This window comes from Phalacrocorax aristotelis, chromosome 15, assembly GCF_949628215.1.
Source record: "Phalacrocorax aristotelis chromosome 15, bGulAri2.1, whole genome shotgun sequence".
Classification (NCBI taxonomy): Eukaryota; Metazoa; Chordata; class Aves; order Suliformes; family Phalacrocoracidae; genus Phalacrocorax; species Phalacrocorax aristotelis.
In genome coordinates this window covers 7281442-7525234 of record NC_134290.1, presented here as the reverse complement: position 1 = coordinate 7525234, position 243793 = coordinate 7281442, and the positions used below count along the sequence as shown (strand labels likewise).

The 243793-nt window shown below is 54.5% G+C and overlaps 8 protein-coding genes and 2 long non-coding RNA genes across 23 annotated transcripts; 6 read left to right on the top strand and 4 right to left on the bottom strand.

Moving 5' to 3' along the window:
• The first annotated feature begins 4055 nt into the window (after positions 1–4055).
• SEZ6L (seizure related 6 homolog like) lies at positions 4056–56683 on the top strand. 2 transcript variants are annotated; one of them, XM_075110327.1, is made up of 17 exons: positions 4056–4151; positions 33780–34481; positions 34742–34875; positions 44001–44193; positions 44767–44952; positions 45400–45565; positions 46461–46627; positions 47698–47892; positions 47984–48122; positions 50768–50964; positions 52198–52392; positions 52511–52702; positions 52928–53122; positions 53871–53903; positions 54057–54168; positions 54429–54531; positions 54863–56683. In XM_075110327.1, exons 1-17 carry the CDS (start codon positions 4085–4087, stop codon positions 54890–54892), a joined length of 3006 nt encoding a protein of 1001 aa, XP_074966428.1. In that variant the 5' UTR covers positions 4056–4084; the 3' UTR covers positions 54893–56683. The 2 variants fall into 2 exon arrangements, with proteins under 2 accessions (XP_074966428.1, XP_074966427.1); XM_075110326.1 differs by having other exon boundaries at positions 54054–54168.
• A 5819-nt stretch (positions 56684–62502) lies between these two features.
• On the top strand, positions 62503–72733 carry ASPHD2 (aspartate beta-hydroxylase domain containing 2). Of its 4 annotated transcripts, none has more exons than XR_012663237.1 (5): positions 62510–62598; positions 65901–67018; positions 69656–69769; positions 70970–71359; positions 72592–72733. XR_012663237.1 is itself a non-coding variant. In XM_075110480.1 (4 exons), exons 2-4 carry the CDS (start codon positions 66133–66135, stop codon positions 71077–71079), a joined length of 1110 nt encoding a protein of 369 aa, XP_074966581.1. In that variant the 5' UTR covers positions 62503–62598; positions 65901–66132; the 3' UTR covers positions 71080–72733. The 4 variants fall into 4 exon arrangements, 2 of the variants coding, with proteins under 2 accessions (XP_074966581.1, XP_074966583.1); XR_012663238.1 differs by lacking the exon at positions 62510–62598 and adding an exon at positions 63177–63548; XM_075110480.1 differs by having other exon boundaries at positions 62503–62598; positions 70970–72733.
• Positions 72734–74961: 2228 nt separating this feature from the next.
• Positions 74962–90514, bottom strand: HPS4 (HPS4 biogenesis of lysosomal organelles complex 3 subunit 2). Its single transcript, XM_075110469.1, has 13 exons — positions 90336–90514; positions 89235–89325; positions 88560–88703; positions 87434–87541; positions 86937–87053; positions 86714–86808; positions 84998–85070; positions 84232–84265; positions 83499–83595; positions 82096–83020; positions 78810–78942; positions 77788–77896; positions 74962–76253 (listed from the first exon to the last, which is right to left on the bottom strand). The coding sequence occupies exons 1-13, from the start codon at positions 90374–90376 to the stop codon at positions 76082–76084; spliced, it is 2139 nt and encodes a 712-aa protein (XP_074966570.1). The 5' UTR covers positions 90377–90514; the 3' UTR covers positions 74962–76081.
• Positions 90515–90518: 4 nt separating this feature from the next.
• SRRD (SRR1 domain containing) lies at positions 90519–92982 on the top strand. 2 transcript variants are annotated; one of them, XM_075110483.1, is made up of 7 exons: positions 90521–90658; positions 90749–90789; positions 90877–91013; positions 91096–91194; positions 91843–91997; positions 92243–92288; positions 92573–92982. In XM_075110483.1, exons 1-7 carry the CDS (start codon positions 90555–90557, stop codon positions 92792–92794), a joined length of 804 nt encoding a protein of 267 aa, XP_074966584.1. In that variant the 5' UTR covers positions 90521–90554; the 3' UTR covers positions 92795–92982. The 2 variants fall into 2 exon arrangements, with proteins under 2 accessions (XP_074966585.1, XP_074966584.1); XM_075110484.1 differs by lacking the exon at positions 91096–91194 and having other exon boundaries at positions 90519–90658.
• On the bottom strand, positions 92928–102683 carry TFIP11 (tuftelin interacting protein 11). The gene is made up of 12 exons (XM_075110470.1): positions 102362–102683; positions 101795–101948; positions 100853–101009; positions 100195–100322; positions 99570–99722; positions 98289–98798; positions 97499–97605; positions 97095–97263; positions 96647–96890; positions 95883–96025; positions 95441–95606; positions 92928–94289 (listed from the first exon to the last, which is right to left on the bottom strand). The coding sequence occupies exons 1-12, from the start codon at positions 102556–102558 to the stop codon at positions 93934–93936; spliced, it is 2484 nt and encodes an 827-aa protein (XP_074966571.1). The 5' UTR covers positions 102559–102683; the 3' UTR covers positions 92928–93933.
• A 169-nt stretch (positions 102684–102852) lies between these two features.
• Positions 102853–121739, bottom strand: TPST2 (tyrosylprotein sulfotransferase 2). 9 transcript variants are annotated; one of them, XM_075110473.1, is made up of 8 exons: positions 121642–121739; positions 112312–112380; positions 109461–109538; positions 108333–109237; positions 106515–106713; positions 105189–105239; positions 104120–104168; positions 102853–103361 (listed from the first exon to the last, which is right to left on the bottom strand). In XM_075110473.1, the coding sequence occupies exons 4-7, from the start codon at positions 109166–109168 to the stop codon at positions 104139–104141; spliced, it is 1116 nt and encodes a 371-aa protein (XP_074966574.1). In that variant the 5' UTR covers positions 109169–109237; positions 109461–109538; positions 112312–112380; positions 121642–121739; the 3' UTR covers positions 102853–103361; positions 104120–104138. The 9 variants fall into 9 exon arrangements, with proteins under 9 accessions (XP_074966574.1, XP_074966576.1, XP_074966578.1 ...); XM_075110475.1 differs by having other exon boundaries at positions 121535–121650; XM_075110477.1 differs by lacking the exon at positions 121642–121739 and adding an exon at positions 115040–115109.
• Positions 121740–122618: 879 nt separating this feature from the next.
• Positions 122619–126538, bottom strand: CRYBB1 (crystallin beta B1). The gene is made up of 5 exons (XM_075110046.1): positions 126398–126538; positions 125376–125494; positions 123464–123596; positions 123189–123331; positions 122619–122915 (listed from the first exon to the last, which is right to left on the bottom strand). Exons 1-5 carry the CDS (start codon positions 126536–126538, stop codon positions 122735–122737), a joined length of 717 nt encoding a protein of 238 aa, XP_074966147.1. The 3' UTR covers positions 122619–122734.
• Positions 126539–131657: 5119 nt separating this feature from the next.
• CRYBA4 (crystallin beta A4) lies at positions 131658–132908 on the top strand. The gene is made up of 5 exons (XM_075110187.1): positions 131658–131700; positions 131826–131944; positions 132166–132307; positions 132420–132562; positions 132687–132908. The coding sequence occupies exons 1-5, from the start codon at positions 131662–131664 to the stop codon at positions 132832–132834; spliced, it is 591 nt and encodes a 196-aa protein (XP_074966288.1). The 5' UTR covers positions 131658–131661; the 3' UTR covers positions 132835–132908.
• Positions 132909–134447: 1539 nt separating this feature from the next.
• On the top strand, positions 134448–137831 carry LOC142064703 (uncharacterized). Its single transcript, XR_012663186.1, has 3 exons — positions 134448–134670; positions 134996–135094; positions 135659–137831. It is a non-coding gene; the product is annotated as an uncharacterized LOC142064703 (long non-coding RNA).
• A 97615-nt stretch (positions 137832–235446) lies between these two features.
• LOC142064841 (uncharacterized) lies at positions 235447–243134 on the top strand. Its single transcript, XR_012663218.1, has 3 exons — positions 235447–235658; positions 235749–236151; positions 242061–243134. It is a non-coding gene; the product is annotated as an uncharacterized LOC142064841 (long non-coding RNA).
• The last annotated feature ends 659 nt before the right edge of the window (positions 243135–243793 follow it).

Sequence of the window (243793 nt, the reverse complement as noted above, 5' to 3'; positions counted from 1 at the left end):
GGATTTGGCACTGTCCATAAAATCACATGGGGTTTCCAGCCTCTCAGCTGGGTTAGAGAGCTTCAAACCCAGGGAGTCAGTGTGTTAGTGTTTCTGGAGGCTGGGCACTCGGCGAAGTTCATACTATGGTTGGGGAAGAGTAAAACCTGCAAGGATGCTGGCTCCCTTGCTGGCAGCGCAGCAAACAAGCAAACACCATGGGCGAAACACCTGTATCCCCCCTGCCCCGACAGGGACAGCCAGCCCCAGGATGTGCAGACACACAGACCACGTCTCTGCGTCGTCCCTGCTCCTGTGCTTGCAGGTTTCAGCACAGCAAACAACCCCACAAGGCAGATGTGTCCAAGGGCTCCTTAGGCAACGCGCAGGCTTGACGGAGCCCCTGGCTAAGCGCTGCTCCTGCCCCACGAGGTGCAGGGATCTGAGAGCGGCTGGTGATTGATAGGTGCAACTGCAGAGCAAATGCAGCAGCACTGGGCTGCTGCATCACCATCATGAAAATAAATGAGAGATTGATTTTCTGGGCGGTTTGGAACTCATGGATCTCACCAGCTGTGACAAGCGGAGTGCAGGCATGGCCAGCATAGTGGGGCTGACACCTCCCTGTGCTCCCACGCACCAAGGAGAGGGAGGCAGCTGTGAGGCGGCCGGCGGCTCAGGGGGGCAAAGCAGGTCTGAGGGGCTTCAGGCTCTCGCTGGCATTGCAGGGGACAGACCCCAGGCAGGGAGCCAGGCGAGGCTGGGGACAACGTGGGTGGATGGGGAAGAGCAGTGTCCTGTGCTCCCCCACGGGAGCCCCGGCTTGCCGTCATAAGCCACATCCCAAACTGTGGTGAGCAAGTGTCTGCTCACCAGAAAGGCACCGTCTTTCTTGTAATGCCTTATCTTCAAGCTTCCCTTGCTAAGTCACATCTGACTTAATTATGGTAATTAAGATTGACATTAATACAAGATTAAAATGTGAAATTAAAATTAGCTGTGAAACTTATCTGAATTTTTAGTGTTCTTATTGATTTTCTTCACTGTTAATCAAAGGTCTGAGTTAACTGCCGATGAACATGGTGCTAATTAGAGCAATGCCCACTAAAGTGGCCTCAGGAGACACTTCTCTTTATTGCCTTTTGAATACCCCAGCTTTCTGACCACGCAAACATCCCCAGCCCTGAGCACTGCTGAAGGAGCAATAACAATTTCTTCCTTTCTTACGTGCACCCCTGTGGCTGCCTGCCCTGCCTCCTCCCCGAGCCACCGTCTCGCCCGCTCCTGTCGGCAGTGCTCTCTGTATGCAGCCAGGCTGCGCACACGGTGATGCACGGTGATGCGTGGTGATGCGCTGTGGTGTGCGGTGATGCACATGAGGGAGCGTGCGGCTGCAGGGGGCTTGGGGCAGCAGGTCCCAGCCACAAGTGGGAGGGCCCTGATGTTTTGGTGGGGGCAGTGGGAGCTCCATGACCTGGGGAGTGCCAAGGCCGCCGGCTCCCCTGCTGCACGTCGCTGTTGTTTCTCAGATTGAAATTTCACAGGCCATTAGGCCTCAGCACTGGCTGCGCGGGGAGGCTGCGGGAGGAAAATTATTCAAATCACTTTGTTACACACCAGCTATGGGGAGCACATCCCGCAGTGCATCCCACCCCATCCCCCCACACATGCTCCCTCCTCCCCGCTGGCTCCCAGCTCGCCTGAATCCCCAGCAAAGCTGCCGGAGAGGCGAGAGGACCCCAGCACGGCTGCGAGACCCTTGGGCTTGCAGAGCAGCACCGTCCCCAGCAGCCACTGATGCCCCCCAGGCACAGGCGATGTGGGGAGTTTGGAAACGCACCCCAAGAGCCCCACTGGCTCTTGGCAAACCAACGACAAACCCCGGCTGGTGCCAGGCGTGGCATCCCAGGCTCGTGGGATGCTGCACTGGTGGGGAGCTGGGCCTGGCTGCGCTCCCTAATCCTGGTTGATGAACTGAGGCTTGAGCTCAACTGTTCCCTCTCCATCACTAACAACTTTTGCCACTTAGTGGGCATTTCTGCATTACAAATACAGCATTTGTTCTTTTTTCCTGCCTGTTACCATGGCGCTGGTGTTATTATCTGGCGATCTTAGGAGTTTACTACAATGCAGATGAATACAATAAAAATCACTCAAGGAAAACTGCTAAATGAGAGACAACTTTTATCTTTAATAACGGCAGGTCAGGAGGGAAGCCGGGGATGGAGCAGAGGGGGTACCAGAGCAGGCTGCACTCGCTCTGCCGCCGATAGCTTTGTTAGACCAAATTAAACCTCTGAGCAAGCAAATCCCACTTTGTATATGAAAATGACAGTGTTAAATAATATACTGCACCTCTCGGTGATTTCTCTCCCTTTCTTATTTTGTCCTTCTCTCGCCTGCTGCCCAACTGCTCCCAGCTGGCAGCAGCTAGGAGTGACACAGAGAATGCAAATGACCCCACTGCCTGCACAGCCTGCTTCACGCTCCTCAGAATCCCCAGGCTGCTGTTTCTCCTCCTTGCACCAGCATCGAGTGGAGGAACTCTGCAGAGCCCGGCAGGGAAAGAGGCAGCAGGATCAGTCCTTGTGTTTGGACAGTTTCTTGACTTGATGTGTTCTGCGTGGTGGCATTTGTAGTGATACCAGTATGTGATTATTGTTGCTGAGGTAACCGAATCAGTGTAATTGCTGTCTCAAAGGTAGCAGGGACTTCTCAGATGGCAGCATCAACAAACTGGCTATTTGGGGGAAAGGCTGGCCTCAGTCTTGTGGTGTTTGACACTCATATTGTGCTTCATGACATTGTTCTGGCTATTTGACTTGACAGGCAGAGTGGCCGGGAGGACCAGGCAGCTCTCACCAGGAGGTGATTTACAGTAAACATTTCAGGGTAGTTCTTGGGATTTCAAGGGGACAAAGCCTCCGTTCCTGTTCTTATCAAAGTCAGTGTAATTACACCATGTGCTCTGACGGGCTTGGGAGAGGCCTGCTGGAAGCTCTCGGCTTGCTGCAGCTGCTGGTGGCCCAGGCAGGGAGTCGGGCAGGGCCAGGCAGGGAGTTCCTGGGAGCCATCAGGCCCACAGTCCTACCTATAGCCAAGAAGGTTGTGGAGTGCCAGGGCTGAGGCTGGGGGGATGAGCAGGGACTGTCTGTGCATTGCTGCTTCTGCTGCAGGGCCGACGAGACCCCAGTGCTTCACCCACGGCCACGGTGCCAGCCCTGCATTATAGGGGTCCTGCACAGCTTCCACAAATCATGAACTTTCACTTCCCCCACTGTGGCTGGTCGGGTCACAGTGTGCATCTCCCTCCCAGCCTGGCTTTACTGGCTCCAGCAGCAGGACCAGACCCTGGTTCATCCGTGATCCCAAGAGGGGCATGGGGTCCCCCCATAGCACCACTGACCTATTCACAACCTGCGTGTGGGGAGTCTGAGAGGAGGCAAGGGGGGGGTAATGCTGAGCTTGAGCAGGAAGGTGCAAGGGGCTTGGGATGCTGAGAGGGGCTTGGGGTGCTGAGGGGATTTGGGGTGCTGAGGGGATTTGGAGTGCTGGGGGGTTTGGGGTGCTGAGAGGGGCTTGGGCTGCTATGGGAGGCTTGGAGGCAAGGGGCAGTGAGATGATACAAGAGACCAGACCGGGTGCAGGCTGAGTGGGGCCCTGCAGCGGGGAGCGCTGCCCGGGCTGGGGGCCACCGGGGCTCCTGGAGCCGGGGGGAGCCGGGGGACTGGGGAGGCTGAGGGGCGTGGTGGCGGGCTGCGGGGAGCCGGGGAAGCCCCTGGCCGGGGAAGAGCAGCGAGTCGGTGGGGCCGGGGCGGGCCGGGGGGGCCGGGGGAGCCGCGGGCGGGGCCGGAGCGCACGGCGCTGCGCGGGGGCCGGGGCGGCCGCCGGAGCCCTCCCCCGCCGCTCGCTCCGTTCCGCTCCGCTCCGCGCCGCGCCGCGCCGCTCCTCTCCGCCCTCCGCCGCTCCCCCGCGCCGGCTCCGGCTCCGCCGGCAGCCCCAGCCCCAGCCCCCGCCCCCGGCCCGGCCCCGCTCAGCTCAGCTCGGCTCGGCTCGGCTCGCAGCAGCGCGGAGGCTCCGCCGCGCCCGCCGCCGCCGCCGCACCATGCCGGGGCCCCGCGGGCTCTGCCTGCTCGCCCTGCTGCTGGGCAGCCCCGCGGCCCCGCGGCCAGGTAAGCGGGGCGGAGCGGCGCGGAGCGGGCCGGGGATGCGGCGCGGAGCGGAGCGGGTCTCCTTGGGCACGGCCGCCGGGGCCCTGCGCCTCCCGGCCGGGGGGATCCAAGCGCTGCCGGGGGGCGGGGGGGAGCACTGGCAGGGACGGGGGGCGAGAGGGAATGCAGCCGGGACCGGGGAGGGGGGAGTCGGACCGGGGAGGGGGAAGCCGGCCCGGGAGGGGCTGCTGGAACCGGCCGTGCCACCCCCGACCGGGGACCCCCCGTTTTTACTCCTCCCGGGGCCGGGCTGAAACTTCTGGCATTGCTGGGAGAGCGCAGCGCCGGCACCGGCAGCGGCACCGGCAGCGGCACCGGCAGCGGCAGCGGCAGCGGCAGCGGGGCCCGGCGGGACGGCGGCGGCTCAGCACCGCGGGGCGGACAGCTCCCGCCGCCGGGGCCGGGTCCCGCCGCGGGCGCCCCGGGGGGCCGCGTCCTAACGGGGAACCGAGCCCTAACGGGGGCCGTGTCCCCTCGGGGAGCCGCGCCGGACCCTCCGCCTCCCTCCCGCAGGGAGAGCAGCCCGGTGTCCCCAGCCCCCGGTGCTCCCAGCCCCCGGTGCTCCCAGCCCCTGCTGCCAGGTCCCCACCGGTGTTCCCGTCTCACCAGCTTGGGGACGGCCGTGGGGCGGTGAGTGTTTACTCAAGGGCTGCATGTTCATTCCACATGTTTCACGTATCCACGCAAATTCGCTCCCTCTCCCTTTCCCACTGCCGTGATGACAGATCTAAGAATAGGCTTCGGGACCCGTTTGCGGGTGACTTGACAAAGTCATTGCAAACTAGCGTGGTGCTAAAAGACCGCTGCACCGGCGCTGCTCCTGGTCTCTCGTAACTGGGAGGCTGCGGGGGCAAGGCAGCCGGGTTTTGGTGTGCTGCTGGCTCTCGTTACCAATGCGGATTGGTCAGAGGGAGAATGGGAGAGGCCAGTGTCTGCCTGTGCTGCAGTGTTTGTGCAGGGCCTGGGAGGCTGACCTCCAGGGCCGATGGTGTGTTTTTAGCAAAGATTAACAGCTCGCCGTGTCAGGAGTGCTGTGCAATGCTGCCTTGCCTGGCTTCGGCTTCTGTTCTCATGTTTAGATTGGATTAAAAGACTTTGAGTTTTTTGTCTGAAACTCTGCTGTCCATACAGGGATTGTATTACAGAATCTATCCTTCCTTCTGGGTAACAAAACAGAAATGGGTATAGATTACAACGTTTTCTCTCTCACCTGCATGGGTTTGTGTTCTGTATATGGACATGCACGTACGTATGAAGGCATTGGATCTCAGGTGTCTATCCCCAATTGCTGGCATCCTGTTTCAGCATCAGAACAAACAGGAAGACCCTTTTCTCCATTATATTGCACAAATGCTCTTGTCCAGGCCACTGCTGAGCTGCTGTGGAGACGTGTGTACAGCAATAGTCCCTGTGCCACCATGGAGGGGTCTGGGGGCCCTGGGCTTGCAGCTCCACTGCTGCCTCATGCCCTGGAGGGGCACCCATTGGGAGCACCAGCAGGGAGCCCAGCTCCTCAGGAACAGGATTTGGCCCTTATGGCAAGAGCAATCTGTCATAAGTCTCAGGGTATGAGAACATAGCGTACTGAACTCCTCTTTCCTTGCCAGAGAGGGAGCTGATAAATAGTTGACCCTTTACAAGGTTCGGTGAATTATTGCTGTAAAACCCCAAACTCCTGCACACGCAGCCCTGGAGCCAGCGGCGATGTGGCAGCTGTCCTGGTGCCGGGTGGGGGGCTTGTTCATCTGTTTGCAGGAGGTCACAGCCAGGGCCCAGCTTCACAAGTCCTGCTGTTCTCAAACTGTGAGGGGGAGCAGGATCAGACCCTGCAGAGAGATCGTTTGTTGTGCTCCATCTGCCTGCTCTTTCAGTTTGTTCTTTCATGAAACAACTAATTTCACATGACTTGTACTGATCGTTTGCTCGGCTGGTGGCTTTTTGGTGCTTTGCACTTGTGGAGCCATTTAGATCAACAGAGAGGAGGTGTGAAAGCCTCTCCTCTCAGCATCCGCTTGCACCCACCCACCAGCACGGAGCACAGCAGCGGAACAGGCAGCAGAGGCACGTCCCTTCGCAAGGACTTGTGCCAGGAGGCTCCGGGCAGGAGTGTGCAAGGAGTGTGGTTATCTGCGTAGATAATTATTTAGCATCGTGTGAATAGAGTGTGCAAGCACGGGGCGTGTGGGCTGGCTGCGTCCAGTCTGTCAGCCCTGCCTGTGCTGCCCGGGTGGGCTTAGGCTGGGACCGGCACTGGGCAGAGCTGGGGACGGCGGGGGCACGGCTGGACCACCGGGAGATCCAGGGTTTCTAAATATATCCATTTGGTGTGGTGGTGATGCGGACCGGTGTCCACTAGAGGTTGTGATGAGACCAGCAAATCCTTCCTGAGGCTGCGGTGCTGGGAGCAGAAATGCAACCCGGGGGGTGCTGAGCACCCATCTCCCCTGTAGCCCTGTCATCTGTGCTCCCCCTTCTTTTCTTCAAGGTGCTTGGGCTCCTCTGAGCGAGCTGTCACAGTGGAATAGCACGCCACAGAGATTCACCTGGCTTTGTGGTGAGCACAGCACCATAGGAGAATTCTTCCAGAAAATCAGGTGTGTCCAGCAGGAAGGAAAACTCAGCGAGGGCTGCAACAAGTGAGCAGTGCACTCTCACTGTGATCGGCAGCACCCCGAGTGGTGTCATCTCAAGCAATGAGATAATACCACACAGTCAGGCCACCAGCAGACTGTGCAGCCAGAGATAACAAGGATTCAAATTTGTCTGATGGGAAGGTATCAGAGGCCATAATAAATGTCTCCTCTTCCTTCTCTCCTCCTTGGCAGAAAGAATGAGAAGAGTCTGGATCAGTAGCAAATGAAATTAATATCTCTTAGCCCTCTACTTCCCCCATATTTTTTTGCCATTATGAATATATAAAGATGCTATTTAAAGTGTACGTTTTGTGGATGTTACAGTGTCACAAATGTTTCCTTCTATACACTATTAACTTCCCTTTCAGTGAGGAATTTGATACAGGTATTTGGGGCTGAAGAGGCAGACTGTAGACCAATTAAGCTAAATGTGCTCGCTTGGCATACAGAATGCCACACAGAGATCTTACAAAACCAAACCATGTAAAAAGGGAAGCACGGAACATATCAGTGTATGATCCATCCCTTGTAGCTCTGCGTTAGCTTCTGCTGGGTTCAGAAATTAATAGGTAATAAGTCACAGATGAGGCAGTATGCACAGAGGTGTGGCAGGGCACCACTGAATGTGTAATGCAGGCATTAGAAATGGCTGGTGTGAGAATGGCAAGTCCTGCCAGAGGGCAGGGTTGTTCCTGCGGGTATTCAGGGTCAGAGCTGAGTGCTGTGGCGCTTCGTACACGTTTTGTACAAACACATATTTTTTTAAATGAAATGGGCTTTCTGTGATTAAATAACACGCAGCTTTTGATCTAGACTACAAGCAGCCTCAGAAATCAGTGTGTTTTACATCCTCCGTCATTGCAATGAGTACAGCCAGTTCCAGTGGGCTTTGGAAAAAAAAAAAAGACTAACCTTCTGTGAGCAGTCCAAAAGTTATTTACTTGATGCGATTTTATTTTTCAAATATTTGAAAGTGGTTACTGAACAGTAAAATAGGCTCCAAGGAAATCCTGTTACAAAACACAGGCTATATTTTAATTAGCATAACGTGCAGTTACATGGCTGGAACTGGAGCCTGACAATAAATGTATCTTTCGGGAGTTCAGATAGATGTCTATAGAAAATACAGCATGAGCCTGGCTTTCCAATTTTCCAGTCCATCAGGATGGATTTACACTCTTGTCAGGGGTATGAAATTGCTGAATTCAGTGCTGAGATAGCTCTGTGTCTTTAACCACTTGACTTGCCAGACTCAGGGTGCTCAGTAAGCCACGGATAACATCCTCGCTTCAGTTCGAGGGATGCAGCAGGTCTGCGGGGGAATATCCCTGCCTGTCTGGGCACCCCGATGAACGCCTGGCCCCCTGCCCCCCTTCAGGGCTTCAGCAGGGTGAGTGCTGGGATGAACCCCGCTGGCATCGAACCTGGCGCATGGGGCAAGCCTGGGGGCCTGGGTGCTGCCTGGCCCTCCCCCTTTGTTAGCAGAGTGGCGTAGGGGGCCAAAGCCGATGTTTCCAGCAGACTGCGGCTCAGGAGCGGAAACCCCAGGGTGCAGCCAGTGCCAGCACCCACGGCAGTGGGGATGGGGACCTGCCATCCCCCCAGCCATGGCCTCGGGGCAGTGGCGGGGAGAAGTGTGTGTCCCAGGGGGGTTTAAGTCTGCAGGGCATGGCAGAGCAGGCAGGGCTGCAAAGAAAAATGCTTCAAAGTCCTTGTGTTGGCTGCGCTGGGCCAGGATCGACGTCCCTCGGGGAGGGCACAGGCGGAACACAGTGAAGCTGCTTTTCCACTGCTGCTTTCAGAGGGAGATCACACACAGACAGCCAAACCAGCCACTAGAAAATGCCATCAGACCACTGCCAAAGAGGTGCAGAAGGGTAGGGAGCCCCACTGCCCACGCCAGCAGCACCCACCGTGCAGGGGGCTCATTGTTCCCCCTGCCGACTTGAAGAGAAGAAGTCTCTGACAAATTATGTGATTCAAAGAGAGACAGAATGATCTTTAACATGTCCTAAGGTAAAAACACTGGGTCCCACAGAGCTGGAGCTCTGTGATCCCAGCTGAAGCCTGGGACATCTCCAGCCGGGCCGTGCAGCAGCACTGCAAGGCCCTGGGCACAAGGCTGTGCTGCACACCACTGCCCCGCCGAGATGGAGAGCAAAGCACGGCGTCAGGAAGGCTCTGGGGAGGCATCAGCGGGGCAAGGGAGGATTTAGCATCACTCTGACTCAGGTTCCTGCAGTTCAGCTGCTGCTTGTAACCATCTTCCATGGCTTTCCAGAGCCCTTCCCAAAAGGACCTGCTTCACAAGATTATTTTTCATGCTGGTGTGCATGTGAGCAATGCCTGGGTTGGATACATGGAGGAGACCCATGTGATACAGGAGCCTCCCCTGCTCTCGCTGCAGCCCTGAGTCGAACTTGGTGTCCGGATACCTCAGCTTGCATGAGCCAGGATGAAGTGAAGGAGAAATGCTTTGCAGAAAGCAGCTGTTTTCCACTGAGGTACTAAGGGAAAGTGTCCTTCATTTCAGAGGACGGGCCACCAGCTGTCTGTCTGTCAGTCTCATTTCACAGCTTGTTAACAGACAAGTTGTTAGGATGTTCTTGCATAGCCCCATGGGGCTGGTCCGCTCTGATCTTCATCCTGTTCCACTGAAGATCTGCCTGCTGCAGTCTTGCCCTGGCAGGACTGGAGAGCCCAGGACAGACAGACGCTCGCACAGGGAGCTTCTGCACCCCAGCCCTGAGCCTGTGCCTTTCAGCAGCTCTCCTGAAGAAAGCAGAGCTGCTCAGGCATGACAGGCTGCTCGCTGGCTGCCATCCCCCAGAGCAATCGCTACAGCAGCTACACCACTGGGAAGATGAAGAAGAGGAATAAATGAACTTCTGATATTTGCAGAGACCCCCTTGTCACTCAGCTCTGTTATCTCTCAGACTTCATCCATAGGGATTTCAGAAATCAGAGGAGATCCGTGGAGCTGAGCAGCTGGAGTTGCTGACCAGAGCCTGGGGTGGAAGAGGCAGAGCTGGGAAAAAGCTGGAGGAAGGCAGACTCATTTTTCAAAATGGAGAGCAAAGCACCGTGGATTTCTAGCAAAGCCTATAGCATCGGCTTGATAAGCAAGTGCTAGCATTGCTTATCTTCGACTTGAATCTATAGCTGTGGTCCTTATGGCTGGGGGGACACTTGAGCAGTCACAGCTGGTGCCTGTGTCCTAACACAGCTCGGTGTGGCCTGGCAGCCCTGGGACCCCCAAAAAATGGGGGTGAGGGTGATCAGCAAGGAACTGCCATAACCTTAAAAGTAGGGGGCTGCAGCTGGCACAGACAAGCAGCACTTCCCCAGCGCTTTTGAAAAGACACTATTTCTTTCTTAGATGACATGGATGTGGAATAACAAACCCTTTGAAGCGTGTTGCTGTGAGTTAGCATCATGCCGTTAAAGCTGCTGGAGTTGCACTGAGTTGTAAAAGCAGGGATTCAGCTGAGTGGCCCAAGCCTTGTCTGCAGCCAGAGCCAGCGGGGTAGCGAGCAGGGGGAGCCTGAATTCGGCCCTGCGGTCCCCCTGTGTGGGCCACCATCCCAGGCTGGACAGGGGCAAAGCAGAGAGCGGGGTGACAGCCCTGTGGCATGGAGACCCTCCGCTGCACCGCTCTGTCCCTGCAGCGGCTGGGGGGCTCAGGGCTGTGGGCACACAGAGGTAACACCATCCCCAGCTGGGGGTCCTCCCCCTGCTTGGTGGGGGGACTGTGTTCCTGGGGTGCTGAGAAACTGTTTTCCTCTCTGTTCCTTCTTTCACTTGCTAAAACTCACGGTGGTGGTGCAGCTGAGGCTGAAGCGTTCGCAGTGTGGGCAGAGAGCACAGCCCCGACTTAGCCATTGGGGTTTTTTTTCTTTTTTTCCTTCTTCTTCTTTCCCTGGGGAGAGGCCAGAAAATCAGCCGACCAAAAGAGACCTGCGCGCTGGCTGAACCCAGAGATTTCCTAATGCAAAGCAAGGAAGCTCTGCCTGGATTCCCCAGGTCTGCGTTGTGCTGGGACAAGCATAGATTTGCCCAGATCCTTCTCCCTTTTCTTGACTCCAGGATCCTGTTGCCTGTAGTAGAAGGAGTTCAAGCCCTGGGAAGCCCGAGCAACTCCCCCCAAGGGCAGGGCCAGGGGTTTGTCTCTCCCTCCACTCTGGCAGGGGTAAGGGGTGCAGAAAGGAAAAGGAGAGCAGCACGCCAGGACAGATGGCTGCAACAGGAAGGTACAAGGAAACTTTATGCAACCGAAAGCCAAGCTCCTGGCAGCAGTGGGGAGGGAACGTATGAGCAGCCTGGCCACTAAACCCAGCTCTGAAGGTGTGATTCCAAATGCAAAGCTTTAGTCTGGAAAGGAAATTTGGTGCCAAATGCAAAGGCATCCAAAAATTCAAGTGCGACAGAAGGAATATCTGTGGGACTGATCCTGAAGCAGTGTAATCTGCTCAGCAAAAATGATTTTCACATCTCTGTCCGTCTCACTGTCTCGCACGCTTGTGCATTATGTGCCAAAGCAAGGACCCGTGGCACCAGGAGCTGTGCTTGGGAGAGGTGGCTCTGCAGGGGCGATCCCAGCAAAGGGACAGCAGACTTGGTCCCCAGGGCTGCCGGGGAGTTTTGGTGACGTGCTTCAGCCCATCAAGAAGGGAACGGCTGTGGTGATCTGGCGCTGCCACGGGGAGCTGGGGCAGAGCATGCAGGAGCAGGCAGGCACTGGTGGGAGCAGTTCTGCTGCCGGTCCCCACCGGGCAGGGAAGGAAAGGGGATGGTGGAGCCGGCTGGAGGGGTCTCCCACGAGGTCCTGCAATAGTCACTGTTGGGCTTGGTGCAGTTCTGTGAGCAATGCGATAAACAGATGAAGATATTAAATTGATCCAAGCATCCAGGCACTAAGGAAACAGGAATAACATGGGGGGAGTGAGGGAATGTTCTGGAAACTGGTCAATTTAGGGTGATTTCAGGGCTAGTCAGATGGGCTGAATATATTTAAAATTCAAGAGAGAATCTCCATCTGACTTTTTAGGGTGGATTAATGGAGCATGTCAACATTTTGTGGATGAGATCCTTCATCTCGGGTAGATTGGTGGCTGGGGGACAATACCAGAGGACATCACTTCTGATATCCCCTCCACTGCCTTCCCACAGCTCTGCAGCTCCTCCCCCAACAATGGGGCTGCATGATGATATGTAGGAACTGGGCTTGCATTTTCTGATGATGATTTAAATGCAACTTCAGTAAAAATCAGGCTATTCCTGACAGTCCAAAACTTCCATGTGCAAAGACACCAAGTCCCTAAATTGAAAGACTACTCTCACATGAGCCCTAACAGCCTCCCAGCGCTCCCAGGACACCAGCAGCATCCCCACTTACGGTGAGGAGCTCTGCAAATACAGCTTAGCAGATGCCCACTTGGACACATCAGCCATCCTTTCCCCCATTGCACAGGATACAAACAAGGGAAGGATTTAAGATAAGAAAGGTAGATGGTGCTAACAACATCAAAAATGTGATCCAAGTGCTGCTTCACTATTAGCGGGGCAGCGGGGTGCACAGCTCGGTCAGCCCGGTGCCCTGGGGCAGGATGCGACACTGCATTCCGGCCCCGAGAGCATCCTTCGAGACGTCAGATGATTCCCTACACTGTCAGAGTTAGTCAGGTCCAGTGCAGAGGGGATGGATCCTGGGGCAACGCTGCCCAAAGCAGGCACCTGCCTGCAAAGCTGCCCCAAAACCCAGCACCCCGAGACGTGGAAAACCTGCTTTCCAGAGAACAGCCCCCGTCAGGGAACTTAGTTCCCTTCGCCCCTTATCATCCATCCAGCCTACTCATGCAGCAGTTTTTAAATTGCTGTTGGCCACTATATTTACATAAATATGTGAGCCAATGAAGTCTAAAACCCTGGTGAGTTCTAAATGGCGTATTAAGTTTTGGAAAGAGGACTTTATCAATTTACTGAGAGTACAAATCAACAGAGCAGAATTTACAAACCCATCAAAAAGCGAGGTGACAGTTTGGAATTAATCCTCTGCCCAAGGCACACGATGTACCTCCACAAACATCTCCCAGCATAAATATATTTGAGAAATAGTGAAGGAAAATGTAACTTCTAGCGCCTTTGTACACTGCCAGTGAAACGGCTGCAGTGTCATCAGGGAGATGAATGGAGCTAATGTCATTGGGAAGGTGCTGCCGCCTCCTGCGTTATTTTTATCCGAGACTCAGTCCCCAGCCTGTGTTGAAATATTTCAATTTGTCTTTGTGCTGGAATCTCCCCAAAATAAAATTTCCCCAATAATCTTTCTTTCTCATTCATTCTTAAAGAAAAAAAAAAAAAAAAAGATTATATTTGATTTCTTTGCACATACACTCATTGCTTGGAGCAGCGCTGGAGCCAGTGCGTCACGGGGGCAGGAGATGTCTGTCAGTGACCCCACCATCGGATGGTGGTGGATGGCTGTGGCTATTCCTGCACGGACAGGTGCAGGGGTCAGGCGTTTCCTAGGGCTCGGCTGGATGCTCCACGGTCCCTGCCTTGGTCCCCAGACCGGCAGCAGCACTGCTCTCCTTGGGGGAGCCGAGCTTCCTGGCATTTGCTGGGCAATAGCGCTGCTCCTCGCATAAGGAGGAAAAATAGCTTTTGGTCTCCCAACCCAGTGCAGGATCCTAAATGCATAAATATTCGTGCTTCTCCTGGGCCCTTTGATTCACACCTCCTTTGAGAGGCAGTGCAGGATCCACGAAGCCATCACCTCTGCGAGGAGCTGGAGGTGCTTTCCCATAAGGGCTTCAGAGCTGCCACTTAGATGAAATCAGCGAGGCAATTTCAATTAGAAGCAAACTTTTCAAGCTATCTAATCAAAAAATATAAAGGCTTCTTTTCAGCTTTTGTTTCCAGTACACAGAGGAGCCCATGCCTGCCAGCGGTGAAATGGCTGTCTTTATTGTGTAGATGACTGTGAAGGACACAGGCTGTGTTCCCATTTAGGGATGCATTGAGGCTTTCTTGGAATTCATTAGGAAAGGTAGGGAGGGTAGGGTGCAGAAAAAACAAGAGCCCTTGCAGCTGCAGCCTAACGCTCTCCTGACAGCAACATGAGATGATCAGCCTGCTCCCCCAGAGGCAAATCTTTTCAGTTTTTCCACTACAAAATGTCTTTTACAACATCTAAATTGAAAAACATTTTCCATTCCTCTAGTTGGGCTTCAGCTAGAGTCTCTGCAGTGAAAGGCAAGCGGCACCACCAGTAACCCAGCAGCTTGCTCTCCAGCATTGTGGCAGCTGCAGTCCCAGACAGAAGCCACCACATGGCCTCGCTAGGACCAGTCTGACGTAGCCCAAACAGCTTTGCCAGGTGTCAGCATCTGTGCTCAACTTCTACAGGCTTTTGCTGCTCTTGCATAGGCCCAAAACATGCATGGAGCAGAGGTTCTGAGGCTCTGTACGCCCACCAGCCTGCACCGCAGGCAGAGCAAGGGCAGAGCCATTATGGGGCATTACTAGCACGGCGAGGGGCTGGGCAGTGCAGGGCACGGGCTGAGCACCGCTGGTGGAGGCACGCAGGCACCTTGCCTGCTCCAACAACGGCATCGCTGCTGCTCTGTTGCTCTCGGCAATGGTGAGCATCTGGGGGCCAAGCTGCGGCAGAACCATCTCACTCGCTCTGCTCGCCAGCAGGTGTCCGGCATTTGTTGCAGGCTCGGGCACCACGCTCAGGCATTACACCTGGATCTGGAAAAAATGTGCCAGCCTCAGGAGGCTGCTGGCCTGCCTGTTTGCAGCCCCAGCATTGCCTCGATGACTATCCATAACATGAGTAGTCAGCCCTTGTAAACCAAAGAGAGAAAACCAATGCAGCAGAAACACTGACGCGCCAATGAGAAGAGGGTGATGCTGGGCTGTGGGCAGCTCCGGTCAGTGGGGCGCTCTCGGGGGAGCAGCTGATGGTGAAACATGCTGGAGAAATGCTCCGTGGTGCGAACCGCCTGGCTCTGCCGGCAGGATGCAATGCAGGGCAATTGCAACTCATTATCGCTCATCGGTACGTTGTCACCCAACCACACAAATCGAATTGAGTCACGGCAAATAACATCTCCTCAAGTGACTCAGATTATCCAAGTGGGCTTCCATGGGCAAGGGTTGTATTTTTCCACATTTCCAGTTCACATGCATCAAACTGGCCCCACAAGGAAATTCTTTCTTAAATTATACAGCATTGCATCTTTGATCAAAACAAGAAGCCTGAACAAATAGCAGAAGCAACAGTCTGCTTACGTTCAGGACTATGATCCCAGAGTTAAAGTCAACTCTGAAAAAGGCATTCAGCCCAGCTAGAGTCCAGAACATTTACTGATGGAAAATACATGTTACAAGTTTACGTTGAACCTGCTGCTGCTCTTCCTGCTCCCATGAAATCAGCTGTTGTGTTTCTCAAGAGCAACCAGCCCTAACCCACGGCCTCCTGACTTCAGCTGCTCCTCCAGAAATGCTGCCAGGGGCTATACCACACCTTGTGGGTTCCTGCCGAGCCCACGCAGCGACAGGCGCAGGATGCAACCATCATTTTGGGGGAATGATGCCCAGGGAGATGCTGAGCCACAGGGCTGTTTACAAGGGGCAGATGGTGGGATCTGAGCCTTGGCAGCCCTGCGGGCACTGCCGGCTAGCAGTGGGACCTGGGGGGCGCCGTCCCCACATGGGGACAGCCCAGATCCCCTTCAGCAGCAGCTGGTCCTTCCCTGGGCATTTAATACTGCATGTCAGAAAGGCAATCCTTAAAAACAAATTTATTTCTCAGGTGTGCCTATTTTAATCATACTACACTGCTATCAAAAGTACATTAAAAATTACAATTACCCTGTAGGAACATAAACAATAGCAGCCGTAGGAAAAAACACTCGTCCAAGCCGGACGACACAGTTTTTTTATAATTTGCTGATTCGTTACCTGCTGGGAAGAACAAAGTCAGGTACTTTCTCACCACATTTCCCAATCAGCAGGGTGTGTCAAAAATAATAAAATCGCCAGGAAACACACCCAAGCGCCGGTGATACAACATGCATGTTTTACAAGAATAGATGAGGAACATCTGACAAAGCCCCCTCTCTGCACGCTGATTCAAATATCAAAGCGCTTCTGGAGAGGCTCGTCAAGTGCCACTCCTCCCCGAGCCGGAGCAGCACGGCGGCTGTGGCGTCACGCGCTGCCAAAGCCGCTTTGACGGGAGCAGAAAAGCTGCTAACTGAAGAACTGCCCCGAGGAGAGCCTGATGGTCCCGCAGCACAGCCACGTCCAGCCCCACGCCACCTGCACACCCACCCTGAGATAGGGCTTGGGGTGGAAACGAGCCTCAAGGCGCGGCAAGTAAGGGCTTTCTCATTTAATTCAATCCAGCTGTGATTAATGAACAAGACAGGCAATTGTTTACATATTTGTGTTTTCTGATTTTTCTATTTAAAGAATTCCTGGGGGTGGGGGAAAATGATATTGCCAAGTCCCTTAAAAGGCAGATGAGTTTCCATGCCCCTTGTCAGCATCCCTGTACCTGTTCCTGTGGTGAAACACAGCTGCGGGGCAGTGAAGTCCCCGAGAGCGGGTCACACATCACACCTTGCCCAGGATGCGGAGGGAAAGGTGAGAGCACCCTTAGCCTCGTGGGAGCTGGCTGGAGCCTCCATGTGGGCACAGGGGAAAGTGAGGCATCTCCATGCAGGGCAGGATGTGGGTGGCACAGGAGCGGGGCTGAAGGGGTGCCCGGGGAGGCTGGGGGGCAGCCTGCCCCTGAAGAGCAGTGGGGAGTTACTTCCAGTGAGCATCTGCTGCGAGGCATGATAGGAGAGGCAGAGACACGGTCTCTGCTGCTTGCGACGGTCCAGCCAGAGGACCAAGTCCTCTTTGCTTGTTAATGATGCACTTTTAGCCTTCTGCTTCTCTGTTTTGGGGAAATACGGGGGTTTCCTGGGCATTGTTGGTGCCCGGGCAGTGGCACTGGAGCAGAGGACGGGGTGTGTTGCACCTCATTGGGCTCGTTAGCTGGGCACAGCAGCCATGCCCGTCATCGCCGCCCGAGCAGCCCTCATGTGCTCTCAACAAAGAGCCTGTCATCTTTGTTCCCGATGTACTTGCACCTCCACAAAGACTATCATTATCCTTTCTGATATAATTAAGATCAATCAAACAGAATAATAGAGCAGAGGTCAAGGAAGGCTGTTACTTCCTCGGGGAACAAGGGACTGCTTTCGTCAGAAATACCAGGGAGCCAGCTTAATTGTTCTAAATTTCAGAAATTACAAACGTGCCTTATAATTGCATGTCCTCCCGCACTGGAGGGAGGAGGAACCCCGAGAGAGGCTTTGTCTCAGAGCACAAAGCCTGGCCCAGCAGAGAGCTCTTGCCCCGCAGGCACTGCACCCCCCAGTCCTGGGGGCTGCTGCCATGGAGCAGCATGGCTAAATTAGCTTTTTCCAGGGTCTGATGGGTCACCCCACTGGTATCAAGCTGGTAGGAAACTCTCTGCCCTGTGCCTGCCCAGCCCATGCTGTACGGGTGCGGAGGGATGCGGAGGTGGCTGGAGCGAGGCAGGGGACCAGGCAGGGCTGGGGGCTGCGCCCTGCCCCAGGAATGACGACACCACTGCTGCCTGCCATGCAGGAGGACCGTGCTTCTCTCCTGGCATCCTGATAGATAATGAAAATATATTTGCTATCTGTATTAATTAAAATAAAGTGCAGCGGCTCGTCATTAGGCTCTGTGGGAGAAGCTGTACATAGTTTATCATCATCCAGCACGACACAGTGCAGAAATGGAATTAGTTCTGCCAGGCCATCTTTAAATACAAATCACTGATGACTGATACAGCTGACAATTAATTATATAAAACACAGTGTTGCTGAAAATGAAGCAAGTTCTGAGAGGAAGACCAGCAGCAGCCCAGCTGCGCTGCAGTGATGGTCCTGGGGTGGGCTGGGTGCCCGTCCCAGGGTCTGCGGCAGGGCAGGGTGGCGAAGCCTGTGCCAGCCCCAAGCTGCTGCTCTACCCCCAGCAGAAATACTCGAATTTTACTGAGAAAAATTTAAAAAATTTAAAAATGGAATTTTTTATTTCCTTCAGCCAAATCTCATCTGAAAACAGGCTCATTTCTGAAGGAGTAAGCCAGTGCACCAGCGCATCCCGTGGCACGCGAGGCTGGATGGGCGGTGACGTGCCAGGCGCTGCGGCTCCTGTACGGAGCCGAGCAGCGGGCTGTGCCGGCTGACACGAGGGAACTGCTGTGCTGCCAAACCTGAAATTGTTTTGACATAATGAGGATCCAGCAGCTGAAGTGCAGTTTATTACTTTCTTTAGAGGGAAAATACTAAGTAATGGAGGAGGTGACTGGCTGACAAACCGCATCACGTCTGCCTGGCGGTGTTCTGGGCTGTTAAACGGTGTTTGGGAGCAGAGTGTGTCCTGTCCCTCAGCCGCATGCGGTTTTGAGCTGTGATCACTCCGCTTCGCTGGGGTGTGCTGGGCCGGCAGCCGGCACAGGAACAGGGAGCGCCAGGCTTTGCCCTAGTTACTAACAGCCTCCGCGGCACAGATCGTCCCCGTAATCGATGGAGTCCAATAACTATAATAACCACAAACATCAGTAACCCAACAGTTTTCCTGCCTTCCTGATTGCTAGCAGCGGGACTGTTCGCAATCTGTCAGGAATCATTAGACGCCAAAGCTACATAATTTCAGAGGAGTACAACAGGGGTCTTTTCAAGGGCACTACGCAGTGGCAGGCAGCAGGCAGGCAGGTTTCTGCCCAGCCTCCATGAGGGGAGAAAATGCAAAGAAAAGCCTTGTTTGGAAAAAAGTTTCTCCTCCCAGGACAGGTCCTATGGGGAGGTGTGGGCTGCAACCATCAGTGGGACATACTGACCCCGATGTCTGGCCTGACAAACCCACCAAGCAGCAAAGCTGAAAGCCTGCTTTGTCCCTGGGGAGGGAGAAATGGGCCATGCGTGGGGGCTGGGGGATGCAAGGGATGAAGGCACAGCCTGGGGCACAAGGAAACCCCAGCTCTGTCCCCCTTCCTTTGCCCTGAGCACCTCCAGCTCCGCTGGCTCTGGCTTTGCCCAGCTCTCCCCAGTGCGCAGCACGATTGCTGGATGTTGCATGCCCGCGGTGGGAAAGGCCCAGTTCATGAGGCAGGGAGAGCAGAAAATATCATGTACCACTATGCCAGGCTTCTCCTGTGCCACCCTTATTGCTCTGAGGCACCTCTGTGCCCTGGGAAGACGGCCAGGACCTGGTGGGCTTCAAATCCCGCACTGAGCTGCCCCAGAGCATCTTTTGGGGTACTTAAAAAAAATACAGGCTTTTGGGGTACCCCTGGAAAACTCCACGGCATGACAGCAGCCGCAGGCAGCAGGGCTGCTGGCTGTGTCCTCCCCTGCTGCTATGGAGAGAGGCAGCGTTCTGACCCCAAGGAGGCTGCCTGTATTGTTCTCTTAGGAGCCTGGGCTAGAGTCACACTGTGATTCCTGTTACATTTTGCAAAAGAAATATAAACCATTGCCAAACAGATTTGGCAAAAGGCAGCTCAGCTCTACTCCATGGCTTGCAGTTGATGCACAAGCTGTGCCATTAGCTCGGGCAGAAACTGAATCCTCCAGCTCCCCCAGCCCAAGAGGCACAGGGCAGCGATGCTGCAGCATGAGCACAGGGCTGTTTTGGTCACATGGATCTCTATATGAGTACTGCATTCAGCTCTGGGGCCCCCAACATAAGAAGGACATGGACCTGTTGGAGTGAGTCTAGAGGAGGGCCATGAAGATGATGCGAGGGCTGGAGCGCCTCTCCTGTGAAGACAAGCTGAGAGAGGTGGGGTTGTTCAGCCTGGAGAAGAGAAGGCTCGGGGAGACCTTTCTGCAGCCCATCAGGACCTGAAGGTGGCCTGTGAAGAAAGCTGGAGAGGGACTTTTTACAAGGGCATGTAGTGATAGGACAAGGGGTGATGGCTTTAAATGAAAGAGGGTAGATTTAGATTAGATATAAGGAAGAAATTCTTCACTATGAGGGTGGTGAGGCACTGGAACAGGTTGCCCAGAGAAGCTGTGGATGTTCCATCCCTGGAAGTGTTCAAGGCCAGGCTGGATGGGGCTTTGAGCAACCTGATCTAGTGGAAGGTGCCTCTGACCATGGCAGGGGAGTTGGATATAGGTGATCTTCAAGGTTCCTTTCAACCCAAACCATTCTATGACAATTCTATGTTGTCATCTCATATTTCCAATTCTGGAGTGGAAATCAAACTAAACCAAGCCACGAACACACTCCAGACAGGTAAAACAACAGAAGGAGGTTTTGAGTAGTCAGACAGTCCATGGATGGGACTGCCTGGAAGCGAGGGCATGAATGATTTATACCCGGGCAGAGAAATAGTCATCTATTATAATTAGACTAAACTTTGTCTCTCCCGGTGTTTTACGGCTGTGTATCTTGTAATTGTTTCCTAGCCATCCCCAGACACGGGGGTTTTAGCTAGACCCAGCGGACGATACATTGTGCAGTTCTGGTGTGCTCGGTGGGATGCCCAGGCTGCCCCCCCTGGCCTGGTGTGTGTCTTGGGCAAGGCAGGCATGGCAGGGACACGAGCGTGGTGCCCTGCTGGGTTGCAGCCAAGCAGTGCAGGTGCTCAGTCTGAGGGACACAATTTGGAGCCTGCAGTGCTCCCACAGGGCCCCTGGTTGGCACAGCAAGGGCTGCTCCTGGTGCCTGGGGACATCGGTGCACCGGGGAGGGGAGCTCTCAGGGGCAAAGCCCTTCTGGCCGTGGCGTATAGACCTCCCCAGCCTGTTGGCATCCCAGGGGGATCCCAGGTGGCAGGGATCACCACAACACTGTGGTTGGGGCTGCAGGCGCAGAGAGCTCGTGGATCACCCCATGCAAGCAACATGCCGCCTCAGCAGAGCTGCTGAAACCTGGGCTGCAGCCCTGCCAGGGCTCCGGCATCCCTGCCAGGGTTCCTGCACATCTGCGGGGGCTCCTGAGTCCCCTCCATCACCCAAGAGGCAGCGACAGGGCAGAGCAGCCCTGCCAACACATTGGTTGTGCAGCACAAGCTTCGAGAGGTGCTGATGTGGATTGGCAGGGGCGAAGCCAAGCACAGCCCAGCCAGGGCGGGAGCTGGCAGGAGTCCCTGGGCACAGCACAGGGCACAGGCTGTGTTTCACAGGGCTGACCTGCTCCCAAAGAGTTAATTGCAGCACTTGCTTCTCACGATCTGCTCCGCTGCATCTTAACAGTGATGGGAGATTAATTATTTTAGTCTCAGATAGCTGACTAGAATGGGCTTTTTGTATCTAAATATACTCTCTCTTTAGGAACCCATTTAATTTTATATCCTGATATAGACGACTAGGCTGGATGATTGGTTGAGAAAGAAGAGCTTTTCTTCCCCCAGTTCAATTTGTATCCTGAAAAGCTGCCAAAATACTCAATTTCCTCTCCCCTGGCGGGCCCTGAGGAACAAGCGTCCCGGCTGCAGAGCCCAAGAGAGCCACAAGATCAATTTGCCTTCATTCCTTTGTCCTTGTGGATGAACCCCTCCACAGCAGGGACACCTGGGGGGACAAGGAAGCAGAGGACAGGGGGGAGCAGGGGCATGGCACATCTCCCCCCAGGCTGTCCATGTTTGGCACTGGCTGGGGCAAGCCTGTGGGTGCATCTGGCCAAGGTCAGAGGTGTGGCACCAGGAATTTACCAGGAAGATTAGAAAACCCTAGAGGAAACTTCTTATTGGCACCTAGTGAGGTTCAGCTTTCAAAAAAATGAATTACTCTGTGAAACCACCCAGTTAATTTGTTTCAGACAGGCCCATCTGCCCGTAACAAGGTAAAGACCATGCCTTTCTTACTTTTGATATTATAAAAAACTGCAATGAACCCAGGTTAACACCTGCCTCAAAGTGCCGCCCTCTTTAATGGCTTTGCTCCCTTGCTCCGTAGTCCCCACCAGCCCATGTATCTCTGCTGCAATATCAGGTTAATTAATCACACCCATGAGCTGGGGAGGCAGCAGCGGCAGTACCAAGCTGAGACAAGTCGGCACACGACAGGTCATATCGTTTCCATGCTGTAAATCTCTTGATTACTCCATAATTGGATGAGCCTCTTTAATTCCTCTTCCTCGTTAGCTGCTGCTGCTCCTCCTGCAGCGGAGCAGCGACCTGGCTTGTGGGCGCTTGCGTCTCTTTGGGAAGGATGGGCTGGGTTCATCTCTGGGGACAGGGGGCTCTGCCAGGGCTGCTCCATGCCGGGGGTGATGCTGAGGGACAACAGGTTCCAGGATGCCGGTGTTTGGGGCATAGCAGGACTGGGGCATCATGGGGAGACAGGGACCTACAGGCAGCGGCTCCTGGCGTGAGGGGGAGCATCAGCAGGTCCCCCCAAAGCCGCGGGTGCAGCAGGTGCCCATGTGGAACTGGCGTGGCCAAAACAAATGCCTGAGAGTCAAAGTCTCATTGATTCCAGCTCCATGAAGCAGCACTGGGGAGGAAAATCCATTTTCCTTGTAGCTTGGAGAAGTGTGTAATTTCCAGGCATCTGACAGGCCGCTGCGGATCGTTAGAGCAGTTACAAGTTTCTCTGGAGCACGGGGTGGGAAAGGTTTGCAAGTTTAATTCCCATATTCCTGGCAGTGTCCTTGCTCCTGAGCAAAGCGAGTCAGGCACGAGCAGTATGGATTCACCACTAAAGCAGGTTTTTACACAGTATTTCATTGCTGAAATATTACCCATGCCTACAAGCAGTCCCTGCCACAGAGCCTGAACCTGCCACTCCCACTTGTGACCAGAAACCTCCTCCCCCACGGTTAGTCCTCAGGGCTTTTTCACCTGTCACAGCCCAGAGCTGAGGCCAAGCGTGGGCATGGGCATCTGTTGCCACCCAGGACCATGACCCAGCCCGGTGTCCCCTGCCAACACAGCAGGTCCCTGAGCATCTCACCAAGCCCCGCTCTGATCATGGGCAGCAGGCGCCGACGAAATGCCTTTCCTCTTGTTTGCCTTTACCGGCAGAAGTGGGTTTGCCACTGGGCGCACGAGCTGCAGCCGGGCAGGCAGTGGGGAGGAGAGCCCAGTCCTTCTTGATCACGGCTCCTTGGGCTGGGCACCGCTGCCAGCATCCTCACCCGGTAATGAGGGGTTTCCATGACAACCTTATTTGAGCGTTGCTAGTGACACAGATGTAAATTTTAAAATGAAATATTCAGACCACAGCCCTATGAGCATAAATAAACCCTTTGCACATGGCCAATTTAACAGCATTTTAAAGGAGTTCAGAAGCTCCCCAGGGCCACAGGAATCTCTGTGGCATTAGGAAAACCTTGAAAACAGAAGGAAAAATGCCTTGACCCCATCCCACCCCAGGACCCCCCCAGCACTCAGCCGGGTCCTTGGCCTGAGCCCAGCACAGAGCCCAGCGTGGCCCCGAGCTCCGTCCCTGAGTTCCAGGGCAGGATCAAATCAGCAAGGAAAGGCGCTAGTTGCAACCCGGGCTGCAGAAGATGTGGCACTTGGGTACTGCACAGGAGGGACATGCAGATACCTGCAGGAACGGGACACAGATTGGGTCTGAAGCTCCTCAACCTCTGCTGCAGCCTCCTGCCAAGCAAAGCCTGAGCATCTTTCTTCTGAATTATCACCCTATTAATCACTCTTTGGGACAGTGATGGTGAAGACGGGCTGGCTGGCTCCATCCACTGCAGCCAGCTGTGGAGCCCCGCACACCCCACTGCTTATTTTCAAGAGCCACCTGCTTTGCACAAGCACTGGGAATTGCTGCAGGCCACTCTTACTGCCCTTGAACACGCAACATCCACATCTTCCTGGCAGGTGGGACCGAGCACTGGAGTTTGGGGCTGCCTGCACCCCCAGGCTGTCACCCCCATGGAGCAGGAGGACCTGGGAGGGGCACTGCTCCCGCGTCCCTTGTGCCATACGGGCCACCAAACTGTAGGAAAATTATTTTCTATTTCCTCTGACTGTGATATGAATGTTTGGATGAAAGCCATCCACCAGCCTTCCCGTTCCTGCCTCGCCAGGTGGCACAAAATAGCCTTTACGCAGGAGAGTGGCTCAGAAACACCCAATACAACGGGCCAGATACTGCTCTGGCTGTGTTTATCTGCGCTCCCACACGGATGACTCACTGATGATCAGATTGCTACTATTTTATTTGCTTATAGGTTGAACTGTCAGGGTGCTCTTGAGGAAAACTTTTTTTCCATTGGAAAAACTTAATTTGCTGAAATTGTAACCGCAGGAAAGAGCAGGTTTCAAATCGCCTGTTTGGAGACAGGCGGCCATCGAGGCTGTATCGGTCTGTTTGGACATTTTGAAAATGAAAGACTGTTCTGATTCAGGTTTTCTGCTCCTCAAGATTTAAGGCAAAAATCTTCTAAAATCTGAAACCAAACCAAAGCATTTGCAATCCATCACACCAGAGTGTTTTGAGGGACCCAACATGCTTTTTTTCAGATCCTTGGTTCACACTCAAACCCTCTATATTTTTCTCCCTAACAGTGAAATCTGTAAGGCCCATGTTGGAGGCTGGTGTGGGACAGAGGTCCTGGGAGAGCACAACGTGCATAGGACCCCCGCTGCCCCTTCCCACCCACACAGCCCCCCATTGGCGTGGGGTTGCATCAGAGTCTGGCCTCGACACCCCTCTTTTATCTGAGGTCTGGATCAGCACTGTATGAACTCACAGAAGGAAGTTTGGGATTTAATTAGCAACGTGTGCCTTCCTGAGCTGCCGTGGTGTGCAGAGGGCCAGGTTGGAGGGCAGCGGGAGAGCTGGGGCAGGAGCTCTGCAACCCCACCAGACTGGCAGCGAGGGCAGCGGCGTGGGCAGCACCGTCTCTGCTGCCAGACTCAGCCCTGCACACCCCTGCCTCTGCCTGCAGGCAGAAATCAAGCTCTTCCAGCCAGGCACTGCTGCCTATGGGCACTCACACTGCAGCAGGCACAGCAGCCCTGTGCAAGTGTTCACATTTCCCTCTGCACATGTGATCCATTTTCTCCTGTTGCAGCAAATGGCAGCACCTGCTCACCCTCCTTCATCATCCTGCTGGTTACTGGTAGTTCTGGGGGTTCAGCCTGCTCGTTTGTCTGCTTGCACACCGTTGTGGGCTTTAGATTACATCTCTGCCTGCATGCCCCGCAGGCTTTGAGGAGATAAGGGAAGAAGACTCTATCTTTGGGAGGACAGGTTTGGCCTAATCAAAGTGGCTGCAGCATCCCGATAGACTGGGCTGCAGCGGAGGCTGCCGGCCTCCTTCGTTAGTGGTAGAATTGGCACAGCCCCATGAGCAGCTTTGGTGGGTGGCTGCAGTGCAGGGAGCCCTGGGGCAAGGGGGGAGGCAAGTGCCAGCTGGCGCGTCCCGGGGCTCACCTGGCTCCGTGCTGAGGGAGACCACAGCTCTGGGAGATGTGCCCAAGCTGCCCAGCCTCAGCATTTCACTTGCCCAAGCCTGGGAGTGGAGGGAGCCTCTGCTCCAGGGTACATCCTTCACATCACACAAGCAGTACTGGCCAGCGCACAGAGGCAGTTATGCTCATTACAGCTATTGATTGTCCTGTTTCACCTGCCGATGGAGCCTGTGACAAGGCTGAGATGAACCATCGGTTGGGGTTCATTGCTCTGCTCAGTCCCCTCTCCTCGCTGCCTCAGTCCCCGCCGTGCCATCCATCTCACCCTTCAGAGGGCCTCATTCAAGGCAGGAAGCACAATAAAAAATGGAACTATACTCTACAAATAAATCAAGACAGCATCTTTGTAAAGGAAAGCTTGTTGCATGTCCCTTGCTGGTTTGGAGGAGTAGCTCTGCTGGCACAGAGCATCCCTGACCACAGGTTCCCTGTTCCAAGGCAGTGCTGTGTGCCATTCCTGGGCACCCACCCCACAGAGACCCCCCTCCTCAGCCACAGCCATCCACCCGCCTTGCCTGACCTCACAGGCACACAAAGGCTTGTGGTCTTCATGGTTATCCCTGGGCAGACACTGCAGTGCCTCCCTGCTCCTGGGCATCCAGCACATCCCTCTGGCAGTGCCCAGTGGGAGCAACGGGGGCTGTGCCACAGGCAGCCCACCTCAGAGTGGCACAGTACAGTAAATCTCCTCAGCAGCATCCCCTGGCTTAGAGAAATCCTCACAGCTCCCTACGAAGCAGGCTGAGCCTGCAGCCCTGTCCCTGGAAAGCCCGACATCCAAGCCAAGCCTATCCACCTGGGCCTGGCTTTATTGCAGAGCTGGGCCAGCTGCTCCCACAGACCCTTAAAGGGGGCTTGTTCCCGAGAGCAGGACACACCTTGAGCAGGGCAGCCTCCCCAGGCAGGGCACCCGCTGAGCTGGCACAGGGCTGGGGGTGTGTGCGGGATCAGCCCCAGCACTTGGGGGAGAGCTCGGGCAAGCAGAAGCAGCTCTGGGCAGGATTAGCTGATCCCAGCACACTGTCAATCCACCTAAGCCCGTCACACAGGCAAAGCACAGCGGCTGAATGCCGCCATTAATAGCATCCGTATAAGCTTCTCAGGGTTTCTGTTATAATCAGATCACTAAAACCTTCAGGACGGTAACTACTGAACTTGAGCAATCAAGCCGTCGTCCTCCGGCAGCCTGGGAACGTGTGCTTGCAGCGAGGCAGCGATAGCATCAGCATTAGTAATGGCAACCCGGCGATACAGCTCCTCATGGTTTAGCTCTTTCAGGAGCACAGCAGCAAAATGAGTGCTTTATGATTATTTCAGCATCCTTTATCAAGCATTTGCAGTTCCCTAATTCCTCTAAGCCCCTCTGGCTGAGGTATCAGGAGCAATCAGATTTGCCCAGCTCTTTCCAGCCACGGCACCTCTGGAGCAGCACAAGTGTCTGCCATTGCTGGCTGTGGTTGCAGGACATAGTCCTATCTCCCAGGCTGGGGCTGCGGGGGGTCCCAGGGACCCTCTCTCATAGGGATGAAGCTTTGGGGCTGGGGACGCCGCAGGTCCCTGCACCGTGGGGGCCTGGGGCTGAGCCTCCCGTGGGAATGACGTGACTGTGCAGCATGACCCTGGGAAGGGGCATGTGGACTCGGTGCGTGCCAGGGGCTGCCCAGACATGCTCTGCTCTGCTCTGCTAGCAGGGCGGCTGTGATGACAGCCCCTGATTTTCCGATGTGCTGGGGCTGACGTTGCAGAGATCACAGTCACTGGGGTTGTTTCTGAGGGGCAGCTGCTCCCCTGGGCACTGTCCCTGGAAGCTGAGCTAACAGTCAGTGGCTCCTGCCCTGCTCTGAGCGCATCCTTTTGGGCTGCAGCTACCCCACAGCCAAGCTCCCACCCAGACCCTGGTGTGGCACCATGCTGGAGCCTGCCCTGCCAGCCCAGTGCAGCCCCGCAGGGGGTCCCCAGCCAGTCCATCCTGGGGGACACCAGGGGTCTCTGGGGCTGTCCTGGGACCTCAAGCACGGGCAGGGACTGTGGTGGTGTGGTCGAGGTGATTTGCTTCCAGCTTCTCACGACGCTTTGAACAATGTGCTTCCCTTCCCTGCTGCTCTGCAAAGGCTTTCAGGGCTGGAACAAACTCTCCACTGTGTCCCTAATTGAAAGCCCCTTGATTGCCGGGGGCTTCCTGCTGCAGGGGAGCAGCACAGGCGGCTGCTGCCAGCAGGGAAGGTCTGACGGCACCGCGGGTTCCAGCATGCGGTTTCTCTGCTAATTCAAGGTTCAGAAGCTGAAACCTTAATCTCCCCGTGGTGCTGCACTGGGTCAAGGGCAGAACCTGGGTGTGCCCTGTGTCCGAGAGCGCGGCGGGGTCCCCTCGGTGGAGATGTGGGGACGCTGGCACTGTGGCCACCAGGCAGCAGGAAGCTGCTGAACACGCCGTGTCTGTCCTGTGCAGAACACAGCCAAGCTGCTTTTTGAGAGGGAACACTGAAAAGCCTATTTTGCTTTAATGGAGAACAAGAGCTGAGAGCGTATGAAATTGTGGCAAAGGGGAGAGCTTGAGCTCACATTTAATTAGTTTTCTTTCATTCGTCTGGCCTTGCAATCTCATTCAGTGTTTTGCTTGATACATTACAGTTTCGTCAGTTAATGCGCCTGGGCTGTCACGGCAAATTCCAGGCCACAACCCAAAATCTGTTGCTGCGTGCACACAGATCACAGGCAATAAGCAGATTTAATTCTGAGTAGCGGGAAAACAAAAATCTTCACAAGAGTGAGATAAAACTATCCTAAATGGCAAAAAATAGGCTGTTTGCACCTGAAAAAAATATTGTCAGAACGATTAGTTGTTCTTTGTATGGGCAGAAGGATTGCATGGGTGACAGAGTACAGCCCCCAGTTATGTTGGTCTTTGAGGTTGTTAATTTTGCTCGTGATAGCGAGTTTCAAAGAGGCATTTGTACATGTTTATATATGTTTAAGTATGCATTTGGAGCCAAGGGCTGTCTGTGAGTGGCTGACGATGCTGCTTGGGTGCGTAGCTGGTGCCCTGCAAGCGCCCGCGTTAGTGCTGCGTCTGGGCGAGGGGAGCCGCTTCGGCAGCCGCTGCCCCTGCCCTGCTGTCCCTGCCTGCGCTGCCCTGCCACCCCTCCTGCCCTGTTGCCTCTCGGGACCGCCGTGCCATCACCCCTGGCCAGCGCGCAGCCCGCACGCTCCCACGCGCAGCACAGTGCGCTTGGCACCCGTGCCCTGCAGAGGAGCGAGCGCTTCCGACGGTGGCTAAGTATAAATCGTGGGGGAGTGAAAGCTGGTTGGAGACGTCCTCCCCGGAGCTGAGCTTCCTTCCTCAGTGTTTACACGCCGGTATCTAGGCAGATCCCAGAATAGACCTGAAGATGAGCTGTCGTTTTGCATTAAGGTCATTTGTGCTCCACACTGTTCCCGGAGGTTTCTGTCCCATCTTGCAGGAGCAGCCACCCGTGCCAGCGCCACTGTGCAGAGCGCAGTGCCCCGGGTGTCGCACGGTGCCTGGGGGGAGCAGGGGCTGCGGGGGCTGCTTGCGGAGGCTTTTGTGGATTTGGAGAAGCCTTTCCAGTCTCAAACCGCCTGCGGAGTGCTCCTGATCAAGATAAAAGATAAATCCCTTGTACATCTTGATAGCATTTACTTCCTCCAGAGCTGGTTTAGCAGAGTAGATCAAGGTCAAACGCAATCATTTCTCTTCCACCAGCTCAGTGTCTCTGCATTGATTGATTGTTCAGAATAGGGTGGATTTCGGCAGCTGGGAAGGGTCTTGCTCCACCTGCCCCAGCCCCCAGCTCAGCCTTCCGTGGGGCTGGGGCAGTGGTGGGGAGCATGGGTGTCCTGCAGTGCTGGGTGACATTGTCCTGTGCTGGGAGTGGGCAGCAGAGAGTGAGAGCCCAGCTATGAGAGCACCCCCAAGCAATCGTCCGGTGCTGACATTTCCTGCCCGCCATTATGGTAATAGTTTTGCTACTGCAACTCAGAGTAAATCCACAGAATGGATCATAAATCTCTGGTGGTTTATTTAGTGGTCTGGTGGCATTAAGTGAGCAGGCTGCATTGCTGTGCTCCGGGGAGGGGAGAGGGGCTAAGGAGCTTCCAGTGATGACAGTGAGCCACAACCCCGCCGTGCTCCTGGGCTGGCTCCTGGGTAGAAATGCACCAAAAGTACTCAGGTAATTTCAAACCTCATCTCTCACTGTGATTACCCCATAACCCTTGGAGGTGGGAGAACTGCTGTTTGCATTCAGATAGCTATGGAAAGTATCTTACCAAAGCCCACCCTTATCCTAATATCACATATGGAAACCTACTGCAATCCTTCCTTAAGGACAAGGGTACCCGGTTCTGCTTCACCTGCTCTTTGCTTTTCCTAAAGCCTCATTCACCCAGGGAGAGGCCGTGGGTGGGGGAAAGCCCCTCTGCGGGCAGTGACACCCCCTCAGTGTGCCGGGGCCTCTGCCCCCCAGGAGGGAAGAGCTGGTGGCTCCCTTCCTGAGACAAGCACCAGGCACAAGTGAGTGGAGGAAAGCCAGCCGAGCATGGGTGGGGAGCAGGCACAGGGCTGTGCCAGGGCCATGGCGGGGTCACAGTGCCACACCAACACGCGGGGGGTGGGATAGGGGTCTGGCAGTGCTGGGGAGGTGGTAGGCAGGGCTGGCAGCCCCCATCCTGGGGACATGCTGGAGCACAGCTCCGGTTTGGGGGTGGCGATGCAATCTGGAGTTAAGATCGTTAATCACTTCTCTTCCTGGTAATGTGGAATATGCCCTTATTAATCACCCATGCCAGGGTCCTCCTGTGCCTCCATCTCCCTGCTGCAGCCTGGCTGCGTTGTTCTTTGCTTCCCTGAAATACACATTTGCCCTTTACAAACTAAAGCATGTTAAGTATCTCATTACAGAGTCGCTATACAGAGTGTTTTATTTCATGCTTTGTTAAGGACAGAATCGTTTAAATGCATCCTGGCAAAGGATCTAATAAGAAATTAGTCAACTTTCTGAAAGCATAAAATATGGTTTAACAGCAACATCCATTAAGAATTAGAGTTCACATGACAAATAACCCGGGGTTGCTGTGTTGCTTTTTCTGGTGACACACCAGCTTTAAGGACTCAGGTTCCTGTGGGAACATCCCAACTGTGAGAAGGCGTCCTGCCGTGTCCCACCAGCCAGCAAGGTCCCTCCCCTCCTCTTGGCTCCTGGGGCCATGCCACCTCCTCCTTGTCTGACAGCCCCATCTTCTCCCATAACAGACCACTGTTTTGCTGCAGAGCACTAAAACAGATGAGCTGAGACACAGTCAGACCAACGGCAGTGGGAGAGCAGCCACCAGCTGCCCATCCCAGGCGTGGGCTGGGAGAGGAAGCCTAAAGCATATGAGAGCCCTGCAAAACTTGTCAGGGAAGGAGACCTGATGCTACCACTGCCTTGGGAGCCAATTCCCCCCATTGCCCCATGGCAGGATGCCCCTCATTCCACCGCAGGATTCCCATCACCCCATGGCAGGATGCCCATGGAGGCCAGGCTCATCCTGGGTATGGGATGGAGACGGAAGCAGAGACACTCAGAAACAAGTGGAGGGTGCGGGGCTCCCAGGAGACCCCACTAGCAGTATGCATAGGGACACTGAGGTGCCCAGCCTCCCCAGGGGGAGCTGGGGGAGATTATTCAGAACCTACACAAGTCGGTGGTTGCAGATGACGTGTGTGAAATGTCTCCTAATGTGCTAAGGGAATCGGCTAATGAATTTGCTGAGGGAATTGGCTAATGAATTTGCTGAACCACTGCTAATTAAAGAATTAACTTTTTAAGTCGTGGGAAACATAACGGGAGAGGCCAGGAAGCCCTTGGTGGCCGGGACTGGCTTGCCTGCAGCTGGGTCTGCGGCTCGGCTGCCTGAGAGCAGGGAGCAGCAGCCTGGGGTGGGCACAGGAACAGCCCCAGCTGTCCTGGGGAGCCAGAGCTAAGGACCAACCCGGGTAACGGCAGCCCATGCAAGGGCTCTCCCGGACAGAGGAGCAGGAGCAGCTCAGGGACTGCCCTGGCACAGCCCAGCGAGGGGAGAGGTGAGCCCACCTGCAGCGGAGGGGAAGGCTCCCGCACTCCTGCGGTGCACTCACTGCACAGATCTGGACAAAAATACATGTCCAGCCTTGGACAAACAGATTTTGGAAACTCCATCCTTCAGGCTAACTCTCCCAGCCTTTGCCTTTTCCTGTCGTGTTCCCTTATCTTCAGTTCTCACCAGAAACAGCCTTGGTTCTCCAGAAGAGAGAGCAAAGTCAGCTTTCAGCAGGCTGCTTGTTTCTCCCTGTGCAGGCTGCTTGTGCCCACCCTCCTGCCCTGCAGGCAGTGGCCACCGCATTAATGGCCAGGGATATCCCACGGTGCATTCCAGAGGGTGACACTGGGCTGCTTTTGCTGCAGAGCGACCATATGGAGCAGTGACCACTGCTTATCCTTGCGCAAGCTGCAGGCAGAATAACTGCTTGGTTATAAAGGGAGCTGCCAGGGACCACTGGGACATTCAAGGCCAGACTTTGCCACCCCATGGCCACTGTGGGTCCCTTTTCTCCGTGGCACATGTGGAGGTGACAGTGCTGGGGTCCCTGGTCCACCTGGGCGGGCACTCTCACCTTACTGTGTATGAGCCCGAGTCCTGTAAAGCCCCTGAGCCCGCACACCTAAATAATGCAGGGGCTGTGCGTTATGCATGCAAGTCAGCTCTGAGTGAGCACACACCTCTGCAGAAAGCAGAGCAGGTACCTGAGTGTTTCCAGGATCAGAACTTAAATGCGTAATGAGAGGCAAACAGCTGGGTGGCACAAACACGCCGGGGGAGCCGCAGCACGGCCGGGGATCATGAGCAGCATAACAAGCAGCTGTGCTCTGCAGCGTCACCACATGCCGTGCCAGCACCGCGCTGACCCAGCAGTGCCGGTGTAAACCAGCGGAACTGCCCCGCTGCTGTGCCGGAGCAGTGCTGCGCCGGGCTGCACCGCCTGCGCCCAGCACGGCACTCACCGGCTGTGCGGCAGCAAAACTAATGCTAAGGCGTCAGAAGCAGAAGTTTAAAGGCATTAAAACCACAGGGTGATGTAAACAGTGGTTGGACTCCACGGGAACTATATTCCCCTATGGCACACACCGTGCAGCGTCCCTGTGTTTCGGGTTTCACATCCAAAAGCTCCTTTCTTCCTTTTCATTCCAGTCCTACCTTAATTAGTAGAATCTGAAACACAAAAAATGAAGTTTGAATTTAATATAAGCATTGTGCTTTTGTTTAAAGTATCTGTAACACTAATTGTAATGAAGTGCCCAGGGTGAGCCAGAGGTTTATCGTGCTTTGCTGGAGTCTGCTTGGGAAAGAAACCCCTGGCTGCCACCCCGGTCCCCTGTCCCACAGACACCCGGCACCGTGGCGAGCACATGTCCCGGCTGCTCCCGCAGCCATGTCACAGCAGCTAGAACTGCTTTTTGGAGCAGCTTGGTGCCTTCGTTCACAGTCATGGAGGGGAGCATGTGCCTGGGCAGCCCCAGGCTGGCAGTGGGACTAGGGGCTCACAGACCCCCCATGCCTGGCCAGGCGCCTGCCCGCGCTGAGGGCAGGGACCGCACATTTTGGGGACTCAGGCTCCAAACCCTCTCAGGGGAGCTGAGGGGGCTGGAATTACGGTCTTTAAGTACCATGTATTAAGTGCCTTCCCTGGCAACTGCTGTTTCCATGGAAAATGTTGACTTTCTGCCTCTCCAAGCTTTCTGCAGTGTTTCGCAGAGCCATGGCGCTGCTTACGCCTTATTTTACGCCGTGGACCTCAGCCCAATCAGACCTATTGGTGGTGAATAAATCTGTATTTCATGCAATTAAACTCCCTGGCTGAAGCGGTGGCGGTGCGGCTTTGATTACTCTTTCTTTCCCGCACATTGCTTTGCCCAACACAAAAGGTTAGTGGCTGCCTAAGGAGAGACTTTGCAGAAGCGGGTGGTGTTTTGCCATGGGAGGCCAGAGGAAGTCAGTTAATCGGCGTCTGTTCCCCGCCAGGCAGCAGCGTGAGGAAGACAATGGGAAAGAGCCGTGGCCTAATCAGGCGCTTTGAAATAGCCATATTTGCTGATGACAATTGCAAAAATAGAGGCTTTTCACAGAGACCGAGCCAGAGCAACAAACTCGGCAGGAGAGAGCGAACCTCCCTGAACAAGTGACCTCTAGATAAAGAAACCAAATAGCAGCTCTGAAACAGCAAGATAAGGCCACCGAGTTTCAGCAGAAACCCAACTTTCAGGGAGTTGATGCAGGCTTATTATTGCTTTACTATAATGAGCCCGTTCAGGAGAGCGGCAGGCGTTCAATCAGCTGCAGCTCCCTGGGGGGCTGATTGCGTGCCATTGCCACAGCTATAATTTCATGCCCAGAATCGCTCAAGTCTCACTTTTCCCCATTTTTTTTTTGCAGACAGCGGATCAGGGGCAGTGCTGGTCCCCGCCAGCCCAGACCCTCTTGCTGCGGATGAGCTGGTGGACAAGATGGTTGCTGGAGCCAGGGATCTTGGGCATGCTACTGCCCTCAACCTGCTGCCGGCTGCAGAGGACAGCGCTGATCTGTCGGTGGAAGAGACGACGCTGCTGGTGCGGAGCCATGTCCTGCCAACACCCACTGCTGCCCCTGACACTGATGCAAAACAAACTTTCCCGGTTAAGAAAAAGCCACCTAGTCTAAAGCAAGTAAATACAGCAAGGAAGCACCTGAGGCCCAAGCCCACCCTGCCAGGCCCCCCCAGGGCTGCCTCCTCAGTCAGCCCACTGGGCTCCGGCCTCCACACTGCCTCCCAAGAGCCACGTCTGCCAGCGGAGGCAGCGGCTGGGGTGGGGGACGCAGAGCAGAGCACCCCCGAGCTGCCCTGGGCAGGGCAGGCCACCACCAGCCACCCTGCACTGCAGATCTCCCCATCCACCCTGCCGCCGGTGGTCCCCCAGCCCTTCCCTGGCAGCGTGGGCGATGCCAGTGAGGCTCCGACCGCAGCTCCCGCCAGCGCCACCATTAACCAGACGAACAGTGCAGAGAGCGAGATGCACGGCTCTGCGTTGGAAGAGAGCCAAGAAACCACCACGTCCACCATCATCACCACCACCGTCATAACCACGGAGCCCACCCCAGGTAAGCCGCGCTGCCCGCACGGGGTCGGGGAGCATGGGAATGGGGTTACGGCAGCTGACGGGGAGCAGCCGGGTGTGCCGTGGCAGCAGCACCGCCTGGGTTTGTGGGGCTGCCTAAAACCTGCTGCACTTCAGCGGGGTCGGCCGCTGGAGGAGGGACCTGGGTGCTGGGTTTTAGGGCAGCAGGAGCACCTGGGCATGGGAGGGAGCTGCCGGGTGAGCTGTTCCCCCAGGGCAATCGCTGACACGAATTCCCCCCAGTCCTCTGCAGCATGAGCTTCCACGAACCAGAGGGCTACATCGACTCCACGGACTACCCCCCGCTGCCCCTGCACAGCTACCTGGAGTGCACCTACAATGTCACCGTCTACACAGGCTATGGCGTCGAGCTGCAGGTGAGCAGCGCGTTGGTAGGGGGACCACCATGGCCCAGCCCCCTACGCTGCGGCAGCAAAGGATGCAAAGAACCCATGGCCTTGGGCACAGCTGCCCTGAGCACCTGCGCTTGCTAAGAAAATCCCTTACCAGGAAAAAAACAGATTTTTCTTAGGCAGTGTAATAAATGAACTGTATGAGGGAACTGGTACATCCTGAACGTCAGTGATGATCAAAGCGTTAAAATGCCATGCAATTAATTTAACCACAAGACACTGGCAGGCAATTTGCAAAAAAGGCACTCAGCCTTTGCGGGAAGGGGTGAAGCAGCAGCGCTGTCTCCAGTGCGGCCACCAGCCCTCTGCCCCTGCTGCCCTGCCTGCTGAGAGGTGTGCGGGCAGCCCCGAGGCATCTGGGTGGGCAGCAAAAGTCCCCTCTCCAGCTAGTGCTTGCTTTGGAGGGTTTTGACAAACAGTTCCCACGCAGAAGCAGGGCCACGTCCCTGGTAATAACTGCATGGTAAAAACCACATGGACGAGCAGGCATTTTGCAGCAAACCCCAACAACTGCAAACATGCATGCCGCAGCAGAAAGCCAGGGCTGAGTTTCTGCAGGAAGGCGTCTGTAAATGCTGTGAGCTGGCACACACGGGAGCGTGGAGCAGCGGGCACGGCCGGTGCGGGTGCAGCACACCACGTGCCAGGGCTGCTGCCGTGCCAGCGCTGTGCAAACCCATCAGAGCAGGGGGTCTGGCCCAGGCAAGAATGCATGGTCAGCTCTCTCTGAAACGCTGTGTCCCACAGCCCGGCAAGGCTGGGAGCAGGGCAGAGGCCTTGACACATTTCAAACACCATCAGTCCACGGTCTCCATGCTCTGGTGTGCAATCCTTTCTTGTTCTTGCGCTCTCCCCACGTCACCATTTGCGTCCAATTAAAATCCATTAACTTTTAATTTGTGTAATTAAGCATGTGCATTAAAGAGAGTAGTAGTTCCAGTGAGCTAGTTCCTATCATCCCTCTGGCAGGCACGAGGGGCTGACCTCCACGGCACAGCTGTGGAAGCGAGCCCCGGTGGGGAGGTTGCCCTGGGAGCCAGCAGAGCCGGGGAGCAGTGGCAGTGGCTCAGGGGCATGCACTGGGATGTGTGCACATCTCAGACGCTTTTCCATGGCAGTAACTCTGTCCCCCCAAATCCACAGGGTGCTAAAGACAAGCTGCTCCATTGTAAATTTGCCTCCATCCATAATCCATCAGGTGACACCACTCCTGACCTCACTGCATTGTAAACTGAGATTTTAATGGAGCATAAAATTAGCCTCTCCACCCGCGAGCTTTGCATTTTGCTTTGCTGATGCTGCTGAGCTTTTCAGACAAATTAAATCACAACGTGGGTCCTCACTAGCTGAGCATGCACTGTCTAGCCCATCCAGCAACGGCCCCTGCAGTGCCCAGGATGCCTGCGGGCAGCCGGGCAGGGCTGAGCTGCCCCAGCTGGATGGGCACTGGTGGGAGCTGGAGGAGGACGGGCTCTGCGGCTGCAGGCAGCGGTGCCAAGTACCCCAGAGCTGCTGCCTGCAGCTGAGTGCAGCAAAAAGGTTGCCTGTGCCCTGTCCCAGGGTGGGCAGCAGCTCAGCAGAGGTCAGGGAGGAGGGAACGCCACCTGTCTAGAAGGGGCAAGGGAATCTTTGGCAGCAGGCTGGCCAACTTGATGATGCAGGCTTTAAACTGAGGGACTCGGGGGGTGGGACCAAAGTGGCAATGCTAATGCCATCACATCCAACAGGGGAATAAGCCAAGCCAGCCAGAGCAGTGACAAAAGTGCTTTAGCTGCCTCATGAGATGACAATCGGAAGACCAACCTCCTCAAGGGTGTGCATGGCTGTAGTGGATCCTTGTGCTCCCCTTCAGGGAAACCTGTGTGCTCAAGCACCTTTCTGAAATGCCTGTACACCAATGCACGCAGCGTGGGGAATGAACAGGAGGGACTCGAGGTCTGTGTGCAGTCGCAGGGCCATGATCTGATTGCAGTCACAGAGACATGGTGGGATAGCTCGCATGACTGGAATGCTGTCATGGATGGCTACAGGCTTTTTAGGAGAGACAGACCAGCAAGATGGGGGGGGGGGGGTTGCTCTTTATATGGGGGAGCAACTGGAATGCATCGAGCTCTGCCTTGGAGTGGAAGGAGAACAAGTTGAGAGCTTGTGGGTAAAAATTAAGGGACAGGCAAATATGGGTGACACTGTTGTGGGAGTTTACTACAGGCCACCTGATCAGGAAGAGGTAGTTGGTGAAGCCTTCTACGGACAGCTGAAGTAGCCTCACAATCGCAGGCCCTGGTTCTTGTGGGGGACTTCAACCACCCTGATATTTGCTGGAAAAGCAACACAGAGAGGTGTGCGCAATCCAGGATGTTCTGCAGAGCATCGAGGATAACTTTTTGGTACAGTTGGTGGAGGAGCCAACAAGGCAATATGTGCTGCTCAACCTTATACTAATGAACAAGTAAGGGCTGGTTGAGGATGTGAGAGTTGGGGGTAGCCTTAGCTGCAGTGACCATGAGATGGTGGAGTTCAGGATCCTGCATGGTAGAAGGAGGGCGACAAGTAGGATTACAACCTTGGACTTCAAGAGAGCCAACTTTGGCTTCTTCAAAGACCTGCTAGGAGGAATCCCATGGGCTAGGGCTCTAGAAGGCAGGGGGGTCCAAGAGAGCTGGTAAGTATTCAAGGACCGCTTCCTCTGAGCTCAAGATCTTTGCATCTCTGTGAGGAATCAGTCAAGCAAAGGAGCCAGGAGACCTGCATGGATGACCAAAGAGCTTCTAGACAAACTCAAATGGAAGAGGGAGGTTCACAGGATGTGGAAAAAGGGACTGGCCACTTGGAAGGAATATATTAATAATGTCAGGGTATGCAGAGATCAACAAGGAAGGCCAAGGCCCACTTGGAACTAAAGCTGGCAAGGGATGTCAAAGATAACAAGATGGGCTGCTTTAAATACATCAGCAGTAAAAGGAAGACTGGGGCTACAGTGGGCCCACAGCTGAACAAGGAAGGGGCCCTGGCGATGCAGGATGCAGAGAAGGCGGAGTTACTGAATGCCTTCTTTGCTTCAGTCTTCACTGCTAAGGTTGGCGCTCAGGCATCCCAGCCCCCAGAGGAGGGAGAGAAAATCTGGAGAAAGGAGGATTCCCCTTGGTTGAGGAGGTTTGGGTCAGAGATCACGTAGGCAAACTGGATCCTCACAAATCCATGGGCCCTGATGGGATGCGCCCACGAGTGCTGAGGGAGCTGGCAGATGTTATTGCCAAGCCACTCTCCCTCATCTTTGAAAGGTCATGGAGGACAGGAGAAGTGCCCGAGAACTGGAAGAAAGCAAATGTCACTCCAGTCTTCAAAAAGGGCAAGAAGTAGGATCTGGGAAACTCTAGGCCAGTCAGCCTCTCCTCCATCCCTGGAAAGGTGATGGAGCAGTTCATCCTGGAGGTCATCGCCAGGCATGCAGAGGAAAAGAAGGTTATCAGAAGTAGTCAACGTGGATGCACCAAGGGGAGATCATGCCTGACCAACCTGATAGCCTTCTGTGATGGCGTGACTGGCTGGGTCGATGAAGGAAGAGAAGTGGATGTTGTTTATCTCAACTTCAGTAAGGCGTTCAACACTGTCTCCCATAGCATCCTCACAGGCAAGCTGAGGAAGCGTGGGTAGATGAAAGGACAGTGAGGTGGATAGAGAACTGGCTCAACAACAGAGGTCAGAGGGTCCTGATCAACAGGGCAGAGTCTGGCTGGAGGCCTGTAACTAGCGGTGACCCTGAGCCAGCACCGTGTCCTTGTGGCCAAGAAGGCCATCGGTGTCCTGGGGTGCATTAAAAGGAGTGTGGCCAGCAGGTTGAGAAAGGTTACCCTCCCCCTCTGCTCTGCCCTAGTGAGGCCCCATCCGGAGTGCTGCATCCCTTGTGCCCCCCCAGATGAAGAAGGACAGGGAACTGCTGGAGCAAGTCCAGCAGAGAGCTGCCAAGGTGATCAGGGGCTGGAGCATCTCCCTTATGAGGAAAGGCTGAGAGACCCGGGTTTGTTCAGCCTGGAGAGGAGAAGGCTGAGGGGGGATCTTATCAATACTTATAAATATCTGAAGGGCAGGTGTAAAGAGGATGGGGCTGGACTCTTTTCAGCGGTGCCCAACGACAGGTCAAGGGGCAACAGGCACAAGTTGGAACACGGGAAGTTCCACCTGAATAGGAGATAAAAACCCCTTCCCTGTGCAGGTGCCAGAGCAGGGGCACAGGCTGCCCAGGGAGGCTGTGGGGTCCCTTCCCTGGAGACATTCACCCCCTGCCTGGACGCGGCCCTGTGCCCCTGCTCTGGGGGTACCTGCTCAAGCAGGGGTGGGACGGGGTGATCTCCAGAGGGCCCTTCCAGCCCCCACCATTCTGTGATTCTGTGAAGGGGGCTGCCAGTCCCAGCCCTGCCACCCCAGCCGCTGCAGGGCCCCTCCACAGGTGCCAGTGGGTGAGGACTGATGTCCTCCAGCATGGCAGCATTAGTGAGTGCCTGACCTGCTGTTGCAGGCAGCGAGCTCTGCAGAAGGCTTTTTAACCATTAGCCAGCAGCAATGTAATGATTTATGTCCCAAGGAAGCTAGAAATAGCACTCATGGCAAGCAAGACAATAGATTTATCCCTTCTCTTTAGTTCGCACAGGGGATGTCATACACGATACATGCTGATGAAGCCCATGGAAGAGACAGACAGCGCGGTGCAGAAACATCGTCTGTGTTTGCATGAAAAGCTGATTTTAAAATGACCAGTCCACCCTGTACATCATCTCTGACAGTGGGGCTGGTGCAGGAAGCTCTGGTCCGACGGTGGCAATGTGTCCCCACCTCACAAACAGGCTTTGCCATAAAGACCCATGCCCTGGCTGCTCCCAACAAGCCTGCAGGATAGACAGATAAAATGCCAGCACCCAAGGGAGCTGAACCTGGAGGAGTCCCTGCACAAGCTGTTGCTGGCACAGGAGGGTGCAGCTGGCTGATATCACAGCCCCCAGCAGCATCTCAGCTGGGGAAATGAGCACAGCATGGCAGAGAGGGCAGTAATCATGGGGTTTGGGTTATCCCTTGCCTCTCTCCCCAGGTGCCAGGACCCACGGCAATGCACAGGGAGAGCGCAGGGCCCTGGGGTACACCCAGGCACCGTGCCTCAGTTTCCCTACTTGTAAACCAATACCAATGGCCCTATGCTGTGCCTCTTTGCAGCTTGCACTTTGGGAATTAATTAGCACAGGCATGCTGGAAGGTGGCAGTCCTAATTCTGTATTATTTCCTACCAGAAGGGCTGGGACTGGAGGTGGCAGGAGGAGGACTGGTGACCACAGGGGTGGCAGCAGCTCTCAGGTTGGGAAGCAGAGTAAGGGACATGTGAGCTGAGGCAGCTGATGGACAGCAGGTGCCACTGCTCATCCCCAGTGTGACAGCCTGGCTGGGAGCAATGCCCGCACCAGAGCCAGGCAAGACAGCCCTTACCTCCCCGCTGCTCCCTCTTGTTTCGTCTGGTGCTGATGGACTCTCTTCCATTGCTTTTTAATTATTTCACATGTAGAAGTGATGTGAGCTTCAGTGGCTCCGAGGCTAATTACATTGGGCAGGTGCTAGAGTAACACAGCGCAACTTCCTCAGCTGCCTCACCATGATGTGGATAATTGGTTAACATTTAAGTGATTTGGATTTAATTCACAGCTCCTGTAATGGAGATGGGCAGGAGTGATCTTACTGGGTAAGGAGGAATGGGGCTGAGCTCTCCTGCCAGGATGGTGTGATGCAGAAATGACTCACAGGGAATTCCTTTTTTCACATGGGTTTGCCAGGGCTGAGCTCTGGAGCCCAGACCTGCTCAGGGATGCTGGTTTGGGAGAAGTCAGGCTGGGCTGGGGAGTGGAGCTGTTAAGGCACTGCATTGCTCTGTGGTGGGGTGGCCTGGGGAGCTGAGGTGGATGAGCTCTGTGTGGAGCTTGGGCTGGTGTACTCCCCCTGTCATGAGTGGTGCACGGTCTCAGCAGGTCCTGCTGGAGGCTGGACATGAGGAAGCGTGTCCTATGTGGGAGAAGGTCTCCCCCAGGATTCAGCATGAAGCACAGGTATGGCAGAGCACCTGAAGGTGAAGAGATTTACTTCTGTGAATCTTGTTAAAGGCATCTGCAGGGGAAAAGAGAAGCCCCTGGGACAGGAAAGTGCTGACCCCTGCATGGGGGACACTCCTCTCAATGTGGGGACCATGGGAGATCCCAGTGGTGGCAGGAATGACTGTGGCATTGCAGCCTTGCCCCAAAACAGAGACTGTGAGCGCAGAGCCCTGGGGCTGCTCCTCTGGGCACTTGGAGCAGTTCAGGAGGCCACGAGGATCCTGTTTCCTTCCCTTGCACCTTTAGTGCCAGACTGTCATTTGCTGTGGGGGATATCTCCCTTCAGTGAGGAGGAGGCACAAAGCCTCAACATCAGGTGTGGTGTCAGGAAGGGCTGCCAGCAAACCTGCCTGGTGCTGGGGGTTGCCCAGTGCCATGTGAGAGCTCAGGGTCCCTGCTCTGCTCGCTGCTGGCAGCCCCCCACGCCCTTCGCAGCATCCCAGAGAGAGCTGTGCCCCAGCCTGCCTGCCCCCGCGCCAGCTGAGTCGTGCCATCACAGCCCTGAGAGCTGTGGAGCAGCCAGTTCTCCAAATGCTTAGTTAAATTATATTTATTTTTAAAATTCTTGAATCTTCTTGGCAGGAAATAGAATTTCCCTAAAGAGATTTTCTAGTGGGTGAGCAAGGCTGGCAGTCTGAATCAAGGATCCCTCCTGTCTTCCCAACAGACTCTTTAGGAGCTGACATTGGTGCAGTCTTCGATTAAAGTAAGAACTTGTCCTCCCCAGCCCCTGGCAGGAACTTGCACATATGGTCCCTCTCGCAGCGGCTGACTGTCCCTGGCACAAGGCCACTGCATTCATCTGTACCCACCGGTTACTCGCGAGCGGACAGGGTCTTCTGAGGATGTCTGCCTACCTGGCACTGGCACAGGGATCTGTGGGTCCTTCGCAATGGCATCCCTGCTCCGGGCTCCTCTGATCCTGGGTTTACAGGAGGGGAAGGCTGCTGGAGGAGCCAAGCGGTGCCCCCACCCCATGGCACCCTGCAAAGGGCCGGGGAGATGCCACAGCATTCACCGTCTCCCTCTCTTCTGCAGAGCTCTGCCTGCTTGAGCTGCTCATCTGAAACCCCTTCCCAGCAGCAGAGCTGGGGAGGGAGAGCAGAGCAGCGCGGCTGCCATCAGCTGCTTGGGTGGGACTCCTGAACATCTCTTTCTAATTTGCCAGAGTGATTCGGTGCTAGATAGCATGCCTGATGCTAGTCGTCACCAGAGGAAGCTAGCTGGGGAGCAGGTTTGTCCTTGAGTGATTTCAGAACAAAATGTGTTAGAAACACCCTGGAAACCTCTTTGCAGTGATTCAGACCTGGCTCAGGAAGCAAAACCCTGCCCCAGTGGGATCTGGGGGGAAGCCATGAGTGTTGTACATAGCCCACTTAGCACCCCTGGATCCCGCACTCCAGATAATTCATCCCAAGTAACATTTAATTCATGTCATTTATTAATCATTAAATCTGAACCATGCCACCAGGCGCGAGGTGTGCACGCTGTGCTGGGGAGGCATGTTTTCAGGACAAAACCTGGGGAAGAAGAAATGACCTGGGCCAGGGTGGGGTCCAGGGCAGGCACTTGCCCCATGTTTCCGACGTGCCATGTGGCACCCGTGGGGACTGAGGATGGCCTTTCCCTGCAATGAGGGCCAGAGACTCTCTGCAGTGACCCAGCACCCTGCTGCAAAATAAGGCTCCTCCTGGGTTAAAAGCGTGGGCTGGAGTGAACCCTGTCATGCTCTGACCCAGCCTAGGGGCTGCTCAGCCCAGCCCCACAGTAAGGACCAGGCTTTTCCAGGTACTGCTCTGGGCTTAGAGACCTTTGAGGCAGGCAGAGAGTTACCTGATGGGGTTGGGGTCATTTCTCCTGAGGAAATGTCCCTTCTTCCAGCAGAAGGCCAGAGGATGCAAAGCACCACAGGTGGTTCAGTGCTGCTCCCCCCTGCAGTACCAGTGGCCCCTGGAGCCAGGCACATCCCCAGTTCGTGTGCCAGGTTGGGGAGATGAGCATGGTTGAGACAACAGCAACAAATCCTTCTAGTCACAACAGTGTCGGGAGCGCTCGCAATTACGGGCTAAGGCTGTGGTGTGTGCTAAATATAGAGCCCTGGTCCTCACACACTTAAGGAAACAAGTGATCTGATGAGCATCTTTCTGCTGAGATATGAGCCCATTTATTAAGCTAAATGGACGTGAAATGCAAATGTGAGGTTACTTTTCAGCTATCTCCAAATAATAATTAAAGCCTTTTGGGACTGCTCATTAGACACACTTGCCATGTGACTCCCCATCCACTCCCCGGTGTGGATGAGGGATCCCGTGGAGGCTGCCTGGTGCAGGGGGTGGGTGGTGAGCACTGAGCCCTACAAAAGTACCCTGGTTTGGTCGCAGACCTGTGCTGAACAGCCCAGCCACAGCTGAGACTGGTGAGCTGTGGCCATGGCCACGCTCCATGCCATGGTGCCCCAAGATGCAGGTCTGCTCCCAGGGCTGATGCAGAGGGAGTTGGGGTCCCACCACTCCCCTGACCAGCAACTCGTGAGGCCTCTCCGTCTTCCTCCTGTCCAACCCTCACTGCTTCTATGCCCCTGCCTAAATCCCCAGTTTCTGCAGGGGACTAGCCATGGGTCAACTTGTGTTGCACAGAAGCGTACAGCTTTGAAACATGTCTCAAGCCAGCAGCTTTAGCTGTCTACGCCTGCTGACCAGGGGAGGGAGAAGGGGTCAGCAGTCATGGGGGTCTCTTGGGCTAATGCGGGGCACAGGCTGCTCTATCGCAGCTGAATAAGCAGGTCCTGTCCCCAGTTTGCTGCCAGTGTCAGAGCAGTGCAGAGGGAAGGCTGCAGTGGTGTAATGCTCTGTGGCGGCGGGCACTGTGTGTGTTTGGGGCTGGGACACGACTGCTCACCAAGCACCCTGCTGGGACCCCCGCCTTTGCCTCCGCAGCTCATGGGTCTCTGCTCCCACCCAGGTGAAGAGCGTGAACCTGTCGGACGGGGAGGTGCTCTCCATCCGTGGGGTGGACGGCGATGCCCTGGTGGTCCTGGCCAACCAGACCCTGCTGGTGGAGGGCCAGGTGATCCGCAGCCCCACCAACACTATCTCCGTCTACTTCCGCACCTTCCAAGATGAGGTGGTGGGGACCTTCCAGCTTCACTACCAGGGTGGGTGCCTCCCCGACGTGGCTGCATGAGGAGGGGTGGGATGGGGCGTCAGTCCCACAGGGCTCATGGGTATGGTAGGATGCCAGGCTCTGCCCTCACAGATCAGCCAGGCTCCTGTTTCACTACATGCATGTGCTCAGAGCATCGTCTGAGGTGGGGGTGAGCAGCAGCTCATGTCATGTCCTGGGCAGAGGGTTCAACATGCACGGGCATCCCGGACCTTAGTGGTGGCTGTGCTTCTCACACCCGCCTTGCCCCGTTTCTGTCCCCATGCAGCAGCTTTTCCTGCACAGACTCAGACTGCAAGTCTATTTTTTCCTTGAAGAGCTATAAAAAATAGATGAGTTCAAGCAAATTCTTTTTAAAATAGAAACTGGGTCTGAGCAAAAGCAGTAACAGGTGGAGAAGCAGCAGCATGGTGGTTTGTCGGTGCTCTGCGTCTGGCACACGGCAGCGAGGTCTGCCTGTGGCACTGGGGGCACATCCAGCATGTCCCCAGCACTCCCTGCCCAGCCTGCAGGGTGGCTTGGAGCAGACAAGCCCTAAACTCTGAAATGTGTGTGCTTGTTCCAGTGTTTATGCTGAGCTGCAACTTTCCACGGAGACCTGACTTCGGAGACGTCACTGTGATGGATTTGCACTCGGGTGGAATTGCTCATTTTCACTGTCACCTGGGCTATGAGCTGCAGGGTCCCAGGGTGCTTACATGCATCAACGCATCGAGGCCGCACTGGAGCAGCCCAGAGCCAATCTGCTCAGGTACGCTCCTTGTTAGCTAGCCTCAGTGCTAAGAAAAACTGGGATTCCCCAAAGAAAAAGAATTAGAGTTGCTTTCTTTGTGCCGTGAGTTGAATGCGGTCCTGGGAAAGCATGAAAGCAATGCCCAGCTCTGCGCACAGTGCAGCCCGAGGTACCGCAGGTTTTCACGTCAGTGACAGTAGAATCTGCCTCCTAATTAGGCAGGTAAGGGAAAGGAAATTATAGATTTTATGTGTATGTTTGAGCATATATGTGTATACATAAAGCAAATAAAAACCAGGCAAGAGGTTCATGCATTAAAGACTGCTGAGAAGAGCTGGGCAGGCATCAGTGGAGGGGTCCATCCCCTTTGCTGTGCAGAAGCCGTGGGTGCAAATGCCTGCGTGTACCCTCTGCCTTGCCCTGTCTCCTTGCCCATCTCAGCGGGGCTGTGCTCTGTGTCGGCAGCACCCTGCGGCGGGACAGTCCACAACGCCACCATCGGCCGCGTCCTCTCGCCCAGCTACACGGGGAACCAGTCGAGCAGCATGTACTGCGTGTGGGTGATCGGGGCCCCCCCGGGCCAGAAGCTGCACCTGCACTTCGAGAAGCTCCTGCTGACCGAGAAGGACAGGTGAGGCTCCAGGAGCTGCTTGTGCACCCAGGAGCTGCTGGCCAGTGGGAAGGTCTGCACTGAGCCTGTTTCCCTGCACCCCTGGGACTGCGGAGAGCTTTGCTCTGCCCAGGGTGGGACTGAAGGGAGCTTTGCCGGGCACTAAATATTCCAAGGCTTGGAAGTTCCTAGCTGTCTCAGCTCCCCCACCTCACACCTCCAGCCCTCCCAGTGCCTGAGCTGCAGGCAGCCTGGGAGGTAACACAGACCCGAGCTTGGGGTGCAGCACGGAGGAGGCTGCCAGCCAGAGGATGGTGGGGACGGGGCAGAGAAAAATCCTGGTGCAGAAGAGGAGGTTCCTGATTTAGGCATTCAAGCGCTTAGGAAGCAAGACAGGTCTTTGAGCGAAAAGGGCTACAAGAGGCAGGCGCAGAGCACCAGCCCCTGCTATCCTGAGGCCTTGAGCTTCATGCCAGGGGACCGTGCTGGTCTCCTGATCCTGCTGGCGGCAGGGTGATACAGTGTGCTGGGTCACACCCATCCTTTCCTCCCTGCAAATGCTCAATGACCAGCACTGCTCATCACCACGGTGCCAGAAGCTGCAAATCCCATGCTATCCTCATCCATAACACAAAGCACATGCTTGTGGTGATGATGCTTGTGTTTAAACAGTATTAACATTCAGTCTGGTAACTGGCAGTAAAGCAGGTTTATGGCTTGTAGTAAAATCAAAGAATAAAGCCCCTGTTTATGACACAGTAAAAGAGACTTATCTGGTTGGTGAATTTTTGTTTGCACGATTTCTTTAAAATGCCCTATTCAGCAGCACTGGAGGGGGAGGAGGGGCCGGGTGGTGCTCCGGGGGTGAGATGCAGGGGCACTGCTCAGATGTAACGTGCTGTGTTCTCCCTTGCAGGATGGTGGTGTACAGCGGGGACACAAACCAGTCCGCTGTCCTCTACGACTCGCTGCGTGCCGACAGCGTGCCCTTCGAAGGGGTGATCAGCGACGGCTCCTCCATCAGGATCGACTTCCTCGCGGAGGAGCCCGCAGCCGCCACAGCTTTCAACATACGCTTTGAAGGTGATGTGCCCTCATTTCGGTACCTCTGAGAGCAGCAGGCCAGCCTCAGCCAATGCTCCCTGGCCTCAGGATGTTCAGGCAATTAACAGAGATATGGCTGTAGAAAAGGTCTCAGCTGCCCCCGGCACCAACAGGCCTGGTGCTTTACTGTGCCGCTGTCCCCGCGTTGCTGTAGGCACGCAGGGCAACCCAAACCTCGCCTGGTGCTGGAGTAGCTTTGGGGAATACATTTGCCTAGAAAGAAATAGGAAGAGACATATTGAAATCACATTTACCAACAGAAATGTTGATGGTGAGCTGAGTGTCCATGCGGCACGTCTCCTGTGCCTTCGGGGCAACCCTGGGGCAGTGGGTGCCGTGTCCAGGATGGGGTCCCTCCAAACCCAGGCTGAAAAGGCCATTGATGCCATGGGAATCACACAGCCTGCAGCGACCATCACCACGAAAAGCCCAGTCTGTCCCCTTCCCTCAGTCGCCGTAGCGTGGCACTGCTGGGTACCAAACCCACGCCAGCCACAGGGACGGGGGCTGTCCTGGCTCCTGCCCTCGCTGCAGCGCTTGCTCAGCAGGCTGCCTTCCTCCTGACCTGCTGCCAGCGGCTCCTTCGGGGATGGGGCGCTGGGCAAGCCCCAGGCAGCTCACACAGATTTGCTCCAGTTGTCATTTAAGTGCATCTTGCTGCCAGGATCAGTCCCACGGGAGCCCCATGCCTCTGAGCAAGCTCAGTAACACAGAGTAACCCCAGGATAGATTGCTCAGCAAATACAGCAACTGGCAACACAGTGAGTGCGTTACTGATGCTGATACACAATGGAAGTGGGGTTTGGTTAAGCCTGCACGGCTCAGGACAGATAAACTGTTGTTAATCATGATTGCCTGTAAAATACACCATGGAAGAGGCCATTTGTGCATGGTGGGTATGGAAGGACGTGTTTCTAGCTGGGGATGGCAGCAGACCCTAGGGATCACCTAGCAAACCCCCAGAGCCGAGGGTGTGAGGAGCAGGGGAAGGCAGCACTGCCCCCAACCAGCTCTGTGCCTCCATGGCTAACGGGGGGTTTCTCTTCCAGCCTTCGAGCGGGGCCACTGCTATGAGCCCTACATCCAGAACGGGAACTTCACCACCTCTGACCCCACCTACAACCTGGGCACCACCGTGGAGTTCACGTGCGACCCTGGGCACTCCCTGGAGCAGGGCCCCGCCGTCATTGAGTGCGTCAACATGCGGGACCCATACTGGAATGATACAGAGCCACTGTGCCGAGGTCAGTCCCTGCACCGCAGGGTGATGCTGGGCAGTGGGCAGGACCACCCCTGGGACCCTGGCTGAGCCCTGCCTGCCTTTTCCTCCCACAGCCATGTGCGGGGGGGAGCTGACTGCCGTGGCCGGGGTGATCCTGTCCCCCAACTGGCCAGAGCCCTACACAGAGGGGGAGGACTGCATCTGGAGGGTCCACGTTGGCGAGGAGAAGCGGCTCTTCCTGGACATCCAGCTGTGAGTAGCCCAGGACCTTGGTGAATGCCTGCCCTGCCAGTGTGCAGTCCACTTCACTGCAGTATCCCTGCTCCCCGCACCCCAGGGACCTGCACCGTGTTCCTGTTCTCCCCGTCAGAGCTTCCCTAATCCCCTGTGATGTACTTGGCACCCAAGGGGAGGTCCAGGGCAGTACCAGTGCCCCTCCCCGAGTTCAAAGCGTTGATACACCACCCATTGCAGTAGTTAATTGCTCCCAAGACAGCTTCCGAACTCCTCTGGAGCAATGCCACAGCAGCACACAGCCATGTGCAGCTACGAGTGACATGCAGCGCTGTCATGAGCTGGTTCATACAGGGCTGGGAAAGCTGTAAACCTTAGCTTAGTCTCTGGAATGAATGTGATACAGGCACTAAGGGAGGGCAAGGGGCAGGAGGAGGCTCTGCCCAGCCCTCCATTCTGTGCCCTGCCTTCTTTCTCTTGTGGGACCAACATGTCTGCAGAAAATGCATCAGTTCCCCTTTTGACTGCCAGCCCACTCCTGTGCCATTCAGCAACCTGGCTCAGGAAGCTGTGGGGAGCAGAGCAGAGCTACCCAGCAAGGCCCTGGCTGCACCATCCAGGCACAGGCAGGCATGGCAGCACTGGCTGCACATGCAGGGGTCAGAGGGGTGCAGGCTTCAGTGCCAGGCTGGAAGCCCTTGCCATGATAATGCTGCCAATGCAAAGGGAATCTCCTTCGATGCTATGTTGGGTTTTCAAGAGGAGGGTGTGTTCCAAGTCGGGGCTTAGGGTCATAAAGGTTTTAAAGCTTTCTGTGAAAATCACAAGTCAAAGCTCCCAGTGCACCTTTCCTGGCTTTGTGGGTTCTTGGGCTGAGGAGAACTGGAGGCCAAGTGATTTGAAGTCATCAAACATAAATGTCACTGAGAAAATCATGTTTGACAGAAAGCAGAGATTTACTACAAATGTCAGCTTGCCATGGGGATTAGCTCGATGCCTTCCAGGAACATTCTTAATAAAACATTTGGGGATCAGCTCAGGTGTCTCCAAACAAGGCTGAAATAGACAGACTGACGTGCAGGGCAGGGGTCCCACAGTGACCAAGCACGTTGTGGGCCCACAGGCACTGTGTACACACAGCCAGCTGGATCCTGCCTGTGTGCAGGAGCCCAGGCTTGGCTGGGAAAGTTACTTCAGCCTCAAACCTAATGGAGACTCCTTCTGCAGGGCCAGGAGCATCCTGGCGCTCTCCCCCTGCCCCATGGGGAGGGGAGGACATGGTGTCCCTGCCCCAGCCCCTCCTGTGCTGCCCGGCAGCAGAGCACTGGGTGCTGGCTGTGCTCGCTGGCGGGGATGAGGCAGGACAGTGAGCAGGGAAAGGCGATCTCTGTGCCCATCCTTGGGGTTGATCTGATCAGCTCACCCACGCTGCCAGCACCAAGCAGGCAGCCAGCAGTGGGGCTGCAAAGGCAAGAGAAACAGCCTGGCAGCAGGGCTGGCAGCCCTGGCTGCAGGGACAGGGGCGGTGGAGCAATGTTTCCCCCACGGATGAGCATCCATCGCCTGCCCTTTGCTTGGCAGCGAGGAGAGAGCCCCTTGTTCCCTCCCGCTCATGGGGCAGCCCCATCCCTGCTGCAAACGGGGTAGGTGGAGGCAGCTGCCGGTGGCGGCCCTGGCTCTGGGGCAGGGTTTGCCGCCTGCCCGGCAGGATCCCCAGACATCTCCGGCGGAGCCGCTCCGGCTCGCCGAGCCATCGGCGGGCCGCCACTGCTCTCTGCTGGCCGCGGGGAAGGGGCGCCGCTCCCGCCCGCCGGGGCCGCTCCCGGGGCGCTGCGGCGGGAGAGCAGCCCCGTGGGAGGCGGAGAGCAGCCCCGTGGGAGGGGGAGAGGAGCCCCGTGGGAGAGGGAGAGCAGCCCCGTGGGAGGGGGAGAGGAGCCCCGTGGGAGAGGGAGAGGAGCCCCGTGGGAGGCGGAGAGGAGCCCCGTGGGAGGGGGAGAGCAGCCCCGTGGGAGAGGGAGAGCAGCCCCGTGGGAGGCGGAGAGGAGCCCCGTGGGAGGCGGAGAGGAGCCCCGTGGGAGGGGGAGAGCAGCCCCGTGGGAGGGGGAGAGCAGCCCCGTGGGAGGCGGAGAGGAGCCCCGTGGGAGGGGGAGAGCAGCCCCGTGGGAGAGACTGGCCTCGGGGGTCCGTCCCGCCGCCTCCAAAAGACTGCAGCAAGGTGGGCCTCCACGGTGGTCCTGGCCTTTTCCACGCCCTGTGCGGCAGGGTCTGGTGAAGCTGGTGTCACCCCGTCGTGGGGCTTTGGGCCCAAGGGAGCCACCGGCACCTCCCCAACCTTTGGGGCGGTGGCTGAAGGCTTGCTCCATCCCGAGCCACCCAGGGGTCTAACCAGGGAGGATGGAGCTGGAGTGAGTTATGTGGTTGCCGTTGGAAAACCAGCACTGCTGACCCACTGGAGACAGGTCAGTCCCACAGCACTTGTCCAGCCTGCCTGGGGATGGGGCAGGGACTGGGATGGGAACAGTGATGGGGATGGGCTGTGAAGCAGGTTTGCTGCACTGCAGAGCCAGGGCAGGCGGTTGCCTCGCTACCCCTTGAGCCTGACACTGTCACGTCCTCCTGGGCTCCCTGCCCAAGCTGCTCTCTAACCAAGCTCTCCTTTCCAGCCTGAACCTCACCAACAGCGACATCCTCACCATTTACGATGGGGATGAGCTCACCGCCCGCATCCTGGGGCAGTATGTTGGCAGCAGTGGTCCCCAGAAGCTCTATTCCTCCAGCCCTGACCTCACCATCCAGTTCCACTCAGACCCTGCTGGGCTCATCTTTGGGAAGGGGCAAGGATTCATCATGAACTATATAGGTAGGGACAGCGGGGTGCTGGGTGTGTCCCCTGCCCTGCCACTGCAGCACAGGTAGGGACCATAACACGCAGCCAGAACAGGTTGTCCACGTGCTGGGTTTGGAAGTGGGGCAAATTGCTGTGACACCAGCACTCCACATCCCACTGAGCTCCTGCAGAAACCCCCAGCCCCACGGCAGGTCCCTGGGTCAATCCATTCCGGGGTGTCCCCGTATGTCTCCCCTCTTCCAGGCTGGGAAGAAGGCAGTAGCATTTTTGGTCCCTGTTAGCCCTGGTCTGGCCCAGTGCAACTGTGGAGCAGAATACAGAGAGAAATTTCTGAAATAGGGGTGCAGGTTCTGCCCACACACACTCTGTCAAGCATGAAGCTGATGGCACTGAGGCACTGCAGCAAGGTGTCCTTCTAGGAGAGCTCACTGAAGCCAGTCCCCAGGTGGGCTACTGAGATGGATGTTCCCAGCTCATAGCTCCTTGCTCTGGAGAGGCTTAGACTACATCTTGAGATGTCTGCTTGCATCGTCCTTTGGTGCTGCCACGTCTGCCAGACCAGGGCGGCTGATGCCCAAGGAAGGGACAAGGACTGGGAAGGGCATTCCTTCCCCATGGCTGCCTGCGGTCTCGCTGCCTACCTCTCCCCGTACCTGTGTTCCCCTGGCAGAATTCTTCCAATCATGTTTTCTTTCCACTGCTGACAGTCCTGGTTAGGACAAACAGCGAGCAAACTGCAATGCAGATCACCTGCAGGGACGTAGGTCCCCTCCTCAGAGCCCTGCAGCACCTGTGGCCAGGCTCAGCCATGGGCACAGCGCTCAGTGGGCACAGGCTCGGGGCTGGGGAGAGCAGGGCAGAAACCCCTCACCAGAGCAAACCAGCTATGCTGTGACCACAGCATCTGCACCACTCCTCCCATGTGCCTGCAGCCAGAGCTGAGCCTGGTGTTCCCAAGTTACTCTTTTTGTTCTGACCCCATCAAAGACACTGCCCTGTTTTCATCACCGCAGCCCTCTGTCTGCTTTTAGGGTCAGTGCTGGGGAGGCCTCAAAGAGCCCCCATTACCCACTGCTGCCCCACTGTCCCTTCCCTCTGCCCAGAGGATGCCAGCCATGGATCGGGCTGCCAGCTGTGGCTGTGCCCTTTGCAAAAGGCTGTGTGTCCACGTGCAGTGGCTCCGAGGAGGGCTGTGCCACAGGGTCCCACTCGGTGGGTGACAGCAAGCATCTCTCTTGACCTCAGAGGTGTCCCGCAACGACTCCTGCTCCGACCTGCCTGAAATCCAGAATGGCTGGAAGACCACGTCACACACAGAGTTGGTGAGAGGGGCAAAGATCACCTACCAGTGCGACCCAGGCTACGACATCGTGGGGAGCGACACCCTCACCTGCCAGTGGGACCTCAGCTGGAGCAGCGACCCCCCCTTCTGTGAAAAGAGTAAGTGCCCTGAGCAATACGCTACTGTCCCCATCGCATCCCCGTGACCCACGCCACTCTGTAACAGCTAGCAGCTGCCATGCCAGGGCTCCCCGCTCAGACGGCCTCTTTTCCCCAGTTATGTACTGCACGGACCCAGGGGAGGTGGAGCACTCGACTCGCCTCATCTCCGACCCGGTGCTGCTGGTGGGGACCACCATTCAGTACACGTGCAACCCTGGCTTCGTGCTGGAGGGCAGCTCGCTGCTGACCTGCTACAGCCGTGAGACTGGGACACCCATCTGGACCTCACGGCTCCCACACTGTGTCTGTAAGTTCAGGCAGTTTTTCTAGCTCTCGCACAGAAGGTCCGGTCCCGGGAAGCCCTTCCCCGTGGCCAAGAGTTCCCCCAGCCATGGGGGCTGGTGCGGAGCTTTGAGCTACCTGAAAGCAAGGTGGGGTGAGATCTTGTGTGCTTCCCCACTGCCTCCCAGGCCCCCTCTCTACCTCGGCAGCCCAAGCCCTGGGGCTCACCCTGGGATATGTTCCCTTTCAGCCGAGGAGTCACTGGCCTGCGATAATCCAGGACTGCCAGAAAATGGCTACCAAATACTTTATAAGCGCCTCTACTTGCCAGGAGAGTCCCTGACCTTCATGTGCTATGAGGGCTTTGAACTCATGGGGGAGGTTACCATCAAATGCATCCTGGGCCAACCATCCCACTGGAGCGGACCCCTGCCCATCTGCAAAGGTAATGGTGAGGGGCGGCTGGGGGGGCATGGGGACAGCCAGTGACTCTGTCCCCACCCCGGGACAGCCCGGGGACCTTCGTCTGGCTGCAGACCACCAGTGGTTCTCTAGCAGGGAGCTAAACTCATCTGAGGCCTGGGTGCTTCTCCGGATTTGTGCTGAGAAAGCTCTGCTCCCCCAGGGAGGGGGAGCAAACCCTCTGGCCACTGTGCTGGTGGTGTGGGGCATGGGGGGGCGGGGGGGCTGGCCGCTCGCTTGCTTTTGTTGCTTTGTTGCTTCCCATAGCGGTTTGCCCAGGCTCAGCAGGGATGTTCTCCCTGGGCAGCCGCTGAGATGGGAGGACTCAGCCCCAGGAAACCCTCCAGGCACTGGTCTAAATAAGGTCTGGGTTTAGTGCACTTTCTGGACACAGGAGGACCCTCCCATTGCCACTAAGCTGCAGGGATGAATTATTCTTAATTACTACTTAATGAGAATAAGTGGAGACCTTGTCTCTTGGACAGTGGGGCTCTGGAGGGTACCACTGCCCCAGGCAGAGCCATCCTGCCAGTGCCTCGCTTGCCCAGCCCACTCAGTCCCCTGCATGTGCTCACAGAGACTGAGGGCTTATTAAAAAACATAAGTTTGCCGCGTGGCTTGGGACCAAATGGGGCAGGGAAACCCCAGGCCTGGGCTCTCCACACAGCCATCAGCTGCCAGCACTCTGTCAAACCCAGTTATGTACCAGTAACTCTCCATTTCTCTTCCAGTGAATCAAGACAGCTTTGAACATGCTCTGGAAGGTAAGTGACATGCATTTGCTGGATGAGCTCTGTGCAGGGCCCTCAGCCAGAGCCTGTGTGGAGCCCGGGAGGAGGGAGGGGAGAAGCAGAGGCAGAGAGGGGATTACAAGGTGCTTGCAAATGCCGACATAATAGATCTTATCCTTTTAGTAGCAGAAGCTGCTGCAGAGACATCGCTTGAGGGGGGAAATATGGCCTTAGCCATATTCATCCCGGTGCTGATCATCTCCTTGCTGCTGGGAGGAGCGTACATCTATCTCACAAGGTGGGGTGTGCAGTTGGGCTGGGGGTCCAGCAGCAGAGCCCTGTGGGGACATGGCCAGGGCTGGCTCAGCACCACCGTGCTCTCACCGGCCACACGCCCTAAGCATGGTCCTGGGAAGCCAAGCACTGAGCTCCTGCTTCTGGGGTCCCTGGGGCGCTGGCGGGGAGCCCGGATGGGGCGGACATGGGAGGATGGAGCTGGTCATGCTTTGTTCTGGGGTTGTGCTGTGCAGCCCAGCGACTCTTGTGTCTCCCCCGCAGGTGTCGGTACTACTCCAGCCTCCGCCTGCCCCTCATGTACTCCCACCCCTACAGCCAGATCACGGTAGAAACAGAGTTCGACAACCCAATTTATGAGACAGGGGTGAGTCCTGCTGCGCTTGTTCAGCCCTGGGGACCGTCCTGATGGGGAAGTGTGGGTTTTGCCAGGCATGCAGCAATAGGATGAGTCCAGCTATCCTAATGCACGAGCGCTGAGTAACAGGGCGGGAGACTCCATCCCTGTTGGTCGCTCCTGAGGGGCTGGGTGGGCTCCAGCAGGCAGGAGGAGGCAGAGGGGGCTGCAGGGTCCTGGCGGGGAGGGCAACACTTCCCTGGGAGCAAAACAACAGCCGGGGCCTCTCTTGCCGCCCAGGAATGGGGAGATTATTCTGAAATGCAGCTGCTGCCCTCAACTGGCTTTTCCTTCTTTTCAGGAAACAAGAGAATATGAAGTTTCAATATAAGGACAGCAGTAAGAGAGTCTCCAGCTGCAAACTTAATGTACTCTCATAGAACTTCCTCAGTAACTAATCCAGAGACCATGTGGAGTTTGGTTGGACCCCTGGACCTGCTGTTGTCTTTCCTTTTGCCTCTTTATTGAAGATTTTACTGTTTTCTTCACTGTATTTATTCTATTTAAACTGCGATAGGTGTGCTGCAGAGCCCCAGGCGCAGGCAGCAGTGGGAGCCAGGGCAGAGCCTGGTCCCGGTGAGGCCAGGGTGGCATGGGGGCTCCCACTGTCCGCCCCCCCAGGCACAGTGGCACGTACCCTGGCCCTGCCCACACCCACACAGGGGGATTTTTGCGGTTCTGATATTGTTAAAAATTAAAAATGTCTCCATTGCAAGAGCCTGCAGTTGATTGCTGGGAGCTGAGGTAGGTGCAGGGTTTGCCGCAGAGTTCTGCCAGTGCTGCCAGCCCTCCCATCCCATAGCTCCTGGCTCCCCTCGCCTGGAGCAGGAGCTGAAGCCAGGAGCTCAGGGGCTTGTGTGCCACTGGGGCAGGGACCGTCCTTGCTGTGAGGAAGTGGAGCACGCCTCAGGAAAGCTGCCAGCCGGCGCAGAGCCCTGCTTGCCATGCCAGGGTGCAGGGAATGGCCTGGCATGCACAAGGTACATGCCGCTTTCTTTTCCCACTTTGCTTTGGATGCTGGAGAGGCAGCGAGCCAGGACTCACAGCTCTACGGAGAAGCATTAACCAGCGACACCCCCAGCAGCCCACTGCCTGGGAGCCGTGGGAAACCTCCATGGGCACTGGGAGCAGAGCAGACAATGCCTCTTTGCTCATACCAGTTGTTCCTCATTAGTAACACTTACCATGACCCCTGCCAGGAAAATCCCAGTGCCACTACCAGGACCCTTGCCCCACTGTAGTATCTCAGGGTAAGCAGGATGGACTGGGCTCCCTGCTGCTGCTCCCGCTGGCTGCAGAGCTCCCCTTTGCTGCAGGAGGGTCCGCTCCCTGCCCCGGTGTGTGAGCTGCTACATCGGCACAGCACCGGGCAGAGACTAGGGCAGTGCAGCCGACCCAGCACCTCCCACCCAGACCCCGCAGGTCTGCAGCTCCCACCCAAAGCCCCCAGGGTTGGCACTTTTCTGGGGCTCCCAGCTAGGCAGGAGATGGAGAGAGGCAGGGGATGAAGGTGGAGGTTTTTTGGGGAAGGAAAGGCAGGCAGGCAGCATGGCTGGGCTCCGGTGAGGGAGACCAGCCTGGAGGGAGCAGAAGAGGCAGAAATCAGCCCATCAAAGCTGGTCCCATCACGGGCGAAGTCCAGTTTGAGCCTCAGCATCCCCCACACTCCTTCACTGCCTTCACCCCTGCCACAGCCGGACACCGGCAGGGCTGCTCCCCATCTGCGGGAACACAGGCCCCCAAAGGGCCATGTCCTCCCCGGGTCACCCACGCTGCCAGCACCCCGGCCAGGCCCTGGGGAAGGCAGCAAAGCTGCTGACATGTCCTTGGCTGCTGGTGTCTTTCTTTTGTCCTTGTAGAACGGCAGTTGTAACCACGGGAGGCTGGTTTAGTTTCAGGATGGTTAGTGCAACTCTGCAGTGTACAGCTGAGACTTAGTTTTTTTCCTTTAAAAACAATGAATGTGTGTTTGTAATTTGTAAAGGTAAAAAAAAAGAAAAAAAAGAAAAAAACGTGCCAAAAATGTACTAAGCATTTCATTTCCCTTCATACATGACTGTTTTTATAAGAACAATGTGAAAATTGCTGGGATTAAATATTTTTGAACATGATAAAGTACTTCCGTGGGAAGCTCTAGTGTTCAGTATAACCTCAATACAAATTGTTCTGTATTTTTAAATGTCTAAAATAAGTTTGCAGAGACTTGGCCTGCAGGTCTGGCCTGCTGCAGAGGCACAGGGGCTGCAGCAGTGCAAACAAGGGTCAGCACTGATCATGTCACACACCTCACCTGATGCCTCTGGCTTGGCTCTGAGCAGTTTCCAGGGCCAGATCCTGCCCTGGTGCAGCCCCATGGTGTTCCCCTGCTCCCATGGGATGGAGCCAGCCAGGCCCTGCCAGGACACAGGGTGAGCTGGCACAGCCCTGCGGACATCTCTCCTCCATGGGATGCTCTGCAGGAGCCAGCACCGATTCCTCCCATGCCCTCCTGAACCCAGCCTCGCCCCTTCCCCGAGCATCACCTGTGTCAGCCCAGCTGCAGCGATGCCTCGTAGGGCGGATGGGGGTCTAGGTCCTGCCCTGAGGCACTGGGACCCTGCTGGAGACCCGTGGCCATGTCACGGAGGATGTGCAGAAGGTTTGGGGGAGCCCCGCTAGCACAGCCCAGCAGGGCAGGGAGCCTCTTGGGACCCATCCTTCCTGTGCCCTGCTCATCCTGCAGCGCAGGCTGCCTGATCCTGCCTGACCAGGACAGCATGGTAGTCTTGTGTTGACAGTTGGACTCGGTGCTCCTAGAGGTCTTTTCCAACCTTAATGAGTCTATGATTCTATGAACACCCATGGCCATCATCTGGAGTGTCCACAGGACACATGCCAGCTGGGGCAGGGCAGCTCCCCGAAATCATAGGGAGAACATGGAGGGGAAGCTGCCTCACCTCCCCCCATACAGCTCTGCACTGGTTGCATCCTGCACCGCTGCAATCACAGCAGACAGGCATGGCTTGGCTCAGGGAAGGTCTTGGGTTTGGTTGGGAAAAATCCCCCCACTGCTCTCCGGGAGCCCCTCTGGGCTGAGCTGCTCTGGCAGGAGCTTGTCTCTGCCTCCTGCCCCCCACCTGCAGGAGGTTTCCCCCTGAGGAGCCCTCCTGCAGCCAGCTGTGCCCTGACTCATCCCTGGGGAGTGGGGATTATGAAAATCAACAGAAGTGAGCAGGGCAGGGTCCTGCCTGGAGGGATTCCCATGCGCCTTTGGGATGGCCCTGAGCACAGCCCTGCCCCGGGAGCATGGTGGCAGGACAGCGGGTGTGCCCACCTCACTATGGAGCAGGACCAGGGCAGGTGACATGCTGCGGGTGCTGGAAAGTCCCAGGGCAAATACCGTTTCCTGACACCTGCAGAGACCCAGGTTACTCTGGCAGTGGCAATGGCTGGCAGTGAGGAATGGGGACACAGAGCCCACCCTAAGAAATGACCTCTCCTGGGGCATCTGCCACCCTTCCAGGAAACATAGGGCCTCCTGTGCAACCCTGCACCTCCACACACACAAAAAAATAAAATTATCCTGCACTCTGAAAATGCGCTTTTAAAAAAGGTTTTGATGTGACATAAGATAATAGCTTCGTTTAGCAGCTGTCAGGCTAATGCACAGGGGGGCGAAGGAGCCAAGGCTCTGATGCGGAGCATTCCCGGGGGAGGAAGATTGGGTTATTTTTGGACAGAGATTGCAAAAGAATTAAACTGAAGGGAAAAAAAAAACCAACAAACCCTTGATGCTGCCATTCCTCCTCGGTGACGTAAAGCAGGAGCCAATCTCTGGCCTCGTGCTTTGTGCCGCGGATTAAGCTTTGTCTGGGCGCAGCAGCCACAGCCATTACCCGCCTCTCCCCTGCGGCAGGCGGGAGCGGGAGGACAGAGCGTGCTCGTCCCCTGGCAGTCACGTAAGCGAGGGACCCCTGCGCCCACCCTAGCTTGGGGATGGAGCAGCAGGGACGCCTCGCCTCCTTTCCAGCATCATGGCAGGGCGGTGAGGCAGAGCATCCCTGCGCAGCCCCAGGGACGCTCTGCCCTAACATGGGGGCTTGCGCTCCCCAGTGGGATTTCATGCAGCAGTTCACTGGCCACATTCCTGCACCTTCTCCCATTGCAGGGTTATTTCTCAGCAGGAGTCAAAAGCAGTTTAGGGGGAGCTGTGCTGAGGATGGAGGGCTGGGGTGGCTGCCGGCCCCCAGCCCCCGGCTCTGCTAAGGCTTTTGCTCAGCACCAAGAGGCAGGAACAGGATGCGGGGTGCCCGCGGTCACCAGTGCCAGTGGTGCCAGAGCACCCTTCAGTGCAGAGAGCCAGAGAACAGCAGTGGGGTGGGATATTAAAAAGCAAAGAGCCAGGGGCTCAGGGCTGGGCTAGCAGAGGGGGCTGGCAGCTGGCAGCAGAGCAGCACCCAGATACAGAAATGCTGAGGGAGGGATGCAGGGCTGAGCGATAAAGACATGCTCAGAGGATCCTGCACATTATCTGGGCACAAGCTGGTCTGGAGGGGACTTGGGGAATGGGAGCCTGTGTGGTGCATGTCTCCTCAGCTTGGGGAGCACAGGGAGGGCCCCTGGGAGCAGTGTCCCAGCTCCAGCCTAAACACTCTGGGAAATCCTGGCCCTGGCAGAATACAAGCCCAGTTTTGGCTGCAGCCACATCCTGGCAGCGGCTCAGGGAAGGACACTGGGCAGTGTCTGCCCCAGGAGTACATCTTGGAAAAAGGGAGAAGGAACCGCTGGAGCCAGGAGGCTGCCATGAGACAGGACTCCTGCCAGGGTGTCACTGGTGGAGCTGAGACAAGCAAATCCCAGGGCTGTTCCCAGCCCTCCTACCATGGAACGGTTCCTGTGCCTGCTCTTGCTGCCTGCTTCATCCCTACCAGACCCTTGCTGTCACTGCCGCAAGTCCACCAACCCTTCTTAGTGCTGGCAGTGGGGCTGGGCTCACACCTCTGTCCTGCAGCTGCCCCATGGCTGTAGGCACTGGTGAGGCAGGGGCTGCAGAGGCAGGGCTGTGGGGTGGGTGCTCCCTGCAGGCTGGGGTCACGCCTGCAGCACTCCAGGGGATCCCGGCTAAGCCATCGCAGCCCCAGGACCTGTCTGCCTGACTCACAGGAATGACATTGACCCTGAGCTCCCCAGGCTGGGCGAATCACCCAGGCCAAGCAAGAGGAGAGGAGTTGATAGGGTGGAGGAGGGACCTGCGGGACACAGACCCAGGAGGAGGCTGGCAGCAGGATTAACCCCCACAGCATCGCTGCCAGCTCCTCAGAAGAGCACAGGGCAGAGGCATGGGATCCCTGCACCCTCAGCATAGGGCTGGCATGGGTGGTGCAGGACATGTTGCAAGAAACCTGTGCTGCATGCTGTGGGCTTAGTACGATTGGGGAAATGCACACCAGGGAGTCAGGATGAGACCCCAGTCCTTCAGATCTCCAATTCCCGCTCCTCTCCTCAGAGCTGAGGGAAAGCTGCACAGCAGATGAGTTGCTGGAGCAGGTGTAGTGTTGAGAACGGGGTTGCTTCGCCACCACCCCCAGTGCAGCACCCGCCAGGGAGGCATCCTAAAGGCTGAGGAAAGAGAGGGGCAGCTCCTCCCACAGAGGAGACAAGCAGCAGAGCTGAGGAGCCATGGAGGGGCCCAATGGGGGGCAGAGAGCAGAAGGCAGACAGAGGGGAGAAAGGATGGGAGTCCAGAGCCCAGCACCAAGAGCCAGCAGACTCTGTGACCGCCGACAGAAGGATGCGCTGTGTGCCAAGAGCAGGCAGGAGGTGCGGGCTGAGGCTGAGAGGGGTCTGGGAAGGAGCAGGAAGGAATAAACTCACCCACCTTTCTCCCTGCCACACGCAATGCTGCCAGGGTCCTGCAGGAGCAAACTGAGTGAGGGGCTGCTGTGGGGAATGAGCTCGTGGGAGCACAGGGGAACAGCAGCAGCATGCAGGAGGCAAAAATGTGCCAGGACAGAAAACAAGGTGCAGGTTAGGTCTGCGCTTGCCAGGGGTGAGGTTGCTCTGGAGCAAGCACACACACGTGAAGGGCTGAGCAGAGCAGCCCTTTTTTCACTTCTAAAGCCCAGCTCCAGCCGTGATGGGGGCAGGACACACAAGCTGGCCACCTGCAGCGCACAGGCACCGGATGGCAAAACCTGCGAAACAAGGCAGGGCTTCCCCCGCGCTGGGAGCGGTGACAAGTGTCCCACGCAGCTCCACGTGGCACTCTGCCACAGGGCAGGGCAGCGCTGCCAGGGCTCTGCCTGCAGCCGGGCTCTGCCTGCAGGCAGCTTCGCCCAGCAGCTCATCTGACACTGGGGGAATGGTGGAGGGAAGGCTGGACCATTGGGGCTCCTGGGTCCCCTGGATTTGACAGTATTCACTCAGGTGAACGGGAAATAGGTTCGGGAGGAAAAAAGCAAGCAAGCAGGAAGCAGAAAGGCTCATGACAAACCATTTCTCCGCCAGCATTCAAGAGTTGTTAAGGGACATCCCAAACTGCTAAAAATTTTACTTCCTCTACAGCCAACCTGCAAATCTGGTCTCCTCCTTTCCATAAGGCCAAAGCCTGGGTGCAGGCAAGGTCAGTTTAGAAAGGGATCAGTTTGAGAAGCCCCTTGGTTGGCCTGGCTGAACTAGCTGGAGCCAAGTGTGTGTGGGGCGGCTGCACTTACAGTCCGTCTGCTCCAAGTGCTGAGCTGCTGCTGTTGGGCACAGCCGTGGTCTGCTGGGGCTCTGCAGCTCCTGCACCCGCTGCCTACTGGCTCTCAAAGGGAAATCCCAGGAGCTGAAGCTGCTGCGGCCCAGGAACCTCAGCCCCAACACTGCCCACAGCTGAGGAAGAGCCTTGGAGCAGCAGGAAAAGGAACAGGAGACGCCAACAGACAGGTTGTCATTTACAAGCTGAGGGACCTTCTTAACTGGAGGGGCAGGAACTGGCTGTGAGCGGGGGGAGGAGGGAGCAGGGGGGGCTCACACACCGCTGCCACCCCCTGGGAATGCCCATGTCCCTGGGGGCTGCCTCCCCAGGTGTCTGCATCCATGGTGCTGCATCCCAGGTGTCCCCAACCCTCCAGGCCAGCATCGCTTGCATCCTGTCAGCCAGCCCCCTTGGGAACAGCCTCCCTCCACCCCAGGTGCTGCAGCACACCCTCACATCCTTGCTGAGGCATCCCTGCTTGCCTGCATCTCAGGCATTGCCTCCCTGGGTGCTCCTGTCCCCTGCATACCAGACGCATGCATCCTCGGGGACCAGCAACCCCTGCAACCTGGGTGCTGCATCCCCAGGTGCTTGTATCCCTGCAGCCAGTGTTCCCTGCACCCCTGGAGCCAGCATCCTGCACATCCCAGCTGCTGCATGCCTAACGGTCTGTGTCCCTGGAGCCAGTATCCTCTTTCCTGGGAGCCTGCATCCCTGAGTGCTCCCACCCCTGGGGCCAGCATCCCCTGCATCCTGACTGCTGCAGCCCCCAGTGCCTGTACCTTTGGAGCCAGCATCCCCTGCATGTCCTCCTGCAGGCCCCCGGTGCATCCGCACCTCCTGCATCCCAGCTGCTGCCGCCTGTGTCCCCGGGGCCCGTGTCCCCGGGGCCCGTGTCCCCCCCGTCCCGAGCTGCCCGCAGCCGGGATGGATGCTCCCCCGGGGACCGGCACCCCCCGCCTCGCAGCCGCTCCGTCCCCAGGACCCCCACCCGGGTGCCGCAGCCCCGCTGCTCCCTCCCGCCCCGCCCGGCTGCGCGGTGCGGGGGCGCGCCGCGCCGCCCCGAGGCCGCGGCGAGAGGCGGGCGCGGAGGCGGGGGCCGGCCCGCAGCGGAGGGCGGGCGGTGCCTCGCCCGGGGCCCGCAGGCTGCCGCCCCGGCGCGGTCCCGGCGGGGGCGGTGCGGGCCCCTCCTGCCCGGGCTGCTGGGAGTTGTGGTCCGCGGCGGCGGCGGCGGCGGCGAGCGGAGCGGAGCGGCGGGGAGCGGCGGGGCGCGGAGCGGCGGCCCCGCACGGCCCGGCCCGGCCCGGCCCGGGCAGCAGGTCGGTACCGCCGCGTTGCATCGCACGGCACCGCACCGCACCGCATGGCGGGGGGGCTCGGCGGGGGGCGGCGGGGCCGCGGGGCGGGGAGCGGTGCCCTCGGCGGGGAGCGCAGCCCCACGGGCGACACGGCCGCACCGGGTGACACCACGGCGGCAGGTGCCACCACCACGCTGGGTGACGTTGACACCAGCACGGCGGGCAACGCTGCCACACCGGGTGATGCAGCCACACCGGTGACACCAGCTGACGCTGCCACGCCGGGTGACACCATCGCACTGGGTGAGACCAGCACGCCGGGTGACACCGCCGGGGTGGCACGCCAGAGGAAAGGGCGAAGCGAGCGCCCACGGCTGCCTGGCTGTGCTCCAGCTCCGTAGTAGCAGCCGGCACCCTGCCTCACCCCAACACTCCTGCATCCAGAGGAGGCTTCTCGCGCCGCTCCCGAAGGCGACGCTGCCGGTGCTGAGCCGAGGACAGCCCCGCCACGCGTCCTCATCGCCATAGGGCCCATGGCCTGAGGATCCCGGCCAGGCTGAGCGAAACCTGCCTCCTCCGGGAGATGCCGGGGCCCCCGTGGAACCGCCAAGGTGCAACTTTCTGCTGCATCGAAGCCTCTCTGCCTTCATTATGTAACGCGGCTGCTGCCTGGCACGGTGCTCGCCTCCACGTCCTGCACAACTTCAGTGCAATGTGGAATTTATTTCCACTCTTCTGGACTGGCTCTGCTGGTTATTATTAGCTGATGAGCCTTTTCTTGGATCTCAGGCCAGGGGTGCTTTATGCGACTACCTGTCTCAGCGCAGGGCCTCAGCGCTGCATGCAACTGGACTAGAAGGGTGACGGCACCGACCGGCCCAGCAGCAAGTCCTGGCCACACAGGGTCTGCTGGGAGCGGTGCTGGCATTTGGGGCCCTGCGAGGCTGCTGCCGGCACAACCCATGCGGAAGGTGGGTTTGGGCAGGTTTTCATCGGGGCTGCCTGTGCCAGTGCAGGAGGCAACTGCTGGGCTGGGTCCCCGCGGGAGGCTCTGCCCAAAGCATCCCCATGCAGCGCAAGGCTCAGCAGCCTGAAGGCTCCCTGGCTGCGGGGCTCTGTGGCCAGGCCGCTGCACGTGGGTGTGGGGGCTTTGATCTCTTACTGCTCTGATGGTTTGCCCTGATTTTCCTCCTTTGAGTTGTTGACAACAGCCCCGGGGCAGCATGGGGCCGTATTTGAGCTGTGCCACCCTCGTGAGCAACTCCAGCTCAGGGACCCGGAGGCTGTCGGACCCCCCAGGTCTGCCCCCCTGTGCAGTCACTTTGTCAGTCAGCTTCTGAACAAGCCTGGCTCCTGTGCTGAGGTGGCTCCCTGCTCGCCTGTCAGGGTGAGAGCCACCCTGAATACAGATCATGCCAGGGCTCTGCCTGCCTTCCCGGGCATGCTCCAGCACCGCGGATGAGCATGGGACGATCATGCTGGCCTTGGGGAGCACCCCTGAGACCGGCCTTGTGGCTGCGCCCTGGGAGCTGAGGCCTGGGCTGGAGAAGTTGGTGTGTCTCAAGGGATGCCAGCCAGTGGGTATGGAGGAAAGTTATCTTAAAATTCCCAGGAGGCTGTGATGTGCCACGTGGATTGCAGATCCCAGGACGGGCCATGCAGGCAACGTGCTACAAGGAAGTAGGGTGGAGCTCGGTCAGGTGTGCGGATGTCCCTTCCCGGGGTGTAAACTGCGTGAAGCCTGTGTCCCCAGCCCTACACAAGGTCCACAGCTTCTGGGTCAGGTCCCAGCCAAAGCTCCACCAGCTGAAGTGCATCGCCATTGCAATCAATAGGGAAATGCACATTCATTAACAGGCTGCAGGACCTTGGCAGGGAAGGACAGGAAAGGTTTGGATGGCTTCCCTGGCTAATAAACCCATCCTACTCCTTCAAGTCAATGCTCTTACTGATGAGCTCCCACAGCATCTTCCTTCCGCCCCCTTACCTGTATCATCCTTGTTTCACTCCTCCCAGTTGGAGAGCTGTTTACCCTGCAGCTCCTGCCAGCCTGCATCCCCTGCCAGCCTGCATCCCCCTGCTCTGCCCCTGCCCTGCCCGGGGCTGTGCAGCCGTTGACACATCCAGGAGGTGCAGTCTGGGCACAGCACTAGCACAGATGAACTGGGTGAGAGCCTGTATGCTTCACTCTGCTTTTGGTGCTCCAGGGCGGGCTGTGACTCTCCACAGATGCCCAGCCTGAGCATCTGCTTGGTGTGGAGACCTAACCCGTGGACGCTCCTGTTCACCTGCTTTAAATGCCACACATCAGTAATTACAAGGCTCTCTGGTGCTGGCAGCATGCCACAGGCTGGGGTAGCTCTCACGTGCTTTCCTACCTGGTTTGTGTTTCCCTTCCATTTCTCACCCATTGCCTTGCCTGCCCCTCTGCCCCCACTGCCTGCTGCTTGGAGGTGCCCAGGAATGGAGTTTGGGGCGAGCAAATGTTGCTTGTGGTTATGAGGAGTTGGAGCATCTTCTCTTTTCCCCTGCTGCTTTCCCAAGAGCTGTGATGGTGAGGCAGGACAGAGCTGCCCAGAGTTCACTGAACATGGGAAGACGGCAGCCGCTGGTTCTGTAGCAGACTTGTCCCCTGCCCGGGCAGGGAGGACAGGCTCTGCCTTTCAGGCCAGGCGTGCAGGGCGTTGCGGCGGTGCTGGGAGCCGTTCAGCTCCTGTGACCTGTGAGCTGGTTATCTCTAGTTGGTGAAATCAAACAAGCCAACCCTGACCTGCCACCATCGCCGGGTGCCCTTGCCAGGCTGGCAGAGTGCTGGGCTCCGTATCTCTGGAGGGCAGAGCTGCGGGGCAGGCTCAGGGCTGTCAGCTCAGTCGCTGGAGGGAGAGTCACTTCAGGGCATTTAGATCGAGGGGATAAACTGATTGCTGCAAGATAGGGATGTTAAGTGTCTGTTCCCAGCTTTTCCTTGCTGCCTTATCAGTCAGATTTCAGATATAAGGCAGAAATAGAGGGGAGAAATGGGTGGAAGAGCAGGAGGGGAGATGGTTGCCCTGTGGCAGTGGGAGCCAAGGGACCTGTCTGTCCCCGCTTCCATTTGGATATTTGTGGAAGATGCTGTTAGGAGGGGTGGGGATTTTTCTCAGCGTGGGATGGTGTTGAGCTCCTGGGGAGAGAGGTTTGCTCCTCATCCATCATCCCCCCATGAGGAGCCAGTGCCCCGTGCAGCCCTGGCATGCAGCCCCAGCTGCACCCTGTGCACTGAACCCCCATGAGGACCCCAAGGAGAAACTGTTTCCCTAATACTTCATGGTTTCTTTCCCCAGAGCCTCCCTCCAGCACTGCCTTTCAGGATGATCAGCCTGGGAGCACCGGCAGAGACCTTCCAGGCACGTTGCTGTTGACCCGCAGCACTGGGACCCCCGGGCAGCTTGGCTGCCTGCCTCCCCAGGAGCTGCTGGCTGCTGCTGCCAATGAAGAGCCCGCGGGCGTGCAGGAGAGAGCCACAGCTCTGCTTCCCCATGGCAGCCCCTTCCCCCCGTGCCCTGGCTGAGCTGCATGGTGTGGGTGCCTCTGAGGACCACAAGGACTGACCGCCGGGCCCCCCTGTGCGCACCCACCACCCGCTTCACCACCATGTCTTTGGAGTGGCTGATGGACTGGAGCTGGTCCCTGGATGGACTCCGAGATTTCATCGCCACCGGCATCCAGTCTTTCCGGGACTGCGACGCCACCGCCCTTACTGCTGTCGCCTGCCTCCTGGTCCTCTTCGTGTGGTACTGCTACCACGTGGGGCGGGAGCAGCCCCGCGCCTACGCCACCGTCAACGCCCTGATGCAGAGCGCCGAGGCCAACGGTGTGCAGAACGGGTACATCTACTGCCACTCGCCTGAGTGTGTGCGCTGCACGCACCATGACGGGCTCAACCAGAAACTCTACCACAACCTGCAGGAGTACGCCAAGCGCTACTCCTGGTCCGGCATGGGCAGGATCCACAAGGGCATCCGCGAGCAGGGCCGCTACCTCAACAGCCGTCCGTCCATCCAGAAGCCAGAAGTCTTCTTCTTGCCAGACTTGCCGACCATGCCCTATTTCTCCCGGGACGCTCAAAAGCACGATGTGGAGTTGCTGGAGCGCAACTTCCAGACCATCCTGTGCGAGTTTGAGACCCTCTACAAAGCCTTCTCAAACTGCAGCCTCCCGCAAGGATGGAAAATGAACAGCACGCCCAGCGGGGAGTGGTTCACTTTCTACCTGGTGAACCAGGGCATGTGCGTGCCCAGGAACTGCAGGAGATGCCCACGGACGTACCGCTTGCTCGGGAGCCTTCGCACCTGCATTGGCAACAATGTCTTTGGGAATGCATGCATCTCTGTGCTGAGCCCGGGCACCGTCATTGCCGAGCACTACGGACCCACCAACATCCGCATCCGCTGCCATCTAGGTAAGTGCCCAGCAGGGTGGTTCATCCTGGCTGGGCATCCCCGCCACGGGTAGTGCTGGGGGGCTGCAGCTGCACCTGGGTGCAGGAGCCCAGAAAGGGCCTCTCACACCCTGTGCTCTCCAAATTCAGCTGCTAAATGCAGCCCCAGGGCCAGCTAATGGCGTGAGGAAGGCTTTGTGCCTTTGGCAGCAGCAGTATCCCCAGGAGAGGCTGGTGCTCAGTCCCCCCAGGTGCCCGACCTCCCCCGGGTCCCCAGCTCAGCAGCAGGATCATTTCACCTCCTCTTCCTGCAGACCTGGAGGCGTGGGCTCCCAGCGGTGCGAGATACTGGGCTGATTTTGTGCAGGAGCCTCCGAACAACCCCCGCTGTGCAGGCAGCCCCACCTCCCATCGCGGCATGTGGGGCAGCCTGGGATGCTGCTCCAGAGTCCGAGCTGTCTCCCAGTGCTGCCCCTCTGAGATTTTGAGCGCTCTACGTGTGACACAGGCAGATGTGAGCAAAGATGCTGCTTTGGTGCAAATCAAGGGAAGGGGGTCCTGGGGCATCCCCTCTGGCAGGGCGAGCTTGGGGCTGGCAGCGCAGTGCTCCCCGCCCCACGGGCGCCTGGGATGGGGAGAGCCCACGCGGCACAGATGGTCGGGACTCTGCCGTGCTGGAAGCGGCGCAGATCGCGCCGGGGGAGGCACCGCACGGGCCCTGCTGGCAAACACCGAACGTGCTTGTTCAGCCAACTCCTCTTGGGTAAACACACTCAGGCAGTGACTGGCCATTTATTTAGAATAGGAATAGACTTAAGAGCTGATCTGAGGAGCTTTCCAGGCCTGGGGAGCCGCTGGGGATCCAGGACCTGCCCTTGCTGGTGCCAGGAGGCAGCCTGCTGCCTGGTGCCAGCTCTTCCCTCTCTTTGGGGCACAGGGGAGATGCACTTTCCTTCCAAGGGCCAGTGAGGCAAGGTCCAGACTGGCTTGAACGCACCCTTCCCCAGCAGTGTGGAGCTGGGACCAGCCCTCCAGCACACACGCCCTGGGGAGATGAGTGATGCAGGTCATTCCCTTGTCCTTCCACCTTTTCCAGCTCCATCTGCTCCATGGCTTCTGGCCCTGCAGCCAGGACACAGCACCGTGCCCACGGCATGCTGACGGGCTGCTCGTGTACTAGCTGACATCCCTACCTCGGTACTGGGGACTCTGCTCTGGCTGTGCCCAGGGCATGGATGTGTTTAAGAGGCAACCAGCTCTTTCAGGCTAGCTTGCTCTGAAAAGCCAGAACACCCATCAGCATAGCCGAGTCACTCTCTAGGATTTACCTCAACCCTGTGACTGCTCTGCTGAACACACAGAGCCAAGCACAGGCACCAGCTCTGCCCCTCCGAGGGACAGGGCAGCATCCTCTGGGTGCGGATGCAATGGAAAGGCTGTGCACTGCTGGCCGCCTCCTCCCCGCCTCCCCTGGCTGCTCAGCATCCCCTTTCCAGCTGGAGTGTCTCCAGCTGAGGCCGTTGTGCGGGGAAATGGCTTTGGGTTTCGTAGGCTTTGAAACATCCGTTAGAAAAGCAGGACGGCTTTTTGTGCTCCCAGCTCTCCCAGGCAGCTGGGAGTCCCTGCTGCGCTTGCTTGGTTTTGGCATTGCTGTGAGATCCATTCCTGCTCGTTTGCTGCATCGTTACCATTTGCAAGCCACGTGAGCCCTGACCCCTTTCTCCGCCACAGCTGCATCCTCGGGGCAGGTTGACTCTGCACCAGCTCCAGCGGTCCCTGGCACTGTGGGAGGTGACATTCCTGATGCAGGGGTTGCTGGGATCAACCCTCGTCAAACTGGCCTGACTTGCACTAGTATTTTAGGAAAATACCCATTTTATTACTAGGATTCTTCTTCCTGTGGCCTTCACAGAGCCTCATTCCCTATAGGGTTTTGCGACTCTCCCCTGAATTTCTGTCCTTGCAGCTGCCTGGTGGGGGACAGACTGGCAGCATCTTGGGTGGGGGACTGAGTGACAAGGCAGATGCTAAGTGATGCAAGGTCAAATGGGGAGCTTGTGGCAGAGCCAGGAATTGAGGCCATTTCTCGAGTCCCAGTGCAGCATTTCCTCCTACCCCAGCCTTGCAGTGTACAGGGTATTTGCAGCAGAGCTGGAGGACGGAGAGGGCAGGCTCTGCCTTTGGTCCTGAAGCTAGAAAATGCACCAGGAAACTGGCTTCTTACATACACCCCCATGTTCGTGGGCTCTGGAGACCAGATGGCCATTCCAGGTACAAAAGAGAGTGCCCATGACACTGAGCTCACTGGGGTACAGTGAGTAACTGCAGGGGGGTTCCCTGCAGCAGCTGGGGATGAGAGGGACAGGAGGGAGTGGGCAGGGCAGCAGGCAGGGGCTGAGCTGCATTAGGCTCAGAGTTCAGCTTGCAAATGCAGTGCCAGCTTTGTGCATCTTTTGAACCCTGGACTTCGCCATGCACTGAGTTCAGTGCAGCACATGCTGCTGCTGCTGCTGCTGCTCGCTCCCTGGAGGGAAGCAACCCCTTGGTAGCAGCATGGAGCTCGTGTGGAGCTCACTGTTTGCAGTTCAGGGCTGCTCCCTTGTCCCAGGAAGCACAGCACCGCCCGACCATCCATGTCCTCTCTCTTTGTGCCTGAAGGTCTGAAGACACCCAGTAACTGCGAGCTGGTGGTGGGGGGCGAGCCTCAGTGCTGGGCTGAGGGCCGCTGCCTGCTCTTCGATGACTCCTTCCTCCACACAGCGTTTCATGAAGGTAAGCACAACACGCGGCTCGCAGGGCCTTGTAGCCTCATCTCGCACTGATGCCAGGGGGCATCAGGGCCCAGGAAGGAACAGGCAGGCAGGGCAACTGCACCCAGTCCCTTCTCCTGCCAAGATACCTGCAGGGCTGGAGGCAGCTGCATCCCGTGGGGGTTACACCACTGCTGCCCTTGGCTTGCACCAGGGAAGGCAGTAGCCCTGTTCCTGGCATGGTGGGGCTTGCCCATCACGCGTGTTCCCTGCTGCTTGAGCTTGGTGGAGCATCTCAGTGCCCCTTGCCCAGTGGAGCCCCTGGAGCCCCCTCAGCCTGCCCCAGGGCTCTCTCCCATCCTGACTTACTTGCAGCCCTGTAGTGCTGCCACAGCACTGCCAGCGCAGCACGGGGCCCAGTGATCCTCTCCCTGCCTGGCAGCCAGCACGGAAAGGCTTCCCTTGTTGCCCAGAGCTTTGCAGGGCGGCGCAGGCTCCGACGCTGTCAGGCTCGGCATCCTCTTGCCCTTGCTCGCGGCAGTGCTGCCGGCTGCAGCGGCCCTGTTGCAAGGCAGCAGCTCAGTGCTGACGTGCCAGCGGTGCCTTTGTCTCCTGTGCGGGGAGACAAGCTTCACGCCAGCCTGTTTTGTTGCCTCTCTCCATCACTGATGGAGGCTGTTCTGCTTCAGCTCTCCCGGATTAACCCGCATTAGTTGCTGATGGCATAAAAGCATCAAGCAGAGCTGTTTTACACAGGGGAGTGTGTGAGGAGAGTGGGAGAACAAAAGCTGTTGCTCCCACATCAACCCTACTGTGGAATTGGGAAGCGCAGCTCCGTGCAGCGCTGCAGGGCCAGGAAAGCTAGAATAGTGCAGCAGCAGCTCCCTGCACAGCTCCAAGATGCAGCTGCACGGAGGCCTGCTGCCCTGAGATGGGAAACCTTTGGGTCTGATTGCCCAAAGCAAAACCAGAGCCCTGGCAGGAAGGACCGTACCAGCTGCTGGAGGCACTGGGCTCCCAGTAAGCAGGCGTTTGGTGGGGTTGCACTGGGCAGATGCCTCTGCCCTGCCCAGTAAAGCTGCAGGCTGGCTGTGCCGCCGGGGGTGCAGGCAGCAGCCTCCCAGGGTGGAGCCCATCACCTCTGCACCAGGGCGAGCGCTGGCCTCTCCTGCAGGAGCAGGGCGGGAGCACAGCCTCACCCCAATGCTTGCATCCCACCCAGGTCCCCCGGAGGAGGGTCCCCGCGTGGTCTTCATGGTGGACCTGTGGCATCCCAACGTTGCTGCCGCAGAGCGCCAAGCCCTCGACTTTATCTTCGCCCCGGGACGATGATGGCGCTGCCCAGTGTTGTGAGTTTGAGGGCAGCCGGCGGGTGGGCGGCCGCGCCGGCTCGGCTCCACCGCAGGTGCAGCACCGCTCGCGGACACCTGCCGCACTGGACGCTTCCTCCCAGCACACGGCCTCGGGGTCCTCCCTCCCGGCGGCTCTTGTAAATGGAAACTGCGACATGTATCAACGCCCATCTCTTTCTTTCCATCGTTGGCTTCAGGGATTATTTTCCAACCTGACAGCGCATCGCCTTCCCTCCGTGGTTAGCTGCAGCACCACTCTCGTACGTGTTATGTTGCTACTGTGTTTTGCAGTGTTCAGAAGTAGAGTAACAAAACCAAGGGTGTTTGTTTGAATGTAATAATGTAAAACTTCTCGTGGTCATCAAAAGAACAACACACACACATGCACACACACACACTCATACACCAAAAAGCAAACCAGCCAAGCAGCCCACCACTGCACTCAGCCTGCCTCTGTCCCGCTTGCAGCCCCAAGATGGACGGACGGACGCTGGGGGCTGCAGCAGGCACAAAGCACCAGGTGGGGGCTGCTCAGGCTGGGGCAGACAGGGCAGCGCTCTGCCCGCAGAGAGCTCTTGCACCACAAGCCCAGGGGCTCCTGCTTCCTCCCTCGCATGCCAGCGGCACCCTGGCACGTGGCTCCCCGGCCCTCCAGCCCTGAGAAACCTGCTTGCCACACAGGCAGGGAGACGAGCACGACGCCAGCTCCCCTGCTGCCCTCACAGCTGCAGCTGTCCCCAGCCACAGCAAAGCAGCAAGCCCAGGAGCACACCAACGTACACCCTGTTGAAGGGACAGCACACATCGAGCCCTGCTCTTTAAAGTGGCCAAGGGCGGTATCAACTGCCTAAATCCCCTCCTTGCTTTATCTGCAACCTTCGGATTTCACAGCCCAAGCTGGGATGCCCCTGCAGGGGCAGGGACACTGTTTGGGAATGTAGCGTAGGGGGTTTTTTGGCAGTAGACAAAGGCCAGGGAAGAAAGGAGGTCACACTGCTTTCTGCGGCTCGATCTTCTTTCCTGGAGCCAGGGCGAGTGTATGGAGGCAGCTCACGCATATCTGACAGCAAATGAAAGGTTTCCAAAGGCAGGAGGTGTTTAATTCTGCAGCCCAAGGAACGAGCCCTCCACCCCCACAAGGAGTCCTGCCTGCCCAGCAACCAACACGCTTTTCCTGAAGTCACCCCGCATCCAGGGTTTGTTTGGGGTTTTGGGGGTACAGAGCTACCGTACAGTTTACAACATGCGACACGTCAAGCACAGCATGTCGTGGATGCTCACCACTGTCCTTGCGCCTCTGGTTGGGAAGCGGCTCCGCCGGGCTCGGTGGCCTCGGCACGGCTCTGGGGACCACTTGCCTTTGTGCCCTGCCCGGGAGGGAATGCAGCCCCGCTCCCCCAGTTTCTTTACAGATTTTTCAGTGATTAGATTGCAAGATAAGGCAGAGATTTCAAATACATCCAAGATATTTTTTACACCTGTCTTGTTACAGAATATCTGAAGTGCATGATTTCTACACGCATCGACTACCTGGAACCAGACCCTGAGGAAGCAGGCTGGCTTGGTAACTGTCTTACAGTTTGGTAACATTCATACAGTGGATAAGCAAAGATTATCAATAAACAGTTGTGCTGAAAACAGAATGGGCTCTGCCTGCTGGTGTAGCTATTCCAGGGTCAAGCAAAACACTGCGGGGTTGGGTCCTGCTTACCCCAGCGGCCCAGCCAGCTGCTGCTGGGGACAAACATGCTGGAAAAGCAGGAGAGCCAAGGTGGGAGGAGGGGATGGGCCCGGGCTGCGTTTGCAAGTGGTATAGTGAGTGAGGGTTTTGCTTTAAAATACCCAGCCCTGTGGCACTTCTGCCCTGACCAGTTACAGCCTCCCTGGGCCAGATTTCACCCACAGCCCATGCTGCCAAAGAGCACAGGGAGTGTCTGCTTTGTATCTCCACCCGTCTACCCTACCCCTCCAGGCCAGGCACTGCAGAGGCAGGCAGCCTGCACAGCCTGCAGGTTACAGCAGCGCTGTCTGCACCCAAGGCACTGCAGAGACTGTCACCAGTGAGCAACACAAAGAGCCGCGGAGCCGCCTGCCACCCAGCTCAGCACACTCTCCAGGCTCCGCAGCAGGGCCACCAGCCTGACGGAGAGTCTTCACATAAACCATTTTGGAAAATGCTTCCAAGTGCCTGCACTGACACATCAAAGGCAGCAGGCAGCTCCATCAGGAGCAGCTCTTGGGCGGAGGGTGCTGGGCTGCCACTCAGTTCCTGCCCAACTGCCTGAAAGCCAGTGCCCGACATCGCCCCCAGCATAGGGCCAGTTTGGCAATGCAAGGAATCACTCAGCATGAGGCCCTTGGCCCTCGTTAGGAGCACTCTTACATGCTCAGACAGGACACAGCCAGTGCAGCAGCTGCTCCTCATGTTTTATTACTTGAAATGACCGATTCTTGAACATCCTCTCTACAATGCAACCATTAAGTCAAGGGCCTGGAGCTCTTTGCTGTACTACCCCAAGACAACTTTCCTCTTAACAATCGAACGACAGAAATAGGCCTTGGTGGCCAGATGCAGTTCAAAAAGCAAAAGGGAATGAAGCCACCCCAGCTGTTCCACTGCCGACAGACGGCACAGCAGATTGTAGTGGAAGATTCCTGATGACAGCAGGCAAAAGCATCTATTTTGTGCTTTGCTGCTGTGCCAAAACTCCCTCCTGTCCCTCTCAGGATTTTCCTTCAACTTCTTCGTGTTTCCTGATAGAGCATGCAACCACTTCCCAAAACACCCAGCTAGGAGACAGCAGGATCTCCCTCGGGGAAGCAGAGCAGTCTGGAGCTGCCTCGCAGCCCTGCCTGCTGTCTCACTGCTCCTTCTGGCAGTCCGAGGCTTTCTTGCTTCCTAAGCGTCGCAGAGGGAACCTGGATCAGGGCTGCCGAGTGTGGAGAGATGAGACAGAGCAGCATCTATGAGAGGGAGCCTCTTGGCTCAGCATGTCGAAGTAGCCCAGAGCATCATGAGAGGGCTGGAGCACACAACCATCTTTCCTCCTACCTTCTCCCACCACCTCCTCCCTCACCTACAGGATGGCTCTGTGCTACACTCCGGAACCAAAGCAGCTTGTCCATAACTCCGAGGAGCAATGCCTTACTCGGTGACACCCACACGGAAGAGGGCACAGAGGCAAGAGGCCTCCTGGGTGGCTGTAGCTCAGGCTTTCCAATGAGGTTTCACATCTACACTGCTGTTAGCTGACAGGCAACTAACTGATTGTACTTTAGTGCAGAGCAGTTCCACTCCTATTGGCCTCACAAGGAGGACAGCAGGAGCAGGGAGCAGCATCACACAGCTCTCCTGCTGCTGAAACACCTCCTCAGCTGCCAGAGCTGGAAGCCAGACGGCAATCCACGCCCAGCCACCCCCTGGGCCAGCAGCTGGCTCTTCCTCTAGAGTCCACTGCATTTCCAAGCCAATGTGTGCAGAGGAGCCCTGCAATGGCAGAGCTACCTTGGGAATTGTCTGCCATCAAAGCAGAACAAGAAGTTGTGACAATGGTGACTCTACCGTGTCAGCTTCTGGGAGCGCCCTGCTAACACTGACACAAGTCTGCTCCCCATTTCACAGTCACGCCGGTAACACGTCTACCTTTAGCCATCTTCTAAGACCCTGACAAGTAGCTACTTTGCAGGAGTAATCGAAGCAACAGGCACTGCCTGATCAATCCCGCCAGTGCAGGAACTCACCCTTGGCAGAGAGCTAACTAGGGGTAACAGGTCACCCAACCCCAAACCCTTACACCAGGAATCACAAACACAACGACCAAGAAGTAAGTGGGACGCTTGCCACTGCACTGACACATAGCACTTGGACAAGTCTTGGACTTTTTTATTTTCACAGTCACATCGATGTGTCTGCACGTAAGAACAGCAGGCTTTGAAATATACAGCATAGTCAGACACAGGTATCCCTCTCTCAGGTCTAAGCAGCCATCACCGCCACTGCCCCTGCAGCCAGCTGCTCATGGGGGACGCTCTGTCTGTCTGACCAAGAGAACAGCTGCGAGGAGCTACAAAACCTCTTTGCTCCCCTTAGCTTAAGGGGCTCCGACTTGCCTTTTCTGTCAACAGAGAGTAGACGAAGAGCAAGAGCAAGGTAGTGAAACAAGCTCCTCCAACAGGAGGGAGGGGAGGAAACAGAAGGCCGAGGAGTAGGCAGGTGTAGTGCATTCACACCACCACCGTCACCACGGCCCCTTGAGAGGCCGGCAGGTTACAGCTGCACTGGCAGGCAGTGGAGAAGGCAGCGCTGTGCTGTACAATCACCCGTCAGGCACACTTAGAGGGACAAGGATCTCCCGGATTCAGCTAAAGTATAAAAACCTCCTGACAGCACCTGTAGGAGGATTACGAGTTTTGCGGCACTTGTTCTATTCCAGTTAGTCTGAGAATATGCAGGCTCTGTTAATCAAGGTAAGGCATTATGTCATGGCAGGGGATCATTTCTATAGATTAAGAGAGATAAATAAAGCCCAAGTCTGACCAGGGCAAGTGGAGGCACAGAACTCCAGGTAGATGCAGTGTCTGGCTGACATCTCTGAAAGCCAGTACTGCCCACTAGCCTGGTGTCTGTGTAGCTTAGAGCAAGAAGAGGTTTTACTTTAGGTCAAGGCACTCCAGGAGTCTCTGCTTGTGGCAGCAGAGCACCATGAATAATCCTAGAGCCAATGTAAACTAAGCAACACCACTATCTTCTATCTGCAGTCTTTGGTAAGTGCTAACGTCAACGATACTCTGCACTAGCACAAAAAGTGCTGCAGGAACAAGGCAATAAGACTGCCCTTCCTCGGGGCAAGGCAGGCTGGAGACCCCATAGACATCGCACAGAGCCTCATGCCTCCTGTGGAATAAATGGCTTTGAGATTTCACTTATTGGAGATGAACTAACTTTCAGCACGGGCTGAGACACGTTGCCTCAGTGCATCAGTTCAAAGCAGGTTCACTCCATGCTTCAGCAGCTTTTGCTTGGCCTTGCTTGGCAAGCTGAACGCACTGTCGTGAGGGTTGGGAACACCCGAGTTGCGGAGCGGAGCACCCAGCTGCTGGAAGTAGGTTTCCTGGACGGGATTCCGGCAGGCGTACACAGCTGTGGAGGCATTCCTAGCAGGGCAGGACAGAAGGCAGTGGTCAGGATTTACAGCTTTGTGCAAGGTCCCCTCCAACTCACCAGGCTGGTCATTGGGATGCTTGTGGCACTGGACTCCCAGCTATTGAGAGGGACTTTTATGTCTCAGCAGAGCAAAGAAACACAGAGCTAAAACAGACACCAAAACCCTACAGTGTATTACCAGAAGGCCAGAGGGAACGAGACCCTCCCTTTCAAGGGTCCTGGCATCCTAAAAGAGAAAGCATCATATGTCACATCCTCTGGGACCTACTCAGCAGCATTAACACCCATGCATGTAGCCATCCTCTGAGTACTTCCCTTGCTGGGAGACCAGACCAGTACATCAAAAGCTGGTAGTTAAATACTCCTCATGTCTAACACCCCTTCTTTCCTGGAGGAATCTCACTGCTGCTGTCCATAAGCAAATCCCAGCACAGCACCCTTGCAGCAGGAACCATACGAGGCTGTTTAGTCACACGTGTGATGAAGCTCAGCCAGATACTGTAACCATGAAAGGTCAAGCTGTTGATTAAAACCCACCACCTGCAAGAGGGCTGACAGTGAGCAAAGCAAAGGACTCTGCATTCCTCCCTGATGGAGGAAAGCAGCAACTGATATGTTTGCCGACACCCTTCTGTGACAACTCTCCATAAAAGAAAGCAGTTTTAGTCATGTTGTTACTCAGTCTGATTCACACATGGAGTTGCTTTTTTTGGGGCAACACAGAATACGCCAGCCTAGCCGGTATAGGATTTAAGGAGCCAGTCAAACTAATGCTAAACAAGGAGTTCTCCAGCAGTGAAGTGTATGATTCACATTCCCTTGGCAAGCTGTGTCAGAGAAGTGAAACAGTGTAATTCCCAGAAGCATCTGTATTTCATCATGTTTTGGACAAACAAGCCGGGCCAGGCAAGCAGAATGTGCACTCACAACATAACCACCTCCCTGAGATCAGCTACAGGAACGGGGGGAGTGCTGTAGCACAAGATCAGCATTAGCCACGGCTGTGTGGAAGGGCTCTGGCTGCGATAAGACCATCTTGCCTGGCGCATTACAATTGAGTTTGCCACGCACATTACAGTGTGTTTCCAACCCAACAAGCCGTGCAAGAAAACAAAATCTAGGTTGCCAATTCTGGGTGCCTTTGGCTCCCAGCCGAGACACAAATTTATTAGGAACAGCTATATTTAAAACTGCGTCTTAGAACCTTATGGTGCCAGGAACTGGCAATATTATAGCACTATTTCTTAATCCAAAGAAACCCTTCAGTTCACTCGCCTTGGTGCCATCATAGCCTCTCAACACCCAGATCACACTGCAGGCAGAATATTAAGTAGCCCACATCTAAAGAGCAAACTTCAGGGAATACTGCAACATGACTGATCCTTGGCAAGGGACACCAGCGTGATTACAATGCGTGCCAAACCTCAGCCAGCCTTAGAAAAGGGGTTCCCCTCTTCTGCTTATTCTGTGTGCCACACAGCACTCCTGTGCCTGGAAGAGGAGGGAGCTGTAAGCATACCTTACCTAATTATCACTTCTGAGGCAGTCGGAAGCTGGTTGAAGTCAGAGTGGATCAGCGTAGCAGCTCTCAGGAAGTGCCGATCCAGAGGGCCAGGTGTGTGGGGCAGGTTGGCTGCAGAACAGGAGTAAGGGGTGTATGTTAAAAGCCCACTCTGTAGAGGAGCATGCCCCTATTTACTGAGCAGGAAAAGGCTGTGGACCTCTCCCCCACACCCTGGATACCTACAGAACAACTGGGTGACACCCTAAGCCCCAGTGTGACCTCAATGAAATTCATCAGTGGCTTGCACTGTGCTCAGCCATGCACAAAGAAAAGGCCAGTGTACCTTTCTACCCCACACGTCAGAGGGGTGAAGAGAAGGCCTGAGAACTGGGTTATCTAGAATCACTGGGGTTTCTCTTTCCCTAAAGCACTTCTTCTAAGCTGGAGAGAGGTGGGACACTCCCTGTGAGGCTGCCAGAAAAAGGGAAACATTAGAAGGAACTGGAGAAATATGTGCATGGGGCTTTCTGCGTGTCAGCGGTCTACCCACAAACCCAGAGCCACAGTCTCTGAACTGCTGGCTACTACCTGTTCCCAGTTCCTGCTTCTCATAGCCAGAAATGACTGACAAACGCTCTGTTGTACAGCAGGACAAGAGGCATCACACCAGGGATAAATAAAGTCAGGGGGGAGGGAGGGCAGGTCTGAAGGATGTTGAGTCCTGTCCTCAGACCTAGTCCTTAGCAGAACCCCAAGCAACATCTTTCTGAGCAAAGCAGCAGTAGCAGCTGCTCCATCTCCCAGCGGCCTCTGGCTCTCATCCAAACAAAGCGATCAACAAGCCTTCAGCAGATTATAAACTCACAAAAAAAAAAAAAGAGCTTCCTCAGTAGGGCCTTATACCCAGGCTATTTGATAAGAGTTATAGCAAGCAATGTTTCTGAGAAGTTGTCTGAAGCACGAGAAAAGGTTACTATAAACCCTGCTCTCCCCCTTATTCCCTCCTCTGAAGCAGCTGCTACTCCAGAAGATGAAATCTTACCCGTGAGTATGTTCTGAACGCAATCATAGTGAGTGAAGCTGTAGGTTGTCTTGGCTGAGGAAGAGGAGTCTTTGGGCAGAGTCTCCCTCAGATGAACCTCGAGGCCATTTAGAGAAGCCAGACTGCTGTGGTACTGCAGACAGCGGGGAAAAAACAAGGCAAGTGTTAGAGTAGACACCCAGCTTTGCCTGGACATCCAGGGAGATACCGGAGGGAGTTGGGTGAGTGAGGCCAATGACAAAGGGACTGGACCCCTCCACACTCTGCAGCCCAGGCTCCCTCCCAGGAACGGCTGGGAAACTTGGGCACAGAGGAAAGTAGATGAGTCTTACAGCTTACAAGTTGGTGAGACAGGGACTCAGAAAAGGCCACTCTAACCTGAAAATAAGGCATTAAACCACCTGATGCTATTAATTACAGGAAAATGCAAGACTCCATTAATTTACCGTCAAACATTACTCACCAGGGCTCATTTTCACATCCTGGTCACAACTTTCAGCCACAGCAAGGAATATTGCTTCACTTACCAGCCCTTATTATACCAGACAGACAATATAGCAGGATGCAGTTTTACACACTTAGGCTGGATTTAATTGCCTGCAGTGTTTCCCACAGCAACCTCTCAACACATGAGTAAATCTTCTAATGGGCACCCAGCCTCCACACTGAGCTTCTGGCCAGCTGGAGACTGCAGGCACTGGGCTATCACCAGAAGGGTGGGGGGAAACCAAATCCAAACACTAAGGAAACAGCCTCACCTGTGGGGTGACTAATGACAGACCCAGCACAGAGCAATGGATTCGCACAGCAACGTACTAAGACGAAAGCCAAGCTGCCTTCCTGACTGGACTCTGAGCAGCCCAGCTGCCTTGGCCGTGCTGAGGCTCCCAAGCAGCAGGCAGGGCTCAGGCAGGGCTGAGGGGCCCTCCGGCCGTGCTGGGAAGATAAACTCCATAATCCTCCAGCCTGCCCATGTGCTTTCCTCTGCTACAGAGAGGATCAAGCCTCCAGTCAGTAGGACGGCAGCGCCTGGCCTACCCTTGATCTCTCTGGTCACGGAACAGATTTTCTTTTCTGTGCAGTGAAATGAACGGATAAGACCTAAAGACAGGCAGGAAGCGAGCCTGAAAGCCTCCAAAGCCTCCTGCTCTGCAGGGAAAGCCTGTATTGGAAACTGCCCTCCCGGAGGGATGATCGGTACTGCCTGGTGTTCTCAGCTGCACAAGTAGCATAATTTGCCCTTCTTTGGTGTCATTCAGGGACCTCAAAGCATTCGACAAACATTAATTATAACTAAGCTCTGACATCCCTGAGAGCTGAGGGTCATTTTTAATCTACAGATAAACAAAGGAACAGACAAGTTGAGGTTATGCCTCAAATCCACCATGACGCCAGCAGCAGAGCCCGGCTCTACCTCCTTGAACACCACTCCTCTTCCTGGGATGACAGGAGGTGCAGTGCATCTCTCCTAAGAGATAACAAATACCTGCATCCTGAGGAAAGGTGTAGTCAGAAGAACCCAATCACAGTCAAAATCCAAGCTGTGTGAAAGAACGGTTTTACTAAGATGAGATCCAAAGCAGGAGTATGTGAGATAGAAGCAGCATGTTTGGGAAAAGAGGAACCTGAATGGAACAGGGCTTTGTCAACCCTGGGGTAATATATATACATAAAGGAAAATAGACTGAAATGTGATGCACCAGTATCAGGCAGTTGATCTTGAGGCTTAATGAACTGAATGACAAACTGAGCCAGGCTAGGCACACTGCTGGCCTTGCCCAGGCATCTGATGTGAGGAGGACGTGCAATGTGTCACTAGCAGAGCTAACCCCCGCAACAAGGCATTTCACACGCTAGCTACATCCTTCAGACGCTCCTTCTCATGGCAGGTCAGAGAGGAAGCAGAGTAGAGGCTCGTTTCCAGCCACGGGTGCCGCATGGGCTGCCAGGAACTGCATCGCCTCCGAGCACAGCAGAGCTGCACTGCCAGCTGGCCAGACCAGAGCTGCAACTGGGAGAAACCCAGAGAAGCTGAGGGTACCTGTGCGATGAGCATGACCCTCAGCTCTCGAGAGCATCAGCTCCTACCTGCCTGCATCCCCCCTCTCTCCCCACAACCAGAGAAGACATGGTAGGGCGGGAGCTTCTGCAGCTGCCTGTTTGAAATGAGCAGAAAGGGGACAGAGCAACGTGCCATGTCTAGTCCAAAAGGCCAAGGCTGCACCTCCTGGCCTCTCCTGATTTTGCAGCAATCCCTTCCTGGGCATGCCAGCCCTCACATGCTGTGCAGAGGTGGCATCCCCCTGCTTATGGGGGGGGTCACAGCCACAGCCTCTGAGTCCCATTGCTCGGAAGTAAAAGGAATAACCTTGAGGCTCTGCTAATGCTGGGAGTGAGCGTTAGTCTGAGCTTCCCTCCAGCTTCCAGTCTGACGGTTAAAGAAATTAGGTTGTTCCTATGGCAACTGGCATATCAAACAGGCCTCTGCAGCTTTGACTCAGCTCCCTGGTAGGGAAGCAGGGGCCAGGCGGCAGCTCTGCAGACTAATGCTACACCGGGAAACGCCGGGGGCCGGCACATCCTTCCCCCGCAGCCACATTAGCTGCACTGCAATGCTTGGCACAGAAGCCTGCATGCCCAAGCAAACCCTGCAGCAGAGTAAATCGGGATTGCTCTGGTACAGCACCTCTTTGCAGTGCCCAAGTGGCACTCTTCGCTCTGGCCCCCGGAGAGCAGCACCAAGGAGGAGCAGGCTGGGGACGCAGACAGCCAGACTTTCACATAGAAGGGAAATGCTCTGGGGACTTGCTGCCAGACACGTCTCCCTGGTGCTTCCAGAGTGAGAAGCTGTGACATGCAAAGCGGAGGTTAAACAGAGAACAAACCTTGCTTTCCAAAAAGCACTACAAAACTGACGGGGTTTCCCAACGAATCCCAGATCCAGCACAGGCCTTTGGCAGCCCGCAGGGCTGTCTGACAGGAACACCTACACGTTCTGCACCGGCACTGGCAACTGACAGACAACAACAGGCAACAGGAGTCGCCTGTGAGACAACACTCTCACCTCTCAGGGTCTCTGCCTGACGTTCATGAACAGCCTCCCACATGGTTTTAGTTGTGGTGATGAACCCTAAGCCAAATAGCTTTGCCTTGCACAACACAGAGCAGGTGAAGAAAGAAATGGGAAGCGTGATCTGATGCTCGCTCTTCAGTTGTAACCCCTGTCCCTACCACCAGACAAGCAGCAGTGAGAGTATCTGCAGTGTGGAGGACCTTTCCCACTTACCACATCTTCAATGGAGCTCTGGTCCTCTTGGAGGTGATCTTCAGCCAGCAGGGAGAGCACAAGCCCCTTAATACAGTGAACATACAAGCTCATTTTAACCAGTTTGCTCTGTTTGCCTGACTCCACACCAGCCTGGGCTCCCAGACCATCCCTCTGAGGCAGCCAGCCACTCTCTCCGCTCCTGGGACAGTGCATGTTCTCTGCTGGGTCACTGGGCAGGCTTTCCTGAACCTCTACAGCTGGCAGCTGGCTCCTGCTTTGGAGCTCTGATTGTACAGCAACGGCTGGACAGCCCAAACCCTGCACATTGCCACCAGCTGCACCACTGCCTTCTCCAGAGACACTGTTCTGGCTCATAGTCTCTTGCTCGTCTTGTTCACTTGATTTCCTTCTGCTCAACTCCTGGGCAGGAGGGCAAATAGCTGGACTGCCACTGGTTGCACGATAACTTTGGAAACTGCGTTGCTCAACATCAGAGTCCACAAGGGATTTTGCCAGACTCTGACTCTCCTGAGCATAAGGGTTTGGAAAGCAAAAGCCTTCCAGATACGGACCTGTAGTTTGAGCACATTCAGCAGTACGGATTGTGGAAGGGCTCAGCAGCTGTGTCATGTCTCTCTCTAATGGAAAGGATGCTTTTCTACTGAGCTCTGAACTTTTGCTGTCTGGACTGCTCAGTTTTGCAGTTGGAGAATTCTTTGTACCGGCTTCCGTTGTGGGGAAGCCCTTCAAAAGGCCTGTGTTTGCAAGGCTGCCTGATTGCACAGCATCTTCTGGTGCAGCTGTGCTTGAAGCTGGCTCAGGAGCCTCCTGCACAGAGATATTATTCAGGTCTTGGTTTTCATGAACTCCTGTTGATTCTGAAACTGCCTGGGAGCTGAGAGTATTCTTCTCTCCTCTAGGGCCTGCTGTGGACACATATGACCTAGCGGGAGATGACAAGTTGATTAAACTACTGAGTAGGATCTGTTTGGAGTTATTACATACCTAATAACAACTACCACCTCCTGGTAGCATTCAGTAACATATCTATTCTCTGCTACAAAGAGCATCTACCTTGGAAAAGAATGGGCTAACAAAGGTGAAAAGCACAGGCCTCTTACACTGCAGCCTCCTGGGAATGTCACCCCCTCACAAAGCACAAAGGCAGCACTGTGAGCTGAGAAACAATAGAACATCGCAGTTGGTCTTGGGAAACAGTTCTGCTTTAGGCTGCTTCGTAACAGAGATATGGACCCCACAGATTCTGTCCAGCCTGAAAGACCTCGGGCAGCTTTAACAGCCACATGACAGAGTTTGAGTTAGTACCAGAGAAAACAGTAACAATGGCTAGTGAAGACACTGCGCCACATGTTAGCTCCCTTGCTGCAAAAGGCTCTCTATGCATCATATTGATTTCCTACCTAGTCATCCACTCTACTGGAAAGTCTCGGAGCTCTGAGACTTCATCTTCTGTTAGGAATACCGGGATGATATGGACACCCTGTGGCAATGGAGAATCTGCAAAAGCAATGGAGGTTTGAGGATTAAATTAACATGCTCCACCATAAAGAACAGAAGCTAGGCTCCATCAGCCCAAAGGCTTCGGCAGGAGAAGGCATGCTATCCTCCCATATCCTGAGTCACCACAAACTGACCGCATCTGACTAGGCAGCATTTTCCCATTCTCTTCATACACTTAATGTCTGACACAGTTAAATTTTCCCTTAGTGTTTTTTTCTAACTGTCCTGGCAGAATACCTATAAACTGATGCTCAAAAATTATGACTGAAGGTTTGTACTGAAAGCACCAGCCACCTGTTTTCAGGGCTCTGTCAGTGGCCATGTAGGCACATGGATAACTGGAATTAAAACAGGCGTGTTGGGAATCTGCAGAACTGACAATTAAACCTGAAAGAGCAAACTCCTTTGCTTAGCCAAAGGAAGGAACTAGCTCTGATTACACAACACCCACTGGCACATGCTGACTAGTGGCAGCAACACCCTCAGGGATGTACTCCTGCATCCAGCAAGAGCTTTGATGTGAATCCCAGGGAACCAGCTCATGCTCTCACTGCAGAGATTGCAGCCCCAGAGGGTTGCCCATATGCTGCTGCTGTGCAGTTGGCAACCAGTACTCTGCAGCTGGATGCTCACCAGGCTCCCGCTGCTCCTCACCTCCAGGCTCACTCTGAAAGAAAAGCCAAGAATCAGCTCTGTGGCATGACTCAACACCTGCCAGCAGTGCCACCAGGACATCTCTTCCAGCCTCCTCAGCCTCCCTGTGACTACAGCAGATCCCAGACCATCCCCTTCAGCAAATACTGAAACTGGTTTACCATGCTGGCCAGTGATTTGTTCCTTAAGTAGCCCCCAAAGTCAAGGGGACTTCCCAAGAACCAAAATACACCTGAAAGCTAGGACAAATACCACAATTTGCCATTGCTGCCTGCTCAGGGCACAAAATATTGGTTCACTCAACCAGAGTAAGAGCAGAATCCTTCTTATCTGGATCTTGATGGCTTTTTTGTAGATCTTGAACATAAATAATTACCTTTGACAAGCTTTAATGCAAACAAAAATTGATCTATTTTTCACCTTTTTTGTCTATTTGTCTAAACTTTCATTGTGTGTATATTTAGCACTAAATACCTAAACTTGGGTAAAAAGCTAATCAAAACATCACACAGATGAGAACTCATAAATTCAGTAACTTAAAGACCAAAAAAAAAAAAAAGGCAAATTCCTCATGCAGAAGTCTTGAAAACTTACTCAATCATAACTAATATAAGCTTTTAGCACAGCATCAGCATCAATATTTGTCCTTCCCAGTAATGGCACACAAGATCTATGTGACAAGAGCTCCCACACTGCATCCTTACAAGTGAGTATCTGCATGCAGGGAATGTGTTCAGCAACATACCTGGCCTGGAGACTCATTGCCTTGGAGGAGAACTTTGGCAGTGAGAGGAGGTGGCAGCTGGGTGCTTACAATCCTAAACGGACAAAACAAAGTCATTCATGAGCAGGGTGTCATTTCCTGAAGCTCAGCCAGACTCCCATCACACAGCGCATCAGGACACGCAGAGCCAGCAGTAATGCTCACACCAGACATCTACTTGCACTGAGCAAAACTGATGGTGCTGCAGGGCCTCATTTACAGCCAGGTCATCCCTCGGACAGCCTCTAAGGTTCTGCTGCGCCCACCTCTCCCAGACCAGCCAGACACTCTGCAAGGGTTGAAAGGTCAGCCCCAGACAGGGCAGGAGCTAACACATTGCCAGACAAGAGGAACACAAGCTGGGTGACCATCAGGACTCTCGTTTTCTTCTTTCCTTTGGGTCAGTTCCACTCAAAACTCAGGAAAACCACCTGCTGGCATTTACTTTGGGCCAGCAAAGCTAGTTGTGCTGAGTCAAGACCTCACACAGAGTGATCCATACAGGCTTCCTGCCACCCCATGAAGAGCTGTGGGCAGTGGAGAAGATTTGGAAAGGCACTCAAAGTACTGCAGTACAGGCCCCTTGGACAGTGCTTCCAGAGGTATTCTCTCAGTCCTTCTGTTTACATCTTGTTGAGACCCACGTTCTAGAGATTCTCCAGAAGATTCTAACAAAGGAGAAGTTTAACTCAAGTACAAAGCCCTTTGCAGCGCTGTAGTACGATTCAGAGTTCAGAGAACTATGATGGCATTTGGTGAAAAAAAAATCTGAACCAGACAGACCAGTGACACAACGAGGCAGACACACCGGTGAGGGACAGAGGCAGGACAAGACTCAACGTCAGACGTCCACTTCCACTGCAATACGCTGCCAGCTTTAAGGTGCTGCAGTGACTCATGCTCAGTCTCCTGCTTGCACATATGAGATCATTCCCTTAAAAATGGCTGGCCTGCCTCTGTCAGACCTGGAAAGATGCACACATTGTGGCATATTTCCAGTGCTCATAAAAGGTGCTACAGGAACAGTCTATGCCAAAGGAAAAAGGTGCTTGAATGTTATTGCCAAGAAATTCTCAGAATCCCTCACCTCCTGTCTTTCAAGGCCACCTTTGAGGCTTTTCTTGGTGTCGTTCAGTGCCACATCTGCAGCATCTTCAGCTATGATCGGTTGAAAGAAACCAGCATTTCTTGTCGGAAATTCTGGCTCATTCTTCTGCACACTTTCTACCAGTATAGACAGTGGTCCTAGCCAACAAGTCAGTCAAAAATACATATATGCAGACACACACATGCACTGTATTTGCAAGACTGCAAAGAGTACACTAAGGGGAAAGCATAATATGTACACATCTTTCTTTTTCTTGGTGATTTCCACCTAAAAAGCCCAAGAGGTTCAGTGTTCACGTCCTGCTGAATATCAGACAGCAGATTACTACTGAAATCCAAACCTTGAATTTCTTCATGCTTCCATTTCTCCTACTGATAAACACAAATAACCATTTATCCTCTTTGAAATACACCAGCAGACAGGGATTACCTTGCCTGAAGCATTAATGTTCCTGTCAGTAACAAACAGCAGCCCTGTGTGTACAGCTAGTGCCCTTGCTCTGCTCCCTGGATCCACTCTGGGATCACAGCCCTGGGAAGGGGCAGATTTAATGTGCAGGTTAACCCTTTGGGTAACGCCTGGTTACTTACAAGCCTTTGTAGAGAATGCAGCCTGCCAAGACATGGGGAGACCGCTGGCAAGTTTGCAAGATGAGAGCTGCTTTCAGTAAAAGTAGGGGGTCCACCTAGATGAGGAGAACCACAAGACGTTAGGCCAGAGAATCCTGGGAAATGCTCAAAGCAGCGAATAAATGCAAAAGCATTGGCACTAAGGCAGCCCTAGAGCCAGACACTGCAGAGGACAGGCTTTTACCTTCGTTTTGTCCAGATTCCAGAGAGAATTGAAAATCTTATGGAGGTCACTGGTGTTTTTTTGGATGTGTTCAATGTATCTGTCCCACTGTCTGCTCAGTTCCTCCTGAGAAAATGCCTGCGGACAACATAAATCCACACAGCTGTCACTGCACAGGCCTTACGCTTTCAGGATGGTTAGATGCAATCAATCTGGTCACAAAGTGACTTGTGAGGATAAGGAGGAACATGATATCGAGAGGAAACTGCTTTAGACTGGGTATCTACAAAACCTCTAGCAGACACCCACACTACCTCAGTGCAACAAGGGGGATGGGCCTGTACACTTTCCCAGGTCCCGATTCTTTGATATGTGAGCTTGCTGTGACTCTTGCAACCAGGATGGCAACGTAAGGGAACGTGCCAGCACGCATGTGCTTGGGCACAGCTCGGCTAATCTGGGAAGTGTTTAAAGTCTCTTTCTAGGCAGAAAGATCACAGGTGCTGATCTTTAATTACCACGTATGCACAGTGCACTGGTCCATTGTAGAAGGCGAAGAGGCTGATCAGCTGCTCCAGAAACCGTCTACAGCTGACATCAGGGAGCTCAACAGCACAGCCCAGAACCTTTAATACAGAAAGGCATGAATGAAGAATGTTTACTGACAAAACCCAGGCACAGCAGGTGAGAACAACTCTATCGCTTTCAGATGAATATCACAGGCATGCAAACAACTGTGTGGCAGGCAAACAACCCCCGGATTCACAAGTCAGACGCACAGGAAATTCAAAAATACCCACAGAAGAGCCCTGACACAGACAGGATAAATAAATAATACCAGAAATCCAGTGTTTTAGACACACTCCCTTCCCACGTTAGATGACCTAGCTCACTGCTCTAATAGCTACCAACGTTTTCTTGAAACTAAGTACTTAAATATACTCAAATTAACTTGTTATTTACAGCAATGAAGATGCTTCATTTAGTTTCTGAGTTGCCAAGAGAAACAGAAGCATGAGGCCTTCCTTCTGCCTCAGGCAGAGCTCAGTGAGCCTGGCCAGCACTGCCAGCCAGAGAGGTCTGACCGATCTTAGCCCAGTTCCCAGGGGATGGTTTGGGTCACTTTTATCATGACTCTGCCGCACACTGTTCTTTATATACTAAATGTCTGTTGACACTGACAAAGCTCTACAGCAGGGAATACTGGGGGTTAGAAGGAAAGATCAGTAGACTACCAAATATGGAGACTGAGTCTTTATTATAAACTACAGCACACAGAATCGTCTTTCTAGTCATTGCCAGTACCCACGGCTACATGTAATGATGCAGAGCTAAACGCTTTACAGCCACTGCCAGGCACGTCTTAAGAAAACACGTTGGGTGTGGAACGTACGTGAAGCCTTTTACAGAACAGCTGAAGTGACTGCCACGACACACGCCTGTAGGCTGTGGTAAACATCATTTAAGCTACCTTGCAATTAAAAGTTGTGCATTACAAGTTCCCACCCTAGCTCTCCCGGGGACTACCTGTGTCAGCACATACCATAAAAAAAAAAAAACCAAACCAGCCCTTTTTGTTTGATAAAGTATTTCAGACTTTTGCAGTTTTAGCTCTGTGACTGCCTCTAGATCTCTTGAGCTCACCCACAGATAGTCTCCATCCACTACAACTGCAAACTTGAGCTTCCTCAGGCGAATGAGACTTGGAGGAACTCCAGAAATCTCAGTGATGCAGTGCACTACTCCAGCAATCTGTCCACAAAGCAGTTCCTGCTGGTCAGGGAGAGTCTGTCGAGGAAGGCAGGGAAGAAAGACTTTTTTTTCTTTCATTTCAAAAGGACTTGGAAAAACAAATCACTACTGTATTCAGGTATAAGTAAAAATGAGTTAAGTTCAACTCAATTATAAATCAAATGCAGCAGCACAGGCAAAGCTCTGGGGAAAAAATAACTGGACTGCTTTTTTTTTTTTTTAGGCAGTAAAAGGGCTTTGAGCTTATTTAGGGGCATTTTCATCCCTCGTATGTATTTATTCACATCACCAGAACAGACCTGGACTCTGCTGGAGGGCTCCATCATGAAGGAGCAGAGTGCAACACCACCGTGCCCAGCCTCAGAAGCCAAAGGACTTCTCTGCACCGAGTCCAGCGGAGCACCACCCCAGCTGGTTCTAGCTATATGAGTTTTCTTAAAACTTTTGTGAATACTAAATAAGAATCCAAAGCTCCACCTGGAAGCCCAACCATTCCTGAACCAGAACTATCAGCACTCACAACACAGGTACTCCTTTACAGGCACTGAAAGAAAAAGCAGGCATTACCTGAGGAGGATAAAAATAACAAATCCCGGCACTTGTAGGATCTCCTTCTTCCTTAACCTTTGAACCATCATAAAGGAAAAAGTAATTCCACCTAAAAGAGCAAAGCATTAACAGAAATAATTGTATGTTTGAAAACTGGTATGCTTCCCCCTCTCCTTTCTAGCATTTCAAGTAGAACAACAAAAAGGTTATTATACATAAAAAAAGAGGCATCGTTCTTACATAATCACACCGAGCTGAGACGTGAAAGCAGCACTAAAAGGGTCCCATGCCATTACACTTGACCACTTTCATGGGTTTAGGATAGGTTCTGTAACTCTGCAGCTAAAATACGAGGAAAGAGGTATGGACTTGTGATATACCCTCCTATCCTGAGCACACAGAATAGTTACCTTTAAGCATTAACCGTGTGCAGCCCAAAGAGTTCCCACAACCTGCTGCTCTTAATTGTTGACTGTACGTGACAGGCCTTGAGGAGCACAAGATGGAGGCTTCTTTCAAAAGATGGCCTACATCGTAATGTTATCCAGCTCATCACTTCAAGGATATATGTATTTAAGAACACTTTTTTTTTTTCTGTTCCTACTAGTAAGTAGCTAGTTACAAGCTTTGCGTGCAAGAAGATTTCCAGTGGAAACAGATGAAGTCTGGAACAAAAGCAACATAAAAGGCAAAACTGAAGAAAAAAGTTATGGTCTGGCCATGAAAAAAAGGCTGATTCATCCTTAGATCGTCTCGCCGGACAGAGATTCACCGGAGTGGAATCATTCACCAGAGAGAGGCAAAGCTGTTGAGACCCTGCGCTGGCTTCCAGCAGCTCTGGGTCCCGCTCCGGGCCTTGCCAGAGCCCCGGGACGCGCTCCCCGCCTCAGCGCTCCGCCTGTCAGCCGGGAGAGCGAGGATTTCCCAAAAATAGGGAGAGAAAAAGGACAAACGCGCATTTACCGGGCCTCAGCGCGGCCCATCACCCGCCGCTCGTGACCGCCCCCAGCCCCGCGGCCCCGGCCGGGCAGGAGCAGCGCCGATGTCACCTCGGTACTGACGGGACGGGGACCAGGACCGCGCGAGCCCCGGGGGGTAGGCCCGGGGGAAGGAGCTTACCATGGCGCCGAGCCCGGCTCCGGCGCGGCGGGACGGGCCATCGGTGTCGGGGCGGCCGCGGCGGGACGAGCCGAGGTGAGGGTTTATCCCTCCGGCGGGACTCGCCGCCACCGAGACTGAGCCACCCGCGCTCCCGCCACCGCCGCTTCCGGGTTAGGCGGCCCGCCGGTCCCATGACAGCGGCACGTGACCGGCGGCGCTACGGCGGCCGAGAGGGGCATGGCGGCGGCGGGCGCGTGGCGCGCGGCAGGCCGCCGGCGGCGGCGGCGGGAGGCGGCGGAGGAGGAGGAGGGCGCGGTGCTGCGCAGGGTGCGGGAGGCGCGGTGAGTGCCCGGCCCCGTCCCGTCCCGTCCCGTCCCGCACGTGTGCGTGCCCCCTCGCCGGGCCCAGCTGACGCCGCGCTCTCCCCGCAGGGACGATCTGCTGAGCTCCGGCTTCTGGGCGGCCAGCGCCGGTGCGTGCGGGGAGCGGCGGGGGGTGGAGCGGGAACGGGAACCGGGCCGCCCCCCGCCGGGCCTGACGCCTCTCTCCCTGTCCGCAGGAGCCGTACGGGCCCCGCTGAGCGCCAGCGCGGAGCCACCCGCCCGCTGCGTCTGCTACGGCCTGGGGCGGTTCGGCGGCTGCCCGGCCGCCCGGCACCAGCTGGCCTTCCTGCTGCTGCTGCTGGAGGAGCTGGGGGTGAGGATGAGGAGGGGGGCACCGGGGTGGGGGGGTGTCCCGCCGCCCCGGCCCCCGCCCACGGCCGCCGCTTTCTCCGCAGGTGCCGCCCGGCCGGTGCTCCCTGTTCGATCCCGCCTTCTCGGCCCAGGAGGCGGCGGCGCTGGGGCAGCTGGGGCTGCGGCTGCTCCCGGAGAACGAGGTGAGCCGGAGGGAGCCGCAGACTGGCAGGGGTTGGAAGGGCCCTCTGGAGCTCACCCCGTCCCACCCCCTGCGTGAGCAGGCACCCCCAGAGCAGGGGGCACAGGGCCGCGTCCAGGCGGGGGGTGAATGTCTCCAGGGAAGGGACCCCACAGCCTCTCTGGGCAGCCTGTGCCCCTGCTCTGGCACCCCCACAGGGAAGGGGTTTGTCCTCATGTTCGGGTGGAACTTGCCGTGTTCCAGCTTGTGCCCGTGGCCCCTTGGCCTGGCGTTGGGCACCACTGAACAGAGTCCGGCCCCACCCCCCGACACCTGCCCTTCAGATATTTATAAGTATTGATAAGATCCCCCCTCAGCCTTCTCCTCTCCAGGCTGAACAAACCCGGGTCTCTCAGCCTTTGCTCATAAGGGAGATGCTCCAGCCCCTGATCACCTTGGCAGCTCTCTGCTGGACTTGCTCAAGCAGCTCCCTGTCCTTCTTCAACTGGGGGGGCACAAGGGATGCAGCACTCCGGATGGGGCCTCACTAGGGTGGAGTAAAGGGGCTGGGGAGGGGGGACTCCCGGGATCCAGAAAGGGAAGAAGGAGGCACCATCCTGCCTCCGCTGCTGGCGCTCGGCTGTAACAGGAGATGTTGGTTTACATGCAGGAGGGGAAACACGGCATTGAGGGATCGGCCACGCTGTTTTACATGGTGCACTGCGGGAAAGCCTTGTACAACAACCTCCTGTGGAGGAACTGGTCCGCAGGGGCACTGTCCAAAATGGTCATCATCGGGAACAGCTTTAAAGGAATTGAGGAGAGGTATGTTCAGCCCCCACAGGGGAAGGTTCCGGTGCTTCCAACAGCGCTTTCCTCTCCTTGCCTCCTTTACTTCTTTTTTGTATTGCTTCTGACAAAGATTTCCAGGTTTTGCTCATTTTCAACTTCCTGTCCTGTTCACAGTCATCAACCATCTCTTACCTTTTCCATCCCCCACACCTCTTGAGAAAAGTCTAAATCCACAGGATTGTCATGTATCTAATGCCGGTTACCTTGTGTTATTCTAGATTGTTGTCAAGGATATTCGAGAGAGATTATTCTTACATAGCAAAGGTATGAGCCACTCTGGTTTTTTAACATTATTTTGACACAGCACCTTTTAATGAGAAAGGAAATGAATTGCAATGGGAAAGAAGAGGGTGGTTATTTTTAAGCCTTTTTCCCTGGCTTAAATACAAAAGTGAAGTGCTTTAGGATCATTCTACATTATCTGCAGAACATATTGCATGCAGGGGTTGGGTTAACATAACACCATCCTCATTTCACTGCCTCTTAACTGAACTTTTTTACAAAGTTCTTCGGCATCATACATAACTTTTTCCCCAAATGCTCCTTAGGTCTTGAAAGGGACAGAGGAAGTGGCGCTCCCCACTCACCCTCGGTACCTGGACACCTTTAACGACACCTCTGTCCACTGGTTTCCCTTGCAAAAACTGAAGGAGCTCTCCCCCGAGGTTTGGGACTTTGTGGAGGAGCCGATGTACCACGAGTGTGATGACTTGGAGATCATCAGAAAGGACCACGCTGATGAGCACCATCCTGCTGCCGTGGAGTCCTAACAGCTCTCTGCAGCGGCGGGGGCTTGGGGCTGCATCTCCTCCTACAGCAGCTTCTGCGCAGCCAAGATGAAGCTCAAGCACTGACAGTGTCATCATGCCAAAAGTGGCAGCACCCAAACACTGAGCATGATGGGACATTTTTGTATCTTATTTAATAAAAGGTAAAGCTGTGCTTTGACTTATACTCAGTTACAGCAAACAAATGTAACTAAAACCTGCCTTTTACACCATCTGTACTGCATAATGATTGCTCTTTTGATCCCCTCCCCTTTCACGAACAATTCAAAGCCTTGGCATGTACTATGCCCATTTCAAAGCATCAGGAAGGGGGAATTATTTGAGAGGGGTCTGTGGCTGAAGGTTTTGGTGTCTAGTTCCAAATGCAGGCTTTGAAAAGCTTTCTCGCAGGCAGGGGCCTTCAGCTGCTCAGTGCTGCTGAAATCAGCACTTCATCTGTTCTTCTGTGAAAAATCAGGTCATCTCCCTCTAGGGAAAAAAGCCTTGGTTTCCCCCCCTCACCTCTGTGCCCTGACCTGCTGCGGTCCCAAGGAACACATTCTGTGAACTTGCTGGAAAAAATCCCCGCCCTTCCAGCTCTGCGTTGACAGGGCAGAGGGGGCAGCTGAGCATCCGGTGGCCCGCGGGCAGGCACCAGGCTGAAGGAGCCACCAGCACACCGAGAGAGGTGGGACAAGTCCCGGCTGTGTGTGGTAGAGAGGAGCCCGTTCGCTGCACGAGGGACACTGTTGGGACAGTAACTCTCAGCCAGAGCAGTGCAGCAGGCAGGAGCAGCTGTGACATGTCTGTCACCAGAGACCTTCAGGACTCAGCTAGACCGGCCCTTGCCTATCTGCTGCTGGAGCAGAGACTCCCCTCCCATCGTCCCTTCTGACCTGCTGATAAACCTCTAGCGCAGGTGGCAATTACACAAGCACCTGAACTGCTTGTTCCTCACTTAGCACCAACTTCCACGTGTAATTTCATCTCTTGACACTCCCTAAACAGCTCTTATAAGAAATAACTCCTTGCATACAGCTACGGTTTCCCTCTATTTACAAATCTGTAGCTTCTTTATTCTAAGACAGTTACACTAAAAATATTAGCAAGACAGTCTTGTCTTCACAGTGCAAAGCGGGGCCTCACTTAGCCATGTCGATGAGACTCTGGAGAGAGGTTGGCACCCAAGTCTTTTCTCCTTGTACAAACACAACACCCCTGTCAATGTAAATGACAATCCGTCCAAACGTATACAACTGTTTTCCTTCGTGCCGCTTTCCAATCACAGGCATGAAAACAATGTTGTGTTCCTCTGCTTTTGTCTGAATGAGGTCCTTAAAGTTCATTGGCACGGAGCTGGCGGCCACGCCGATGCCGCGCTGGGCCATGTTCTCAGCCTCGCGACGCTCCTGCATGGCTTCGTACTGGAAGTCTTTCCTCCGTTCGGTGTGAGTAAGGTAGGCAATGTTCTCTCGAGCGCCGGGCTGCATGTACCCACCTGTTTGGAGAGACAAAACACGTAAAAACAACATCCCAGTCCCTTTCTGGTGGAAGGTCTATGGGTAAACTCCAGTCCAGGACACAGAGTAAAGTCAATCAATAATGCTCTGAATCCTCCTTTACACATCCTAATTCATTAAGTTTTATACTGTTATTGCTAATATGACAGACTAGCTACGTGACTTTGAGAACTGCAGCAGAAGCAACAGGATTTGATACAACCCCAAATTGTATCTGAGCACGCACAGGCGAGGAGCATGCTGCACTGCTACTGGCAAAGGCAAGATGTGGACAACAAAAAGAATACTCCTCAAAGCCAAAACCTGGCTTGTGGTCTCCACATGCCGCTGCTGGGTTACAAACAGTGACTATCACAAAATCAGGCTAAGGATGGGGCAGCACCACGTTGCAGAAAGTAGCATTGCATCTGGAGCACTTTCACTACCAGCCCCAGTTCACTCTGTGGCTGCATGAGTACACCATGCCAGGCATGTCCCAATAGGTACACTCCTCTTTGTGTAACACTTGCCTGTAGCTGTACCATTTTACCACAGAAATAAACATAATACTTAAAATAGACTCGAGGAATCCTCCATGTTTCAGATGCAGATTCTCCATCACATGGTACAGCAAGGGGGTAGGAAGAATGCAGTAAAGGAGTTCTCAGTCTTGGAGGACAGGACAGTACTGCTCCCTCAGACACAGCCTTCTCTTTTATACAGTTTAATTCCCAGCAACTTCCTAACAAGCTCTTTTAGGTCACAGGGAAAGTCATGTGGAAGGAAAGGGCACTGCTCTAAAGCTAACGAGAAAAACCAGTATCTCACTGTAAAGAAAAAAGAACCCAACAAATTATAGCTTCAGGAGCCAACATCTTTAAATTATGGTCTCTCAGTGACCGACATAAAATACACTATGATCAGGCAAGGCTGAAAGATACTCGGTTGCTTAAGGCACAGGCAGCCAGCCACCAAAAAACTGTTTCTGCTTCAGTGAAGTGCAGGCAATTATTAAGCAGCACCTTACAGGTGTTATTTACGGACACAGCAAGGTAAAACACACTTTGAATGTCACTGCTCATGCGAGCTGCTACAATGCCGATTAGCAGGGCCATACCTAAATACAGACTCACAAGAACCAAACACCTACCAACACTGGAAGAGACAGCCCGGTTCATGATATCAAGAGCTTCATTAAATTTGTCTTTGATCGATGGATGCGCTAACACTTGGTCTGAGAACATGGACTTCCAACCCAAGTACCACTTTGTAATCTCTTCATAATTGGGGCTGTTACTAAGCCAAGAGCACAGCACCTGCAAAACATGACAGATCAAATGCAGTACTCCAGGCACATTTATGGAAGAGTCCTTATTATCACGTAACTTGTTTATTACTGAGCTTTTGTTAAAAGAAAGGACCGTGACAGCGTTAGAAAATAGTCTGTTCTGATGTGTATAGAGCTATGAGTGGAAATCACCCCATTTGGTAGTTAAACCATTTCAGCACTGGGGCAACAATTTCTAGGCAGGAGTCACTAAAATGCTTCACAGTGAATCAAGCCTGTTTACTCAGCCTTGACAGTTTCTCACCTGCAGCCACTTTGGGAAGAAGTGTTTCTCCAGCAGCCCAACAAGACTGGAGACAGAAATCATCCCCTCCCAGTCAATCACCCAGTAGAAGGCATCCATGTGCTGCTGGTGAGGGTTTATGATGAGTTCGTTCAAACACATCCCTGGGAAAAGGGGGAGAAGGGTTAGAGAAGAACTTAACTCACAGTTCTACCAGTGCCCTGACCTATTTCACTAGCAACACCCACGATTTGAGGAGGACCTGTGTAGCGTATTACCCTAAGGGAGAGTCAGGATCTTTAAACTGTTTGCCTGATCCCTGCCCCCAGATCAGGGTGTGCTTCTATTTCCAGCAATTACAATTTGCTGCCAGAACTGAGACTGTTAAAACGTCTGACTGTCTTTTAGACTACAGAGCCTTCTAGCCAGTTTGCGTAGCTGAATGGTGAATACAGGAGCAAGAGACATGTTATAGCTTGGTACTATCTGACAGCTGTCAGATATTCCTGTCAGGTGAAGAACAGAAGAATCACATGATTTAGAAAAATAAGACAGAAAATACTGAGAATAACCAGAGCACTTTCCCCTATTTTCCAAAATGTCTGCCTCAGAAAACTGCACAGTACTAGTAGCAGAAAAGAAGATGCAAGCTTGGTCTAAACTTACTAATAACAATCTTTGAAGTAACGCTGGCAGCCACGTTAACACGTTATCTTTTCTAGGTGAAAGGGGGAAGGTGGCAACCAGCAGATTCCAGAAACTCAGCACCGTTTGGCTTGTCTCACCTAGCTTAGGCACAATGTTTTTGACCATGAAAGCCTCCCATGACCCAGGTGTGAACACATCCTTCCAGGGCTGAAGAATAAGTTTGGCAGAGGAGTCACTGGGATGCCACTTCTGCAGTGCATTCGCCAGCTTGTTTCGGATGGGAGAATACAGCGGCTCTAATCGTGCCTGCATCAGGGGAAGCCAGGGGTGGATCCATGAATGGATTGGGACCGTGTCTGTCAAAGGATTCCAGCTTTCGACCTTGAGGTAAAACAGAAAAGATTAAAATAAGTCCATCCATTAGCAGTAAGTCTTGCCAGACGCAGAGAGAGCTATAATGCAACCCCCTAACTCCTAAATGCATTGGCAGAGGCAGCAAGCTGGTATTTCAGAAGTTCTAGTTGACCGAAATTCAAATACTGATTCAGAGCATGGCTTTGTTCTAACGCCGCCCTCTCGTCTTACCTCTTTCTGTAGCTTGGGGAAGATGAGCTGATCCAGAATGTTATCCAGTATCCAGACAGGAACAACATTTACCCAGCTATCCAAGAAATCCACCATCGATCCACAGTTCCGCGGTTGCCACTGCGCCACTATGTTTCTGACATATGGCATCCAGATTTCCCACATCAGTCTGGAAAAAATAACAAATAAATCAAAGTTTAAGCTTAAAGCTATAGCCCCAGGCCTAAATAAACCAAATGGCAACTGTTATTTAAAAGCTACTTCTTTTTATATAGCTGACAGCTGGATTTTAACAGACATATGAAGAGAATCATCTGGAAAGCACACTTGTATCTGTTCTTTTCCATCCAAGATGAAGCAGCACTTGAAGATGCTGCACAAAGTACAACTCATTTGCTCTTTACCTGTGGAAAGCATCTGTTGTCAGGTCCTGGCCACTGTGTGATAACAGCTGATCGTTCTCCAAAAGGTTCTTCCACTTGGCTATGATCTCTGTGCCATATGAACAGTCCTGGAAACGATACGGCAGGAGCAGCCTTTATCCTTTTTCATTAATTTCAGCTGGTGTTTACGAAGAGCAGGCTGCTGGTATGCTCAGCTACAGACAGCTTTCTCACCCGCTAGGGTGATGCAAGCTAGGACCTCACAGCTGTGATTACTAAAACCCCACAAGAGGAGAATCCCACTTTATGGATTTAATGTGCCTCCAGTGGGGTGGGGAAAGATAGTGTGAACTTTTTCAGCTGTACAGAGAGAATTCAGACTCTTACCTATCACAGCTGAAATGGCATGAAGAACAGACAGCACGTATCTGACTATTAGAAAGACAGACTTCTGCTTTTGCTAAAAACCAAGGACTAGAGACTTAGCTTTCATCTACTTTTTCCTCCCAACACCCATTAAAAGGGATTAATTTTAACCTTCAGGCTCCTAAACTGTTAGCCTACAGTCGCAGAAAATGTCTGAGAGCGGGTGCAGAGCGGATCCATCTTTTTGCACGCGTGTATTTCGCTCTGCCATGAACACTGTTTTCTCTGGAACCTTCCTCTCCCACACCAGGCAAGAGGAAGGTGTTTTTTCTTCCTCTTTCTCTCCAGACTGACATAAATTTGGGATAAGGAGTGGGGAGGGGGGAATCAAGATAAAGACTACTTAAGCCATCAAGAACTGCAGATAAATCAAACTAACACCCACCTTGAGGGGATCCCAGTTCTTGAAGTAATCTTTCATGAGAGGATAGACTATTGCCACTGCCAGATCTACCCTATCAGACATTCTGTACTCTTCATAGTATTTGTCCTGAAGTGTCTCAAAAATCTTTGCACACTCATCCAAGGTTAAGGGGTTTTCACAACTGGGCTGCATCCGTCTCTCACACTCTTCCACCATCTCCAGCACCTTGCTGAGGTTGCTAATTGCTGTCTCCTCGTGCGAGAGAACTTCAGACATCTTCTGTATCTCATGGGTCAGGTTGACAACCATGTCTCTCTCGTACTGCAGCTGCCGGTCATTCTGGATGATCTCCTGCTCTGTGATGTCAATGAGAAGTTGCAGGTTGTGCTCCAGCTCAGGCAAGGCAAACCCCTGGGGCTTGCAGTCTTTGCCCAGTGGCTGCTGAGGACTGTCATCTGGGATATTGTGCTTGTGACTAATTTGACTGTAGCTGTAATAAACCTTCTGCTCCCGGCCCGTCATGTCTATAACCTTCCAACAAACAACAACAAACATGTCTCAAAAAAATGTATCTCATGTTTAAAAAAAGGAGGAAATCCCTTACTGCAAACTGAAAGCTGAAGATTTCCAAGTCCCTAAATTACAGCAGGCTACTAATACACACTGCTATTCTGAAGGAGGCAACTGGGGATTGCCTGCAAAAAGGCCTACTCCAGACATGAAGAGTTAGACCAAATAAGAAACAATTTGGAATCAGAGCTGGAAGTGTCTCCTCTTCTGATCTCAGTTTTACCATTTCACTGGGTAATTCTACAAGCAGTGATGATGCAAGTAGCATGCTATTTATTATTGTACAGAATTCTTAGGTACTTTTATACTTTATTTAAAGACACATTAATTTTAGATGAATAGTTTTATTAAGTGCATACAAGACTAATCCCTTACTGTCCTTTAGGTAGAAGATGGTTCAAACTATGTGTTTAGTTGCACAGTCCCAGGAAGGACAACTGTGCTTTCAGAAGTGGATGAGCATTTTATCTATGACAAATGTCAAACACATAAACTTAACTTGCAATTAAAAGAAAAAAAACTTGCTTAAAAACAAATCCAGTGTCCTAGGTGACACAATGGTCTATTACATGATCCAGTGTTGAGTCCGAGGCCTTGATTTTAATGAGGCTGCAGACAGGCAGTTCTTAAAACTGGCTTCTATCAAGGTTACCGATGACTAAAGAGCACTCACAATACCAAAATGGACAAACTGTTTCCCAGAGACGCCACCTCTTGGGTTATCAACCTTACCTTGACTTGAGACAGCTCCTTCTGAGGGGCTGAAAGCTGCTTGTTGATCCTGCCCTTGGCTTTCAGTTCTTCTACTGTCTTATAGCTGTATTTGGGCTTTTTCTTGCCTCCATTAGGATCCTTCCGCCACTGACTGAGCTCTTTTTGGAATTCCTAAACAAAAACAAAGAAGAGTTGTGCTTGCTGCTCTGTGTCATGGCCCAGATTTGTCTCTGTTCGCTACAGGAGAATAACCATCAGATCAGTGAAGAATGCTGTACAGCAAAATAATTGGGAAAGCGGTACAGCTCAGTGACAAACCGGCTCAGATGCTGTGGTCTGGTCTGTTTTGTAGTTTTTTTTTTTTTTTCTTTAATTTAAACAAAAGACAAGGATTATTTACCTGGGGGGACTCTTTGAAGGTGGGGTTCTAGCAAGACTACTGGAATAAAGTGAGCCAAAACCAACAAAGAACATTAAAGTGCCAAGGAAAAATATGTCTAAATGAAATTAACGTGCTACGTCTTTAGCTTCTGACCTAAAATGAGCCCAAACGGTTTTCGCTGACACAGAAGCTAATACTAGAACTGAATTTTGTACATACAACACAACAGGGAAACAGATATACCAAAAATCATAAAAATACCTCCTCAGCTTCTTCTTCCGAGTCCACAACAGGAAAATCTTGCAAAGACTGGCTGGTTCTTTCAGAGCCATATGCCCCCACAGCTCCTTTGCCTTTTCTTTGTTTGGCCTCAATTGGATTGATAATACCTAAGAGGACAGTAGTTAGATTAGAAGGAGCGGTTTGTTTACTGAGAGAGAACAGCAAGTGCCTTTCCTACAGTACCCTAAGTTATCAAATCAGCCCAAACATCCAGCCTGGTATTCTGCCTCTATCACTGTAGTATCTTCTACCACTTCACTAATTTCTTAGTGGCTATAAAATCACTTAGTTCCAGCACACACCAAAAAAACCCCAAAGTATTATTCACATTTGCATATCACTGCTTTTTTAATCTATTACATAAAATTACTTCTCCTTTTCTGTGAGTTATCTACCTTTGGAATTTATCTCCCCTTTCTTTCTCTTTTTCTTTTGTAAAATAACAAGAGCATAAAATCGGCCTGTGGTAATTTAAACACACTTGAATCTTATAATGAGAACCCAGATCACTTAAAAGAGATGCAAGAAAACAAGAATGATGTTGTAAGCCACCTGGAGATGGCAGATCTTTGAAGAATCCAATCTCTTCTCGAAATTACTAGTTAACAGTAAACGACCAAATAGGCAGTCACAGTACCTTGAGCATTCTTCCCGAGACCTCTTCCAGGGACATAACCCATCTTCTGGAGAAGCTTCTGCCCAATTCCCTTAGTGTGTCTCTCCCAGCTGCCAAAATCCACAAAAGACTTTGTCCCCCCTACAAAGCCTTTCTGACTAGGCTTGAAATTACCACCCTGTTAAAACAAATAAACAAACAGAAAAACCCCACACAACCTTAAGGCACTGTAATAACCAAGCTCTGTATAATTTCACTCAAAAGGAAGGTTCTTCCCAGAAGCGACTCAGTTGTCACCACACTGCACAGCCACTCTATATCATGACTTGGGAGGCCATGTATGCTCCCCGCCATCTAAGGAGTTTCCTGAAATTCCTTAGATGGAAAAGTCCTGACAAGCTTAGGCTGACAAGCTACCAGTTATGAGGCTCTACCACCAACTCTAGCTGAAGCTGATTCCTGATTTTTTCTGTATCTGGTAACTGAAAATAATATTAAATTAAAATTAAATTTTAATTTTAAAATAAAATTTTAAATAAAATAAAATTTTAAATAAAATAAAATAAATTTAAATAAGATAAAAATTTTAAAATAAAATTAAATTTTTTATCTATAACACACCTAGATTTGTGATACTGTTCTGTGAGATTTAAAAAAAAAGTCTTTGAAAGCCAATAAACCACAGGCATTCTTTCGTTTTAACCTTAATTGACCAAAGGGAATATTAAGGCTGATAAAAGAGCCTAAGAGGACTGATGTTCCAGAGGACACATGACAATACATCAGAGTAACTACAAAAGACAGAGAAAACACCTCCCTTAACAGCATGCTGTTACCTGTGGTTCTCTGGTTTTAATGACTTCTCCTTTCCTTTAGTGTTCTATTATTATTTCAGCATCTTTGACTACAGCCTAAGTTTCATAAATACATTGCACAGAATTGAAAACTTCCTGGGTAACTCACCGTTTTTAACTTCTTTGGCACAAACTCTTTAGGGATTTCTTCCTGCTTAACAGGTTTCTCATCTTCATCTGAGTCTTCTTCTGACACATCCTCAGCCGCTGACTTTTTCAGCCCGGCGCTGATGAAGTTCACAGGAGCTGAGTAATCCCTGGAGCTACAGCAGAACGAGACCTGTAAGTGAATTCTGTTCCAGTGGACCAACGCATGCGTTCCTACACAAGCCTTGGGAATGCTATGCCTTAGAACCCCTCCCCCCCCCCCCCCCCCCCCAAAAAAAAAATGAGATATTAAAAAGTTAAGAGCAGCATAACGCTGTTATTGCCAGAAAATAACATTTTTTCCCCCCCGAGCTGCAGGGACTCGCTTGCATAGGCGAAGTCCCCCCTCAAGGCAGTCCCTGTGCCAGGCTGGGTTGTTCAGGAAGGGGTTTATAGCCTGAAAACCACCGGGGAACAGGGCAGCCCCCCAGCCGTGCCCAAGCGACTCTGCAGACCCGAGGGAGCACGGCCGGGGGCCGCCAGACGCCGGGGACAGGGCGAGGAGGGGCCCCTGCCCCCCGGGCCGCACCGCTTGCCGCCGAAGCTGGGCCTCTCCTCCTCCGAATCGCGCTCGGCCCACACGCCGTAGGTGGCCTCCTCCTTGCTCTGCCGGTGGCGCTGCCGGTGGGGGTTGAACTCGTTCTGCAGGTCCCAGTCCGACACCTCGAAGTTCTCCATCTCCACGCCGTCCTCCCCATCCGTGCTGTACAGGTGCGACATCGACATGGCGCCTGCGGGCACGCCCCAGGCCCACACCGGACACACGGACGCCGGGATACACGGACGCCGGCCCCGCTCCTCCCGCCAGTCCCGACTGCGCCGCCGCCACCCGGAACTGAACGGTCTCCTTCCGGTTACCGGAAGCCCGGCGCGCCGCTTTAGCCACGCCTACGACCATAGAGCTGGACGGAGCGGCCACGCTAGGGCCTCACGGACGGCGGCTCCTCTATGGTTTGGCGGTCCCGGCCCCGGGCACCCCGCACCGCCGCGGGAGGGGCTGAGAGAGGGCGGAGCCGGCGCTATTAAAACAATACTTTAATTGTGTGCAACAAAGGAAGGAGGCGGGGGGGTGGTGGTTGTGTGGGCTCATATATTAACTCTGCAATAGCCTCTGTAAGTCACAGTAAAGGGCTTGGGGGGCGGGGGGTGTCACTTGCACGACAAAAGCTCTACAAGGTCAGGACACCTATTTCTGACCCGTGAATTAGAGAACATCGTTACGAGACATTTAAACACGATTTAACGAGTCCTCCGGCCACGGCGTACAAATTCTCTTCCCGATGCACGCTGTCGCCCCCGTCAAGTATGGATTTCCACAGATGCTTTCACCACGGAGCGTTCAGAAAAAGGCAGACGACAGGCATCTGATGTGTAAAATGTTTGGCCTTTGCAAATAAATGCAAATACATTCCTCCGATAGCAGTCATTTTGGCATTAGTATTAGCAAGCAATATGCTTGGATAACCGATTTCCACTGGTGCCGTTGCAAACTCTTCTTTGTTGGACAACAAAAGGCCATTTGCAGCATTCTGGAAGAGAGAAACACACAGGCTCGGGAGCAAGATCTGGTCATGCCAGCACAGCAGGTGCCTGACTAATGGTTTTGAAGCAGCAGTGATACAAAAAAAAAAATGGTTAGAAAGAAACCAACTTGCAGCTCCAGGACTGGAGGCACACAACTTCTACTCTCCCTCAATGTCTCTGATTTATTTTTTTTAGCACACTATACTGCTTTTACCTAGAAACTGGTTTTTAAAGGGTCATTTTTAGTAAGAAAAATGACACTTTATGTTTTAGCACAGAGGCTAGCTGAAAAGAGAGATGGAAAAACATCCAACATATCAACAGTTGTATCTAGAACAGAAACCCAGGGTAGCAGCTTTGTTTTTCCAAACTGACAGCAGATGCAACTGCTTTATCTTCCCTTCCACGGGTCCACGGCACGTCCTAGAAGACAGCTGGGAAGCAGCTCAGCTCATCTACACGTTTCCACATCCCGTTTCAATGCTCCCCACAGGGACAGTCAGTAATAACTCTCCCAGGTGGCTGATTTCAATTTTGCTGGAGTAAGCCTGTTTCCAGAGCTCAGAATTTCTGACAAACTGTCTCACATAACAGCACTGTTCTGAAAACCTAAAGCAACTGTGAAGGGGATCATTCACATAACAAGCGTGCCTGGAGCAGCCCGGCTAATCCACAGGCACAAGAAATTACACAAGCAAAATGCTAAACCTGGAGCTGTGCAGGCAGATTTGCCTAAGTCCCAAAGTGAGGTACAAGGTCTTACCTGGAAATCATTAATTTTCTTAGTGAGAAGATGATGTGTTCTGAGTCACCTAGAATAACCCAGAAACAGAAGGGTCAGCTTTAAGCCACCGTCTGCAACTCAAAACATTCCCGCTGTGTTCCCAGAAGCAAGAAAAGGAAATGTTTTGGACACAGAAAGCAGAGTGAGGGCAGAGAACCAGCAGCCAGGAGACGCTGCCGTGAGACTGCAGCCTCCCGCTTTGCTACCGTTCACACAACACCAACCACCCTGGGCAGCCAGCCGGGAATCGCCAGCGACACCTCTCGCAGTGAAAGCCGCTACGCACTCGCTTCACCAGCAGCCCAGCTTCCTCAGCCTGGGGCTGGGCTCAGCATCTTCTCGCCCAGCGCTGGCGATGCAGCTCAATCCCCTGGCTTTCTTTAGGCAGCCACATGCTGAGCAGGTAAAGCCTGCCACCTTGGATCGAAACATCAACGCTCATCTACTGCACATCCCTACTGTGCAGGCAACGCTTTCCAGAGAGTCTTTTTTTTTTTTTTTTTTTTTAAGTCTGTATGTGCAATATCTGCAGGACTGCTCTGCATTACAAAAGATGGTTATTAATTGTTTTCAAGCACTGCTCTTTAGGGAGGGAGCCTCAAACGTGCAAATCAGACAAGCCTCCCTTCCCTAAGGCAGGCAAGGCCCATGGCAATGAAAACTTTTAAGAGTTTTGGAACAGAGAACAAGGTGGGAAGTGTCTTAAAGTCAGAGAGAATGAAGAGGACAAGTTTCTCATGAGCGAACACAGAACTCCACAGCACAAAACCATACACACGAGCGGACCAAGAAGGAGGTGACAAAGACGAGTGAGCAGGGTCTGAGGAACACAGAATACACAGAACATCAACATGGAAGTGCGGAGGGTGGGAGCGGTGCACAGCAGGAATGATAGGCACATTGACCCCGTGGATCGAGGCAAGAGAGCAGGGACACTGCCCACAGTTGGCTGCCCAGCCTGCAAATGCCCGTAAGAGGGAGCATGGGACCAGGCATCCAGGATTAACCATCAGGGCAAAGCCCTCAGGAAAGGGCAACAGAGTCTTACCTGCAGATGACCTTTCAAATTGGCTGGCGTTTTATAATCCCCCTTTAAAACCTATGGAAAAGAGAAAATTGGAGTGACCCTCCTGGGGTAGTGGCTCTGTGAACATCAGCAGTCCACCTCATTAACTGTGTCCGATGTCCCAGTATACCCGAACCAGCGGAAATGCTCTGATGGGCATTTGTTCTACATCAAGGTGCTATACTGGGGCAGTAGTGGGAGGTTTCCTCCTTTGCGACGGTAAGCAAAGCAGGGTTCCCTGCTGGGGCAGGAAACCAACACAAGCAATTCTGTTTCCCCCCTTAGCCTGGGAGGGGAGAGAATTTCAGTCTTTACCACTACGCCAGTTCTCCAAATTCATCCCAAGAAGTACAGAAAGGTCCATGTCAGAGACCCTGAGTCCCTAACCCTGCCCAGGGCAGATGTTCACCCAAATCACTTGTGTCCTAGAACAGCTCTCAGCAAGCAGAAAGAACAAAGAGGAGCTGTAAGAGACCAGAGCACTTGAAGCATGGACCAGCTCCTGGGAAGCTTTTCCAACCTTCCAGGTCAGTGCTGCTATTTGCCTGCCTGCCCTTGATCTGGCACATAGTACCACAGGGACCGGGGTCCCACCCGCAGGCATTCCCCTGCTCCCACCAGTGTGGCAAAGGACATCTCATCCAAGGGCACCGTCACGTGCAAAGCTGAGGGAGCCACAGAGTCCAGGCTCAGGCTGGGGAGGAACCGGTCCACCCCAAAGCATGAGAAACTCCCTCTATTTATTAAGTGCTGTCCATGGCTCTGCAGCTTCTTCCTTCCAGTTCTGCTTCAGGGACATGGAGTCAATAGTCTAGAAAACATCTGGTTTTGCTCAAATGCATTACGAGTCTCTACTTGCATTCCCTGCGGGAGTGGCTGGTGAGCAGCTACACACGGACACAGCACAGTCTGCCCATCCTCCTGGGGCCAGACGGGTGTGCCTAGTGCCTACAGCTGTACCTAGATATCAGCACACACCAGTAGCGCCCACGCCTGGGTTTGCGAGCTGGGCTGGGTCAGGGAGGGACAGGTCAGTATTTGCCACACACGAGAAACAAACACCACCACAAAATCATAGGGGACATCATCAGTTTGAGCCACATCATACTCAATCTACTGCACACATTTGTTTTGCAATCATCTCAGTGTAACTGCGTGTCTGTCATTCCCAGCCTCCCAAAAGGAAGAGAGCGTTGGTTTCTCCACTGCTCTTTTTTGATTCGGTTCAGCAGCCTCTTCTGCTCCGGAGAGCCCTGTGGGTGCAGAGACCCGCAGCCCCCCGACAGCGCCCCGGGCAGTGACACTCACTCTGTGCGTGTTGTTGACAACTAAGGGGTCGGGGTGGCCGTAGTTGGGTGGGTTGGCGTAGGGGTCGTAGCCGAGCCTGGCGAGCATCGGTGCGATGTGGGCCATGTCCTGCAGCACATCCCCTGGGATGTGCCCAATCCACTTAGATAATGCCTCCATGTTCACTGGCTTGATAACCTGGTCTGTTGATCTTTCTATCCTGGGGAAAAATAATACAGAAAAAACCAAATCAAGACACTAAAGTTGGATTTCACACATGTACTGGGCTCAGACAGAAAAGCCTTCAGCGAGGTTCACTGCCAGTTCAACATTTTGCTTCCAATGCCCAAGACACGCACGCAGCACAAACACTCATGGCCTGCCGGGTCCGCCTGGGGCAGAGCCGGTGCGAGGCACGGCAGCGCAGCGCTTCCCGCTCACAACCCTGCTCCGGGGGAGCAGGTCCCGGCAGGGGTTTCCACAGCCCTACGGGTTGGGTCGCCTTGTCCGGGGGTATCCCTCCTGCACCGGGGCCAGGGTGTTACCAGGACACCTCTGCTTATTACAGGAAAATAATGAAAGATGTGTGGTCTGTAGCACAAATACACTGCATGACCCCACTGAAAATCCAAAAACTTATCTGTTTAAGCAACCTCGGCAAAATTTAACCTGAGCAAATAGTGCTGAAAGCTCTGGAGAAATCATCACTTCAGCCATCAAAGGTGCCTGCATCTCTCTATCCTACACCACAGCTGCCTTCCTGGTCTGCCTGGGGTAAGGGCGCTGGGACATGCTCCCCACTAGCCATGCTCCCTGCCCCGCAAACTCCGAGGAGCAATCCCCTCACAGGTACAGCCCCCCCTCTGCACCCTGCGCTCGGTGGGACACTGGCCCAGGTCGAGCAGCCGCCTGCTCAACTCCAGCCAAAGGAAACCACACCCCACGCAGCAGAGGTGACACAACGTCCTAAGAGGGATGAATGTGCACAGAGGCTGTGGATCCTGAGCCTTGTGAGGGCATCCCAGTTACCACCTGCTACGGCGCAGGCAGTGCCATGCAGCCTTGTCTGGAAGAGCATCGCACGGCAGAGGGAAGCCGAGCCTGGCCACACACCCAAGTCCGTCCCCAAGAAATGGAGCAGCTGCATGTCCACAGCTGCCCTCGCCACTCTGGCATGAGCAATTTATACAAAGACTGCTTGTATGGCTCCCTTACACCACTGATTAAATTTTGCTAAGTTAGACTTAAGCCTCCATTTAGGAAATAAAGAGCATTAAAAGATAAGAAGGTGGGAGAAGGCAAGCACCCCCCTGGCACCCCGAGACAGCCACCCAGCAAGGAGGGAATGCTGGGGTGTCTCTCCATGGAGCAGGTATTTCTTTTATTCTGCAATACCAGCACCAAATCTGGCAAGAATTGCTGCTCACCGCTGAAAGCCGTTCATTAGCAGCAAAACTAATCATGGTAAGGAGGTACTTGAGGACAGGTGGAGAAGAGAGGCATTAAAGAGCTCATGTTTCAGAGCAAGCCGTTCTTTTCAAATTAGAAACCAAAATAATTTCTGCACTGTCAAGACAGACGAATGAAGCAGTCACCTGCTCCAAAAATCCTTGCCTGACAAGCTGCTCTGTTGGGTACAACAGATTGCTAGCCTTCAAGCTGTCTTCTACTCAGCAACACAAAACCTACTGCAGCAAAACTGGACACGCTGCCACTTTTGCCCCTGAAAAAGCATGCATAAACACAAGCGACGCATCTTTGCCCCCAGTTCTAGCCTTGAACTGCTTCGTGTAATGAAAATGCTCCTTAAAAAGCCGTGGCAGGAGCCGAGACACTCACTTGGAAAGCGACACCCCGCCAGGCTTCCCTATCAGTTCCTCATGGTGCAGCACCGTGTCACTCCAGGAGATGTCCAGGAACTTCATGATGGCATGCATGGACTGCTCGGGGTGCAGCACCAGCTGCTCGTAGTAGACGGGCAGGCACCGGGACCGGCCGATCTCCAAGCACTGGGAGTACATCACCTCGATGGCTTTGTTCCACTTGGTCAGGCAGTCTCGGTAGCTGTTCAGGTCGAAACCTGCGATGGTCACTTTCCGTGTGATCATGGAGTGGACTGAAGCCCGGCCGTCTCGAACCATCAGGAGGAATTTGGAATTGGGGAACAGCCTGGACAGGTAGACAGAGGACTTCAGCGTGAAGGGGTCCTTGTTACACAAATACCTGGCGGGCTCACCATGCTTGGCAATCACTTCCAGTATAAAGGCCTGCATAGCAGCATCCAAAACTTGGTCCGTCACTCCTGCTTCATCCAGGCGCATCTTCTCTCGCCCCGATTTAGACCAGGCCTGCCGCATTGCCAGCACGCGGGGGATGATGCGGGTCTCCTCTCCACAGCGCACCTCGGGATGGGCATCGAGCATGGCCCTCATCAGTGTCGTACCGCTCCGTGGGACCCCGCCAATGAATATCAGGGGCATCTCCTTGCTGTAGCGGTACTCCACATGGTTGGAGCCCATCATGACCAGCTCCTCATTCTCGGGTCTCATCAGCCTGTGCCTCCTCTCACTCAGGACTTGCTGGCACTCCAGGACCTGCTGGCCAAGGTGCAGAGTCACCATCAGGGCAACCACTGAGCCCACGACCAGCAACACCCTCCTCATGGTGACCCGCATCCTGTTCTCTGCACAGGCTGGTGACCACACTTCAGCTTTCAGCTAGCAAGTGTTCAACCCAACAGGCATCTGCAAGAGAAACACAGCACGGTCAGAGGAACAGGAGCTGCACTCCAGCCCAGCGGCAGCTCAGCATCCAGCCTGGCTCCTTCAGGACGCTGACGCCATCCCAGGGTTTCAACATCTCTTTCACTTATCAGCAACTTCCAGGCTAGGTGTCTTCTACCCAGAAGGTAATTAAAGTCTGCCTCAGAGCACACCCAAAGAGATTATTTCTGGACTGTTTGCGTACCTGGAGTCACCGGTTTACAGCTGAAGCAAAGCTCCAGGAACGTTTTGGAGAGGAGGGGCCACACATACCCAGTCAGTCCTTATTAAAAAAAAAATAAATAAATCTTTACAGAGCCTTTTCTATCCCACATGAAGCCCAAACCCTCCCTGCAGTTCTCCTTCCTTCCAAAACTGAGCTCAGCACACCGTCTTTTCACTTCTGTCAGCCACCTGTCTCCTTCCTACATTTTCTTTAATTTCAATGTGCTGTCACAGGGGAGGGGAGAAAACTGAAATAAGACAAAAACAGAAGCATCTCATGCAAATTTTAAGGGTCTGAGTCAAGAATAGTAGTTACCCATTAGCATGAAACACTCTGAGAAATTAAACCATCTGAAGGCTAACAGCCACACACAGAGTCAGTATTAAACACCCTCCCTCCAGAGACTGACCTTACGTAAAAATCCTTGAAGAAATCATCTGGCATTAAGGCTTTTCAGGTTTTCTGCGTCTCGGTAGGATATCCAGCAGGAAGCCTGCAGTTTCTGCAAGTTCCCTGCTCTGCTGCCTACTCAGGAGGGACTCCTGTGAACGCTGGCACTGCTTCCCACACCCTCCCCCCTTCTGCTCCATTTGTGAGCACAGGTTTTGCAATCCTCCCCTGGGCTCACCCAGGGATTTCAAGTTCTTTGTGATTATGTGGCTGGGGCGGGAGCTGAATGGAGTGGAAGGAACGGGGCGTCCATGCGTTTTGTTTTGCTGACAATCCAAAGAACTGCTTCAGAAAAACGTTTTCTTCTCTCAACTCTCTCTGTGAAAGGGCACATTTAGCAGTGGCCCGTGCAAAGCGCCTTTGTGGCAGGGAGCAGGCAGGAGAGCCGCCCCAGAGCCAGGCAGCCTCCCTGCCCCTGCCCTACCTGCCAGCACAGGCGGCCCCAGAACCAGCCAGGCACTCGCTCCATTCCCCTTCCAACCCGACATCCCGCTCCACCCACCCGGACGAGCGAAGCGGTCAGCAGCTCGCCATCCACCTGCTCTGCTTTTATCCGCTTCTGCTCAAACCATCAGATCACCACGACATGAAGAAGCAGCGCCTCTTTGCCCACCCAGGCACACATTTTCCCATCCCAGCAGCAAAGTAACATCAACGCCACCATTAAATTTGTGGCTCTTTAGCACCATGGCTAACATCCTGGCCAACTGCTTGGTTAACATACCAAGGTTAAACAGTTTCAAATGCATGCCCATATACTATATGAAAGTCGGAAAGTCAAATGCTGGTCCATTTGATTAGATGTAAATCAGAGGGAACAACAAACAGCTCTGGCATTTATGCAGCACCGAGTCAGAGTCAGATCCATTAAAAAGACAAGTGCTCATCTGCTCCATCCTGCTATCTCGATCTGTTTCAGTCATGTAAATATATTCAAATGTTCACCCTAAAAATAATTGCAAATGCAGCATGACCCATTTCAATACACTGTAGCTGGAGCAGTCAGGATTTAAGGCCAACTGGAATAATTACAGCTATGCAGACCAAGACAGGCTAATTAGCAAGACCTGCAGTTTAAAAAGGAGGCTCGGAGCACAGAAGTGCTCTGTTCTTTGCAAAAATGGCTTACAGTGAGCGTTTCCCACCGAGATGCTCCCAGCAGCTCCGACCTGAGTGCCGCCAGAGAGGAACAAAGGGACTCACTCATTTTGCTGTGCGAAGCGGGAGGCTGGCTGGGAGCCTGCGCCACCAGCCCTGCTCCGGCAGCACCCAGCGGGACAAAGCGCCGAGTCCCTGAGCATCCTCCTGCTGCCCCGGCCAGGGCAGACACGCAGCCCCCACCGCTGCCCATCCAATGCCACCAGCATGGGGAAGCTCGCGCTCCACTGCAAGGCAACAGGAAAGGCAGAGAGGCAGGTGCCAACAGCTGCCATCGGGGAGCATGGCCTCCCCCTTCCTGCTGTGCTCTGGACTCTCCCCGTTGCCGCAGCACACCGCTGCTCCCGCCAGAACAGCCCCGTTCTGCCTCCTGCACGGCAGCCACGCGCACTGTGGCTGAAGCAGAACAAACTTCTCTGGTGGGATTACCCCAGTGTACCCAGGTGGGCTGAACAAGCATCCATGAGTGTGCTTGGAGGTGGTCTGCTGAGCAACCGCAAACAATCCCACCTTATTTGCTTATTTTCAATTCTTTTGTGCAATCCTCCAGTAAGAATTCCCCAAAATTTATGGGGCTTATTAGTCTATGAGAGAACAGGGATGGATCATTTCCTCCACAGCAGGTATCTGGTGGAAAATATCATGGCATAATTAGATGGCACGGCTGTCTGATCAGAGACGACCTTCTAGTTCTTCAGATGCCTAAGCTGGCTCTGAGAGCTTTCCACTCCATCAGGAAATAGGGAGCTCTCAGGGGCTTCTATGGAACATCATGGCAGGGACTGAAAACCACTGCAGCTGGTGATGGGGAGCAGAAATCAAAGTGCCAGCGACCAACCCCAGGCTGAAGCCCTGAGTACAGCTCAGACACTGCAGGACAGTGACGGGCTGTGACCCACAGCTGGGGACTCCGTCCCTGACTGTGATCAGGGCAAGGCTGGTACCAAGAGCAGAGAGCGCGGGGAGTGGGGGAGCTGGTGGGGAAGTGACAGCAGAGCAGTGACAAACAAGGACACAAAAAGTCCTACAGGCAGAAAGTCTTCCTTATTTTGCATGCTGATTGGATATTAGTACAAAAAAAGGCTTAAACCATTTCTTGTCAGCTTGTGAAGGCAATACAATATTAACAGGGCATCAGCGTCGGTGTGCACAGACATATGAAATATTTATCAGCATCACAGGGGAATCAACCACTCTGGCGCTGCTATGCATACGCACTTACCTTCCCCTGGTGAGTTCATTCTGCTGCTAGCCGAACTTCATGCTGAAACACAGGTGGCTGTGAAAATACCTAGTGGGAAAGAAAAGCCACGATGTTGATTTATTTATCACAGACATTTGCATTTGCAGTGACAAATGATGCTCTTCTCCTTGGCAACTGCCCCTGCTGCACGCACCCCTCCTGCCCACAGCCTCCCTCCGAGCCCAGGGGAAAGGCGGTCCTGGCTCATGGGCAGCCAGACGTGGCATGCCTGAGACTCGGCCATCAGCCCCGAGGCACTGCTCCACCATGGTGGCATTCGCGGGGCTGATCCAGAGGAAGAAACCAGGGGAAGCAGGAAGGCGTCTGCTCTTTTAGGAAATGAAGCCTCCTGGAAGGGAGAAGCCTTAGGGGGACAGGAGCAGCTGGGATGTTTAAAACCCAGAGGCTGACAGTCTGAACATGGCATGCTGCCATTGCACACAAGTGACCGGCACAACAGCCTGTCCCAGAGGAAGCAGCTCCAGACTCGCCTGGTGCAGGCTTTGGTACAAATGCTGAAATCAGGCACCAGTCAGGCTATAGTCAGGGTCCCCCAAACCAGTTAGAGCAAAAGGAGACGGGGCCCAGAGGACCCTCCAGGTCTGGCAGGTCACACTCCTGCCTCCAGGCAGGGTCATGGGGATGCCAACCTCTGCACTAGGAGCTGCCCACGCTGCCAGGATCTCCCCGGCTCCAGCCCAAGGAACAAATCTCTCTCCAGTCTCACCACCTGCCAAGGCAGCAGCATCGGCCCCTCATGGCATGCAAACCCCACCAGGTAGGCAACCAAAACCCACGTGTCGGCCCAAACGCCAGGTTTCCCACAAGGACACAACACCTGCACCCATGAGGAATGCACCCATCCTGGGGAGCCCAGCAGCTGCCTGCATCGCCTTGGCTGAAGCTCTCCTGCAAGCACAGAGCATCCCAGTGACAGCGCGCCTGCGCAGGGGTCCTGCCCACGTCCCGCCAGTGGTACGGCGGCCGTGTCCCCACGGGACACCCTCCTCCAGGCATGGGAAGGGAGCGGCAGGGGGTGCCCATCCCAGCAGGGCTGCAGCTTTCCAAGCAAAGCCACTGGCCAGAGGGCTGTGCTGCAGCGGAGCACCCCGAGGGGCCAGGCAAGGATGGCACTCTGCTCCGAGGTTCACAGTGCGTACATGGGACCACAGGCTCATCGTGGGGCCGCTGCAGCTGGGCCCTTCCCACAGTCAGCTCCCCCTTAATGCACGATGGCATCCTGGCCTTGGAGGATGTTTTTGAGAACATTTCAAGTACAGACACTAATTGTTATTCCAGCCACCCAAGAGTCTCCTCCTCTTCTGCACAGCTGCCATAGAACATCACGCAGCCCCTCCACTTTAGCACTAATTAGAAACCAGAGGGAAACTCCACCCAGCATGAACTTCGCAAAAGCTTATCCGCAGTGCACGCATCGCCCTCCTTCCCTGCAAGGCCTTCTGCTCGACCCTGGCCTGGCCTCCATCGGCCACGGGATTTCAGGTCCAGACATGGCTGCAGGTCTGCGTACCAGCAGCTGTATCCCTGGATGTGCTTCTGCGGTGCCATAAATGATCTGGTGTGCGGAGCAGTGGCGGTTTAACAGCCCAGCCCCGAGACACTGTGCTCCGGAAACAGCTCCAAGTCTTGACTGTGCATGCACAGACAGACACACAGACACACACACGCCTGCGGACTTCCTTCCTGATGCCTCCCACCGCAGCACGGGGCCATGCAGCATGCCGCTGAGCGGCTGCTGTGCCAGCCAGGCGGACACTGCGGCCGAGTGAGCACCAACAGCGAGGACCAACCGACTGCAGCCTCCGCGTCCTCCTTCACCTGCTGTTATGAAACCAGCAAACCACCACCGCTGCCGGAGAGCAGTCCTCCGTGCCCGCACAACGCAGTGTCAGTGTAGCTGGGGCCTCCAGAGCAAGGGAGCCGTGCACCATCTGTAGCGATGAAGCAATGTCTCAAGTCCATTTTTTAAAGCCGCAAAGTGTTACAAACAGACAACAAAACCAGTTTCTACAAGAAGCTCAATATCATCAAAAAATGCATTTTTCTTTAAATCATTCCCAGAAACGATTGCTATTAACTGCAACTTCCCCAGAAGACATAGGTGTGGCCTGGAAAATTTTAGTTCAAATTGTTGACGCTTAACAAAAGGATGAGGAACTGCAGATGTCTTTGTGGTGGAACAGCGGCAGAAGCTGTGGTCAGCAAGAAACATCCTAAAACATCTAGCTTGCATCTTCACAAATCAGCAAAATTTAATCACTTAATTGATAGTCTTCAGTTAATTCAGACGCAGCATGGAAACACAGAAATAAACACAGCTTGCCTGGGGGCAACCGCTGCCGACCCAACGTAAGCTCAGACAAACGACGCACCCAGAAGCGCTGCCACTGCCGAAGGCGGGCGTGTTTCTCCTGGTCTCTCTGGTGGCAACTCATAATGCGTGTTTCAAAACACCCAACGACTCCAAGGCATCTCCCTTAGCAGGACAGAGATGCTCACATCCTGAGAGGCAGCAGCAAACAGGTCAAACAAACCCCAGGAGAGGAAAGCCAGGAAGAACCAGCAGGGGCTGAGGGCGAGGAGCGGGAAGGACAGGCTGCTGGCACAGAGGCACACAGGGAGTTTCTCCATCTCAGTTTCAAAGCAGCCCAAGCAAAAGCTGATAAACAAATTTTAAAGCATTCACCAAGAGGTCGATGAGCAGCCCTGGAAAGCCGCAAGCAGGGAGCAAGCGCCAACCGCTGCTTGCTGCTGTGTGCCCACGGAGGCAGCCGAGGGGACGGCAGAGGCTGAGGTTCACCAAAGCGCAGCGTCAGCCCCATTGAGCAACGCGTGGCTCATGCTCATCCGCCCCCAGCACAGCAAGCATCGATCCCTGCGGAGACAGCCAACCTGTGGGAGCAGGGTCCAACCTACACTGCAGTTTGCTGCCCACCCCAAATCGATACTGCAGCCGCTTGCAGCGGAACAGGAGCTCTGTACAAACCTTTGCTGGAGGTGAGCAATGGCCTGAGGCTCCGGGAGGTGAGAGAAGAGCCCGCTTTTATGTGCATGAAATTAAGCTGTAGCTGGCACCTACAGCACACGCACACAAAAAAAGCTGCTTTCAGGCCACCAAGTGGAGAGAACAGCAACACTGACAGCAGAACAGCTCTAAAGATGCTCTGCAGACCACAAACCCAGATGTAGCTACAGGAATCAGAAGTCAATCCCAGTAAAAATAATGGATTTTAGAGCACTTCAGGGTTATGTGTCCCTTTGAAAATCCTCAAACAGAATAGCACTGTGGTTTGCATTTGCACTGCTGACATCATCCCAAGTAAAACTGGAAGAAACAGGCAAAAGACTGCAAGAATGGGTGTTTAAGTGCATATCTTAGCACCCAAACCACAAGATGGATGTTTAAGCTTGCATCTTAGCACCCAGCTGGCTCAGCTCACCTCCACAACAGCTGCAGGGCACGCTGACACTGCTGCACTTACAGGTCCTCCCCCAATTCCTTTCAGCTGAGCAATCTCAGCATGATGCATCAGCCAGAGTCCCTGCAACAATGCTGGCTCTCGAACATACACTCTTCGCCTTCCACTGCAAAAGGTGCTCACCGTCGCTCTGGCAGCTCTGCTCAGACGCTGAGGCCACCCCAGCAGCGAGGCACGAGGGTCTGGCAGCACAGCCCACCACCATGGCAGAGCTCCTGCTCCCCAGCACCACCACAACTACTGCATTCCTGCAGCCCGGAGGTCACTGCCTTGGACCTGCAGGGGCAAGAGGGTTTCACAAAAGACCGTTTGCCAAAGCACAAAGCCCTCCTCCGAGGGCAACACGGGGAAATTTGTTTTCACTGCTGAGTACCTAGAAAAATAAACTACCAGAATCTGATGACCCAAGCATTCAGGCAGCATGCACAGTCTTCAAATACTGGCTTTCTCGCTCAGAAAATCCTGCAAGGTGGAAGCTCCGAGCACCCCAGCACACCACCCCAGGAGAGCCTGGCCAGGATGCATGCACAGCACGCCAGACTGCTTTAACAGGCTCTAAATCACATCAACAAAGATTTGACAGACATTTCACAGCACAAATGTACTGTTTGTTTATTGCCTCGAGGCTGTTATGATTAGAAAAACATTTTCTTATCCTGCTCAATGCTACAATGATCACAAAATAATAAAAATCCCACCAATTTACAGCATCTTCACTCTGCCCACCACTCGTTCCAAGCACAGCAATGGCATTTTATTGTCCGGTGATGGAAACCACAGTATCCACTTCTGCCAACCTCTCTGTAAGGCAACAGCCTTTCTCTCAAACTGGCTTCTTAATTATGAAACACCCTAAGTGAAAGCTGCTGGCTGGATGTGGCGATGGAGGCACCCACCCCAGCGACCTGGCACAAGCCACCATTCCCACCGCGCCCCAGCAAAGCTGCGGCAAAGCCAGGAGGAAGGGGCCTCGCCACGTCCCCCTCTTGGCTCAAGGAGCAGGGTCAGGAGGCACAGCTGCCGCTGGAAGGACTGAGCCAAATGAGGGGTGCAGGTGAGGAAAGGAGACCCACCCACTGCCCCGTGCCATTAGAGATGGGCACCAGAGCAGGGGGGTGTCTGGGACCCCCCAGCGATGGATGGGACCACCCAGATCATCGGCTCAGGTCTCCGCTTCGGAAGCGCTTGTGCCAAAACAGGAGAGGAGCTCTGCGCTTTGGAGGGACGCTTCTGACTTTTAATCAACCCACAGCTCCAGTTCTCAGAGCTTTACCTTTTCTTAATTACTCTGCAGTTGCTGCCCCAGGGGGACAAAGGCAAAGCCAGCGCAGGTGCCGCTGCAGGACCTGCACGAACAGTGACAGACAAACACACGCTCGCTCACCTTGCGCCCTGACCCGTGGCCCCATCGTCCCGCTCCCCCGTCCTGAGTGGGACAAGGGGGCTCTCGGGAAGCACAGAGCTGTTTCCCTGCACTTCTGACCAGGGTCCCCCCAACTCCCACCCCAGGCCCAGGGTAGGTCCCAGGGGACCCCGCCAGAGCTCTCCAGAGGGGCACAGGGAACACTACAGAGAGGAGCCGGAGTTTGCAGCCTCTGCGTTAACTCACTACACTTGGTGCAAACAAGACTCTTCCCTCCCAAAACTGAACGAAGATTCCCCACATGAATGTAGGTGGTCAGAGCCCACCATAGAACAGGGAGAAAAAGCAGTGAAAGGAACTTCTAGAAAAAATACTAAGTATCTTCAAAAAAATTTTCCAAATCCACATGCCAAACCGTAAGTCTCAACAAGCTCCATTCTTGTGCGCACAAAGATCAGGATTTGCAATTAAAAGGTTGTTTCTGCAAGAGAAACCCCAAAACCTCAAATTTGCTTAAGAAACAAAATCAAAATATTTTACTTCCCCATGCATCAACACCAGGCATCCCCAGAGCTGAAGGCACTAACTGAGAAGGCAACATGGACCGAGGGGCATCCTGCACACCCCTTGGGCAGCAAGGGGAGGGAGAAATGCCAGAGGCAGCCATGCTTTGGCAGCAGTGCCCCATCTCCCCGCTCAGACCGGCCCCAGGATCTCCACTGCGGCCCAGCCAGGCTCAGCGTGTCGCCTGCCACAAGGCCGAGTGTTCGGCATTTTCACAAAGCCAGTAATTTTGGGAAGGACACAGCGCACTGCCCAGCACCCACATCAGCAATGCGTGAATACGTGGCCTCCCACTTGATGTGGCGCAAAGCCCGTGGGCCTGCACAGCCCCCAGAGAGGATGTACGACAACCTCCCACCAAGCCCCGGTGCAGGCAATGTTCTTGTGAGCCATGGATGGAAAAAAAGGAAATGGGTCCCTCCAAGACATGCCGCTCGGTGCACAGCGTGACTGACCCGTAAGACAAATTACCCTGAACAACACATCCGAGTGCTTCACGGCTCAGTTCCTGTCTTCAGAAGCCCAGCTGTAAGCCCTGGGTCCTCTGCTGTCATTTATGTCTGCAAATGCTGGGCCACTGAGGGCTGCCTCTGCATGCTACCCAGACCCACTGGCCTGCAGCCAGCTGTGAGCACAGCTGCCCGGAGGAGCAGGGGGGCTGGGTGCTCTCCCACCCCCATTAGAGCACGTCCGGGCACAGCCACTGGCAGGAACGGTCGCTCACGCTGCAGGATCTACCCCCAGCACCGAGCAGGAACAGGAGCACAGGAAAAACCCCAGCTGCTTCTCCGTGCCCCACTATAGCACTCCGCGATTGCAGCGGCTCCAGAGCCGACAAGCACCCGGTGGTCACTTCTCCATGGAGAGCACCTTGATGCTGCAGCCCCTTGTGAATTCCCCAGTCTCAGCTTGGGCTCACTCACCTGGAAACACGCAATGGGAACCACCCGCTTGCTTAACTTCCGAGCGCTGCGGATTGAGCAACCCTCCGCCGCTGTCAGTGGTTCGTGTTTGCAGGCCCTGCAAGGGGGAGAGGGGCTCGGCGCAGCTCCTCGGCAGGACCTCCCACATGCTGCACGGTTCCTACGGGCAGGGCCGGCCCCAGGCAGCATCACCCAGCCTGCGCTACTGCCTGCACCCGCACAGTGAGGCCAGCACAAAAGGATGGACTGGGAATGAAAAGGGGGGGGGGGGAAAAGCGTCATTCACCTTTAGATAGGTTTTCCTTGCGGAGAATCCCTGCGATACTGGAGGCAGACAGGGGTTAAGAGAACGGCACAGACTAAAGGCTTGCAAAATGATATGCAATAAAGCAGGCAGACAACAATACTGCAAGCTTCTCCTGCCAGCCTGCACACTCGCTGCCTGCGCTTGGGGGTCTGTGAAATCCAAAGTGAAACACGCTCTGCTGAGACACAAGGCTGAGGCTTCCTAAATGCATCACAAATTTGTCAGAAGAAGCATCTGTACGGTGCCAAATAAAACCACCTGCTAGGTGTTTGTTTTCTCTCTCCAAAAATGTTCTTGACAGTCACTGCATTTTATAGTGCTCCTGCCATCCCGCACATCCCCTGAAGGCTCGGCGTATCTGTAATGCAAACTGCCTTTGGATGTATCTTCCTAAAATAGCGACAGAAATTACTAATACAGTTTTTAAAACCTACAGGCAGAGAACAGCAGTGGCACAAGCCTGCCCGTCCTTCTGGTGAGCCTACCAGCAAACCAAGTCCCAGAGAGACCCATGGCAGCTCCCACCTCGGCATCCCCAGCATGTGGAGGGCATAACTCTGCCTGTATCACCCTACAGCAATGCCCCCCAACACTGGCTGCAGCACCAGCTCTGGGCAATGCCTGGAAGGACCCGCACAGCACCGTGCATGGCTCAGCTGCCACGTGGTACTGCTCGTCCCAGGTGAGGGCTTTCAGCTCAGCAGAGGGGGCCCCAGAGCACTGTGGTGGCTACCCCATCTCAGCTGCCATGCCACCAAATATCAAGGCATGGAAACTGGCTCTCATGGCCAGGTCCTAGCAGTGATGCTCTGGTCTTCTGGGAAACACGGAGCTGTGGGCAGCAGCCAGCCACTGCTCCCCTGGAGAGCAGCGCTGCCCCCTGAGCATGCACACGGGCACAGAAGCAACTCGCAGGAATGGAGGAAGCTCAGTGCTCTGGACCAAAACACCAGGCTGCTGGGAGGGCATTCATCAGTGCACCAGCAAGGTCCATTGGCCCTATCCTCAAACTCCACTCCTGTGGTTTCACATGCAGACCGTGGGGTGGTTACGGAAGTCAGCACTGGAATTCACGCCCCGATCTCAAGGGCTGCCTCCCCTGCGTGAGCACCCTGCAAACCCTTGGCTCTCTCTGTAGGCAGCACAGTACATCTGTTCATGCCAGATGCCACATGCAGGCAGCCACCGAGCACAGGCTGCAGCCAGCCATGCTATTACAAAACCCCGCTTGGAAGAAACATTTGAACCTGTGTTGGCACTTGACAAGCTCCCCATGAGCACGCTGCAGCATTCCCAGAAAAGCAACGTCAAATTTGGAAACCTGTTAGCACAAATCATTTTAATCTCTCCACTCACCCTTGCTCAGTACCCAAGCATGAGAGAGTAGCACAGCTGTGAAAAGGGGGGACTCACCGCCCATATATTAAGTACAAGCAGCTGGTGGGGCCGGGCTCTGACTTGCAGAGGAAGACATGTGAAGGGGTTTCAAGCTGTGAGATGTTTTTTGGACAGAGACTGAGCATGCAAACACACACAGTAAGGGACAGAACAAAGGCCCGCGCAATGCAAACCACACACTTCCCATGGAAGATCACGGCCCAGCTCACGCTGCCAGCAGCAGGGAAGCGCTGCCAGCAGCACCAAGGACTGTGACTCCGGCCACGAGTCCCAAGGAACTTGAGCTTGCTATAGAAATAGTGTGGATTTTGCACCCCTACCATGCAGCACCATAGGGCAGTGGCCTGGTGACAGATGGGTAGAGCAGGGAGAGCATCAGTGTTTTGGGTGGGCTGCAAGGCACCAACACCACCACTCGGGAGCTTGTCTGCAACCCCCCTGCCACGGGACCCTCATCCTGAGGACACCCAGCAGAAGCTTACAGCTGCCTAGGCCTCAGCTGCTGTCAAAACCTTTCTTCCCAGAAGTTGAGGCTAACACCAAGTGAGACCTGTGGGCGCAGCCTCTCACCCAGCACTTGGTTGCCCAGGCCACCACAACACAGGTGGCCACAGTCACCCCAGCAGAGGAAGGCAGCCCTCGCCCCTGGGCACTGCCCCGGCCCGTGGGTACCTCCTGAAGGGTGTCATGCCCAAGCCTGCTCTCTGCACCACTGGCAATGCACGGGTGACAGCAGGCACAGCCTAGTGCTGGGCTCCTAAAGGGGTGCCAGGGAGATCGGAGGCAAGGGGAACGTGCCAGAAAGCAGGAAAAAGGGAAAAAAAGGACACGGAACACCCTACACTGAGCACCCTGCACCCCGCATTGTGTACTGTGCACCAAGCACTAGCCTCCGCACGCCGTGCACTGCACATCACGCAGCCTGCATCGCTCCGTGCAGCCTGCATCCCCCACGCACCGAACAGCCACCATCCCACGCCGCTCCCCGCACCGTGCACCGCTCGCCGCGCCGCCCCGCCCCGCCCCACGGCGCACCTTGCACCGAGCACCTTGCACGCCACCCCCCGAGCACCGAGCGCTGCCCGCCGCGCTCCCGCCGCCCGCTGCTACCGAGCCGCCGCCCGCCGCGCAGACCCGTCGCTGTCACCTGCCGGCCGGTGCCGCGGCGGGGGGCACCGTGCCGGGGCCGGGGGGGGCGCTGGCGGCACACGCAGCCCGCGCCGTGCCGTACCGCACCGGCCCCCCGCCACTCACCGGGGCCGCCGCCGCCGGCCCGGAGCGGCGCGAGACGCGGCGACGTCACGCGCACGAAGGGCCGGGATCCCCGCGCCGCGCACCGCCCCAATGCGCATGCGCCCCGCGGCCGGCGGCGGGAGGCATCGGGCGTGCGGGGGGGGGGGGGGGCCGGTATCAGGCGACACGCGTGTGCGCGCACCGGGGAGTGCGTGGGCTGCGTGTGTGCGCGCGCGACGCGCGGCGGTATCCGTGGCTGCGGAGGCGCGCGGGACCCCGCGGCCCCGCTCCCTGCGGAGCGCCCACTAAGGGCCGGGGTGCGCGCACGGGGCCCGGCACGCTGCAATCACTGCAAGCGCTAATCAGCACAAGTGGGAGCGCAGGAAAGCGCCACCGAAGGGGCTTCACCGGGAGGGAAAGGGGTAGTGAGGGCCGGGGCGGGGGGCGCCTGGGAGGGGGCAGGGACAGCGTCCGAGGGGAAAAAAAAAAACCACCTTCAAAGTGAATTGGTCTTTGATTGAATGCAATTACTGCTGTTAATTATTTACCGCACAGGTGAACCCCTCTGTGTGCCGCTTGCAGACCTGCCTCTTGGCCTGTACCCATCGACAGGGCCCTGTGACCCCCTGCTGCCCCATGGGCATGGAGGGAGCTGGCAGCCCCCCCGGTCCGATTGCTCTCAGGGTGCCCTGAGACCCCCTGCCACACCCATGAGAGACCCCATGGGGGCTGGTGAGGCCAGGCTGGAGGAGCCTCCTGCCACCACCTTCCCTGTGCATGCTCCTGCTTTCATGGGGGTCTCCCTTGTCCCTGCTGCAGCAGGGGCGGGGGGGGCAAGGGTGTCCTGCCTGAGAGGGTTTTCCCTGGGAAAATCACCCTACATCGTGTCCCACCCAGCTTCCAACACAAGGCTTGAGCAGGACAGAAAAGCAGAGCTGATGCAAAGCATCCCATGCACCACCAACACCAGAGCAGCTCTAGTCTTCCATGTTTTTTAATTTGCCTCACAAGGTAAAGTACATCCAGGGAATGTGCAATGTACAAGGAAAGTGCTGAGCAGGGGAGGCGGGGGTGCCCCACAGGGCCCGGGACTCATAGCTAGCAGGCAGCACGCTCAGTTGGAGGGTGCGTCAGGGGTGACAAAGGTGCCCTTCTGGTCCCACTGCATGTCCCGGATGCGGCGGATGGACTGGATCTGGGGCTGGAAGGCACACCACTCATTCCAGTGTCGGAATTCTCCGGTCTCAAAGAGGTACTGGTAGCCTCTGTAGCCAGGGTACTGGTACCCGACCCAGCTGCAGGGAAAGCAAACAGAGGGCACCTGAGCGGGGTCAGCCAATAAAGGCAGTGGTGGCATGGCCGGCATACTCTTGGAAAGCCGGCAGAGCCCCCTGCCTCCCATGCGCTGGGTGCAAACCCCTGGGCTCCACCACCGAAAACAGCCGTTTGGCATTTTCTGGGCACCCAAGACCCCCATGCAGGGGCTCAGGATCAGCTGGCAGCGAGCCAGGGCACGGGGGAGGACGGGGAGCCTGGCAGGAGGCAGCTACTGCCATGGCCCGGCTTACGTTCCACTGGGCACCTGCACGCTGCCCACACGGTCGCAGAAGCCGTAAGCCCAGAGGCTGGGCACGTCGTCCTCCTGGATTTCCATCTTGTTGCCCTTGAAGTCAGCAGACTCGTACAGGGAGATTTTGTGGTCCTCAGCCTCCTGGGGAAGACAGAGGGAAAGCGCTGGGTCGAGTGGCCAAAGCCCTGAAGCTTGCAGCAGCAAGGCATCGAGCAGCACAGATCCAGCCCTGGCCAGACCCCGCCGGGTGCTTTCTGCTCCTGGACCACTCACCATTTTGATGGGACGCATGGACATGAAGCAGTCGCTCCGGTAGCTGCTAGACCAGGTGTCCCAGCGAGGGTACTCGCCCTTCTCCAGGATGAACATCTCCCCGCGCATGTTGGCCTGCTCGTAGGCCACCCAGCTAGGGAGAGGGATAGGACAAGACAGCAGGTCAGGTGCCACCTAACAGCTCCTCTCCTGCTCTGCCAGCCTGTGGGGTGCTGGAGCCAGGCTCCCAGCACCCAAACAGGCTGTGGGTGTCAGGGCTGGCCCCACCATCCTGCTCCCACCTTTCTCAGAGGACAGACACTACGGCATGCGCAGAGCTGGCAGCTGCCATGAAGCACTGAGCTCTCAGCGGAGCGCTCACTGGTGCACGCATCCAAGGCTGGCAGCAGACACCAGCGTGCTTGCAGTGCTCCCCTTCCTCAGCCCGGGGAGCAGCAGGACCCTGGGGCAGCTGGCAAGCCCTGCATGCTGCACACCTGGAGACTCATCCTTGCGTCATCTCAGGACTTTGTTTTCCCTCTTGCTCCACTGAGCCCCGGCCAGGGCTGCCCAGGCTGTCTAATCCTGGCACGCTTGCATGCTTCAGTGCACCAGCTTCAGCCAGCTCTGGCATTCATCCCATTATCAGGGTGTGGGCACTCCGGGTTTGTTCAGCTGCAATGTCACCTCTTTTGCAATGCCACAAGGTGCTGCTGTGCTGTGAATGTCACAGGCTCAGGGCTGCAAAAACCCTTGACACCGGCATGGCCCTGCATGTTCTGCTTCCCGTTTCCCCTGCCAAACGGGGCTATTTCTGCAGATGCCAATAGGTATTTTATTTTCCTAATGTCAGGAGACATGTTTGAGTGCCACAGGCAGCATGACCTTAGACTGACTTTTAAGGCGGAGCTTGGCTGATTTTGCTTTTGTCTTTCCCTAAGTAAGTTTTTGGGCACAGAGTCTCACCAGTGACTCTCAAGGAGACCGAGGATTTAGGACCCCAATGACACTTAAATACTCTGTTCTCCAAGTTTCACCCTTTCTATATCTAGTGCAGCTTCCCAGGCGTCACACCTGAGCTCCATGGGGGCTGCTCCATCCCCCCTTTTTTTCAAGAAAAGTTGTATATTCCGGGTTCTAATAAAAAAGTTGTCATCAGTGCTATATGGTGTCATTCAAGGTGACCAAACAAAGGTCACCTTGCCCAGTCCCTCAAGGCTGCCATCAAGGCAAGCCGTGTCCCACGCATCCTTCCCGCAGCACTGCCAGCCCCCACCAGCTGTCCCACTGCCGCCAGGCTGCCTTCCCAGGCATGGCATTTCCAGCTGGGCACGTCAGTGGTGAGATGCTCTTTCAACACAAAGATCATCTGACTGTGCAGTTGTCATCTAGTTTGGTGATCATTTTTGTCCCTGCTTGTGTCAACTGTTCCTGTGGATTTCAGACCTTCCCAGCCCCCTTAACCCTGCTCAGCTGCCTGGGTGCAGGTGGGCGTGGGGCTGCCTGCCTGCCCTCCCCTGCCCGCTCCAACCCTGTCCTTGCAGTGGCCCTGGTCACCAGACTGGTCCAAAGGACCGGCCTTGTTTCACGTTGGCTTCTCCAAATTCTACAGGTCTCTTGCATTTCATAGACAGCCTCAGGTAGCAGATCTGATGGACAGCTTTCCTTAGCTTTTGGCTTTACCTCTAGTGCCCTTTGCTTTACAAATGGCCCTGGTGTGCTCCCTACCTGCCCAGGCTGTCCTGCTCTCCTCAAAGGAGGCTTGGGGTCCCCAGCTCTGCTCCTGCGCTGCCCCTGCTCTGCTCTCTGCCCGGGCTGCAGGGAAATGCCCCTGCACATCACGCTGCACCTGGGGCTGCTCCCCAGGACTGCATCACCACCTCCCCAGGTCATCTCCAGGGATACGGTCCTCTCCATGGCTGGGGACACTTACGGTCCAGAGGTGACAATGACGCTGCGCACCCGGTCGAAGCCACGGTCTGCCAGGTTCTGGCACTCAGTGGTGAACTCCATCTGCCTGCCCTGGAAGTTCTCCTGGTCAAAGACGGTGATCTGGGGGCAGAGGGAAAGGGTTGGACAGGGACAGGCATGCTCAGGGAGGGCAGGGTGGTGCTGCGTGTCCCTGCGTGGATCCAGCATCCATGAACCCACTGCCCACGTGTACTCCTCAGCTCTCCAAGGCTTCCTGCAACTTTTCAGGTCTGGTGCCTGGCCAAGCTGAGCTGGGCTCTGTAATGAGCAGCCCCATCCCACCATGGGCTGAGCACAGGAAGGTCCCCTCCTGTCAGTCATCCCTGCTCCCAGACAGCCTCATCCTGCCTCCAGTTTTGCTGCTGTGAAGCCACGTCTCCCTGTGCTGGTGCCCACATCAGGCCTCAGCCAGGCTGGGAAGGAGCTGCTTTTCCAGGAGCTGCATCCGTGCCATGGCTTTCACTGCCTGGCATGTGCAGAAGTGTCACCAGAGCCCTCAGATCGCTCATTCCTTGTCCCCAGCCCCACTGCGGCACCTCTGTGGCACAATGACCTGGCGTCACCGTGGCATTTTGGTGCTGGCCTTGTCACCCACCGCCTCCTCCTCCACCCTCCCACAGCACTGCAGGACCCCCGCATGTGGAGGGTCACAAGACAGAGCAGGCGGCAGCCCTGACACATGACCCAGGGGAGAGCATTTCCAAAGCCTGTCCCAGCAAGCTGTCCCAGCCAAAGGGCACCCAGAGCGCATCCCTCCTAGAGCAGCCCCGCAAGTGGCTGCTCGAATCCTGCACCTAGAAAGCTGCTGCCCAGGACACACACAGCAGGGAAGGATGGCCTCATCGACACTCTCCACCTGCTCTTGGAGGAGGGTCCTTGCCCCTGGGCCGCCTGCATTCTTCTCCTGCTGGCTGCCCCAGAGATGCTGCTACCATCCCTCACCCCCGGACTGCATCACTGCATGTGCGGAGCAGCCGGGCTTACCCTGAAGGCTTCTGTGGTGGGCTCCTCACCCTTGCTGTTTGTGACGGGAGCAGGGTCAAAGGATGGAGCTGCCGCTGGGGCCGCCTTCTCCCTGTCCTCCACAGCCTGGCCAGGAGCAGCGGGTTTTGTGGTCTCAGACATCACGATGTTGGCTCAAGTCTGGGACAGGGCACCCAGCAGAGATGCCAGCAGCAGGTTAGAGGGGATGCATGGCTGTGGGCGCCCACCACCTGCCCCAGCCCTCGCCCTGCCCCAGGGTGGTTGCATTGAGATGGGGGGACTCAGCAATAGGGTGGGTGGCTGGGGCTGGGAGGGGAGCTGCCGGGAGAGGTTCTCCAGGCAGGCACAGGCAGCAGGGTCCTGCCTTCACCAGGAGAACCATGGGAGGTCCCAGGTGCCCACACTCTCCTTCTGTGGTCAGGAGAGCCCTAAGCATTGTCCCACCACTGCAGGGGTGCCCAGGGCAGTCCCAAACACTGGTGCCCAGCCACTCCCTGCTCTCCCGAGCCGGACTGGGGCCTGATGCTGCACCGGGTGCTGGGGTGTCCTACACGGGGTGTGCCTGGGAGCCCGGCTGGGCAGCAGGGCAGCATGTGAAGGGGTGAGAAAGGGACAGCCCAGTTTGCATGAGGCTCCCCGCAGGGCACCCTGCCAGTGGCCCCACAGGTAAGTGTCACCAGTGGCTGCTGGGGGAGCAGAGGGCAGCGGGATACTGAGCACCGGGGTGCTCTAAGACATGGTGGCTACGGCGGTGGTCATGGATGAGACCCTGCGTTTCCCTCTTCCCCCCTCAGGTCCGGCTGCAGTCCGGTGCCCGGGGACTTTGTCCTCTTACCTGGGCAGCTGCTGCTTCTTGTTGGAGTGAGCGGGCTCGTGTTTTGGGGTGCAGAGAGGCCCCCACTTTATAGCCTGGCAAGGGCAGACCCCCAGGCAGGCACACAAAGGAACTGCCAGCTCATCAGTGTCTGTGCGGCCGCCCAGTCATCACATCCTGCAAAACGCTGGGCGAGCTGGAAGCCTCTCCCCAGCCCCGTGCCCAGCCGCTGAACCCAGCACTTTCCTTTGTGCCCATGGCACAACAGAAGACCTGACCGTGCCACTTTGCAGCGCGCGGCGGCACCCGCTGCCCCACGTGCGGCCACCCCAACAGGGCATATATAGCCCTCATGTGGCCCGGCCAGCACCGGCACGCCACCCTCCCCTGCCCACTGCCCCTGGTACCAGACCCACACAGGCACCCAGCTCCAGTGCTGCTGCAGCCTGTGCCCCGTGGCTGCATGGTGCCCAGCCCTATGGCTGCACTGTGCTCATTTCTCCCCTCTAAACAGTAAATCTCTTGCTTTAAACATCATTCCATACCCACAAACACCTGAGTGCGCTGCCCTAAAGGTTCCAGGATGCAAGACTTAAATGTTTTGAAATGCATCAAGAGTTTTTTTTTTTTCTGAATGACTTGTAATCAAATCTGACACTTTCCAAAACATCTCAGTCCCTGAAAATTATGTTCTCCTTTGAGGATTTCCCTGGTAACTGTGTCCACTGGCTGGTTTTTAGCTCATTTAACCTGTGCTGTGCTGATTCTATACCATCCCTAGTTTTGCCATCACCACGCTGTACAGTACAAAATCCCACATGGGGTTTTGGTGCATCAGTGCTGTCTCTGACTGATGACAGGTGGAGGGGGCCATGGGGTGGCTGGCTGGGGACACACTGGCCACCCATCCCTCCTGCGGCTCAGTCTGCAGTGCCACAGCTCCTGCACCCCTTGGCTGCTCTCAGCACCAGGAGGCACTTCGGGGGAACCTTCCCCTGATTCCCACCGAGCCTCCTATCAGCTGCTTGCCCTGTTTGCCTGCTGTGTCCCTGTTCATCATGTAAGTACCTGCGCACTTGTTTCCTCCCAGTACTTTCCAATACCCTCAGCCTCCTGCAGCACCCAGCACCAGCACTCCTGGGCTGGCTCCTCATCGCTGGCAGCAGTGAATTACTCAAGGCTGCACATTCAGAAAGCTCAGAGCCCTCAGTTTTGCTGTCATCTTTTATTCCCCTCAAGAGTAGGTAGCATCAACCAGCAGCAGTGGGATCCAGCTGCACCCTCTGGGCTATTGTCCAAAATCCTGAATAAAAAGCATTTATTGATGCCTTCTTTTCTTGTGGTTTTATGGCGGGCTATGCTGGGTGTGGGTGCTGCTGCCCCATTTCCCCTGGGCATTCCCCACAGTCTGGTCTCTCACCTTGACACTGGGCATCTTTTTATAATTCATGGCTTTTGATTTGCATTCATTTTCATGTTTGTTAGACAGATTTCTATTTTAGGCTGCATTCTCTTCCTCTCGGTGCCAGGGTGGGTTTTTCGACCGTGCTGCCTTGCCTGTGGCTCCTGAGCATTAATCAGCAGGTCTTACCCACCCCCCAGCTCCTGCTGCCCTGCTCCTGGCTCCACTTTCCCTCCAGCTCCCTGCACCTTTGAACTTGGGCACTGGAAAACTGTGCTTGGGGGGACTCAGCTGTGCTCCTGATGGCTGCTCCATGCTGCTTTGGCTGTTACTCTGTAGGCTCAGCAGCACAGTGATTTTTCCTGAGATGGTGCTGTGGAAGGGCTGATGGCAGGGTTCTGTCCTCGGCAGTTCCTGAACCCCACAGACACAAAATCTCCGCCCTCCCCACTGACCATCCCTGCAGCCAGCAGCAGGGGCTTTAGAAAGCCCCTTGCTGCAGTGTCCCATCCTGCCCCAGCCCCTTGCTTGCACCGTCCTGCCCCAGCACGGAGGGGCATGTGGGAAACACAGCTCAAACACTGCCCAAGCCTCACCCCCAGTGCAGATGGCTGGAGCTGACCCAGCTCAGCCCCAGCAGGCACAGGCACAGGCGTATGCCCAGCGCGAGGGGTTTGTTCTGCCCCGGTGAGTCCTGCTGCATGCAGAGCTCCTGCTGCTGTGTCCCCTGCCCAGCTCTGAGTGGCACCGTGGGTGCACCCAGTCCCAGCCTGGGCTTCATACAACAACATCCCAGTGCCAGGGCACATCACAGAGAGCGAGCGGGCTGTGGTCACCGTGCTGGTGACCAGCAGCAAGCTGAGTTTAGCTCAGGCCACAGTGAGAGGCTGTGGGCAACTTGTGCCAAACACACATTTGCTGGGGGCTGCATATGTTGGGGACAGCCTGCACAGCCCCACTGCGGCCTGGAGCAGCTGGTTGCATGCGAGATCCTCAGCTGCTGTACTTGCCTGCTCTGCCTCCCCCACGGTGCCTGGGGCTGCCAGGGCTGTGGCTGCACATAGGAGGATGCTCCAGCTCAGCCACCTGGCAGTTTCCTGGCAAATGCTGTCTCAAAACACAACACTACCTGGGAACACAGGTTTTGCCACCTGGCTCAACAGCTTCCTTTCGCTGCTGCCCCACTGCTCCCTGCTCTGACAGGCAGGCTGCGTGGGTGCCTCTGCGAGGTGCTCAGCCCTCAGAGCCCTGCATGCTCCCAGCATGACCCCGGGACGATTTGGTGGGGATGTCGCTGTGGGCGAAGCTTGAAGGTATTTAGGTACCCAAAATGTAGATGCAGTGGGCTCTATCCAGGTCCCTGCACACAGAGGCAGGAGGCTGCTGCAGCACTTCCTAAGTCTTGATCTGCATCTTTAGTCCCTCTAATGCTTTGCAAACCTGCTCTGTGCTTTCCTGTGCCCCCACCCCCGCTCCTTACAATGCTCCGTGATTGCTGTGTGCTCAGCTTGCAAAAGAGCTGCCCCGGCTTTCCGGGGGAGCTGCTCTGCCCTAGCAGGGACAGCAAGCACCGCCGCAAGTGGAGACACGCCTCCCATCCTACTTCCCAGAAATGCAAGTGAGAAAACCTCCGCACACCCCCGGCCAAGGCACGGGGCGGGCAGCGCTGCCCAGCGCCAGGAGGAGCGCTGCCAGAGCTGGGAGGCATGGTTCCAGCCCGGCGGCACGCTGGGGCAGGGCATGTGGCAGGAGCGCCGGCAGACCCCCAGGGGCGATGCCCCGGCTCCAGACCTGCGGGGCTGGGGGTCAGAGCCTGTGCCCGGTGGGCTGGGGGAGCGGGAGCTGTGGCGTCCCGGCTCATCAGCTTCTCTGCAGCATCGCCTTTGTTCTGCACAGTCCCTCCTCCCCACCATGTGCTGAGTTAGAGGTTTCAGTAATGCTCTTCTGGGCTCTGTCTCTATCCAGAGGCTATAAAAACCCAGCCGGAGGGCTGCTGGGCATGTCACCTCCCCAGGCACCAGCGCCTCACCCCAGGTAAGCGCGGGAGCCTGGCAGCAGCTGCCTCTGCCCCGCATGACTGGGTCCTAGGAGCGGAGCAGTTGTGGGGAAATGTGGAGGAGGATTAGAGAGCTGGGGCTGGACATTGTTCTGCAAACATGACCCGGCCAGGGGGTGTGGGGTCCTGCAGCCAGGGCATGAGACTAGGGCAGCTGCCATGGACAGGCTGTGGCACCGCTCTGCTGTCACACGCCTCGGCGCGGGGGAATGGTGTGGGGGGATCAGGCTGTGGCAGTGGAGCGGGGTGCTGCTCCTCAGCGTGGGCACGCAGCCACCTCTGCAGTGCTCCTGGCTCAGCACCACCTTGGCTGCAGCCCCGGGCACCAGCCCTGCCTGTTTGTGGTGAGCATGCCAGGGGACCTGCACGGGGCTGCCTGCGCCGGGGCTGCCTGCGCCAGGGCTGCCTGCACAGGGGCTTTGGCAGCGGGATATGCCTGCAGAAGGAGGAGCCTCCCTGGGCACAGGGAGCTGTGGGCAGCCCCATGCACAGGCACGCAGCGTGCTCACCCCACTGCGGTGCTGTGCCATGTGCTGTCAGGATGGCTGCCAGGGCTGCAGCTGCCCTGCCAGACACCCACTGCTCCACATGGCCTGGATGGCAGCCCTGGGTGGGCTGGGAGAGCCCTGGCCCATGCTCTGCACCTGCTTTGGCGTGGACCCACTCCATCACCGTGTCCCATGCCGCTGGTGAAGGGATGTGCACAGGCTCCCGAGGGTAGTTTCATCTGGGCAGAGGCTGGAGTGAGCCCCGCAGAGCAGAGCAGGCGACTACGGACTCCTGCCTTCATCTGCCTGCACTGCCCGTGCAACGCATGGCCTGAAGCCCAGTCTGAGGACATGGGAGTCCCAGGGAACAGCCAAGCCCCCAGCGCAGGGCTGGTGGGTCTGGCCAGGCTGCAGCAGCGAGGCCAGGCTCATGGGGGCCAGCAATGCGCTGGCCCCAGGGCAGGTTTTAACAGTCCCATTCCCCTGTGCTCCAATAGAGCCACCATGACCCACCGCTGCAGGAGATCCTCTGGTCTCTGGAAGGTACGGGAGCCTGGGGAGGACCGGCGACGCAGCCTGAGCCCCGTGAACACCCAGGCATGGGGGTGCAGTGTCTCCTTGGGGCCTCTGCACCCACGGAGCCCCCTGACCCACTCCATCCTCCCCAGATCGTGGTGTGGGATGAGGCTTTCTTCCAGGGCAAGAAGCATGAGTTCACCAGTGACTGCTACAGCACCCCAGAGCACGGCTTCAGCACTGTCCGCTCCTGCAAGATCGAGAGTGGGGCGTGAGTGAGGGTTACAGGGGGCTGCCACCCCATGGTGCTGTGGGACCCCACGGATGTAGGGGGGTTGGAGGATGAGATCTCCAGTGCTTTTTGCCACCCGAGCCATGGGGCTGCCTCCTCCAGGGAACAACCTCATCCCTGCAGGGTACAGCAGGCTCTGCCCTGCGTGTGAGCAGGGTGGTGGGTGCCACGGGGGTCTTACCCCCCTCCCGCCCTGGCAGGTGGGCAGGCTTCGAGCACTGTGGCTTCCAGGGGCAGCAGTTCGTCCTGGAACGTGGCGAATACCCATGCTGGGAGGCGTGGAGCGGCAGCAATGCCTACCACGTGGAAAGGCTGTGCTCCTTCCGCCCCATCGCCTGTGCTGTGAGTGCCCTGGCTCCCTGCCGTGGGGCTGGTCCCCAAAGCCCACCGCTGGCTGCCGGCCAGGGGGCCGGGCAGGGCAGCTGTGCCGACACTGTGCCCCTCTCGGTGGCAGGACCATGGGCGCAGCAGGCTGATGATCTTTGAGCAGGAGAACTTCCAGGGCAGGCGGGGGGAGCTGAGTGATGACTGCCCCTCGCTACCCGCCCTCGGCTGGGGTAGCAATGCTGTGGGCTCCTTCCTCGTCCGTTCTGGCGCGTGAGTACTCCAGGGGCTTGCACCGTGCTGGGACCTGGCACCAGGGGCAGCTCAGAACCTGCAGCACAGGGTGCTTCATGGTGCTGCCAGCCCTGAGCCGCTGCCGCTCTGTGCTCTCTCGCAGGTGGGTCTGCTCACAGTACCCGGGGTACCGGGGCTTCCAGTACCTCCTGGAGAGCGACAGCCGCGGGGGCGAGTACAAGCACGTGCGGGAGTGGGGCTCCCACGCACAGACGGGCCAGGTCCAGTCCATCCGCAGGGTCCAGCAGTGACTGTCGGCACCGGAGCCGCCAGCCACATGCTCTGGACACCGTCTCTCCCGCAGGGTGGCGGGGGCAAAGCTCAATAAAGGCTCAGTTGTCCAAGGTGGCACGCTGGCAGTTGGGGAGGGGGTGCCATGGGGGTGTTTGGCTGAGAATATTGCCATGACTGAGGGCAGGGTGGGGACTCTGCAGGGGCAAGGATGGGATGGGGATGATGACTGTCCTTTTCTGCCCCTGCAGCCAGCACAGGCATCCACATGTCCCCATTGCAGGCAGGGGAAGGCCCTGCCCGGCTCACGTACAGAGCTGCCATGCAGTGTGATGGCCTGCTGTTGGCCCCGTTGCCAGAACCCAAGGAGCTGTGGGGCTGGGGGCTGGGGCACACTGGTCAGGCCCAGTGCAGGGATGAGGAGCCAGGCACTGAGTCAACAGGAACAGCAATGCAGCCCTTGCACAGTGCTGCACATCCCACCGGTGAGACTGTCTGTCTATCCCATCCCTGTGCTAGCCCAGCTGCCGGCTCAGGGGCCCTGCAGGGCCCACACATCCCCACTGCCCCGCAGACTCCATCGGCTCTGCCAGCACCTGCCCGGGGCTATGCTGCAGCTCCAGCAAGGCTGAGGAGGACACCATGCGGCCACTGCTGAGCCTCAGCCTTGCTCGGGAGCTGGAAGGAGCTGCAGGATTCATCAAGCTGCACCTGCACTCCATGCACAGCCCTGCACCCATGCACACACCTGTGCATGTACCCCTGTACTCATGCACACCCACGCACACAGCCCTGCGCCCAGACCAGCTTGCAGCACCCTCCCGTGCCCAGAGCAGAGCGGGGAGCCCAGGGCAGAGGCAGGTGAGCCCCTCCACCCACAGTGGTGCAGGGGACCAGGCCAAGCCGTGTGCTGGCCCTGGAGCAGTGAGGTGACACCACAGGCTTGTGGCTCTGCATTTGCCACAGCAGTGCAGTGGGCACAGGCAGGGCCTGCTCCTCCTGCCTGGCCCTGGGCTGTCACTGCAGGAAACCTGGGCAGCGAGAAGCCATTGGGTACTGCTGCTAAACCATCGTCTTCAGCTCCTGAGAAAGCAGTGGTTAACTGAAGCTGAAAATGTGACGGGGAAAGGCTGCTCTGGAAAATTTCTTGTTTCAGCCAAGCTCTGGAGAAAAGGTTTGACGTGATGAAAATGTCCCATTCCTGACATTTGCAGCAGAAAAGACCACCATCAGAGGCAATGCTGCCCAGGAATGGACTCTCTCCGCAGGAAATCGTTATTAAAAATGCAGAATAGAAGAAGAAACAAAAAGTTTTGGGGTGGGCTGAGTGAAACCCTTCTGCCGCCCCAGGACAAACATGTCTGGAGCTGCCAGTCAGCAAGACCTGGAGGAGCAGAGCTTGCAGGCCCCTTCGTGGCCACATCTGGTGGGGAGCCCGGTGCCGCCCAGCCCACGCTGCCCCTGCCCAGCCCCAGAACCCGGGGAGGACGCGGGGGGGCGGGAGTGGGGCCGGCGTGCAGCCAGGCACGGAGGGCAGCTGGCGGCGGGACCCGTGGGTCCCCGGGGACCCAGCGGGGACCTGGAGAACAATGCAAGAGCCCAGCAGCTGCACAGCCCTCCGGCCCCCAGGATGGGGGGTCTGCCCCGCTGGGCACGGCCGGGCGGGGCTGCGGCACTCCCGGCCCCCCCGTGTGCTGGCCCCACGGCCACCGACGTGTCCCCAGGCTGGGCTGGGCTCTCTGCCGTCCCTTCCTCCCCGCGGAGCACGGCCGGATCCTGCCCACCGCGACCCCGAGTGGTTTGCCCGCAAGCGCTGCCTGCCCAGCATCCTCTGCCCCGTGTTCCCTACCCCACGGGTAGGGGGTGCCCCACGCCACCCCAAATGGCTGTGGGGAGCCCGTGGCAGCAGGGCGGGCCGGGGGCCCGGCAGGGGGTGGATGGTGGCTTTTGCAGCGGGGCCGTGGCCGGGGGTTGGTCCCGGGGCCTGCCGCAGCGGGGAGCGGTGCGGGGCGGCGGGCGGGGTGCGGGAGCGGGGGGTGGAGGGCGGGAAGGTGACTCGGCCGCATTTCCAGCATTAAAATTTAATGGGAGTTGCAGCATCCTCCTGCGCCGTAGGTAGGGCCGGGCGGGCCCGGCGGGGGCTGCGGGGAGGAGGAGTTTGCATGGCAATATCTTCCTCAGGGATGCTCTCTGGAAAGCTCCAGCACAAAGAAGCTGCACGGCGGCCAGGAGCGTGCGGAGCCCGGCGGTTCCCGAGCCCAGCCCTCCCCTGGAAATCAGGTAAAGCCTCGCTTACATTTCTCTCTGCTATTTTCCGGATGGAAATGTTGCTCCTCTCCAGGCGCTGGTGAGGTCTGGGGGCGCAGGGGCATCAGGCGGAGCCCCGGGGGTCTCCCCCTACCTCGGGGCGGGATGCACGGACAGGAGCGGGGAGAGGTGCTGCCCCGGGACACGGCTGGTACTGCGGGCATCGCTCCCGGGAGGATGCGGGGCCGGCAGGCGCTGCTGCTCCGGCAGCTCGGTCTCAAAAAAAACCCCCAAACACCAATATATTAATATTCCTGGTTATAAATAATTCCCACGCGAACCCCCACGCAATGGCAGGAGCCACCAACCTCTCCCAAGGGGTACCAGGCTGGGGGCAGCCTGGGCCCCGCTCCCTTTGTTAGGGGCAGGAGCAGCAGCGCATCCACAGCGTGTTCCCGGCCACAGACCCGGCCCGGCGGGGGATGCCCGGTGCGGGCGGAGGCACCCCGGCAGCCTGGCTCCCGCTCGGCACCGGCTGCAGCCCCCGACCACAATTAATATTAACTGATGCACCACTTGTTTGTATTTTTTTTTCAGAAACCTCATCAAGAATAGGGCTCGAGACAGGTAAATGGATTCTTGCCTGATTTTCAATGCTCCTGGAAGGAAATGTAGCCAAAATGCTGGTTTACTTCTTTGTCTTGAAACCACCATTTTCTCCTAAACCTGGTGATCTTAGGTAGGGGATTAGAGGAGAGGCCGGGGCCAGCACCCCTCCAGGGTGCTTCAACACAGCCCTTCCCCCTGCAAAGAGTTAACCTGACAGATGCTACCCGGGCTCCTTTTGGGGAGCCATTTTCTCTCGCTCATTGTCTCACCGCCTTTTGTGTGTGCAATTACATCCTGCCCCGGGGAGCCAGGAGGAGCCCAGAAATAATCAGGTTTTTAGTCGTTTCTGGGCTTGCAGGGAGATTTCCCCGCCCCGCCTTCTGCCGGGGCTGCCCAGGCTGCCCAGCCCCAAGAGCTGCAGACAAAGGGAGGCAGCACCCGGCACTGCCTCGGCAGCAGCAGAGCCTGGGCTGTGCTGGAGCCTGGTGCTCTGCTGGCTGGCAGCGAGGGATGGGGAGTGCTGGCAGGGCCAAGGGCAGGGGTGCTTTGAATCTGCTGCCGGGAGCTGGGGGGTTGGGGGTGCCCAGATGCTGCATATCACAGATTGCCCCTCCAGGCACGGGCAGCAGAGTAGCCAACACTATGCCTGCAGCACGGCAGGAGCACACGGGCAGCTCACGGTGGTGGCATGCCTGCCATGCACAGGCAGCTCACCTGCTGCCCTCACCTCCCTGCTCCTGCCTGCAGAGGAGCTTGCACTCCCCTCCAGATTCCTCTTGGCTTGAGGGGGTTTTTAGCTGCCGTTTAATCTGAATGCTGCACCTAGGTGCTCAGCCCCAGGGCACCGTACATGCCACCAACCCCCTGTGGCAATAGGCAGCTCGAGCTCATGGCTGCCAAACACAAGACGTGTGTTTGGCTAAGCGCTGCTCATGCAAAATTGTTTTTCACCCCCCTGCCTCCTGGGATGTTCTTCATTGCGGGTTGAGAGAGGCCATCCTGCAGCAGCCAGGCTGTGCAGACGCATCCTGCCTGCCCCACCACAGGCACCTCCTGCTTGGATCCAGGCAGGGAATCCATTTGCCAGATGCTTCATGACATCTTGGGTGCCTGCCACTGCCCAGCCCCCTGCTGAGTCTGAGCCTGGCTCCCACTGCCCAGTCCCACAGCAGCTGGTTTGCAAATGCTGTCTGGACATGCTGTCCCCGCAGGAGGGACTGTCCTGCAGGCAGCACCTGCAATATGCGGCGATAATGTACTATGGGAAGCAATAGCGGCTCCACAGCTGAACTGCAGACTCATCACGGCCCAGCTCCCCTGGGACCTGTTGCCATTATGGCTTTTCCATGCAGGCAGGGCAGGAGGAAGGCGGGCAGGCACAGACTGGCTGCTGGCACCAGCTGTGTGCGCCCACACCCCTGCAGATGTGGAGCAGCACCCACCGCAGCACAGCTGTGACTGCCAGCCACTCCACTACAGCCAGCACCTGCGGCATGTGCAGGAACGAGTGACCCAGTTCAACCACAGGGCAGAGGCAGAGGCAGCAGTGACAGTGATAGTGGCAGTGGCAGAGGTGGCGGGGCAGAGGCACCAGCAGTGGCAGGCAGTCCCAGCAGCAGACAGGGACAGAGAGTTTGGGGCGTTGCCACCATTCTGGTGTGTTCTTCCCAGTGCCCCGCGTGCCTGGTGGCAGTTCTGGCTCCCCCCTACACTGCACGGGGACAGGCACAGGAGGGAGAGGTGTCATTTCCTTGGGCACTGGGTGTCCCTGAGCAAGTGGCAGGCAGCCAAGCAGACCCACATAGGGGGTGAGTACATATTCCCATGGGGACCTCCCCCATCTCTGTCCTGCCTGCCTTTGTCGCGCTGCTGCCCACAGCAGAGCTTGGCACCAGCTGCCTGCAGCCACATGAGCTGCTGTGAGCAGCCGGGCACCTAGGAGCAGTGCTGGCTTTGGTGGGCATCCATGGGGCACAGGGAGCACCTGCTGTAGGGGGCAGCTGGGCCTTGCCATGCTACCCTTAGGCAGTACCAGGACAGAGGTGTTAGTTTGCCTGAGCTGGGAGGACACCTGGGCTGGTCCCTACTCCCCAGGGCAGCCCAGTGTGCGGGAGGGAGAAGAAATGCAGGGCAGGCTCAGCTGCTGGCGTCTCACCCTGCAGAGGTCCTTTGCCCCAAGCTTTGGGCAGCGCCCAGCCACCCTGCAGGGACCAGGAGTGATGCCAGCAGTGGTGGGGTCCTCAGCAGAGGATGTTGCCTCAGGAATTTGATCCTGAAGGGATGGGGAGCTGGAGGAATGGCAGGGGAGCCGAGGAAGGCTCAGCCTGTGTTCCTGCCCACCCTGCCCTGGCCGGCTTTCCTGCCAGGCTTCCAGCAGCACGATGCATCCCTCACTGGCTCGGCTTGGCTCCGCCTGGGGATGACGGCGCCTCGTTGCTCTCCTTTGCTGCGTTGGTTGCTTTCTTTTGCAGCTGCTAATGACTGACCTGAGGTCTGTTCACACACAGTCCCCTGCGCGGCCACGGCAGTGGAGCAGCCAGACAGGACGGGGGGACAGTGCATGGCACTTGCATAGCCAGTGACTACAGGTAGGACCCCCAGGGAGGGGGATGTGGATGGTGCCCGCCCCATTCTCTCCCCACCCCTTGTGACCCAGGAGGGCTCTGGGCAGCCGAGACCCAGCCTTCCTCCCCAGATGAGCTTCCATCCCCTTGTGGGCTCTCCCTAGGCTCCAGCTGGGTCCACAGGGTCACACTGTCCCCAGGGCCACCTGCATGAGGAATGTGTCCCCTATGTGTGCCCAGTGGTGGGGAGGGGGCAGCCACCACGCTGCCCAGGGTCTCACAGCATCTCTGCTCCCCAGCACCACCAGCCCCAGGAGCACAGCCCCAGCTCCTGCTCAGCCAGACCGGCTGTGCCCAGAGCGAGGCCGGGGCTCAGGAGCCACCATTGCTGCCCACGCACGGATGCCAGAGCTGAGCCAGCCCCGGCAGAGTGACCCAGTGCCAGCTGCCATGGGCCAGAGCCACGAGCCCGGCTGCTGCGGGGGACATGGCCGAAGAGACAGTGGTGGTGACACCTGAGGACATGGGTCTGCATGAGCGCGTGGTTTTCCTCCAAAGTACTGGGGTCCCCTTCCCTCCTGCCCCTCCATCCCAGCCAGACCCAGTGCATGGGTCTCCCTGTGTGCCCTCCCCAGCAATGGGCAGGGCATGGGCAGGATGCCCGTCCTCTTCACTGAATGCAATGTAGAAGGAGGGAGAAGGGGAAGGGGACAGGAGCAGAGCTGTGCCAGATCCTGAAGGAGACATGATAGCCAGAGCCCAAAGGAACCCTGGTTGTCTCCACTGATCCTGCCCATCCCTCTGTCTGTCCTGCTTTCTGCTCTGGAAGTGCCCTGCACTGCCACGACCTGGTAGGACCCTGACTCTACTCTGCTTTGAGAAAACAATTGGTTTGTGGAGCAGCCTGGAGCATGGGGAAGGACATGGGCAGCACACCCTCCTCCTGAGAAGCCTGTGGAATGGTCCATGTGGGGCCAACAGTGGTCCCGTAAGCAGTTGCGACCATTGCCTGCCCTGCTGCCTGCTCCAGCAAGGATCCCCCAAGCAGGTGGGAGGGCTGGGTGTGCAGCAGACTGGGGGCTGAGGGCAGATACAGCTCATGGCAGGCTCATGGCACACGTTACAGCCCCTTGACACCCAAAATGGAGAAGCATCCTCATGGGGACCAGAGGGACCTAGCGCTGCAGGAGGAGGTGAACCAGAGGAACACAGGCCAGAGGGTGCCCTGGGTGCCCCTTCCCAGCCTTATTTCTCAGGGCATGATGCAGAGCCGCTCGCTGCTTCTGCCACGCCTTGGCAAGCAGCACGGCTCTGCCGCACGCTCCTGCAGGCAGCCCCGCGGAGAAGCAGCTTCTGATGGGGAGGGGAAAAGCTATGGGGCACCTTTCCGCTGCTCCATATAGTGGGTTTTCCTTCTGGACCTCCTCCTCCCTCCATGGGCAGTGGGGGCTCAGTGGAGACCCAGAGCAGTCATTGCTGTCTCAGCAGAAGCCCTGCTTTTGCAGAGCTACCTGTAGCCTTGCCCCAGGCACCGCCTGTGGTGCTTTCACCCCTTTCCTCTCTGCTTCTTCCAGCTCCTTTAGTGCCCTTACCCCGGAGCCCTGCAATGCCGAGACAGTCCGGCACTGCTGGGATTGTCTCCTCCATGCAGCCTGTCTCTTGTTGCCTCCAGTTCCAGGGCTGGAAAACACATGTTGTGTGGGGGTACATGCTGCTCAGGACAGTTTGTATCTCACCAGCACGGATGATAGGGGCAGATCCCTGCAAAGCATTTAATTCAGAAAGTAGGTTATATTACGCAGGCTAAACCCTCTGTTAACACCTTCCCAAATCTCAATCCAGTGGCAAAGCCCAAAAAAGCCTCCTGCTCTCTTGAGCCGGATCTCCTCTGCTTCCGCCAGAGCCAAGCAGACCCTCCCCGGGAAAGCACTCCGCTGGCGGGGGGCTAACTGGGACCAGCTCTGCATGCTGCTGCTGTGCTCCGATATTAACCTACTAACCCGCTGGGACCCCTGCCGCCTCCTCTGCGAGGGGTGCTGAAGCCCCTGGCAAATGGACTAACCCACTAACCGGCTCCGGCGCATGTCCTACTAACCGGCCTTGTCTCACCTCCTACTAACTGCGGGCAGCCAGCGCTGTCTTTAAAGGGGAACGGAAAAGCTGGGTAAGTACATTTGTAAGTGCTGGGTGTTGCTGTGTTGGTGACAGGCTGCACGGGCAGGGCTGAGCAACCTGAGCTCCTGCAGTGGGCAGGAGAGGCAGCTGGCAGCCCCTGCACCGCGCAGGCAGCCCTCGCTGGCACGAGGAGGGGGTTTCTTCCCAGCTCACCATGCCCAGGTCTGCCTGTGGAGCCTGCTGCTGACGAGGAGCCTAAAACAGTTTTATCAGCAGAAGCTTTTCAGTTCCTTTTTAAGCCAGTAGATCTCTGTTACTAACACATTCCTGAACTGAATTAAACAAACTAACGGTTGCTGCTTTTCTCTTCATTTCTCTTCCAGTATGTATGTCCTCTAAGTCAGACCGATTGTGCCATGCTTCTGTTACTAACCACCTGTACTAATTGTTCCTGACTTGTTTTTCTATTGCTACTAACAAATACTCTTTGCACTTCGATTCTCGGATGCTATTCACCATGACAAATGAACAGGGGCCTCTTCCTGGACTCTTGGTTATTAACCAGCAGCAGCCCGATTTTCAATGCTGCTGAGCATCTTTACCTCCCATTTGGTGTGATGGAAATGAAGGTGCTCAGGCTGGGGGGCTTTGAAAATTTCTCTATTGGCCTTCTGTTTTCCAAGAAATTTCATGTGGCTAAAATGAAGAAAAGAGACTAAGTGAAAACAGGGCAATGCATAATGGCCGTAAAGGTCCAGCAAACCCAGTTTGCAGAGAGATTCACCCAAAGAGCGATGCTATCGCCATGAGCCCTACCAGAGCCTGAGCTCGGGGCTCTCCCGGGGCCCCAGTTCTCTCGTCATGGGGAATGGTGTGGTGCTGCTCCCTGCATCGGTACACAGGTGCCGGGGTGGCTGCAGCACGCTCCTGGGCTCCTCTCTTCACTCCCTTTGTCTCTCTGCAGTCTATCTAGTGACCCTGATGCATGTGGAAGCCATTGCTGGCAGCGTGGTCCTGACTAACCGCACAGCGCCGAGGGCTGCGTCTAACCACTGGGTTGGTACTCGCAGGGTCCCCCCAGCCACGAGCCGAACGGGCAGGAGCAGGCAGTGGGTGGTGGAGGATGATTCTGCTGCTGGCTGCCTAGCAGAGCCAGGGCGCTGTGAGGCTGGGACAGGGGTACTTTGCCTGTCTGTCATTTGGCTAGACGTCCCCTGCCTCTACAAGGGTTCTGCTGGGGTTAAGGCTTCAGGATCTGGCCCATCTGTATGGGTTTGGCATGCAGGGTAGTGATCTGTGGTAAGACACCCTCAACAGTAAGTGCTGGCTGTACCAGCAGCAGTGCTGCGATGACCAGTGAGGCAGAACCAAGCCCTGCGTGCCAGGAGAGGACAGTGGCCCTGTGCTGCTGGCCAGGACAGGGGCTGGCTCATGAGGACAGCCCACACTGTGGCTGCTGGGGGGACACAGCAGTGTGGTGGCTTGGGGGGCGGCTGCCTCAACCAAGGGTCAGGGCAGCTTTGGTCGGGTGGGTTGTACGGTTCCGGACAGCATCCAGGTCTGGCTGTTCTCTCTTGGCTTTGGCTTGTGCTCACTAACCCCAAGGCAAGGACCTCCCCAGGTAACCCAGTGTTGCTGGTTGGCTTCAGTCTCAGCCAGCTGGTTGGAAGGCAGAGCCAGAGCAGGGTCCCCTGGGCAGCCAGGTTCATCCTGTGATGCTGCCCACCTTCCCTTGGCATCCCTGCTCTGCACTGACTGCAGCCAGGTCGTTCACTGGGGGGTCTTGCTGGTCTCTCACGCTGACGGGTCTCCCCTCTCCACCCAGCTCCATGGCTGCCTGACCTCCACCATAACTCACTAACCACACGCCTCCCTTTCCTCTGCACGACTGGGATCAGAGGGGAGTTTTGGGCTGATGCTCCTGTGTTTTGATTGAAGGAGGAGGCAGGGCCCTGCTGCAGGCTGGGAGCAGAGGGTCAAGCAGAGGTGTGGGGATGGGAAGGAGCTGGTGGCGGGAGGACAAGCTGGGTTGGGCCCATCGAGGCAGGTAGGTTCAGGGCTCCTGCACAGATCAGGAGCACCATGAGTGTTGGGCTGGCGTTGTCAGAGCCCACCCGTCAACAAGGGGCTGCCCTCCCACAGACCCCCCTTTCAGCTCCAGAGCAGCCTTCCAGCCAGCCATGCACCCACAGGGACCTCCCCAGGCTGGTCACTGAGGGAAGGGATGGGACTACGAGTCACCCAGATGGCCCAGAGGATGCACTGGGCAAGTGTGACCCTGCACAGGCAGCAAGTGTTGCCCAGGGACCCCTTGGTAGGGACAGGCCACCAGTGCTCATCAGGTGGCTGCGCCCCCCTGCAGAACCACCGGTCCTGGACAGAGAGGGGCTGCAGGGCGGTGATGAGAAAGGCTTCACAAAACAGCCAGGTTGCTCCTTTGCTCTGCCCTGGCACCTTTGGCCTCTCCACCCCTGCTCCCCATTTCCCTTGGCTGGGAGAGAAGTCACTCTGTCCATCTCTCTTTGCTGGTGCCCCCAGAACTGTCTGAAGAGGGGAAGCGGCAGCGCAGGTGGGATGTGATGGGCAGATCCCCCTTTACCAGCTGCAGCGATGGTAGGCGTGGGGCCAAATCACCCCGGTAGCGATATGGGCAGAGGTCCAGGGATGGTGCCCAGCCCTGGGGTGCACCATCCTGCCTAGGGCATGCTGGCCAGGGCTGGCCAGGGCTGGTCCTGCTCTGCTGGGACCCTGCTGCTGCCCCACACCCAGTGCGGTAGGAGTGGGCAGGGCCACAGTGGGGCTGAGTGCTGGCACGGGGCAAAGATGCTCTGGGGAAGGGGGTCCTGGTGCTGCCTCAGTGGTGCGAGCAGGAGTCCTGTGGGACCCCACAGCCCTGAGGAGTTCCCTACTGCCTGTAATGTCTGCTGTGAACATGGCAAGTGTGCAAACAGCCTGCAGTCTGGTGTCTTTGTGGGGCGTTGGGGGCTGGGGGAGCTGGGTGAGGATGGTCTGGGGGTGCCCCAGTTCCCATGCACACCATGCCATGGGGCACAGTGTGGGGCATGTGGGGGCCAGGGCAGGCGATTCTCAGCACGGCCATCTGAGCATCCCGCTGAGCAGCCAGGGCCACCTGATGGGGGTTTTGGGGCAGGAGGGGATGGAAGCGCGGCAGTCCCTGAGTGCCCAGTGGGGAGAAGGGGCTTCGTCCCGGGCAAGGGGAGTGCGGGAGCGCTGTCACCTCCTCGGGCACTGCCGGAGGATGGCCCTGGAGCGGGAAAACGACCTCGCCTGGAGCGGGCAGGGCGGGCAGCACACCCGGGCAGCGCGGGGCCGGAGCCGCCGGCGGGCACAGTCCCCAAACTGCGCCGACACCCGGGACCCACCGTGGCGGGGACGTGCCCGGGGTCCCGGGCGGGGGGGTCGGCGGAGGGGAGCCGCAGGCAGCGCGGGGCCGGGCCGGGCAGCAGCCGGGGGCTGCGGGAGGACCTCCCCACGTCTCCCGGGCGCGGGGAGCAGGCCCGGGGTGCGGGGTGCTGCCTGCCCTGTCCTGCCCTGCCCGTGGGGCGCTGGGCACCCGTCGGTACCGGCCCGGCCCGGGAGGGCGGCGGCAGGTGGAGCTCGTGTTCTAGGAAAGCCCTGCCCGGAGCCCGGCGGAGCCCTGCCTGCAGCCCTGCCCGCAGCCCTGCCCGCAACTCGGCGGAGCCCTGCCCGCAGCCCTGCCCGCAACTCGGCGGTGCCCTGCCCGCAGCCCTGCCTGCAGCCGGCGGCAGAAGGGGGGGCAAAGGGACCGGTGCAGCCCCCCGCGCCCCGCAGGGCAGCCCCGGGCGGAGACGTGCCACTGATGCCTGGGTGCTGCAGAGCACCCCAGCCTCCTGGGGAAGGGGCCAAGGGCCGACACCCTGGCACCCTGGCTGCCCCGCAGCCGCCAGCAGCTCCTGCGGGCTCCTGCCCAGCGGGGTACAGTGCGGGGCATGGGAGCGGGGGGAGCCCAAACCCACGTCGGCAGCAACGGCTGCGTGAGCGGCAGTGCTGGGTCCCGGCGTGGCCCTGCCTTGCTCCCAGCGGGGTCAGGGTCGGTCCGGAGCCACCCCGGAGCGGGCAGGGGAGAACAGAAGGGACCTGCCGGAGCTGGCAGAGCAGCAGCCACATCCTGCACTGCTCGGGGTAAAGCAGAGACACCGCAGCTGTGGAGGAGGCGCTTTGAACAGGGTGGCAGCTCCAGTCTGGGACACGACGGTCATGCAGAGCCGGGACGAGATGCTTGCTTGGCCCTCTCCTGGGAGGGAGGTTGGAGAGCCACTGGCTGCTGCAGCTGTGGGAAGGGGAGCCCCAGCTCCGGCCCCTGCCCGGCTGTTCCTGGTGGTGCAGGAAGGCAGCAGCCAAACTGCTGTGTTTATTTTCCCCCCAGTAAGCAGCATTTTGACATGTCACAGCAAGTCTCTCAAACACATGTTGACAGAAAATGTGTACAAGCAAGAAAAATGTTCATTTGCATCAAATTGCGAAGCAATTCTGTGAAATTGATACATGGCATTTCTGTGAGCGGCTGCGGGCGGTGTGGGTGCCTCTGCCACCGCAGGCAGGGAGCCATGGAGGGTCCCCACTGGAAGGGCTTCGCCAGGGGGATTGTGAAATCCCAGAGCACCAACAGCTTTCCCAAACATCCCAGTGTTGGCCCTGGAGCTGCCAAGGGACCTGGGGAGATGGGCAGGGTGCCAGCCCGGTGAGCATGTCCTGGGGCAGCAGACGGCAAAATGGCTGTGTCCAGAGCCTTGAGAGTGCAGGAGGCTGCTGCAGCCATGGGAGAGGTTCAGCCCCGCCAGATGCCTCTGCTCCCAAGCTTCTCCCCCTTACCTGGGCTCTCAGACTGTCTGCTTTCTCCTGTGCTGGCATCGATCTCTTGAGCAGGTGCACAGAGAGCCCAGGGGTCATGGGATGCTCACTGTGGGTGTGAAACACCCCGCTGCCCGCAGCTCGGCCCGAGCCCCAGCTGCACTGCGCTGCATGGGGAGGTTTAGTGTCTCTGTCCCCAGATCTGCAAAAATGACATTAAAAAAAAAACCAAACCTAGTTTTTCCTTTTTCCCCTCCCTACCTTCACTCTGTGAGGCAAACAGGGCTGTGCTCACCCTGTGGGCACTGGAGGCTGCTGGCAGTGCCAGGGCTGTAACTGTGCAGCACACCCATCACACTGACCCTTGGCAAGGATTTTCCCCAAGACCCAGAGCTTGATCCTGGGCAGCGCCACGTGTTTGCTGTCCCCAGCACCTCACAGGGACAATGCAGGGGGACTGTGTTTGGCCCAAGTGTCGCAGCGTGGATTGAAATGCGGCTGCAAGCGTGGCCTCTTGATCTAACCTCATTAGGAAGGTGGAAGTAATAGTAATTAAAATAATGAAGTCCCAAACTGTGCTTCTCTCCTGGTTTAATTTATTTCTGGCCACTTCTCATTCCCACGACTAATGCTCCACCGAGTTAATATTCTGAAAATGATAAAAAGATGGGCAGTGCAAATTGAAACATGTTTCAGGAACTTTCTGGGTGCCTTTTAATGGTGTTTACACCCAGGGCTGTGGTGGTGCCAGCTGGGGAAACACATCTTCATCAGCTAATGCTCTGCCTTCTTTGTCACCAAGCCCCATTTCAGAGTGAACCCTGCAGGGACCTACACACTGCCAGGAGCCATGCACCACTGGGAGCTGTGTCTGGGACTGCCGGGCTGCCCTGCCCACTGTCCTGGGAGGCGCTGAGCTGAAATACCCCTGGAAACAAGGGGAAAGGAGGGAAAGGCCAATGCACCTTAAATGGGAAAACTGTTGCTAGCTGCAGGCACCACTGTGGTGCCGCACAGGGCTGTGCAGGCAGCGATGGCATCTCCCTGAGGGGAGGGTTTAAGCACGTGCCTTGCGGTCCTGGGTGGTTGGTGTTGCTGCTTGCCTCCAGGCGAGGAAGAGCATCCTTCCACGAGAGCCACGCCTACCGGCTGGAATCCACTTGTTTCCCAGATGGTTATGACTATTTCATATCTTCCAGCAAACAGAGCCGAAAACCATGTGTGGAATAATGAGTAAAGCCGAAGCTTAAGACAGGAGATCCTGGCACATCTTGAAGCAATTAAAATATCAGTTACAATCTTCCGTGCGTGCAAAGACACCATCCTTTCTTCTTCCATCTTTGCAGAACAAGGCAGTGGCTGCGACTTGGTTGGGCACCAGGATAAATATTTAAGTCCTGCCTGGAGCAAAGCGCACCGTGGCTGTGCTGGCGGCAGCCCCAGCGAGGCGAGCATTACTCCATGGCAGTTAGCGGGGACTTGCCTTCCCGGCAGGTAGGGATGCTTCTCAGTCTCCCAGCTGGGTGACGGTGCTGGTGATAGATCAGCCTGGCTATTCCCGAGTGAGAAGCCCACTAGACAAAAGCCCAATTCCCATCAGCCCAGCAGATGTGGGTCACCCCAGCAGCAGCGGTGCCTGTGGCGCAGCAGGGAGGGCTGGGGAGGGCTCGGGGCGATTTCTGGTGAACAGGCTTGGTCCGCCCTGCCATGGGGTCCCCTGCACCATCTTCCTGGGGTACGGTGCCTTCAGGAGTGTCTGTGGCTGCTCCGGCTGGCCACGGTTGGGCTCTCCCCTCTGCCGAGAGTGGGCTCCCGGCCTGCGCTGCCGCACGCTCTCATTAATACGTGGGGTTGTAAGGCGATCTATAATTAGATGCTAACTGAGTTTTCTCTAAGTTGGGTGAGGGAAGGTCACCAAGGTAGAACTGGAGTCAGCTTATTGTTATTATCAATCAATAACCTATTTATTTTCCAACATTCCTATTAACCTCTGCAAGCCACTCGCCGTTTCCATCTGAAAGGGCTGTGCAGCCGCTTTGCTGACTGGACAACTCTGATTGAAAATGTAACAGTGACCCGACCCCAAAGGCAGAATCCAATTAAAATCATTTTCATTTGTAGATTAATATTTTTTAACATGTTCTACATTCCTTGCTTCAGCATTTCACACAGGAACTGCTGCCTCATTACACTAGCAGCCCGTATCGATAGTGCCATAAGAAAATAATTACAATTAATTAGACAAGGAGACTATAGGACCATCCTTTTACAGGGAGCAAGGGATGGTGTTCAGCTGCTGTGAGCCACCCCCATGGTGGCGGTGGCAACTGGGATGCTCGTGGCTGGTGGGACAGGGCTACCCCGCTCCCAGAAGAGGAGAGGGATGGGGTGGTCTCAGCGCCTGCCTCCTTGTACCACTACACAATCATCAGCCCTGGGCAGGGGGGTAGGTGAGGGTCAGCGGTGGTCCGGCCCACACTGATGGAGGCGACCAGATGCCCCAGTGATGGGCACATCACAGCATGGCAGTTCCCGTCCTCAGCCTCCCACAGAGCCTGATGCCGAGTGCTGCCGGGGGATGCAAGGGAGCGCAGTAATTGGCTGATGAAGCTTGGTCTTAATGTAAAGTCTATTATTAATAACGTGACTTTGATAATAAAAAGATTAAAATTAAGTTTACGGTTTGCTGACTGCCCTTTCCACACTGTAATCATCTCTCATTCATATTCATGAACCACTCATTAGTAACCACTGCTTACAAGCAGGCTAAACAGCCAAACCATTCAGCAGCCACTATCTCCTTAACTGCTTAACTTGCTCACTGATTACCAACATCAAATTAACTCTGCAGAACGGATCTAATAAGCTTCCTGGTGGCTTCAAACCTCCTTGAAAATTGCTCTGATGTCTCCATGGGGTCCTATTAAAAAAAATTTTTCCCCTGCGAATATTGTGCTCTTGCGAGGGCAATGCATGAGGCTGCGGCGCTGCTGCTGCCCCGTCCCTGCCCAGCAGCACCAGTGCCTGCTGAGTGTAGCGCTGAGGGTGCACCGCGCCGCGCCGTCACTGTGGCAGCCCTGTCCTTGTATCCGGATGCCTTTGCAACACAAATGGCTGTTTGAACTAATGTGCTGTTTTCCTGGGAGCCTACCCACTGCCCGCTGCCCTGATCCGCTTTTCCCAAATCTGCCTCCTGATAAGACACAAGTTTCTTTCTAAGCAGCAGCAGCCACTAAACCGCTGGCCGGGGAGAGCTGCTGGCTCCTGCCCTCCCACCCTCCCCTCGCCCTGGGATGCATCTCTGCAGCATCTGCCCAGCCTCCAAGCAGCCCCTTGCCACTCCCCGCCAGCCCCTGCCTCCAACCCCGATTCTTCATTAAACACTGCCAAGACTTAATTTGACTATTTGATAACTTGGGGCTTGCATAACAAAAGAATAAATAAGAACGACCTTTTCATTTAATTACTTCTTTCAGCTGTGGGAAATATATTAGCTTTCTAGCAGTGTGGTGCGAGGAGGTTTGGCAGCGTTTGGGAGGAGCAGGGGACCAGCCCAGTGAGGCTCTGTCACCACAGGGATGGCTGGCCCTGGTCTGGGCCAGGTTTGGGGACACTGGGACTCCCTACACTGCCAGGGACAGCACGGTGCTTTGGAAGGCAAGCTGTGGGCTGGGGACGACGCTGTGCTGGCAGCTGCCGCGCTCGGCACGGAGGATGGGGGTGGCTTCCTGGCAATTAGCTCTGATTAATATTTCAGCGGCGGCCCAGCAGTGCGGCCATGGCCATGTGGAGGAATGCTGGCGCCGCTGAGCATCACGGGAGGCGAAGGGGAACCTTCCTCTCTCATTGCCATGGCAACCGTGGCGGAGCGGCTGGAGAGCTGCGAGGGGTGTGGAGGGGGGGATGCATCCCTCCCTGTAAATAGCCCCCTGGCTGGGGTGGCTGCGAAGCCTCCCCCAGGATCCCCCTCTGAGAAAGGGATGGATGGGCTATACCTGGTGGGATGCCATGGGCCCCCCATCACCCAGAGCCCCTCCAGCCCTGACTCTGCCTGGGGCTCCGGGCCCCATGCACACATCCAGCCCCGCTGCAGCCCGGTGGGTTGCAGAGAGCTGGCCCCAGCTCCCCACCATGCAGCAGGGCTCATCCCCTCCGGGCACAGCAGGCAGAGCTGGCTTCTCCTGCCCTGCCTGGGAAAGGCCCTGGGTGTACAAGGTGCACTCATGGGATGCTAAGCCCCCCGCTCCCTCCCCCATGCCCCCTGAAACGCCGAGGCGGCAGCCTCCCACCCTGCCCAGCACTGACAGAATGAGTGAGGTGGCTGCAAATTCCCGCACCCAGCACATATTTTCTGCATGCTGGTGAGTGCATCTTGCAGCAAGTCAGAGACAGGCGAGATTTAGTAGGCAGGAGGCGGAGAATTTGTGTATCGGCTCCCTGCTTTATGGCACTGGAGTTGGGGAGGTGGAGGCAGGCAGCAGCTGGCAGCGTGCAGGCCCCCAACCCTGCATGGCCATGGGCACCTCCTGGCCCCATCGCTCCGAGGCTGTGAGGGACAGGATCTCTCCGCTCGGTGCCGAGCCCTGGACCCCTGTGACCTCAGGGTTAATGCTGTGCTGCCCCTGGAGCCAGAAGTGTCCCTCTTGCATAGGCAGAGGGGTCATGGACCATGCTGCATGCCTATCTCCTGCCCCAGGGTGGGCAGAGGACCCTGAAACCCTGCCCCACACCATCCCTGCCCCTCACCATCCCAGCCCTATGCTGTCTTTGCCCCAGGAGCTCATCGCAGACCCACTCCCCATGGAGGAGCCTCCAGAGCCGCAGCAGCATCGCTTCAGTGCAGGGCAGGGCAGGAGGTGTTGGGCACGCCACAGAGTGAGGCAGCGGAGCATTGCCACTGGCTTTTGAGCAGGCAAGGAAGAGGGATCCTTGGCCTTCTGTCTGGACAGGGGAGACCTTCCTCACCTGATCCCTGGCACAGCTTAGAGATGGGCCATCTTGGGCAGGTAGAAGCCGTTCTGCACCATAACCTCTTACTTTCGCTCCCCATCCCTTACCACCCGCCCCCTCACCTCCCTGCATTTTCTTCCCACATTCAGGCTAGAACTGATATTAATAATGGCTTATTTCAAGTTTTCAACCCACTTTCTCCCAAGAAAATATTTATACTGAACTCAATTTTCCATTTCTTTTCAATTACTGCTGTGTCTGATCACCTCCCCACAACTTTCCTCTTTAGCCATAAACACAAATCCTATTACCTTTTCTCTTTCTGTGTTTTTGCCCTTTGATTTAAGCTGCATTTTCTCCTGTTTTCATCAGTTCTGGACCTCTCCTGCTGTATATCTCCCTGTTTATCTACTTTCCAAAGGCCTCCTCTTATTTCTCCGGCCCTGATCAATACAGCTGCAGAGCTGGCTGGCAGCTCCTCTCCACTGCTGCCTGTAGTTTTTCTTGGGGGACTTGTCCAGTATTTCTTGTTAAGCTTCTGTCTCAGCTTGTTCCATTTCTCATTAGGTTTTAGCACTGGCATTGTAGTATTTCTTGTATTTCCATGCTGCCCAGCGGATCTCTTGTAATTCTTAACGACGAGGCTTAAAGTCTCACTCTTTAGTGGACTCCCGAGTCCTTTCTGGCAGGGTTTGAAGTGGCAAGCAGCGTGACACTTTTATTTTCAGGTGGAGAAAAGAATGTCTCTGGTTCCAAAGCAGGCCATGATTTTTTCTAACAAAAGGGGCAGTGGGGATTATTTGTATTTTATGGCTGTTATTCCAGGGGATGTATTTCCTGGGGCCGTGGCAGGTGGCAGCCCCTGTCCCTGCGGTGCCAGGAGGGTGGGTGGCAGCACCCAGGGCTGGGGCACCTCGGTCCCGAGCTGAGGTGTGGATGGAAGGGATGTGCTGGGGACGCGGCTGCAGCACTGCCAGCGAGGTAGAGCTGGGCAGCCCCCGCTGAGCCTCCTCTGTGCCCCCGAGCCTCCACGAGCCGTGACCCTCACCTCCCTGGGCTGGGCGGCTCACAGCTGGAAAGCATCCTGGTTATTTTCAAGGTTTTTTTAATCTGCATGCCTCTCAAAATTTTCCTTCTAAGAGAGAAGCTGCTTTTAAAATATATCCCAGCTTTCCAGCTGTCAGGAGCCAGCAAATGTATTGCTCTCCATGGCTGCATTTCTGAGTATTAAACATGACGCGCAGCCACCGCTACACAATATTTCCTCAGATGCCACTGCACCGCAGGAGCCAAACAGTGTCCTTTAAAATAAAACCAATTTTTCCTGTCTCCTCCACAGAATAGTCTTATTTATACGCACTCAAACAGCTGTTACTGCAGGTTAACCAAAGGTTGTAAAAACATTTTTCAAATGCCCTTAACTTCGCTTGGTTTGTTATTGAAATTGTTAATCCTGGGTTTAGATTTTTTTCCCTATCATGCTGGTATAAAATAGGCAAAACCAGACCTTCTCTGGCCCTGCAGAGCTTCCTGCCCCCTGGCAGTGGCTCGAACAGCAGCTGGGTGCCTCCCCAGGAGGTGCCAGGGCCATGCAGCTCCTCCACACCGCCCAGGAGGGATGGAGATTGCCGTGTCAGTTCAGTCCTTGCACTTTTGTGTTAAATTTCTGTCTAGCGAACTCCTCTGCGGATCCACACATGCATACACGCACACACGCTCCTCTGCCCTGGCTGTGTTCCCCTGCGGTGGCGGGGGACACTTTGGCTTTGGCTGTTGAGGTTTTTCTGACAACCTTGCAAAACTCTCAGGATTACATCAATGGCTTCTGTTGCCTTGATTCCTCCCTAGACCCGTGCAAATGGGATTTGCAGCAATTAAACTACTGGCAAAGCCACACACAGGGCCAGCCCCAGCGAGCAGGCAGGGCAGCGGCCTGGGGACCGGCGCTGGAGCATCCCCCTGCCAGCAGCAAGGACGTGATCCTCCAGCCTGGGGGGGGGGCTGGTCTCACCTCCAGCTGCCTGTGCAGTGCATGGAACTTCATCTGATGCTGCAAGGTGCTGTGCAATGCAGCGCTGTGCTGTGCAATGCAGCGCTGTGCTGTGCAATGCAATGCAGCGATGTGCAACACTGTGCAGTGTGATATAGTGCTGTGCAATCTAATCCAATCTAATCTAATCTAACCTAATCTAATCTCTCTTCCTCCCCCGCTCGCTGTGCAGCTGGGATCGGCACAGCTGTGGCATGCTCCTTCCTCTGCACTCAGCATTAGCTCTTTCTCCCCAAGCAGCGCTTGGCCAATGTCCCCGAGGGTCACCCACCCATGCAGTACCAGGAGGGCTGCTCCCACTCCTGCACCTCGCCAGGAGACCTGGCACAGCCAGGTCAGGGTTAGCGTTGCTCCCATGGCAGATGAGTGATTGCCGTCCTCCCCTCTCACCCCAAGAACGCCATTCCTATGCAGATGATTCTCTCATCTAGGAGTGGGAAACCAAGGCTGATGAAATCCAATCTCATCTTCAGTCTGATTGTGATAATTTGCAACGAGCTAAGGAAAAGTGAATTATTATTAAATGCAAATAAAAGTTAAATAATGCTGTTTGGGAGCTGCTCTATGTCGCACCATCCGCATAAATCAGGGGGATGTTTAACCCGGAGTAATATATCACCGCAGGTAGTTACCACCTCCAAATACCTGGCTTTGTGTCCAGAGCTGCCCAGACCCTCAATTACCCTCCTGTTAACTGGGGATGGTGATTACACGGCTGGGGATGTGAAGGGGAGGTGCAGCTCTGCCGCATCCCCACGCGCAGCAGCTCCTGGAGCGCGGCTGGGCAGAAGGACGGGCACAGCAGCGGGGACAAGAGGTGGCCGGAGAACGGAGCCGGCTGACCCGCACTGAGAAGCCATGGAGCATCCTGATGGTTTTATGGCCCTGTAAATTGTCTACCAATCCAAGGGCTGACAGAGATGTATTTTTAGCTGCTGCAGCACAATTAAGTCTTCTTGTTAGTCTCAGGAGGAGAAGGAGGTTGTTGGTTTACTTGCAAATGCTTGAGGTAATTCTCTAATGGCTCCTCCACCATTACACAGACACTGTTTTCAATCTCTTATCATATGTAATCCCTAATGATTTCTCTGTTATGTCCTGTTTTATTAAAGCGCCATTGAACTATAGCCTATTGATTTAGATTTCACAGACAATTGAAATTTAAATTGACTCCAAATTGAATGTCTCCGTGCAATCTGTGTTCCGTACTGAAGACAGATAAAATGCTTCTATTTTTGATAACAACTTATAGCAGAAGCGTGTTTTAATTTCAGAAAGTGTGGAAGGGCGTCAGGATTTCCATGGCAATGTTAGGTGGCTCAGACGGCAGCGGTTTTCTGACCCGTGTGGGCATTTAACATCGCCCCGGGGCTTGGCAGGAGCTGCTGGAACCCGGGCAGCGTGCTGCAGGTAGGCGTGCACGCATTCCTTGGAGTTTTATTTAGAGAAAAATTGAGCTTAATGCCATGAAGGATGCAGCTAGTGAATTCCTGAAGGGCTCTCGGCTCACTGAGCATGAGCTGAGCTGCTTGTGCTGGCTGCCTGAGCTGCCAGCGGGGTGCTTTGCCACTGGGATGCTTTTCAGTGCACGGCAGCACCGCGAGCAGTGGGCTGCGGCGAGCAGAACCGACATGCGGCTGGTGCAGCCAAAACTCCACCGGGTCCCTAAATGTCTTCCAGGTTTTATTTGCTCCCACATTATTCACGGCTAAAGCAGGGCTCTGGGCGGTGCACAGACCTGGCCACGGGCAGGACCCCATTGAGGGGAGCACACGGGAGCAGCTGCAGCTGGACCCAGCATCACAGCTCTCTGCTCCCCTTGCCCTGTCCCAGGGTGTCCCCACAACGCACGGGGTGAATGCAGCCGTCCCTGCAGGCTCGAGGGACCTGTGCCTCCACCTCCCAGGAGCTTTGGTATAAATAATAAAGAGTTACAGGCTGCTATCTGCCACAGGCTCTACTTATATGCCTCCCGCTAGTAATAATGTCTGTGTTACAGCCGACCTTAATGCCAGCAAAGATAATTCTTTCAGTGCAATGAACTGTTTATTGGCTGATGGATACAGCCCTGTCATGCAGGGCGATCCCCGCAGACCTGCAAGCCCGCAGAGCCCCTGCGCAGGGATGGGAGCACGGGGGGCCCTCTCCATGGCTCAAGCATCCCCCCGACATCCCGCAGCGGTGCCAGCAGCCCGGTCCCTCTCCCAGCCATGCAATGTGCCCGCCGGCCTCTTTGGAGGCGAGGGCTTGAGAAACCCTCCAGAGCAGACTCTGGGGGCAGCCCCGTCCTGCCTGAAACCTGCCCCTGCCCTGAGCGTGGAGGTAGATCCCCATGCCGCTTCCCCATCCCCTGCCCTGCCCTCTGCCGGGGCCCGTCTCGGCAGCTCCGGAGCCGCTGGGAGCGGGCGCAGCATCCAAGCGCAAACGGCCCCGCGTGCACACGCATGGCGGTGTGTGTGTGCGTACACGTCGGGGGCCGTGGCTGATGAAGTGTGCGGCGTTCCAGGCTTTTAGAGACATTTACGTTTAATCTACAGTTTAACATTCCTAGCGGGAATACTTCACAGCTGAAGAATGTTTTCCCCAAGCCTTTAGTCTCATTTCTGACATTTCACCTGTCATATTATGTGCTTTTCAGGGGAGCGAAATGGCAGCTTGTCTCCTTAAAAGCGATGGACACACTGTTTGTCAATGAGGCGAGCTCTGGGCGCCGTCCCCTGCTCATTTAGAAACAAAACTCACCTCAAATGATGGTTTGAACAAATAAGCCGCCTTGCCAACCTCTTTCCACTGGAAGACATGGGGGATTTCCCAGCCATCGGGGCTGGGTGCTGTGTGCGGCGAGGGTGCTGCAGGAGGACGGGTGCCTGCTCCAGGGATGAGAAGGCAGCAGGAGACCTGGCAAAATCTGCTAATGTTAATGCTGCCCACCTGGAAGGACAGCCCACCCCCAAATACATCTGGTTAAAAAACTTACCTGCCTTTAAAGCCCACCTAAACTCCTACAACCGGAGCTGTCACCTAATTTATCAGGTTACTGCGGTTTTCTAAGAATGATAGACAGTAATTAAAACTAAGCTAATAACCTCCTCACTCTTGACATTTCTACAGGGGTTTTGTTCACCATTATCTACATATAGATTAAAAATTGTAATTGGACCAGAGATAGGGTTAGAAAAATCAACCACCTTCCAACTGATAGTTTGCTAGTGAGTGACACTTTGAAATTTTATTTAATCTGAGAAAATTGAGTTGAACTCCAGCAAAGTTGAGTTATCATGAAGTACCTTCATTGGGTAGAAAATGCACTCCACAAAGGTATGGGAGGAAAGTGTGGGCAGGGGGCTAAAGCAGCGAAGGGGACCCCGCTGCAGGGCTCCAGCAGTGCTGCCCTGCTGCCAACTGGCCAGGAGAGTTTGCACTGGGAAAGTTTCCGTACCAAAATAGTCAAAGTGGAGCAACTGATGATGCTGGCAGCACCGGGTGCTTTAAAGCCTCCTTGCAAGTGTTGGGAGCAACCTGCCAAGCTGGCAGCTAATCCAGTCTCACCCAGCTCTTCCCAATGGACACGGCATCACTGTGGACGTTTGCTGCTCCCCGCAGGCACCTCGGGTGCACGAGCGCAGGCGCTGCAGCAGGGAGATGCTTACGGGAACCTGCTCCTTGCTCCTGACAGCAAGCGCTTAGGCGATCTGCCTTTTATTGCTATGGCTAGTGGTCTTTTATCCTGCTATCTTTTGCAACGGGGCTTATTCACGTGCTCAGCCACAGTGCAGGACCCTCAGACCAGAGCTGTTGCTTGGGTGATATTTCCCTGGAGAAATGTGCCCACCCCAGATGCTTTGGCAACAGCAGGGAGATGACAGAGATCTGGCTGTGGGTGACCCCTCTGAGGAGAGGGACCCCCATCCAGCATAGACTGGGGGCAGTTAGCAGGCGTTGGTGTTAGCTTTAGATGGCTGATGCTTTCCCCCGGGCATCCCAGGAAAGCAAAAATGCTGCAGGCACTGTGCATCCTCCCACCCAGCAGAACCCCATGGGGGTGCACATCCCACCCAGCAAATCCCCCCGTCTCCCCAGCACCGTGCCACGCAAGGATGCTCAGGCACTTTGGGGGATGATGCCGGCAGGCGCCAGGCTGTGCCTGGATTGCCGGAGCGGCACGGCAAGGCGGCTGACATGCCACGGTGGGCAGGGGTCAGCGAGCAGAGCCACTGCTCATGAATTTCATCGCGCCGGTGCAGACAAAGAGCATCCCCATGTCAAGCTCTCTGCTAAAACTCACCTCTTCCTCTGGTGGCTATTTCTTCTGTGTTATTTATGGTGATTTTTATTCCAATCTATTGCAATCCATGATCACTATAGACACTTAATTATTATTGCAATAATTATTATAACACAGTATTAGTAATGGAGTAATGACAGCATTTATTTTAAACTGTGACATAGTAACTAAGCAGGGCAGTACTAATTGCAATGGTGAATTATCCTCATAGACACTATTTCAGTTATTGTTTTGTCACTATTACATTTATGACAGTAATAATTACATATCTAATATACTCATTATTGTTAGATATACAGAATAAGTCTGAATAAATGCAGCAATTAAGGGATAATGTTTCTGGTGGGGAGTTGAGGAGCAAGAAGTGACTTTGGTGGCTGGTTTAAAGGCTGGAGTAAGGCAGGGGCTCTCCTGATGGAGAAGACCTTCAGTGGCTCAGCAGCTGTGTGTGCTCCTGCACTTTGTGCTGGTTCTGCGGGCTGTGCCGGGGGATGAGGGCTCAGTATGGGGAAGCCTCCTCATCAGGTCTCTTGGATGGCCATCACATCACCCCAAGACCCCAGAGAGACCTCAGGTCCTGGAGGTGGGGCAGTTCGAGCAGGGATGCCTGACCAGGGGGATGCCTGTGAGCAGGGGTGCCCAGGGATGTCTCACTGGCACCGCTGGCTCTTGGGGGACCTGTCCAATGGCTGCCCTGGCCATGGCTCGTCCCCTGCCACCCAGTGCCCACGCTCCTCTCCCCACTGCCTCCTGCAGCAGCCCCAGGCCAGGGTCCCCGTGCTGCTCCCTCTGTGGCTGCTGAGACAACGAGCAGGGCTGGGTGCCACGCACCAAAGCAGCAGTTTCTCTCTTTGCTGTTTTTCTCCCCTTTGTGTGTGTTGTTCTTATTTTGTCTCCAAGGAAGCGAGATCAGCTCCAACGATAGCAGCAGCAGCACCACCAACATCCAGTCTCAGCTAATGCCCCAAGCACAGTGTCACCATCTCCACTGCTGGCTGGAAGATCTTGCTTTCTCCCTTTTTGAAGCCTGGCTCTTGCCAAGGGGAAAGGAAAATGGTTTGTTAATTGAAAGCTTTGCTTAGTACTCAATGTTTAAGATGCTATAACTGCTTTTCTTCCTTTCTGTGCCTCTAATAAAAGCCTAAAGAGATTTGTAATGGTGATTGTTGCCAGGGGGCTGACCCAGCTCCGGTTGTAGGGTTTGACACCCTCCCCCAAAAACCTTGTTCAACTAGTGCGAGGGTGGCTGCAGCCTGGCTGACCTCCATGGGACCACTGAGCATAACACCAGAGGGAAGAGGAGAGGCTGCTGCAGCCAGGCTGCGAGACCCACCCCGCCGAGCCTCCCCGGGGGCACGCAGCAGTGGGGCTGCCAAACCGGACACCCGAGGGGGTGGGAGAGGGAAAGCTGCTGCTTCTCCTGCAATTTTATCCCACCGGCGCTACAGCTCCTGTTTCCCCATATCACCTGCCTCATATCACCTGCGCATCTTGACGCCTTGGTCTCAGAGCTCACTGCACTCTGCAGAGAGCGGAACAAGAAAGGGGTGTCTTACAGCCCTGATAATTTTACTGGGGATGCCCTAATGTGCCGGGTTTGTGACTTCTCAGCTCTTGATTCGCCAGCACTGCACTAGTCAGGTCTCACCTCAGAATTTATGAAGAACAAGCCATAAATATTCTCCCCAAGTCCCTTTGCTTAAGCAGCTGTTGACGTGCAGCTGTGGAAGGCAACAAGGGCACAACTCAGTTGTACCCCAGCAACAACAGTGACGGGGGAGGAATACACCCCACGGAGCAGTTTTGTTTCCCCTCAGACGTGGCTTCCATCAGCCAGGTGCCTGCAGCAGGGGCTGGTGCAGCCCGTGCTCCCCAGGGAGCCTGGCAGCGGTGCGAGTGCTGCTCATCCAGCCTGGGCAAAGCCTTTCGGGGGGGGAAGCGCGGTGCTCAAGTCTGGCAGTGCAGCGGTGCTGTGTGCAGTGTGCTGCACGTGGTGCGCAGTGATGCAGCGTGCAGCCGTGCAGCGTCCGGGGGTGCAGCGGTGCCACGCGCTGCCTGCAGCATGTGGCGCACAGTGATGCAGCCATGCGGTGTGCAGTGATGCAGCCATGCAGCGCGCAGGGGTGCAGCATGCAGCGGTGCGGCGTGCGGCAGCGTGGTGGCACGGCACGGTGCGGTGCATCGGCGCATCCCCACACGATGTCCCTCTTCACCCGCGGCACGGCCGCATCCCGCCCTGCCAGCCGCCGCCATCCATCACTGCCGACCCGCCGGTCCTCTCCCAGACAATAAGGGAAAATCGGCCTTTTCAGGAGAGCCACTTTGTTGTTTATACAAAGGAGTTTGGCTGTTAACACATGTAAGGTAATGGGATCCCCCACCGGCTGCTCGCAGGGCCTGCGCAGGGGTCTGCCTGATGGATTACCCACACCATTCATCTAAATTATGTCACAGGCAATAAGCAACTTGCTTAATCTGTCTAAATGAAGGGCTGGGTTGGCTGCCGCTGACACGTGCTTAATGTTCCCTTCCTCACAATCACCAGCAGCACGGCACGACGACAGCCCCTGTCCGCATGGCGACATGCTGTGAAGGGGCCAAACTCCCCCCGGGTGTAGGGGCTTCCTGCCCAGCTGCCCCGCAGCAGCACCTTGCACTCAGGGGTCACATCCGCTGGACCAGCTCCCGGGGTGCAGGGTGGGCGCCAGCCCCCAGGGAGGGTGCTGCTGACATGGATGTGGGTACAGGCAGGCACGCAGTGTGCGGTGGTCCTGCCCCGGCTCCGGCACACAGAGAGCTGCCTGCGGTTTTGCATGCGTCCAGAGGCTGCACCTCCAGCTTGGCGGCTGCCTGCACCAAGGCTTTGGATGCAAAGTCCGGGGCGGCTAGACCTCACCAGCAGCAAAGGCCTTGCACCTCTCTGCTATTCACACCAGCTGCTTCGGCCAGCAAAGCCGGGGGAGGTGCCTAGGCTCGGCTTGCTCATACCTGCGAGCTCCAAGGGCCAGCCTGGTGCCTGCTCTGGGTGCAGACCCTGTGCCGGGTGAGCACAGGGGTTCCCCTCGCACACAAATCCTCCCTCAGTGTGAATCTCATCAGTGGTGCGGCACAAGGTGGTTTTTGCTGTGGCGCGGCTCAGCGAGAGCAGCAGCCGGAGCTCGCTGCCGGGGCGAGCTCCCCCGTCACCGCGCGCAGAGCTGCAGCGTGTCACCGGCGTGGTGACAGGTGGCGGGCCGGCTCGCGTGCGTCAGCTCCCTTGCTGTACAAATGCAAGCTGAGATGCGGGCAGCGAGCTGGAACGCTCCCTGGCAGCAGGAGCCGCCGTGCTGAGCCACGGCTCGCTCCGGCCCCAGAGCGGGGACAGAGCAGGGGTCTCCCACACGTGGCTGAGGGTCCCTGGGGGTCCTTGGCCAGTGTGTGCGGAGCAGCCCGGGTCAGTGGCTTCCATCGGCCCTGCAGGGGCTCGGGGGAGTTGGGAGGCTGCGGAGGGACAAGGGCTGGGTGCGGGAAATGCAAATCCCAGGTTCATCTGGGGTGCGTGGGAGGCTGCATCCCTGCCTGGCAGTGCCAAGCTTGACAGCGCTCCGCTCCCAGCCACGGCTGGGACTGGGAGCAGGTTCCTGATGGGCTGTTTCCACCATCCCAGTGACGAGGGCCCAAAAGGGACCAATTCCCTGCTGCACCAGGTGCTGTGTGAAGACGTACTAAAGAACAGCAAGCTCTGTCTGGAGAAACTGCACGCCCGAGTGACTGCAGAGGAGGCTTTTCTCAAAAAGCAGGAGACCTTTTGAAAGTTCTTGCCTGTTTTGGCTAGTGCAGGCAGGTTTGGTTGCTGCTTGACCTCCTCAGCAAAGCCAGCTGTTGTGATTGAACCCCAGCCGCAACTAAGCAAACACTCTTGTGTCTCCTGAGCTAACATGCACAGTGTAAATGAGAGGAATGGCTCGTAATCATCCATTCAGGCATTAGCATCTATCCTGCATGCTTCATGAATAAGACAGAAATTGGCATAAATGCAAAATGCATGTTGATCTCCTGGGGTAGAGATTAATTCTGCCCCAGGGCTCTGCAGGTGCTGTCTGTATTGCTTGGTCCCTCCATTTGCGTGGGGCGAAAACACATGCGTGGGACCGCACTGCACCGATGGCCCGCTCCCAGGATGGAGGAAGCAACTTGAGCTCCTGCGGGGTTTGGGATGTGCCTGTGGTGGTCTGAGCACGGTGGTGCTGTGGGGAGCCAAGGCCACCACCGCATGGCAGTGGCAACCCTGCTTTCCCTGCCAGGGGGGCTCATTTTAAGTCACTTCTTGTTCCCCAAAAAACCCCAGGAATCCCAAACCCCATCCCCAGAATGGAATTTCCCATGAATTCACTAATGCAGTTTGTGCAACAGCTTATCTTTTTAAATTATTCTTTTGCAATAAAAATTAGAGTATTTTTGCAGCCCAAACTAGCAGGACGAGATTCTGTAAAAGCAGTAGATTGAGAGGTGCCCAGCTGCAGAGACTCAAACCCTGGCACCTCCACACCCACACCGTGTCCCCTCGTTTCTTGATTTTGGCTTATTGAAACTGTTCATGAGCCAGGCTGGCTGGGCTGGCTTTGGGCGAGGTCCAGCAAGGTGTCTTGTCCCGTCCCGTCCCATCCTGTCCCCTCCTGCCATCATGGGCGTCAGCCCTGAGGCAGGCTGTTGCACGTGGAGCAAGATGAGATGCGGCCAGGACGCAGCAATGGAGCTGCTAAAGCTCCAGCCCCAGGGGCACGTGGGGGCCACGTGTGCCACAGCCGTGCATTGTACCACCTGCCGAATGCACGATAATGAGGACCTGAACACTGAAACCGTCATAACAGCGTTGAATGGAAAAAAATCCAGGTCGTGGTTGCAAAATTTAGGAAACAAAATATATAAGGAAATAGATGCTAATGTAATTCGTGTTTATGTAAATTCTTCACATTGTACTTGTGGTTTATGCTAAACCTTCCAAAATACAAGTGAGAATGGGCATTTCTGATGTGTGTTTATTTCTCTTTATTCTACACCATCTTTTGTGTTTATGAATATTTGAAAAGAATGCAAGTTTATGATTAATAAAATTCTTAGGAGAGGGTGTTTTCAAATTTTTGGGATTATTTGAGTGAACGCTGTCCCTCCCATGTGCCCAGCTGCTTACCCTGAACCACACTGCTCCCCGCTCTTGCCCGAGGAGATGGTCCCTGGCACTCAGGCAGCCTCGCCTTGTTAGAGCGGCTTCAAGCCTGAGCATGCATGGGGAAGGGCTTCCAGGTGAGCCTGGATTAAACACCTTCTGCACCATCCAAGCCGATGAAAGCCCACATGTGCAGAAGAGGCAGCAGCAGCCGGGCAGAGGACACCTCTGCCTTCCAGCGCGAGGAGGTCCGAGCCTTTCCCCGCGCCCTGGCTCGGAGGGTCTGGGGGTCACTGCTGCACGCAAGCTGCTCCACTGCCTCCCTCCTGCTTCCTCCACAGTCAGCACTGCCCTGCGCTAGGACGGGGTGCCCCTGCCCCAGCAATGCAAGTTACACTTAGCAGCAAAATGGAAGCTATTTGCAAAAATACCAATGCAGTAGGCCTGGACTCTCTGCAGTGGGTGCTGGACTTGTAAACATCGGTGTCTGCGGGAACACAGAGAAGCTGAGCACTAACTGCCTAGTTCAGAGAGAAAGAGATTAGTGCTGGGCTTTGGAAGACTTAATAGCCCTCCCAGTGCAGTGATAGAAATTTAAAAAGAGAAGAAAAAAAAGAGAAAGAAAACAGGCAGTGCTTTATTTTTATGGAATCATTAACCCAAAAGTGCTAAAAACCAGCTATGGGCCGTCAGCTGGTGCTTACTGCCGAATTAGTCATCCCTGCTAGCCAGGTTACTCCCAAACACTAATGACTGGAGGGGACACAGTTTCATTGCAGCAATGAGACATTATTTAGTTCCTCTTGCTGCTAAAACTCTGCTCTATTCCAGATAATGAGACACCTTCTGCTTTGGTACCATTACAAGATTTTGCAAACCCATCATGTAGCCAGCAGGACCAGCTCAGAGAAGTTTTCCACTGAGAAAAGAGAGTAAAACTTCAGGTCACCGGTGAGCCTCGGCGAGGGACACCTTGCGTGAGCCCAGCTGCAGCCTGGCCCTGCTCACCCCGCTCTCTGGCCAGCCGCCCAGCTGGGGCTCCAGGTATCGCCCACGGCCGGCTTCCAGCAGAAGGCTGCAACGAATCCCCCAGGATATTCACACCAGTTACAATAAATTTGGTCCATCCCTGCTCATACGTCCCGCACTGGGGCTGTGCAGCACTGGGGGCTCACCGAGGGCTGGGCAGCTCCTGCAGTGGTCCTCATCAGATGCTCTCGCCGAAGGAGGAATCGACCTGGCTTATTTTAGAGATGAAAAAAGGAAGGGGAGGAGGAAGAGGTCCCAGATTTTCTCCCAGTTTGGTGCCACACTAATGACTGGAGATGGTGGCAATTTGACGAGGCCATTGGTCCTACAGTGATGGTGTTTGACTTTCTGACTAATGACAAGGGATGGACTCTCTGTTAAAGCAGCTTACAGTGGAACAGCTCCGGGCGATCACCCAATCACATGTTCAGAATGTTGCAAAGTAAATTGTCTAATAAAGCAATAAAGTAAGGGACTGGCTAAATGATTTGTCTTTTAACTATTGTAATGGAATTTTTTTAACATTGTTTTATGTTGGAATGCAAAAATTATTATAAGTAATTAGAGTCATTTCGATTCCAATCTCTGCTTGGGCTTGACATATTTTGCATACTTCCACCGCATATAACAAGTCAGCTCATAAAAATGCAGGCAGCTTGCGAGCTTCGCAGCTCAGGCGAGAGCGGAGGTTGTCTAAACTAGCGTAAAGCTGCCTTTGCTCTAGCATGAGAGGAGAGAAGGGTGGGGGAATCCGGCACCATGTAAATTTATTTTGTCTCATTAGGGAGCAAGGGAAAAACGAGTTTGTGCATTGCAACAGAGCAGCAGCATCCACCAGCTCGGGAAGCGCCCTCGCAGCCTGGCACCAGCACGGCTCCTGCCGGCATCTGCGGCCCCTCGGGTGCTAGCAGCCCCAGGACGCAGGCTGGAAGGGGAACGCTCAGTGTTTCCTCCCTATTGTTCAGCTATTCTGAGGGTGCGCAGACACTGACAGGCTCTAAGCATATATTTATCTACTCCGCCTCAAAAGCAGGTGTGTTTTAGCAGAAAACCTTTGGGTGAGGTGGGGTGCTTGGCAGGCACCCCTCTTATCTTCCATGGCGTGATGATGGTCTCATCAGAATTTTAATAACACTATATCTAATCAAGTCACACCCAGGCCTTTGCAGAGATTGCCATCAGCTTTGCACACACAAGCCCTGGTACAGCTGCCTGCACCGAGGGCATCACTCCTCGCGGTATCAGCCACCCACGGATAGCTCTGCCCAGGGAAGGGAAAGAGCATGGGAATTAGAATAACTTTGTTACAGAAAGAAGAGAAATCCTATAAGGCAACGCTCAGCCGCTGCAGGAACCAAGTTTAATACAAACCAGGTACATCTCTGCTGGTACCAGAAACACGTAGTTTTTACCCTGACTGTCAGGTCTGAGCTGTTCTCTGTGTTCAGATTTCTGCCCGACTCCTGGAGCAGCTGTGGTGAGCTCAGCTCGTGGTGCTGCCTGCCCTCTGCCTCTCCTGCCCGACACAATCTGCACCAACCAAAAACAAAGTTCAAAATACCCAAGGTGCTTCAAAGGCAGAATAACAACAGCAATAGGGTCAGCCCCAGCAGACTGGGAACCGCAGGTTGATGGTGCAGGAGGGCTCCGGGCCAGGTTCTGTGCCAGGTTGCCAGACTTTGTCCTCGGGTGTCAGGAAAGCCACCAAGGATGGCTGGTCTGGCTGCATGGTGCCTGCGCTGGGGCGGGCTGGGCTGCTCAGGCCCCCAGGGCTGTGGCAGAGATGAGATGCTGCTTCTCAGCTGGGGCCGAATCCAGCTCATCCCCCTCCGGAGGGACTGCGCCGTGCTGACAGCGCCGTAGATCTGCTCCCGACAATCAGATGGGATCTTTTACCCGCCGCTTTATGTATCACACCCTGTACACAGCATCTCAATACCAGATCTTATTCTTTCTATTTGTCTTGTTTGAAAGCCCCTGTGTAAGAGAGACAATTTTTTAACTGTAAGATAGATTGCCTGGAGCTGTGCGACAGCCGGGATGGGGAGGCAGAGGATGATGGATAATGTACAAATGATTAGAGGACAGGCCGCACAAATTCAGATGGAGAAAAAACCGTTACCAGCAATGTCACACCTCTCTGCCCTCTGGTCAGAGCTTGCATGAGCAGCTGGCTGTGCCCACAGCTCCTCTTCTTCTGAGCTGGTGGGGCCTAACACAAACCCTGCACCTCCTTATGGCCACAAAACTGCACCAAATGTGATGCCTGCGTTGCAGGATCCCTCCCAGCCCCACTCACCCTACCCTCCTCTGGTGCAAGGGCATGGCCTGCCAGTGCAGGGCAGCGGCATGGGCAGCTCTCCCACAGGGTTTCTTCCCCATCCTTGTCCTGCTCCCAGGGGAGTCACGGTGCTGAGAGAATACGAGTGCCAGTGAGAGCAGGCAAGGGCAGCTGAAAGAAGACCCTTGCTGCCAGATCTGGCAGGAGCACGGCTGAGCGATGGCCGGGTAATTGCTAACAGGCCCTAGCACACCCTCCTGGTACAAAGGTGGGGCCAAAGCCCACTGTGCAACAGGAGATGGTGCACAGGTGCTTTCCGAAGAGGATGCTCCAGACCAGCCTCCCAGGTACCAGCATCTGGTCCATGCAGGATCCCACACTCAGGCTAGCCTGGGTGGCATGGTGCTTCAGAATCACAGAATCATGGAATTATTTAGGTTGGAAAAGACCTTTAAGATCATCAAGTCCAAGCTAACACCTCCAAGTCCACCTTGCCGCGCTGTGCCCCTGCACCAGCCACCCTGCTTGTCTGCAAACAGTGTCGTCCCCCGGCCGAGGCCCGGGGTGTGTGCTGGGGGGTCAGCGCCGCGTGGCACTGCCGGGGGAGTGATGGCACTGGCTGGGCTTGGTGGGACGGCCCCGCTACTGGCAGCGAAGGACCTGTGGCTGTGGTGGGAAGCGGGGAGGAGCAGCGGAGCGAGGGCCGGTTACTGGCGCGCTGCTGGCTGGCACTGCCACTGCCCGAGGACATGAAGGCAGCCACTGCTTGCGAGCCCGGCTGCGGTGCAGTGTGAGCTGCCAGCAGAGCTGTGCTGGGCTTTGAGTTTCCTCCACCTTCTCATTAATCCTGATTTACAGGAGAAGGCAGCAGGCTGGGGCCTTCTTAACAGGCTGTCCAGGCTGCTGATTTGCCTTTGCTGAAGACAACGGTGCCCCAGAGACAAGCCCACACTGAATTATTCAAATCAGTGCTGAGGCAGGGGAGTGGGAGCCCGTTAGCGTGGCAGTGCCCTGGCTGTAGCCACGCTCCCGCGTGCACGTGGCAGCACAGCCCTGGTGCTGTGCCTGCAAACAGGGTGCCAGCAGGGTTGGCGGTTGGCAGTCCCTTGCACATCAGTGGCACAGCCCCCGGGGTGCGTGGCGAGGTCCCAAGCCCTGGTGCTGGCAGTGAGCAAAACCCACTGAGGCCGGAGCTGCCCAGCATTCAGCACATGATGCATCCTGTGTCACAGCTCCCGGCTGCACCTCGCAGCACAGTGCAGCTCCCGGCCCTGCGACTGGGCGCTTGGCACAGGGATGGGAGCTTCCCATCCATCTGTTCACCAAATACAGATGCTAGCACCTTATTACACCTCTGTTCAGCTATTTTTCAACTTAAAGGGCTAATAATGCCTTAATAAAACTGTTTAATTACAGAAAATGTCCTTTATTAAACATAATCACCATATGGTTGCAAAGTACTTATGGCTATATTCATTATATGGGAAAGTAAAGCTTCTCTGGTGACATCGGCGGTGTCATTAATAAGGCTGCATTCAAATTATTTCAACACGTTAATTCTTTGAAGATTAGAGGAAAGCATTTGTCATGAGGCAGGAGTGAAAGCCTTTACCTGAGCTGCCACCCAGTGCAGCATCTGGCCACCTTGCTGGCAGGCGAAGCCTGTTAAAGCAGCCCAGGGCTGCGGTCACACAGCAGCACCCCCTGCGCGAGCGGAGCCTCCGGATCCGCTGCGGCTCCGTGCGGCCTCCTGGGCTGGGACCCGCCTTCTGCGGTGCGGCGTTGCCAGCCAGGCACTGGGAAACCACGTTTTGGCGCAGATGGCGGTGCTGGGTGACCCGGTGCAGGCAGCTCAGTGCAGGGCTGCAGCCCCTTCCCTGACACCCTGTTGCAAACTGGTCAGCAGCAGCCAATTAATCTGTTACCTAGAGATACATTTTCCATCAGCTGCTGAATCACTGACTTCAAAGCAATTAGCAAAAGTAATGAACTTTAGTGCTGCAGCACTAAAGGGAGCCGTTAACCCCTTCTCCTCTGGACAAGGCTACTGGAGATGGTGGCCGATGAAGACCTCTGGACCTGGTGTCCCGACTCTCCTGGCTGCACCGTGTGGGCTGCTCATGCCCATGCGAGGTGCGAGTGACCCAGCCATGCACCTCTCTCGTCTTCCCACAACAGCCCACCCAGAGGGAGCTGGGCAGCATTGCAGCCCTGCAGAGGGTGAGCCCCAATGTCCCTCTCTGGGACAGGCATCCCTCTCCTCTCCCAAGCCCCCAGGGATCAGCGCAGGGTGTCGGGGATCAGCGCCGCCTGCACAGAGCAATGTTCTGCATTGTGGACTCATTTAATCCTCCAGCAAACAGGGATTGATTACTTTGCACAGTGAGCAGCACATCACAGACACAAAGAGATGTCCCTGCCCAGCCTAAATGAGAGAGACGAGGCAGCTCCGCGCCCGCGCCGGCGCTGAGGACCCAGCAAACAGGCCCTGTGGGAGAGGTTTGCCGAAGATGAAGGGGGCCCCGGGGAGGGTTTCCAAGACAGGGCGTGGTGTAAAGGAAGGAAGAGCTCTGCCATGCGGCTGTCTGCAGGCCTCCCATCACCTCCCCGTGCAGAGCTCGTGCCAGGCTCCCGCACGCATCCGGGCTTCGCCCCTCAGATTCTGGCCGCGCGGCCAGACAGGGGGCAGGGGGGCAGCTGCTGCGGTGACGCCTTTGCACCCCGTGTCCTCCGCAAAGGCTTGGTGCAAAGCTGGAGGAGAAAGAATTGCACTCATTTTTCAGCTGCCACAATTTTACATGTAATTAAGTTTATTAATTGTGTATATTAGTGATGAAATGGAGACACATGACTGTCGAAGCGCGCCCCAGGAGGCGTTCATCTCGCAGGCATCTCTCCCGGCCCATCGTGAGGAGGAATCACAGCTCTTGCGGCTATCTGCTGAGAGGTCCAGCATGTCCTCAGGGAACCCTGCTGTCCTCCCCCGCCCTGGGGAGCAGGGAGGATGCTTGCTGCTACTAAAGCTTGTGCAAAGGAGCCCCAGAAATGCACATGGAAGGATCCTGGGGTTGTGTTGGCGGGGGCTGCTGGTGGCTGCCAGGAATGGACCTTACCCAGCAGTGGTGCAGCAGAACTGGCAATGCCGGCCACGAAGCTGGGGAGGTCTGTACCTGCTCTGCCTGGGATGCGTCCATGCCCCTCAGCCTGGCAGTTAATAGGCAACTGTCTAAAGATAACTAACCCCTACCCAGGCTTGCAGTGCGTCCTGGGAGCCGGCTGGTCCCAGATGCCACGCTCATGCTCTGGCCTGTCCCTGAGGTGTCAGTGGGCTGCAGAGCCCGGCTTGAGCCTCTGCGGGTGTACGGACAAGGAATTGCCCTGGGGAAAGGAGAGAGGGGAGCCTGCAGCTGCGGAAAAGCAGCTGAGATGCCTGGGAGCAGGGGCCAGGGACGCTAGGGACACCAGGGGCGAGTAGCTCTGATGGCCAAGTTGGCAGCTAGGAGGGAGGAAGAGCAAGCCACTCCTCTTGCTTCAACACATCCTGTGCGGCTGGAGGGAGCTTCACTGTGGCGAGAGGGGAGAGCTTCGCTTTGGCAGTCCCGGGTTATCATTTAATTCAGAAGCTGCGTTAATTGCTCCTGTTTGTGCTCTACCCTCGGCAGCTGCTACAGATACTATTCATCAGATGCAACATCATAATCCATTTGTGCTAACGAACCGCTCTGCAAGGTGCTGCTCTGCTGCAAGAGCAATGAACTCGGGTAGTCCAAGGAGGAGAGAGACAGCGCAAATGTGGGTGGGTGGAGAGACCGACAGATTGAGGCATCCAAAGAAAAAACAACCATGGTTATTATTCATAATAAGTAGAAAAAGTGTGTTAATTGCAGTATTAACCTTGCAATCTTGCAAAGTCTCTCTGTCTAGTTTGTATCTCAGCTTATCCACAACTTCACCTCCCAGTCTGTGCTGCTGTCACTTTGGGGCTAGCAGAGTTTAGGGGACTTGGCTGGCCACCACCCAGGATGCTGCCGGGGCCAGGGCACAGCACAGGAGCAGCCTCTGGCAGGTTTTCTCTCTTCAGCTGTTTGTGAAGGTTCAGCCCTATTAGCAATTTGCCGATCTTCATGGCCCTGGGTGAAGCCAGAGGCTGAAAACTCCTCATTTAACCAGTGCCAGGATCCCTGCACACGGTTATTAGTCCTCCTTGCAGAGCACTGGCTGTTGTTTAGATGCTGCCTTGGCCTTTTGTTCTGATTGGATTTAGGTTTTGCCACTAAAAAAACATACAAGAGACAAGAGTGTAAAAGCGCAGATGCTCTGGGGCTTGCTGCATAATTTGCACTAACTGGCTCCAGCCCAGCCTGGACTCCAGCGCTGCTGCCACCACTCCCAAACAGCCTCCGGCTCTGCTGGGCACACAGCTCTGTGTGAGCGGGTGCATACCTGTGCGGGTTTTTCCTAATGCAAACGATCCACAGTGGTAATTACAATTTGCAGGAAAAAAAAGTAATCACCTGCCCTTGATCTCACGTGAGAGCTCCCCAGCCTCCAGCTTAGCCCAAGCCCTGGGGCAACCGGGCGAACTCAAGCTCTGGTCTGCTGGGGGGCTCCAGCAAGCCCTTCTGGGAGGAGACCCCCATTGAGCCGCCACCTTGGGCCCCTTGTCTGGCAGCTCCCTCCAGCTGCAGGGGCAGGAAAAGGGTTAAAATGGCAGCAGGTTGGGTACGTCCACCATCACCAGCACCTGCTGCAGCCTGGCTGGGCATGCGTCCGTGAGCCGATGGAGGCGGCTGGGTCAGCCATCGGTACAGACCTTTCTGCCCCAGGGCTCTGGGGACACGAGTCCAGCTGGGCACCAAGTCCAGCGTGGTGGTGACACATAAACACACGGGGACAGCGGTGGCATAGCGTGGCTGCGGAGTGCCATCAGGCACACGGTGCTTCGGGCTGCGAATGGCATCACTGGTTTGCCTAAAACTGCAAGCTTCAGTGGTTCTGCATTTGAATCGCTAGTGATTTTTCAACAGCTCCAGCGTTCCCATAAGCATCCCAGGGCACCTGCGTGGCTCGTGAGCAGTCGTGCTCACCCAGCACAGGGTGCCAGGAGCGGGACACCAGGAGCTGCCTGACAGGAGCTTTAATCAGAGCATGGGGGTGAGACGCAGCTACTGAGAGCAACAAGCGGCTGCTTTTAACCCGGGATGGTGACGGCATCTGGGGCTATGAACTGTTGATGAAATTAGCCTTGGCAGAGGACCGAGCGTGGGCTCAGGTGCCTGAGAGCCAGGCGGGATGAAGGAAGCCCTTTCTCAGCCACAGCAAGTGTGTGTTTGCAATTACACTCTTCACCCACTGCAGTTTATACCCCGCCCATGGGGCGCTGGGTGTTAACCCTTTCGCCAGCGGTGGCTTCCAAAGTGCAACTGCCTTTGTTTTCTGTGAAGAGCAGCCCGGCAGCGCGGCCCGGCAGCTCCACGGGGATGTGGGGTTAGTCCCAACCAAGGGGTCTCATTCATTCTTTCCATGATGTACATTTTGTGAACGTCTGGTTAACATTTTCCAAATGAAAAGAGTTCTTTGCTGAAAAATCGGTTCTTTCCTTTTTTCAAAATTGCTGAAATATGTTAAAAATTGTTCTTTGTTTTTTACCCCCCCAAAAGTATTCTGTCCTTAACTCATTTTCCTGAAGGAACCTGCTTCTACAATCAGAAACTGCCCATCAGGGTCCTTCCCAAGAAACACCTTCCCTGTCCGCTGCCTGCTTGGGTCAATCGTTGCCTGCAGACACCTGGCAAAGATGGGGCAAACCTTGGTTCTGGGGGTCACCCTGCTTAGCCTTGGGAGGGGACACGGCAGCAGTTTGACACTCAACCCCCAGGACGGCTCCCTTCCACCCCCCACCTTGTGCCTTCTGCACGGGGCTGCCCCCCTCCTCATTGATGGATTTGCTGGGTCTCTTCTGGCTCTCCTCCCGAAGCTCCTTGCCCCACAGCCTGCTCTCCCAATGCTCCCTCCTCCCCTGGCCCCCCTCCTCCCCAGTCTCCCCCCATGCATCATCCCTTGCCCACTGCATCCTCTGCACTGTTCATGGCTGCCGGCTGTTTGCCCGACGTGGCCAGGCGCAGGCAGCAGCAGCGTGTGTGCCAGCAGCTGCAGCCGGGGCTGCCTGCCTCTGGCCAACGGCCTGTTGCGCTGCTCCCTCTGCGATGTTACTGCATGGGCGTGAAGGGGAGGGCATTTAATCACCTGGATATTGAAGGGGAGAGGCTGGCAAGCAGCTTTTGGTGCGTACCAAGGGCCGGCATTGCTCTGGTGAGGAAAGCCCAGGGAAGTGGGCGTGGGGCGAGCACTGGGGCTGAGGGTGCCCCCCCCTCTGGTGGGGACCACAGGAGCTGGGGCTACTCCCCACTGAGGGGCTGGGGCCACGGAGGTCTGCGGGTCCCGTGGCATGTGGGGACAGGGTGAGTTGGCCACCCCACGGGGCCCCACATCCTCCTCCTCGTGGGAGCCCAGCCCGGCTGCTGGCTGCCCAGGATAATACAATTCAAAATGTTTCTGGGGGGTGGGGGGAAGTTTGCATTTTTTTTTTTCCTTCAAATTTCCATACCTTGGATTTGATCAGGCCCTCTGGGGACCATGATGCCGTTTGATCTCATTTTGTGTTCCATTTCTGATGTTACACCTTGTCATGGTGTATTAAGTACCATCAAGCTCCGTAATGCAGTGACACGAGAACCTGATGCTACATGATCGACAAAAATATGCTCGTCCCCTGAGAGATGCTGACAGTGTCATGTCTTCTACCAGTTCCCGCCATGTGCAAAAGGCACAAGCCCCCTTTCATGGCAGCTCTGGTGCTCCTGCTTGTACAGTTCAGTGGGGAAGCTGAATATTGTTACATCTGATGTCCTGGAGCCTGACACCTGCAGAAAATGAGGGTCCCAATTAACAGCACGATCCGTATCCAGGGGTGGCTTAACCACCTTGGGGCTGTGGAGGAGCAGTGTTGCTCGCTGGGCAGGGGCCCGAGCTGCTGACAGATGCGCACGTCTCCAGATGCTGATTACCTACCTGTTTGCATTCAGAGCCGCAGCGGATAAAGCTTCGAGGTGCTGCAAATTCTGGAAAAAAACGCATGTCACATACAGCAGCACTGAGACCCCCCCATCCCATGGAGGGAAGGGGGCCCGCGGAGGAGCCAGAGACATTTGGGGGTGCCCAGGAAAGGGCACAACCGCCCTGTGATGGGACGAGCAGCAGAAGGACCAGCATGGTGATGCTCGGTCTGCGCTGGGCAGGAGGGCGTCGCCCCCCCGCGCCCCCCAGCCTCTGCTTGGGGGATCCTCGCTGGTTTAATCCACAGTTATTTCCCTTATTTCCCTCGCCTGGGTTTCTTGACAATCGTTAATGTGCGATTTGACTGATTTTCATGGTAATATGCTAAACAAGTGCCTCTTTCTCTTTGCAGCGATCTGGCAGCTCAGCCAGAGTCCCGGTGATAGACTTGGTGTACAATACCCTGATGTAGTGAATGTGGCGTGCCAAAGTAATTCTGAGTGAAATCCCAAGGGATTTATGTCAAGGACAAAATAGTGTATCCCATGGGTAAATATAGTTAGCACAGCTGCAAAACAGAATTTATTTCTTGTTTGCGATATCATTTTTAAAGTATGGCATAGGGAAAGCTTTAAAAATGAAATTATAGCATGCAATAAAAAAAGCTCATAGGCACTGTATTCAAATTATGCAACAGTAATATGCTGAGTTCATAAATAAACATCTCTTATTAACCCTTCTCATAGCAAAATGGTATTTTTCCCTGGAAATAAACAGTCAGAATGATTTGCCAGGGAAAACACCGGCAAACAACAATAAGCCATATCTGCAGATGCTGTTATTATGTGCAAAGCTCTGCGTGGAAACTGTGCCAGGAAGGTGCCTGGGACACTGAGGCAGGGCAAAGGCATCCTCCATGCCCGGCCGGACCCCAAGCCAGGCGGTGGCCCCTGTCCTGCGGGAGGCTGAAGGGCTGGGCAGGGTGGTGGTGGGTCCCGGGGCGGCTGCACCCACGGCCCCGCACACGCAGCCCCCGCTCCCCACCAGCGCTCCCTGAGTTATTAGGCGAAGCGCAAAGTGGCTAATCAATTTTGTTTGCATATGCAAGTGAAGACGCTGTCATTTCATTAGCTCAAGTAAGGACTCAGCACACTTTGTGCAGCTTCAATAATTCTCTTTAAAGTTATTGAGAAATGTATGCTTAATTATATTTGCATATGAAAAATAGGGTCTAATTAGTTTGATTGATTATTATTTTAACCTTAATGACATTTTGAGTATCTGTCCCAACTAATAGCAAATGTGTCTCTAATAAATCACGAATTTTTATAGCAGGGTCTCTCGAGCTTCCTTTTGAAATATATTTTATTAATATACCAGAATGTATTGAAACTGAAACAAATCAAACAACTGCTCATTTATTAAACCATTTAAATGTCAGTTTTATACAAAAGTAATATTACAGGAAATACGTTCCTATGAAAGACATCTGTAGGCCAGGGATACTCAAAATATTAGTTATTTTAATGAAATATATTAAGGAAATAAAAATTCAATTATGTCATTTACTGCACTAAATAAATTTATATCGACTAGCATAAACGTTTTGCATTAGCAGATGTTCTTTCCTACAAACTCTCTGATTTCCCATGGCCGATCCCGTGCCAGCGCTTCTCGCCCGCCTGTCGTCTCCCGCCCAAGCGAGCGAGCCCGGACCAGCAGCACCTTGCGGCAGGGACTGGAGCCTTGCAGAGCTCAGGGATCAGCTCAGCCTTGGGAAATATGAGGAGAAATCCCAGCCGGAGCCCGGGGTGTCCAACTCGGGGCTGCAGGCACCAGTGTGCACCGGGCTGGGAGCAGGCGAGGAGCCGCCCGCCCGCCCACCCACCATCCCTCGAGAAATAAGAAGCAGGGGCCGCTTTTGTACTATCCTTGATTGAAATTCTTAAGCGGTGGTGGTGTCCCTGCCATCAATGCCTTAATTAGAAATTAGGATAGTCACATTGGCATAAATTAAATCAGACTAAAGATGATTAACAAAGTAATGCAAGAAATCATTAAATTAAACCACTGTGCCAAGTCCACTGCTGATCTATCACAAATTTGGGCTGCTAATGAGGTCTTAATTAGTAAGTTAGGTCGAAATAATTCATGTCATTCAATTCGGAGAAGACACCTTTTTTTTTTCCAAGACCCGATGCAAATGTATCAGCTAATGGGGCCATAAATAAATAAATAAACAAACAGCGTCCCTGTGTTACCCAAACTCTGCTGCATGGAAGTGGCAAAGGTTAATCTGTGGTTTGAGCGGTTAGCTCCCTCAGTGCCCGAGGCGTTAGCTGGCATCTCACCTTCCTCGTGGTCCTCGGGGCTGAGCCTGCCCTGCACCCTGCAGACACGGCCCTGCCTGGCTTTTTGGGGATGGAAACAGAACTTTGCTTTCCAGCGCCGGGCAGCAGCGCGTGCCTTCAGCCCTGCCCACGGCGGGAGGTCGGGCAGGCCATCGGGGCGCACCCCCAGCACTGCCGCCCAGCGGAGCTGGAAACCACCCTGCAAGCGACCAGCGGGTGTGAAACCAATCCAAACGTGTGCAAGGAAAACCCACCTGGAAAATTTTCTGAAAAGCCACAACATCATTAAATTGCTTTCCCTTGCTCCCCTGAAACAGGATAAAAGTACTATTTTTTTTTAATAGAAAAATTTTGGGTATGAGACAGAGAAAAGGGACAGTTTGTGCAATGAGCAGAGCCAGAGGAGAAGCCTCAGGAAGGCTGGAAAAGCCAGGGCAGAGACTCTGCCTGCCGGGGAAGCTGCCTGTGCTGGCAGCAGCAGGGCTGGGCAGAGCGCAGCAAACCCTCACCCGTGCTGGGCCGCGGTGGAGTGAAGGGCTCTCCCCACCACAAGCAGATTGCTGCTTCTTTACCTTGCTTTTCCTTCAAGTATTTTATAGCTGGAGACATCACACATTTCTGGGGCTCGCCCTGCTTTTGGGTAGCTACACTGCAGTTACGCTTGCACAGGCACAGCAGGCCACTGCTGGAGGCACAAAGAGAATAGATTTATTTAGAAGTGGACTGAAATGTCCCTTTTGAACTTCTTATTCTGTGTTGCTCCCAACGCCTCTTCCCGCTCCATGTGCTGAACAGGTGAACCCTCATGTTCCATGACCTCCTGCTTCCCCGCTGACTCGTAGGGCACTGTGCAGACAAAACATGACGCTTGTGCAAACTGGGCAAAATCCATCCCTGTTCCCTGCGAATCCCCAAGCCAGCGAGGACGCAGCCCTGGAGGGAGACACCAACGTGCTCATTAGCCCGCTTGCCTGATGACATTGCCACCAGGAACAAGAGACCAAGGAGCTCCCACGGCTGGAGTAACCCTGCCTGATCTGGCTGCATGGTGTGTGCAAGAGGAAGGTCTGGGGTGCAGGAGAGGGACCCCCCAGCCTGAAGATGCTCCTGACTTGGGTATTTCTTCCACTAAAGAAAGGGATGACAATAACACTGCGGCAGGGCTGGAAAGGCATTTCAGTTGCAAAACTCTTTGAGGCAGCAGTGGCACAAGTGCAGAACCGTAACGGAGCTGCCTCCCCGCAGCCCTGCAGCCCAGGGGGATGCTGCCCGGCGTGCCGGTGCGCAGCAGCTGCCGTGGGACAGCCGGCGCATCCCCAGCCACAGCGTGCGGCACTGCCGGGTCACCTCGCTGGAGGAGTAGCGGCTGTGCCACACCAGGGCTGCAAGTGGCAGTGTCTGCAGAGTAATAAAATCAGAGAAAGGCAGTCTGAGCAATTGCCAAGTAGGAGATATCTGAACAGGGCTGCTGGCTGGGAAAGGGGAATGTTGGAAAGGCGGGAGATGTGTCCTCAGGCTCAGCCCGCTCCTCAGGGTCCCTCCATTGGCAGAAGATGCAGAGGAATTGGGCTTTTAATGGCTCAGACACTTTCGTAAGGCTCCTGTTTGCCTTCCCCCTGCCTTTGTGCCTCTGGCCCTGGACCCCACAGCAAGCCTGGACAAAGCGCGTGTAAATAAAGAGCAGAACCATCACCCCTGCCGCAAGGCCTGGGTTCTCACCACCCACCCAGGTGCTTCCCACCCAGCTGCGGCCGAACCTCCCTGCATTCCTGGCCAGGGGCCCCTCGCCGCGGCCAGCAGCTGAGCTGCTCAGGCAGAAAGATATTGATTTTTTTTTTCATTTGGAAACAGACCCAGCTGCAACAGGGGGGCTGACAGAGCTGGATCCAGCCATGGTGGGAAGGATGCCCAGGGCCAGGTGTGGTGATGCTCACTATCTGCTGCCTGCACCTTTGGGGGGTCCAGGGTCCTGTGGAGGTGATGCTCTATGCAAGCCCACCCAGCTTGCAGAATTGCAACAGTCTTGGAGCCTTCCAGGTTAAGAAAAACTGAAGGCAAATCAGCAACTGTTAAACTTTATCTATAACGTGTCTGAGCATCCCCAGGGATGCACAGTGTGCCATGGAAAGGCCAAGAGCAGAGAGGGCAGTCAGGTGTACACGGGTCTCCAAAAGCTGGAGCTGGCTGATCAGCTGCATCACGCAGCATCGCCTCTTGTTCGGCTGCCGGGAGGGTGCACAGCTGGGGACAGACGCAGGAAAGGCTGAAGAGCAAGCATTACATTGTCTGTATGGTCAATAATGCCTTTAAGAAGCAAAACTGGCCATGATGGGTCTGGAAGGTGTGTCCTCACAGACCGTGAAGGAGGGTGTAGCTGGACAGGGAACCCCGAGTGTCTCCCCTCCCATCTGGGGGGCCGTCACCCAAGCTGCCCTGTAATCCAGGAGCCAGAGCTGGCCCGAGCCACCAGAAATGGTGGGGTTTTCCACAGCAATTCTCTCTAGAATTGGGTCCTGATGGGTCCCCCATCCCGGCAGAACACAGGATAGAGACATAAATGAACCCTGATATTCTAATGCCTGCAAAGCACCCTACGATACAGAAGCAATGGTAACAAGAAATGATCAGAAAGCGCCAAGGAGGGTGACCTGGAAACCTTGTCTGCATGCATTGAGTTCTGCTGTCTTGACTACAGTGCGGGGATGTGTTTGGGGAATTAAGCAAAGCACATCACTTTTTTTGCATAATTGAATTCTCTGCATATTTTTTTCTTTCTGTGCATAATCTTCCTTTCATGTTGTTCATGTACTTCCTAGATAATTCAGAGGTTACTTTCCTTGAAAAGAAAATACTGAAAGAACCTATGGCACTATATCCTTAAGTATTCCACTTGTTGTAAAGTCCCTGAGGAATCTTACAGACACTAAACATCAGTGAAAAAATATTCAATACATTTTCAGAACAGCTCTTTGTACTTGAAATACTATGGTTTATATTAAAATATTCTCATCTCCCTATAATTTATAAGAATTCATAGAAGTAAGAGGACTCTCTTTCTTCCAAACCCTATTTAGCAGTGGCATCAGCGGTGCCAAGCACAGGCACCACCGCGAGTATGGGGCAGTGCCGGTCACGCCGCGCTCACCGGGGCCGTGCACTGCCCGGCACCGGCGCCACCGCGAGCGGCCTCGTCCTGCACCTCCCGCCCCAGCCGTGCAGGCTGGTCCCAGGAGCAGGCAGGGATCACGCTCCACTTCCCGACACACAAACAAAAGGAGATCTTGAGGAGAGGAGGAGCGGAAAATTGCCCACTGACATTTCACCTGCCGCACCGGCGCAAGCTCGGCCTGGCCGGTGCGCGAGGGGAGATGCACCCTGGGGGAGCGCGGGGCTGGGGCAGGGGCGCAGGGGGTGGGTGGGGGTGCAGCCAGCTGGGACCCCGCAGAGGTGTGTGTGTGCTGCAGCCATGCACAGGCGGCAGCACGCGTGGGACCTGCGCGGCATCGCTGGACGGGGACAGCCCCCTCCAGGCAGGGGGTGATGCCTAGGGTATAAATGCATTTTTCCCTCCGACGGCCTGCGTGCTGCTTGCTCATGCCTGGGAAAGGCACAGGGAGGATGCCGGGGCCAGGGTGAGGTGCAGAGGGATCCCCAGAGCCAAATAAGGCTCCCAGCAGGGCCACGACTGTCACGGGTGAGCTGAGCTCTTCCATTTTGCATGTTAAAATGGAATTTTCCACTCCTTATATGGGCCCGAGTGGAGGCTTGAGTAAGGAAAAAAGAAGCCAAGACAGCGCAATCGCCTTGTACTGCCCGGATGGGATTAATTTCTTGAAAAACAAATACTTTCCCCCCGAAGACAGAGCCCATGGCAGCCGCACCCGACGCGCGTTCCCCACATGGGGATGCGGCCGCCCTGAAGGGCATTGGGAAGGATCTTCCCAAATTCCTAGCACTTCAGTGGTTAAAATGTTATCACTTTTATTCGTGTAATAGAGATGAAGTTCCTGGGCCTTCCAGGAGCATCAATCTAGAGATTTATTAACCAATTTAAAATACTATTGTCTTTCACTTCAATGTGAGATTGAGGTGTGTTGTCGGAGGAATATAAAGCTACAATCAGTGAGCCGCAGTGCTGGGAGACGCCAGTACCTGGAACTCAATAGATATTCATGAACATTCTCGTATTTAGTGAAGGAAATAACTTAATACCGACAGTGTCGATGGAATAATAGCCATTTCCTGGCTGACTTGCAGCCCTCAGAAAATGAGATTGCGCCTGCCTTCATTTTTCTTGTCTTTCCTGGGTTTCTTGCCGGGGAATGCACCGCGCAGGGATGCTGTGCGCATTCCAAATCAGCCGCAGGGCAAGCCCCGCCACCGCCCGGCATCCCACCCCGGGTGCCTCCGGCAGCCCAGCCACGCCAGGAGTACCCCCTCCCTGCAGGCGTTTCATCCATGGGAAGATTATGAATATTCCAATTATTATTCCAAGCAAAAAGAGGGCAAGCGCCTGCTCCAGCATCCCACGCCGAGCCCCACATTCCCCCATTTAGCACACGCGCAGCCTCGCATGGTGCATAAATATTCATGGCAAAATCAATTTGCACCTAAAGATCTCTTCTGAAATTGCATCCCCAATGCAGAGTCTTGGCCCGGGAGCGTAGATGGGACGTCACTGGAAATGCCATATTCAGCCTAAATATATAGAATGGGGTAAATCTCCTGTAAGTAATTGTTATATGATTTCTCTTATTCCTCCATCATAAACGGCACTGAATTGGTTTTTATTATTTTAAAGGCTGCCAGCAGGCACTGATGTGCAGGCTCCAGAAAAAAGAGGATTCCTCCTCTCGTCCAGGTGCTAGCCAGAGCCAGGCAGCGCTTCCCAGCACAGCCTGCCCGGGCTTCGTCCTGCACCCCTGGGTGAGACCAGCGGTGCCCGGCAGCAAGCGGCACAGCCACGGGAACCAGGTCACTCCCACTGGAAAGGGCTCAGGTTTTCTGGACTGCTGACCTCAAGGGACACGCAGCTAAACCTAGAGATACTGTCACAGTTTAAAAAAAAAAAAGAAAAAAAAAGACCTAATGTATTTCCTTACTCCAGTGAATCCACAGTTTGCAGAAAGCTCAAGCAAGGAGAAGTATTTCGTATTTCAATGCTCTCATTTGTTTTACTTGCCTGACACCAACTAAAACAAGAAGCCAGGGTACGTATGGTCTGTGGTGTCCAGGTAATTTCCCTGCTACTTCCAGCGCCGCCTGCAGTGTCTGGGCCAGGAGGCGGCCAGGGCTGCTCCGTGTCTTAAAGACCCCTAACACCAGCAACGAGCACCGTCTGCCCCCTCGGAGCCTCCAAAGCCCGTGGGCTGTCTGGGGTCTTCCTCAAAGACTCTGATGGCTCCCTCAACGCTCCAGCTCCTGGAATCATGTGAAAATGTGCATCTGTCCCAAAACTGCAGGAGCCTCCTGGCCGATCTTCTTGCAGGAGCGGAGCGTGGGAGACAACCTGTGCGGCAGGCAGCTGCCTACGGAGCCGCACTGGGATGTGCCCGGGGCTGGGAGGAGGTCTCTCCTCACACGCTGAGGACAAAGCTGTACAGTAAAAACACTGATCTTCCAGTCTCAGGAAAAAGCTACAGCACCTACCAATCATTTTTATACCTGCTAAACAAAACCTGACAATGAGGATTTATTGCTTATAATATTAAGTGAAGTTTAATTTAGACCATCTATAAAAGTCCCATTCCAGAGTGTTTCCCAAAGATCCTCGATGCTTTAAAATAAAGAGGACAAATACTGAAGTGCTCTCTGAATGTTATGGGACAATTTCCTTTTATGTTGCCATTCAGCGATGTTTTCTTTCTGGCTGGAACCCAACATTTCAATGAATTTTTCAGACTCTATCATGCTCTTTCCCTCCCAAGCTGCCAGATGATGCTCATGCGAACAAGCTCACACTGGCAGAACAATAACCAACACTCAGCGTCCCCTGGAAGCCCCGCGTTCATTTTCATCTCATACAGCTGGGCACTTGCTCCATGTGATGAATGCAGCAACTTGTGCAAGGGGCACCTTGGAGAGGTGTCTGTGCTCCCGAGGCCCCCTCCCCACCCTGACCGATGTGATGGGGATAAAGGGAGGTCCCCTGGGGCCAGCTCCCCTGAGGGACCGCGACAGGGTCCCCGCCCGAGCACCAGGAGGTTGGGGACGGCAGGGACGTGGTCCCCACAGGGTGTGCTCCAGCTGGGCTCTTGCCCTGAGCACAGCTCTGCACGCTCCCAGGTGAGTGGGATTGCACCACCCCATTCCCAAATCCAGCGAGGACACGTGGTGGCCAGCCGCACCAGTGCTTGGGTTCCTTCGGGTCACTGGGAGCCGGGTTTCCTCTGACACTGCGTCTTCCAAAGCCACCTCTTTCCGGGGATTCTGGATCTTAATTAACTTAGGGCTGTCACTGATAGCAGCTACTAAGCAGCATCCAGCGTTATTCTTTTGTTCTGGATTTTGCTTTTCCTTGCAGGGTTTATGAAACACGGTGCCTGCCCTTTCCCGAGCCCTCTGGGGAGCAGGGTTAGAGATGCTGGGACGTGCTCCTGGGGGACTGGTGGCTGCTGGGGGCTGTCCCCCAGCAAGGCAGCGCCCGTCCCAGCTCTGCTGGGCTCACTGGCTGCTGGCGGGACTCCAGGCAGCCGGCCGGCACTGGGGCTGCTCGCAGTCAGCTCCTTGTATAAACAGAAAGCAGAATATGATCTGCTGTAGGCAGAGCTGGAAATGGCAAAGCACTGACGAACAGCATTGCTATGGTAACTTCATCAGTTAAAGTCCTCTGGCTCAATCCACTCCTGTTACCAGCAAGGTTGGGAGGAGAGTTAGGGAAAAAATAGAGACGGGAAGAGCAAGAGATGTACTTACCTGAAGACAAGGAGTGCACTGGGCTGATTGGATTAATCGCTGCAGATGACTGGAGCTCTATTTAGAAAACACTGTTTTAAAAATATGCAGAATTTTAATTATGCATTGACACATGCTTTATTCCTAATGAAGAAGAACTTGACAGCAAGGGCAGGTGCCGTTAATTATGGCTTCTCCTGGCATCGGTGCTCACCGCCTCAGCCAGGAGCTCAGAAGCGCCCTGTGGTCCTTGGGCACCGTGCTGGCGGGTGTCCCTGCGGCCTGTGCAGAGAAATCCCCTCTGGAGGACCTCAGAGTGGGGTCTGGTGTCTGCAGGGTCAATGTCTCCATGAGGGCAACCTGCTCTTGAAGGTGAACCTGCAATACTGACTTCTCTGTCATAGGCTGCCCAGTTCACCCAGTTACCCCAGAGTTAGACCAGCAACTCAGTAATTCAGCCATGCATTTTGCACTTGGGTGAGACACAGCAGAAATAGTTTCAGCTTGACAGCAAGGAAGATTTCTTTATTCTGTTATTCAAAACCAAATATTAGACAGAAGAGGACAGGTCTTTGGGGCAGATGTTTGTAGAGCTCTTGGCATTATTACTTTTTAATCTGTGCTCTCAGCACCGGGCTGTGCCACAGCCCCGGCACTGAATCCCTGGCAGGACTGATTTGCTGCCGGAGAGGCAAACTGTGGGGGGTGAGCGAGCCTTCCCCAGGACCCACTGGGCTTGCCACTGGGGTGCCGTGGGCAGAGAGCGGCTTGCCAAGAGGAACTTCTTGGTGCTACTACCTTCTTGGTCTGGTTCTTCATAGGTTTTATAAAGGCAGCAACAGCCATTTCCCTGTGAGACGGAGCCTGAAGCAGCAGGCACACAGGCGGAGCGGGTGACTTTAGGTGGGTTTGCTTGTTCATCTCTCAGTGTAGTGAACTGGTGCTTCTACAACAATCCAGAAATGATGGTAAATGTGTTTTAAAATTTTGTGACAGTGCATGCACAAATCACCAATTAAAGACTCCCTAAGTGCCCATTAACATGATAAGTCGTAACAGCTCCAAAAGAGACATTATTGTTTATCACGTCAGCGACCCGTGGATTAAGGACTCCCCAAGTACACATTGACAGGGTGAGCGTAACATCTCCAGAGCTGTTCTCCACGCCGCCGCAGTCAGCTGTGGAGAATGGCAGCACTTGGGAGCCACAGCAGCACCCAGCCCTGCAGCACCCAGCCCTGCTCAGCCGCGGCAGCTCCCAGCCCTGCAGCTCCCAGCCCTGCTCAGCCACGGCAGCACCCAGCTCCGCTCAGCGAGGAGGATCTGGCTCTGATGGCTTCTTCACCATCTCAAATCACTTTAAAACAGGCTTAAAAAACTAAAGTCTTGTGACTCTTCTCTTTGTACTTATGCCCATCCTGCTTCATCAACCTGCAACAATTTGAGCAGGAATTTGATTTATTTTGGAGCCACTGAAAATTATTGCATCTACTGGTTTCTAACAGAGGTTTTTTACTCTCTTATTTACAAATACCATCAGTTTTCTCTTAAAAATCTTCTCTTTTAACTGAAAAGCACAGTTCTCCTGAGCCAAAATATTATAGCCAAAAATGGAAGTATTTTTCAAGGTCTTCTCTGCCAGGGTGCCTTGTGGGAGCTGTAGTCCAGTAACAGAGCTCTGCTCCTGGCAGACGTGGCTCACCGCCGGCACAGCTCTGTGTGGCATTGCCTCGCTCAGCTCAGGGACGCAGCACCCACCAGATCACCGATGCAGGGAACTCCCACGGGAGCTCCCACTCTTCTGACGTGCATGTCCCTGGCTCCTGAGTTTCACCGGGGAGCTGAAGACCTCCATTTCCAGTTATGCCTGTTTCTCCTTTTTCTTCTTACTCTGTCTCAAGCTCCTTGGCCACAGACACGAGGGAGGAGGAGGAGGAGCAGCACCCTGTTCTCTGCTTTTCCCCAGCACCATCATCTGGGGACCCTGGCAACTCCAGGGGTGATGCCAGTGCCAGCCCCAAGAGAGCAGGGGCTCCCTCGGAAGTGCTGGAGCGGCTCCCAGAAGGGTCCCCATCCCCAGACGGGGAACGTGTGCTCCCGAGGCAGTGTGGAGCCCCTGCAAGTGCTGCCTTCCCATCAGAATCCCACCTGGCTCTACCTTTTACCAGCGGTGTGAGTGGCACGGCTGTGGGTGCTGCTGACCCAGCGGCAGGAACTGAGCCAATGCCTCTGCCATAATGGGGAAGCCTGCAATTTGCTGCTCAAAGTGTAATGATGTCTCTTAATATCCAGCCACTCTCATTACAAGTCAGGCCAGCTTATTATACACAATATACAATTTGGGCAGGGAGCACAAATTCCCAGGCCTATAAACATCCCATTTCCAATTCCAGAGTTGTACGGTTCAATTTCTGCTTAAAACCTCATATGCTGTCTAGTCCCATGAAGAGCTCTCAGCTTTAGTCTGCTCATCCCAATTATTGTCTCAGGACCTTAAGTCAGGCAGTATTCAGTGTGAATTCCCCAAATCTCTCCATTAAACAGATCTTTTCTTGTTAGAACCTATTTATTCAAGACGCAAATGACAGGCTCACTACCCAATTGAAATCATTTTCATCTAGAGCCAAATAACACACTTTAGTCTTCTTGGCATGAAGCAGTGAGCTATTAAAAATGGGAAGGAAATACAGTCAGGCTACTTCATTCCTAGCTTCGGGCCTTCTTCATCAATATTTTACTTAGGCAGCCATAGCTCCATTTTAATGTGAGTCCTGTAACCAGCCAGATGGCAGCTTTGTCTGCATGGTGAGCGGCGGCTGGGAGCCGGGAGCACCACGGCACCTGTTGAAGCTGGAGCTGGCTGCAGCCTTGCGGTGGGACCAGCCCTACAGATGGGCAAAGCAGGGCCCCTCCACCTCACTGTTCCCAGCAGCTCCAGCATTGCTGGTTGTGCAGCAGCCCTTGGCTCCAAAGGGCTTCCCATGGAAGGGCACCAGGAGCCTCGAGGCTGGTGCAGCACAGCACAGGGCTGGCTAGAGGATGCTTGCAGGATGCTGCTCTCAGGTGGATGCTCAAGGGAGGATGCTCACGATGAGGTGGGGGCTCCTGGCTCTCTTCCCATCTCTGCCAGTCACTAAGTCATGGCTTGACCTTGCAAAAAGTGCCAGAGACCCAGGCTCTGCACACCAAGAGATTGCACCCAAGTCCTGAGCTTTCCCTGGGTCCCTCCCAAGGGCTGCAGTCAGCGCCTGGCACAACGGCACCCATACCCACCTGTGGCTTGTTTTCTGCATGAGAGGACAAGCAACGTAGCGGTGCAGGAGGGAGGAGGCAAAGTCAGGGCAGGGATGATGAGCCCAGGGACAGTGTCTCCCTACGCCCTGCAGAGTAAAGCGCTGCTGAGCTCCTCGCTGGCGGATTGCTGCCAGCTGCTCCCGCCATGCCCGCAGCCCCTCGGCAAGGCAGTGCGGCGCGGGAGAGGGGAGGCAGCCGGTGAGATAGCAGGCTCTGTTACAATGGAAGAGGAGCGTGTTATTCGATCCAAGAGCTACAGGAGCAGAGATGAATAATGAGTCTACAGCACTTCCACTTGTTTTCCTCAATAGTCAGACTTGGCTTCTTTCCCTTAGATCCAATACTAACAAAACTGTATTTGAAATTCACCCAAGTGTACAGTAACCATGCCAATGTGTTAGCAACTTACTTCTGGCACACTGCTGGTAACATGTAATTACACCTGACACCATGCTATTTAGTGTATTTCATTCAAATTAAACAGTACGCTTTAGAGTGTTTAAAGGCAATGTCTACTTTAAGCCTCACAGAAGTGCACAGCACGTACTTTGTGCCAAAAAATACACACATGCGCACATGCACACACACACACATGCATCGCCTGGGCGCTGGCTGGGCTCCCTGGGCTCGGGGGGCAGCCCAGCCCAGCCCAGCCAGTCCTGCCCTGGTGATGGTCCCGCTGGGGCCGTCCCAGGGCATCCCCGAGATGTGCCCTTTGCCACGGTGCTCCCACCCCTGACCCCGCACGAGCAACCCATGGACAGGCGATCCCCTAGCTCCCTGGGACATGGGGGCTGCAGGAGAGGTGGGATGGGCCACCTCCTTACTGGGATGTGCCACATTTTTACCAGGATGTGGGTCTGGCATGGCACAGGGCTGGCAGCCAGCGTCCTCTTCAGAGAGGGTCTTGTGCTAAGGAGCGGCCCAGCCACAGGACGATGGGAGCAGAGGGGTGACGCCAAGTTGTGCCATTGTCTGCTGCCTTTGTAGATTAGATGAGTAATCAAAACTCTCATTCTCAGCTCTGGTGCCAAGGATGGCAACAGGAATAGGAGGCAGCACATAACGAACCCATTCGCATGCTAATGACTAGGGAGAACAGGAGGCTTTGCTGAACTGACTCTGGCTGCTCTGGCTGCTGCCTTGAGGTCCTTCCCAAACCCCGCATGTCCCAGCAGTCGTGCCCATGCCAGAGAGGGGCTGATTCAGCTTGCAGATGTGCTGGGGCATCCTTCTCCTCTGGTTAACCCACAAGAACACCCCAGGTTCTGCCCCAAAAGCATCACGACTGTCCTGTCCCCAGGGGGTACAGTGCTCTGGAGGGTGGTGCTGGCCGACAGCTGCGGGGTCGGGGCATGGGGAGGAGGCTTTGCTGTGCAGGTTCCCTCCATTCCCACCCGCAGGGACTGAAGAGCGGTGCCACCGTGCCCTGTGAGCCTTTAAGAGCCGGGAGCTTTAGCTGGCAGCAGCGGTGCTCGGTGCGTGCGGCCACGCAGGTCCCTCTTATCCCTGATATTCTCATTAGCGTCCCTGGCGCTCCAGCGGCTGGCCGTGAGGCTCCTTGGTTTTATATATAGAAAGTTAACAAGGATCTGCAGGGCAATTGTGAAGTAATGGGAGCTTTTAAGGGTTTATTTTATTGAAACATTTTAACATTAAATCTCCTGTTACACCAGCAATTTCTATTTCAATACTTTAAGCTGTTTCTGTACTTGACACTGAATCTTAATGGGGACAGACTAAGGCTCAGTGCTGGGTCCTGCACCTTGCAGAGCAAAAAGGTACTACGAACTAGTAACTAATATCATTAATAACACCACCAGGTGCTCCTGCCTCCCACCGTCCCGCCGTGTGCAGGAACCGCGTGTCCCCTCCAACCACAGCCGCTGTGGTGCTGTGAACCCCCCGGAGCTCTGTGCGCGAGACTCCCAACGTGGGGCCAAGGGGGTGTGTTTGAGGGGAGAGCCTGACCCCCCCGAGCAGGCTGTGCTCAAGCTCTGCCAGAAGCAGCCGGGGTGAGGGCAGCCAGCGGGGCACAGGGGACGGAGCCAACCTGTCTGGACATTGGGTTTGTCCCCGCAAAGCCGGGGAGCCCGGTCCCACTGTAACCTCCGGTCTGAGCCCAGCCCTGCCACCACGTCACCGAGCACTGCGGCTCCGCTGGGCTTCCACTATCTTCCCTTGCTTATGCGTGCATGGTGCGTCTCTCATTTCTGTCAGGTATATTGAATTGCTCTCCTGAACGCACATGAAGTGTATGAAATGTTATAGAACAATAAATACATTTAAAAGATGGGGATGCAGCATGTCAGCCAGGTAATTTCCCCTCAGTAAAAGGAGCTGGGAAAGGGAGCAGTGAAGTTGTTGCAATCCTATTTCAGACTTCATACGGTATCTGCAATAACATCAGTGCAATCCAAAAAGAAACAATACATAGTTTATGAGCATCTTAAGTGCCTGTTGTACCTGTATTTACTCCATTAGGTTGTGTCACATTGCATTTGAACTGGAGACTTTGTGTCTGTCTGTTCAACCATGCTGCATGAGGCAGGTGAAATCCTCCCAGGTGAATGAAGGACCCTGCAGAGCTTCCCCACCATCAAAATCGCTAAGGAAAGCAGGCCCCTGGCACCACAGCGGGCAGCATCCGTGGCAGGCAGCATCCGTGGCAGGCAGCATCCATGGCGGGCAGCATCCGTGGCAGGCAGCATCCGTGGCAGGCAGCATCCGTGGCGGGCAGCATCCGTGGCAGGCAGCATCCGTGGCAGGCAGCATCCGTGGTGGGCAGTGTCTGTGGTGGGCAGCGTCCGTGGTGGGCAGCGTCTGTGGTGGGCAGCGTCCGTGGTGGGCAGCGTCTGTGGTGGGCAGCCATCTCGGCCAGCACAGCCCCCAGACAGGAGTCATGGCAGAGGGGCACGTGGAGCCAGAGCTGAGCATGGGAGGGGTGGAGGGGGATTTTGCAGTGTGGGTATTCACAGGTGGATGCCTGCCACAGGGAGGGAGAGGAAGGTGAACAGAGGGCAGAGCCCGGGGGGCACAAGCCCTAACTCCCAGCTGTGAGGGGGGTCCTGCCCCGCAGCAGTGGGGTCTGCACTGCCCATGGAGTTTGTCACAGCTCTGTTTGTTGTCACTATGATCTCCCCGGGACAGCAACTCATCTCAGCTTAGCAGTTATCTTTTGAAAAAAAGCAGCACAATTAAAGATACACTAAAAGTATATTACTGCCAGGCTCAGCTTTACGGCGTGACATGCTCCAGCTAGCTGCTCCAAGCAGAGCCTTTCTGCTCCAGTTCCACTCGCTGTTATGGCTAATAAGCTGCCTGCACTTAAAAAAATATAGCAAGCATGTCTGAATGCTCTGGAGGGGATGGGTTGTCTAACCTTTATTGCAGCTGGTGATACAGCGAGGCATGATTTATTAGAATAAGGCAGTGATCTGCATGTGATGGATAATAGTAGTTCATTATAAGTCTGAAGTAAAAATTAATTGTAGCACATTGGAAAAGGTCACAAGTCCCTCTCTAAACTTTATAGGACCAGTCAAAATACAGCAGAAGAAAATAGAAAGGTGATAAAAAATAAGTAAGTATTCTGAAAAAATAGATATATAGGTAGATATGTAGACAGACAGATGGATAATTAGATGGATAGATAGATGGATGGATAGAGAGATAGATAGATAGACAGACAGACAGGCAGACAGATAGATAGTGTGTGTCTGTGTGCACATGCATTTTAGAGGCAGATCTGGAGGCATCCATAGCCTGTTTTCTCTTCCACCTGCTCAGCGCCCCACCTCAGAATTCAACGTTTCTTTTACAGTTATTTATTTGTTCCTCTGCATCCCCGTGAGAGTTCAAAGCCAGCTCTGAGGTCCCTCTTCCCCGCACTGGGCACCACCGGGACGTGCCCAGGACTCTGCCGCAAGGGTGAGCAGGCGATGGCTGGGGCTTTGCCACGGCTCCGCTGCAGCGCAGGCAGTGGGGTAGCTGGGAGAGGACGGGGGGAGCAGGGGGTCTCACAAGGCAGCAGATGTTTTCCAGAGCCCTGTGCCCAGATGTGCAGGCAGCAATGTCCTGCTCCATCCACATGAGCATTCTGTAAGGGTGATGGTCTCATCCCCAACCAGGATTCACCTGCAGCCCAGCTCACACCATTGCTCCCATCCAGCCTGGCTGAAGGAGGTTTCTCCACCATAGAAACGGGATCTTCCATCCCATAACCGGAATGTGCTGGCCCCCTCAGCTGGGATGCTGCCACCCTCAAAGGGTGATTGTCCATGTGGCTGAGACGTCTCTGCTGGGGGAACAGGGCTGGTGCTGGCTCTCCACCTGCTGCACCAGCTCTGAGCCAAGCCGCACCTCCGTGAGCTGCCTTCCCACAGAACTCTTCAGGGCTCCAGGAACGGGCAGATGCTGGGGCTGTGGGGCTGAGCCCACATTTTTGCTGGCACGCTGGGCAAGGCCATGCCACAGAGCTATGGTGCCAGTGCTGAAGTGCTCCCCACCCTTCTGGGGGTCACCCTGAGCCCCTCGCTCCCCGTGGGCACCCAGCGGCCACGTCCCTGAGTGCAGAGAACAGAGTGTCTTGTGCTTCTCTGATGCAAACACACAACGAAATATAATTGCCCTACATATTAGGGCAAATATTTACTGAAGATGCATTTGAGGTAATATTCAATTGGAAAGTCAGGAACACGCATTTGCAATCAGCATTTAACGGTTCCTGCTGCATTTGTGAGTTATACAAGTCATCTGTTCAGAGAATAGAAATAAGCCCAAACAAGTTTCCAGTTAATCGAGGCAGCAGCAAGGCAGGCCAGCCCTGGCCCTGGCTCTGCAGCTGCCACGGGCTGGCTTGGCTCTTCGGGCAGCGTTTTTATGGGACCGGTGGAGTCCAGCACTGCCAGCGCGCGGTCGTACGCTGCACTTCTCTGAGGGGGTGCGTCGGCCAGCACAGTGTGGGCTCCGGGTGGTGAATGTGCTCTTCTCTCGGAGGCTGTTCAGAGGAGGAGTTGGGTGTTACTTAGGAATGCCATCAGTGGCAAATGTCAGTACTGGCTTGTGAGCAGCTAATGAAAGAATAACATTTGCTGAATAAATTATCTGTTGTATTTTTTTCCCTCGGCTTTGGTATGTTGTGATGGTGCAAGACAATAAAACTTTTATTTATGTCTGTCTGTAAGCTGGTCTCTGACAGTGGTGAGAGATGAATGGTTTCCTGAATGCTGCATTGCATACTCTCCCCATGAACCCTGCTAATATTAGTTTGTCCAAGCTATAAGGCCCTGAAAATAAGACCTGATAAATGGAAACCAAAGTAGCCACTTGACCCTCCTGACGTGCACGCTCCTCTAGAAGAGCCTGGCATTTCCAGCACCTGCCAAATATTGATAATATTGCTGGGCTCTGACATGCACTTGCAGCTCTGCAGCACCCAGAGGTGTGGGCACAGCCTCCGGCTGGCTCCTTTGCTCCAGGGTGGGTGTGGGGGCCTCCCTGGGGGGTCCCACTGCGCTGCTGTGCAAGCCCAGGGTGGGACAGGGCAGCACCCACCATCCTCCAGCCACTCCCAGTAACCATGTCTTGCTGTAGCTCCTCCCTCTCTCCAGCCGAGGGTCCTGGCGGGCTCCCGGGGCTGGTTCGGTGCACAGGGAGCAGGGAGCATGGCAGGCAGTGGTGCCCATACGGGGTGACAACCAGCCCAGTGCTGTCACTGGGGTTTGCACCCCAGGGAAGGGGTGACACAGGACCCTCCCTCCAGTCCTGCACCCCAGGATGGAGCCTTCTCCCGTCTCTTGTCTGAATGCCCCAGAGCTGCTCCCTGACCTGGCTCAGGGCACTCCTCTGTGGCTGAGCGGAACCAGGGCCTGGCAGGGCTCCTCTTGCGCCTCTGCATGGCTTGCAGCAGCTGTCCCTGTGGGAAGCACCGCCACCAAGACCCGCCGGCCCTGCAAGCACAGCCAGCGCCAACCACAGGGCGCAGGGATGAGCTGGCCAGGGTGGCGGCACTGCCTGGCAGCTGGGGCTGGGGCTGGGGACACTCTGTTTGCCAGGGACCCTCAGTGGGGCTGAGCCTGCTGGTCCTGGGTTACAGCCCACAGAGAAGGGCACAATGTGCACCGGTGGGAGCCAAAGCTGTGAAATTCAGATGGATGTGTTTGAAACCAAGGGGATGCTTAGCTCAGAGAGACGTTGCAGATAAGAAATTGCTAGGTTCCCCATCACCCAAAGCTCTCGGATCACGAGCAGATGTCTTGCTAAGAGATCTGCAGTTGCTCCGAGCAAGGTTGTTTGGCCTGAGCTCCACCAGCACCTGCATTACACTGCAGGAGAGCAGCAGTGCTCTCCCCCAGCCGCAAAACTCCCGGCCGCCACGCTCACAGGCACGACGCCGGTGCCACGCGGATGGGTTGGCAAAGGGACATCCCACCGGGCAGCGGTGCCTGGGGGCTCGTGGCCACGCAGTGCGTGGTGCCACCGGCCACACCACAGCCCAGCGCCGGCCACCCCCCCGGCTCGAACACGGTCGTGCCCTGCCAGCCATCGCGGGTCGGTGTCCCGGCACGACGCAGGCTGCAATTAAGAGGGGACACGCACTCATCAGCACTGCCAAGGTTAAGGGGCAACCTTGACAGTTTTTGTAGATGATAATTTCCAAATTTTAACAATAGGTGGAGGGAAGAAAAAGCCTTCTAATTAACGAAACCACACAGCATGGCACACTACAAACTTTGGGGCGATTCCATCTTTCTTTTGCTTCGGTGATTTCAGAAGAACATGAACCATCCAATTATCCAATCATTTCTACACTGTCTGAGTAACAGCTAAGAAAGGGGAAAGGTCAGCACGTTCCAGAGAGCAGGACTAAAATGCCTTCATTTTCTCTAATATCTGTCTGTTTAATTACTGGAACAATTGTTTGAACATTTTAATATATTAATTTAGCAGGAGGATAATTGTATGATTACAAATTCATTTTGGCTGTGATAAACTGAAAAGCTGGAGCTTGAACTAAAAGGAAATCAAGAATTTGTGGGAAGGGAAAAAATGGAACAGGGTGCATTGGGTTTCCCTCCTCCCTCTCCAGTGTGCAAAATGCTTCACTAATCCTGAGCCTGCTTGCGTGCAGCTTTGGGCAAACCCAAAAGGCCGGGACAGGAGGGCGCTGGTCCCACCGGGACGGGGCAGGGGCTGCCCTGGGCGCTGGGTTTGGGCTGCCTGGAAGGGCTGTGAAACCCTGGGACTGGAATGCAGGAGCAACAGCCACAGAAGTGAAGAGAGTTGGGATTTCTTGCTGAGCTTCCCAGAGGAGGTTTGGTCCCGATGGTCCTGGGAAGCGGTTAGCTTTGAGTTTTTCGTCTTTCCCAAAAAAAGAGCCTTGGTAACGGTGAAACATCAACACTTTGGTGTCAAAGCACTTGTGTTTTGACATTTAACAAAGCATTTCAGATTTTGTTTGAAATAGTCTGTATTGATATTTGCTTCATTTATAATAAAAGTATGTAAACGGGGTCAGCACTGAACCCTCATGTTTTGAAACAGCTGAAGTGAAACATCTTCACGAGCTGAACCACTATGGACTTATATTTACTGAAAAGTGAGATTTTGATCTCAGTCCTGTCTCGGACCTGCCGTGGTTTCAAGGCTCCTTACCCCGGTGCTAGCAGGGCACAGCTGGAGCCCCCAGGAGGGAGTGGGGACGGGGTGCCCGCACTGCCACAGTCCCCCAAGCCACCACAGCCCCCCAGCCCTGCACGGCCAGGGGGCAGGTTTAGCTGAGGGGTTTTCCAGCAGCAGCAGCCTTGCTACCAGCACCTGCACCCACCATATCTGTGATGGGTCCCAGGATGCTCTGAAGCATCCAGCACCGGCCATGGCGTCCGACTGGGGGCCTGCTCAGCAAGAGCCTGGTGTCCCCGGGGACCTCCCTGACCCCAGCCGGTCCCAGGGCAGCCGGGGGCCTGGGTGCATCTCCCTCACGCAGCTCAGCTGGCATTTCTGCAACCACTAGCAAGAGAGAAAATTGGTCTTTAACAGCTATTCATAGAAATGTCACCAAGTGTAAACACCGGGTAACCTTTGCTTCTCTCCTCACTCCTCGGGGAACGAGCAGCAAATTCAATAACACAGCCAGCAGTTCCTAAATGATATCACCTCCCATTTTAAGTAAATTAGTATCAAATCCATCTGGCCTGGCGCCTTTGCTGGCCCACAGACAGAGGCACCTCTGTCCTCCAGGGCCATTAGCAGACACTTACACAGCCCCTCACATCCCGGGTGCTGGCGTCCCCCCTCAGTCCCAGCTGCCACCCTGAGCCGCCCTTGCCTGGACCCCACACAGCCGGTGGTAAAGGGGACCCAGGCCCCGGCAGGGCTGGGGTCCCTCTGCTAAAGGACATGGGGACCAGAGGAAGGGAGATACCTGGGGCTGCTATCAGAACCTGTCCCCGCATCCCGCCTCGTCCCTCCTGGCTCTCCCGTCCCACAGCAGCAGGGAAGGCAGCTGCCTCCCGCTGCCTCGTGCCCCGGCCCTGCTCGCTGCAGGCAGCGTTCTTCATGCTGATGTGATTTTCAATTATCAGAGAAGTTCCCAGATTTCTGCCTTTTCCAGTATCTTCCAAAGTATCTAATTCCAGACAACAATTATATAATCCATCCATGACAGGACGATCAGTCACACTCTAAATTAAGCATCTCAAATAATGATGTATTAGAATTAATCAGACAATTAATATATGGCCATTAAATAGAGTTTATTAAAATACATCTAAGTGTATTAACTATTTAATAGGATGGATATTGGTTGTGGAGTTAGCAAAAGGCTTTCCAGTTGTCTGCTCTCTCCTGAATGCAGGCAGAACCATGGGGGCAGGATCTGGGCAAACCCTGCAGGGATGCTGCCTGCCTGGAAAACACCCCTCGCACAGCGGCTGCAGCAGCCAGGATCCCGACTGGGGCTGACCTCGCCCTGTGAAACCAGGGGCAGCAATAGTGGGGTCAGTGATGCCAGGGTGCTCCCCTGCACCCCCACAGCATCCCCGAGCCTGCAGCGCTGGGGACGGGCAGGGGCAGGAACCAGAACTACGCTGTTAAAATGGTGCTGAGAACCTGCACGCAGCTGCAGTGACATGACCGATGCTGGGTGGGCACCGCTTACCCCTGACAGATGCATGGAGGCTTCAAAGTGTTTTAATACTGGAACAAAAAAACCCAGAACTAAAGAGGGCCCGGCAAGGCTGGAGGCCCAGCTCCCAGGGGAGGGAGGATCTCTTTCTGCCACAGGTTAGTTCTAGAGGAGGGAGATCACAGGATGCACAGAGGGTGCAAACCTCAGTCCCGGCAGAGAGCATCCACCAGCTGCTTACCGGCTCACTCTGCGGGAATAATGGCAGCATCATCACTGCCCTAGGAGATAATCAGCAGCCTCTAAGTAAGGCAGCACTAAGAGGACGTAGCAGGGAGAGCCAGCACAGCACAGCTGAGCTCCCTCGCCATGCCATGCCTGTGGTCCGTGGCACTTTGCAGTCTCTGTGGCTGCTAACAGCCCCCTCAAACCGAGTCGAGCTCCTGCCCAGGTGCTGCCCAGCCTGGAGCTCAGGCTGCATTTCACTAGTTTACAGCTACCTGTTCAAGTGGCATTTCTTCCTTGCATCTTCCCTGCCTCTCCTCTAAAGTATCTCCCATTACCTCAAGTACCGTTGCCAGCTATTCTGGATCATCCCATTTATACTTTGCACTTGTACGGTGCTTTACATTTGCAAAGTGGACCTTAACTAATTAATCAGATGTTAATGATTCCTCAAAGGTGCAGCAGACCAGACAGCTATCAATCCTTGCCTCCCCCTTTGTATCTCCCCCGCCTCCACAATTACATTCCAGCAGATTTTCCTCCTACTTTGCTGTTTTCCCTGTGGCCTCTGTTTCAGGGAAGGATGGCTCAGCAAGCATCCATCAACCCTGCGCTCTCATTACCGATGCATAGTAAGCAGGGTTTGGCCGCGTTTACTGCTGGTAACTCCAGCCTGGGAGCATGGGAAGGCTAAGCAGCGAGCATGCACAGGCAGTCTAACTGACATCTGTTTTAGTCTGAAAAAGCTGAATCTGTTCTTAGAAAAAATGTTGTTTCCCAGAGATATCCCATGCTGCCCACCCTTGCCTCGACTGCCCGGGCCGGAGGGAGGTGGCCTTTCCAGTGTGTCCTTGGGTACACAGTCCCCGTGCTGTCAGGTCCTTGGAAGGGAGGTGTGGGTCACGCAGCATCTGCCCCATGGCAGTCACACCTGGGAAGGGACCAGGCATGGTGCCAGAAGCCAGCGCAGGGTGCTGCTCTCCCTCGCTGGCTGCAGCACGTCTCTCCAAACAGAGCTGACCTGTCAGGAAATCCTACAAAAACACCCAGTTCCCCAAAGCAGGACCCAGGTCCTGCTGCCCAGGACCAGCAGGACACAGAGGTCCCCTGGGACAAGGTGGGATACTGCTGCAGAAGCACCCAGCAACTGAGCCATCATCTTTCATGGACCCTACTCGTGGGGTCAGTGCCATCTCCAGAGACTCAGCACTGGCACAGGATTAGGCAAATCTCTATTCAGGTGCAATGTGTGATTAATCTAACCTGTGGGGCTTTGCACTTCCATTTCCTAATGAAAAAGATGGGGAGGGGAGGAAGGGGGAAAAGGGCAAAGCAAAAATACAGATCTTTATCATATGCAAAAATATTCCAAGACAATGCAAATTAAGCAATTTAGCCTCTCAGGCATTCCTCTGTGCGCCGTTATTAAAAGTTCCCAGTCTGGAATTGCAATTTCTAATCACAAGCGGGATCCAAGCAGCCGGAGCAGGAGCTGGGCAGACCCGGGCAGCGCAGGGCAGGATCAGACCACGCCGTGCCCACACCGTGGGCGTGAGCTGGCGGTAGCATTTTGCACACAGCAACATCAACAGTTTAGTGCGCAGGGGAGTGTGGGCAGGGGTGCCACTGAGAAATTATTTGCAGGTTACTAACCTCCCCACCGCCCCAAGCCTTCAGTGTGGGGCGAACACTCAAATTGTTTTCCTGCTGGGAGGAAAGGTCAGGTCCTGGGACGGGTACAGAGGGCTTCAGTTAATCCCTTCCAATTTGTGTCTGGGCCCCAGTGAGCTTCCCCACCCCTAAACGGGGAAGCAGGGCTCTGGCTGGGAAGGACGAGGGGAGCGTGGCCCAAGCAGAGAAGCAGGGGCATGCGAGGGCTAATTAGTTAGCAGCTGCGAAGTATTCTGAAGGAGCGTATGAAATACGTAATTATAATTACAATAATAGCAACTCCGTGAGCAAAGCAGAAGTGATGAATTCACTTCAGCAGTGGTGATACAACTTGACAGGGCTTATCACAGGGAACGTTATATCCAATTAGCAATTAACCGTGCGGCACCCACGGTGCTAAACACCCTGCACCCAGCCACCGCCTTGTGCTGGGAAAGCCTTTCCTCCCCTCAAATTCCCAAGTGAGTCCCCCCCTCCTGCTGCCACTTTCTGTGCCCTGGGACAGTGCCCCGGTGCTCAGACCGCTGGCACTTGTCCCGCGACGGCCCTCGCCTTGCGGGCAGCTGCCTGGCTCTGCCTGCTGCCCGTACCAACCCCTCTGCTGCTCTCACCGCAGGTGAGAGGCGCAGGGCCGGGGGCTGGCTGGAGCTGCCCCTAGTATCCTACCTTCTTCAAAGAGCCACCATAAATATCTCCGATCAATCAAAGAAACCACGAAAAGGATGTGAACTTGGAAAAATAAGCATGAGCTCTAAGGAAAATGGAGACATCTTAGTTCAGATCTCATGGAAGTGCTCAGCACATAGGAAGCACTGGATGACCTCGTTGACCTGAGTAACAGAAACAGGATGAAATTGAATAGCAGAAAGCACAAAGTCCTGCATTTAGAGACAGTTAACGACAAAGCCCTTGCCTTAAACAGGGAACTCAGCAGCTGGAGGCGCTGGGAGGAGAGGGCAGCCTGGCTGATCATAAAGTGATGCTTTGACACCGTTGTCCAAAGGCAAGGGCAGCTCTGGCTCCTGACCTGCCCACCCCACCATCAGCCGTCTCCCTCTCATCTCCTCACTGCTACATTTTTCCCCCCGGTATTTTTGTAGGAATTGCACTTAAGCTGAGCAGTTTCACCTGTTGCAGATTCTCATCTCTGTTGAACAGGGAAGGAACCTTTCTGCTGGCCTTCATGGCTGTTCAGACTGATGCTCACCCCTCACTGCCCCCCAAGCTGTGCTTCATCCCCTGCCTCAGCCTTTCGGCATTCACTGTGTGTACCTGGGCTGGGCTTTCACCCTTACCCTAGCAGTTCAGTCTGGTCTCTGCTTTTTGGACACTTCCTTTGTGCACACGAAGCCACTAAGACTCTTGTGATTCTTGTATTTTGAGATAGCTTGTTTGTGTGATTTAGAATAATTTATTTAAGAAACTGTCTTTTCTGAAACTGGCTGCTTTTATTTTTGTATTTCTATCAGTTTTGTTTCCAAGGATACTACACCTATTCATTCCCTGAATTTATTCTTTCTTAAAAGTCCACTCTTTCACTTTGCATTTCTTCCTTTTTTCCTTCAAGGAATTATGAATTTTATTTTTCATGGTGATTCCCAGGCAACCAGTTGCCTTCACATTCCCAACTCATTCCTTTGTTGATTAGTGTCAGATTCAGAAGAGTTTCCTCCCCATTTGTATTTATATCTTTACTTACAAATTGTTTGGTGCAGAAGAATTCAGCAGAGCCACGTGAAATAATGTGAAAGAACAACTGGAATAAGGGGGTGAAAGGAAAGACAGAGGAAACCGCTTTTATTTGGTCAAAAGAAAAATCTGAGGAGAGAGGAGAGAGTAGGCTTTGGAAATGTAAAAGGCAGCTGAAAGAGAAAGTCATGCACTTCTGGCTCCTGCAGGCAAGAGGTGAGGGCTGCATGAAAGAAAGGGAGGTTTTTCTTTGTACTAAGGATAGTGAGGCTTTTCAGGACAGGAAGGACAAATATCTGTCAGGAAAGGCGTGGATAGCTGGTCCTGTCTTACCTGTTACTGCCTGGTTATCACAGCAAGTGGAAGAGCCAGACAGGTCTGGACCTGACCTCCAGAGGTGGCTTCTGAGCCTCCGGACTCCCTCACGCCTGTGCATTTGTACGAGTGGGGACCAGAGTGTGGGAATCCACCAGCTCTGCCCTGCCCCTGCCCCTGCCCTGTCCCTGCCCCTGCCCCTGCCCTGTCCCTGCCCCTGTCCCTGCCCCTGTCCCTGTCCGTGTCCCTGTCCCTGCCCCTGTCCCTGCCCCAGCCCTGCCCCTGTCCCTGCCCCAGCCCTGTCCCTGCCCCTGCCCCTGCCCTGTCCCTGCCCCTGTCCCTGCCCCTGTCCCTGTCCGTGTCCCTGTCCCTGCCCCTGCCCCTGCCCCAGCCCTGTCCCTGCCCCAGCCCTGTCCCTGCCCCTGCCCCAGCCTTGTCCCTGCCCCAGCCCTGTCCCTGCCCTGTCCCTGCCCCTGTCCCTGCCCCAGCCCTGTCCCTGCCCCTGCCCCTGCCCTGCCCCTGCCCTGCCCCTGCCCCTGCCCCTGCCCCTGCCCCAGCCCTGTCCCTGCCCCTGCCCCTGCCCTGCCCCTGCCCCTGCCCTGTCCCTGCCCCTGCCCCTGCCCCAGCCCTGCCCCTGCCCCTGCCCCTGCCCTGCCCCTGCCCCTGCCCCTGCCCCTGCCCCTGCCCCGCAGCAGGACCAACAGCCGGAGGGGCTGCGCGTCCCGAGCAGCTCCTGCCCAGCGGCTCCAAGGGGCTACAGGGAGTCATTGCCCCGTTACATAAGTGACTAACGATGTTAGACTGATTAATAAGCAATGGAAGTGTAAACAATTGTGTCAAAGGGAATTTAATTATTGGCAATATAATATGATTGTGATTAATACAATTAGATTCTCTAATTGCATTAGTAAAACCAAAAACTAGCTCCAGGTCACTAATTTGATTGAAATTTCCAGCTAAATGAGCTCCAGTCCTTCTCACCTCGTGCGAGGACAGGCCGTAAGCATGACCTGCTGGTGCCTCCCGCCCTTCAGGACAAGGACCTGCTGCATGGCCAAGCCTGACCCCGGCCACCGCTGCCTAGAGCAGGTCACTGCGCAAGGTGGCACCCACCAAGCTTCTCTCAGGTCCCCCTGGCCCCACGGTAGGCCCTGGCAGCCCTGCCTGCAGCAGGGAGTGCAGGGACCTGCTCCAGGAGTGTGCAGCAGGCAGCAGGCATGGCTGACCAGCGGGCATCGGGCAAGACCATCCCCTGAACCACCCCTGGTCGGTCCAGCGTGGTGCCATGTCCTGCTGCTGGCCAGGAGAGCGGTCCCACCTCTGGGGCAGGTGGGGGTGCTCTCTGATGTGCTCATACAGCACTAGGAAGAAAAGCATCTCCCTAATATTTTTGGATTTTGTGCGTAAGACTCAGAGAATGTTTAAAAAAAATCCCAGTGCTGGTTGTTCCTGCAGCAGCTGAGAGAGCCCCGACAGTCCCAGCCGTGTGCACAGCCTACAGAGGACCGCAGCTCAGCTGGCTGGGCAGCAGTTCCAATTACTGATGATGAAAATCTAATTATTGACTTTAATGGGAGCTGAATCTGGCCTGAAGAATCCAGAAACAATTATTCTGGGTTCCCGTTATATTGAACAGGAGCGATAGAATAGCTCCATTCCCCTGTCATGCAGAGATCAGAGCTGAATAAAACCTGAATAAAAACTTTGTTCATTGCAATTGTTTTCTTCTAAATGCAGGAAATAAGGAAATGGTGCTTAGCAGACCTGAACTTGGCCCCGGGTGCTGGGAGCGCAGGCACAGGGCAGCCCCAGCAATATGGGTTCCTCCTCCCTGGGCTGTTCGGAGCTTTTATTGTACTCAAAACAATAAAAAAAGCGGAGCTCAATAAAATGCCGTTTGTCTCTCATGCAAGTCTGCCTCAGCAGAAAGTTCACGTGCGGAAGTGACAGCTTGCTGGGACAAGGACGAACTTTTAAGCACAGTCTTTCCATATTGTTCTATGAATTGTTAGAGAGTTATTTGAATTAATATGGAAAATACCCAGGTAAATTAAAAATATGCATATGTACATGCAGGAATACAAGTCCCTAAGCAGCTCAACGACACCTTTGCATGGGTTTGCAGGTGTCGAGTCATGATTTTTGGTGCTTTCCTGGCACTGTGGGAAGCCTTCAGCCCTGATTCACACCATGCTGCCTCTGCGGCTGTGAGACTGGGCACAGGAGCCCCATGGGAGCATCGCACCGAGCATCACGCCGGCCCATGGCATGCTCGGGGCATTGGGGTTGGTCTCCTGCCCCTGCTGCCAGCTTGGGAATGGGGGCTGCCTCCCTGAAGCTGCCTGAGCTTCGAGATTTATCACTTCTGTAAGTGTGTGAGAATTGAGACAATTTTTTAAGATGTGTATTATCCACCCGCTAGACTGTGACGGCTCTTTGTGAGCTGTAACACTATCGTATAAAAGCAGTATTTAGGGTCTATTTTAAAATTCATATTTTCTACCACATAGAACATAACGGCTCCTTGGGAGCCAATTTAATGATTATCAGATAGATATGTTTTTAGAGTTATTTTTTTTTAAGACACACATTTATTTAGAGGCCATTTTAAAAACATGCATCATGTATCAGCTCTCCTGGACTGCACCCCTTGGGCTGGCTGGTCGCACCTCTGGGCGGGGTGGATCTGCCGGCCAGAGCCCGGAGGACGTGCTGGGGGGGCATGGCCTCTCCCTGCCACAGCGAGTCGGTGCTCCAGCACCGGCACCAACAGCTGCCGCTGATTTGGGGGTGCTTGGAGCCAAGCCATCAAGGAAGTGTGGAGACCATCAGGACCAGGGAGAAAGGACTCGCACATTTACTTATCCTGATGCTTTACACTTTGTAGAGTTCCTGCTAATTTTTTGAGGATGCTATAGTATCTACGTACTTTCCCAACATTTCGCTATGCAACGGTCCTGATAATTTGAACTAATTACCTCCCCAGACGTTTTAATTTCATCAAATGCCTTCGAACACATATTTCCTAAAGCCTAAAGATGTGTCTCACCCCGACTTTGGATCATCCTCTGCTGCTGAGAGCAGCAACGAGCTTTAACCTCTGGCCCCAACCGTGAGCAGGTCTGGGTGTCACAGGCTTTGGGGTCACCCTCCTGCAAAACCGGGCGGTACAGGATGGCAGTCACTGAGTCCTGTGAGGGGGGAATAGCCCCACACTTCATCTATCTTGTTTTCTACCCAAGGCGCTGCTGTTTGGAGATGGGGCACCGGGCTAAGCAGCATTTCCCCACGCCAGCCCCAGCTCCGCTCCTGCTGGAAGCCCTGGTGCTCCAGCCCCTCTCTGTGCCTAAAAACCTGCTTTAAGCACTGTCTCTTTTATGTCTGACTTGAGTGATTAAAATTTGCCAGAGTATCTGGAAATAGCGATCCTGGTTTGCTGGTCTAATCACAACCATCTCTTCCCTTCTGGCACAGGGAGGTATCTGAAGCTGTGCTGTTTTTTTTTTTCCCCACGTTCACATTAGAGTTTATTAAATTCTCATTCCAATCTTAACATATTAGGTTCCTAATCCCATTACCGCCAATTAGCCTGCTCTCCCTGTATGCGCAGAGTGGGTGGGCTGGCAGCCCTCGGTGGGGCCAGGGGCTTGCAGGCTGGCGGAGCGCGGGGCAGCGTGCTCCCTCCGGCCAAGGGCTGCAGCCATCCCCGGCAATGCGGAGGACGTTTTGGTTGCTGAACTAGTGGTGTCTGAGGCAGCCCTGCTATGCACGGATTGCAGAAATAGGGATAAAAGGAGCCCCATACGTCGAGGCTGTGCTGCTCCCTGCGTAACGCGTGGGGCTGGTGCCGGTGCCACTGGGCCGCCCTCCCAGCCAGCAGCGTGCTGAGGAGCACGGTGCGCGGCAGGTCTGAGGCAGGCAGGTAGGCAAGCAAAATGAGAGGACCTGCTTCAGAATGAAGGCAGAAAAATCACTTTTTGGGACAAAATTTTCCTTTGTTTAGAGCAAAAAGCAGATTTATGGGTGAGTAAACATCTACAATTGGCCTCTGAAAAAATATACTCAGGTAGACAGGAATTATTCATTCAAATTAACTATAAATTAAGATCAGCCTAATTTATGTCCATTAAAATGGAAAAACATATTATCTCCCATTCAAAGGAATTTGTATTTGATGCAAATAGAACAAATTCAGAAACTTTAGAAATGTTCTCTGATTGTTCATTTGCATCGTTAACCAATGTAGAATGGGACTGTGATTTAAAAATGGGAGAACAGAAGGAACAATAATTAGTTATGTAAATAATGTGGCATTCTTGTTTATAATTAGTTCAAGAATAAAATAAAATTCACACATGTCACAGGACTAATTTTCGTATGCAAATTAACAATCAAAATTATAAACGGTAATAATGCAGTTTGGGAGAATGTGGCATTTTTAATTTATTAGCCAAGGCATAAGCTAGAGCTGATTCCAGTTGACATTGGGAAATTTCAAAGGTACCCCCGGGATGGGAAAAACATGCAAAAAAAAGAGAAAAATGAGGCACAAGGAGAGAAAACTGTGTGGCATCCACCTGTTAGAGTTCCTCCTGAAGGGAAGAGGATGCAAAGCTCACCGGGGCTCTGGGAAGGACACGACCCGCCTGCACACATCAGGGCCAGGCAGCCTCCGTGGCTGGATTTCATCCTGACAATGCTCATCTTTAACCAAAACACTGGAGGGATGTAGGAATGTTTTAAAATTCTCTAAACATGACCATGTGGTTACGTGGTTTGTAACCACAGAAGCAGTCTTGTCTTTTTTTTTTTTCCCCAGAAAAATGTGATAGAGAAGAAAACCGAGGCTGGAAACCCTTCCTGCTGTGGTCTGACATTCCACTGACTGCCACAGCGATGAGGTGGATCTCCATCTCACTTTGCAGAGTGGGTCCCACCTGCACTGCCCAACATCCAGACCAGTGCAAATGACACAGGACCATGGAAATACTCCTTTCACACTGTCAAAAAAGCTGGATTTCCACCCATTTGTGTCACTCCCCATTTCAGACCCTGCCATGAACTTTAGCCCCTGCAAATGAATGCCAACAGCTTTCTGTAGCGACAGGAGCTTGAAATATCTCTTTCTTTCTGCCCTACCGTGGCCAAGGCCAGGGACATGAATGTGACCCCAGGTTTTTCTGCATTGTTCCCATCCAAGTGACTCCACCGTGAGGCCGGTCCCCAGTGCCTCCACCAAGGATGCGGCCGAAGCCTTCGCACCACAACTGGTGCCCTCCCTGCACATCACTGCGAACAGCTCGAGCCAGGGGATCCTTCAGGACAAGCAGAGCTCTAGGAATGTAAGGGATTATTTGGTATTAATTATTAATTATGGCTTATCTTGCTTCAGAGTGTGAAACAGGAGTCAGAATCTGCATCAGGGAGGACAGGACATCTCGGGGAACAGTAATTCTTAGACTTCTCTCTTAAAATATGCTTTCCACCTCAGCTCGACACTGGAGCAAAAATCTCTCAGCGGAGCAGTGGAGCCGAGATGAGCATGTTTTATAATAAAAGCAAGTACAGTAACTTTAATTAAGGCTCCTCAGCCTGGTGCTGCTGCAGCCCTGCAGGAGGGGAGGCAGCGCGGGCTTTCCTGGGCTCCGGCCGCTGGGGTAAGGAGCCGCTGCTCAGCGCCGATCCAGAGCAGGTGGTGCCAGACCCTCCAGATAATGGGGTGGGAAGCGGGGGATTTGCAGCTAGGGAAAACAAGGCCAGCGGGGCTGTCAGGGGCTGCTCTTCGGTGAGCAGTGGTGTGCTAGTTCTTGAGCTGATAAGCTCTTAGGAAAGCCCCGGTGCCATGCCTAAATGACACCCAAACACCCTAAGCAGAGCATGCCTGGTGTCCGTGATGATCTCCGTCACCTTCCAGCCAAGCCCCCAGGGACAGAGCGGGGCTGGATGCCAACGTGGTCAGCGTACGGTTCAAACCAGGGGCAACCCCAGCAGGACGAGGGCTGAGGAGACGTGTTCTCTGTAAATCTACGAGGGAGGTAAATGCTGTGAAAATGCAAGTGTTTCAGGTGAACAAGTGCTTTTGCTAAGCCCCAACCCCTGATCTCTTGATTGAATTGTCAGATGAAGCACATCTAGAGGTCAGCCCGTGATCCCAAGCACCCCTCTCCGCAGGGATCCCAAGGCTTTGCTCTGCGGGCGGGTGCAAGGGGCTCTGCGATGCAGCCAGGAAGACCCAGCGACATGGGCTGGACCGTGCAGGGGCTGCAGGGTGCCTTTCGGCCAGCCCTGCTACCACCAGGCTCTGCGAGAAGTCCTTCACGCCTCGTCCCTGAGAACAGGCCAGGAGCATCAGCCCTCTCCAAAAGGCAGTGAACAGTCTTCCAGAAGAAAAAGTGCTTAAAATACTTGCAGAAGAAAACTGAAATCCCATTTCTGAGCCTTGCAAACTGGGTTCCTGGAACTAAGCATTTGCAACTGTTTACTCGCATCACTTAGGCCCTTGGTTGCCAAACCACTGACTGAACCTTTCTGTCAATCTGACACTTTTAGGGTAATTTAACTTAATAATACCTTTGTCTGCACAAGCATTTGTATCTGAAGGGTTATTACCATAGGAGTTATTTTAGGTTGGTTAATGGTATGTAGTAGATTCTAAATTGACAGAGCAGCTACCCAGGCTGCTGTTCAAAGTGTTTACCTTTCAAATCTTTCCCTCACTTTACAAAACTTACTACCCTCACCTAAAAGTGCCATCATAAATTATTAGCAATTCCACCCCCCCGCCCCCGTTCTCATGCAACATTAATTCTTTGTTTAGAAGAAAAAAATCAAACTGTCCAGGTCTTAATTGTTATCACTTTGAGAAGGTTCTGTCAGAATTTTTTGACTTATTGTAGTTGATATTTAACTCGTCATATTGGGGGGGGGGGGGTGTTTCACAAGAAAAGGGGGAGGGGGAAGAAGTCATCCTGAAAGAAGAAAGAAAAATGATTGCAGAAAAGAAATCAAGAATTGGCCAAGACAGTGGAGGACCCCCGTGTCCCTTCTGCTCCTCAGCAATGAGTTTTCAGGAAAACCTGTGGCTGCAGGCATGCAGGGAGCAGAAACGTGGCAGCACATCACCCGGGGGGGCCACTGGTCCCTGGTGCTCATGCTGCAAGAAAGAGGGGAAAACAGCATTTGTTGGGAGCATCCTCCATCCCCATGAGCCGCTCCCCCTGCTGCTGACAGCACCGGCTTGTCCCCAAAGCCAAGGCTGGGGGGCTGCAGCGGCTGGCACCCCTGCATGGCACCTGCCCGCCTTCCAGGCATCCCCCAGCAGCCACCGTGGGAGGGAGGGAGCTGCACCCACCCCACCGCGCATCCCCTTTCCCCTTCCCTAGAGAACCGCAGCTGAGCACTGCCTTGCTGAGAGCCCAGGGTGCAGCACAGGCCTCCTGCCTTTCCCCTGTCCAAGTGGTTTTTTTGGGTAAGACTAACATTAATGGCAGCAAGGGCTGTCCCTGTGCCAGGGCTGGCACCTTCCCAGTGCTGCCACCACCCCGTAACCTCTGCCGGGTCCCCTTGCTGCCGCCCAGCCGTCCCTCGGGCCAGGTGACCTTGAGGTGGCTTTGCTCTTCGTCTCAGCTGCAGTTGGAAGATTAAATTCTGCTCCTGTCCTGGGAATTTGATGATAAAAAGTCCTTTCTAGACAGAATCCAGATAATGAACAGCTCCCTGGCTTCGCAGGGGAAGAGGGAGTATGGAGTTATTACTGCATTAAAAAATCTCCAAAGTCAACTAAATTCACCACAGAAGCCGAGAACCAGAATTCTTCTTCATTACAGCAAGGTAGTGCATTAAATGTTATAAATAATGCTATGCTAATTGCCAGATGGGCAGAGAGGATAGCTGAGGGCTTTGCAGTGGGTGTGCTGATCCCGGAGCAGAACCCAGCTTGCGCGCTCGCCCTCCTCCCCCCATGCCCATCACTCTGCCCTGCCATAGCTGGAGAGTGATTTGTTCGGTAGGAAAACATACTTCCAATGTGCATCAAAAATATATGCTTCAAAGCACCGGAGGATTTCTGACGCTGCCTATTCATCACTGATCCACGCAGTGGGCAGCAGTGCTGGGTTGGGGGTGTTTTCCAGCCCTCTCCTGCCACAGCGGGTGATGCTGCCTGGGCTGCACTGGTCTCTGGGGAAGGTGAGCTCCCTCAGCCGTGGGGGTTGGTGAGCAGATGGATGCTCTGGCCACCTCTGCTGCCAGCTGCCAGTGCAGTGGCACAGGTTTTTTCCAAAGTGTTTTGTCCATAATCTGTTTTTTGGGATTTTTTTTCATGTTATGTGCAGCAAGGTGCAGAAACCTGTAAGACATCGGGTGCTGTGAGGGGCAGACGTGGCAGTCTCCAACAGCAAAGGCAGCGGACCCTGCTGGCAGTGTGGTGAGAGCAGCGATGCTGCACACCTGTGATGGGGAGGAAAGCGGATTATGCCAGGAAAAGCCATGTGTTCATGTTTCCCAGCCTTGCGGAGCCTCTCCAGGGGCTGCACTTCAGTGACCGGCAAGAGACATGAAGCCTAATGCAGGAAAACAAGCAGTGTCCCACCAGCATGCCCAGGTTTTACTGGGACCGAAGGGACCTCGAGTTCAACAGCCTTAATGGCATCACCGACAGTGCATTAATGAGGTAGAGTGAAGAAGGTGGTGACCACAGTCAAGTATCCTGTTAAAGGCACACTCAGATGTGGTGGCTCAGGACTAAAACCTGGGACGTGGCCCCTTGCCTTCTGTCACTGGCCAGAAAACGGCTGCCCAGCAGTTCAGGGACAGCCACTGGCGGGGTCACGGAGGCAGGGCGGGTTTCACAGGTACCCTGGGGCTGAGCCTCTGTTTAGGTATAAATACTGTGTTTTAATTATCCATGACAAAAGAAAGGACAGGCCAAGATACAGAATAGCTGCAATAAACAAAACTGTGGCATGTCTCTGGTATTAGTCATAGGCAAACAGGGAAGCGGAACATATATCTGGGAAGGATTCGGGCTATCTGCTAATTAAAAAAGCTTCTGACTGCTGGAGACAGTGTTAATTCACAGAAAGTGTAGTCCCCCTGGACGGTGTTTAGGGCAAGAGAGGATTTACATCTTGTAGAAAGTTATTCTTTTTACGAAGGCTGAGCTTAATCGGAATTTTTCAGAAGAGTTTGTTGAATAAAAAAGGAATTGAATCTCTGATTGAAAGTCTTCGGCTTTCCTCATCCTGCTTTCATTTAGATAAGGCCGTAGCATCTCTCCTGCAGACACAGCTCACACTAACTTTCATTTCTTCTTCCAGGGTGTCACGCAGCCCAAGCCCTCTGCCGCCGCAATGTCACTGTGGTCACTCCTGAACTCCAAGTCTGACTGTTTGGACGGGGCCGATCGATTCTGTGTTCCTCTCGCTGGTCCGAGTGGGTCGTATGAAGCCAGTGTCTTACAGCGCTTGCCCGCTCTCCCTCTTGAATTGTTTTCTGGGAGATGGGAATGATTTGGGAAGACGCCTGGTGGTCTCATTGCCTTTCCTTGCCTCAATGTGAAGCAGCAAGGGCTAGCTGGGGGTGGCAGACACTTCCAGCACAAAGATGCTTTCTGACCTTCAAACGCGTCATCGCAAAATTGCCAGAAAACAATCCACCAGGCGAGCGGAGCCAAAGCAGAAGCTGGAGGTTCACCCATCACCGTGCGCTGCAACAGGACGGCTCTGACAGCACAGAATAAAAGCAGAAATAGCAATTTCTCACTGAAGATCTCACCTGACATGTCTCTGACCTGTAAGCAGCAGGGACTCTCTGCACACAGGTACAGCCTGTTTGTTTGCTGTTGCTTTTGTTGACAGTGCTGATTAGAGAAGACAGCCAGGCAGTTGGACACGGCGCGCAGAGGCGGGCGCTCTGGCCGGTGATTGGGATGCCTCCCCCTGACCCCAAACCTGAGTGCTATTGCCCTGCATCTGCAGCTAAATAAACGAAGTAAATCATCCTGGCAGATAGATAATTAAATAATTATCAGCCACTTAATAACAAGGAGTGGGTGTTCAGAATTAGCATATTAGACAGTGTCTTTAAGGGCTAATTGTTGCATTACATCAGAGTTACTCATTCATTATTCTTGTCATTTCGGGTGATAATTTGCACTTTAGGAGACAGAGACAATTTTAGCAGGCAATTAGAGACATGTCAGGCTTGGCCTAGTGAGTTACTGTCACAATTATTGCATTTTTTCCGGTGTCCTCATTTGCAGGAGTGTATTTAAGGGCAGTCTAGTAATTTCATGGTTAGGCAAAATAGGCACCCACACCAGGAGAGGCAGTCTGGAGTGGAGCAAAACCTGATTTCACAGCGCCGGCCAGGTGCGGGGCCGTTCCTGCTGAGCCGGCCACCGGCTCCGGTGCCGACACGGGCTGGCTGGGGAGGGGGCTGCTGGTTTTGCACAGAAAAAGAAAACAAAAGAAAAAGAGGGGTTTGTACATTGCTAATGGAAATGCTTTACAATACCCTTGTTTGGGGTCTCATGCAGTCTTTGAAAACCCAGTCCCACATGACACCCGTTATCATGAGGAGCGATTTGTGTTTGGGAGATGCTGCCCCTTACCCCACACCACTGATGAGCACGGGCATCCCCATTTGGCCTATGTGAGCAATTAATGGATATAAGTGGATATTGTCCCAGTTTTTAGTGCCTTTGGTACCTGGATCAGAGCTCAGCTGAGTTTAGTTTGCTGCAGTCGCTCAAGGACATGGGTGGGCGCCGCTCGGGCAGCCCGTGGGTGCTGAGATCAGTGGCGTGCAGGTTGCACCTAATGAGGTTTGAGCCACAGGCTCTCCCCAGCAGTAAGAGAATGGTAATTAATCTCAGAAATGTGCTCTTAGAAACTTGGTGCCCATTTGCCAGTTTTTACCTTTCAGGGAAGCTCTGTGAGATAGTCGCAGCCAGAGCTGCTACCCACGGGCTGTGCGCGAGCAGAAACACCCCAATCCGTGGTCACACAGTGGGGCAGCCGAGCTCCATGAAACTCTCTGAACAGACCTCGCTTTGCTTTTGCCGTGCCCATGCCCCAGAGACACCAACCTTCTGCAGCCACATGCATGGTCCCGCGCCCTGGGGTCGGTGAGGAGCTCGGAGGTGGCAGAGCAGCCGCCAGCACCTTGAGCCGCAGAGGACCGATGCCTCCGGGGGCGAGGATGCTCCCAGTGTACGAGGCGGGAAATCCCATGCCTGCGATGTGCTGCGGGTGAGACCATACGGTCTTATCCTCTCCGGCGCCTGAATCTGACCGCTCATCTCGGGGTCTGGTTAGCACGGTCAGCGTCTCCACGGGAAAGCCCTCGCCTGTAGCACCCCAAAATGTGTGGCCGCAGGTACAGGCGCAGCAGGAGCTGGGACACTTATAGCAAACTCCAAGGAGAAGTAAGTTTCCCTGGAAAGCAGCACATCTGCATACCAAACAGATGCAAATTGTATAGCTGCTTTACCAGTTTTAGACTAAATATAATGATGCGCCCCATGATTTTGCAGACCAACCGAGTCTGAGAATTATGACAAGAATTAAATATTTCTTAAACTACAATTGAAAGGAAAAACTAGATCTCTAACAGATGCACCTTGGGATACATGCATTATAAGGGTATATACAGTCAAATAGAGTTAATTAAGCTAAAACCACAGTAAATCTGCCAGACCCATATTAACACTATAGTCAAAATTGTGGAAAATATAGTATTTTCTATAATAAATCCTGTTCTGTTACAGATTTATGTTGGCATCTGCATAGTTACCATAGTTTTACAATAATCATTGATCAATCAAAGTTTTATGACAAAACTATAATTTTACTGTGTTTCTTTCTTACTTAGTTTCCTAGTTTGCTTAATTCCCAGAACGCAATACAGTAAATCTTTTGATCTGAGATATTAAGTAGATAATAAGAATGCCATGTAAGATTTGCTTATATTTTAAACTGTCTTTACAAATGATTTATAATTAGGACCAAATCTAAGACAAAACATTATTAAAGTCAAAACCCTCCATAAATTACTAGAGTTTGCTTATGCCTGTAGTAATTTATTAGGGTTTTACTACAGTATTTTCTCTGGTGATATCCAAAGCTTTATATGTCATAAATGGAAAATATGAGTTGGTAAACCAACAGAAAACAGCAATGATCCCCAGTGACCTGAGATGACAAACTCATACTCTGATATAACGTCAAAATCATTTTGCGGTGGAAGTATAATGGTACCGATAATACAATTGTGCCAGACCCAAAATGCATCTTTCTTTTTTTAAAATTTAATCTTTATTTATATGTTTTTTTAAGTTATCCCATTTACAGAAGGAATATAACCTGTAGCTGGGCTGGCTGAGGGAAATGCTGGGCTTGTGTTTCCTGGCATCACTCAGACGGCTCTCTCATGGGAAACCCGCTGGGTTCAGCTCTGCCTTGGGTGGGGAGCAGGGACTGCAGCGCCCAGGGAGAGCATGGGGGCATTTGCTATGGGGGGCTTTGCTATGCGGGGCTTTGCTATGTGGGGCTTTGCTACGAGGGGCTTTGCTATGTGGGGCTTTGCTATGCGGGGCTTTGCTATGCGGGGCTTTGCTACGTGGGGCTTTGCTATGTGGGGCTTTGCTACGTGGGGCTTTGCTATGCGGGGCTTTGCTATGTGGGGCTTTGCTACGTGGGGCTTTGCTATGTGGGGCTTTGCTACGTGGGGCTTTGCTATGAGGGGCTTTGCTACGTGGGGCTTTGCTACGAGGGGCTTTGCTATGTGGGGCTTTGCTATGCGGGGCTTTGCTATGCGGGGCTTTGCTACGTGGGGCTTTGCTATGTGGGGCTTTGCTACGTGGGGCTTTGCTATGAGGGGCTTTGCTATGTGGGGCTTTGCTACGTGGGGCTTTGCTACGCGGGGCTTTGCTATGTGGGGCTTTGCTACGAGGGGCTTTGCTATGAGGGGCTTTGCTACGTGGGACTTTGCTATGTGGGGCTTTGCTACATGGGGCTTTGCTATGTGGGGCTTTGCTATGAGGGGCTTTGCTACGAGGGGCTTTGCTATGTGGAGCTTTGCTACGAGGGGCTTTGCTACGAGGGGCTTTGCTATGTGGGACTTTGCTACGTGGGACTTTGCTATGTGGGGCTTTGCTACATGGGGCTTTGCTATGTGGGGCTTTGCTATGAGGGGCTTTGCTATGAGGGGCTTTGCTACGAGGGGCTTTGCTATGTGGGGCTTTGCTACATGGGGCTTTGCTATGAGGGGCTTTGCTACGAGGGGCTTTGCTACGAGGGGCTTTGCTATGTGGGGCTTTGCTATGAGGGGCTTTGCTACGAGGGGCTTTGCTATGAGGGGCTTTGCTACGAGGGGCTTTGCTATGTGGGGCTTTGCTACGAGGGGCTTTGCTACGAGGGGCTTTGCTATGTGGGGCTTTGCTACGAGGGGCTTTGCTATGAGGGGCTTTGCTATGTGGGGCTTTGCTATGAGGGGCTTTGCTACGAGGGGCTTTGCTACGAGGGGCTTTGCCACATGGGGCTTTGCTACGTGGGGCTTTGCTACGAGGGGCTTTGCTACGTGGGGCTTTGCTATGTGGGACTTTGCTACGAGGGGCTTTGCTACGAGGGGCTTTGCTATGAGGGGCTTTGCTATGTGGGGCTTTGCTAGGAGGGGCTTTGCTATGAGGGGCTTTGCTATGTGGGGCTTTGCTAGGAGGGGCTTTGCTACGTGGCACCTGGCATCCGCTGGCACCTTCCTGCCCTCTGCAAACAGACAGAGCCTGTGTCCCCATGGGCACGATCCTGAGCGGGAATTGGAGTGTTGCTGAGCGCTCTCTGGGTCCTTGCCTCCTCCCAGCAGTGGCTGTTCCTGGCTCTGCTCCTTTTTACAACTCTCGTCTCAGCCCATGAAGCTGTTGAGCCTACAGACTATTTTGAAACACAAGGTTTTTCTGAGCATTATCTGTGAACATCTTTCAGTCTGCTGGGCTGGTACAAGGTGTTCTCAATTAATCACACACAGGTAGCTTTTTTGATTTTTTGTAAGTATTAATGAGTGATTTTGCCTCAAGTGAAAATCTCTGTTTGCAATGATAATTCTGCGAATGACTCCACAAAACGCTTTCCAAAAGCTCCGCTGCGTGTCTGTCTGTGTTAAGCTGGACCACAAGTGATGGAGCCCACCCCATCTTTAGCCACCTTGTTTTTGGTAGAGGCAGCAGAACAGGTGCCTGTCCTAACGCTGGTTCCAGTCTACCTGTACAAGCCTAAATCGTAGCACAGGTGCTGGGACGAACCGGGTGAGAGCTGAGATGGCAGAGCGGCACCGCTCCCCTGGAAAGCAGCGGAGCTGGGCGGATTTACCCTGGAGCAGACGTGGATGTCGGGCTCAGGGTTAAGGAGCTGCCCTAGAAATAATTGAACATGTGATTTTCTGCTGTGCTCTTGCCGCGTGGGAATGACGCCGTTCCCTGGCACGGAGCAGGGCACGCAGCTCGCAGCCCTCGCAGGGCGCCAGGCGCGCGGGCAGGTACCGGCAGCGGCACAGAGCGGTCGGTGCCTGCAGGCAGCAGGGAATGACTCCATTGCACGTAAGGATCAAAACTAGATGTGGCGAGAGATCTCAGCTCACTGATCATCCGCTGGAAAGGCCAACCAGAGAGAGCGGAGAGAGGCGTCCCCGTTTGTTTCATTAAAAAGCTCCTTCTTCATCTTTCACAGCAAATTGTAAATAACAGAAATGGAACCTGTGGCCAATTTAGTAATCTGTTAAATAGAGAAAAATAAAATAAAATAAAATAAAGTAAAATAAAATAAAGTAAAATAAAATAAAATAAAATAAAATAAAATAAAAACAGATAAGAAGACAAAGACGAGTGATTGCGAAAGCTGCACCAGTGCATTGTTCTGACCATCTCTCAAGCTGCGCTGTCTCTGCCTCTCCATCTGCGATACGATCAGAAGGCACTGATTGAATTGCAGGTTTGTTATCAGTCTCTCGTCATCCATCACCCACAGATAATCCTTTAGCTGTGACATCAGGCAGGGATGATCTCTGTTCTACACCTGGCACGATGAGCCCGGGACGCTCTCGAAAGCCACCGAGATTGTTTTAGGCAAATCACGCTGCAGCCGCGCGCACGCAGGCAGCCGCGCCGAGCAGCAACTGCCGCAGGAACGTCCCTTCCCATCGAGGACAGCGCCAAAAAAGGCAGACATTTGGCCTGAAAGCGATTTGTATTCTTGAGAATAGTGATTTGTGCCTTGTCCGACGTGTTTCATGAGGTGGATGTATAAATTAAAGTCTATTTGATAACACTGCCTTAACCTGCAAAGCTGAGCTCCTAGGTTTTGCCAAGATGTGGATGCTCAGAACAACAATCCGAATTAAATAACAGTGCAAACGGGAAGTGGATTAGTTAGCTTGCATTAAACTCATTTGTGGATGTGCATTCAGAATTGAAATCCTGTAATTAGGTGCAGTTCAACTTATGAGCACTTTAATTCTAAATAAAACTTTCACTGCAGGAGGGCGTTTAATGAGGTTTAGTTAATCCACTGTAAATTTACACATTAAATTAATTCTATCTAAATTTTCTGAGCAACCCTGGAAAAGCAGGGCCGAATGCACCAGATACGTCGTACCCACATGGCTTGTGGGTGCAGGTGGGTGCTGAACCCCACTGAGTACACCAGGAAGGGTGCAGGGCCGACTCAGGCCCCATCGACCAGGCACCGGTGCTGGGGGGACCTGCCTGGGAGACGGCATGGGGAGATGCAGCTTTATTGCAACTGGAATATTTTGCAGCAACGTGACATTTTATGTAGGAAAACTTGAAAGTGATTCATGCAAAACCACTGTATTTACCAAAACATTGTATTGCATTATATCAGTGTTATCATTTATCTTTTACACTATTGTACGCATGTTGTAGTGTTGTGACTTTACCTGTGGGAATGATTCACTGTGATCTGTGCAAAGTGTTTCAACGTTCCTGGGCTGAAACTGCACACTTCTGCTGAGTTTTAAAGTATAATATTGCATGCCAGTATGATTTTGATTTTTTTTACAATATATTTCTGATAGATAAAAGATTTTATTCTGGCAAAATCTTGTTATGAGTCATTGCTAGAAGCTTTATTGTCCTTCCTTTTTTCTTTACAGTATTTGTCATTATTTGTCCAGTATTAAATAAATTCTGCCCTGATTTAGGGCTTCCCATTCAGTTCTTACCTTATTGTCCGTTAATGGCAGGAATTATTTTCTGTGCGGACCATGTTCAGCCCAGCACAGGTGATAAAGCTCACTGGAACCAGGACTTCTGAATTCAGCCCTGAATGAGGTGTTTGTTGGGTGTTTCGGTGCTGCCCAGCGGCACCTGTAAGAGCAGCAGGGTGGGGCTGGTGCCTGGCGTTGGGACCGGTGCCCAGCTAGAGGCAGCTTACAGACAGGCAGGGGTGAGGTTGCAAAGGAGAAACAGGAGCCACCTCTCAAACTTTGTACTGAGGGCACCTATGGAAGGCGTGATGCAGGCAGGCAGCATCCCCATGCCACGGAGGAGGGTGCGTGCGAAGGCACCGCAGCAGCCAGGGCACAAGCCAGCGCTCCGGGGTGCCTGCAGCAGAGGGGCGGCAGATCCAGCCTTGGCGGTCACTGCAAATACATTACAAACTTAAATACCTATTATTTTCTTTTTGCAGAGGGGGACATCCAGCCCCTTACATGGGCAGAAGCTGAAATGCAGGGCAAGGGGTGTGCTCTCCAAAAGGGAAAGCACAGCAAGGCTGAACACACCTGGGATGCTAGTGTGGGATTCAGCCTGCGCTCCAGCAGCCAAATACACCATAACCCCATGGCCTGCGTGGATGAAAACTCCTGTTTCTCTGATCAATGGTGTGCTGCATCCCCATCCCACTGTGCCCAGTCCCATCCCCATGGGACCCACTGCCCTTGTGCTGGCTCCAGCCCTGCTCCCTGAAGGACCCTGCATCTTGCACGGCAGCCCCAAGCCCTCGTCGCTTATTGATGGGCCCTTTGATGGCCATACTTGGTGTAGCAGCACTCTCCTGGTCCTTATCCTGTTGTAGGGAGGAGTGGGGAGAGGAGCTGGCACTGCAATATAGGCGTATGCAGATTACGCCATTAAATTTTTATGTGAATTCAAAAAATTCAGTGTTGACTTCATGATGCAAATAGGTATGAAAATTCTGGTGAGCACGCTTATTGTTACAGAAATCAAATGGCTGAACAGCCACTAATGAGGCAGACAAGAAGCTTCACTCATCCTCTGAGGATTTGAAGGCAAGAAGAGAAGAAGGAGCACATTACATTATTCATGCTGCCTTGTTTGAGTTTCAAATCATAGGAAGTCACAGTGGAGGGGGATTTGGGATGTGCCAGTGACCTGCTCTACTCGGGGAGGGGGGCCTTAAAAGTCCTGTCACCTAATTGACAACCATTCATTGCAAATGTGGCTCTCACGTGGCTGAGATCTCCCTTCCTGCATGGAGCCCACCCGGCCAGTGCAAGGGGAGAGGGGGCTCCCTGGGACCCCCTACCCTGTGACATGCCTGGGATGCCGCGGGCTGGAGGAGATGCACTGGCAGCACCCTCTGGTGCTGCTGCCCATGTTTGCCAAGTGCTGCCCACCTGTAGGACCAGGGCACCCAGCTAGAGCTGCACCATCCCCACCACTGCTTGGGTTGCTGCTGCAGCACCAGCCACAGTTTTGGCAGGGCACTGGCATCAGGCACAGCCAGCTCCGCTCTGCAGAGGCAGCGTCTGCACCGCTCACAGGGCCCAGCAGCCAGAAGCATCCCCGGCAGCTGTGCAGTCAAGCCCCCCACCCATGCCATGGGGAGAGCACCCAGACCTCTCCCCACCTGCGCCTTCCCTCCCAGTGCCCTGCGCAGCATCATGCAGAGGTGGGCATGGTGCACTGCTAACTCTTTATTCTGCCGGAACAGGCACAGACCTTTTTTAGAGGGAAAGAAAAAAGGGAAAACAAGGGAGAATAATTGACCTGGGAAGGAGGCGTGTAGGCAAGTGTTCCATAAAGCAGGGATGAGGCATATGGTGTAACTGTTGACCAAGCACTCACAACTAATAAACAGATTCCCTGAGTACTTCTGCATTTTGTAATTATTACTTACCCATAAAAATCCCTTCTCCCTCCTGCCAACATTATCTTAGTAAACTTTATGAGTGCTCATGAGGTTAATGCAGAACCATAAATCTGCAACGGGTCGAAGGAGTGAGAGGAGAGGAAGTGTTCGTAAATCTGTTGGAATTGCTCCAGTTTGTTTGTTTAATAAAATACTGTTTCATAAAAAGGCAGGCAAGCTCCCACCAGGGCCGTACTGCCCACTCAGCTCCTCCTCCGGGCAGGAGGAGGTGAGGGGCTGTGCTCCACCAGCCGGTCATCCAGCCTGCCCGTCCGTTTGTCTGATGGACCACGCCGCTCGCGACCACAGCCCGCTCTGCTCCAGCGCTGTTTGCTTTAGCGGTGCCCTTTGATGGCTGTGTTCAGTATGTTAAATTGTTCACCCTGGCACTGCTGAGGCCACCGCCACTGCCCAGGGCCACCATCCAGTGGCAGTGAGGTGCCCACCCACCTCCGGCTGCGATGCTGTGACACACACAATGTGAGGAGCATTGGGACCACGGTCCTGGCTCCCTCGGCACAGCCAACACGGGGTTAAACTCCCCTGCCTCCACTGTCCTGCTCTCCGGGTCAGGGTATATTTGCTTGGATTTTACACTGGAATTTGAAATCCACAGCTACAAGGAAACATTTATTTTCTTGCCCTTCAATGATCAAACAAGTGGCGCCGAGGCACAAGGAAGCGGAGTTTCCATTAGTAGAGCTGTTTTCTTTTTGCTGTAAAATATCAAATATTTTGACATTTCCATCAGACTTTTCTTTGTAGCAAAGCTTTAATGGCAGAATAATCTCAAGGCTTTTAGACTTCATAGGTTTTTATATTTCTGAGCATTCCCTACTTTATAAGGGGACACTTGTGAAGGTGCATGTTATTCCTTCCTCAAAGACCAAAGAAAAGGTAATGAAAACAAGAGCCTTGTGAAGACTCCAGGGGATGCAGGCTGACGGGCTGCTGGGGGCTGGGACTCAGCACCGATCCCCTCTCCCAGGAGCGGGCTGCTGGCTTCCTGGAGCCTCGCAGTGCCGGTGGGGAGGTAAGCCACTGTCATCCCTCCTCCGTTTGACAGCTGGGGAGATGAACACCGGGCCATCATCATCACGTGCGTCATGTTCGCAAGGTGGAAGAACGAGTGCATCACTTCAAGGCAAGATCCATCATGACGTACCAAACTGTCTGGAGAGTGAAACCAGATGATTCTCCAGCGAGTCCCTGAGGCAAAGCCCTTGCCCAGGTCCTGTCCCAGCCTGACGTGGTACAAATACATTTTGTGTGGTGTCAGGGCAAAGATGCCTCCAAATGCCAGCTGGGGCTCCCTGGGAGGCCACTGCCTCTGGGCCAGGAGTGCCGGCATCTCCCTCCTGCCCTGGGATGGGTTCCCTTGCATGGGGCTTCCACTCAGCCTTTCCCCCTACCTTGGGAAAGATGCGGGGCTGTATGACTGCCGTGATTCCTTCTCTCTACTGTTTTAATCAGTAAATACCTGCAATCATTGAAATTTCAGGAATAAGCTGCGCTCTGCCAGCCTTTTCGAGTGAAGGGGGAGGCCAGGGGAGCTCGCCCCCGCTTGCGGGGCGGCGTGTCTGCGGGTGCAGCGTGGGCGCCGTGCCATTCCCGACAGCTGCACAGGCCACTTCCAGGCGGGGACTGGAGGGGATCCCCCAGTCATTCTGTAGCATCTGTGAGTGGCAGATTATGGGGGATTTATTTTGACTTAGCTATTTTATCCATTTATCCCTGCCCTGCTGTGTCTATCTGAACCCAGACATCCCCTTGCCACGAGCTGCCTGTGCCCAGCGAGGGCAGGGACGGTCACGGCTGCTGTCTGACAGAGGGGCTCGTATTTGAGGCCAGGCTCACCAGCCTGCAGTTGACTGTATCATGTTTTTCACCATTATTCTGCGTAGCTCGCTCGTTACCCGCTAGCTGAGCAGTATCACCCCTACTATTACTCCCTGCTGGTGATGCTCTCCGGTGCAGCTCCTGCAGTGTGTTGCAGTGCCGGCAGCGCCCAGCCCTGCCGGGAAGCAGCCAGCCCCACCGCCTGCCCGCAGCCCCTCCCAGCCCTGCCTGCACGAGGACCAGCTCATTTTCTAGAATACCTTCATTGCTAAAACCAGAACCCAAACCAGACCTAAGAGTCAGCAGTTGCTGTTCGGTGGGACAATGGTCCTGCCTGCCCTTGCGGTCAGAAGTGCCATTTGCTCTCCAGCCTGTCCTCTGGTGACTCTGTCTTTCCTGGCAACCTTTATTTCTTTGGCCTTCTGGAGGTTTCTGTCCATAGGTGGATCTCACCAGGGATCCGCGAGCGATGCCCTGCGTGGGCCAGTGGACCTTCTCATGTCTCCAGACCCAAACATTTTTGTTCTGTCCATTATTCCCTGCAGCCTCTCACCTCAGTGACGCCCAAGCGCCCTCATTGCCTTTACTTTTACTTATGTTTTCCCTTGACAGAATAGTCTGTGAGTACACACTCCCAGTCACGACAGCTATCTTCCCTTTTTTTCCATTTCTTCTTGATTTCCCCATTCCTGTTTGTCACAACGTCCCCTGTGAGAGTGAGGGGTGCTCCCTGCCGCGGGGTGCGCTCTCCTGCAGCAAGTAGGGAGGCGATGGGCAGTGAGGGGATTCGGACCTGGAAAGTGGGTGCTGGAGGGCGATGGATGAGAGCACCATTGCCATGGCGATGCGGGGACCCGGGGGTGCCGCAGGCGCCGGTGCAAGCCCAGCGCCTGGTCTAGCCGTTTCACACTCAGCACCCAGACGAGGGCGGAGGCCCACAGGACCCTGCCCATCCCGAGGGAAATCAGATCAAGCTGCCTGGGGACAGACAGCGGGGCACAGGCCCGAGGGGACAGCAGCAAGCCAGTGAAAAGCCGGCACTGGCTGCACAGCACCTGGGGACCAGCAGGTTTTGCTGCAGAAGCTGATTCCCATGGGTGGTCGTGCTGCGACCGTCCCAGCTCTGCCACATGCAGCTGGGAGCAAAACAGGAGCGAATTATGAAGCCCCTCCAGACAGGACTCCATTTTCTGCTTGCATGTAAATATCTTTCCAGAGCAACATTGCTTTGAAGTTACTGTTTATCTCACTTTGATAACAATCTGCTTAATGTCTTGTGTCAAAGTAATTAGAGTGTAATTACTTCTTCTTTTTTTTTTTAATAACAGGTATTTTAATTGCTTCAGGGTTAACAATCCTGCTGCGGGGTGCCTGCTCTTGCACTAGCGGCCGTGGCACGGCCAGCTCTGGTGCGGCTCTGCCGCTGGGCACCCTCAGGCACGCCAGCCCCCGCGTTCCCGGCAAAGGGTGTGCTTCATCCACTCTACTCAGCACCACGTTTCCTGGGCATCCCTCTCTTTTCTTTGTGTTTTCCAGGCATCTCTCCTCTCCCCCCTGCCCTTCCTGGCTGCTCTGCTGCCTTCCTCCCCTCAGCCTCCTCTCCCTCCCAGCCCTCCACCTTCCTGCCTGTTCTTTGACTGTTTGGACTCTTTTTCTCTTGCCTGTTTATGAACGTGTTCAGTTTCTCCTTTTCCATTTGTTTTCTCTAGACATCAAATTTTCATGCTGGATAGCCGAGGATAATTAATTAATGATTCATAGAAATACTGTGGCTATAACACATAATTAGAGGATGGTTCATAACCTGTTGCAGAGGCAGTTATCAGTAATTCCAGAATAATTAAGAGACAGTTTTTAGCACGTTTCAAAAGCCCTTACAGAATCAAGTAGACGGGCTAATTTATTTCTCTGTAAAACTCAGGAACACACCTCAGTGGCACACGTAGCAGCATTTCCCAGCTCTGTGCTCTGTGGGCCGGGGCTGGACCCCAGCCTGGCAGGACCCTCCTGCTGCAAGTCATAACAGAAAGGTGTCCCCTTTCCTGCCCCCCGCCTCTACCCAGGGTGGGTCCGGGGTGGAACTGGACCACAGCAGCTTGGTTTGGGATACAGACTCAGCATTCTCTCTGCCAGGCTGGTATTGTTTTCAACGTGAAGAGTGACAATTAACATAAATAATGTGACTGTTACATTTAAGATAATTTAACCTGTCTTCAGTTTTGTCATTTAAAAATCTGCAAAAATCAAAGAGCGGCTGCTGGGTTGTTTTCAAGGGAAAACAATCAGCTTTCCCTCTTATGTCAGTGAGTGACGAGCAAGTCTTGAGTGAACAATTCAGGAAACTCTCAAATAATTTGTTGAACGTTTTGAAAAGGACTCCTCCTCTGCTCCACACCTTACTGCAGCGGTGGGTGCCAGGGCTTGCCCCGGGCTCTCTGCCTCCCATGGGAGGGACCTGCAGGGTCCCCTCACCTCATTCCAAGCGCGGTTCCGTTCAGGAGCATCCTAGAATAAAGCACATACCATACTGTACAAGATGCCATTTCAAAGCTTTCTAAGTGTGGCACTCCAATAATTATAGAGAGATTAAACAAAGACAGCTGTCAGCTCAGGGAGGAACTATGAGTAAGAAAGATCCTGACAAGAAAATTATAACGGAGAGTGGCCCAAAGAGAGTTATTCAAGATTAATAACTTTGTTATTGGAGGCATTTCTTCTGTACATAAGGGCATACATAAATATACTTGGAAGCTTCCAGATGGCCACACCAAGAGCCGAATTCATCACGCCATTATTTGCTTTGTCAGTGTGTTCTAACCACGAACCCAACCAGCAAACCACCGCGGGGGCTCCCTGGGTCGGGCGCACGGGAGGGAGACGGTCCCAGCAATGCTGGAGTGATGCCATGGGAGCTGCTGGTCCAGGGCTGCTGCCTTCCTCCCGCCCTGCCCTGCCCTGAAGCGTCTGAATAAGCCCCGATCAGCCTGCTCCCCCCAGGGCCGGCCGGTGCAGGCGTAGCTCTGGTCATCACAGTTAGCTCTGGAGGGCCCAAGATTTCCGCTTTCCTCCATTCACAGCGATCATGACTTCAGAGGACTCTCAAGGGCAGGCGAGAGCAGGAGCATTAGGGGCAGCGGGGGCAGGGGCTGCCCCAGAGGCACAAGCTGGGAAAGCCGCCGGAGGGGCACAACGGGCCAGGGCTGCCCGAGCATCCCCCACCACCCCCCCAACATCAGCGGTGGAGACCTCGAGCGCTGTCGCTGTCCTGACCCCAGCAAAGACAGACCCAGCGGCGAAACCCTCCCTCTTTTCCTGTCATTACAGCAGCTAAACTGTTTTGCTGCTCACATCTTCCCCACCTAAGGTGATTAGATTTTTTTCCTCTCTTTTTTTTCCTTTTTTTTTTTTTGTAGTACCGCAGGGTGTTAAAACCAGTCTTCCTATTAGGGGCTAGACATATTCAGAGCCTTAATGACAGATTAAATACCAAATACCTTAACATTTGAAAAATGACATTTATTATACAGAGTTGTAAATAGAGAAAAAAATGACAATAGAACACAGTGTAGATCTTACATAAACTGCACCAGTTCTGTGTAATGACTATGATAATGTCAGTGCTAACAAGCAGATAATTGGCATCACTGAGATAATTTTTGGCACCTTATGCAGAGGGGAAACTGTTCTGCATAATTATTTTACCTAGGAATATTCTTCATTTAACAGGTCTATTTGCATAACAGTTGGAACTTTTTAAGCTATAAAGGGTGTTTAATATGTTGATTTGTTTTATCCACAAAACAATTGTTTATTCATGAGAACTGGCACCTGAGGACTTTAGTAATTAAGCCACAGTGACCCAGTTGGAAGCAACAGCCTTTTATTGGATTTACAGGTCCAGGCGGAGGCAGGATTAGCAGACCACTCACAAACACCTAACAGGCTTTTATAGACGTTATAAAACTGAGTCATTCTCTGTAGTAAAACTTTATTTCTTTAACTTTTACAAAGTTGATAACTTCAGCATTTCACTGCTGGTGGCAGGCATCTGCTCAGTGGCTGCGCGTCCCCCGTACACCTCGAGATGATGGTGTGAATGTTGACTGCAAAGGTCCTCACCTCTCCAGATGCGACACACAACCAAAGTGAATTCTCCTCAGGTTCTCAAAGCTCAGCCTCTGCAAATCACGCACATCACTGCCTTGCAATCAAGCAGGGGGATGCGATAAAAAGGACGAGTGGTATGATGCATGCAAGCCATGCTTATGTAGGAACTGTAATTGGATCAGCATGTAACAGGTCAATATTATCAACGCACTGGAGTGCAGAGATGAGTGCATTTTTCAGCCCAAGCACAGTCTTGACAGGTCAGGCTGATGAGCTTTCTCGGTGTCCAGGCAATGGCCCTGCAAGCATGTGCCAAGCCGTCTGGAAACATAAAAGATGCTGGACGCCAGCCTTGGACTTCCATCGCAAGCAGATACCTGGCCAAGGTCCAGGTGCTCAATGGTGCTTTCTCTGTAAGGCTTTAAGCAACACACATTTGTCTTCCTTTGCCACTGTGACTCGAGGGAACCTCACACCACCCTTGCCAGATCCTGCGCTATATATCAGAGTGGTGTTTGTCCCATCGAAAGTACATTTCCAAAGCAAGGAATAACTCTGGCTTTGACTGGGTGTTCCATACCAAAACCTCAGCGTGTTCCTCTACCCGGCAGCCACCAGCGTGATTCATAGCAGCTCTGAGGCTTAAAGTCCACACTGGAAAAGTTCAAATTCCCCACAGGTTACACGCCGACGCTTACTTGGCTTCTCCATCTCCATTTCTGAATCTGCTGGCAAACAATTCCTCTAGCTAGGAAAGCACCAGACATTCTCTGACAAACACTTTACATCCAGCAAAGCATTCCTGACACTTTGAGAGAAGGGACCATCACTTGAGAAGCTACAATTGTCTGAAATTTGCTAGCAGACACTCAGCGCTTCCAGCACCATACTCCTTTCAGCCTTGTGCCTCATGCAGCCATTGCTTACAAAGAAAACCCTCAGGGAATATAATTGCAAGCAAGAACTTTGCCAGAAACGAGCAAGTCGATAAAAAGAACCTTTTAAACTCCAGTTTTATGAAAAACACATCCAGTCTTTTAGATCCCACATCAACAAGGCCAAAAAGAATTGTTAGTAAATCATTACTACAGCTTTGATTCTGCAAGGTCTTGCGTATCCCCTAAGTTTCAACCTGTGAGAACTCCTATTGACTACCAAATTAATCATGTGCTTAAGTACCTCACTGAATAAGAGCCCTAGAAATGATTTTCCAACAGTATTATCGCAAAGCAGCTCCGCACTCCACTGAAGCAGAACCAGACACACAAGCAATACTTGGATTCAGGAGCTGGAAACAAAAGCCCTGGTCCCCGGGGTCTTACCCCGACACCTCACTCGTATGATGACTCTTCCCCCAGTGATGGTGAAGGCAGGACTGGTGTGGGAGCTCTGCGCCAGCACTCACGGCAGTGTCCCTTGCAGCCCGGGGGGGATGCCCTAAGTTTTGTTCTCAGTAGCTGTGAGATTGCTATTCAATTTAGTTTCTGTTAGTTTTTCTGCTATCTGATGAAGCAAACCGTGCTTGAGCTGAGCAGCAAGATAATCAGCATGCTCACGGTGCCCGTACAGTGTGTGCCCCAGCCTTGCAGGGTTGGAGTCTGTTCCTTGTACAGCGACACTGATTTTGAAAGTAACAGTTTCAGGCCCAGCTGAAATATGTGTTAAACATGAGCAAGTTAGAGTGTGATCACCACACTGTAACTCGAGGAAAGTTCTGGCACATTGTGCACAATGTTTCGCTGAACACGCCTGCATCAAGTCCAGCTTGTTATTGAACAGCAAACACTTTCTGGTGGCGAAGCTGACCTTTGCAGTGGCAATTTCCGTCAGCAAGCATCAACACTCACACCACAGGGCTGATGCTTGCCTGGGGTGGACCTGTCATGAAGCCGGTGTCTGGCACACGGCAGTCGCAGCTCTGGCAGCCTCGGCGCCGGAGCAGCAGCCAGTGCAGTGGTGGCAGGAGGGGTGAGGGCTGCTGGTTTTGTGCTTGAGGCAGCCATGTGCGGTCGTGGGAAGCCTCCTTTCTCCCGGATGGGCTCAGAGTCTCCCTGTGACCTTGGTCAAGTCACTTAATGTCTCTGCTTCTCAGATCTCCACTTTCAGTAGTGCTGCATCTCTCCCCTATGTAGTCAGGCTCTAACCTGGGGTACGAGAAGCCTCTGAAAGCCCAGTGTGAGCCTCTGCCTGATGTTGCCTTCGAGGAGTTCATAACCTGGGACACTGTTTGTGCAACTTGCAGGTGACTGGCTGCTGCCCTTAAAAAGCCTCTCTCTGCAGCCTTTCATCTGCCCCACTTTAGGCAAAAATATTAAATTTGATAAGAGTTAGTTATTCTCCAAACCTGCAGGCATCAATTCTCCTGTGAAAAATCTAGCTGTGTAACTCATTTTATTATTTATATAAACCACTGTCATGGTTTAACCCCAGCTGGCAGCTAAGTACCACGCAGCCGCTCGCTCAAGCCTCCACCGGGATGGGGTAGAGGATCGAAAGAGTAAAAGTGAGGAAACTGATGTGTTGAGATAAAGACAGTTGAATAGGTAAAGCAAAAGCTGTGTAGACAAGCAAAGCAAAACAAGGAACTCATTCACCACTCCCCACGGGCAGGCAGGTGCTCAGCCATCTCCAGGAAAGCAGGGCTCCATCATGCGTAAGGATTACTTGGGAAGACAAACACCAGTTGTCCTGCCCTTCCTTCTTCTTCCCCCAAGTCTATGTACTCAGCTTGACGTCGTATGGTGTGGGACATCCCTGGGGTCAGTTGGGGTCAGCTGTCCCAGCTGTGTCCCCTCCCAACCCCTTGTGCCCCCCCAGCCTGTCACTGGTGGGGTGGGGTGAGAGGCAGCAAAGGCTTTGATGCTGTGCAAGCCCTGCTCAGCAGGAACTAAAATATCCCTGTATTATCAACACTTTCCAGCACAAATCCAAAACGCAGCCCCATACTAGCTACTATGAAGAAAATTAACTCTACCCCAGCCAAAACCAGCACAATTACGCTTGTCCATACGTGTGCATGTATGTGTGTGCATGCATATCTGTCTGTGCTCCTCTGCAAACCTATGGGCCTGAGACTTACAGCTCGGCTAACTTTTTTTAGATTACATTCTGTTTCTTCCCAAACAAGGCTGTTGGCTTTCATAAAGAGAGGTCTGCAACGTGTTTGCACAGGAGATTTTTAACTTCTGACTGTGTTTTGATGAGGTTTTCCTAACCTTCATTCGAGCACATCTGCTGGAAGGAATAGCCTGTACCAAGGCAATGGACTCGGAGTCAATACATCACACACTCATTCTTTCAAGGCCATCTCACTGGCCTCTAATGTTCCGCAAAATGTTTCACTCTCTGCTGTTTTATAAACTTTATGTGCAAGCCTGCCATTTTTCAGCTCACACCTGGAGCTTCCAGTGCCTGGAGCCATCCTCACCCCTCCTCGCCCTTGCTGGCACATGGGCCCTCAGAAGCGTGCCAGCAAAAACCTCAGGCATTTCCAATAGGTCCAGTCCATCTGCTGCATTAAAAAATCCTAAGCGCCTGCCTTAAATCACCATCCTCGCCCAGTCAGAGGCAGGTGTCCAACCTTCTTAGGGATTAGCAGGTGATAGCTGGAAGCCGCTCTGCTCTTACTCATTGAAGGACCGTAATTACTGCGTCCCGTTCCGCCCACAAGTTCTGTACGGCGTTTTTTTATGACTCCACCAGGCCATCTGTCTCGGGGATGGAGACCACACTCACTCCTGTTGGATTTTTCTCCTTTTCAATTCCCAAGTCAGCTCTAGTTCAGTGGGTAGATTTATTATTACTCCTCCGTGCTCCCTGGCTCCATGCCACGGCAAGGAAAATAGCAGCTCAGACAATATTCTAAGCACAAGGAAATGTGGTCCTGCGCTGGCAGCGATCGGTGTCATGCGTCCAAGCTCACCGTTGTGGTCCCCAATGAGCCGCAGTGCGTGGGAAGGGGATCAGCACCCCAGCGATGGAGCGGACGCTGCCGGCAGCCAGCGATGCTCCATGACGCTGCACAGGGGAGGCTTGGTTTTACAAATGTTGATCAGAACCAAATCTCTGCTCCCTGCCCTCGTGAGACTCTCAGAGGGGTGTCACAGCTCTGTCAAAATACAGGAAGAAGGGCTTCAAATTCCCTCCTTCCAAATTTCTCCTCCGAGGATGACGTGGCAGTATTCTGTGTGTGTGAGAGGTGAAACTGAAACTCAGCCCAGAGCTGTGCCGTGGCTGAGGAGAGGCAGCTCCCGCGCCAGGGGCTGTGACAGCCCGGAACTGAGCCCCGCGCCCGGCGGGGTCTGCTGCACTGCCCGTAGCGGCGGCGGCGGCAGCGGCGAGGAGAGACACGGTCCCCAGGTCCCCAGGATGCAGTGCGGAGCCCTGGTCGCCGTCCCCAGCTCCCGAGGGATAGCGGGAAGGTCTCAGCACCGGCGAGGGATGGAGCGTCATGGAGAGAAACCAGAGAGCTGGGGGAGCCTCAGCTCCGTTAGGATGAGGGGGAGATGATCAAACTTTGCAAAATCCTGTGGGTGACTGCATCTACCATGGCATGAGAAACCAGCCTGCCTGCGCAGGCGGAACAGGCAGGAGGGGGACCTGGCCTTTGTGGCAGGCTCCCCAAAGGGGAATCATGGGGTCTGGCTGTTTTGCTTGTTCGGCTCATGAAGCCCATCTTGATTCAAGATGCTGAGGACATTATTGATCTAAACAAGTTGTCAGTGAAGGAAAAGTTGTAATTGCTGCTGTAGTTGCATTGTAACACACCAGCCCCGAAGGGAAATTAAAGTTTGTAGCTAATAGGGTTGTATGATCCTTCAACCTTTGATGTATTGAATCTCGAGCAGCCTGTGGAATACTGATTTGACGCACAAAGGATCATTTTTAACAGCGGCTGTACCTCCAGTTTCCTCTGATCCAACTCTCCTTTCGATCCCGCCGTGTGGCATGTGCAGCGGGGGATGCGGCGGAGGCAAGGGAATGGCTCATGGTGCAGCGGGAAGCGTTGGTCTGCCAAGCTGGCATCCTCCCTCCTCTGCCCTTGGGTCTTTTGCTTGAACTCCCACATTTCTGTTGCGCCTGTCTCTTGCTGGATGAATAAAACAAGCAGGAGTGATGGCCAGGATAAGGCAGTATCGCTTGTGTGTCCGTGTGTCTGTGCGCATGCGTGCTGTGAGAATTAGCCAGAAATGGCTCACCTTTGCATGGCTCCCTGCACTATTTCTTAGCTTCTGAGTATAACAATCCTTCCAGTGCCTCGGGGAAGATGGGATCAACGGGCTGCGCAGCTGATAAACAAGGGGGAAATATAACCCTATGTGTCTAACAGCAAAAGTGCGCCTGCGCCCTGGCGGCAGCGTGCAGGAGGAGTGGCATTAAGTATTTTCCAGTGTACAGGGGAAGCAGGCACCTCTGGCTGCGACGCGTGCAGGCACCCGTGTGCGCGGGGCTGTGTGTGCACATGCACGTGCCCCCACGCCTGTGCCCCTGACCTGCTTTTGCTCTGCCCTGTGGCCCTGGTTGCCCGCGCCGGCAGCTGCCAGCAGCCCCAGCGCTGGACCCGCAGCATGTGCGGGCTGGCAAGGCTCCAGCTCCAGCCTGGGCGGGAAGGAGCTTGTGCTGTGACTCCCCTAATTCATGCTGGAGCTGCTGCTGCCACATCCATTCAGAGAATATGAATTTTGCAGCAGGAGCATCAGTTTCCGTCAGGTTTCAGCAAGAGTGTAATGTCTCATCGTCCCACCTGGCCAAGATTTCCTTAAAGAAGCAATTACTGCTGTTTCTAAGAACAACTGCCTGCTTCCCCATTAATCATCTGCAATTATAAAACAGAAATCTGCTAAACAGTCGGTCCCCAACGGTCACTAATCAGGGAAGTTAATAGTCCTCAGGTTTTTGTTTGGGAAGCCAGCGGGGGTGAGGCACGTTGGTCCAGGGGTGCGAGCCTGGGGCTGGGTTCTGCATTCCCAGCATGTCCCGGAGCAGAGGCCAGGGCTGCGATTCCCTGAAAACTGCCTGCGACCCTGCAGCCCCTCGCACCGCCTCTCGCCAAGCCCCTGCTTCCCCAGTCACCTCCCACTCTAGCAGCCAGCCCAAGTGATGTATCTCACCGTGCTTTCACAGAGATGCTTTAATTCTGCATTATGAAGACACTCTCTCTAATTACTTCGGTTAATTAGTGCCTCACAGCCGCCGCAGATTCTGCAGAAGGAGCAGCCCACGAGGATGCGCTGCCGTCCCTGCCCGCTGCCGCCCCGCCGCCATGCCCCTGCCATGGCAGAGGGGACCTCTGCTCCGCCGCCGCCCCGCCGCCGCAGCGTGTCTGCTGTGGCAGAGGGGACCCCCGCTCCACCACCCCCCCGCCACTGCTATGCCCCCACCGTGGCAGAGGGGACCTCCACTCTGCCGCTGCCCAGCGGGTCAGGGCGTGCGCCCCGGCTCCTAAATCCCTGCTGAGGACAGCAGGCAATTTAGACCTGAGTGCAGCAACTAATTAAATCAATATAAGATAATGAACAGCAATTAGAGGTCCAGCTAGGCACATCTTCTCTTGTAAATACTGTTTCTCTCCCAACGGGAAGCTCTTTTTTAATAATCTGTTTGTGTTTCATTTCCAGGAGCCGTAATTCCCCAAAGAAGCAATTTGGGAAAGTGATTTGTTTGTCTGTATAATTGCCAAAGCACTTAGTTAGACTTGTTTGTTTTTCTTAGCTCCTGTGACTCCCAGAAAGAAACAATGCAGACATTGTTTGCATTATTTTCGCTTCTCTCTGATTTTTTCCATTGTGGGGTTGGGGTGGGGGGTCCCTGCACTCCTGTGCACGCTGGAGCTGGCTCCTGCCTGGACGTGGGGCATCACTTTGGACACCGTCCCCTTCACTGGCGCTCGGGGAGTTACAGACCACCAAGGCAAAGCCAGCTCAGCGTGGACAGTGATGAGTGAGGAGCTGAGCCCTGGACCCAGCAAGTGCAGGGGCCAGCGGTGCCAGAGGGAAGGAAGGAAGGAAGAAAAATCTTTCCCTTCTACTGCTCCCAGGGCCTCACCTTTTCTAGAATGTCATTTTTGGCTTTACAGCAGAAGTTTTGCAGACGTTCCCCATCCAACCACCCTTATCTCTTTGGCGGTGGTGCACGCTCCTCTGCGCTGTGTCAGCCCAGGCAGGAGCTCCTTACGCGGAAGTTTTTCCCAGCACCTTGTGCACTGACCATCCCTGAGCCCGTGGTTCTGCTCTGCCTGTTTTCCTCTGTGAGGATCAGGACAGCACGTGCCGGGCCAGGCCAAGCACGGGGTTGGTGTGCTGGGACATTGGGATATTTCCAGCACTATTTTCTCCTGCATTCCCCACAGACCCTGACCTGCTGGTTCCTCTTCAGCGCCCACTCATTGTGCAGAAGTTTTCCACGAGCTGCCACAGTCACACCCAGGGCTTTTTCTCAGCTGCCTATGGCTCCTTTATGGCTCTCCTGTGGTGCACAAGCAGTTCAGCTTATTCCTTCCCTTAGGTGTTCCGGTGACCCAGCCAGTAACACACTTCACCTGCTCGGGGCTGCTCACCTGCAGTTTTGTGGGTCATTTAGGAGTTTCTCTAAATAAAACAAAGTCAACATTCTCCATGACAATTTAATTAAAAACTGAACCTCAGTTCTGGAGAGCCACACCTTCCCCACAGCTCAGGGCTCGCGGCTCCATGCTCAGGAGCTGGCAGTGAATGTATTTTTCACTATCGGAGTTAATTGTGCCTAAGCCTGGGACTCGCCCCATCGCGAGGCTCACGGCTGATCCACCGCCTCAGCTCACCAAACCGGATGGAAACAGGACAGAAATAGCAGATGGGGTTTGGATGGGTGCTCTCACCAGCGCACGCATCACCTGGCGAGAGGAGAGTGAACTCCCAGGGACTGGGAACGACTTCTCCGGTGCTGCAGGATGACGGGTGTGAGTAAGCACCTGAATGCACAAATTACTTTGTTTGAAATGACCTCAGAAAACCAAGGAATCCGATTATTCCTGTGTTTCAGCAGTGGAGTTTGCTCCAACCCTGCAGGGTACATGTCCTGTGCCCCCGTTTTGGCAGAGCCAGTGAAACCTGCTCAGTGGCTGCTGCAGGAGGCCGCTTTCCTGGGGGGGGATGGGGCTGGTGGGGGGGCTGCACACCGCACCCCCCCTGCCCAAGTCTCCCTGCCCACAGTCCCTCGCTGTGGGCCAGTGCTTGTGCAGCTGACCACAGCCTAGGCGGGGGACAAACTTTCTCCTCCCTCCATACACTTTCTGTCCACTTTTGGAAGCCAGGTAAACAACCATTTTTAAGTCCAGGGTTTTCATCAGCTGGTTTCCTGGGGCTTCTGTCTCTCCTAGTGACATTGCCTGGGATTAGGGAAGTGGCAGGAGCCCCAGGAGCCTTTCACATCCCATCTTGGTCCATAGCACCACCAAGAAGCAAACACCACCCTGATTTTGTCCCATGTATGTGCCCAAGGGTTTTGTACTGACCAGATGCTTTGGGAACAGCGCATGCTGCTTTTGTATGGTAATGGCTCCTGCAACTTGTCATCTGAACACTCACCGCCATTCAGTCATATTAAATTGCAATAACCTTTCAAATTAAACCATGCACCTTGTTTATTAGCAGTTAAATGCTTCCCTGAGCCTCTGAGCTACGGCGGGACATAGGATGCTTGGTATATAATCCCATAATTGGATATCTATTGCTTGTTTAGTTTGCAGCCAATTAGATAGCAAACAGGTTAGGGTCTGCGTACATATTAAATATGTCTTTCAACACTTCCTGCAGGGATTAGTTATTATTTAATTCAGCTGCACTACAGGCTCCATGCTACGGCAGGTGATGGGGGCCCTGGCAACCCCTGTGCTCCGTCTGTCAGTGTCACAGGAGTTAGCGGGAGGAGGAGGAGGAGGATGGTGCTGAGGTCTCCCTATGCGCTGGGACGTAGCCTGGGGTCGAGCCCCAGGTAGGCACACGGCAAGGTGACTGCGGATCCTGGGCACAGAGGGGTGGGCAGCCATCACCCTCGCTCTGCGGAGGAAAACCACTGACTGCCTGTCCCAGCCTGCACGGGGAAGCACGGAAACCGCTGGGCCAGGGGCTGGGAAAGGAGAGGCTGTGGAGAGCCCTCCGCCGGGGCTGGCCCCGCGCCCTGGGCTGAGCAGCCCACACCTGCAGAAGGGGAAACGTTCTGTATTGCCTAAAATCACAGGGTGTGTTTTTCTTCTCTGTCTCTTGTACTGCTGAGCTGACTCCTCCAGGGCAAATCTTCGTACTGTCTCTCTGTTTAACATCTCAAAATCTGAAGCTGCACAGTGTTTTCCTTGCAGCTTTGAAAAGAGACAGGCATATTTTGACAAACTGAGATTATCTGAAATCATCTCTCTTAGAGTGAGCGGTTGCGGTATAGAACTTAATTATAAATTAATTAATAGCGGTAAATTTACAACCCAAGCTAGAGGAAAAAAGAGGTGGGAAAGATGACTTGAAAGTGAAGGCAGTACTCCTGGTATATGCAAAGCCAAAATAAGAGTTTTCCTCCCAGCAAAAGCTCCCGCAGTGCCCTGAGCAGGGGGCCCTGTGGCAGTGCACCATGGTGCAGTGCCCAGAGCCGCCGCGAGCCCTGTGGTGCCAGATCTGACCCACCTGGGCACAGCCTCGGCTCTTCAGACCCAATTCCAGTCAACATGGCCAGGACTTCCAAGGGTCCCTCAGCTCGGGGTGCTCGGCAGCTCTGGATCGTAGTTGTTATTGCAGCACACGTTTATGGGGCTGGAGCTCCCCTTTAGGTCAATGCTTACTCCTGTCCCTCGCCTTCCCCAGGCGGTGCAGGCAGAGGGCAGGCAGCCAGGGCAGGATGTGCCGCGGGGATGGGGTCTCACTTCATCGCTTCCACCTCGTGACCGCTGGCCTTGAGCCTTGGGAACGGTGGCTGCAGCCACTGGCCCCGGAGGGCTGCAGGAATCAGGGTGAGCAAGGGCACGTGCCCATGGGTTTCCCTGCCAGGTGAATCCACCACGGGCACAACAAAACACCCAAAGTGCCTGGCTGGGCAGGGAGAAGTGGCAAAATGTGTATTTGCTCCAGTGGCAGCTGCTCTGTTCATCCCATGTCCTGGTCCAGCAGAGGACCCCGTGTGCGCTGGTCCCTGTCCCCAGGGATGGCCGCAAGGTGAGGACCCTCTGACCCCGCCAGTCCCCCCAGCCGGCATGGCCAGGCACAGTGCCACCATGCCAACTTTCAGTATTGGTGAGCAGATTTATCAGCAAAAGTGATTTGCAATGACAGTTAGGGAAGGGAGTAAAGACTTTTATAAAAAAAATTTCAATTACCTTATTTAAATAATAAAGTAATAGGTAAAGCAATTACTTTCATTCTTTTAGATTCTTAAAAATAGGATTAATAAAAGGAAAAAGACACACTCAGAGTAAGCTGGAAAGCAAAATCATGAAGAGGTCAGCAGAATTTTTTTCCAATTCCGCTACTGAGAGCTGTAGTGCTTGTTTCAAACTGTGACAAAGAGAGAAAGGGGAATCCTGACATTTACCTTTGCTTTTCACCAGCCTCTCCCCAGCTCTGCCTGCTGTGTTTGCAAACAGATCTCAGAGGAATCCAATATTTCCAAGTGACCAAATTTTAGTTTCTGAAATATCAAATTACAGCCTCTTTAGGTCTCTCCAGTTTTGGTCCTTCCAGAGCAAGGTGCTGGGTGCCAGCCAGGTCTTATTGCTCCGAAGGGTCTCCCTCCATCAGGCAGAGAGAAACAAAAGGAGCAGGTGATAATTTTGCTTAATCGGGTGTCAACCCAGAGGGACGGGCATTACCCCTCCCCGCTGGGCACGGGGGCCATCGCTCTGGCTCTGTTGCTGGTGGAGGAAAGCCCAGCCCGGCACGCAGCGCACGCTGTGCTGGCCATACTGCTGGCCCTGCCGGGGCTGGCACAGGCGCCCACAGAGGGTTTGTAGAAGGTTTGCAGAGGGTTTGCAAAGGGCTGCCAACTGCCACGACATCCCGTCCCTTCCCGTGGCAGGGCAGCACGGCGGCGGGAGCTGGGCAGAAGCAGGGCGGGAGCCGAGTGGGAGCAGTGCTGGCAGCTCCAGCACGCACCAGCCCCGAGCTTCCATGGTGAGAGGGGGAACCATAATGCAAAATGCCATCTGTTATTGCAGCGATGGAGAGGTCTGCCTACATGTCTGTCCTCAACAAACGGGGAATGAATCCTGATCAATGCGTGCCACCCATGTATTTTAAAAGTGGTTGCTTTCTTGTCAAAACTTTCACACTAGCTGTGTGGCAAAGACTTTTACTTTTGCTTACAAAACAATGCTGGGATTTCTCCAGGGAGGCAATGGAGTCTGAATTTGTAAAGCTGCTTTCACCAGCTCTCAAGCCTGAAAGAGAGGTTGAGATAAACATTTGCATTTTTATTTTGCTGCTACAGCTCTCTAATGGAGCTTTACAAGCAAAAAGATAGCCCTTTTTGTGTACCCTTGGTGTCTGTTGGTGGGCTAAGCATCAATCACTTATAAAATGCAGGATTTTGAGCCATCTCCAAACAGAGAAGCGTTTAGCTTCAGGTGGGGCTGAGCTGATCAGACGCTCTCCTTCCCGTGCACAGCACAGCCACATCCCCCTGGTACCCACTGCTCTCCTTGTGTGACCCCACACCTCATCTTTCAAAAAAATTTCCTGCAGAGTATTTGGTCTGGGAGCCCCATGCATCAGCCACCTGCCTGAATTTGGGCAGAGGGCAGAAAGAGGGAGCCAAGGTGGAGGTGGGAGATGGTGGTGGCATTGCCACATCCTCACCGTAGCAAGTGACACGTGTGCAGGGGCAGATGGATGCCAGGTCTGGCCCTGGAGAATCCTGTCCCTTCGCAGGAGGCTCTGGGTGCGCTGGGCTGAGGCACCACCCCACACGGGGTGCAAACCCTGCTCAGCCTCCCTCTACCAGGGAGGGACCCCTCTGTGTGTGGTTTCTCACAATATTTTCTCCAGGCACTCCCTAAGCCCTTCAGGTGATGAACTTCCCACAGGGTGCTCCCTGCTCTGGCTGTGCTGGCAGCGCTGCCACACAGGGCGATGAAGAATACATTGCAGCCTATCATTAAGGTTTGTTTGGTTTGGGTTTATAAAGTTTTTTTTTTTCAGAAGTCGAACACGTTTCTGCTCAGCAGAGGCCATATCAGCGGCAGCAGTCCTGCCTGGTCCATGTTTGCATCTGTCCCTTGGTGGGGTGGTCACAGGATTCACAAACAGGGGAGGTAAGAAGCAGCAGTGGGCAGCTTGCGACGGTCCAGGTCTTGTGCTCACATTCAGATGGCCGTGCCAGGCAGTCCCTGGAAACACCGGCCAGAGTCACGAACTGCTTTTCCAACACAACCGTCACAGCCCAGAGCTGCGAGGGGCCTTCGGGGTAAGGCAGTTTCCCACCTCCGTGCTCATTGCATGGGCAAGGAAACCCCCACGTCTGGGCTGTCCGTGTTTCAGACTTGTTCCCGGCGGGCTGAGCCCTCTCCCAGAAGTGGAGACAGGGCAGAGGTGCCGATCCAGCCCCTGACCCCACGCTGCCCCATCACCCGTGGGGAGAGCCACAATGCCGGGCTCCAGCTCAGGATAACGTGAGCTCGGGGGGGTTCTTTAAAGAAACCAGCAAATCCTTCTAACACCAGATGTTTTCTGCAAAAGCACTTTTACATCCACATCAAAACTTCCTGCGGGGACTTTCTCATCTTGATGATTTTTTCAATGAAATAATCCAAGATCAAAACGGATCCGTTTTGACTTTCTTCACTCTCTTAAACATTTCAAAGAACAGTAATGAATTATGGTATATTTTTTTTCCTTCTGTTTTATTATAATATTTTAACAGCTGTCAGATCGTGTCATTCTAATAAGGTTGTTTCAGTGTTTATGAATTGGAACGTTTCTCCAGAATTTCCATTCTGGGAAATACAGATTTCCATCTCTGCAAACTCACTCTGGGGGAGAGACAAAAGATTTCAAATACTGAACCCCCTCCTGGGAAGGTATCTTATTTTCCAAATAGGTTAAAGTTAACACAGAGTTGAAATGCTCCCCATTTCACCCTAAATTTCACCCCCCTGATATACCGAACATTTATTTTTGTATTGCAGGTCTCACACAGAGGGTTTCACTATGCTGAATCCTGTCCCACCGTATAGAACAAACCTGCTCTGAAAGGTAAATCCCCTCCACTAATTAAGCCCTCCATAAACACACCTTTTAATTTGTGGTACCTATTCCTAAGTGCAAAGAAAAAAGCAATGTCTTTTCCAGAAAGTTGTTCTATTCTGAACTCTTCACCTTTTCTGGAGAGAACGCCTGAGTTTTGTCGACTTTTTAAAATTCTTGCTGTAATTCTTTTTTTTTTTTTTTTGTTATAGAACATCATAAATTAGCTGTCACCGTTTTTTAAAGGTTACTGAATGTGTAAAATAATGTTTGCCCGATTCAGGAGTGCAGTAGTTTATGCAATTATAAAGTAGCACATCAAAAAAAGCCAGCCTTTCCCTCGCTACTTGCATAATTCATCACTCATCCCGTTGTCATGGGCGAGACCTCTCCTATCTTGCAGACAACAAAAAATTAAGTTTACATTCTCTTCTCCAATTAAAAATTTAAAAGTTTAAAGGAAGAGAGTTTGTAAACTGTACAACCATTAAAAAGCTGGAGACACGGCGTTAAAAAATACAAACCCTAGTGACAGAAATAAAACAGAGTTTTCTGTTTCCAGTCCCCTGAGCGGGCAAGGCTGCGGGAAGGAGCCGCGATGCAGAGAGCAAAGCGCTGAGCTCCAGGGGGGCAGAGCTGGGGGCAGCCGGTGATGGGGACACTGGGGGCAGCGGTGGCACCTGACCCCTCCCCAGGTGAGGACGGCCGCTGGCCCGGCTGCCCCGGCACCACGCATCGGAAACCGAGTCTGGGAGGAACACACAGGCGCTGGGTTGGTCCCTTATATACGTATATGGGCAGGTATGTCTGTGTATTTATGTACATATAGATACTTACCTATGCACACATGCATGTTTATATGCATGTGTGGGTATATATTTATATACGTAGTTGCAGCTTGAAGGAATCAGCAGTTTCAGATACCTTGAATTCACACCGGCACAGCTGGCCATGGAGGAGCCTGTATCTTGTAGCTCAAATACAAAAGTGGCTTCTCGTTCTGTCAACAAGTTTTGGCCCGAGCAAACAGACACTGCGGATGACCTGCTGTGCCAAGGATGCCCTGCCACGTCAGCCCCTCTCGGCAGCAGGGACTGGGCCAGTGGCCGCACCGACGCTGCAGGAGATGGGGCAGCCGCGGGCCCACCTGCTCGCCCAGGCATCGCGGGGAAAGGAGGGCAGCGCCGGGGAGGTGGAGCACAGTTCAGGGACCAGGGGAGACGCCTGGGAGTTTCCCGACTGCTGATGAGGATGAGGAGAAGCTGCTGAGACAAATCCCACAGAGCAAATACAGGTGGTAACCAATGCTCATAATATGTTTTATGCGAAAACACACCCATAAATCAGGCTGAAATATTGTAATCCTGGAACTGAGGAGGCTGAATTGCTCCGGTTACCCCCGCTGTGCCCTGCGGTAAGAAATCACCCCGCTCCCCTGGCTCCTCTGCCTGCCACCCCGGAGGGCGTCCCCTCGTGCCCGGGCCGGGCGCGCTGCGCTCCCAATGATGCCGAGCAGCAAAACCGGCTCTAAGGGAATCAACAAGGCCGCCTCGGAAGAGGCCAAGTCAGAAATAGCAGGCCCCGTTGCCTAATGGGACTTATCAATTATTATCTCAGACCATATTTCTTTGAGGGGTGATTGTTTCACAGAGCCTGACATCTCATATAGCTTTAAATTACTCACAACCGGGACGCCTTACAAGATAGCAGTAAAATCAGGAGAGGATTGGGCAATGTAATTATAGTATGGAAATGATGTTGATCGCTCAAGCAGGGAGCAGACCTTGAATCGAAGCCCCCTCCCCACTCCCCCCCCTCCCCGTGCTGCCGCCCTGCACCTGCGGAGCCTGGAGCGCCGGCGGCCGCCGCGGCTCCTCGTTAGGGATCTGCAAACGAGCACGCGCTGATGGCGGGCCCCGGCGCAACGAGCAGGGACTGTGCACGGGGCCGGAGCGTGGAGGGGCCGGAGCAGGACCCGGTCCGTTGGCCAGAGGCATGTGCAAAAGGAACACGGGGCCACGATGGTCGGGTGCTGGGCTCTCGTGTGCATGGGTGCAGCTTGACCTTAGGCTGAGGATTAGCGCAGCGTATGGTCCTGTCTTGGCAAGACCCACGGAGATGCTGCTCAGTGCTTTCGCCAAGGGGCAGTTTCCTTCGGAAACCAGGAAAGGAAGATTATGGGTTTGCCGTTGTTTTGTTTTGATTTTTTTAAAAAAGAATTTTCTAGAAAATTTCAGCAATGTTCAGCTGGACATTTTCATATTCCAAGTCTGGGGCAAATTTTTAAAAAGTTAAAAGGTGTTTTCACGGACGTTTTCAGCAGGTGCAGCTCTCCCCTCTCGCCTGTGCAGAGCTGACACCTCCCAGCACGCCGCTGGTGGTGTTGGAGGTGTTATGGAAGCAGACAAGATCAAAATGAACTGGCCAGAAAGCAGTCCCAGGGGAGCGCCCAGGAGCTGGGCTTCAGCAGAAGAGAAGAGGCAGCTGGTTTTTTTTTTTCCCCTATTTATTTATTTGTGGGGATGGGAGTTGCTGTCGTGGCAGCGATATGTTGGATGAGGCATATGCACAGGGATTAAGAATTGCACTGCACCAGGGCATCCTCTGACCCACCCTGGGTCTGCGGGGGTGATGGTCCCAGGGCGGAGCAGGGATCCTGCAGTCACTGCACAAATACACATTCAGTCATTGACTGAAGTTCAAATGTTTCAGCAAAAATAGCCCAAGATGCAAATCTGACTTGAGAGCCTCCTAAAGCTAGTACCATCTAACAGAAATCACTCAGCAAATTTATACGCACCGTTATGATGGATATGTGCTTCACAGGCAGACCCTGCCTGTGCTGCCTCTAAAATATGGGGCCGCAAAAGAAATGGGTGGTTTAGGAGGACCTTTAAAAAGGCCAGATTTCCTTTCTAGGACTTCTGATATGCTATAACCAGAAATGATCCAAAAGTAGCATTTCCTTTCATGTAGAACTTCAAGACTTTGAAACTTGGTTTTACTCTTAAATGGCATAAATTTTTATTGCTTTAAAAATAATATTTCAAAACATACTTCAGCTTTGCTACTTCAGCCCTTTTATCATATTCGATATCAGAAGTCAAGAGAAGGAAAACCAAAGGAAATTATAAGAATGAATGATTTCATCTAAATGAAATGCTTATATTAAAAACACTATAATAATTTCCCACCAAACTGTGAGGACGGCAGTGAATCCCTTGAAACACTGATTTCCCAGCAGGTGCCTTCTCCCCTGCCGGCAGCACGCCCTTCAGAGCATTTCCAAGCTCTCACAGCAGCCCAGCGGGGCTGGACCGGGACCAGAGCAGGGCACAATGAGCGTGGGGCAGTAGCATCCCCCCGCTGAGGATGCGCTGTCGGAGGGTGCCTGCAGGCATGTGCCGTGGGCAGGGGGTCTCGGCTGGGGAGGGGCTGGTCACCGGTGGGCACCACCTCCGGGCTCTCAAACGGCAGGTGCAGGACCCTCGCTTGGCCGTGACTGCTGGTGTGTTGGCTGGACACACTGACAGGCGCAGAGGTAACCAAGTCCAGGATGGAGTGAGAAGATTTAGGAATTAAGGGGGCTGGGGATTATGGATATTTGTGCCTCTTTTCATTCCCTTTCAAGGATTACTGCTCCCCTCCTGCCAGCTTCCCTTATGATAGAGACTCGTGTTTTATGGCTGCTAGTCATAAGTGCCTTCTCCTGAGACCACACTCCCGATTACCATTCACCTTCTTTGGAGACGGAACGAGCTCCACAATAAGAAAACACCACATATCTGTCAGAAAATCACAGGTGGAGAATGAAAAACTCACATAGCATTCTGCACACATTGTACGAGTCTCCTTGTGACTCCCCAGGAGCGATTCCCAGGCTGCGCCTGTGCCATGGGGAGTGACCAACTGGTGTCGGTGCCTGGTACCAGTATCAGTATTTTCCAGGATGCTGCTGGGAACAAGGGGATGATATGAGCCTGGCTGGGTATTTGCTGGTGACAACCAGCAAGCCTGTAGGAAAGAAAATTAATGTCCCTGAGGACAGTCACACAGCAGTGCCTTCGCCTTCAAAGGCAGAGCCCTGGTGGGAGGGCTGGGGCAGGGAGCAGTAGCCTATGGGCACAGATGACAGGGCTATCAATTTGATGTTTTTAAATGCTGGAGCAGGAATGCTGTTTCCAGAAGAGCTGAACAGGAAAGGCAGAAATCATGACTTGCCTTTTTTTTTTTTTCTCTTTTTTTTTAATTAAAAAGCCCTGCTTTCTCTGACTCCTTAAAAGTTGATGCTCTGTCAGGCTTAACAAGCCACTGTCAATCCATCTGCAGCCGTGCCTGGTGCTCAGGAGGAGCAGAGACAGCCAGGAGCCCAGGCGTGCACAGGCCAGGGCATGCAGCCACTACCAGCTCCCTCCTGGTCCCAAACTGGGCTCCGCAGGCCAACAACCCCCCTCTAGGCAGCCGCCGGTGCCGAGGGAGGACTGGCTACCTGCGGCTGACTCTCTCTCCAGCATCCCTCCTCTGGGAGCAGAGCCCAGCGGTTGTTGGATCAGCAGAGGGGCTGGGATGAGCCCCTGCTGGCTGGGCATCTCCTCCGGCCCCTGCACAGCCCCCTGCCTTGCTCCCCCTCAGCTCCGTGTCCCTGCAAAGGCAAATAGCCGGACCCTCCAGCTCCGCCTGCCTCCAGCTGAGCCCAGGAGTGGGACCCCTCCTCAGACCACAGGCTCACCACGGAAACACCCTGTCTCTGTGAGTGCTGAAATGATCCCGGACAATGAGGTTAATGAATATGTTCCTCTAAGCCCAGAGGCGCTGGGGAAGATTGGGATCAGCTTGTCCCCACCGGCGGTAAGGCGTGCGCCCAGGAGCAGGTATTGTCCAAAGGTTACACGGTGCAGATGTGCTTCGGGCCATGCCAGGAGATAATAAATCATTGTTTATTAAAAGCCTTTTAAGGATGCCTGTCGAATAAAAGGAGGTGTGTGGCTCTCCCCCAGCTTCTCCCTCCTCCAATTCATGCCCAGCGCCAGTAACTGAGCTGCCCGTGCTGACAAATCGCTGTTCTGAGCTCATAGTCCCAGAAGCACCTTAAAAAGCGGAGGAATGCTGTATGCTGGGGCCAGGCTGGAGGGAAGCCAGTAGCCAAGGAGGCAGCTAAGAAAGATGGTCAGCAGAGCAGGGAGACAGGCAATAATGCTGATGGGCCTCATACGCCAGCCACAGAGAAGTCCCGATCTTGAAACGCATCCAAAACAAGCATCGCATTTGGTCTAAAATGATGTCACTGCTGATCATTAGTGTGGTAATTACAGTGAAAGCCTTTTGCAATTGTATCCTCTGAAGGGTCATTAATGCAACCCAACCGCACCAGTAAATGTCTCATTAGTCTTATTTCAGACTTATGTATTTTTCAGAGCTACAGAATCCTAATAGTCTTTTCCCTCTAATAACATTAATATCTGCTCCCTGCTCTGGCCTCGCTGACAATGGGCCCTTCTCCGGCTTCCCAGCACTCTGCTTGGGAAGATGCATTTCTAGCAGGGAAAGGGCACTGAGAGCCAGCGTTTGAGAGATCGCGGGCTGGATCCTGGCCCCTGGTCACTGCTCAGGAGGCAGCTCCTGGTCCTTGTTCAGAGCAAACCTCATCTGGTTGGAAATCCGGGGGAGGTGGAAGGGGTTAAACACATGGACACGGGATCAGTCAACTTAGGAGTTCCTGGAGTCCAATGTCATGCCAATGGTGCACGAGATCCTTGCTTGGATGGCTGCAGGGGAAGGTGGGTCAGATGCTGCTCCATGTTTCCACTGACCTTGTTTTGGGGGAAAGGGAGAACACAAACTATTTGCAGAAGGCTTATGGCTGCCCAGGAGCATAAGACCACTGGGAGGAGATCAGAAACCAAAACCTTGTTGACAAGTTGGAGGCCTGGCCGAAAGAAAGCAGAGCAAAACTCAGCAGAGGCAACTGCAAGCTCAGCAGGAACACCCAGCTGCACAAACAGGGCCGGGAAGGCAGGCACCGCTGAGAAGGGAACCTGGATAAGAAGGCAAACCTCACACTGCCACAACAGAAAACGTGCTGCCCGCAAGGCGCGTGAAGGGACTTGCCCACCCTTGGCACCAGCTGGACCTCTCTTGGATGGGGCACATGGCTTTTGCACAAAAGAAGCCTGTTACAGAGATTAAGGAGTGATTTGGGTCAGGGTTAGGCTCAAATTGTGGTCCCGTCATATCCAAATGTCCAGAAGAGACTTTGGAGAGTGGAGTGGAGACAGAAGGGAGGAATCTACTCCCCAGCAAACCAAAGACAATGAGTGGTGCAACTTACAGTGTCAAAGACCCTGAGATGCTCCAAGGCTGCTGTTAGCATCCCAGCAGAGATAGCAAGGTGGGGGGCGTCCAGGAAAGAGCTGTCTGGCCAACTGCCCTTGGCTTCTAGCTAAAGGACACCCTGGGTGGGAGTTCCACAAAAGAAAGCCTAGAAAATCTCCCTGGCTGTGTCCTCAAATGCTGTGAGCTGCTCTCTGGGACACGTCTTGGTCCCACACCCCCTCCCAGCCCATCATGTGTAGCTGTTCCTCGTGCAGCCAACTCCTTTAATCAGAGAAGAAAAACCCTCAGAACACAAGACTCAAATCCACCAGGAAAGGTGACAGATTCTCCTATTCTTCAAAGGGGCTCTTTAAATATTAAAAATAGCATTGTTGTTTCAGCAACATTAATTTAAATGATGCACACATGACACATTTAATCACCTTTGCATGTTCCAGACACAGCGCTCTCTGCAGCAACAGAAGCCAGGTAAGAGCTCTTCTTTTCTAGTTTGTCCTGTGACAGAAAAAAGGAGTACATCCACTGCACAGAGGAGGCGGTGAAGGTTTATTCCCAGCCTGCACATGCACAAGGTGCGATGAGACGTGACCAGCTGAAAGCCTGTGGCGTGGAGCCACAGAGCCCAAGAGCATCGCCTTCCTTTCTAAAGGTGGGCTTCCAGACCAGCTTGGCTAAAAGCTTGTCCCCATAAGACAGGGCTGAAGTAGGTCAAATACAAAGACTCATCCAAAAGCACACCCTGAATGTTTTCCTAGTTATTCCTACAACCGCTCAACCCATGCTAAATTCATGCTTTAATAGCTCCTTCCCTTGCTCTGCTGTTCTTCCAGCTTTAGTAGTTTGATGATCCATTTTGGCCCCTATTTTCAGGTATTGCTGGCTGCTAAAAGGAAACCAACATCTTCAAATACATCTGTGACTAAAGATGTCTTGGAATAAGTTGGTTGCAACCATCATCTTCACCTTTCCCACGAAATGCATTTTTGGACCAAGAGAACAAGCGTAACTCAGGCACCGTAAGCTGAAGCTAAACGCAGGTGGGGAGTTAGATTGGCTACCATCGTCATTTAGGAGGAGCTGCCTGTGGAAGACTTTACAATGAGATATACAGACTCCATCCACCACAGGTGCCTTGCAGGCTCTTTCTTCTATGAACTAGAGCAGTTTTTCCTTTCTCCCTGCTTCACAGAGTCTTTGCAGAACCAGGGGCTTCAGGTACCATCTGCAGAGCTGCCCACACACCATCAGGATTTATTTTCATCAACCTCTGAAGAGATGAAGAGCCAACCACGATGCCTTGCTCTCCACCACCGTTTGTTCTAGTGACTACACTCAGCACACTATCTAGTCAGCTAGAAAACATCCCCCCTCCCCCACAAAAGAGCTTCACTTTCTTTTGCAGACCCAACCAAGGGCAAGGGGGGGAAATCATATGATTGTAAAATGATGGAATTAATCTGCAACTTGACCTTCACTAATGATGGATGGTCTGTTTGTAAAGATCATCGGTTGAAAGCCTTCACTCAGATGCATCACCTGCAGCTGCAATGAATCGAGGGGACAACCTGACGTCCTTCCTCAGCTCTCTGGGGGTTGTGCAATACATGCAGGGAATAGTCCAGTTTCTGGTGACCAAGATACTTAACCTGTATGAAGTGAATCCAAATTTAATTTGAGATCTGGGCTGTACATGAGTCAAGTGCAGTGGTTAGGTTGGGGTTCAGGTTCTTATGTCCAAGTGTCCCAATATGAGTTGTGTATCTCATTATGGCTTACTTCAAAACAGGCCTTGCACAAGAGCTGAGCGTAGCTGCAGATAATTTAACTCTAAATTTTGGCTGCTTGCCTGGCTCTGCGTCACTTGCTGCTGAAGGAATTGTCGTAATCTGCAAATTATTTTCTTGTATTAATTCATTCTGGTGAAATAAAACTTTTGCAAATTGCTATCAGCCTAAAACTGGATATGCTGGGAGCTACCTTGTGGACAGTACTCTCTCTGCTCTTGGTGACGGTGTGTAATAGCTTCTCGTATTCAAATGTGAAATACCAGCTCTTTGTGCTCAGGATCTCACGATAGCCACAGGAATTCTTTTTTTTTTTTTAAGCTGTGATCTTCATTATTTGAACTTATTGCCGAAGTAAAGAGAAGAAGGGAGCCGTGGATCTGGACTAGCTGTTTCTATATTCCGACGTGCTCAGATGCAGAATAACAGGCAAGTCGCTAGCTTGCCTGGCCTGTCGCTGCACACAAGGACTAGGACTGTGGCTGCAGGATCTAGAAACCTTCTTCTGTCCCAGGCTCTTGCTTGTTCTCCTCATTGGTCTCGTGTGGCCTTGGAGCAGCTCTAAGGAGTTCAAAAAGCTCGAGCTGCCTTTAAGCCAAGACCGCAAGTGATGAAGTGTCAGGGAAAGAAGTTCTTTAGACCCTTCTGGGGCAGAACTGGCTTGTTCCCAGCGCTCTGCCCATGGTAACTGCCAGGCTCTGGGCAGGGGCTGTGCCTGTGCATACAGGCTCTGAGCTGCCTGCCAGCAGCGAGGGGGGGCAACGTCTCCAAGCATTTCTGAGGCTGTGGGACACAGCGGAGCAGGCCACGGGAGGAAGA

Bases quoted from the DNA above. Each gene is read 5' to 3' on its own strand.
- SEZ6L (XM_075110326.1), top strand. From the start codon at position 4,085: ATGCCGGGGCCCCGCGGGCTCTGCCTGCTCGCCCTGCTGCTGGGCAGC. The intron at 44,194-44,766 runs GTGGGTGCCTCC...TGCTTGTTCCAG, and splicing joins CTTCCAGCTTCACTACCAGG to TGTTTATGCTGAGCTGCAAC. The intron at 48,123-50,767 runs GTGAGTAGCCCA...TCTCCTTTCCAG, and splicing joins CTCTTCCTGGACATCCAGCT to CCTGAACCTCACCAACAGCG.
- ASPHD2 (XM_075110480.1), top strand. From the start codon at position 66,133: ATGGTGTGGGTGCCTCTGAGGACCACAAGGACTGACCGCCGGGCCCCC. The intron at 67,019-69,655 runs GTAAGTGCCCAG...TTGTGCCTGAAG, and splicing joins CCGCATCCGCTGCCATCTAG to GTCTGAAGACACCCAGTAAC. The intron at 69,770-70,969 runs GTAAGCACAACA...CATCCCACCCAG, and splicing joins CCACACAGCGTTTCATGAAG to GTCCCCCGGAGGAGGGTCCC.
- HPS4 (XM_075110469.1), bottom strand. From the start codon at position 90,376: ATGGCCCGTCCCGCCGCGCCGGAGCCGGGCTCGGCGCCATG. The intron at 87,542-88,559 runs GTGAGCTCAAGA...TCTGTATTAAAG, and splicing joins TGGATGGAGACTATCTGTGG to GTTCTGGGCTGTGCTGTTGA. The intron at 78,943-82,095 runs GTAAGTGGGAAA...CGCTGTCTGCAG, and splicing joins AGAGCTCCATTGAAGATGTG to TACCACAGCAGTCTGGCTTC.
- SRRD (XM_075110483.1), top strand. From the start codon at position 90,555: ATGGCGGCGGCGGGCGCGTGGCGCGCGGCAGGCCGCCGGCGGCGGCGG. The intron at 91,014-91,095 runs GTGAGGATGAGG...CTTTCTCCGCAG, and splicing joins TGCTGCTGGAGGAGCTGGGG to GTGCCGCCCGGCCGGTGCTC. The intron at 91,998-92,242 runs GTATGTTCAGCC...GTGTTATTCTAG, and splicing joins TTTAAAGGAATTGAGGAGAG to ATTGTTGTCAAGGATATTCG.
- TFIP11 (XM_075110470.1), bottom strand. From the start codon at position 102,558: ATGTCGATGTCGCACCTGTACAGCACGGATGGGGAGGACGGCGTGGAG. The intron at 101,949-102,361 runs GTGCGGCCCGGG...GTTCTGCTGTAG, and splicing joins CCCAGCTTCGGCGGCAAGCG to CTCCAGGGATTACTCAGCTC. The intron at 99,723-100,194 runs GTATTTTTATGA...GTTTTTGTTTAG, and splicing joins CGGAAGAAGAAGCTGAGGAG to GAATTCCAAAAAGAGCTCAG.
- TPST2 (XM_075110473.1), bottom strand. From the start codon at position 109,168: ATGCGGGTCACCATGAGGAGGGTGTTGCTGGTCGTGGGCTCAGTGGTT. The intron at 106,714-108,332 runs GTGAGTGTCTCG...ATTTTTCCCCAG, and splicing joins GGCGGGGTGTCGCTTTCCAA to GATAGAAAGATCAACAGACC. The intron at 105,240-106,514 runs GTGAGTGTCACT...TCTTTTCCATAG, and splicing joins TTGTCAACAACACGCACAGA to GTTTTAAAGGGGGATTATAA.
- CRYBB1 (XM_075110046.1), bottom strand. From the start codon at position 126,538: ATGTCTGAGACCACAAAACCCGCTGCTCCTGGCCAGGCTGTGGAGGAC. The intron at 125,495-126,397 runs GTAAGCCCGGCT...CTCTGCCCCCAG, and splicing joins CCACCACAGAAGCCTTCAGG to ATCACCGTCTTTGACCAGGA. The intron at 122,916-123,188 runs GTAAGCCGGGCC...CTTTCCCTGCAG, and splicing joins GTGCAGGTGCCCAGTGGAAC to CTGGGTCGGGTACCAGTACC.
- CRYBA4 (XM_075110187.1), top strand. From the start codon at position 131,662: ATGACCCACCGCTGCAGGAGATCCTCTGGTCTCTGGAAG. The intron at 131,701-131,825 runs GTACGGGAGCCT...CATCCTCCCCAG, and splicing joins GATCCTCTGGTCTCTGGAAG to ATCGTGGTGTGGGATGAGGC. The intron at 132,308-132,419 runs GTGAGTGCCCTG...TCTCGGTGGCAG, and splicing joins TCCGCCCCATCGCCTGTGCT to GACCATGGGCGCAGCAGGCT.